The sequence below is a fragment of the Phodopus roborovskii genome, unplaced genomic scaffold (genome assembly GCF_943737965.1).
Source record: "Phodopus roborovskii unplaced genomic scaffold, PHOROB, whole genome shotgun sequence".
NCBI lineage: Eukaryota > Metazoa > Chordata > Mammalia > Rodentia > Cricetidae > Phodopus > Phodopus roborovskii.
The window spans coordinates 29100081-29307024 of NW_026126480.1; the positions used below are offsets into that span (position 1 = coordinate 29100081).

Sequence of the window (206944 nt, forward strand, 5' to 3'; positions counted from 1 at the left end):
GTTGACTCAACAAAACTTATTGGGCACACTCAGTAAATAAGTTAATTCTTAACAGAAATATTAAAATAAAACAAAAAATAAAAATTAACCAAAGGACAACAATAGGCAAAATATCAAAGTTAAATAGAAGTCAAAATAATGGAGTTTCTCTTTTGCTTTAGACTCGAGGACAGCTTCTTAAATTTTTACTTTTACTTCAAAAAGATTGAAAATATTGTATGAAAGTTGTTTATCTTGTATGAAAGTTATTTATCTGGGCTTCTGAGTTCTGCCGTCCCCTCAAATGTCTTGTCAGCTTTACTGGGAGTCTGGTTGTGGAGGAGCTAGCGCGCGAGCGGAACTCAGCCAAGAAGAAAAGACTCCAGGACGCATGCGTGGGCGACACCCAGGCGGCTCCTTCCGGCGCGCGCCCCCGTGCCCACTGCGCGCCCCCGTCGTTCTTACCGGTCCGCGCCGCCAGGCGGTTGGTTAGAGCGTTGAGAGGCGAGGTGCCCGGGCGACGCGCGTCCCCTCGTGGCGGTGGCGGTGGCTGTTGTGGGGTCTGAGAGGTGTGTGTCGTGGACCTGTTCTGCCGCTGCCCTTAGACGCCCCAGGAATCCAACCTGGGCCCCTCCACACACACCCTTAGGGGCTTAGGAACAAATTTCACTGTGTATGTGTGTTGCCAGCCTAAAAGAGAGGAGTGACTGTTTAAAGAGAGTCTGGGCTGTGCATGCTCTGGACACAAGGCACATCCATCTCCAAGGAGAGTGAGATGGGACACTTCTAAAGGCAGAAGTCCCTTGTGCAGGGTTTTGAAACAGCTGGGGGCTGACGGGGTTTTTAGTTGCAGGTGTTGACTGCAGCACACAGAGGAGACTGTCAGGCAAGATGTTCTGGTGATTTCCTTAGCAAGGAGCAGTGAGTGGAGCAACTGTGCGTAAGTAATCCACCCATTCTGGAGGCTGAGGCAGGAGAATAGCAATTTTGAGGACAAACAGGGCTACATAGTGAGGCCCTGTCTCAAAAAACAAACAGAAGAAAAGGGCCTTCGGCATTCTTGGGAGAAGTTTTTGCCATAGGCACGTGTACCCTTTCCCCTTTGAACCTCTTGGCTCTTAGTTTGGCTGGTTTATGACTCTCCCTCCTCTCCCCTCCCCTCCTACTTCATCATCATCATCATCATCATTACTATTATTTTAGTCAGGGTCCTGCTGCCTGGCCTTGTACTCAATATGTACCTAAAGCTGTCCTCAAGTTCATGGCCATCCTCTTGCCTCAGCCTACCTAGTTGTGATTAACAGCATGCACCATCCACCTAGCATGACTCCATTTTGACAAGGACACTTTTCACAGTTGAGGGGCTAGAGGGAAGGATCTGGGACCCAGGGTCAGCTTTGTCTTAACTTGATTTGAGGCAAGTCACTTGATTTCTGTATCTCACCTATAATTGAAAAATTTTTTTATCACTACATGGTTTTGTTTATTTAAGATATAACAGTAACACAACATAAGCTTAACCATACTTTTGAGTGCCCTTTACCACACTCATGTCTTCACTAATTCCAGGATATTTTATCACTCCCAAAATAAATCCTGCACTTATTAAGCAGTCATTCTCCATTGCCTATTCCCTGCTGCCCCTGGCAACTGCTGTTCTTTTTTACTGTTTGAATTAATGGAGTCTAGACATTTCATATGAATGGAATCATGTATGTTTTGCTTAGCATACTGTTTTTAAGGTTCCTGCCTCTTTTAACAGGGGCCTTATATAGGCAAATGAGATTCTAGGGATAAAATTGGGGACTTCTGTTGAAATTGAACTTTTGAATTTTTGAGAATCAAGCTGCCAATCTGTTTTCCAGTATGGGCTGTCCTGTTCACCACCAGTGGGTAAAGGTTTCAGTTTCCTACCTTCTTGGCACACATTTTCTATTTTGTTTTTGATATAGAATGTATAGTGTATGGCATGGGAAGCAACAGCCTATTGAGCTTGTGATTTTCATTTTTCTGTGAGTAATAATGTGAGGATCTTTTAATGTAGATATTGGCTATCTGTAGAGTTTCTTTGTAGAAATGTCTAGAACTTGTTGCCCATTATTTAGTCGGGTTGTGTTTTGTTGTTGGGTTACTCTGTGTGTTCAGGGTATGATTTGGCAATGCTTCCTTCTCTTTGTCCCAGAGTGTATCATTGTGAAATGATGATTTGAGACTTCTGCTTATCCTAAGCATTTGCTTTTTCTACCACATCATGTCACTGACCATTTGGTGTACGGCACGAGATTCAAACCCAGTTTCACTCCTTTGCACTGGGATCATTAGTTAAGCACATTTGTTGAAAATCGTGCTCTTTTGTCAGGGAGTAAGCAAGCATGATGTCCGTCAGCCACAGCCCTGTGGGACTGTATCCCACTACATGTGCCCATGCTTTTCTCAGTTCTGTTCTGTTCTGTTCTGTTCTGATGATTGACATCCCAAAGAAATGAATGTTGATATTATCAGGTGTGGGACTTCTAACTTGATTCCTTCCCAAAATGGTTTGTGTATTCAGTAGTCCTTAGAATTCCATATGAACTTTAGGGCCAACCTGTTCAAAGCAGTTGAGTTTTGAGTGGAAGATCAACTTCAGGGTGTGGGGTGGAGGGGCATTTCTGTTGGTCTTTCAGTCTTCAAATACAGGGCACTTAGGCCTTAGCTTTCTTCTCTTTCCTTCCCTTCTTTCCTTTTTTTTTTAAAAGCCACATTTTATAATTTTTTATGTACAACTTTTATATTTCCTTAGCTTAATTTATTCTTAAGATTTTACTTCCTGATGTTCTTGTGAATGGAACTGATTTTTAAAGATTGTTCATTACTGGTGTATAGAAACAAAGACTTTTGTATGTTGGTCTTTCTTCCTTCAACTTGGCTGAGCTTATTAGCTTAATCTAAGACTTTCTTTTGTGGGTTCATTGGGGACTTTCTATATGGAATACTGTTGGTAACATTTCTGAAGGAAGGTTTATTGTTTTCCTGTACAATTTCAATGACTTTGATTTTGTTTTCCCCTCCTTTTTTTTGTCTCCTGTCTTCCTAGTCTTCTTTAACTTATTTTTTTCTCTGCCCAGTCATTCTACTTAGCACTTGTGTGCTTATGTTGAGTAGGAGGGGTACTGCAGACAGTCTTGTCTTATTTCTAGTCTGAGGAGGTTATTGTTTGGCCTTTCACTATTGATTATGGTGTGTCTGTCATGTTGAGGAACTACACTACTGTTCCTTATTGGTCAGGTGTTCATATCTGTTGCCTTTTCTGCTTCAGTTGAGGTGATCAGCAATGAGAGAGGAAGAGAGACATTCAGACATGGACTGAAGCCAGGCTCCTGAAAGCCTTCAGCTCTGAGTCCAGTTTGCATTTATTTTATACTCTAAAATCACAAGTATCTGTGGTCAAGTTGCTAAGTACAACATTCACTTTGGGGCTGTACCTTTTTTTTTTTTTTTAATATGATAAAATTTTTATTTAAATTTGAAACAAGCTTGTTTTACATATCAATCCCAGTTCCCTCCCCCTTCTCCCCTGCCCCACTCCCAACCACATCCAATTCCCTTTCTGCTCCCCAGGGAGGTTGAGGCCTTCCATGGGGGGAAATCTTCAAAGTCTATCATTTGGTTTAGAGCAGGGCCTAGGCCCTCCCCCCCATGTTTCTAGGCTGAGAGACTATCCCTCTATGTGGGCTCTCGTCCATTTGTACACTAGAGATAAATACTGATCCACTACCAGAGGCCCCATAGACTGCCCTGTCCTCCTAACTAACACCCACATTCAGGGGGTCTGGGTTGGTCCTATGCTGGTTTCCCAGCTATCAGTCTGGGGTCTGTGAGCTCCCCTTGTTCAGGTCAGCTGTTTCTGTTGGTTTCTCCAGCTTGGTCTTGACTCCTCCCTCTCTGCAACTGGATTTCAGGAGTTTGGCTCAGGGTTTAGCTGTGGGTGTGTGCTTCTGTTTCCATCAGCTACTGAATGAAGTCTCTAGGATGGCATATAAGGTAGTCAACAATTTCACTATCGGGGAAGGGCATTTAAGTTAGCTTTTCTACTATTGCTTAGATTGTAAGTTGGGCTCATCCTTGTAGATCTCTTGACATTTCCTTAGTGCCAGATTTCTCTTTAAACCTATAATGGCTCCCTCTATTATGGTATCTCTTTTCTTGTTCTCCTCTATACTTTCCCTGTCTCAGTCTTCCTGTTCCCTCATGCCCACCTCTCCCCTCCTCTTTCTCCTAACTCCCTCTCACCCCACCCCCATGCTGCCCATATGCTCAGGTGATCTTGTCCCTTTCCCCTTCTCTAGGGCTGGAACTTTTCAGTTGCTTTGGTTTCTGTCCAGGTTGTTCTGTCTAGGTAATAAGCAGTGCTTTCACTAAGTAAATCTAATAATTGGTATTTTCTACCTTATTCTACTTCAACGTGACCATATATTATTGGCCATATAGTGATGGACCTTCTTATATAGCATTACCCTGCATTACTGAGATAAATCCAACTGCCACTTGATAAAAGAAAAAAAATCCTTAAATATTTTTTTCTGGATTCAGCTAGCTAGTATTGTTAAGGATTTTGCACTTATACTCTTAAGTGATATTGGTCTGTAGTTGGCTTGTGATGTTTTGCTCTGGTTTTGAGTACAAGTAATGGAAGAGTTAGAAAGTGTGCCATCTCCCATTGTTTGGTGGAGAGATGGCATGTGTGCTTATATCTGTGTTTATACACATTGCTTTTGGCTCCTGGCTCAGAGATCTCCAAATGCTTTGAAACCCCTGATGACAGGAGTATCTTTTGTCATTCATAACTAGCTGCTGTAGTGATATTTTGTTTATGATCTAACAAATAAGTTTGCATGAAAATCAGAGTGCAAAGATAGCCACACTAGTTAGCCATAGAGGCCAGGCAGTGATGGTACCCACCTTTAATCCCAGAACTAAGAAACAGAGGCAGACAGATCTCTGGTTAGTTCAAGACCACCCAGAGCTGCACAAAATTGATCCAGTCTAAAAGGGAAACAGAACTCATACAAAGGTGATCTCAGCACCTGAGGTCCCATGCCTTTAATTCCAGAACTAGAGAGGAATATAGATGGGAGGAGACAAGAGCTCAGTTTAGTGGAGACAGGTGCAGTCTGGAGATGCAGAGGACAGGATCACTCTTTTGGTCTGAGTATTGGTAGAGGTGAGAATTCTAGTGGCTGACCACTTTGCTTTTCTGATCTTCAGCTTTAACCCCAATATCTGTCTCTGGGTTTTTATTATTTGTGCTACAAGTTGCTTTTGGATTTTCCATGAATTTGTCCTAACATGGAGACTCCAGACATCAGGCCTAGGTCACCTTAGGATGGGAGCTGGTTGCCAGAGGGGGGAAAAAAACCCAAAAAACTGTGAGGATCAGAGTTTTGGGGATGTTATCTCTAAGAGAGGAGGAGGCTGGAGCTTGATTGAATCACCAGGGACTGTTGACTTCATCTATCATGATTGCCTAATGAACCTGGATCAAGGCCTCAAGATCTAAGAGAGCCTCTGGGTGAATAGGTTGCTGTGCAGGGAGTCACCCTGGGCAGGAGATGGAAGCACTGTATTCCCATCATCTTGCTCTGCATGCCCTTTCACATGCTGTTCACCTGTACAAGTTCCTCAGTCTGTAAGCTGTTCTAGTGAAAGATGAAGCCAGAAGAAGGACTGTAGATGCCTTACCACTTGAAGGTTCCAAGGCAGAGGTCCTATTGTGCACCTGCATCTGGAGTAGGGCCTGAGTCTTAACCTAGGGAGCTAGCTTATGCTAGCACTGCATACTTAGTGCCAGAGTTGGACTTCATTGTAGGATACTCAGTTGGAATTTTTTCCTTGCTTGGAGAAATCAAACAAGAATCAGCATAAATTCTTTCCCACTCCAGATACTATCTGATCCTGTTTTTCCTGTGCTAGGACGTTGTTTATATTGTTCATTTGTTCTATTATAAAAGGTCTGTTCACATCTTCCACTTGTTCTTGAAATTTGTAGGTTATTGTATTTCTAGGATTTAATTTTATCTAGGTTGTCAAATCTATTGGGTTGTAATTGTTCGTAGTATTTTCTTACAATCACTTTTATTTCTAAAAGGTTGGTAATGTCTTCTTGTTGTATAACTGATGATATGACTACTCCAGTATGGTTAAGTGAAAGGTTTTATGTTATTGTAGATAGGAGGGGGAGAACAGCCAGAGGCATCTGGTAGAGTCCAAAGCAGAGAGAAAGAAGTCGACTGAACATGGATAGCAGACTGGAACTGAGCATAAGAAAAGCAGTAACAGAGCAGAGAGCTAGGGTGAGGGAGAGCACAGAACAGAGAGGGAAGCAGAGAGATGAAGACAAAGAGAACAAGGATAGCAAAAATAGCAGGTTATAAGGGGAGTGGGTAGTTTTTGGGAGGGAAGCCCATAAGATGGAGAAGTTAAGGGTAGGGGAGGAGATAAGAAGAGCTAGGTCCTTGTGATACTGAGGGAGTCTAGAGGCCAGCATGCATTTCTTATGCTAATAACCACCACAGTTCACCATTTGTCCTTTGAGTCAGTGTTAAGAGAAATGACTCATATTGGTAGAGGGGAACCTGCTTCACAGTTCCTGAGGAGCACTGGCTTTTGTCTGACTACCAAAAACTTGGGGAAATGGAGTTTCCTTTGGACCTGACACTCATTGCGTCCAGATTTTAATAATTTGAGGCATCTCCTTATCTTGATCACTCAAGAAAAATTTTATCACTTTTGCTGAGTTTCCTTTTTTTTTTCTTCTTGCATGTATATTTGTGTGGTGTGTGTACATGTGTAGTATGTATTTATGTAAGTGTGTTTGATTGCTTGTGGGCACATGTTTATATTTGCATGTGTGTTAAGGATTAAAGTTGATGTGGGTCTTCCTCAGTTGGTCTTTCACCTTATTCTTTGAGGCAGGGTCTCCCAATCAAACTCAGAGCTCACAGACATGACGGGTCTCATTAACCAGGATACTCTAGGAATCCTTGCCCTTCCCAGGTATTTTTCCATCTCCCATGGTTCCTACATTCTGATGCCATTTCTTTTTTTCTCCAAAGGGTTTCTTTTACTAATTCTTTCAGATCAAATCTACTAGCTTAGTTTTTCTTTTATCTGTGAATGTCTTTATTTCAGACCTTAACATCTGAAGGATTTCTTTGGAGAATATCCATTTCATGACTAAAAGTTTCATCCCCCAGCAATTAGAAATGTTAGCTAGATGTGGTACACACATGTAGCACTTGGGAATCAGAGGCAGGCAGTTCTGGGTTAGCCTGGGCTGCATAGCAAAACAAGCAGAAAACAAATTGGTGCACATTTATTATGTCCTCTGGTCTTTCTGATTTCTGCGTTGCTACTTTCTGAATCTTTGTTTCCTTAAAGCTGTTTTATTTTCTTCTGTTTTTTTCAAAGAGTTTCTCTTTATTACTATTTTTGAAGTCAAAATATAGTTGTATCATTCCCCCTTTCCTTTCTTTCCTCCAATCCTTCCCATGCCCCGCTCTACTCTCCCTGAAATTTTTGTTCTCTATTAAATTACACACACACACACACACACACACACAGAGAGAGAGAGAGAGAGAGAGAGAGAGAGAGAGAGAGAGAGAGAGAGAGAGAGAGAAAACATATTCAGTTTGTATAATAATGTTTCTTGTATGTATATGATTTCAAGACTGACAACTTGGTATTGAATAACCAATTGAGGACTTTCCCTGGGGAAGACTATTTCTCCTGATCTTAGTATTCTTTTAGTTACTTGTGGTCTAGAGTTAAGACCTTGTGAGCTTTCTTTGTCTAAGGTTGAGGCACAATGAGATGTCCCTCTCTGTGTCATCATGTCTGTTAGTGTCATCCTTGTTCAGGTCTAGTGTTCTATCTGTGTCTATATGTATATTTCTTTACATTTATCTTTGTTTAGTTTTCCTCAGATTCTTGTATTTGTATCTTCTCTGCCATTTGGCACTTCGTAATTGGATTATTTCATTTAGTATAAAATAGTCTTCAAGATCCATCCATTGACAAGTATTTGAACTTCCTGAGCAACTATTCTTACCAGCCTCGTGGTGCTGCACAATTACACTTATTACCCTGATTTATACTGCCAGGGCATAGGGGAGATGGTGAGTTGTAGTTTAAAAAGTCAGAGCTTAGATTCTTGAGGATGAAAATGTTATGAATGGTGGTGCTGGCTGTAGGACTATGTGATTGATACCCCTAAACCAAGTACTAAACAAAACAATCATACTGGTAATGTATGTTTTATCATAATTTAAAATATGATGAATATAGTCCTCAGTGTCCCCATAGTAGCAGTTGACCTCAAGGGCAGGGGAAAAGTCCTTGTAAGGTAAGTACTACCATTTTCTGACTTACAGACAATAAGTAGTCATGGGTTAATTATTTTGCTCACAATTATATGCATGCAGTGTGTTGAAGATTTGTGGTCTGAACTCAGATCTAGGTTAATAGTTACTATGCTATACTATTTATGGCTATGAGGAAAGGGGTATGCTATGAACTGACCATATGTTTGGTACAGATTATTGTGTGAGAAGGCACTAAGCAAGCAGGTGTTTAACAGTATAGTTTGTGAGGTATGTAGAAGCTTCCCAAATAGTGATTTTCTACACTTATATTTTATATCTTCTTTGTGAAAATGGATCCATAGTTTGCTCACATTTATATTGCTATTCTTCAATGTTTTAATGAGTTGACATAAAGGTATAGAAGAGCAGACAAGCACCCATTTCAAGGTTTGGTTTGGTTTTGTTTTTTCTTGTTTGTTTTTATAGTTATTTTTCTATTGATAAATGGAAGTGTGGAACAATAAAGCAATAAACCTTTTTCTTGATGCCATTTTGTATTTTACCAGGTGATCTTAATTGTGTTACATCTTTGTTTCTTAAGCATTGAAATCTCACCCTTTTCATAAAATGGATTCATTGCGCATGAAGCAATTTTCAATCCTCCTGTGGAAAAATTTCCTTTTGAAGGTAAGTGGAGGTATCCATGGGAGCTAGATGGGCAGCCTGTGAAGCCAGAGGAGGGACTGACATCTTCCTTACCACATTTGATGATAGTTTATTTTCTTGCTTTTGTTCCAAGGCTGGAGCTAGATAGCACTGCTTAGTCTGAAGAACACCCTAAGAATCAACAGAATCAGTAGAATAAAATGAACTTTATAGAAAAGACTGAGGAAGACATTTGGGGTAGCCATTGTCATTGGTAGAACAAAGCTGAATAATGTATGTCTGTGTTGTGTGTACATGCCCATACACAGGAGCACACACATGTATTCACTAACAAAGTCATCCTGTTTTATTTTTTGCAGAGGCGGAACGTAGTTGGCTTAGTGGTAGAGATTCTCTTGATATTTCTGTTGTTTGCATGGACTTTGACTATACGCAAAATTTCAAACAAGACATTTTCTCATGCTGCAATTTATAATCCTGTTCCCCTGACTTTACCTGAGTTCCTTAATAAAAACTTTGACTATGAATTGGCTTATGTGCCTTCTGAGAGTGATGCGGCAAGAAATATTACTGAGATGGTGAAAAAGGATTTAAATTTCAACTTTAAAGGTTAGAAATTAAAATACTTGAAGTACCTCTATGGAAATGTTTTAGTATGATTCAGTAACCTTCATAATTCATTCATTAGTCTCCAAATAGTTTGTTCATATGTCTTCATGACATAATTACTATTGAAATGTAATATTTGAAATCAGATGACTGAATTAATTTATAGTTCTAAAATTATGACTATTTTTTGTTTATGATTGTGCTTTGAAGAGTGTGTGTGTGTGTGTGTGCACACCTGTGCATGTGTGCATGTGACAGGTGTGGAGGTCAGAGCACATTTTGCAGACACTAGTTCTCCCCTTTCACAGATGCCATCACCAGGCTTCACACCAAGTGCTTTACCCAATGATTCATCTCACTAGCCCTGTGATTATGTATTCTGAGCTAAAAGTACATGATTTTGTGTCAAGTATTAGGATAAAGCAGATACTATTTTTGGTGCATAGATTTTGTTCACATCATTAATTTTATGAAAATATTTAAGAATGATATATGAGTGCATCTGAAAAGAAAAATACTGTAGAATCATAGCAGAAAAGACAACTCTTTGCCAAACATATTTCTGCTTATTAATTTTTTCTTCTTTGACACTAAGAACTTGACATCTGTGCCTCTATCTTGTCATGTGGCTTATGTCACTATGTGGATTTATTTTCATATATACTTTTAGAGCTGTGATCTATACAGAGTAGTGACAGCAAGGCAGTGGACTAGAAATCCTCTATTTATATTAAGTACAGTAATAATTTTGCAGCCACCTGTGGATAAAAGTGCCATCCAATTAGGATCTTGTAAGTCCAAGACCTGGGAGAGCCACCTTGAGGGGACAATGCCCAGGGCAGACTTACCTACTGTGTTTCTGCCTTCAGATCTAGAAATTTCTCATATCCTCATGGACTTGGTTATGTCCTCATCTGATAATCTTACTATCAGAACTGTCCACTGGGGATTTGGGATAAGGAGTACACACTGTGTCTCCAGTGATGGAGCTCCTGACCACAGGCCAAAAATGTCCCTGAGACACAGTTCTAGGCAATCACAGTGGTGATTAGAGGCCACCTTTGTAGACAGGGTAAGGACCCAGCTCAGGGACCTAGATAGAGGGATTTCTGTGGGAGTCACCTCTAACCACTGTGTTGGGCGGATGGTTTGGCTGTAGACTAAAAAGGACTCTGTTTGACTCATCACAGCTGTCAACTGAGAGCAGTCTCATATGTGGACCCAGGAAGGTACTGTCTGCGTCCCTGAGGTACACTTGCTCTATAGTTACACCAGACTCTGAAACCGATGTAAGGTTTGCCTTTGCAGTAGACTGAGATCAGCCCCGTTGGCACAAAGGAACACACAGGGAAAAGATGCCAGTGGGAGTCTGCAGACCTCAGTCTTTGCTATGGAATCTGAAGCAGCCCTGCAACTTGGCTTCAGGGCCCCACACCCATGGGCCAGGGAAGTCCAGAGCCTTCCCAGAGCAGTGGATGAATGAAGCCTGGATCTGTCTGAATGCCTAGTAACAGGAACATTTCCCACACAGATTTTTGAGCTTCTTTGTGGAAATTGATTAATGAATTCTGAAATTCGTGCAAAAATGTGACTCACTGTAAGCTAAAATAATATCGAGAAATATTGAAGTTGAACACACACATACACACACACACTCTCTCTTTCTCGGTACAAATGTAGATGTATATATCAATGTTATAGAATTGAGATTCTACAAATAGATACTAGCATAGTAAATTAATGTTTTGATATTATTTTGAAATGGAACCATGGAGAAAAATAATCTTGAGCTATTTGGAAACAGAATGTTCCACATACAATGGAATGTTGTTGACTCATTACTTGTTTGCTTGAATCTTATGTAAAAATAATTCAAATTGGGCCAATAAACTAAATATGAGAGCCAAACTATAAATACTTTAGAAGAAAAAAAGAATTGTCTTCATGAGTTTGGATATGGAAAAGGATTTTTAGGTATGACCGCCCCCAAATAAAACAAAGGAAAAATGAAAACCTAATAAAAATACTTTGCTTTCAACAAAATTGGAAATATTTTTCAAAAGAAGCTATCAAGAAATTGAAAGACAGCCTAAAGGTTGAGACAAAATATTTGCAGGCTATCAATATGAAGTGGGCTTGTAACAGAATTATAAAGCATTTTTAATGACTTAATCATGCAAAGACAAATATCCGATTTATAAAACAACAGAGGGTCTGAGTAGAAATTTTGCTGAAGACTGAAGATGAGATCTGAATGACAAAGGAGCACAGGGGAGGATGTTCGACATTGTTCATCACCAGGAAAATGTAATGGAAGATACAATGAGATGCCGTTCATAACTAGAACAAAAAGATAATAGTGAGGTTGATTAGTGTATGGAGCAACTGGGACCTTGCCACACCAGTGGGAAGGAAAATGTAGCTCTACTTTGGAAAATAGTGGTAGTTTCTCAGTAAACAAATTACCATGTGTGTCAGCAGGGTATACCTGAGGGGCAAGTCACTGGACTCTAATAAAAGGCAGTCACAGAGGAAAACAGCAGTCACTTAAAAGTTTAAACAAAGGGTGCAAGTTTTTCCTTATATAAAAAACAAAATTGTAATGAATATTTAAGATGATGAGTAAAATATTGATATAATTTTACAGAACTCTAGCTGTTTTGAGGAGTATGTGGTGGGATCCTCTTGGCCTTGATTTGCTTTCCTCTGGTTAATGTTTTGTTGTTGTTATCTCTGGAAGTCATATTCAGGGCTTTCTCGTGTGAGGTGAGCACCCCACAGCTGAGCAGAACCCCAATCTACTCTTACTGAACTCACTTTCCTTATGATTATTGGCTGTGAGGGTACTTGTTTGCTACAGCAAGCCTGTTGACATATTTTGTCCATTTTCTGTTGGGTTGACTTGTTCTCTCTTTCACTTACAGCCGTTACAGATGTTTGTTGGTTATATGCATTATGTATCTACACTGGATTCAGTCTGTGACCCGTCTGTTCACCAAATGCTATCTTGAAGAATAGTGATTTTTAAATGTCATTAAGCTCGATTTCTTTTTTTTTTTATTTTTGTTGTTCTGTCAATGCAATCTCCAGTCAATGCTCCCCCCCCCATGTGTGTGTGTGTGTGTGTGTGTGTGTGTGTGTGTGTGTGTGTGTGTGAACTGGAGATTGAACCTAGGACCTTGCATTGTATACTAGGCAAGTGTTCTATCACTTAATTATAATCACTACCCTTTTTTTTACTAATAAACTATTACTTAAAACTTACGTTTCCTCCAAAATCATGAATACATTATCTTATGAAAGAAGGTCTTTGTGTGTGTTGCTTTATACACTTATGTATGATATATTGGTAATTTAATTTTAGTCTATATATTTATTTTTCATTTGTTTTTCACACTCCAGGTATATATTAGATAGTCTGAGTGTCATTGATTAAATGGCACTGTTTGGAATTTTCACTGTTGTGACAGGGTTGTTTCATGGAGCCAAGAGGAATGAGCATTAGACCTTTCATGTTTATGTGGGCAACTTGGACTTTTCTCTCTACAGTTCGAGGCTTTTCTTCTGAAGAATCTTTTGAGAAATACATTAAGTATGAAAACAAGTCTTCATATGTTCTGGCTGCTATTGTGTTTGATCACATGTTCAAAACCAACAACGAACGCTTGCCACTTCAGGTGAGAAATCTAAACACCTGATCATTATGTTTTTAGCTTTGAGAGTTTTTTAAATGTGTGTGTGTGTGTGGGGGGGTGTAGTATGGAGCTGTTTATATGTACATGCTCATGTGTGCTCATGCATACATGTGTGCATGCTTACAGAGGTGAAGGGCTGACGTTAAGTGTCTTCCTCAATTGCTTCTGTACCTCAAATTTTGAGGCAGGGTCTCTCACTGAACCCAGAAACTTGCTAATTCAGGTGTACTGGGTTGCAAGCCATAGGGATCTTCTTGTCTCAATAGTCCCAGTACTGTGATCACAGGCACATGCCACCATGCCTAGCTTTTTATAGATTCTAGAGATATGAATTCATGTCCTCATGCTTGTGAACAAATACTTTACAGACTAAAATATCTCCCCAGCATCTCTAGTAGATTTTAAAATGTATTTTATATTTATTTAATTCCTTTTATGTATATGAATGTTTTGCCTGCATGTATATATATGCACAGCATGTGAACCTATTACCCCAAAAGGTCAGAAGAGTTACAGATCTCTCTCTCTCTCTCTCTCTCTCTCTCTCTCCCTCTCTCTCTCTCTCTCTCTCTCTCTCACACACACACACACACACACAGGGGGGGGCATTAACTTGAGATTGCATTGACAGAACAACAAAAATAAAAAAAATAAAGAAATCTGGCTTAATGACATTTAAAAACCACTATTCTTCAAGATAGCATTTGGTGAACAGACGGGTCTCAGACTGAATCCAATGTAGATACGTAATGCAAACACATCTGTAACATCAGACCCCTGGAATTAGAGTTATGGATGGTTGTGAGCCTCCCTGTGGGTACTGAGAACTGAACCCAGGTCCTCTACAAGAGCAACAAATTTTCTTAACCTCTGAGCCATCTTCCCAGGCTCTCTAGTAGATATGTTTTATGCTCATTCATAGGCAGAACAGTGGTGCGATTAGTAAAGTACAGTTATATTGATGACTATTATATACCTTTTTGCATCTTTGCAACTCAAAAGCAAAATGTCATGAAGATGAAAGAGAGAGGATTTATGGAATTCAGATAACTTCACATTTCAACTGTGGTTATAGCTTATGTGGCATATTAGTTATTCGTGTCATAATGATTCTGTCATTCTTTTGTTCCCAAAACAAAAATATTTAAATAGAAAACAAATCTTTTGTATCAGGGTTAATCTTTGTTTTTGAAGGCTTCACTGGTTTAACATGTTTGTCTTTGGCTCTCATTCTAGGTAAAATATAATTTGCGCTTCGGTCGTCTCTATAATGCTAATAATCCCTTAGAGCCATCCAGGGGCCAGGACAGAAAGGACTGGAACACATCGGTTCTCTTCCCACCTGTGCCTTCTCTAGGACCCCGGAACACTATGGAAAGCAATGGGGGACACCCTGGTTAGCAGATCCTTAACTTACATTATTATTTTTACTGTGTATGGCAGTCGTTAGGCATGGCTTCCTTTTTCCCCCCACGGCATGAGCAAGTTGATTTATTCATTCATTATGGTTTAAATTTAATTTTTCTTAACAAACATAAAATTTGATACATCAGAAATCTGTTACTATTTTCTTTATTTCTTGAATTAATTTTCTTGTATCTGTGCATTTATATAGTTTTAGTTGATAACTTTTGCTTCTCTTGACTCAATATATATGTATAGATGTATATATAGACATTTCTGTATATGTATATATAGACACATTGTCTATATACATGTCTGTATACACACATGTGTATATGTGTATGGAATATATATGTATATTTCATAAATGTGCATGTGTTGTATGTTTAAGTTTATGAATAGCTTTTTTAAAAATCTTGTCATGATGATAAATTTATTTTTTAGTAATATAAATTACCTTGAAGGAAGAAAAAAGTAATACCATTAGGAGCTGTGTATTAAATATCAGGTCCTGAGAATGATGGAAATTATTCAGCAGGAGACAAAAACTATGTGATTTTACTATTATAAGTAAAAGGTTAGAGTGAAATTCATCTCAACAAGAACATTGTTCAGAATGTATCAGCCTGAGCTGGGGAGATTTTCTTAGTAGGTAAAGTTGTGGTTTTGGTGCACAAGTATGAGTCTCCAAGTCTGATCCCATCGCCTGTGGAAAAGCTGGTACGGTGTACCCATGACCCCAGTACTGGATATGTGGAGATAGGGATGCCACTGAGGCTTGCTGGTCAGCAGTTCTAACCAAAGGCAGGAGCTGCAAATTGATTGAGAGACCCTTTATCAAAATAAGTGAGGTGGAGAAGGAGGAGGATTCCTGTTCAAGTCAGCCTCTGACTTCTGCAAAACTCATGCACGGATGCACTCGTGCACATGCACATCGTCCTGGCCACCCCACCCCATCCCTGAAAATAATGTATCAGCTTGACAAGTTGATGTGGCTATTAAAACAATCACAAACTGGCAAATAATGATCTGTGTATATAGAATTAAAACTATATTTACATGTCTACAAAAATTTAAACAGTTGTCACTTTAGAGTTGAAAGAATGTATGGTATCTTATTTTATCAAAAACAAAATATTTTTCTAGGTATAAGTTTAAAATGAGTCTAATCTCTTTTAAAATTAATATACTGCATCCTAAAGATATTATTTGGGAAGAAGAACATAATAGAAAATGGCATGATATTCGTGGATTAAAAGCATTTTCACCAAAAATGTAGACATGGTATAATAAAAATAGTTAGATGGACTATTTATCATTGTTTAGGTAGTATTTGACTATGTAGCCCAGGCTAGCCTTAAGCACAGATGTCCTCAAATTTGGGATGATCTTCCTTCCTGACCCTCTCAAGTGTTAGGGTTACAGGTATGTGCCACCACCGCAGTTTGAAAAGGTACTTTTTAAAAAGAGTTTATTTTATCCCCTTAAAAAAATTAAAAGCTTTTAAGGCAAGAAAAAAAAGAAAAAAAGAAACACCAACAAATTGTAAATGCAAATGGACATGTGTAGTAAGTTAATATTTTTAAATTGGTATGAAATTTGAAATTGCTTTTTTTTAAGTGGCCAAGTAGGAGTCATCTGGCCTGTTTGTTTGTTTTTGCTTAGATTCTTTTATATGTGTTAAACACTTTGGGCCATATTTTTAATCTGACAAAGATTAGGAGAAGCATCATAAGCTTCATGACAGCACCAAAGTTCTATTACACCAGTTATTAGGACTTTGATGTTAACCTGTTTTGTGCCTGTGACTACCTGAGCCTGAGCAATGTTTACCTGGCTTGCAAGACTGCTGGTTATTTAAGCAGCATGGCCACAACATTCCTTCCTGTTTCCTCTTCTCCCAGCTGCACAGAAATATAGTGGAGAAGCAGAAAGGGACTGTTTGAATGCTGAAGAGGCATGCATATGAACAAGGGGCCAAAGAGCAGTGAGGAGCCAGGCTTACTCATTTTATAATTGAGGCTTACAGGAACTGATTCGCACCCACTAGACCTGCCCACTCCATGAAACGAACAATATCTGTCCCAATGTCAGTCATGATCCAATCATCTGCTACATGGCTCCCACCTACAAAACCACACTGGGGCCCCAGTTTTCAGCAGATGAAGATCGTGAGGCAGCAGACCATATCCAAACAGCAGCTGCCATTTAGAGATGCTGAGAATGGTAGTGTATCAGAGAAGCAGAGCAGAATTGTCTACATGAAGTTTTGTTAGTTTTTTTTTGTTGTTGTTGTTGTTTTAAGTTTCTGACAAGCCTAGAACTTGCTATGTAGACCAAACTAGCCTTGAACTCACAGAGATCCACTTGCCTCAGCTTCCCAAGTGCTGGAATTACCATATCCAGTGTATCACCATATCCAGTCTTGCTCTATGAATTTTACAGGTGAATGTCAAGCATGATGTTTACTATTAACGATGTTTTAAAGAGTTCACTACAGTGTTGTTAACTATGGTACATTATTGTCTATCCGTCTCTTCATGTAGTCTGTGATACACACTTTTTGGTTACAATATCTTTATAAGTTTTAAAATCAATGCATGTAAAGACTCCAGCTTTGGTCTTCTTTCTGTAGGTTGTTTTGGTTATTTATTGTGTCATTGAGTTATTAGGTCTCTTTAGGCAAGACTTTTAAATGGTATTCATTCTCCAAAACCCCAACATAGGAGATAACCTTCTACTTACATGTGTTGCCTTTATCTTCCCAGTGTTCGTTAGTGCTAGATATGTAAGTTCTTCATCTCATTGGATGTTGATTTGTGTTGACTTTACTTTTCTTGCTTAGTGCTTCCTTCCTATGTCATATCTCAGTGTGTAGAACTATCTTAGTCAATTCCAAGGTAGGACAGCAAAATGCTGTGATTCTTCTAATAGAAAGTTGTTTCTCACAATTTTGGAAGCTAGGAAGTTTAAGCTTTTAGCACCAACAGACTAGATCTCTGGTGAGGGATCGCTGTGTGCTTCCCAAGTGGTAGCTTTTTGCTCCATCCCTTGGAGAGGAGGCTGGTTATTTCATCACATAGTAGAGAAAGAAGGCAAAAAGGATTAGGTTACTACCTTCCCATTTAAGAGCATTCCATGCACACAAGGGTGGAATGCTTATGATTCAGTCACTTCTGATGGGCTGTACTTCTTAAAAATATACCAAGTGTTAGATATCTGCATAGGAATTTTTGGAAGGACACAGGTAACGATGAAAAATAAAAGACTCAGAGACTGATATTGGGGTTCAAGCTTCAAGCTGAAGATCAGAGTGGCAAAGCAGCCTGCCACTAGTTTTTACCTCTACCTCAAACTAAAATGGCAATTCTAGTGCCACCAAACCTCAAACTGCAATCCCAGACTGCTCCTCTCCTCAATATGGCTGGAGAATCAATCTCAGAATGCCTTCCTATCCTCAGTATGGCTTAAAAATGAATGCCAGCTCTGAGACCCTGTTCCCGTCTTAAATACCTCTCATGAGTTCTTGGATTGAAGGTGCGTACCACCTCTGCCTGGCTATATGGCTTGCTAGTATGGCTGCTGGGATTAAAGGTATGGATCACCTTTGTCTGACCTCTATGGCTTGTGGCTGGCTTTGCTTTCTGAATCCTCAGGCAAGCTTAAATAAATCATAATTAATGCATCACTACAGATGCAGACATAAAAACAAGAGTTTTGTTTAATATTTTAAAATTATTTAGTTTGGCTGATGAAAATACTACATAAGGTTATGGCATGATTTCCAGGCAGTGTTTTACTTTTGAGAACAGCAGTAATATTTCATGGTAGTCATTATATGTGTCTAAAAATCACAATGGGTATTTGTGAAATTGCTTTGTTAAAAGTTTTTCATTATCTGAATTGCTACTGTCAACTCCCTGGCCATATGTTAATATGCTGAACTTGACAGTCTTTGTTTTTTGTTTGTTTGTTTGTTTAGGATATATCAGAGAAGGATTTCTTATTGTGCAGCATTCTTTAGATAAAGCCATCATGGTGTATCATAGTGGCAGAGCAGCTGAAGACATGTTTGCTAATGCCACCATTTATGCGAAGAGATTCCCATACCCTGCTTTCGCTCTTGACACTTTCTTGTGGACTTTCATGCCTATGTTTCCTTGGACAATTTTATTTACATTTACTCAAATGACACTTGTCATTATTGGGACCATTATGTTGGAAAAGGAAAAGAGATTAAAGGTACTTTCATTTTCTTTGTAATACTGTGGCCCAGTATGTGCAGAGGGCTGGGTGTTTTATGCACACTGTCAGTGCTAATGAATACCCTATGGAAATAACATGGAAACATGAACTGGCTGGAGTGTTCATGATGCCGTTGATCAATTTTCAGAGTTTTTGTTTTTTAAAAATAAAATATTGATTTGACTAAATGAAAGATAATATTAAGGAAAGAAGTCAATATTAATGTCACAAAATTGTTCATGGAATTAAATAAGCAACAAAGAAATAACCTTGAATTAGATAACTTAAAATATACTTTAATTGATATAGCCTGTGATCTTCTTTGAGATGATTTTCAGTATGAAATAAATCTAGACTGTGTTATCAACAGTTGTGGCTACAAGGTCGAAAGCTGTTAAAGCATTTACCTGTTCATTAATTTGTCTAATGCTTGTTTACTAATTATCTCCTTTGATCCAAGGACTCTGATGGCTTTCATGTTTAAAGTCTGGCTTTATCATTGACAAACTCTGTGATCATCCTCTGTTCCACTACATATAAATTGAAGACTATAACAGTTGCTTTTGTAGTTATTGGAGTACTTGAATGATATATTATTTTTAAAGTATCTAGAATGTCTATAATCATCCTACAACTGGTAGTTTAAAAAAGAGGAGACAAAATCTTTGCTTACACATTGTTCAAAGTCTCGTTACCAGCTGGGCATTAGAGAGGGAGGGTTAGTATCTAGAATGTATAAAGAACTCAAAAAATTAAAATCAAGGAAACAGCCTGACTTAAAAAAAAAAAAACAGAGCAGGAAACTAAATAGAATTCCCAAAAGATGAAATGCAAATGATTGACATTTAAAAAAATGTTTAATATCCTGAAATACCAGGGAAATTTAGTTGGGACTACTTTGAGAATTGACTACTTTGAGAATTCATCTTACCCTAGTTAGGAGAACACTTACTCATTACTGGTGGGAATGCAAACTGGTATTACCCTTATGGAAGTCAGTGTGAGGTTCCTCAAAATTCAGATCTATCACAAGAGCTCACTATACCACTCAAAGAACTCTATATCCAACTACAGAGATACTAGCTTATCCATTTTCATTGCTGCTTTATTCACAATATCCAGGGGGAAAATCATTTTTGAAGTTCAGAGAGATGGTTTTGTTTGTTCTGAGCAGTGGAAAATAATATGGTTCAATAGGTAGACACTACCAGAGGAAGGGGTTTGAAACCAGCCAAGTAGTATACCTATCATTATTGTGGAGAGAGGTGTGGAGGACTGGCTGACTTGAAGGGAAAGCATAAGAGAATAAGTACTGTAGGGTTTGTACATATCACCATTACACGTTCTTTTCTGTTTCTTTTTAATCACTTAAAATGCAAAAAACATTCTTAGGTCTCAGGATACACAGAAGAGACATATGAGATGGATTGGTCCATGGCTCATTATCTGTTGATAAATCTTGGCCATTAAGGTAATGTTAAAGATAAGAAGGTAATTTTAAGGTAATTCTGAAAGCCCATGGAAAAGGCAGGGAAGACTGTGCTAAGTTGAGTTAGTGTAGCCCTGGCTGTCCTGGAACTCCCTGTGTAGACAAGGCTGGCTCAAACTTGCATCTGCCTTTCAAGTGCTGAGAACAAAGGTGTGTGCCACTATGCCCAGCTTAATCTTATCTTTTTAATATTTATTTTTAAAGGTGTTTCATAGGACTATAACTTGCTAAGTCTTAGAAGAAAAAAAATAAATTCTGCACCCAGAATTCTGAGTAGAAATTACACTACTCATTAGGTCATTTGACTATTGTGAGGCATGGTTTATTTGTCTGTAAATAAGGATGTAATATTCAAGCCTTGTAGGGTAAGATGTGTAAAGGCATTTTGAAATGTGTTTCTCATGACACTTGGCTTATGTTGATTTTCCTTCAGGAATACCAGCTCCTGGTGGGACTCAGTAATGCTATGCTCTGGATTTCATATTTCGTCACCTTCTTATTGATGTATTTCATTATCATCTGTTTGCTGTGTGGGATTTTGTTTCTCAAGGCAAGTATCCATTTACATGCAGCATACCACAGCTTAAAGAGGGATGAGAAGTTGAGATATGGGCAAAGTGTGTTAGCTTTCAGAAGAAGAGGAAGTGTGTCTTGCACTGACTTCACTGTGGAAATTGAAAAGGTATAGTTGATTATAAGGTGAAAAAGAGACCTAGGTGAATTGCCCTTCTGTAGGCAGGCAATCACATCAATGACTCACTTCACTGGGGCCAGTGTTCAGTATTTTCCTTTACTTCCATGCCCCTTTCCCTCATACTTCACATGTGATTAAACTAGCTCCCTAATTATTTTATCAGATTACACATGAGAGAGTCTTTCAACACAGTGACCCACTATTCATTGCCTTCTATTTCCTGTGTTTTGCCATCTCCTCGGTGTTACTTGGCTTCATGATCAGCACACTCTTTGATAAAGGTGAGTCGAAGGCAGTTTCTGTGAAGCATCCGGTGAGTTGACTGAGAGGGAATCTTGTATGGAAGCTCCCTTAATTTTAGATGCCACTGGATCAGTTTCAGGAAAAGGTCTTCTCATACTATTCATTTAAGTAAAAATCTCTATGGGGCACCTTCTGTGCACTAGGCACAATGCAAGATGCCAGTAATTTGAGGGGTAGGCAAAAGAGTCCTCCTCTTTGGAAAGCTTTGATCCCAGCTGCTGCAGCTTATGTCAACTGACTGTCTTTTCCTTCTTCCTTTCCAGCTTCTCTGGCCACTTCTATTGCAGGTTTCCTCCACGTTCTCACGTTTTTTCCTTACCTAATCATATTTTCGATGTACAGTCAGATAAGTCTCGGTGGGAAGCTGGCTCTCAGTCTCATCACAAACACAGCACTAGCTTTTGGGGCTGACTTGATATGCAAGATGGAAATGAAAGGTGAATCTTCCCTTTGTGACAGCAACTTCATTAATTTGTAACCCAGAAGGAAAGGACAGAACATACAGGATTGGGGGTGTTCAAGTGTTCCCACAAATGGGCTTTATCATAAAACATTGTGTGTGTTATATATGAAGATACTGGGGACACATATTTACATGTACATGAGAATTAAAAATTATATAAGCAGTATTACAAGGAATATATTAGGTATTTATATTTGCATGCATATGTATGCCCATGTCTTCTTACCTATGTCTCTTCTAAGGGATAATTTTTGTCACCCCAGGCAACTGAAGCCTGTCACACAGTTTTTCTCCACTGACATGATTTTAGCTTTTCTATAGATGAATTTTTACAGCTGAGAAAAATTCAAGTAGGATCGTAGTGTATAAAATAATATGCATAAGAGTTTAGCTTTATGTAGAATGATGGTAAGCAGCATTGTGTTTTCATTCCTTGTTATTGTCAGTACGATTGGCTGTGTGTTCTAATCTTGCATCTTATAACTGGAGAAGTTTCTGTGATTCTTGTTGTGGTATCTTTGTTTACTTTTGTATATTAGCATAATACTGACCATATAATATTGACACAGGAATTATTTCATTCTTTATCTGTTTTCTTTTTTTTTTTTTTTTGAGTCTAGGAAAGACTGGTGTTAATTAGCCTTTAAATATTTGGTAAGATATATCAAATATTTACATATTTGGTATATGTATATGGTATACATATATGGTAATGTATATTTACATATACATGCAGTCTTAGATGTTTCTTTGTTAAACTTTTTGTTGTTCTTGCTCTTTACAGATACAAACTCTCTTAGTTATGCTTCCATTGCTGTGATAAATCATCACGGCCAAGATTACTTACAAAAGATATCATTTAATTTAGGGCCCTTGTTGGCCTAGCAAAAGCATGATGGTAGTATCATCTGAAAGCTCACACCATAAAACTGCAAGCAGAGGGCAGAGAGCACACTGAGGATGATGAGAGGCCTTGTAAGCCTCAAGGCCCAGCCCTGTGACACACTTCCTCCAGCAAGGCCACATCCCCTAACCCTCCCCAATCAATTTCACCAAATGGGAACCAAGCATTCAGACATATGAGTCCCTGGGGCCATTCTCATTCAGACTACCATACCATCTATTTGCAGATCTGTTCAACTTTTCTGTTTTTGTTTTAATTTCTAATATATATTAATTATATAAATCAATAGGATTGTGGTATTTCTATACTTTCATGTATCATGATTTGATGGGCATTGATTTCCTATCCTATCTCAATTCTTCTTATTGCATAGTTCTTGCTACCTAGTAACTCTTTTTACTGGTTATCTTTTTAAAAATTATTCCATCATATCACAAAATATAATACTTTCACATTTGTGTCTAGCTTATTTTACTTAACAAGACAACTTCTCGCTCTTCCCAATTTAGTGCAAATGAAAATTTCATTTATTATTTATAAATAATAATCTGTTTATGTATACCATGTGTTCTTTATTCCTTTGTCTTGTGACAGATATCTAAACTTATTTCATATTTTATATATTGTGGATAGCTCATCTACAAACATGGGTGTGCAGCCATTACATTGATTTCATTGTGTATGCATACCTCTGAGTGAGATTGCTGCTAGTTCTTATGTATTTCCTTCATTCCTCATTCCCTCCCATCTTCCAGTGTTTCCTACAAGAAATCACTTCTACTCTAGTCAGTTTATCTCTGTGTGTTACTTGGTGCTTCTCTCCTGTATTCTTTCTTTCTTCTGGATTTTTAAAGATTTAAATATAAAACATTTCAGAGAGGTTATTCTGGGGTAAGGTAATTTATTTTTGATGTTCCAAGTGCTTTCTGTACCTCAGTGTCCATGTTTTAACCAACATTTGGATGCTTTGGGGGTATTATTTCATTGACTAGGTTTTGTGTATCCTCTCCCTTGTAAATGCTGATTAAACAGATATTTGATCATTTGATGATGACTCAGAGATCTTGTGTTTTGTTTTCATTGTTTCTTCTTTTATTTTTCTAGAACATAATATTTCAAGGTCTGGTACTCTTTCCTTTAATTTATTTCTCTGTTGAGGCTTTTACATTTGGTTTACAGAGCTTCTAATTTTAGAGATTTCTCTTTGATTCTTTTTCAAAATCTGAGTATTTACTAAATTTCTCATTTGTACACTTATCTTCCTTTATTCATTTAACTGTTTATCTGTATTTATTAGCCTCTTTTAAAATCATTCTGTTGAATTCTTTATCTGGCATATCACACTTTGATATCTTTGGAACCTGTTACTAGTTGTTCATTTTAAGGGGTCTACTGTTTCCTATTTTCATTTTTCTTGTGTTCATCAATACAGCTTTTACTTTTACCCAGTAGTAACTTCCAATCCCCAACATGCTAGCCTGGAAAACAGAAGTTGAACCTTATTTCTTCTTATTGATGAATATAAGTGTATATGTATTCTTGTTTGTTGTCATGAAGATTTGTCTTAGAGAATTGGGGTACTGCTCCCTTACAACACAGGTATTTGCTTTAATGATTCTATGATTTTTCATTTCCTATTCATCCTGAGCTACCTAAAAGTAAGGGCACCACCAAATAACAAATAGACAGCATGTATCTCCAGAATATAAATGACATTTCTTCCTTATTTAATTTCAAAGTAACTGTATATAGTGGGGGTCTCTACAAATACCATGGCTAGCAGAGTATTGATATATGTCAGAGGCAAGTTGGGAGTCTGGTTCAATATGACTCAGTAGCGAGTGTTGGTTCAAATTTGAAAAGTCTGACCCTGGCTAGTTTATTTTAGGCATATTTAAGCATAGTAAATTTGGAATAAAATTTCCTGATGATAGTTAACTCAATTCCATGTTCACAAAAAATGGGTAAGATATGACTACATCAAAAGTACAAGTGACATCTTTCATATCCCAAGATAGGTCCTGTAGATTAACTGAGAATGCAGGCTCAAGATAAACATTGCTCATAAGGGTCTCTGGGAGGGTAGTGCCATAGGTTGATTGATATAAACAGGCTCAAAATAATGGTCTGAGGGTGACACTGGCCTGGCCATAGAGATAGCATACAAAGGACCATACTATTAACCATATCCATTCCCAGCATTCTGGGAGTAAAACAGGTTATATGTCTGTTCCTTTGAAGAGTCAAGACAGAATGTTTAACATTTCTGGTTTTCCTTGTGTGCCTATGTGCCTCATACATGTTTGCTTCAGCCATTGTTAGACATCTGAAGTAACTGTCTTCCATTTTTTTTTTCAGGGCATGGTGCTCAGTGGTACAACTTTGCTACAAAAATAAGTGTCGATGATGACTTAACTTTGGCTCATATAATAGGAATGTTTTTATTTAGTGCTTTTCTCTATGGCCTTGTGGCCTGGTATATAGATGCTGTCTTTCCAGGAAAGTATGGTGTGCCCAAGCCCTGGAACTTTTTCCTGCAGGTGAGTACAGCTGCACAAGTTGTTTAGAACCCCTAGTTTGCAAAGGATTAAGTCTTCCTGTTCCAGTGACAAATAACTGAGAGGGACAAGTTAAAGGAACAAAGGTTCATTTAAACTTCAGTCCACAATTCCATAGCCATGTCACTTTGAGTTGAGGTGAGTCAGAAAGTGTTTGTGTGAAGGTATGACAGAACAAAGCCTCCTATCTCCGAGATATCAGGAAACAGAGCCTGGATGTCTTTGCTGGTGGGATCTACCCTCTTCACCTTTATTCCCTCCGTGCCTGGGTTACTGGGCGTTGCTACCCACAGTCAATGTTGTTCCCTTTCCTTAGTAATTCCTCTCTGGAAAAACCCTCAGGGACACACTCAGAAATGTGTTTTACTGAGTACCTAGGCAAATCTCAAGGCAATTAAATGGAAAATGAAGATTAGCCACCACAATTCCTCATTCTTATTGCATTATAATATCATTGTTTGCTATATTTACCGATGGAATGAAATAATTTTCCGCAAAGAAATCCCATCTGAATGAATACATGGTAATGTCTGTAGATCCTGGGTGGGAGAGGATAAATTATGTCCATGACTATTTTTAATTTTAATGATATAATGACTGCATATTTATGGAAACTGGTATACAATTTTTATATACACATATGATGAGTAGTTGATTAAAACAGGTTAATTACTATTTGCATTTGCTTAAAAATTTGTCACTTCTTTGAGAAACTTTGAATTCCTCTCTTTTAGTCCCTTAGCAGATGCATTAATAGAGTATTGTAAATTGTAGCCACCCTACCATGCTTGTGGGTCATAGTCCCTCTAGCTAAGTTTATTTTTCCCTTTATTTCCTACATTTCCTAGCCTATAGTTACTGTATACTATTCTTTATTTCTAAGAAATCAGCTTTTTATAAGCTTCCACACATGCAATGGGAATATATATATTCTTGTGTGGGGGGTTATTTTGCTTAACATTATTTCCTCCAGGTATGCATGCCAAGATAAGCAAATGGCACAGTCTTATACATCAAATCTGTGCTTTGGCTACTGGGAATGGTGTTACGGTAAACAACATCTATTGGGTAGATGCCCAGTCATGGGGTTGCTGTTTCTATCTTTGTTCTTCTGAGGAACTTCTGTGCTGTTTTACATAATGGATGTACTAATTAAGATTCCCACTGGTAGTATGTGAGAACCCTTTCTCTCCACAATCAGCAGCATTTGTTATGTTTGTGTTTATGCTAATAGTCATGTCATAGTGTGTGATAATATATCCTTGTGATGTTGATTTGTAGCTCCTGTAGTGATGTTGAATAATTTTTACCTAATGGTCCTTTGTATGTCTTTTGAGAAATACCTATTTATATAATTTGCCATTTTGAAATTGCATTACACTTGTTTTTCTCACTATTGAGAAGTTTCCATTGCCTCATATTCTGAAAACACTTTTTTTAATTTATTTTATATAACAAAGTCCATTTAAATGAAAACAAACATTTATAGACAATATTTGGGAATTTGGGCGTTGTTCTTTCCAAACTACTTCCTGCTGGTAAGGGGTGCTGTCATGGGGGATTCGAAGAAGATTCAGAAATCCTGGCTGTAGTCTGTAAGGCTGCTTTGTCTAGCTGTTTTGAATGTAGGATCACCTCGTACTCTGTTTCAGGCGGTTTGGCTTGATCAAACCACATTAGTCTGGAAGGAATCCACATCTTTTCATTTTCTGTGGAAACAAAAATAGAAATCCTTTTCCCCAGTAACTTGTCCTTGAACTTAAATTTTGGAGTCAAAGCATTTTTTTTTTTTAATTTATTATTTTACATGTCGATCCCAGTTCCCTCTCCCTTCCTCCCTCCTTCCTTCTCTCCCTTCCTCCCTCCCTCCTTCCCTCCCTTTTACCCTCTCTGCCCTCTCACATGCACTCTAAACACTCTCCCCTCCCATCCCCCCACCCCAATTTCATATGTAGGGGAATGCCATCCAGTTGAGGTCATGTAGATCTGACAGGTCATGTGAAGTAGGGACTAGGGCTCTCCTGTCTCTAGATTAAGGCAGTTATCCCTCCGTGGGGGATGTGTTCACAAAGTCCTTTTGTGCACCAGGGATACATCCTGGCTCCACTGTCTGAGGTCCCTTAAACTGCTCAGTCCTTCTGGCTGAGACCCATATTCAGGGGGGCCTGAGTCAGTCCCATGCTGGCTTCCCAGCTATCAGTCTAGTGGCCATTAGCTCCTCCTTGTTCAGGTAAGCTGTCTGTATGTGTTTGAAAACACTTCTTTTGGACAACTGCTTTACAAATATTTTCTCTCATTTCACAAGTAAGCTTTGCTGTGTTGATCATTACTCCTGCTTGCAGATGATTTTTGGCTTGATTTGATTCTATTGGGCTGATTTTGCTTGTGTTGTTGTGCTGTGGGGATCTTAGCATAAAAAATCATTGCTTATCCTGATACCTTAAAGCATTGGCCCATTTTTCTTTTATTAGTTTTAAGTGTTTGATTCTCTCATATGCTGAAAAATTGGCATCTGATCTCTTTCTGTGTTTAGGTATCCAATTTTCTCAGCAACATTTGTTGAAGGGACTTTTAAAATTCAATATGTTTTTAATATCTGGTAACTGATCAAAACCCAACATCATATATATTCAGATTCTATATTGTGTTCCATTAATCTGTGCATGTTGTTATTCCAGGGTTATCCTAATTAGATACCACAGAATAACAATATAAGGAAAGACCAGAGATTCTGATTTTGTGGTCAGATTGTGTGTGTGTGTGTGTGTGTGTGTGTGTGTGTATACAAACATACATTGGAACACATACCTGTATGTGCGCATTTAGTTCAGTGGAGGGTGCTCAGTGTCTTTCCCTATCATTCTCCACCTTACTCCTTTGAGACAGGGTCTCTCATTGAACCTGGAAGGAGACTGATGACCAGCAAGCCCCATATTTTAGCATTCTATTAATTTCTCCAGAATTTCATAATTTTATTATAGAAATCCCTTATTTGATTAATATTACCCCCAGGAATTTTTGTAGCTATTGCTATTGTTGGTGGGATTGTTTTTTTGATTTCTGTTTCAAAATGTGTTTCCAAACAAAGTGTGGTTTTAGTATATTAAAAATATATTCATTTATGTAGGTTAATTGGTGAAGTTCACTGAATTTATCCGTTATTTCCTGCAAACTGAAATCATCTGACTTCCTCCTTTACTGTTTTGGTGACTTTAATTTATTTCTCTTACTTAATTGCCTGGCTAAGACTTCCACTACTGCATTAAATAAATATGGTAAAATATGAACACCCTTGTTAGAGGAAAACACTTTCTTTTTTATTTTAATTTTTTAATTCATTTTATATACCAACCACAATACCCCTTCCCTGTCCTCCTCCTGCTCCTCCCTCTCTTCCTCCCACCCCACCCCCCAAAAACTCCTCAGAAAAGGTAAGGTCTCCCATGAGAAGTCAATAAAGCCTGGCAAGACCAAGCCCCTCCCTCTGCTTCAAGGCAAAGCTTGGCTTCCCACCATAGGGAATAGGCTCCAAAAGCCAGTTCATGCACCAGGGATAGATTCTGGTCCTACTGCCAGAGGCCCCACAAACAGATCAAGCCACACAACTGCCAACAACACACAGAGGGACTAGTCTGGTCCCATTCAGGCTCCCCAGCTATTGGCCCAGAGTCCATGAGCTCAGGTCAGCTGTCTCTGTGGGTTTCCCTATCATGATCTTGACCTCCCCACCCCTGCTCATGTATCAGAGGAAACACTTTTAACCTTCCCCCATTTGAGATGATGCTGGCTGTAGGCTTATAATAGTCTTTAATATGTTGAGTAAATTCTTACCATACTTTATTTTTTAAGATTTTTTTATATAATGAAGATATTTTGAATTTTACCAAATGAATTTTTCATCTCATCATCAAAAAATGCTATATTTTTGAACGTTAAAAACTTAATAACTTTGTCAAATAAGTAAATGGAGCAGGCTTTCCTCTATAAATACTTTAATGGTAAAGAAGACAGAGACTACACATTACATTATGTTGACCCATTTACTTTTGAACTAAGACACCAGGGACTTGCTTTTCATTGTTTGTATAACATTAGTAAAAAGGACTGTAACATGAATTAATAAAAGATCCAAAGGCTGATATTGGGGTTCAAACTTAAAGCTTAAAGTAGTTGGCCACTAGCTTCTTACTCTCTACCTCATGCTGAATGGACTGATCCTGTCTTCACAAGCTCTCACCAGGCCTCAGACTATAACCTCTCCTCATTGTAGCTGGAGAATGAATGCTTCCTACTGAATACTTAAGACCCTGATTCTATCTTTTATATCCCTCTACTGCTGGGATTAAAGGCATGTGATCTGTTATTCTTTTAGACTGATTCAATCTTGTGTATCCCTGGGTGGCCTTGAACTCAGAGAGATCTGTCTACCTCTTAATCTTGAGTCCTAGGATTAAAGGTATGTACCACCACCTCCTAGCTTCTGGCTGCTGTGATTACAGGCGTTTGCCTGGCTTCTATGGCTTGTGGCTGACTTTTCTTTTTGAATCCTCAGGGAAGCTTTAATAAATCATAAACAATGTATCACCACAAAGGACCGTTTAGTTAAAAAAAAATCAAAGTGGCTTAAAATATTTATGAAAATTATTTTGTTCATACAAACTCACGGAAAAGTTCTAGGATACCCATAATGTATAGATCAACCCTGCTAGAAAGATCTGACTTGGAGTGAGGCAGTGCTTCTCACTATGCCTGAGGCAAATTCATTGGCTTTCTTCTTGCAAAGCTGAACTTTAAGCAGAATGTGTATTCTGTGATTGCAAGTTTAGAAATTCATATTATAGACAGATAAATTGCTTCACATTATAGTTTAAGGTCATTTATTGTAAGTCTGTTCAAAACTAGAGTGAAATGAGTCAGAAAGCTTTGAAATCTTGAAAGCATTTAACTTTCCAGTAATATGATGACAATGATGATGATGATGACGATGATGACTCTTGGTGTTGTTATTTTAGAAAACCTACTGGTTTGGAGAGCCAGTCTTAAGCAAGGAAGAGAGCCAAGTCACTGATTTGCCCCCAAGTGAGTTTGTTGAGCCTGAACCTGTTGGCTTAGCAGTTGGCATCCGGATTCAAAATTTGTACAAGGTACTTATTCAACAGCTTTCTGTGTCTTGACAGGGTGGAGAGTCAGTCTACTATGGAGATTAAATGTTTGTCATGGCCCCAACTCCACAGCTATGCTAATTAAGATTCCTATAGTAAGATAAAATTTTAAGTGTATCCAAGAAAATCATAAGTCCAATTGTTGCCTGGCCATGGTGGTACAGGTTTGTTTTCCCAGCTCTTGGGACGGTGAGGCAGAGAAATTGTGAGATTAACTCTCTTGGGTTACATAATGAAAGTCTGTCTCTAAACAAGATCTCTGTGTTATTTCTCTCCTTCTTCAGAATTGGATCTACTTTCATGTAGCTAATAATGGTATCCTCCATGGTCCTCCATGGTGAAGTTAAGATGCAACATTTATTAGATATTTGGAAATTATACCCTGATTTGATTTTGCAAGGCTGATGCACTGTTTTTCTGCCAGAATATTTGGCAAATGTGTGTTGTTAGGCTTTTATGCATTTCTGGATCTGGAAGGGTGTACTTTTTGCAGGAAACTTATACCTAACATTCCCTTGTCTCCCAAGGAACTATTCCAATTTATTTTGAATGTTTAATTTCATAATTTGTGGCAATTGACTCCCTTTCATAGTTTCTGGTTTAAGGGCCAATGGAGGACTGACTGGTCATGTGGCTCCTTTCCTGCCAATGAATTGCCCCTACATTCTGCTTTGATTATATTAGCCCAGTTATCAAACAGCCTTTTCATTGGTTTTCTTTGGGTATTTACTAACATCAACCATTTTCTTAATATGGCAGTGCTAGATAGCTGGGAAACCAGCATTGAACTGACTCAGACCTCCTGAACATGAGTCTCAGTTAGAAGGCCTGGGCAGTCTAAGGGACCTCTGACAGTGGAACCAGGATGCATCCCTGGTGCATGAAAGGACTTTGGGAGCTCATTCCCCATGAAGGGATACTCCCCTAACCCAGAGGCAGGAGGGACAGCCTAGTCCCTACTCCAAATGACTTGACAGATTTTGTTGATCCCTCACTGTGGAGTGGGGGGTCGGGGGAAGGGGATTAGCGGGTGTGGAAGGGAGCAGGAACTGGGATCGATATATAAAATAAGAAAAAATAAAAAAATATGATATGAATGAAAAAATATGGCAGTGCTATATCAAAGGAAGTATGTTGTGCCCTTTTTCTATTGTCTCTCCTCTCTTTAGCTTTATTTTCCTGTAGAATTGCCCTGGCATGTTCCTCTATTGTTACAGTGGTTCATTCAGAATTGCCCCAACATACAGCTAGCTAGCTCTGTTGTTACAATAGTTCATTCCCCCACCCTCCCAGATCTCTTCCCAAGCTTGCATACAGAATATCATGAGTGCTCAGTGGACCCAAAAATACTGTAGCACTGATTATTTACTCAGGAAATTCAACAAGTGACTTCTGATAATTCACATTTTTCTTAGATTATTGGTACTAGGGCTACAGAAATGAATGCATCAGATTTTTTTTTTTTTTGAGATAGTGTTTCTCTGTAGGTTTGGAGACTGTCCTGGAACTCTCTTTGAAGACCAGGCTGGCCTCTGCCTCATGAGTGCTGGGATTAAAGGCATGTGCCACCACTGCCTAGCCAGATAAAATTCCTCTGTTAATTATACTGCTGTAAAACCAGGAAGGGCTAGATTATTTACAACACCCAAGAATGATAAGCCTCCTATCTTTTCCTCCTTGAAGCCATTTGCTAATTCTAACCATGGACTGAACACCCCTGCCACAAAAAGTGAACTCTACTAGAGTAATGAGAGGCATGTAAAATCTTTTTTTGTGGGGGAGTGAGGGGATCATGGGTGACTACACAACAGATTGGAAGCTTGAAGGATCTAGACAGATGGCCAGTCATTTAGTGATCTATATGGCTGTGTGTGGGATGCTGAGAAACTAGACCTATAGTTCTAAAAGGAAGCATGGCATCTCTATACTTAGGATATTCCAAAAACAAAGTTGATTTTGGAGCTTGAAAATAAAGCAGACTAAAGAAATCATTCCAAACCCTAGGACAAAAGAAACTCTCTCCAAATATTTCTAGACTGAAGAAATGTAGCCTTTCAAGACAGTCCATAAAAAAGCAAGAGGACCAGGCCTGAGTAGAAATGAAGGAGAAGTGAGCAGACCTAAAATCCATCTCTGCTCTGTTGAGTCCCAGATTAGGTGGAAGTGATGTCTCTTTGCTGTGCATTTGATCATTTGAAGGGGTTACTCTATGATGGAAGATAAAAGATACTATGTGGTAATGTTTTTCTCATAACAAAATGTATTGAACAATTGAAAACATGTTAGACATGTGAAGAAGCATGACATAGTGACCATTAACAAACAGTATATGTATACAGTAGTAGAGCTTCATTTGGAACATGATACAGATGTTAGCACTAGTAGGCACAGATTTAAAAATAATGATTAGTATATTAAAGAAAATAATTTTTGAAAGAACAAAAATAGGAAGAGTATGAACATAAAATCAGACTAGTCAGTAAGTATATAAACAACTGAAGACCATGATTTATTTATATGACCCAATAAATATGCTGTACTCAACAAATGCAGATAGAAAGTACATGTGGAGTGCTTTAAAAAAAAGATGTCATAAGCCTATCATAATGCACATTCCACCATAAATTGAAATCAGAATGTTTTTCTCACCAGAGTGGGAAAAAGAGCAAAAGATAATGCAATTCTTATTGCCCTTGTTTGCTTCCCAGAACTTCAAAGTAAGATCCTTTTGCTGAAGATATTTTGGACACAGGACTTGGAGAAATTAAGTTGTAATGGACTTGAAAGCTTCCTCTCTCAGGACTAGCTCTCATGCTATCAGACACTGTTGTCTAAAAAGAAAAGCAATAATTAGTCCTACCCAGCTTGCATGAGTAGTCCTGCCCAATTTAAAGCCTATGAGCCACAGGGTAGCCAACCCCATCGATATAACTGCAGTGAACCCTTATAACTTATACACGATGCCAGGGAACATTGTGGAAAAGCGGGAGGGAAAACTGTGAGAGCCAGAGGAACAGAATTCCTGCTGTGAGATAGTATCTTGTAGACATGATGGGGAAATTTCACCTTGGAATATCAATAATATTGGAGGTAGGGAAAGAAGGAGATGACTAAGGAGGGAGAGAGAAAGAAAGGGAGAATATGAATGTACTTAAGTGTGTCTTCAGCAACAACAAAGAGGTCAGGTTGTAGTTTTTTAGATAGGAGTTTAAGGAACTTGGTTCAGGGTAGGAGCTAATGTCTAGGTGTTTAGCAAGTGTACACGTCTCAGTGTTTGGTGAAAAACTTAAATGACACTATTAGTGCCTGGTATTGCTGAAGGTCTGGACCAGCTTCAAACCTGTAGCAGAAAATGTGCAGTTAGCCGTGTTACAGAGCAGTCAAGGCAGTCTGCATTTTCAAGTTAGTATGGAGAATGAAAGCAGAAATTGTGGGGCATGCAGTTAACTGTAAAACTGCAAATGAATCGAAACCCCCTGAATTATACACTTTAAGTGGGCTTACTGCACAATGTGTGAATAACTTCCCAGTATGGTTATTAAAATGAATTTACAAATTGAACTTATAACCACATTTGGGTTTTTATTTTGTTTTAGATACTTAGATACCGCTTAACACAGGAAAATGTCAGTTCACAAATTCAGGAAAAAATTTATATATAGGCAACCAAAGAGATTTAAGTTCAGTGAGCATTATATGTTCGTTCACTGTAGTAACAAATGGTTGACATGCAATTTGCCATCATATCCAAAGTACTATTTCTTTTAGGCATAGGTAGAGAAATGTGTCTAGCTAATCTTTGTGATCCCTTTTGCAACTTCCTGCCCATTGTTAGATATAGTTTACATGATGTGTACTTCCTGTGTTGCCCAGCTGATAATACTGCCTTTCTTCCTATATTTGCAGGGATGTTGTTCTAGGCTCTCTATTTGTTCATTGAGGCATACTTTGGCTAATGTTTAATAAAATGATAAATCATTCATATGTATATATGCATATGTGTTTTCCTGTTCTCCTGTTACATTTTTTCTGATATGGGAGAAGGTGCCATTTATGGCTTCTACATAGCTACAATCAGAACATATTCTACAATGCACGCTACACAAGTGCACTCAATAATTTCTTGTTGAATAAACAAATGAGTTGATTAGCACTGATTAGTGACTAAGAGATTTTTGTGTATGAAGTAGAGGGAGATGTCTGAGGTTTGTCAGCTCCAAATTAGGTAGATTGTTTTGTAGCTCATGCAGATAAGATCATAGGTGACAGCATTCTTTTTAGGTATTACAAGTAGAGTCTGAAGTGTCTAGAAGCTGGTGAAATGAACAGAATTTTCAGCAGATCATTCTGAGACAGGAGAGAAAGACTGACTGGGCCTTACTGGGACTGACTAACTGGGACTGACTGACTGGTCCTGGTTGACTGTGACTGACTGTGCCTAACTGGGCCTGACTGACTGAGGTTGACTGGGACTGACTGACTGGGCCTGACTGACTGGGCCTGCTGGCTGAGTCTGACTGACTGGGCCTGCTAACTGGGCCTGACTGCTGGGCCTGCTGACTGAGCCTGACTGACTGGGCCTGACTGCTGGGCCTGCTGACTGGGCCTGACTGACTGGGCCTGACTGACTGGGCCTGCTAACTGGGCCTGACTGCTGGGCCTGACTGGGCCCAACTGACTGGACCTGACTAACTGGGGTTAGCTGGGGTTTTTATTAGCTTTGGAGGTTGCATCAGAGCAACAACATGAGATTGCTCAGGGGGCATCTGTAGCCTGCCCTGAAACAGTCCCTGTGCACTGCTTGTAAGCATTGTTTAGTTTCCAAAATTTAATCTCTCTTAGATTTTTTTTTCCTCCAGCCTTGAGATTAATGACATTTTTCTCCAATTCTGAATAATTACCGAGTCCTTGTTTACAGGTAGCAGTAATCAAATTAGTCCTTGTTTTTCCTTTTATAGCAATTCACCTTAAAAAATAATACCCTGATGGCAGTAAAAAACTTGTCTTTGAACTTGTACGAGGGACAGATAACCGTTCTTTTAGGACATAACGGGGCAGGAAAGACGACCACCTTGTCCATTCTAACAGGTGTGTATCCAGGGTCACACTGGGGGCAAGCTCTGTGGACCAAGTGTCAATTGTAAGGTTTCTGCCAACATCCCTGAAGCTAATATCATTGTAATATAATTAGTTAATTCCCTCAGTTCTTAAAGTACAAATCATTTCATACGTTAAATTAGGCTCAGATACTTTAAGCCTACCTTTCTTTTGAGTGTGTTATTCTGAATAATCATTCAAGTCCCCACTTTTGAAAGTTTGTGTTCAGTTTTTTATTGGTTCCCCCCTACTTTGTTTTATATTCAATTATTCTCTTCACATCATAGGAAACCATTATAATTTTCTTGTTGTGCATTACTCTCACTGTGAATGCATACTATGAATATATAGTAATTTGTTGAGAATATTTCAAACACAGGAGTAAATTAAAACTTTTAAAATCAAATATCCCTACATGTATAACCTATAGTCTACCATTCTTACATTTTTACGGTACTTTTTACATATCTCTCAACCCATTTAAAATATTTCAGTTAATTTTAGACATTAAATATTCTTTTCATTATGTAATTTAGACATTTTTTGTTAAAATATTTTGTAATGTTTAAATTTTGTTTATTTGCAATTTTTGACATATATATATGTGTGTGTGTGTGTATGTATGTATGTATACGCACGCACACATCTGTGTAGCCCAACTACCTCTTAAGATGGGGAACTTACCCAGAAAATTTTGCCATAGCATACATGTAGACATCAAAGGACAACCCTCCCCATGCGGCTGGTGTTTGGACTTAGGCTGTCAGGTATGGCAACAAGTGCCTACATTCACTGGACCATCCCATCAGCCTAAGAATTCTTCTTTTAATTCATTTCAACCAGTACATTTCATATGATCTAATAAATTGGTTTATTCTTTTAATATAGATTATTAACTGCATGGTATTGGGATAGAAACCCAAAGAGAATGGGTAGGCCCAAAATCCTTACCTCCAGGGATTGTATATTTGATGGTGATGCTGATAAGTAGACAGGAGTTTTATAATGTGGCTTGAGAATAGATCTCAAAGGGAAGGTTCTACCGTGGCAGTCTTGAATAATTCCTGCTTAGGGAGGTAGATAAGTGGGAATGATATCTAAGTCTTGGAAAAGATTGAAAAAAAAAAAAAACAGAGTGATGTGTATTATCAGGACATATAGGACCAGGGAGCAAGAGAATTGAGGTTGTCATGTGGCCAGAGAAGAGAAAATGAGTGTGGAAAGGAATGGCCGAAAGAACATGACAGTATCAGGTGAGGTCTCAGGACAGGGCTGAGATCTCTAGGGCATGCCAGTGGGTAGGTCTTCTGAGACATTGAGTGATCCAGATTAAAAGTTGTGGAATTTCCATTTCCCTTGAACCTCAGTTTTAAAAACTCTTAACGCAATTCTTTCTGAACTAGTATCACATGACTGTAAAGGAATCACTGCTATGGTTGACAGCAATGTAGTATCTCCTACCATTCACTGAATGTACCTGTATCTTTGTCTTGGGGCACATTCCATGTGTTACATGTGCCTGGCACTTGTCCACAAATGCACGTCCCTGTCCTAGAACCTGTGACTGTTGCTTTATAAGGCATAGATTCTCCAATGACCTTAAGCACAATGGATTAACTAGTGCCTTGTAAGGGCAAGACATCAGAAGAGGATGCACGAAAGAGAGCCGGCAATGCCACAGTGGAGGCAGAAGAGGGGCTGGCACTACACAAGCCAGGTAATGCCACCTGCTACTACAGCATGATTAAACAAAGGGTCCAGTGTTGTGGGATATTAGTTTAAGACATGTCACATTCTTTTATACTGTGGAACATTTGTTTAGTGGTGCAAAGACATGTTGCATTTTTTTTATGTTGCATTCTTTTATGTTTATGTTGTTTAACTCGATAAAGCTGTGTTATGTTGCCTGTCTAAAACACCATATTTGTCTAATAAAAAGCTGAATTGCCAATAGCTAGGCAGGAGAGAGAAAGAAGCAGGGCTGCCTGGCAGAGATAATAAATAGAAAAGAAGGATTGAGAGAAGGAGAGGAGGATGCCAGGAGTCATCAACACAGCCAAACAGCCATACAGCCAGCCATGGAGTATGAAGTAGAGAAAGGTATATAGAATAGATAGGTAAAAAGCTCAGAGACAAACAGTAGATGATATAATTTAAGAAAAGCAGGCAAGAAACAAGCCAAGCTAAGACCAGATATTCCTAAAGTAAGAATAAGTCTTCATGTATTTATTTGGGAGCTGGGTGGCAGGCCCCCAAAGAGAAACAAACAAACAAACAAATAACAACAAAAACAGACCAGTTTTCCTCTTCAGCTTTTATTGGAGTCATGCTTTCCTACAGATCTTTAATTTGGACCAAGGCCATTGATTTTAGGCTTCTATCCTAAAATAAGTCTGTTTTTAGCCACCAAGTCTGTGACAATTTGTTACCTCAGGCATTGGAAGCTAATACACTTGTTACTTCTGGACACAAGAGGCCTCACCCTCCCTTGGGAGTGGATGGCCATGGGATGGGGTTGGTTCAGTGGGAGGCATGGAAGGATAGGAAGGAGAGGAAACTGGAATTGATATGTAAAATAAGATTGTTTCTAATTTAAATAAAATTTATATTAAAAATAAAAAATAGAAACAGAGGGAGCACTCTAAAACTGACTCTATGAAACAAGTATTACTGTAATACCTGAATCAGGTAAAGACATAACAGCAACAAAAGAGAAAGCCATAAGCCAATATCCCTGATTAACATAGAATTTAAAATACTTGCAAACCAAAACCAGACATACATCAAAAATATTGTCCAGCATGACCAAGTTGACTTTATCCTTGGGTAGTTCAACATATGCAAGTCAATAAACATAACAAACCACATAAATGGACTTAAAGACCAAAACCACATAATCATCTCAATAGATGCATGTGGGGAATAGTAAAGTATGACTTTTCTTTAACTCTGTGAAGCTGTGATCCTTTGCCTATCTAAAATACCTGATGATGTAATAAAGAGCTGAACAGCCAATATCAAGGTGGAAGCAAGGATAGGCAGGGCGGGCAGGCAGAGAGTATAAATAGAAGAAATGAGGAAGAGGGAGCAAGGAGAGAACAAAGAGAGGGGGACGAGAGGGGCTAGCCATCCAGCCGGCCACAGAGTAAGAGTGAAAGTAAGATATACAGAAATAAAAAAAGGAAAAAAGCCCAAAGACAAAAGGGAGATAGAATAATTTAAGATAAGAAAAGCTGGCTAGAAACAAGCCAAGCTAAGGTTGGACGTTCATAATAAACCTCCATGTGTAATTTATTTGGGAGCTGGGTGGTGGGCCCCCCTAAAAAAGCAAAAGGAGCAAACATTTCACACAACAGATGCAGAATAATCTTTCAACAAAATCTAATATATCTTCATGATAAAAGTCCTGGGGAGTGTAGGAATAGTGGGAACACACCTCAATACAATAAAAGCTGTAGATAAGAAATCTACAGCCAACTTCATCCCAAGTAGAGAAAAAATAAAAAAAAAAAAAAAATCCCACTAAAATCAGGACCAAGGTAGGACTTTGAATTATCCTAACTTCTTCAATATTGTGCTCAAAGCACTTGCTGGAGATAAAAGGAAAGAGAAGTAAATTAGACATGAAAATATAAAAACAGGAGTCAAACTGTCTCTATTTACAGATGATATTATACATAAGATATTCCAAAATTCTACCAGAAAAATTCTGAAAAGCAATCAACAATGTCAGTAACATGGAAGGATACAGAATCAATACATACAACTATGTCCCAACAAAGAGTAAGAGATCATGGACAAATTCCCATTTACAATGCATTTTAAAAAGATAAAGTATCTATGAATAAACCTAACCAAGCAGGTGAAGGACTTCTACTTTGAAAACCTTAAACCTATGAAGAAAGAAATAAAGATACTAGAAAATGGAAAGACATCATAGACTCATGGATCAATAGAATTAATATTTGTGAAGACAGCAATTCTACCAAAACCATTCTCAGATTCAGTGTAATCTCAATTAAAATCTCCATCTCATTCTTCAAAGAAATGGAAAAATTACCCTAAAGTTTACATGGAACCACAAAAGATTCTGGATAACAAAAACAATCCTGACCAAAAAGAACAATGCTGGAGGGATTTACACTCTGCACTTGAAAATATATTACAGATTCATAGGAATAAAGACAGTATGGTACTGGCACAAAAGCAGGCATATGCTTTTGTGAACATATGTGAAAAAATTTGAAAGTGAACAAAGTTGAAGATCCAAACATGAGCACAAGTAGTTACAGCCATCAGATAGTTAAACAAGTTGCCAAAACATATGCTAGACAAAAGAAAGCATCTTCAGTGAATGGTACCTAGAAAACTGGATATCCACATGTAGAAGACTGTAATTAGATCAATATCTATCACCAAACATAAAACACTAACTCCAAATGGGTCAACAACCATAATGTGAAACCTGAGACAGGTAGAAGAAAACAGGCAGTACCCTATATGATGTAGGTCTAGGGAAGGACTTTGTAAATAGGACTCCATTTGCCCCAGAATTACAGGCAACATTTGATTAGTGGGACATCATAAAACTAAAATGATTCTGTATGTAAAAGGAAGAAAATCAGGTAAAAACGAAGCCCATAGAATGGGAGAGAATCTTTTCCGGCTAAACAACTGAAAGAAGATTGGTATCTAGGATATATAAAGAACTCACTGTGGGTGGGATTGCAAATTGCTTCAGCCACTATGGAAATGAGTGCAGAGAATTCTCAAAAAGCTAGACACAAATGTACTATCTATCCCAATTATTTAACTCCTTGGCATATGCTCAAAGGACTCAATATCTCACTTCAAAGATACTTGCTCAGTCACATTTATTGTTGGTCTAATCACAATAGCTAGGAAATGGAAACAACCTAAATGTCCTTCAACTCATGGATAATGAAAATATGGTACTCAACTGTAAAAATAAACAAAACAAACTAAAATGAACTTTGCAGGTAAATGAACTAGAAATAATTATATGAATGAGGTAACAGACCCAGAGAGGCAAATGTGGAATGTTGTCTCATCTGTGGCTCCTAGCCCCAAAACTTCAGGTGTGGGAAAATAACCTGTAGTAATTGCAGGTACCAGCAAAAAGGTACTATGGGGCTGGCAACAGAGAGGAGAATATCAGAGTACAAATGATTTGAAGGGAGAAATGAAAATGGAAGTAACAAGGAAATCAGTACAGAAAGAGAGAGAGTGTGTAAATTAACAATGAGGATGTCTAAAAACAACCCCACAAAGACTCATATTATTTCTTTTTTTCTTTATCATATCCATTTGTTTTTTTCTTATTTTACATATCGATCCCAGTTCCCCCTCCCTCCCTCCTTCCCTCCCTCCCTCTCTTCTTTCCTCCCATGCCCCCCCAACCACCCTCCCATCCCACCCCCCAATCCACAGGGAGGTTGATGCCTTCCAGGAGGGATCAACAAAATCTGTCAAGTCATTTAGAGTAGGGACTAGGCCCCCACTTCTGCCTCTAGTTTAGGGGAGTATCCCTCCATGGGGAATGTGCTCCCAAAGTCCTTTCATGCACCAGAGATACATCCTGGTTCAACTGTCAGAGGTCCCTTAGACTGCCCAGGCCTTCTAACTGAGACCCATGTTCAGGGGGGGGGTCCGAGTCAGTCCAATGCTGGTTTCTCATCTATCAGTCTGGGGGTCCAGTAGCTCCCCCCCTGTTCAGGTCAGCTGTCTCTGTGGGTTTCTGTAGCCTGGTCTTGTCCCCATTTTCTTATCACTCCACCCTCTCTGCATCTGGATTCCAGTTCACTCATATATGGATTTTAGACATAGAGCAAAGGATTGCCGGCCTATAATTCACACCACCAGAGAAACTAGGATACAAGGAGGAACCTAAGAGATTCCTACAAGGTCACTCTTTACAAGATCTCCTGAGCATATTGGGAGTGGCGGGGCAGTGAGTGGAGAGGGAGCTAGGAAAAAGAGAAGGGGTGGAGAGGAGAACATGTGGGGGCTAGGGAGATTGAGTCAGGGGAGGAATAGACGAGAGCAAAACAAAAACAAAAACAAAAAAATAAACCCACAGATACTATATTAGAGGGAGCCATTATAGGTTTGAAGAGAAAACTGACTATAGAGAAATGTCCAGAGACCTACAAGTATGACCCCAACTAATAATCTGAGCAACACTAGAAAGGCTACCTTAAATGTCCTTTCCTGATAATGAGATTGATGACTAACTTATCTACAATCATAGAGCCTCATCTAGTAGCTGAGGGAAACAGAATCAGACACCCACAGCTAAACACTGACATTATTTTGGTTTACCTAAAATTATATATAATACATATAAGTCTGTTTGTATACATATATAGTTTAAGTGAAAATTTCCCACCTAGGCTGACAGTGCTCCCCACAAGAGCCATAGACTGTATAACAAACTGCAATACCAAACATGAGAAGGTCCTTTTCAAGTTGTTCGCTGGGCAAATCTAAGAGACTTCCCAAACATTATAGTCTAATGCTGTTGCCATTAGTTTTCATCCTAGGATTTGATGGTAAATCTCTATTCCTGATGACACCATACTCTTCAGACACAGGATTCTGAGGATCTGGGCTGGATTTCCCCTGGAAGCATCCTCCTTGAGGACCAGCTTTCATAGTAACAGAAGGTGCCATGCAACCTCCCAAAGGGGGAAACAGTCAAATAGTCTTGTCCAGCTCTGACACTTATGCACAACAATGACCAACATGGCAAGATAACACAAAGGGTGCAGTAGTGGCACATATGCCTTGGCAGCAACCAACAGCTCACTAATTAGGCACACGGCCTGCTCAACAAGAGGGAAATCGTGCCTGGTACTGGAACCTGGTCAACTACCCAGGGCTAGTGAGGTCATGAATCTTGGAGGAGAGTCTACAACCACAGCTTTACCAAACCATCACAATTCCTAACTGTGTTCTAAATTTTTAACCTTATAACCACAGATACTTGTAGACCTCTGCCCTTATCAAAGAAACTTCAATAAATAGAGACCATTCCAGAAAATTACAACTGACCAAAATCCAGAAAACAATTAAGTGTGTGGTGCCTACTTCAGCCACTACATGTATAACACAGCCCTACACCTAAAGCTCCGGTAACATCGAGGAAGAGGGTGTGGAAATATTTTAAGAGCCAGAAGGTTAGGAAGTCTAATGTGAGATTGTGTCTCCTAGAAATGTCATGGAGGCTATATCCATGAAATCTCAATGACATGGCTGCCTAAAGAAGACCCAAACAAGAAGATACCACTTGACATCCTAACATGGAAAGGGAAATCTCACAGGGTCCCAACACACAAAGAACTACAGGCAACTAAGGGGTGTCAAGAGGGGGAGAAATAGTCTTCCCCAGGGAAGTTCCTCCTAATTGGCTATAGATTATCTGCAATCGTATATTTACATGAAATATTATATGGACTGAGAAGGTCGTAGTTTCATATCTTAGAATACATATATAACTTCTTATCAACAATTAAAAAATTGAGAGTAAAGGGAAATAAATGGGATGGGTTGGTGGGAGGAAAGGGAAAGGGGAAATGCTATAATTACATTTTAATTGCAAAACTAAACTATTTTCAAGGAAGAAATACAATTAAACAAAAAGGAAAAGTCATTTCTTTTTCCATCATCACTATATCATGAGCATTGATACCAGGTGTCTCTGTGGAAGGCATTGATGATTTGTATGGTCCATAGACTCTGCATGCTAGGCTCTAGTGAGAAGCATGCTTTTGTGTCCTTGCTGCACCTAAGCCCAGCCATGTCTTTGCTTAATTCTAGGTTTGTATCTTCCTACCAGAGGAAAGGTCTTTATTAGTGGATATGACATCTCATCTGACATGATTCAAGTTAGGAAAAGCTTGGGCTTGTGTCCCCAGGATGACCTGTTGTTCCCAATGCTGACAGTGTTAGAGCACCTGTATTTCTACTATGTGGTGAGCACTTGCTTTCTGCATTCTTCATATCCTCCAGGCAGTGTGAACAAGGACCTGAAGCTTTACCTTCATCAAAAGTTTGTGCCGGAGGCACCAAAAAAGGGCGAGCATAAGTAGATAGCTTTGTTAAATCCCTAATGTAAGAATTTTCTAAGCACATGGTTTAAAACACTGCGTAAACTTTGGTTCCTCCTTTTAGATAAAAGGAATATCTTCGAGAAAAAGATCTAGAGAAATTCATGGGATGCTCACTTCTTTTGGCCTGCTAGATAAAAGTGATGCACTGTCAAAGGATCTTAGCGGAGGAATGAAGCGCAAACTCTCAATCATTATAGCTCTTATAGGGGATACTAAGGTAAATAACAGTTAAAATGTATCCTTGTGGAGATGGCAAGATGGTTCCATGATAAAGTACCTGCAGGGTATATTGAGACCTGCATTCAGATCCCCAGCACCCAGGTAAAAGTACCAGACATGGTTGTAGGTGTTTATAAACTTAACCTGAAGATGGTATAGAGATAGGCAGACCCCCAGAGCTTGCTCTCCAACCAGTCCAGTTCATCGATGAATTCTGGGTTCAATTTGAGATCCTGCCTCAAAAGATAAGATTGAGAAAGACATAGGACATCAGTCTCTGGCATCTGCATATGTATGCACACATAGTAAGAAATAAAATATAAAATATGTCTTTACTCCTCCATATGCAAACACAAAAGTTGGCACAAATTCAATTCTCCAAAATTGTAAAGAGGGGGCTTCTCATTATTAATGCAGCTGACACATGTGGTCATAGGTGTGACAGTTAATGATTTATCAGTTTTTGTCCTAGAATGGGCTTGACTATGTCTCCCATGTTCAGTAGGCAAGCATAAAGTGAATAGAGCCATGATTACTTATTCTTGTCCCTAGGTGGTGATACTTGATGAGCCAACATCTGGCATGGATCCGGTCTCAAGGAGGACCACCTGGGACCTTCTGCAGCAATATAAAGAGAACCGTACCATCCTGCTGACCACACACCACATGGATGAAGCTGATGTGCTGGGTGACCGTATTGCCATCATGGTCACGGGGACACTGAAGTGCTGTGGCTCTCCATTTTTCCTGAAGAAATTATATGGTCTCTCTATTTGATTCTTTGGATATTGGTGCTGCAATAATACTCTTTTAGCTAGGCATGGTGACATGTGCCTATAACTGTACTGCTTGGTATGCTGAGGAAGTAGGAATGAAAAGTTGCAAGCTCTATATAGTGAGACCTTGTCTCAGAAAACATTTCAACATCATTTTCATTCTTTTTTGTCTTCTCTATACAGAACTTTCTATATTCTATTGCATAAGATACAAAGTGTTTTGTTCCTCATTTTTGGTTGTAGTTAGACATAACCTATCCATTTTTTTTCATTCTGATCCAATAAGTGTATTCTGACTTGAAAGATGCTCCTTATTAAATCAGTGAACATAATCATCATATTTATTTGTTACACATAGTTGATGATAACTGATAATTTGTCATAGGGACACAGATCTAATATATTGATCAGTGGATGCTTATAGGGAAAGAAGTCAATGACCACACTGATACTGGCATTCTTTTCTCATTTAAACATTGCTATCAAATCCCTACTGTTGAGTTAAATTCTTTCTAGTTTAGTTTTACAAACTATTCCTCAAATGTAGCAGCTTATCAATCAGAACTTATTGGGCAAGACATAAATGAAAAGTAAGATAAAATAACCTTGACTTTAGTGAATATACAGTCTGTTTGGTTATTAAGACTAAGTTATTTCCAGGTCTAGTAATACAGGCCTGTAATCTAGCAATTTAAGAGGCAGAGGCAGGAGAATTGTGATTTGAAGGACTGCCTGGTTTGCAGAATGAATTCCAATCATGCTTTGGCAACTTAGGGGAAATATTGTCTCCAAAAGTATAGAGGGCTTGTGGAGATGATTCAGTAGAAGCATGAAGATCTGAGTTAGGATCTCCAGTGATAGAAAAAGCAGGGCATGGTGGTTTGCACCTGTAACTGCAGTGATGGGAGGGTAGAGACAAGAGGATCCCAGTGGTACCTTTCTAGCCAAACTGGGGACCTCTAGGTTCAATGAGAGGCCCTCTTTCAAAAACAAATAAATAAATAAAAATATCGAGACCCAACTGAGGAAGACATCTGCAACATCTCCAAGTGTGAACATACAAACACCCCAACCCTCTACACAGACACCCAACTCCACACACCCCACAAATAATTAAGTACAATTTAAAAGACAAAAAGAGTGTTAGAGATATAGCTTGTCAAAGCATAAGACCCTATACTTGATCCTCAGCACTACAAAACAAAACATGCAACAAAAAGTAAAAAGAGTAGAAAGCTTGCCTAGTATACATAAGACCTATATTAACCCTTCGTGCTGCAAAAACAAAGACTAATATATAAAATGTGAATTAATACAAATCATTTGTTATAGATTTAGAATAATCGGTCTCAGACTAGTAAGAAATATGAGTTTGTAAGAAAATGGAAGCTACAAACTTAGAAGACACAGATCAAAGAGTGTAGGTAATGATGACTTCGTTACAGTATTTGAATTTATTCAACTCACATTTACCATTTCTTCCATGGGTGAGTTGTTAGATCTCACTGTCCATACACATTATTTAATATTACCTGCAGAACTCTCCCTTCTTATGAGTAAGAAAGCTGGGGCTCATATTTCAGTAATGAGAAATGGTGCATCTAACACCAAAGCCAGTGTTTTTCTGTACATGATGGTAACTCATCACCTTCCAGGGAGATAGACCATCATCTCTTCTTTTCCCTCCCCTAAAGAGGGTTTTAGTAGTAAACTTTCTGACTGTCAGAGGTAGGTAAGTAATATTGTTAAATGCCTTTGCACTTTTTTTTTCAGTAAACAGAAACTGACATCCCCTACAGTATGTCAACTGGGCACACACAGTTAGTGCCTGAATATATTGTCTATTGATTGGGTTTTTATTTAAAAAGAAGCTTAAATGGGTAACGAGGACTGGGAACATGCTTGGTGAATGAAGTATCATGAAAGTGTCATGACTGAGTTTGGGTCCCATGTAATGCCTAAATACAGGGTGGGGATGCTGGCCTGCCTGTAATCCCAGCTCCAGGGAGACCAAGACTTAGAATCCCCAGAGCAAGATGGCTAGCTAGAACACCAGGTCTTTGAGTTTTGGGATCAAGTAAGAGACCCTGCTTCAATGTGCATGGAGGCTATTACCCAAGGAGGTTACCCAGTGTCAATCTCTGTCCCCTAGCCACACACATGAACATACACAAATACAAACACGTACACAAGTGCTTGCACACAAAAGAGCACACATATATTCATGCGCACACTATATACATATAAAAAAAAGAGCAAAGGAAAAGTAGGGTTTAAAGACAGTGAATAAATACATAATAAAAGTATGAAGGCAAAAAATGGTTTCCCCATGTGCAACAACATAAAGGTTAGTCTGAATCAGAAAGGACTTTTTTTTATTAATGGAAAATTAAGTTTGAAAACCATGTTGAAAATGGAAGGGAATTGCAAACAATAATGGCAGCTTTCATCCAATGTCTATCAGTACATCAGAGAATTCAGAAGCTCTAGCAGAGGATGCAGCAGCAATCTATCTTAGGGAGCTAAATATTATAACCACAAGGCAAGGCCCTGGGGTCTATGCCCAGAATCACACACACACACACACACACACACACACACACACACACACACACACACACACAAAGATAATTTTGACAGACTGATTTTAAAACTTTTGACAGACTAGGATCATATTAGAATGAAGCAATCAGGACAAAGTTTTTAAAACCTAGTCATTATATTGAGATAAACCTAGAGAGAATTCCATCAGCATATGGTATGCTAGCATCCCATATGCATTGACTTGTATTCACCAAGAGTAAAACTTGTGTGTTAGAATCTGGATCTTCCTGGTTAGAGTAGTGCTGGAGTCTCACTTTCTTTAGGCAAATCTGGGGGTGTCAGAAGCACATTGCATTTTGTTTTATGATGATATAAATTTACAATGTGGTAATTCAGTGGTCGTCTAGTTTCTCTATATGAAAAGGGGATTTTTAAAAGTTTCCAGTGTGAGGGAAAAGGAAAACTGAATGATCCTCTGTCAAATCTGAAGAAAAATTAAACAGATTTTTTTTTGTTTATCATTGTGTAGGCAGACTAAACAGAGTATGGCTCTTGACATCAATGACTAAGTTTCTTGGCATGTTGGGGCTCAGTTTTCTTCTTCATATATATATATATATATATATATATATATATACACACACACACACACAATCTTATTTTACATATCAATCTCCCCATTCCCTCTCTCTCCCATCTCCTATGCAACCCACCAACCCACCAATCCCCCACCATGAGGTCTTCCATGGGGGATCATTAAAGTCTGTCACATCATTTGGGGGAGGTCCTAGGCCTTCCTCTGTGTATCTGGGCTGAAATAGTATTCCTCCATGGAGAATGGCCTCCCAAAGTCTATTTGTGCACTAGCGATAAATATTGGTTCCACCGTTAGAAATCCCAGAGACTGCTCAGGCCTCCTAACTGGCATCCATATTCAGAGACTTGTTTCAGTTTTGTAGCTCTATGACTGGGGTCCATGTGCTCTTACTAGGTCAGGTCAGCTGTTTCTGTAGGTTTCTCCAGAACAGTCTTGACTGCTTTGCTCATCTCCTCTCCCTCTCAACAACTGGATTCCAGGAATCTGGCTCAGTGCTTAGCTGTAGGTGTCGGCTGCTTCTATCAGTTATTGGATGAAGACTCTAGAATGGCAATCAAGGTAGTCATCAATCTTGTTATAGGAAGGGCCTTTGATTGGCCTCTTCACTACTGCCTAAATTCTGAATTGGAGTCATCTTTGTGGATCTCTGAACATTTCCCTAGTGCCCGATTTCTCTTTAAACTTATACTGGCTCCCTGTATTAAGGTATCTTTTTTCTTGCTCCCCTGTATTCCTCCCCTGATTCAGTCTTTCTGATCCCTCTTGTTCTCCTACCAGCCTCCTCCTCTCCCCTTCTCTTTTTCCTACCTCTCTCCACTTTCCACCCCCACCCCATGCTCCCAATCTGCTCAGCAGTTCTTGTTCCTTTCTCCTTCTTTTGGGGACCATTTATTTCTCTCTTAGGCTCTTCCTTGTTTCGTAGTTTCTCTGGTTGTGTGGATTGTAGGCTGTGTGTTTCTTCCAGTTCCATTCATTTGCCTGTGACTTTCAAGATTTCATTGTTTGTTTGTTTGTTTGTTTCCACTGAGTAATACTTCATTGTGCAAATGTGCCACATTTTCTCCATCCATTCTTTGGTTAAGGAGAATCTTAACCACCAGAACATTGCTTCCACGTTCTGACTATAACAAACAACGCTGCTATGAACATAGTTGAACATATGTCCTTGTTGTATGAATGTGTGTCCTTTGGGTATATGACCAAGAATGGAACTGCTGGATCTTGAAGTAGACTGATTCTCATTTTCCTGAGGAACCACTATACTGATTTTCAAAATGGTTGTACAAATTTGCACACCCACTAGCAGTGAAGGAGTGTGCCCCTTTCTCCACATCCTCTCCAGCATAAACTGTCATTGGTGTTTTTTTTTTTTTTTTTTTTTTTTTTTTTTAATTTTAGCCATTCTGGCTGGTGTAAGATGGTATCTCAGCATTGTTTTGATTTGCATTTCCATGATGGTTAAGGGTGTTGAGTATCTTCTTATGTGTCTTTCAGCCATTTTGGATTCCTCTATTGAGAATTCTCTAGTTAGTTTTGTAACCAGAACATCCGAGCGAACTGCTGCCTGCCATTTACAGAAGTCAATGCTCAAAGACACAGCTCAAATCTTTTAAACCTTGTTTTATTCAGAGAATGATAGTGTTCCTACTTCAAATGATTTGACAGATTTAGATAACCCCTCCTGGATGGCATCACCCTACATGTGGGGTGGGGGGGGAGATGGGAGGAGAGGGTGGTCAGGGTACATGTGAGGGGGGAGAGAGGGAAAGAGGGAGGGAAGAAGGGAGGGAGGGAGAATTGGGATTGATATGTTAAAAAGAGAAAAGAAATGCCTTGTTTGTGCAACTAACGGACCTGAATTGGAGATTAAGCATGCTTTAGCAAAATAATATTCAGTGGCTTCATTTGACCTTCTAAATGGAAATTTTCAGGTGTGGGATATCACCTAGTCATGGTGAAGACTCCTGAATGTGATGTTGAAAAAGTCTCCCAGCTGATTAGGAATCACATACCAACTGCTGAGATGGAGATGGATGTTGCAGCCGAATTGTCATTTATCCTGCCAAAGGAGTACACACACAGGTAAAGACCCACAAATGATACACAGTGGCCATTGGGTCACCAGAAGCCACCATGACCTTTCCAGGCTTCCTCAGGTTTGGCAAATAGATCCTTGCCACTTGCCTCTTGAGATACACTAGTAAGAGTGTTCTAATATTTCACTAATTTTACAGAAGGATGGATGTCACAAAAGTAGCATCCATAAGATCTTCATGTCTAAGCATTGAACCCTGGGGTTAACTAATGATAAGACAGGTCACTATATTGATACATTTTTTTTTCTTGATGAATAGAGACAAGTGAATTTATTTTGTTCTATAAGAGGGATTTTAATGTTTTCTCTTGATTTTAGTATAATATATATATATGTATATATACACATATATAATGTATAAAGTACATGCAATACTTTGATAAATGCTTATGTTACAGAATGATCAAATAATAAATACATTGCAGAAAAGACATTAAAAAGTATATAATACATCAGATTTATTGCCACCATTCTGTGCTAGGGATCAATGAAGCTTACTGATTGGATTTAACTAGGTGTTTACAATTTTGATCAACAGCCACATCCCCACCTCCACCCCTGCAAGGCTCTGTTACCTCCATTGTGCTTTCTACTTCTGTGAGTTCAGAGTTTTAGAATCCCTTTATACATGAAATCATGTGCTATTGGCCTTTCTGTGACTGTGTTTTAAACTGAAGATACTGTCTTGTAGATATATGTGTGTGAGTAGCCACTGTCCTGGCACATCCTCAGTATTTTTGTGGGGCACTGTTAGCATCAACTGTCAACTGTGTGGGTTTGCTGCAATGCTCCCTTCTCTGTCACATTGCTCAGTGTCTGCCTGGTGATTGCAGCTCTCTATTAGATTTTGAAGTTTTGAATAATTTTTCTATGTCTGTGAGAAAATTCACAAATTAATAATAATAATAAAAATGATGCTTGTAATTTTTGTGTTTTTTCAGAATTTTCCCAATTTTCAGTTTGCTGTTTAGTATGTGTGTGTGTGTGTGTGTGTGTGTGTGTGTGTGTATCCTTTATTACTTAGCATTGTATTTTATTTTGAAGTCACTTATTATGTAAAAACTGGAAAAATGTTGATAACACACACACACACACACACACACACACACACACTCACACAGACCATAACAGAGGTTGTTAATTACATGAATGAGTAAATTGAATTAAAGAGTTTAAAAATTCCTCATATCTCTCCACAGAAAGAACCAGTTCTAATTGCTGGATTTCTAGAATAACCCTGATGGCACACTGTGCATTTGTTAGCATGTACATGTGTCCACTTGTTACCATCTTGGAAAACACATTAGAATAATATATAAACTTTGCCCTTGCCTCTGATCTTGAGAAAAAGGAGTTTGCATTCAACTTCAATTCAAAATAATAAGTAACTTCAGCCAAAGGTTTCCATGATGGATTTTGTGTTTCGTGGCCATACTAGTCCTTAGAGAGAGTGGGAGTGCTCAAGAATGGAGGATTTCCTGGAGTAAGTGGGTTTTAAAGAATGAGGTTCTAAGACATTTCAGAGCACCTAGTCTTGTGCCACCATGTGCTCAAGATTGCTCAAGACTTCCCTGGTTTGGGGATGAGTAGTTTCCATACAGTTTTAACTTCTAGGATTTTGTTTTCATTTTCTGCTTTGGGTGTCTTCTACTTATTAATTTATAAATATTTGTCCTGTTTGCTTTAGTGTTTCACAGAAACCATAGCATGTGTAAGTGAATTAAATCTTGACTAGCAGGGAAAGCAGAAAGTCAGTATGTACAGAAAGTTAAGGTGTATTTGTTTAATCAGAAACCAGGAAGCAGTTTGCTATAGCAACTTGGTGCAGCTTCCTTCTGGTGCTGTGCATTCATGGTTTGTCAGGAACATGGAAATCACAAACAGCAGGAGCATTCCAGTGAAGCATTAACTGCACTCTTTACACAGCGGAGGGAAATCTGCCCAGAACAGACATATGTGTGTGTGTGTGTGTGTGTGTGTGTGTGTGTGTGTGTGTGTGCTTATGTTTGTACAAATACTGTCTCTGTTATCTTTTAGGTTTGCAGAACTTTTCACAGTCCTAGAAGAAAGACAAGGAGAGCTGGGAATCATTGGCTTTGGTGTCTCCATGACTACCATTGATGAGGTTTTCTTCAAGTGAGTATCCGTGCCCTGCCCCTATGTCAGGTGACATCATCTGCTCACTTATCACATAGAAATGATAAACTAAAAGGACATATTCATTTGCTTTGTAAAGTAATCCATACATTTATTTGGTCTCAAAATTTTAGCAAAACAAATATATTATTAGACTTCTATAGAATTAGAAATATAAAAATAAAGCTGCAATTATCAATATAATTTTGTAAAATGTAGAACATTTAATAACTATCTTACCCTAGAAACAAGGAATACATTGTTTTGGAACTTTGCTCATGTTTAGTTTATTCTGTGCTTCTGAGCTGGGGCTGTAGATTGGTGGCCAAGTGCTATTTGCATACGCAAAGCCTTGTATTCAATCTAAAGTACCAGAAATTTTGGGATGCTGGGGATTAAACCTCCAGGCCTCAGGAATACTGGGAAATTGACCATTGAGATGCAATGTTTCCCCACACTTACACCCAAAGCATGTTTCCCATCATTAATGTTAGCGTTATGTATAACACTCATTAAAAAATGTCTTTACAGAGGGCAGGAGTTAGGGAAATACTATTGTAGTTAAAAGTTATTTCTTGATACACACACACACACATATGTATACACACACATATATATGTACGTATACATACATACATACATACATACACACATACACTAACAAGTGTGTGTGGTCTGTGTTTGTAGGGTCAGCAATCCTCCAGACTTGAAGGTGAATACTGAGACTATCCATTCAGCTTCCACAGTGAGTCAGAGCACAAGTGAAGAGAACCAGAATGTGAGTGTGCCCAGAAATTTCGATAGACCAGATTATCCAAAAGAACACTTTGATTCTTCATTCAATACTGGGGTAAGCTCCTTCACCAAGAATATAAAATAATTCTGGTATGTTTGGAAGGAATAACAAATTACATTTCACTTTGTTAGCTTAATTCAGAAGATTTGTGGGGCTCTTAGAGCAAGCCCATCAACACAGGGAAAAATTTATAAAGAAATCCACTTAACTGTCTAGCTCAGTTGTGAAATAGTGAAGGTAGAAACAGGTTTGTTTTCATTGTTTTATTACACATATTTACACATTATGTGTTGGTGCACATGTGTACATGTGGAGTCAGTTTGCTCCTTCCTCCGTGTGGGTTCTGAGGATGGAACTCAGGTCCCCAGGTTTTGCAGTGTGCACCTTTAGCCACTAAGCCATCTTGCCAGCCCAGATTTCCTTTCACAGTTGATATTCCTTATAGGGGTTACCTTAGTTTTCATAACTGTTAGTCCACTCAGAGTTGGAGAAGAGTGCTGGTACAAATGATGACAAACACCACTCTTACACACAGACAATATTTCTCTCTAGGTGTTTCGGAGGCACAGAACCCCCGTTAGCATGGGGCTGTTGTGTCATTGTCTAATGTATGTTTTATTGCTTTTCTGATGTATCTTTCTTAAAAAATTTTGCAAGTGTGTATAGCAGAGAATCTTAGACCATGGATATGTTTCTTAGAAACACTCCTTACATGTTTCACATGGGACTTGGGAACTTGTGAAATAGGGTATTGGATACAATGAGTGTCTAGAATTTTGAGTTAAAATTGTAATTCTCTGTTCTCATTTACTGGATGGTTCTTTGGTCAAGCTGAGTTAATGTGGATGAGGCTATTCCAGGGAGTGGAATATAGGAAATGTTCACTGTGCAATATCTGACATGGGATGCCACACTGTGCCATCTCCTCTCTCTGCTTTTCTTTCTCCCATCCCACACAGAGATAAACCGTGGGCATTTCTAGTGCTCTCCTGTTTATCCTCAGCTTTTGAGGGTGAGGTCAGAGCTTCCAGGTCAGTCTAGAGAACCTGATCCCTGGGTTAAAACACTCTTTGTTTTCTCAATCTAGAAATATATGTAAGAACTAATCTCCTAAAAGCAGAAGTCACCTTCTTCCTGTCAGGACCATGATGGAAGAGAAAGTTTCCCCCTCCACATTTTGCCTTATTTCTTGGCAAAGAAAGCACCAGTGTGATTCTTTTATTTAGAACATATTGACTGATTAGGGGTATTTTCTGACTCTGAATTATGGGATGTTTATGTGTTGGGGAGAGTACAATAATTGTATTTTAAAATTTCAATATGCTTAATATGTTTTCTTTTGATTATTAAACAGCTTTATTTTAAAAAGTATGCATTTAAAGCAAAGTAACTGAAAAACAAACCCATACTCAACTACAGATTGCCTCCAAAGTTTGAAAAATAGACAAAATTGTATGTTTATGTATATTTTCAAATTAACCATGGGGGTTGCTTTGAATTTAGAGGTTAAATGGAAATATACTGGGTACATTGCAATCTTAAACAAAATCCTTCTGTTTTCTGGTGCTCTGCAATCCTGTAAACCAGAGATTAAAATTTGTCCATAGAAACTTGATATAAAATGTAGTGTTGAAAGATGGTGTTTAATGTAAGAGAATGGGCCTGGTGTTCGGCAAAAAGGGACTATGAACACACTGATGACTCCCCTCTGGGGACTTTCACAATAATCAAGTTAGGTGCCAAGTTGTAATGCCCTCAGAGAATATAGAGTACCTCGTCTACCAGCTGCACTCTTCCTTCTGCACATCTGTCATCCCACAACTGAAGACATGTATGCTAATGACCTGTGATCACTGTAACACTGCCTTCTCTCTCTTGTAGTGGGCTCTTTATACCCAGCAGTTCAGAGCCATGCTAATCAAAAGGGCAATGTTCTCTTGGCGCAACTGGAAACTGCTGTTGTTGCAGTTGCTGGCACTTCTGGGTCTCATGTATCTTCTGACAGAAGGCATAAGCTTCCGAACACCTGAAATTCTTGCCAGGGTGATGGACTTGGAGCAGTATGGTGAGACCATTGTGCCTTTCTCAATTTCTGGAGATCCTGATTTGACCCAGATTCTCACCAAAAATCTTGAGATCATGTTAAAGGCTAAAAAACAAAAACTTCATGAAGTGCAAGGTAAGTGCATTGCAAACAAAGAGTGCCAGTAGATGAAGACCTGCTTATTTAATTTGAAAGGACAGTCTCACCTGGAATGTTTAGCTATTTGTTCCTCTCCTCCCCTCTCCTCCCCTCCCCTCCCCTCCCCTTCCCTTCCCTGCTCTCCCATCTCATCTCTTTCCATCCATTGTTTTGTAATCAATTTCACAAAGCCAGCCAGTCATAGACAAGAATCAACCTTCAAGGCCATTGATATTATTGTTATTATTATTAGTGATTGAGGTACTCTGAGATAGGAAGGGTCATCTACCATAAGAAAGAGCAAAGGAGATTTTTAGGGAAATTAAGACATTTAGAAGCAGTCACATTTCAAGAAACTGGGGAAGGGAGTCTTCAAAGAAGATTTTAAGCCTGCACTCTTCTAACTCTTTAGGTTATTTCTCTGTATACACACAGTCCATAAAACCTGAGAGAGCAGCTATTTCTCTTCAAAAGATCCAAGTTCCTTAATATGTAAATTAAATATTGACAGATTGAAGGAGAAAATAAATGACTCCACAATACTAGTAGGGGATTTTAAAACTTTACTTTCAATAATGAGCATATCAGTAGGCAGCATTTCAACAATGAACAGTGCACTTTAGACTGTAGCTCATACAAGCCTAATACACCTATACAAAACTGTCCAGTCTAGTACAATATAATTTATATCTTTGTCAAGTACACAATATGCATTATATATATATGCCCAAAATTTTAAAATTGAAACCACATGAAATATGTCTTAATATCTTGATGGAATAAAATTGGAAATCAGTAACAGCAAGAAAGTCACAAAATCCATGCATATAGTTGAAGTAACATATACTCTTACAGGACTATTGAGACAAATAATTTGTAAGGGAAAAAAAAGATTCAAATGTGAAATAATAGCACATCAAAATTTATCAGATGTAGTGGAAATGCTAAGATAAAAAAATCATTTAATTGAGAAAAGGTATGGTATCAATAAACCTAATCTTACATTTTAAGCAACTAGATGAATAAAAGAAGCCTATGCCATCAAAGGCAAGGAAGAGAAATTGAGCAAAGAGAAACAACAGGGAGAAGTCAACAAATCAAAGCCTGCTCCTTAGAAAAGACCCAACTCCAACTCGAGACATTTTTAAATATGTTGAAAAGGAAAACAGAAGGCTCAATAGCCCAATGAGATGTAAAGAGGGGGCATTACAAGGAGGGTCTATGGTAACCTTTATAACAAGCCAAATAAGATACACTAAATGAAATAAACAAAATTTCAGTAATTCACGTGCTACCAAGATTCAAACATAAAAAAATATTAAGTCTCAGTAGATCTGTGACTGACGAGAACATTAAGCTGGTAATAATAATAATGAAAAAACCTGCCCATTAAAAATCAATCCAAGACCAGGTTATCTTTATCAGTCTCTACTAAAAATAAAACAGCTGAGTCTCAACCTCTTCAAAATAGTCTGAAAAAAAATTGAAAAGAATAGTTCCAAACCAATTCTATGAGGCCAGAACTCCTTCAATACCCAATATAGGAAAAGATATTATGAGGAAATAAGACAATGGTCTGATATCCTTGAAGAGTGTTAGTACAAAAGTTCCTAACAAATTAGTAGCAAATAATTTAGTGGACCCCTTAACAAAATTATATTCCACGATCACGTAGGACTTCATTCTTGGAGTTAAAGATAAATCATTCATGAGAAAAGACTGAAAGACTTTCCTCGGATTAGGAACTTAACAGAGAAAACAAGTAGATTTCCCTATTTCTATTCATATACATAGAAAATTTAGACAAGAAAAAGAAACGAAAAGACACCCAGCTAGGGATTATAGAGATAAAACTATTTTTGTTCAGATATGATCTTATATGCAGAAATCCAGAGATAGCACACACTGACACATACACACTTTGTTAGAGCTAATAAATGAGTATTGCCAACACTGAGTTGTTTGTTTTCTTGATATTTGGTTTTTGCTTTTAGTTCTTTGTATACTTAGTTATTTGCCAGGTGAATAGATAGCAATGATTTTCTCCTGTTCTGTAGATAGTGTCTCTTTGCAGTTCAGAAGGTTACCAGTTCTCTAATATCCACCCTGTCAAGTATTGGCTCTATTTTCCAAGAAACTGCAGTCCTATTTAAAAAAAAAAAAAACAAAAAACAAAAAAAACACTTGCTTATATCTGTATCTTGACATATTTTTCCTATTCTTTCCTCCAGCAGTTTCAGAATTTTAGGCCTTATGTTAGGATTTTTCATCCATTTGGATTGAGTTTTTATGTAGAGTGAAAATAAGGATTTAGTTTCCTTCTCCTTTGTGTAGATATATTCCATTTCTCTAGCACCATTTGTCAGAGGCTTTCTTTTCTCTTTAATGTTTGGAGAATTTTTGTGAAAATCAGGTGACTGGAGCTACATTGTTTTATTTGTAGACCTTAGATTAAATTAATCTACATGTTCAATTTTGTGCCAGTACCATGCCTTTATTTTTGTTACTACACCTTTGTAATGCACCTTGAAATCAGCTATGGTGACAACTCCAGACTAGCTTTTTTTTTTTTTGCTTATTATTTCTGTTGTGTCCAAATCACTAAGATTCCCATAGAGACCACCAGGGAGACAGACCCACTGATACAAGTGCATAAGGTTTATTGTTCATCCATCCATGACAGGGACCTCCTCTAGCTGGCTGGCACAGCAGTCCCCAGAGGAAGCGGGTTCCCTGTCTACTGTCAGGTTTTTTTTTTTTTTAAGGCAAAAATCACAGGATTATATCAGTAGGTATGGGTTGGTTTCTGATTGGTTGACTTTTGGGGAACAATCAGGGGAATTTCTCAAAGTCGTATTTTGGCAATGAAATACCTACGCATCAATTATTTTCATTGCTGAGAGGGAACATTCTGTGGTTTCTATGGCTTTTGTTACTTGCAGGTGGCCTGCTGTACATAGATGCCATTAGTTTTCAGAATTTTATCCTGGAGACTACAGGGGAGGTTATGGTCTCCCCTGGATTTCTTTTGTGGCCAAACAGTTCTCAGGAGCCAAGCATCTAGGAGGCTGTGGGACTTTCTTTGTGTTCAGTTTTGGCCCTAGGCTCCGGGAGGCCAGGGGATCTGAAGTTTCTTTGTGTGCCATATGCTGAGTCAGAGGCCTACCTACATGTCTTTTCTTTAGCCTGTCATGGCTGCTAAAGCAGGTGGCTGAGTGAGGGTCTGGTCTGGTTTACCCTTTTCAATGCCATTGGCTATCTGAGGTCTTTTGTCCTTCCCAAGGATTTTTATGTGTTTTTGTGAAGAATGACATTGGAATTTTGGCAAGGAGTTCAGGAACCTTTAGATTGCTTTGGTTAAGATGGTTATTTTCATGTGAACAAGGCACATCTGGCAGAGATTATTTAGCCTCTACATAAGCATTGGAGGGGTTGTGTTAAATTAATTGAGGTAGAAAGACCCATAGAAAAAGTATGTGGCACCATTTCCTGGGCTTGGGCCTGGTCTGCATAAAAAGGAGGTAGGCAGCCCACCACCAGAGTTCATCACATTCCTGCCCAACTGCAAATGCGATGATGTCATTAGCCTTTCTTCTTGGACTTCCCTTGTATGGTGGCCTGTGTTTTTAATGTCATGATATTTTGTAGCCAGTCTTTTTGTGTGTGTGTGTGTGTGTGTGTGTGTGTGTGTGTGTGTGTGTGTGTGTGTGTGTGTGTAACTGGTATTTAGAAAGGTCACTGGTTTTTGCTTCTTTTTGTTTGGTGTGAACTTTGTATTTTATTACTAAGTACTTATCAGCTGTTATAGTTTTCTATCAAAGTCATTATTGTCATGTATAGAATCATATGATCTGCAAATAAGGATACTTTGACTCATTTTCCTGTCTGTATTACTTTTATTTGTTTGTCTTACTATTCTAGCTAAGACTTTAAGGACTATATTTAACAAGAATGAAGAGTGTTAACATTCTGGTTGTGGTGATACATTGTTTATGATTTGTTAAAACTTCACTAAGGATTCAGAAAAGCAAAGTCAGCCTCAAGCTTTAGAGATTAGGCAGAGGTGATACACACCTTTATTCTAGGACTCAGGATTAAGAGATAGATGTATCTCTTTGAGTTCAAGGCCACCCAGATACACAAGATTGAATCAGTCTAAAAGAGTAACAGATCACACTCCTTTAATCCCAGCACTAGGGAGTTATAAAAGACAGGAGTAGAGTCATCAGTAGTCAGTATGAGGCAATCATTCCCCAACCATGCTGAGGAGAGGTTGCAGTCTGAGGCTTGGTGAGAGCTTGTGGAGATAAGATCAGTCCATTCAGCCTGAACTTGAGGTAAGAGATAGTGGCCCAATACTTTGCTTTTCTGAACTTTAATCTCTGGGTCTTTTATTAATTTGTGTTACACTGGTTTTGGTTCTGATTTTAGCAAAATTACTTTGCAGTTTGCCCATATAATGTTGGCAATATGTCTTGTTTGTCCTGGTTAGATTTTTTTTCTTGACACAAACTAGAGTAATCTGGGAAGAGGGAATGTCACTTGATTAAATATCCCCATGAAATTAGCCTGCGGGCAAGTCTGGGGAGCATTTTCTTGATTGATGATTGGTGTTGGAGGGCCCAACTCACCTCTGGGCAGATGGTCTTGAGTTTTAGAAGAAAATAAACAGAAAATCATGAGGAATAAACCATAAGTAGTGTTCCTCCATGCTTTCCAGGTCCCTGCCATGAATTACTGCCTTGATTTCCCTTAATAATGGAGTATGACCTGAGAGTTATAAGGTGAAATAGATCCTTTTCTCCCCAAGTTGCTTTTGGCAATGGTGTTTTTATCACAGCAATAGAAACCCTAACTAAGATACTGTTGTATGTAGCCTTCATTATGTTTAGAGATGTTCCATCAATTCCTAGTTTCTTCAGGACTTTTATTGTGAAGGGGTGTTGAATTTTGTCAGTAAGTCATTTCTGCATCTATTACAATGATCATGTGATTTGATTTCTGCCTTAGAGTCCACATTGGATTTTGTAAAAAGCCTTTTATGCATCTATTGATACAACCATGACTTTTGTAGTTGTGTTTGTCTATGATGAATGTGATAATGTATGTATGAACCAAGCTAACTTAATTGTTTTTTTGTTCTGTTTTATTATATAATATTTTCCCTTTTTTCTTTTAATTTTATGTATCAATCCCAGTTCCCTCTCCCTCCCTCCCTCTTTCCCTCGCTCCCACCATCTCATGCCCGCCCCCACCCTCCCCTCCCACTTCCCCCCCACCACTCCACATGTAGGGTGATACCTTCCAGGCAGGGTCATCTGAATCTGTCAAGTCATTTGGAGTAGGGACTAGGCCTTCTCTTCTGTCTCTAGGCTAAGGGAGTATCCCTCCATGGGGGTATGCTCCCAAAGTCCTTTTGTGCACCAGGGATATATCCTGGTTCCACTGTCCAAGGTCCCTTAGACTGCCCAGGCCTTCTAGCTGAGACCCATGTTCAGGGAGTCTGAGTCAGTCCCATGCTGGATTTCCTGCTATTAGTCTGGGGGCATGTTAGCTCCTCCTTGTTCGGGTCAGCTGTCTCTATGTGTTTCTGTAACCTGGTCTTGTCTTCCCTCTCTACATCTGGATTCCAGTTCGGCTCAGTGTTTAGTTGTGGATGTTTGCTTCTGTTTCTGTCAGCTACTAGATGAGGGCTCTATGATGAATTGTTGATTCCATTATCATGGAAGGGTATTTATGGTAGCCTTTCCACTGTTGCTCAAATTGTTAGTTGGGGTCAGTCTTGTAGGTCTCTGGACATTTCTCTAGGTTCAGTTTTCTCTTCAAACCTATAATGGCTCCCTCTTTTATGGTCTCTCTCTCTCTTTTCTTGTCTATTCCTCCTCTGACTCAATCTTCCTAGTCCCCCATGCTTTCCTCTCCTCTCCTTCTCTTTCTCCTAGTTCCCTCTCCACTCACTGTTATGTATGATCTTTTTGATGCAATCTTGAATCCAGTCTGGCAGTATTTTGTTGAGGATTTTTACATCTATGTTCATCAGGTGTATAATTTTATTTCTTTTTGTTTTTTGTGACAAGGTAACAATGGATTCATAAAAACAGTTGCAAGCATTATTTCCTTTTCTAACTAATAGAATGATCTGAGTAGTATTGGTAATAGCTCTCTGAATGTGTGGTAGAATTCTGCAGTGAATTAACCAGGTCCTGATTTTTTTTCCCCTTAGAAGAGTTTTAATTACTACTTCAATCTCATTGCTAGTTATAAAATCTGTTTAAATTGTTTATTTCACCTTGATTTAACTTTGGCAGGTTTTATGTGTCTGGAGATTGAGCCATTTAATTTTTTTTTCTAATTTTCCAGTCAAGTGGAACATGACTTTTTAAGCTAAATCCATCTGATTTTCTGAATTTATTTGTATCTATTGAAATGCTTCCTTTTTATTTCTAAGTTCATTGTTTTTAGTTTTGAGGCCATAGGTAATAGCCTCTGGTCATAATTTTTTAAGTCTGATGTAAATATGAAGCTTACTTGTAGGAACTTTCCTTTTTAGAGCTTAGATTTTTATTTTGGGCCTGTTTGGCCATATTTGTAATTCTTAATTTGCATCTTCTTAGGTTCATAGAATCTCTGAAAGTTCTTACAAAATGTAAGGCTTTTTAACTTTTTGCTGCAATTCTTACCATACTAATCTGGCATGCTTTATCTTTCTACTAGGATGGGACAGAGAGAGTAGTACATTTGTTGAAGTTAACTCTCTGATTTTTATTTTCTTCTCAAATATTCACAATTCCAAGTAACTCTCTGTTTTTTCATGTAGAGCTATTTTATGTTTTTATTTAGCTTTTGTATTTTCTGAGGAAGAGTTTGATTTTCTATGAGGTAATTTGTAAAAGCTATAAGTAGCAGTTCTTACAAACATTTTCATGTAGAAATGGAAAGGTTTGAGAGTGAGAAAGCAATTTGAGAGTGTTAATATCAGTAGCCTGTATTTTTAATTTTTTAGTGAAATTAAGCTAAAGAGCATAAAATTTGTGTGGCTGAGTGATGGATTCTTGGGTTGAGTGGCCGAGATGTATTGAGGTTGCTGTGAAGTGCCCAAAGCACCAGGTGTGGTGGCACACACCTTCAATCCCAGCACTTGGGAGGCAGATCTCTGTGAGTTCAAGGCCAGCCTGGTCTACAGAGAGAGTTCCAGGACAGCCAGGGCTACTCAGAGGAATCCTGTCTCAAAAAACAAACAAACAAACAAAAAACAACCAAACAACAACAACAGAAACCAACCCCACCACACAAAAGAAAAAACAAAATAAATAAACACCCCCCCCCAATACCACATAGTCAGTGATCTTTATTGCATCTGGCCTCATGACCCTTATTGTTTCCTCCTTCCAGGTGATGTGCAGGACTACTTGATAACAAATAAAGAATGCATTTATTCATGCATCATTGCATTTTCCATTAATGTTTCTAGAGAAAAGAAGACATTTACCTTTTGGTTCAACAATGAGGCATACCATTCATCATCATTATCCTTGTCAGTTTTAGACAATATTATTTTTATGTCTCTCTCTGGTCCTGATGCCACCATTACTGTTTCCAACAAGCCCCAGCCTCGACCTGTCTTAGAGAACAAATCTAATAAAAGGTATATATGTTTTTATTAACCTGGGATAGTTTAAATTGATCCTTTTCTTCCTGTCCCACTATGTTTGTAATAAAGTGCTATTGTTAGCAATTAGTATTGTATTATACCATTGTGTGTTCTTTATTTATTCTTTTGTAGACACATACCAGGATTCGAAATAGTCTTTAACTTGCTCTTTGGGATGAGTATTTTCACCAGTGGCTTTTGCCTTTTGACAGTGACTGAGAGAGTTAGTAAAGCAAAGCACATCCAGTTTGTGAGTGGAGTCTATACCTTTAATTTTTGGCTCTCTGCTCTGCTGTGGGATCTCACCATCCATTTTGTTGCCTGTGCCCTAATGCTGGTAAGTATTACGTGTATTGTCTTGAGAGCTGCCTCTCATACACCATAGGCATTTTCTACTTGTCTGACATTTACTAAAATACAAATCTCTCCAGACAGGATAAAAATGGCTTGACTAATCAATCAATTCAAAGAATCTATTGTGGAATATTTCTCAGAGTAAAAATAAAATCTTTCTCTTATATTTTTAAAAAAGAAACAGCTAACTCCTGACATATTTGGCCACAAATATGAACTACCTTTGAAGCTGTTTTCTGTATGGATGGATGTGTTAAAACAGACTACTTGTATACTAACAAACACTACAGATATTTTCCTCTTCCCAGTGCCTCCCCATTTTTGAAGGTTTTCTCTGGAAATTTTTAAATTATGTCATGAGGGTTTTCTCTAGAAAATTTTAAATTATGTCATGAACCATTGAAATTGTGTGTGTGTGTGTGTGTGTGTGTGTGTGTGTGTGTGTGTCTAAACTTTTTTCTTTGAAGGCCACAGTTGATAAAATAAATACCACATAGATGTGTCCCTCTTATGGTCCTTCTTGTTATCAAGCCCTGATGTACTCATCATTTCATTTAGTCATATATTTGCATTACCTTAGGTATTGCTTATAAATTTATTGCTATTTTATTTAAGATTATTAGGATGTTTGGTCTTGTCTTCTTTAAACTCCTGGAATCTTTGGAGTTTATGATTGTCTTTTAACTTCTGTATCCTGGGATTCATCTATATAATTCTCATTGAAGAATATTTCTATTGGATTGGTGGATTTGGGGGAGATGTAATGTCTTGGCCTTTCATATTATTTGTGTTTTTGCAGTGAGAACTGAGTATGTGGACTTGTATGTCTGATGTGAGATTCTAAGATGCCTTAAGCTGGTCTGACATACAGGCTGAATGGCCAAGGAAAAGCCTGAGGGATAGCCTAGGTAGGTGAGGTTTCAGGAACTCATTGACTGGATGGACTAGGCATATGTGAGAAATGGTGCAAGCAGTCTTGGGGCCTGTGGAGTTACCAGACTAGATTGGTGCAATGGATTTGTAAGCCCGACCAAGCCTTGGGGTTGAGACTGACAGGACTGACAAGACTGAGTATCTAAATGTGCACCCTGGGCTAGATAGGAATATTAGAGAGGATATGGTAGGGGCATACTGACTGAGTGTCTGAGTATGGGATGTGCAATCTGAGCAAGGCCTGGAAGTTAGAAGTGGAAATGAACAGGTGAGCTGAATCAGAATAGACTAGTGCAAAGAATGTAGGGCTAGGGCCAGCCTGTGGACTGGGAGCTGAACATGTGTGATTGATCAGACTTCAGTTATCATATTTAAAATATCACTCATAAGTACTATAATCTTGGCATTAATTTGTTTCTAAGGCTGACAAACTTAGCCTTACAACTAGAGTAAATAAGTATTCATATAATTGGGTTTATATCATCATATTGTCATGTTTTATGTTCCTCTCATTTTTATCCTGTTCCCTACTCAGTATGTGTTAAATCTTATTTTAATATCCATTCTGAAGATGAATATGCATATGAATATGCATGTGAATATAATATGAGTTACTGCTGTTCTATATCTCTGATAGTCCCCAAACCTTAGAACCTTAATATGCCAGTCAAGCTCCTTCAGTGTTTTGCTATACTGTGATAAAGCATTTTAATTTCTTGTGTCCATTTTCCTTAAGAGATTGTCACTGAATGTTTATCAGGATCCACTTGGATTTGATGCCTTATCTTCTTATCTCCATGAACACACATAATGTTCTTCTCTCTTGGCTACCCACACACATAACTCACACTACTGTATTGCCTCTGTCATTGAATATTTCCTTGCACGGTTTCCATGGGTAACTCCTCTATTTTATGAACCTTGTTTTATGCTGTGTCTCCTTACTTGCTCAGTTTTGCATACATGTTCTTTGTATAAAATTTCTGGTTGTTTTTTGAAATGTAAACTATCTGGTGAAATTCTTTGCCTATCAGCAGATGCTCTCGGTTTCTATTATTATCTTTGTACATTTACACAATATAGCTGTGCCTGCTCTGGGGAAGAATGTTATTCTGGAAAGTGAATACAGCATGCAATGATCAGATAGATGTGGTCAGCACAGCCCTCATCCCTCTATCAGTTGTTTGTGTTAGTCCATTCTTCTATTTATTTTTGAAATATATGACAAAATATCATTCACTTTAGTAACCACATTCTATTTTTCACTTTTTAAATTAAGCATGCTTATTAACCAAATAGCTATATCAAATGCATATATTTTAACTTTATTATGGGAAACCTTATATCTGGAGCATTTTGAGGTAGATATGTTTCTATTTTTACACTCTTCTCCCAGACTTTGACGATTTGATCTTTTAGTAGTCCTTCTAATTGTTTATTGGATCATACAATAAAATGAAATTACAGCAGAATCACCATGATTTTAATGTCCTTCCAAGTCTTAAGCAATTCCTCTGGTAGCTGATGACACATAAGATAACCTCTCTCATCCAATCAGAAATTGTGATGATAGAATTTTATTACAGACACTGTGATCTTCAGTCTTGGAAAAAGCTGCCAATTTCTTCCTTCCTCAGCAGGTACCTTGAAGAACTTCCCTTAGATTCTCTATTTTTCCACTAACTCCTCATAATGTCTACTTCATAAACATTTTTAAGGATTAAAATCTCAGATTATTTCTTTCATACTTTAGTTGACTAGAAAGTAATTTAAAAGTTAATTAAATAATCCCATTCATAGAAATTAAGATGTTTAAAAACTATCAAATCCCAAACCTTAAAGTAGGAAATATGAAAAGTCTTACTCACTCTGAAACTTGAGAAGTCCCCTCCCCCCCAAAGCTGACAATAAGGAATTAAAAAACAAATAGCACATGTGGGATCTGTAACAACACGTTTTGTAAAAGGAAAACTCCAAGATGAATTATTTTATTTACAAAATCTATTTAATGCTCAGGGAACAAATACTATCAATTATAAACCAACATCTCCAAGAGACTGATAAAAATCATTCTAAATTCATTTGTGAAGCAAGCTTAACACTGATTTATAGAACCTTACAATGACAAGGAAAATTATGCTAACATAATTAACATAAGCAACATAAGACTGGCATTATTCATAGTGTTGAATGTATTAAATGTTTTAGTGTATCATACTATGGTGTAATCCCTTAGTGTTACAATATGAAGTTGTGATCCTTTATTGTTACATCCTAACAAATGGAAGCCAATAGAAAGAGAGAAAGAAATACAAAGAGAGAAAGAAATACAGAAAGTTTTTCTATGAAATGAATTAATTTGTAAAAACAGAGATATCAGAAGTTGAGTTTACTTGGAATGGGGAATTAAAGAAAAAATACAACTTGATTCCATAGAAGGAAAATGGAATTGAAACATTCAAATCAAGGCAAAGTAGGAAGGCAAGTGCTGTGGCCACACTCAGTGGTGATGAAGCCACTCATCACCAAAACTATTTGGTTGGTGAAGAGTCAATTCTATCAAAGGGACTTTTCTTCCCTTCACTAAGTTTTCAGATTTTCAGACTAGGTGTTGAGTGTTATGGTTAGAATCTGAACTACCCTACAAAGACTAATAGTTTGAGAATTTGGCTCTCTCTTCCTCTCCCTTTTTCTATCTGTCCCTCCCTCTTTGTGCCTCTCTCTCTCTCTCTTCCTCTCTCTCTCTCTCTCTCTTTCCCCCCTCTCTCTCCCCTTCCCATTTCCATGTTCCTTTTCCTTTAATAAAAAAGAAGAAGAAAAAGGAAATGAAAGAGAATTTGTTCACTTGTTGATACACTATCTGGGGGCTACATAACCTTTAGGAGGTGGGGTCTGATTAGCATATGTAGATTATTAGGGGCAAGTTTCCTTTTATTAATTTTTTTTCATTTATTTTACATACCAACCATAGTTTCCCCCTCCCTCCTCTTCTCAACCCCCCCCCACTTCCTGTCTACCCTTTTATCCACTTCTCCTAGATCTCCATTCAGAAAGGGGCAGGCCTCCCATGTGTGTCAACAAAGCATGGCATATCATGTTGAGGAAGGGCCAAGCTCCTCCCCCTGCATAAAGGCTTGGGGAGGCATCCCAGCATGAAGAATAGGTTTCCCGAAAGCCAGCTTATGTACCAGGGACAGGTCCTAATCTCACTACTAATGGCCCCATAAACAGACCAAGCTACACAACTGTCATACACATGCAGAGGGCCTAGGTCAGTCCCATGCAGGCTCCCTAGCTGTTGGTCTAAAGTCTGTGGCTCCCACTAGCTCAGGTAAGCTGTCTGCATGGGTTCATGATCTTGACCCCTTTGGTTTGTATAATCCTTTCTCCCTCTCTTCAGCTGGACTCCTGGAATTAGGCCCAATACTTGGCTGTGGATAAGAAAATAGGGGCAAATTTTTAACATTTTCAGCTCAGCCCTTACTTCCAGCAGCTTCTTGACTCCTTGTGAAACAACAAAATGAGGAGCCTCTACCTAAAGTCCCTGCAAGCTTGCAGCAACAAGAAACTCAGCAACATAGAAAATAGCTAATACACATCATTTGTTTTGTGTTTTGGTGTCCATCTCAGCTGGTGTTCCTAATCACTGATGTACATACATTGTTGGAGAAATACCATTTCCTGGATACGATGTTCATCCTCATGCTGTTTGGATGGTCTATCATCCCCTTCATCTACCTGCTAAGCTTCTGGTATAACAATAGCACCAGTGCCTATATCAAGATTTTTGTCTTCAACAACTGTTTAGGGTTTATGAGTGTAATTGTGGAGTCAGTGGTACATATCATACCAGGTAAGGGATTCACAAAGTTTCTTCCTTTCAGGGGCTTCTTAGAAATAAAGAAAAATGACGTTGAGGAAAAGCAGTACTACAAAGTTCTCTTGTTTTGGTTTCTGGCCTTTAATATTATAACACTATATTGAGTGAAATGAAGGACACATTAAGCCACTAATAGCATAAACCAATGACTTTTTTTAAGACCTTGTTCTCTCGAGTTTCCTTCCTTGATAACAATATTCAAGGACAATTGACTAGAGTGGTGATGATCACAAACAGGAATACTTGAGACTGAAGAATGTTGCTACTTATTCACCAAAGCACAGTATAAATATTAATGTTTTCAGTTAATTTTGCAATGTGTATTGCAGAAACCAGGAGAAAGAGGCTTCTAACAAACCCCCTTAACATCAAGTCTTTGGTTATCTGAGACTATTTTAATATTTATGATGTAACTTTTCAAGGGGTGCCACTAAAGCCAGAGGAAAGAAATTGTTCTCTAATTTGTAGAAGTTATTCTTCAGTCTTATTCCCAAATTAATCACATTTTTATCAGTTATCTCTGTATTATTTCCTATTTCTTCTATAACAAATTCCCACTAATGTATAATTTGTATTGATTTAAATAACCACCCTAGAGTAAACATAACTACATATTAAATCCCCCTTAAATCTTCCTGACATTTTGGAATCAGGTGTTGAAGAAGTGAGTCAAGAGTCTGATTTGAGATGGAGTCTATTCTGTGATAAGGGGTTCATAGCTGCTGCTTATCATTTCATTTTTTACAAGTTTGCTAAGCAGTAGCTTTAGAAAAAAGAACTATTTCCATAATTGGCAAAGCAGTAAGAATACAAAATACTCTTCAGTCACCATAAAATCAGTATCTAGATGCACAGAGCCTCTTACATATTTACTTAAAATGAGTTTATTCAGCAGTATTTCTGAGAAGATGCAGGGACACCTCTCATGAATCTTTAGAGACTTTCAGAAGTTTCACATGGAAATAAAAGAACCAATCAATGTGCAGAGAATGACTTCATAATGATCAATCCTAAGCAGGATATTTGTACCACATTCCCTTCTCCCAAGACTCTGGGACCATGCCAGAAGAGAGGACAGAAAGATTATAAGAGCAAGAGGCCATGGATTACTACAAGAAAACTGTTTTCTGTCTGGACACATCATGGAAGATTTCACAGCAGTTGAGACAATATATAGAAGAGCTGGGCAAACTTAAACCAGATAAAATTCCATATATTGTGGGGAATTTATATAAGACCAAACCAGACTCCATTAATATAGGTGACAGTGGTGTGACGAGGACACTATATGAGGCCACTGCCAGTGGGTCCAAGACCTAACACTAATGTTAAAAGTGGAGCCCATTCTATATGGAGAGGTACCATGCCTATCCTAGACACAGGGATGTTGGAGTGGAAAGGTCACCTGGTCTTGCCTCAACTAGATGATGGGACAGACATAGTAGTAAGGCCTTACCCTCTCCATGGAGCAGATGGGATTAGGGGGAAGTTAGAAGAAAAGAGGGAGGAGAAACTGGGATTGGAACGTAAAATATCAATTAATAAAAAAGAAAAAATTCCATAATTGGCAGTTGATAGGGATCAGGAGAGGAAGAGTCAGCTTTTTTTTTTTAAAGGGTATGGCCCCTAGTTTACTCTCTTCTAATGAAGTCCATACATCTAAAAGTATATAGGCAGCACAAATTGCTTGACTAGTTAAAAATGTGTGTGTGTGTGTGTGTGTGTGAGAGAGAGAGAGAGAGAGAGACAGAGAGAGAGAGAGAGAGAGAGAGAGAGAGGAGAAAGAAAAGTTGTTTTGTTAAGAAAAGAAAGATCTGGGAGCATGTGAATATGATACAATACATTGTACAGGATTTTCAAAGAGTCATGGGAATATCTAAATGACTTCATGGAAGAGTTCATGTATTTACCTTTTTCTACTTTGAAAACTCTAGTGTAAAATGGGGGAAATAAAAACTACTGGGAATAGTTAGCTAGCAAGTTCATTTATTAAAAATATAGCTGCATATTGAGTACCAAACAACCATATTCTCACAAAATCATCAAGAAAATACAAAAAAGAAAAATCCCACCAGGACTGACTCTGACTGAACTCTAGAAAGTGTCAAATATTTATTGGAAATAAATGGCTACTGGATCAATGTAGAAGTAATATAATACAGTAGGAAAGATTAATGGAATGTTTACATATCTTGCCCCTTTGCCAGCTTGGTAGTAGTCTTAAAGTTGTGAAGGAGTTCATGCTACCAGTGTGGAACCCAATCTTTGGCTTTAGGTGAAATGGAGCAGAATTTCTTCACACATTTGTGTGTTGGTCCATTCTGCCCCAACCAGGGATTGCTCAAAGAATTGTCTTTCTGCTTCACTTTACTCACAATCCCTCTGTTGTGAGAAACTGTATGGCTCAGTAGGATTGTAGATGATGAAATGACTCTTCAGTGTTTTAAAGATGACATTACAGTTAAGATAGAAAACAGATTATTCAAGGGCAGGAACAACAACAAACCCCCAAACATGGAAATCAGAGCATTCAAAAGCATTCATGGACATGTAATTTACAACACATACAGAATGCACTAATAGTCCTTTTAAAGCTGTGGAAGCAGATTAGGAAACATTTTGGAAGAGTGGGGGATCAATGGGAATGGGGAAAGGGAAGTGTGTGCATGACCAAAGTACATTTATGTACATGTATGAAATGTGGTAATTAATATGACTGTATATATAGAGAACAATCACAAGGAATCCATAGGAAAGTGACTGTAGCTAAGGAAATTTCAGTGAAATTCCAGGCTAAAAGATTAACACACAAGCCTCAGCTTATTTCTCTACATCTGCAATGAGCAATCTAAAATGGACTTAAAGAAATTTAATTTATCATGGGACCTAAAGAAAACATTTCAGAAAACTCTAAGGAGGCAAAAGAAGTGTTTACTAAAGGTTGCACAACATCACTGAAAATAGAGCAAACGTAAAGGTTTACCTTTACCCAGTTTACCTGTACCCAGTTTACAATTCCCATGTATCAACAATGCTGATATTCTACCTAGACTAACAGATATACTCGACATGATCCCTAGAAAGTCTCTGACAGCATTGATTTCCACAGAAATGAGCATGTTTCAGACTCCTGTGGAATTTCAATGGATAAAAGGAGGAGCTCACACAGGGTCTGTCACCAAAATTTATTGTGAATGTACAGCGCTTCAAGTGGTATGGTACTGATGCAATAACAAATATATATGTTGTGTATGGATAATATAATGAATGCATCAGTAAGCCCAGACATAAAAAAAACCCTCACATACAGAGTCTCTTGATTTGCAACAAGACTCCAAGATCATCCAATGGAATAAGAGAGTCTTTAATAAACTGTGCCAAGAAGAGTGAGTGTCTACATCCTGAAGAGCGAAATTGAACCTTGTGTTACACCATTGACAAAAGTAAGCTCAGTAATCTATATTTCAGAGATGTAACATAAAGCTAGGGAAGAAATCAGAACTAGATCTCTCTGAACTTGGCAGAGAATTCTTAGGTGTAACAGCAAAAGTGTGGGCTATGAAATAAAAAGTAGGTGAATTGACCATCACCAAAATGAAACGCTTTGTGCATCAAATGACATATGGCAAAAAGGACAGCAAACCATATTAGAGCAAATATCTCCAATGTACATATTTGACAATGATCAATCATAATATAGTCTATAGAAAATACATTGATCCTTTACCCATCAACAACGAAAAAGACAGATATTCCCCAATAAAATGTATAAAGGTCTTTAAACATTTCTATGAAAGATATATAAATGCCAACTACATGAGAAGATGTTCAGCAGTACTAGATATTAGAAAATAAAATTTTCTACAATGGAATGTCAAAGAGTGGCACAAATTCTTCATATGAATTATGTATGGGAAGACCTCTAGTTGATCCCTCAACTTGGCAGGTGCAGTGTGGGGAATCTTGTATAGAAGATCTGGCAAGAAGGCTATACTACTATGATTGGTATTTTGTTGGCATTCTTCTCTGATTGGTCAATACTTGGCTCCAGAAAGTGGCATGCTTACTGGGGAGGATAAATAATGTAATACCTATGCCTTCATATTGCATTTTGTCCGTTTTCATCTTGCTCTATACCTCATTATGTCAGCTTCTAGCACCTTATCTCCTAAGGAGGCACTTTACTCTTTAATACATATTTATGTGTTCTGTGACAGATGTCAAGTTTAAGTAACTACCCTTCAACATTATCCTGTAAACTTTGACATTTCCCAAAATGAGAAGTCGATGTCCCAAATTATTTCTGATTTCAAGACTATATGTACTACAGCTATTATGACCTTCTTTATAGTAGGCTTGTCATGATATCAACCACTGAAAAAACTGAATTACATAGCAACTTCTCTCATTCTCTTTCATTCATTCTTTCCAACTACTGGCCACCTTTGTTCTTATAAATATATAAAGTGAGGTATATAGATGATATATAGTTAAAATAGCACATCAGAATAAAATGCCATAGTGAAACCTATTCATTTGTATAATTAATATGCATTTTCCAACAATTACCTTATTTTTATTTCCAGGAATCTGAACTTGTCCTTTAAGTTCAAAAGTGTGAATTCAGAATGTTAACCCTTCAGTGTGTTTCCTATGTCCTTGCACACACACACACACACACACACACACACACACACACACACACACACTTTCTAGCTGTTTTGCTCTGTTACTCTTTAGAGAACCTCAGTTTTAAATTTGTCCCTTTAAAGATACCTTCCTTCAACTGATTAATCACTTCTTATCCATTTGAGTGTTGTAGTGCAGTTTGGCCTATAACTCTCACTGTGTAGCTCAAGCTGCTTTCAAACTTTTGCTCCTTCTGTCTTGGCTCCTGAGTTCAAGGATTAAAATACATACCGCCATGCCTGATGTAACTTTATTTCTTCATGGGTCACACAGGAAAGGAAGTGCAAGAAGTAATGCACGTTGCTCCAGTTCTCTCAGATGACAGATTATATGCATATCAACTTTTCTTAAAGGATTTTCCCAAGCTGTAATCATCGAAATAAATTGTGTTCTGGGACATCAAGGGTAGACTTGATAATGGCAAGAAATTCTTTGAGAATAGTACTATGCCTTGTAATTTTCTCATTTCAATTTGGTCAGTTTGAGATAGTCTCCAAAGAGTTCACTTTATGTAAAGCATGCTAATGTTATCTTTTAAATCACAGATATTAGGGCCAGTACTAAGAACCTCATACTTAACTCACTGCTGATGTTACCTGTTTATAACCTTGGGATGAGCATCAACAAATTCTATGATATCCAAGAGATGAGGAAAGCGTGTTCTTCAAAATATGGTCTCACGTATAAAGACTGCAAGAACAGTGAGTATCTGAGGATTTCCGAGATTCATGACAGTCAAGAACAATCACTTTACATGTGACATGTGAATAACTTTCTGTATCACTGTGCATTTCTGCAACAACTCAAGTTATGCATTGACACCCTCTAGTTGAGAGGATATTCTGTGCTATATCACAAACACAGCCTTAGCTAAGATTCAAAATATGTACACATTTCATCTGGTAAGAAGATTCTCCAATGAAAGGAGGTAGTTACATTCTTCAGGGAATTTAATTTGTGTCAGGTTGCTTCCTCTACACACTAGTATTTGAAGGGAAGATTCCCAAATCAATGTTTAACATGGGGCTGGGCATATGAGAGACACACAAATGTTTGTGAATGAGTAATTAAAGGGTGGAAGGAGTTATTTCAGTGGTAAGAGAAAGAATACACGTTCAGTGAAGATGTAAGGATAAACATTCCAACTCCAGAGACAGCTAATGAGGAGGTTGTGTGCCTGTTATACACTAAAAAGCACTTTCACAATGCTAAGGAAATGGGAAGATGGAAGGCAAATACACCTGGGAAATTACAGTCAGACTCAAATGTTACAGTAAATATGAGTTTGTGGGACAGGAGAAAAAGAAGCAGTTGTACCCCAAATTCCAGTCATGCCAAGAAAGTTCCAAGGATGGAGCCAGAGGGGAAGTGAAAGAAAAGTCCGGCAGTGATGGTACATGTCTTTAATCTCAGAAGCCATACATCCTAGCTAGCCTTAGAACTAGGTGGTTGTAGCATATACCTTTAATCCCAGAACTCAGAAGTCAGGCAGATGGATCTGTTAGTTCAAGACCACACTGAGCTACACAAAATTGATCCAGTCCTAAAGAGAAACAGCTCACACAGATGTGATCTTAGCACTTGAGATCATGTGCCTTTAATCCCAGCACAAGGGAGGTGAAAAAGGAAGAATCAAAGGGTCTCATGTGAAGATTTGGTCTGCAGTCACAATAAGGAGAGGCAGCAGACTGGGGCTTGGTGGAGAGCTTGTGGAGGCAGGATCACCCCTTTCCATCTGAGATAGAGGTATGAGCTAGTGGCCTGCTGCTTTGTTTATCTGACCATTAGCTTGAACCCTATATCTATCTCTGGGTTTTTATTTTTCATGTTACAAATTAGCACCCAATATTAAGGTGTGGAGTCACAAAAAAGTCAATTTGAGGCCAATGGCCTGAGCTGCAGCAGGACTACTGCCTGAGTCCCTGCTGGGACAGCTAGGTTTTCTTTTGTTTTTCTTCCCCAAGCCTTTCAGAGAGTGTGGGATTTTTTGGTTGTAGCTTTTTAAAATAGTCTTCAGCTGCCACCCAAACTCAGGAGACTTTGTCCTTAGGCTGTACTTGCCACACACATTTCTTCTTAACAATTCCGTGTGCTCTGACAGGTCATGTGAAGTAGGGACTAGGACTTCTCTCCTGTCTCTAGATTAAGGCAGTTATCCCTCCATGGGGGATATGTTCGCAAAGTCCTTTTGTGCACCAGGGATACATCCTGGCTCCACTGAGGTCCCTTAGACTGCTCTGTCCTTCTGGCTGAGACCCATATTCAGGGAAGCCTGAGTCAGTCCCATGCTGGCTTCCCAGCTATCAGTCTAGTGGCCGTTAGCTCCTCCTTGTTCAGGTAAGCTGTCTCTATGTGTTTCTGCCGCATGGTCTTGTCCTCTCCATCTGCATCTGGGTTCTAGTTCGACTCAGTGTTTATGTATGGGTGTTTGATCCTGTTTTCAGCAGGCATTAGTTGAGGGCTCCATGGAGAAGTTAGTTGTTGATCTCACTCTCCAGGAAGGGCATTTATGACAGCCTTTCCACGGAAGCTCAAATTGTTAGTTGGGAGCAGTCTTGTAGTTCTCTAGACCTTTCTTTGTGTTCAATTTTATCTTCAAACCAATATTGGCTCCCTCTTTTATGTTCTCTCTCTCTGTCTCTGTCTCTCTATTTCCTATCTTCTATTCCTAACCAGGCTCAATCTTGCTGGTCGCACATGTTTTCCTTTCCTCCCCCTCATTTTCTCCTACTTCTCTCTCCATTCACTGCCACCCCCCCCCCACTTCACCTGAGCTCTGGGGAATTTGTCCCTTCCCAGTTCTGTGAGGGACTTTATATGAATCTCTTAGAATACACCTTGTATCCTAGTTCCTCTGGTGATGTGAATTATAGGCTGGTGATCCTTTGATCTAGGTCTAAAATCCATATATGAGTGAGTACATACTGTGTTCCTCTTTTTGTGACTGGGTTACCTCATTCAGGATGGTTTCTTCAAGTGCCATCCACTTGCCTGCGAATTTCAAGATACCATTATTTTTTTCTGCAGAGTAGTATTCCATTGTGTAGATGTGCCACATCTTCATTGACCATTCTTCAATTGAGGGGCATCTAGGTTGCTTCCAGGTTCTTGCTATTACAAATAGTGCTGCTATGAACATAGTTGAACAGATGTCTTTGTTGCATGGATGTGAATCCTTTGGGTATATGCCTAAGAGGGGTATTGCCGGGTCCTGTGGGAAACTAATTCCCATTTTCCTGAGGAACCGCCATACTCATCTCCAAAATGGCTGTATGAATTTGCACTCCCACCAGCAGTGGAGGAGTGTTTCCTTTTCTCCACATCCTCTCCAACATAAGTTGTCATTGGTGTTTCTAATTTTAGCCATTCTGGCAGGAGTAAGATGGATCTCAAAGTTGTTTTGATTTGCATTTCCTTGATAACTAAGGATGTTGAGCACTTTCTTAAGTATCTTTCAGCCTTTTTGATTTCCTCTATTGAGAATTCTCTCCAGTTCTATACCCCATTTTTAATGGGGTTATTTTTTAATATTTTATTTTCAATTATGTATCCATGTATGTACACATGAGTGTAGGTGCCTTTGGTGGCCAGAACATGGCATTGTATCTCATGGAGCTAGAGTAACAAGCGTTTGTGAACTACTACATGTAGGTACTGAAAACTAAGTATTTTTCTTCCTGAAGAGCAGCCATGGCTCTTTACCACTGAACCAACTCTCCAGCCTGGTGTTATTTTTATTTATTGCTGCTTATACTTTTTTAATTAAATTTTTTTCATTTATTTTACATACCAGCCAGATTCCCCTCTTTCCTCTCCTCACATTCCCTCCCCTGACCTCTTATCTCTCTCCCACCATATCCATTCCTCCTCTGTCTTTATTCAGAAAGGGTTAGGCCTCTCGTGGAAGTCAACAAAGCATTGCTCATTAAGTTCAGGCTTGACCAAGTTTCTCTCCATGCATCAAGGCTTGGCAAGGCAGCCCAACTTGAGGAATAGGTTCCCCAAAGCTAGCTCATACACCAGAGACAGGCACTGATCCCACTGCCAGGAGCCCCACAAACAGACCAAGCTATATAACTGTCATACACATGCAGAGGACCTAAGTCTGTCCAATGCAGGCTCCCTTGCTGAGTCTGTGAGCTCCCACTAGCTCAGCTTAGCTGTCTGTGTGAGTTAACCCATCATGACCTTGACTCCCCATGGCTTGTACAGTCCCTTCTCCCTCTCTTCAACAGGACTCCTGGTGCTTGGCTGTGGATCTCTGCACCCACTTCCATCAGTTACTGAGTGAATACTCTCTGATGACAATTAGGGTAGTCACCAATCTAATTATGGGAGAAGGCCAGTTCAGGCACCCTCTCCACTATTGCTAAGAGTCATCCTTGTGGATTCCTGGGAGTTTCCCTGGCACCAGGTTTCTTCCTGACCCCAAAATGCCCCCCATCAAATATCTCTTTCATTACTCCTCTCCTCCATACTGCCACCTTTTTCAATCCAATCCTTCCGGTTCCCATCCCTCCACCCCAGGTGATCTCTGCGATTTCCCCTTCTTGGGGAAATCCATGAGTCCCTTTTTGGGCCTTCCCTAATGACCTAGCTTCTCTGGGACTGTGGATTCTAGTCTAGTTATCCTTTACAGCTGATATCCACTTATGAGTGAGTACATACTATGTTACATACAGTTTTTCTTGTCTTTGAGATTTTAAAATTTATCATCAGGCATTTTGGTGAACTTCTGGTTTGGGTTTGATTATTGATCCTGTGCTTCCAGAGGTTAGGTAGTTGATTGCTTTTCTGGAACATGAGAATTTCTACACAAGTTCTTTAGCTAAGGCTCTGAGCTCCTCTCTCATTTCTCACTTTCTTTAAATTTTATTGCAAGTAGGTTTGATCTCCTGATGATGAGCCAGGAAAAAAAAAATCCTTCAGAGAGTCATTCCTCTTTTTTTATTAGCTTTTTAATTTGTTCCTTTGACTGGCAGGCTTCGAATGTTCTATCTTTGAGTCCACTAATTCTATTCTTTCTTTAGTTTGATCAAGCTTGCTGTTGAAATCTATTGAGTTACAGATGACCAAGAGTGCCCATGTGGGAACTGAACCTGGGTCCTTTGCAAAAAGTGTTCTTACCTGCTGAACTCTCATCTCAGTCCATCTGAGAGTCCATTATTGAAAGTGCCAGGTTGGGGACTTGTGATCCTTGTGTAGATATTGGTAAATTCTTTGGTGTTTGTATATTTGTTGAGGTACCTTTTAAAGAACCAGTAAGTTCTCTCTCAGAGTGACATGCTTTCACTATTCTAGTGGGGCCTGTTATGAGCAGTTTTCCCAGCAGCCTGGTCCCACAGCCACATCAGCCCCAAATAACACACAGAGATTCTGTGCTCGACATAAAGCTGTTGGCCTGTTACTAGTGTTTTTTATTGGCTAGCTCTGTCTTAAATATTAACTCATTTCTATTAATCTAAGTGTTTTCACGTGGTCTTATCTTACCGGAGAAAGGGTTCAGACCTTCTTCTCAAGTCCCTACACCTTGAAACCTATATCTCCCAGAATCCTCCCTGTCTCCTAGTCCTGCCTATCTTGCTTTTCTGTTGGCCAACAGAGTTTTATTCATTAACCAAAAATAGAAACATATTTACCGAATGATATCTCCCATCATCTCCTCTTTTTTGTCTAAAATAAAAAGAAGAGTTTTAACTTCAACATAATAAAATATAAAAGCAAGAACTATAATTACAATATTTAATCTATTAACATTATCAATAATTAAAGAAAATATTTTATCATCTATCCTATCTTTGTGATTCTAAAGTCTAGTATGTATCTTATCTTTAATCCTAACTAAGGAAAGCTATAACCATAACTATCTGTCTTCAACTCCATCAAAGACCACAGAAGGATAGTATATAAACTGTAGAAATTACAGAGACATCTTGCTACTTGGTCAGTCACCCGAAGTTCTTCTGTAATGTTCCATCTTCAGCCTATAGGCCATAGTGTGTCTGACAGATTCCTCAGCAAAGCAGGAAACTTTAAACTGCCCACCTGTATTGGCGGTTTGTCAGTCACTTTTCTCTGTGTCCTGCAGAATGTCTGACAGACTCTTCCATGAAGAAAAAACCCTGTAGCAATGTCCATCTTGTATCAGCAGTCACTTTCCTTTGGGTCCTGTATGTCCAGTTTATACAGCATAAAGTCAAACAGTCCAGACAACAGCAGTTTCTTGCCCAAATGACTAGTCTTGCCATATTGAGAGCAAACTCCATAACGAGTTTCTTGGATGTCCATCTTCCTTTCTGACATAGGTGGTGTTGCCAGGAGCAATAGTGTCTCACTATCAAGAAAAACCCTAAACCATTTTAAATGCCATATTCTGTAGGTCTTTGAAAGGTTTGAAGAATATTTATCCACCTCAAATACATTTAGAAAACCTAATTTAACCAATTTCTATTAATCTAAGTGTTTCCATGTGGTCTTATCTTGCCGAAGAAGGGTCCAGACCTTCTTCTCAAGTTCCTACATCTTGAATCCTCCTACATCTCATAGAATCCTCCTTTTCTCCTAGTCCCACCTATCTTGCTTTCCTGTTAACCAGTAAGAGAAACATATTTACAGAATGGCATCTCCCATTAGGGGCCTGCCAGTAATGTCACTCAGCTGGTAAAGCCTTCCCTTCAAGTTCTTTGTGTCTCTTGGTTACTGGCTGTGCTCTGAATTTAAGTATAGCCACTGGCTTAGTCCCTTATCTAGAAAGATCACGTGGTATAGAATATAATTAGCACAAAATGTTAATTTTGAGGATCAATTTGGGTGGACCAAGGGATGCTTTTTCTTATACTGTAGCAGATTTCTTCTGGGATAGTGCTTATACCACATGGTAGGAAATGGAATGAAGATATACCTGCAAGCTAGCTCTCTTTGAAATCCATCCAGGTAAGCTCTGTGCACCTCTTCTGGGAGCCAAGAGAGCAGCTAAGCTCAAGTGTGCTGGCTGGCAATGCTCTGCTGCTGGTGTGTGTATTTCTCCTTTAGTAGCATGGTCTGTGGACAGTGTTGCCTGCTCACTCTCTTTTTATTTGACTCTATGTGTGGTCAAACACTCAGTTTTCCTGCTAGCATTCCCAATAATTGAGAAAAGAGTCAGATGTCTCCAAAGGCTCCCTAAAATGATAAGGAACCTGGATTCTGCTCTCCACATTCTTTTCCCTGGGGGTGTTTCTTCTGTGTGCTGGTATGCTATCTCTTGGAAAGAAGAATGTCATACATTCCATAGAAGTGCATTTCTATCAGTATGGATATTTATTCAGGCCTGCAGTGTACAGAGATGTCTCATTCTTATTTTCTTGTTTTGTGGATTACAGCAAACCATTTCTGCTCCTAGCTGACAGTTGATCTACTTGTGAAGGGAAGAGAAGGCAGGAATCTCCTGTCAAGCACCTTGGTGACATCTCAGTGTGTTAACATACTTCTGTTGTTCTTCTCACCAGTAAATGATTTTCCTATATACAGTATGAACCAAAGTGCGATTGGAAGGCATGTGGCTGCCATGGCTGCCACGGGAGCGACATACCTCTTCCTCATTTTCCTTCTGGAGATTACTGCGTGGAATTTTAAAACATTCATATATCGCTATGTTTTCTTTGGAATCTATAGGATATTTAGTAAGGTAAGTAGCAGAATACAGATCTTAGTCATTTTTAAAATGTGTATTTTATGGTATGAACAAAAAATTTCAATCTATCCCCTCAACTCCTCCCAGATTCCCCCACCAGCCCAACTCCATGCCTTTTCTTTCTTTCTCTCTCTCTTTAGAAAACACTCAAATAAACAAACCATAATTTAAAAAAAGAATAAGAAACACAGTCACACAACACATAAAACCACAAAATCTGAAGCTATATTACATAAGCAAAAGGCCAGTAAAACAAAATGCACCTGAACAGAGCACTAAGAGACAGAAAGCATCTACAAAAATACCTTTGAGTCCATTTTGTGTTGGTCATCTACTACTGGGCATGGGGCCTGCCCTCAAGTGTGGTTAATATACCCAATGAAATGCTATTGGGGAAAACTAATTTTTCCTTTCCAAGTGGATGTCAATTGGAGATAAGCTTCTTGGTTATGGATGGGAGTTTATGTCCACTTCTCCATCTCGGTGGTGCTTGAATGCTGTCTGCACTTGAAGCTGTTCAGGCTCTGTGCATACTGCCACAGATTCCTGTGAGTTCATATGTGTGCTCATCCTGTTGTGTCTAGAAGGCCTTGTTTCCTTGGTGTTATCCATTCCCTTTGAATCTTACAATCTTTCTGCCTCTTCTTCTGCATAGCTCCATGTCTTAGTGTTTTATTACTGTGAAGACACACCATGATGAACAATTCTTATAAAGGAAAACACTTAATTGGGATGGCTTGTTTACAGTTTAGTCCATTATCATCATGATGGGAAGCATGGCAACATGTAGGCAGACATGGTGCTGAAAAAGTAGCTGAGAGTCCTACATCATGCAGGCAACATGAAGTGGTGTGAGACACCGGGGAGTATCTTGAGCATATACGAGACCTCAAAGCCTACTTCCACAGTGATATATTTCCTCCATCAAGGCCACACCTACTAATAGTGCTGCTCCATATGAGCTTACGGAGGCCAATTATATTCAAACTACCACAGGAGCCATTCTTATTCAAACCATCCTCTTCCGTGAGACTTTAGGGGAGAGGTTTGATGGAGACATCCTATTTAGGGTTGAGTGTTTCAAAATCTCTCCCTCTGCACAATGTCCAGTTATGGGTTAGAGATAACTCTTTTTTAAATATTTATTATTTTTTCTTATTTTACATATTGATCCCATTTCCCTCTCCCTTCCTCCCTTCCCATTTCCACCTACTCCACAGAGAGGGTGATGCCTTCCAGGAGGGATCATCAAAATCTGCCATGGCATTTGGAGTAGGTTCTATTAGTTCTACAGAGGTAACTCTTAAAATGAAAAGCACATATGTACACATGATTAACTCTGTTACTGGATTTATTGGCTTTATCATTATTATGACCAAAAACACCTGCTAGAACACCTTGAGGGGAAATTTGTTTGCTCATGACTTCAGAGGCTACATTCATGGTTGCTTGGCACTATGTGCTTGGGCAAAACATCATGGCAGCAGGAGTGAATGGCTGAGGAGATGTTTAACCCCATGATGAAAAAACACAGAGTGAAGCAAAAAAGAGGCCAAGGACAAGATACTCCCAAGGACTTACTTCCATCAGCTCAGTTCTACCTCTTGGTTCCCAATAATGCCACACTCTGGGGACCAAACTGGTGGAAAACATTTCATACTAAAATCATAACAGTAGATTAAGGAAATCATCTATGCTGACTGACATTTTCATGAATCAGAGGCCTACATAAAATGTAAATTTTGTGATTTTATTTTAATTGTAATGCACTGTTTATTTATTGAATTTTTTCCTTTGAATAACTTGTATGTTAGGTACACATTCCCCTCCCTCCCCCAGCGTGCCCATTTTGTCCCAATTTGGCTTTGGCTATCATAAAAGTTCCAAGGTTGTCAATCTGTAAAACATATATTCCAGTCTGTGTGATAGGTATTTTAATGCTGCAGCATACCCCAGACTCATGCATAGGTCTTGTTAAACTATAAATTACTGGTCTATACCCCCTGTGTTTTCGATGTGGTAAAATTTACAGTATGCTTTGAAAATGTACGTGTGTTACATGTTCCTGCCACTTTTAGAAATGAACATTTAGATTAAGTGAGGCATAGAAAGCAGGAGTTTCCAGGCTGCATTCTACAGGTTGGGCAGACACCAAAACACAGACTCAGCTTTGAGAATAACACTAGAGGCAGCCTGGTGTCCAGAGTTGATGAAAGTTTCCTATTTAGCTGAGAAGCTCATCAATAGAATGAAGGAAGAATTACATTAATGTTGTGGCATAGCCTCAGGACTAGGGAATGAGGCCAAATCAGCAATTAGCTAGCCTACACCAGAAGTATTGCTCTTTGGCAGTAAAACATGTTGCTCAATTCAAGGGTTGTAATGCATTTCAAATATGTCCCTCAAGTACCTACTGTGGCTCAGTGTAACACTGAATGCTGGACTCAATTTCCATAAATGTCTAGGAGGAACAAGCAGATCCCAGGTCTTAGAGGAGAGGTAAAAGAAGGAGTCTACAGATATTCCAAAGAAAGGGCCCCAGGATGGAACCAGATCAGAGATCAGACAAATATCAGTTATGGGAATAGGGTTTTTGATAAAAGGAAGTATAAAATGCTGAAACCTTATCTAGTAGGAACCAAACTAAGTTCTGGAAACTTGTATGATACTTGAGGGAGAAAATTCAAGGCATTGAGTTGGGGAAGGCAGCTCAGGCAATGAAGCAGTAACTATTCAAAGAGCTTCAGATGGACTCTACAGGTCAAGAGCTGAGTGTGGTAGCCTGTCAATGATGACAGAACAAGTCGGGGAAATCCTCAAGTGCCGGGAGAAGGACACTGGACCACCCTGAGACATTAAGGGTGATCACAGAAAGACCTGTTTACTTACATTTTTTTTTTTTATATTTGATGTTTGTTAGAAATTTGTGGTTTCTCCCCCATCTACTCTTCTTTATTATTTTATTTTACTTAATTAACCTTGCTAGAGCCTCACTAGTTTTGTTAATATCTCTAGTGCACCAAATTTTGGGGTTATTTTTTTAAGATAATTTTATCTTTTCTTTATTTCTTTTTTTACATGTTACCCCATTTCACTGATTTCCATTCTTACCTTCTGATATTTCTACTCGATTCTCTTATGCGGCCATAGCAACATACATGTTGCCTAAAAAGAATTTTTAAAACAGGAAGGTTTAAGATAAGTCATGAGGACTGGATGGATAGTTCAGGTGTTAAAGGCTAGGCTCACAATCATAAACATAAGTCATGACGTGGAGGCAAAATATTTGACAAAAGTATTAGCATGAACTCATGACCTGGCAAGGTATATTCCAGAAACATAATGACAGTGTGATAATCCAAAATCAAGTCATCACATTAATGAAATTAGAAAATGAGAAAAAAAGAAGAAAACAAACTCCAAATGGAGTGTCTCCGGTGCCCATCATACTCTCTCACACTCTCAGGAATAGCTTGGTGCTGCCAGGAGCAATTATGTCTCATGTCAAGGGAGTTCAAAATTATTAAAACATTTAAATTCCATATTCTGTAGGTCTTTCAAGAATTTAAAAAGCATAACGATGCAGGGTATATCTCTGTGCAACTAGAGAACCTGATTAACAGAACTAGTTATGAAACACATGGGTGACTATAACCTATTCCTAATACCTATATAGCTTGAAGATTAATGCTTCACATATAAAATAAAACAATCTTTAAACAGATGTGTAGCAATGAGGACAATGACCTCGAATTATAAAAATATATGTGTAAATATCCTGAACAGAGGTAGAAATCTGTAGTGCAATATATGGAAACATTCTAAAATTGCATCAATATACAAATTGAGTATGTAGAAACATACAATAATGGTAAAAAAAAAACAAAGGAACATACACAAAAAACAAATATAATTTCAAGTTTGTATCAATATAGAAATTACCTTAGGAATACAAAAATAATTTTACATATGTATCAATATACAAGAATCTGAAATCAATATAAATTGTCTATAACTAATAGTTGCTGAAATAGTACACTAGATACACTAATCTACCTATTATCCCATTCCATCCATTCCCCCCTATTATTTTCCAAAAGAGATTCCTGAGTCTAAACTTCATAGTCCACCCCAACCCTAACAACTTATAACCAACCCTTAACAGGTGACAGTTTTCCATAACCTTGAGAAAAACCAAAACACCAACTAACCCAACTGTGGGGAGAGGGAGCATTTTTTTCTTAAAATTACTTCCAGCTGTCATGGGGGTGAAGGCTTCTCTATGGGATTCTGTAAGAAACTTCAGCAATGATTAAGTCTCAAGGGGACTAGATGTAACATTTGTAGCTGGATAAGAGATGAGGCTTATCTGAAGTTTTTATTTTTTTATAATTTTTTTAAATTTAAATTTTCAACAAGCTTGTTTTACGTGTCAATTCCAGTTACTTCACCCTCTCCTCTTCCCCTGTCCCCCCATCCCATTCCCTTTCTGCTCCCCAGGAGGGTGAGGCCTTCCATGGGGGATATTCAAAGTCTGTCCTATCATATCTGAAGTTCTTATCTGAAGCTTTGGCCAGAGTGTTGTAAGAAGGTGGACCATCTTACCTAGCCAATTTGGAATTGTCTTAGCAATTTAGGTCCAACACTGATATTTGAGTTGTGTTATCTGCTCCAAGGCATGATAATGAACCAGGTGGAATCCTTGTGGGGCCCCATCTTCTTTCTGTAAAATCCAGAGATTGCTGTTAGGAAAATGTATTGTTCACTGTGGAAAACTTAAACATTATTAATATCAAAACAGAAAGTTTAAATTTTGATAGACATATATCCAAGGAAAGGTACAAAGAGAGACAAAATTAAGTATGGGGAGAAGTAGAATTTTGGGGGAGAAACAGTTTTGACAACATTAGTCCCTAAAATTATTTTTCTTGTCTCACATCAAGTTGCTCTTCTGGTATAAGACAGAAACTCTGAATTTTTGTTTTAAAAACATGTTTGGATTTGATTTTTGAGTCAGGACTACCACTATATTGAGAAGTGAAGAGATATAGGTGTTTAGGTAGTGAGATTTTTTTTTTTTTAACCTTGCAGGAGAGATTGACACCATAAGTCAGATTTTTCTTTGCTTAGTGATTCTTCCTAGATAATTATCCTTTCTTCTTTATACATCTATATGTCCAAGATCTTTTGACCTCTTGAAAATAGGTATTTCTTTTGATGGCATCCATAACTTTTCTTCTCCTATGGATATAAAAGTGAAACCCTTTCCCTAACATGGCACATATCCTGGTTTCTATTTTGAGGTCAACACATCCCTAAAGTACATGGGCTGATTTAACTCAGAAGTATTTTCTGAGTTGTCTTTGTGGAGCAATTTTGCCCCTATTGGGGCATTAGTGTTCTTGGGCATCAAAATATAATGCATTATTGTAATAAAGTCCACAAACGCCCAGATAAAGGGAAGTCCAGTATTTATTAGGGAATCACTCACAAATAACAAAAATAAGATAGAGAACTACCAAGATCCTCTGCCCAGAGTGCTGGAAGCTGATCCAGGATCAGCACCCAAGAGAGCAAGAGAGCTTGCTCCTAATCCACAGGTAGCACTTGAGACCCCACCCCGAAGAGCTGGTACCTCAAGGACTTTTGGCTGAATGAGTTCTCACATCAGACTCTATTTCTCCTTTCTCTAGGGAAAGATTTATTGTTGTTGTTGTTTTTTAATAAAAGGAAGCATTAATTTGGCTTATATTTTCAGAGGGTTAAGATTCCCTAATGGCAGAGCAAAGGGACAGCTGAGAGTGCAAATCTTGATCCATCTGCAGCCACAAGAGGGAGAGAGAGATAGAGGAGAGGTTGGGAGGAAAGAAAGGAGGGACGGAGGGAGGGGGGAAGGGAGAGAGCAGTGAAAACAATCTTTCTCTGACATTCACCTGTACTTTATTATTAGCAAACATCTTTTTAACCATAATCAATGGTATTTGCTGTGGCTGTAGATTTTGTGATGTCTACTTTGAAAGCACTCTTGCTTATGACAGGAAGCCCAGTTTCCAAGCTTTGGAAATGGGAAATCGGTTTTTACAAGAGAGTTGTGGTCATACAGAGGAAGTCTCTCAACTTTTGTTTTGGTACTCTGAAATAACCCTCCAGTTTAACCTTCATGAATTCATTCAGTCTAGACCAGATACTCAGACAGTATCTTCAATTCATTCTCATCTTTACAATACAGGCTAGAGTATCCAAGGAGTTATCCGGGAAATCTGAAGACGAAGATGTACAAAATGAAAGGGAGACTATCCTGCAGAATCCTCAGCAGTCACTGAATTCTAGTGTGCTCATTAAAGAGCTTGTAAAGGTAATATCTTTTAATGGCCAGCATATGGTTCCATTCCCTAAGATGAGCATCAAGGACTCACTGAGGTCCTTTGGGGAATCTATGGTTGTTTCCCAAGTTGAGTTCTTAGGAAACTCTCTGAAGTACTGTGGTCTGTAAAGGTTTGAAACTGTGTTTGACCCATCCAAATACATAGTTTCCATGTATTTTGTGTTTTTTTAGATATATTTTAATATACCACCCACTCTGGCTGTGAGAAATATCTCTGTCTCCATTCAAAAAGAGGAGTGTTTTGGATTGCTTGGACTAAATGGAGCTGGAAAAACTACTACCTTTGAAATTCTGACCGGAGAACAGATTGCTACATCTGGGGATGTGTTCATTGAAGGCTACAGCATCACCAAAAATATCCTAAAGGTATGGTAGCATGTAGTCTGCAGGACAGAAGCATGATGACTCAGGGGTGCAGGAGGGAGGTAAATAGTAGGAGATGCCAGATGGAAATTATGACAGGTGTTGAGATGATTCTGTGCATTCTACAAGACATTTTTGGAAAGAAAAGTAAAATGTAAGGGGACATGTGGGGGTAAGAAAGGCAGTGTCACCTTGAGAGCTAAGTTGTAAGTGTCCTTCAAGTGAAATGTAACCACTCTCAGCAGCTCTTCTAGCACACCACATAATGTACTTGGTGTACATGTAGACATCCATTAGACTTGGAATCTCCAGCCTATTGTTTAAGAAGAAACTTGAGAGTACCAGTCCAACCCTAGCAATTATAACTCTGAATCAGATATGCATGGTGACACATGCTTCTAATGCCATCATTCAGGAGGCAGAGACATGTTAATCTCTGGAGTTCTAGGCCAGCCTGGTCTACACAGTGAGACCCTGTCTCAAAAAAAAAAAAAAAAAAAAAAATCTCAACTAGAAACCAACTGACAACCCAAATTAAGGCACTGAGAAAGTGAAAACAGTGAATCACCACTTAATCTGACACAAAACTCTAGGGCTGGATCAAAGTGATGGCTATGATTTGGGTGCTTGCCAATCAAGCCTGACAGTGACTCTGGATACCTAGTGTTCAAGAAAAGCTAGATTCAGTAGAACACTCATAAGCAATACCAGCATTCCTATGGCAAGAAGACAAAGAAAGGAGAATGGTAGCTAGCTGAGTGTACACAGTGGTGAATATCAAGAGACCCAGCCTCAAATAAGGTAGAAGTTGTCCTCTGACCGCATGTGAATTCCCATATTCATATGCATGTAAGCACATAGACCAGACCCAGACAAAACAGCTTCAGAGTAGAAATTATGGGGGAGCTAATATTGGGGTAGAAGAACTGAACCTTTGATGATGAATTGCTGGAAGTGCAGCAGAACAAATCTTAAATATCCCTTAGACAGCCTGTAGGAGGAAGAAAACAAGAACCAATAAACAGAGTGTTCTGTCTGTCCTTAAAAGGCCTGCACATAGGAGGAGTTATTTAAGCAAAGCCCGAAAGACCGGAACAAAGGCAATGCTCAACTCCAAAAAGCTCTAGCCATTAGTCCCACCTAAAAGGAAGAAGAAAAATCGAGAAGCACTTACTTAAAGCAGGTTAATTGATAAAGCTACAACTTTAAGCTTTCTATTGCGCATAATTGGAGAGAATAGACACCTGATTTTAGGATTTATTGAATTTTTTGTTTTTTGAAGAATGCACCTTTAATAGGATAATTGAAATCATATACACCTATCTTAGATATATGACTTAGCTCTCAAATTACAAAATAACTCACTACAAAACAACTCAGCTGAGGTTATTTCCTGACTCCCCTCCATCATTATGCATTTGCACTTGACATTTATTGAAAAATTAATATGAACCAAGAAACTTGCAGAGTACTTAAAGTACATTATTGTACTAAATACAATACCCATTGAATCAGATATATAAACAGCTACAACTGCCAGGGAGTCTCCTAATTCATAATGCTTCATCAGCTGTAGTTAATCTGTGTTAAATTCATTCTCTATAGTCATCTTAATTGTGGCACTTTTCACTTTTAGCTGTTCTGTCTGGTTCTTGTGTAAGCCAGTGTTTCCTGCTGCTGAAACAGTTATTTAGCTCCTCTTATTGCAGGCTTTAAGAGTGTTCATAGTACTGTTATTTTAAATTCTCTTCTATGTTTGGATTTTTTTTCAAAATAAAATGGTGGGAAACATTTATGGCAGTCTCTTATTTTCTTCAAGTGATCAACAGCTGTTTTGCCATCTGGATATGCTGATTTCAGTATCAGATTTATTTTTTCTGATTGTTCACCACTTTGTTTTATGCCATTTGTAATTGCTTATTAATTTGTGTGCTCGAATATTTTTTTAATTCCTGTTACATTGTCTTTAAAGCATAATGTTAGGAGTAATTTAAGACCTTGAACAAAAGGGAAATTTGTCAGACAATGTGAAAGCAAATGTGAAGGGCATGTGTGGGGTTGGCCCAGTGCCCAGAGGTTGCAATGGGTCCATTTCCTTTTATTCATTTTTCCAGGATGAGTCAGGGTGTGACTCAACCTAACCTAGTCCTCATCAACACCTTCAAATAATGTCAAAACATATGCATATACAGTGCAGACTCTTCTACACTTTGGAATCTTTGATTAACACAGGCAGAGTCTCCAATATCATGCCTTTATTTTCCAAATACCTTAGCTTTTTCTTATGTATATTAATTATAAAATTTCTATTTCTCCAGCTCTTTAAATACCTTCAGAGAGAACACAGTGTTGACACTACAATTATTTCTCAGTATTCGTGAACTCTTAAAAATCTTGATCTGCTAATTAGTTTAGATACCTTTTCAGCTCTTTCATATTTTAAACGATTTCTATTGTTTGGTTTTTTGAGACAGGTCTTCACTGTGTAGTCCTGGTTGCCCTGCAGCTCAATATGTAAATTATGCTGTCCCTGAACTCACAGAGATTTTCCCTGCCTCTGTGTCCCAAGGGTGTGCCACCACACCCGGCACTGCATTATTTATTTAGTCATAAACCTGGATCTGAAAACAGGCACTGTGTTCTTTACACAGATTCATGGCTCCATTGATTGATTACCTTATTTAATCTTCTATCTTCCTTCCTGATTCTCCTGCCTCTGTCTCCTCAGTATGTCCTCCTGGCATGCACTACTACAACCAGCTTTTAGCCCTTGTTAAACCACAGCACATCTGGGCTTTATTTATCTTTTCCTAAAAACATGATTTTCTAAACATACACTTATTTTGAATTTTAATTTTGTTTCATTATAGTTACAATATTGCAATGCTTTAAAATAAATATTAAAACATGTCATACATAGATAGCATTATTTAATGCTTTTCCTCAAAGATTTAATCCATAAACTTAAGTCTTGGGTTTAAACAAATTAATATGTATACCTTCCACAGCATTTGAGTTGACTTTTTAGCCATTTAGGTTATTTATTACTGTTATGTGTTTGAAAGTAGCCTTTTCACTGTAGCTCACAATGCTTAAAATATTCCACAAATTGCATTCACCCATGGATTAGCATTGTTCTCGAGAAGTTTGATAGTTCCAAAATAGAAATATTTTAAAACTATCAGTCTTCCAATAAAATAAATAAGTATTTGAACTGCTTATTACTTTACCATTGACTTTTAATTGCAAAGTGGGTAAATGTTTTGTCTTTGGGTAATTTATTTTCTATAGTGTGTATTATTAGTTCATGAGTAATGTGCCTAAGATAAGAGCAAGGATTCCAACTACACTTATTTGTATTTTAGAAAATGCTCAAAAAGCCATATTACACACAAGAGAACAATTAAGTGTAAGGAGTAAGGTTTTTCTGCCCGCTACCAGGTCTGATTCTGCCGCCGCGCCAGCCCCAATTAATGCACAGAGACTCTGTATTTGATATAATGCTATTGGCCAGGTACTAGTTTCTTATCGGCTAGCTCTGTCTTAAGTATTAACCCATTCCTATTAATCTATGTATTTCCATGTGGTCTCATCTTACTGAGAGCCAGCGTTTTGCTCTCTCCAGACTCTCCATGTTGACTCCTCCTTCCTACTTCCTCTTTCCTCCTTGTCTCCTAGTCCCTCCTATCTTCCTTTCCTATTGGCCAACAGTGCTTTATTCATTAACCAGTATGAGAAACATATTTACAGAACGACATCTCCCATCATCTCCTCTTTTCTGTCTAAATAAAAAGAAGGGTCTTAACCTTAACATAGCAAAATATATAACACAACAGTTATCAAGTAAGAATCCCAGTTAACAATATTTAGTCCATTAACATTTAGCAAGGTTTAAAGAAAATATTCCATCATCTATCCTATCTTTGTGTGTCTAAAGTCTATGTAACTTATCTTTAAGCTTAACTAAGGAAAACTATAACCATAACTATCTGTCTTCAACTCCTTCAAAGACCACAGAAGGATAGTATATAAACTCTAGAAATGACAGAGACATCTTGCCTTGTCAGTTACCCGAAATTTTTCTGTAATCTTCCATCTTCAGGCAATAGGCCATACTGTGTCTGGCAGACTCTTCAGCAAAGCAGGAAACTTTAAACTGTCTTCTTGTATTGGCTGTTTGTCAGTCACTTTTCTCAATGTCCTGCAGACTGTCTGGAAGATTCTTCCATGAAGCAGGAACTCTGTAGCAATGTTCATTTTGAATCAGCAGTCACTTTTCTGTGGGTCCTGCATGTCCAGTTTACACAGCATAAAGTCAATCAGTCCAGACAAGAGCAGTTTCTTGCCCAAATGGCTAGTCTTGCCGTATTGGAAGTAAACTTCATAATGCGTTTCTTCAATGTCCATCTTCCTTTCTGACACAGGTGGTGTTGCCAGGAGTAATTGTGCCTCATTGTCAAGAAAAACCCTAAACCATTTTAAATGCCATATTCTGTAGGTCTTTGAATGGTTTGAAGAATTCCTATCTATCTCAAATGTCTGTGTATCTTGAAAAACCTAACTTAACTCTAAGCTTTGACTATCAAAGGTAATTATTTATAATCTGTACTACCTTATACATTACATTTATAAATGAGCTATATAAACACAATACCTAAACAAGAGGAGAAATATACATATCACAAAATTGACCTTAAATTGTAACAATAAATGAAAATATGTTCCAAAACAAAGTATTCATATCTATACCATAATTTCCTTTTTACCTTTAAAAAGAATTGGCTATGATCATTAACCATTTATAACCAAGTCCATTTAAATGAAAACAAACATTTATAAACAATATTTGGGAATTTTGGTTTCGTTCTTTCCAAACTACTTCCTGCTGGTCATTGGGGATCCTAAGAAGACGCAGAAATCCTGGCTGTAGTCTGCAAGGCTGGCTTGTCCCAACTGTTTTGAATGTTGGACCACCTGGGACGTTGTTTCAGGGGGTCTGGCTTGATCAAACCACATTAGTCTGGAAGGAATCCACAGCTTTTTATTTTCTGTTGAAACAAAATTAGAAATCCTTTTCTCTAGTAACTTGCCTTTGAACTTAAATTTTGAAGTCAAAGCATTTTTAAAATATATAAATTGGATTGACCCAGCAGCATTTGTTTTAACAGTTGTTATTTCCTCAGCAGTCAAAAGATACAAAGACAATATAACACTGTACAGTATCCAGATTCTCTCCATCCTGGCTTTTTTATTACTGTGTTTCTTTTACTTTTATTTTTTTATTTTTATTTATTTATTTATTTATTTATTTATTTTTTGGAGACAGGGTTTGTCTGTGTAACTCTTATCTGTCCTGGAATTTACTCTGCATACTAGGTTTACTTTGAAATCACAAGATATCTGCTTGCCTCTGTCTCTCCAATGCTGGGATTAAAGGTGTGTGCCATCACACCCAGTGCCTCCCTGCATTTTTAAAACCATTTTATTCTTTTTCTCTCCCAAGTCAATGTATATATTAAAACACATTGTAAACCTTTAGAGGTTTTCTTAATGTGAATCTGTCTTTACTGTAAATCTTTATCTTTTTGTAGCCATGAGTCTTTTATCTGGTAAACAACAACATTGCTAAAATGTGTCAGCTACGGTTTATCAAAGATGGTGGCGGGTACTTTTACCGCCAGCACTGAAAGCTGTGCTCACTGCCTTGGTCTGCGCTGCCATTCCGCAAGCATGCTGCTGGCTTGGAGATGTAGTCACTGTCATTGCCATCTGTCATACACACCAATAAATTGTTACAGTGCTTCTTTAAAGCCATGAGGTTTTTGCCACTTATGCTGAGTCAGGAATCCTCCCTTAAAGGAGCCGCGCAAATATCTGCTTGTCTCTCACAAGTCAGAGTCCAACTGAGAAAAATGCTGCTACCAAGAAACCTTGCTTATCTGTGTTCTTTTGTTTCTAAAACCCTTTTTTAACTTTTGTTAAATTTTAAGTGGAAGTTCTTATTAGCCAAGTGGGTGCCATATGTAAGGAGTAGGGTTTTTCTGCCTGCCACTGGTCTGGTCCCGCCACCGCGCCAGCCCCAATTAATACACAGAGAGTATGTATTAGATATAATGCTGTTGGCCAGTTACTTGTTTCTTATCGGCTAGCTCTGTCTTAATTATTAACCCATTTCTGTTGATCTATGTATTTCCACGTGGTCTCCTCTTACCGGGAAGAGGCAGCTGACAGTTCCGTTTTCTCTAGACTCTCCATCTTGACCCCTCCTAAAAGCCATATTACACACAAGAGAACAATTAATGACTCCACTGAAGGGATTATTTATATTGTTCTATTATTAAATAAAACCCTGGAGTCAGATATCAGGGGAAAAAACCTGGTCAGAGAAGTGGCTGATATGTGAACAGAGATCTCCTCTCTTTCTCTTTCCTCGATCCAAAGGAGCCCCTTCTTTCTAAGCTCCTCTCTACTACTTTTTGTGTCTCTCTATATGTCCTGATCTTCCAAAACCTCTAAGGCTAATTCTGGTCAGCTAGTAACTAGCTATGCCCTCTGACAAATGGTAAACATTATTTTCAGTATCAAGAGTGTCAGAGTTTGATCAAAATATCCCACAACACTCTACTCACTCATTTATCATCACACTTAAGAAGTCAGGGTACCACTAAATCTAGATATTGTTAATCACCCTCTCACCTCAATAGCAGGCTTCCCTCTTTATAGCCCGGTGTTCCTCAGGACAGAACAAATGAAGATTTATTAATGAAAAACATTTATTAACCAAAAACATTCATTTACTTGTTGAGGATAGACTTCATACTTCTGATTAAGCTTACAAAGACTATAGGTTGAGCGATGGTAGACCAGCATCCTCCAGGCAAATAAACTTGTACTGTTCTAGTTCTAATGTCCACTCATAAAAGTTATCCTGGGCACATGCATGAAGGTGCATGAAGTTCTTTATGCCTTAGAGTTCTAATACATGCAGTCACCCTAGTCATGTAATTCTGTGACCATTGGAAAATACAAAACTCTTTGCTAGAAGTGCATCAATTTGTTCCAGGCCTGAAAACTTTGAAATTTTTATATTATCCACATTCACTGTGTGATGCCCAGTGAGATAGTTGTCTCATCTCTGTCAATATTCTCTTATTTTAGATAAGGTCAAAAATTGGCTATTGTCCACAATTTGATGCCTTGCTGGAGTATATGACCACTCGGGAGATACTGACCATGTATGCCAGGCTGTGGGGGATTCCAGAGAACAATATTAGACCCTATGTGGACAACTTGTTGGAAATGCTGTACCTGCAACCACAAGCTGAGAAGTTTATTTACACTTTGAGGTGAGCTCACATGCTGGTGCTCCCTTTGCAGTAGTGTTCTGACATCTTTCATGCCTGGGATCTGATGTGTTTAGAATGAATTGACAACAGTCTAACCTAACCAAACTCCATAGCAGGCAGGCAAAGCCTGAAGTACTCAAGTGTTCTGCAATGAAGCACAGCCTAGGAGCAGCACACCTTTTGTTTGCAGAGATAAACTCACAACCCTGGTCCAATTTTAATTCTAGCCAGTGAACTAGAAAAGTGAGTGTCTCTCTTCCTGTCTTGCTGTAGTTCTTTGTCTCCTCATAAAGGACAAAGATGAGGTTCTCTGTATTGTTCTGGCTGGCTGCCATGTGGTTTATATGTTAGGAAATTCAAGAATAAAATTCAAGAAATTCAAGAAACTTCAGGAATAAAAATCTGAATTTACTGATAGTATAGCTAAAAATAAATCGGATTTTTTATAAAGCCATCATTCTGTATTAAAGATGAAAGTAATTGCTGAGTACAATTGGGTTTTGTCTCATGTCCAAATACAGTCACATGTAACTAACACTTTTTAACGTTTTTTAGCAACTGTTTCCACGTATTCAGCCCTTTCAAAATCTTACCATTTTTTTCCTGTAAACAAAATTCAAATGTTAATTAGATGTGTGATCAGTACTAAGTTACTGTAATGTAAAGCTTCCCCTTTGTCTCTTCCTTCCTGACTCTGAAGTGGAGGAAACAAACGTAAACTGAGCACTGCTATTGCCATAATGGGAAAGTCATCAGTTGTCTTCCTAGACGAGCCATCCAGTGGCATGGATCCATTAGCCCGGCGAATGCTCTGGAACACAGTGACAAAGACACGAAAGAGTGGCAAGGTCATCGTAATAACCTCTCACAGGTATGGCTCACAGGGGGTATAGGAAAAGTTCTATGACTGTTGAGAGGGAAATATCTGGGGCCAGGAATAGTGTATTCCCTTTGGCCCTGATAATAGGCAAATGAAAATTATTTCTTCAAAGACGGTCACAAAATACTGGGTTTTTTAATATCCTCCAACAGAGATAATTTTGTCTTATGTCCTTCTGGCATCTTGTTTTTCTAGTATGGAGGAGTGTGAAGCTCTCTGTACCAGGCTAGCCATCATGGTGCAGGGAAAATTTATGTGCCTGGGTAGCCCTCAGCATCTCAAAAACAAATTTGGCAATGTTTACACCATGAATATCAAGTTCAAAACTGACACTGGTGGTGATGTAATAACGGATTTTAAAAAATTTATTACCAAGGTTTTCCCAGGTAAGTTGGGTCAGGTTAACTTTGCCATTTAAGTCATGCCTGTTGTTTCACCGTCAATTTGCTATGTGTTGCTAATAGTAGTTTCTCATTAGCTTTTGGTATGTCTGACACATAATAATGGGTTCTTTGCGAGGAGGATGTTTATGTCTGTAACTATTTCTGTCTGTTTATGCAAAGTGTTGAAGAAAAGTGGTGTTTGTCAGTCTCTCATGTGAGTGAGTCACATAATATTCCATATAAACTGATATATGATTTACTGTCTGAAGTCACAGAATCTAAAGTTTGAAGGTTTGGGTTTTATTTTTTTTAAAGCAATATATTCCAATTTTTAAAAATATAATCCATATAAGTCTGCTAAGACTGACTCACATAATAAAATAACACAGAATTGATAGCTTAAATAGTATTTAATTTCTCATAGTCATGGAGCTTAGAAGTGCAAAATCAAGCTTCCAGCAGGCCTGTTTCTTCTGAGTTCTCTCTGGCTTAAACTGCAGACAGCATCTTTCCCACTTTATTCTCATAGGTTGTTTTCTATGTCTTTGCATTTCCCTCATGCCCGATGTCTAGTTTCACATTTTTTTTATTTTCCAAAGGACACAAGTCCCAGTGGGTTAGCTATGTCACACTTACAACCTCATTTAAACACAATTACCTCTGTAAAGGCCATAACTCCAAAGTCTCCTGAGGTTTGGGATTTCAATTTATGCCCTTTGAAAGAGAAAAATATTCAGGCCATAACCTAATCTATGAAAAATATTAAGTTTTTTGTCTTGTATTATAAATTATAGCACTGATTTTTTGAAATGCAAATAAGTATGGTTTGTTTCCTCTAAGAATTCTGTCTCTGATGTTGGTTGCTCTTAAAAATCGGATAACTCAATGATAACAAGAAATTTATTTTATAAATGTTATGATTAATGAAATATTCATTTGCTAAGAAAAATTAAGAAAAAGAATTCTGTTTCAGTATGTTAAATTCAGCAAGAATCTGTGTTGGCCACATTGGACAGTGCACAGAGAGCAACACGCTGTTCTTGCTTTCAGTTCCTCCCCTCACTCTCACAGACTCCTAGCAAGGATTTTAACATGTGCGGGTTTTTAATCTTCATTTCCACCTTACTGGGAAACATAAAACATAACAGAAATTCCTATTGAGTTAAGCTGAGGATTTTGGAATTTTATAGTCTAAAGAAATAGGAAATAACACAGGAGAAATTGGGATCACCAAGTAAAAGAATAGTATTGTAGATGTGGAGAATAGATGTGTGGGGAAATCATCACCTAAGCATTGGTCATGGTAATATTGATATGGTATGAAAATGCAGGTGCATATGTCCAAAAAATTAAATAACTGCTTATATGTTGATTTGGCAAATGTTACCTAGCAGGTTTTCCTGCTGGCCTGGTCCTACAGCCACTCCAGCCCCAAATAACACACAGAGATGCTATATTAAATATAAAGCTGTTGGTCTGTAACTAGCATTTCTTATTAGCTACCTCTGTCTTAAAAATTAACCCATTTCTATTAATCTAAGTATTTCCTCATGGTCTTATCTTACTGGAGAGAGGGGCTGGCATTCTGCTCTCCCCATCCTACATCTTGAATCTCCTCCCTACTATTTCCTCCCAAATTCTCTTTGTCTCCTAGTCCAATCTATCTTGCTTTCCTATTGGCCAACATTACTTTATTCATTAACCAATACAAGAAACATATTTACCAAATGACATCTTCCATTATATTCTCTTTTCTGTCTAAAATAAAAAGAAGGGTTTTAACTTCAACATAATAAAATACATAACAAAACAGTTATCAAATAAGAACCACAGTTAATAATGTTCAGTCCATTAACATTTAGCAAGGTTTAAAGAAAATATTTTATCATATATCCTATCTTTGTGAGTCTAAAGTCTAGTATGTAACTTATCTTTAATCCTAACTAAGGAAAACTATACCCATAACTATCTGTCTTCAACTCCATCAAAGACCACAGAAGGATAATATAAGCTCTAGAAATGACAGGGACAACTCACTGCCTGGTCAGTTACCTGAAGTTCTTCTGTAATGTTCCATCTTCAGCCTATAGGCCATAGTGTGTCTGGCAGAGTCCTCAGCAAAACAGGAAACTTTAAACTGTCCACCTGTATTGGCAGTTTGTCAGTCACTTTTCTCTATGTCCTGCAGAATGTCTGTCAGACTCTTCCATAAAGCAGGAACCCTGTAACAATGTCCATCTTGTATCAGCAGTCACTTTCCTGTGGGTCCTGTATGTCCAGTTTATATAGCATAAAGTCAATCAGTCCAGACAAGAGCAGTTTCTTGCCCAAATGGCTAGTCTTGCCATATTGGAAGTAAACTCCATAACGAGATTCTTTGATGTCCATCTTTCTTTTTGACGCAGGTAATATTGCCAGGACCATTTGTGCCTCACTGTTAAGAAAAATCCTAAACCATTTTAAATGCCATATTCTGTAGGTCTTTGAATGGTTTCAAGGATGCCTATCCATCTCAAATACATCTCTATATATCTAGAAAACCTAACCCACCTAACTATAAGTTTTCACTATCATAGGTACTATCTATAATCTGTACTAAATTATACATTACATTTTTAAATGAGCTATATAAACACAATACCTAAACAAGAGGCGAAATATACATATCACAAAACTGATATTAAATTGTATCAATAAATGAAAATCCATACAAAGCAAAGTATTCATATCTATGCCATAAACCCCTTTTTACCTTTAATGAGATTGGTTGTGGTCATTAACCATTTATAACCAACCCCATTTAAATGAAAAAAAATTATAAATAGTATTTGGGAATTTGGGTGTTGTTCTTTCCAAACTGCATCCTGCTGGTCGGGGATGCTGCCTTGGGAATCCTAAGAAGATGTAGAAATCCTGGTTGTAGTAGTCTGCAAGGCTGCTTTGTCTCAGCTGTTTTGAATTTTGGATTACCTGGGAAACTGTTTTAGGGGGTCTTGCTTGATCAAACCATGTTTGTCTGGAAGGAATCCACAGCTTTTTATTTTCTGTGGAAACAAAAATAGAAATCCCTTTCCCCAGTAACATGTCTTTGAACTTAAATTTTGAAGTCAAAGCATTTTTGAAATACATAAATTGGATTAATTTAGCAACATTGATAATCAAGTGTATTATAGCAATTATTTTTTCCTTGGCAACTGAGCAATTTAAAGACAACACCATGGCATATAGTTTCCAGATTCTTTGTGTGCTTTTCATTTTTACATGGCTTTTTTTATTCCTCTATTTCTTTTACTTTTATTTTTTTATATTTTGAAACAGAGTTTCTCTGTGTAACTTTGGCTGCCCTGGAATTCATTCTGTACACCAGGTTCACTTTGAAATCACAGAGATACACTTGCCTCTCCCTCCTGAGTGTTGGAATTAAAAGCATGTTCCAACAATGCTCAGCTACTCTCTTTCTATTTTTACTTTTTTTTTTTAAACCAGCTGCTCATACACACCATTGAATTGTTAGCAGCACTTTTTAAAGCCATCTGGTTTTTTGCCACTATGCTGACTCAAGAAACCTCCTGTAAAGGAGCCTGGCATGTATCTGTCTCTAGCAAAACAGTCTAACTGAGAAAAGAGCTGCTAACAAGAAGCCTTGCTTGTTTCTGTTCTTTTAATTCTAAAACCCCTTCTTAAGCTTTTGTTAAGTTTTAAGTTAAAGTTCTTAGTTGCTACATTGCTGTGCCATTTTGTTACAAGCAGTTTCCTGCCAGCCTGGTCCCACAGCTGCACCAGTCCCAAATAACACAGTGAAACTGTATTAGATATAATGCCCTTGACCTGTTACTAGCATTAAATATTGGCTAGCTCTGTCTTAAATACAGAATAAATAGAGAATATTAAGAGCAGCAAAGGAAAAGGGTCAGATAACATATAAAAGAAGACCTATCAAAATTACACCAGTCTTCTCCATGGAAACTCTCAAGGCCAGAAGGTCCTGGATAGATGCTCTACAAGTTCTAAGAGTCCACGGATGCCAGCCCAGGCTACTATACCCAGCAAAATTCTCAAACACTATAGACAGAGAAAATAAGATATTCAATGACAAAGTGAGATTTTCACACTATGTATCCACAAACCCAACAGATTCAAGAAAATTGGAAGAGCCCCATGTATCTCATCAGATCCTCATTCTTTAAAATTGGAATTCCCAAAATACAGAAACCCTATAAACTCATGGAAACTGAACAATGCACAATTGCACCATTCCTGGGGCAAGGAAGAAATAAAGAAATTAAAGATATCCTAGAGTTCAATGAGAATGAAGACACAAAATACCCAAACTTATGGGACACCTTGAAAGCAGTACTACAAGGAAAGTTCATTGCACTAAGTGGCCATATGAAGAAAATGGACAATAGTCACATTAGAGAATTAACAGCTCAACTGGAAGCCTTAGAACAAAAAGAAGCAAGCTCACCTGGATGGAGTAGACACCAGGAAATAATCAATTTGAGGGCTGAAATCAATAAAATGTAAACTAGGAAAACAATACACAGAATCAATGTAACAAAGAGTTGGTTTTTTGAGAAAATCAACAAGATAGACAAACCTTTATCCAAACTAATCAAAAAGCAGAGAGAGACCATTCAAATTAACAAAATCAGAAATGAAAAGAGGGTCATAACAAAGGACACTAAGAAATTCCAGACAATTTCCAGGTCAAACCTGCACTCTATAAAATTCAAAAATTTATAAGAAGTGGACAACTTTCTGGATGCATGTCACTTACCAAAATTAAATCAAGAACAAATAAACAACTTAAATAGATCTATAACCCCTAATGAAATAGCCTCCCAACCAAAAAAAAAGCCCATGGCCAGGTGGCTGCAGTGCAGAATTCTACCAGAAATTCAAAGAAGATCTAATACCAATACTCCTCAAATTGTTCCACACAATAGAAGGAGAAGGTTCATTACCAAAGTCTTTTTACATGGCCACAATTACCTTGTTACCCAAGCCACACAAAGAGATAACTAACAAAGAGAACTACAGACCAATATCTCTCATGAACATTGATACAAAAATACACAATAAAATACTGGCAAATAGAATCCAAGAACACATCAGAGAAATCATCCACCATGACCAAGTAAGCTTCATTCCTGGGATGTAGGGATGGTTCAACATACAAAAATCTATCAATGTGATCTACCATATAAACAAGTTGAAAAATAAAATCCACATGATCATCTCACAAGATGCTGAAAAAGCATTTGACAAAATCTAACACCCTTTAATGATAAAGATATTGGACAGATCAGGGATAACAGGAACATACCTGAACATAATAAAAGCAATATACAGTAAAGCCAGAGCCAACATGAAACTGATTGGAGAATAGCTTAAGATGATTCCTCTAAAATCAAGAATAAGACCAGGCTGCCCACTCTCCTTATCTCTTCAATACTGTACTTGAAGTTCTAGCTAAAGCAATAAGACAACAAAAGGATATCAAGGGGATACAAATTGGAAAGGAAGAAGACCAACTGTCACTATTTGCAGATGATAAGGTAGTTTACATAAGGGACCCAAAAAAACTCTACCAGGGAACTCCTACAACTGATAACACCTTCAACAAATTAGCAGGACACAAGATAAACTAAAAAAAAAAAAAAAAAAAAAAAAAAACAGTAGCCCTACTATACACAGACTATCAAGGGGCTCAGAAAGAAATCAGAGAAACATCACCCTTTCCAATAGCCACAAACAACATAAAGTATCCTGGGGTAACCCTTACCAAACAGGGGAAAGACCTATATAGCAAGAACTTCATGTCTTTAAAGAAAGAAATTAAAGAAGATACCAGAAAATGAAAACATCTCCCATGCTCTTGGATAGGTAGGATTAACATAGTAAAAATGGCAATCTTGCCAAAAGCAATCTACTGATTCAATGCAATCCCCATCAAAATTCCAGCACATTTCTTCACTGTCCCTGAAAGGACAATACTCAACTTTATATGGAAAAACAAAAGACCCACGATGGCCAAAACAACCCTGTACAATAAAGGAACTTTAGGGGGCATCACCATCTCCGACTTCAAGCTCTACTACAGAGCTATAGTCTGTAAAACAGCTTGGTACTGGCAAAAATATAGACAGATAGACCGATGGAATCAAATCGAAAATCCTGATATTAGCCCACACACCTTCGGACACCTGATTTTTGTCAAAACAGCTAAAAGTATACAATGGAAGGAGTAAAGAATCTTCAACAAATGGTGCTGGCACAACTGGATGATGGTGTGTAGAAGACTGCATGTAGACCCCATGTCTATCACCATGAACAAAGGAAAATAATTGTGAGAGGCAATTTTTATTCAATTACAATAAAGGCACTAGAGACCTTTTATTAGGGCAGAGGCTGGAAAGTGTCATGTGGGACATCCGGTTTGTTATTATTTGACCTAAATGAGAGGTTTGCTGCATGGTGGTTTCAAACAATTAAGTTCTATGTTTGAAACAGTATATAATAAAAAGATTTGTGCAACAATGCATCCTTTAGGTCTAATATTAAAAATCTCACATCATTATAATTACACATGAGTTACTTTCAATTTTTAAATTAAAGTCAATTTAATCTACAAATGCACAATTCAGGCATAAACAAGTATGTGTTCAAAATTCATAAAAGATACTACTATTTTCCTTCTGACTATACTAGTGAACTCTTACAAACTAACAGACTTTGGTGGCCTGCATGTTCTATAGGTATTCCTTTTCATATGGCAGAGAAATTGGATAATCACAAGAATATTGAGGCAGTGTCTTCCCTGATCTCCTCCAAAGTCACTGTAGGAAGATGCATGGCCAGGAGTACATTGCCCCAGGCCACATTCTCAGCACTAGTTTAGCAGTAAAGTCTCATAACGTTAATTTTAGGAGGAGAAGTATCTATCATTAGACATGTGAGTTGGAAAATGTACGCTAATGACTGTCATGCACTCCACATAATAAAGATTTCCTCAGTAATAAATCCTCTGAGAACACTAGCCATACTGTCTCTGATGGCTTGGATGAGAATGTCCCCATGAGGCTTATGTTTTTGAATACTCGATCCTATCCACTTATGTATAGACCCATTAGTCTCTCCACTGTATATATTATTATGTAGATGTAACATTATTTTGGCAGTTTTAAATGAAATTTTAAAAAGATTCACCTGTCTTATTTTCCTGTCTTAGGTAGCAAGTTGAAGCAAGAGAATCAAGGGACCCTTAATTACTACATTCCCAGCAAGAACAACAGCTGGGGAAAGGTAATGGTCCAAAACATAAACTAATGATAGATGCACTAATGATGGGGTACTGGGGATCCAGGCAATGGAATCATGCCTGCAATATGGGGGCAGTTGCACATTTATGTTACTTTTCAAATATCTTTAGAATTTAGTTGCCTTTTATTTCTACCCCTAAATGCTATGATTAGTCTGTGTCCGTCGAGAGAACTGGAACAGAGAACTGCCTACTCTTGGTTTCTCAATTACCTATTTCTCGAGCTTTCCCCTCTCACCTTTCTGAGCCTTTTGTCCTCTAATGTTTCCAGGCAGGGAACACTGGGGAGAGGAAGGAGTGACTTCTCTGGGCCAAGGTCTGGAGGGAGCTTGTCAGTGGTGACTGTATGTTTTCTGTTGCTGTTGAAGGTGTTTGGCATTCTGGAGAAAGCGAAAGAGCAATATGATTTGGAGGACTATGCCATCAGCCAGATCACCCTGGAGCAAGTCTTCCTGTCCTTTGCTGGCCCAGATAACACAGAAACTGCTTATGTGAAAGCAAAAGAGGTGCCTTAAGATCCAGTTACAACCAGTAATTGTGATGACTTTGTTCAACTGTATTTGTGTTTGGAGAGGGACATGTGTCTTTGTGTGTGTGTGTGTGTGTATATATATATATATATATATATAAAACTTTATGTAAATATATTTATGTAATAAAGATTTCCCTGTTGGAGAAAATGTATGCCCTTCATTATAGACTTAGATGGGTCACTTGTGTATCTAGCATCTACAAATTTAAAGGTGTTGGTGAAATATCTTGTTTTCTCTCCTAGAAACATTAAAGAACAGCAATTACCAGGATGGAGACAAGAACTTTTTCTGGAATATTCTAAGAATAGAAATATCCAAACAGGATGGTAGTATAGATAGGATACCATGAATGCAATAGCATTGTGTTTTAGCATCTGGTTGTGCATAAAAGAAGGATAAGGATCTGGGGCAAACCATCTTTCCCAGGACATACACATATTCATGTAAGCACACAGCTAACATTAAAAGGTCAGTTAAATAGTAATTCCCTGGGGGTCCATTAGCTCCTCCTTGTTCAGATGAGCTGTCTCTGTGGGTTTCTGTAGCCTGGTCTTGTCCTCCCTCTCTGCATTTGCCTTCCAATTTGGCTTAGTGTTTAGCTGTGGGTATCTGTTTCTATTTCCATCAGCTACTAGATGAGGGCTCTATGATGGTGGATAAGTTAGTTATCAATCTCATTATCATGGAAGAGCATTTATGGTAACCTTTCCACTGTTGCTCAAATTGTTAGTTGGGGTCAGTCTTGTAGCCAGTTCAGATCCCCTGAACATGGGTCTCAGTTAGAAGACCTGGGCAGTCTAAGGGATCACTGACAGTAGAACCAGGATGTATCCCTGGTGCACAAAAGGACTTTGGGAGCACATTCCCCATGGAGGGATACTCCCTTAACCTAGAGGCAGGAGGGAGGGCCTAGTCCCTACTCCAAATAACTTGACAGCTTTAGATGATGTGTCCTGTAAAACATTACCCTACATGTGTGTGTGTGTGTGTGTTGGGGGGCGGGGGATGAGATGGGAGGGTGGTTGGGGGGCATGGGAAGGTGGGAGAGAGGGAGGGAAGAAGGAAGAGAGGAAGGGTGATGGAACTGGGACCGATATGTAAAATAAGAAAAAATAAATAAAAAATATTTTAAAAATCTAGAGAGGGACAAAAGATAAAAAAGAAATAAAATATATTAAAATAAAAAAGTAATTCCCTAAAGTCAAATCAAGAATCTTTCCAAGAACATGCAAAGTTCAAGAGCAGAAAGAAAACTTTTTGTTTGTTTGTTTTTGTTTTTGTTTTTCGAAGCAGGGTTTCTCTGTATTGCTTTGGAACCTGTCCTGGAACTAGTTCTGTAGACCAGGCTGGCCTAGAACTCAGAGATTCACCTGCCTCTGCCTCCCGAGTGATGGGATTAAAGGTATGCACTACCAGAAAAAAAATTTTTTTAATAGTGTTTTGAGCTACATTCACTTGCCAGGGTTTTCCAGGTTCTTTGCCTCTTTTTTTTTTTTTTTTTTTTTTCTTATTTTACATATCGATCCCAGTTCCCCCTCCCTCCCATCCTTCCATTCCCCCCCAACCTCCTCCACCTGTCCCATTCCCCACCCACTCCCCAAGGAAAGTGAGGCCATCTAAGAGGGATCATCAAAATCTGTCAAGTCATTTGGGGTAGGGCCTAGGCCTTCCCTCCTGCCTCTAGGCTAAGGGATATCACTCCATGGGGAATGTGCTCCCAAAGTCCTTTCATGCACCAGGGATACGTCATGATTCCACTGTCAGAGGTAACATAGACTGCCCAGACTTTCTAACTGAGACCCGCATTCAGAGGGTCTGGGTCAGTCCTATGCTGGTTTCCCAGCTATTAAGTCTGGGGTCCATGAGCTTCCCCTTATTCAAGTCAGCTGTCTGGTCTTGACCGCTTTTCTCATCACTCTTCCCTCTCTGCAACTTGATTCCAGGAGTTTAGCTCAGTGCTTAGCTGTGGGTGTATGCTTCTGTTTCCACCAGTTACTAAATGAAGGATCTAGGATGTCATATAAAGTAGTTATCAATCTCATTATCAGGGAAGGGCATTTAAGGTAGCCTCTCCACTATTGCTAAGATTGTTAGTTGGGGTCATTCTTGTAGGTCTCTGGACATGTCTTTAGAGTCAGTTTTCTCTTCAAATCTGTAATGGCTCCCTCTATTATGGTATCTCTTTTTTTTTCCCCTCTCATCTATTCATCCCCTGACTCAATCTTCCTGATCCCACATGTTCTCCTCTCCTCCCCTCCTCTTTTTCCTAACTCCCTCTCCATGTACTGCCTCCCCCACAGCTCCCTATATGCTCAGAAGATCTTGTACCTTTAGCCTTCTGTGACGGACCTTCTATGAATCTCTTAGGTTTATCCTTGTATCCTAGTTTACCTGGTGGGGTGAATTATAGGCTGGTGATCCTTTGCTCTATGTCTAAAATCCATGTGTGAGTGAGTGAGTACATACCTGTTCCTCTTTTTTGTGACTGGGTTACCTCACTCAGGATGGTTTCTTCAAGTACCATCCATTTCCCTGGGAATTTCAAGATTCCATTCTTTTCCTGCTGAGTAGTAGTCTATTGTGTAAAAGTGCCACATCTTCTTTATCCATTCTTCAGTTGAGGGGCATCTGTGTCGCTTCCAGGTTCTTGCTATTACAAATAATGCTGCTATGAAAGTAGTTGAACAGATGTCTTTGTTGCATGGATGTGAATCATTTGGGTATATGCCTAAGAGTGTGATAGCTGGGTCCTGTGGTAGACTGATTCCCATTTTCCCGAAAAACCTCCATACTGATCTCCAAAATGGCTGTACAAGTTTGAATCCAGCCAGCAGTGGAGGAGTGTTCCCTTTTCTCCACATCCTCTCCAGCATAAGTTGTCATTGGTGTTTCTAATTTTAGTCATTCTAGAAGGAGTAAGATGGTATCTCAGAGTTGTTTTGATTTACATTTCCATGATGGCTAAGGATATTGAGCACATTCTTAAGTATCTTTCAGCCATTTTAGATTCTTCTATTTAGAATTCTTTATTCAGTTCTGTACCCTACTTTTTAATAGGGTTATTTGGTGTTTTGGTGACTAGTTTCTTGAGTTCTTTGTATATTTTGGAGATCAGCCCTCTGTCAGATGTTGGGTTAGTGAAGATCTTTTCCCAGCCTGTGGGATGCCTTTTGGTCTTGTCAACTGTGTCCTTGACCTTAAAGAAGCTTCTCCATTTGAGGAGGTCCCATTTATTAATTTTTGATCTCAGTGTCTGTGCTACTGGTGTTATATTCAGGCAGCAGTCTCCTGTACCTATTTGTTCAAAGGTACCTCCTACTTTCTCTTCTAAGAAGTTCAGTGTGGCTGGATTTATGTTGAGATCTTTGCTCAATTTGGACTTGAGTTTTGTGCATGGTGATAGACATGCATCTGCAGTCTTCTACACACCATCATCCAGTAGTGCCAGCACCATTTGTTGAAGATACCTTCCTCCTTCCATTGTATACTTTTAGTTATTTTGTCAAAAATCAAGTGGTCATAGGTATGTGGGTTAGTATCAGGATTTTTTTATTTGGTTCCATTGGTCTACCTGTCTATTTTTGTGCCAGTCCCAAGCTGTTTTCAGGACTATAGCTCTATAGTAGAGCTTGAAGTCAGGGATAGTGATGCCTCCTAAAGTTCCTTTATTGTACATGGTTGTTTTGGCTATCCTTGGTCTTTGTTTTTCCATATAAAGTTGAGTATTGTCCTTTCAAGGACAGTGAAGAAATGTGCTGGAATTTTGATGGGGATTGCATTGAATCTATAGATTGCTTTTGGCAAGATTGCCATTTTTACTATGTTGATCCTATCTATCCAAGAGCATAGGAGATCTTTCCATTTTTTTGGTATCTTCTTTAACTTCTTTCTTTAAAGACACATAGTTCTTACTATATATGTCTTTCACTTGTTTGGTGTTACCCCAAGATACTTTATGTTGTTTGTGGCTATTGGAAAGGGTGATGTTTCTCTGATTTCTTTCTCAGATCTTTTATTGTCTGTATGTAGTAGGGCTACTGATTTTTTTAGTTTGTCTTGTATCCTGCTAATTTGCTGAAGGTGTTTATCAGCTGTAGGAGTTCCTTGGTAGAGTTTTTTGGGTCGCTTATGTAAACTATCATATCATCTGCAAATAGAGACAGTTTGACTTCTTCCTTTCCAATTTGTAACCTCTTGATATCTTTTTGTTGTCTTATTACTTTAGCTAGAACTTCTAGTACAATATTAAAGATATATGGAAAGAGTGGGCAGCCTTGTCTTGTTCCTGATTTTAGAGGAATCGCCTTAAGCATCTCTCCATTCAGTTTGATGTTGGCTCTTGGTTTACTGTATATTGCTTTTATTATGTTTAGGTATGTTCGTTTTTTCCCTGATCTCTCTAAGACCTTTATCATGAAAGGGTGTTGAATTTTGTCAAATGCTTTTTCAGCATCTTGTGAGATGATCATGTGGATTTTTTTTTTCAACATGTTTATATGGTAGATCACATTGATAGATTTTTGTATGTTGAACCATCCCTACATCCCAGGAATGAAGCTTACTTGGTCATGGTGGATGATTTCTCTGATGTATTCTTGGATTCTATTTGCCAGTACTTTATTGAGTATTTTTGCATCAATGTTCATGAGAGATATTGGTCTGTACTTCTCTTACTTAGTTGTGTCTTTGTGTGGCTTGGGTAACAAGGTAATTGTGGCCATGTAAAAAGACTTTGGTAATGAACCTTCTGCTTCTATTGTGTGGAACAATTTGAGGAGTATTGGTATTAGCTCTTCTTTGAATTTCTGGTAGAATTCTGCAACCACCTGGCTATGGGTTTTTTGTTTTGTTTTTTTGTTTTTTGGTTTTTGGTTTTTTTTTTTTTTTTTGGTTGGGAGGCTTTTGATGACTGCTTCTATTTAATTAGGGGTTATAGGTCTATATAACTTGCTTATCTGTTCTTGATTTAATTTTGGTAAGTGATATGCATCCAAAAATTTGTCCATTTCTCTTGAATTTTTCAATTTTGTGGAGTATAGGTTTTCAAAATATGATCTGAAAATTGTCTGGATTTCCTCAGTGTGAGTTGTTATGTCCCTCTTTTCATTTTTGATTTTGTTGATTTGTGTGTTCTCTCTCTGTCTTTGGGTTAGTTTGGATAAAGGTTTGTCTATCTTGTTGATTTTCTCAAAAAACCAACTCTTTGTTACATTGATTCTGTGTATTGTTTTGCTAGTTCTACTTTGTTGGTTTCAACCTCAAATTGATTATTTCCTGCTGTCTACTCCTCCAGGGTGAGTTCTCTTCTTTTTGTTCTAAGGCTTTCAGTAGTGCTGTTAATTCTCTAATGTGACTATTGTCCATTTTCTTCATATGGCCACTTAGTGCAATGAACTTTCCTTGTAGCACTGCTTCCAAAGTATCCCATAAGTTCGGGTATGTTGTGTCTACATTGTCATTGATTTCTAGGAAATCTTTAATTTCTTTCTTTATTTCTTCCTTGTCCCAGGAATGGTGCAATTGTGCATTGTTCAGTTTCCATGAGTTTGAGGGTTTCTGTATTTTGTGTTGTTGTTGAATTTCAACTTTAAAGCATGGTAGTCTGATAAGATACAGGGGACTATTCTAATTTTTTTTTATCTGTTGAGGCTTGTTATGTTACCTAGTATGTGGTCGATTTTAGAGAAGGTTCCATGTGGAGCTGAGAAGAATGTATATTCTTTTGTGTTTGAATGTTCTATAGATGTCTGTTAAATCAGTTGGGACACAACTTCTGTTATTTCTATTTTTTGTTGTTGTTGTTGTTGTTAACTTTCAGTCTGGTGGTCCTGTCTAGTGGTGAGAGTGGGGTGTTGAAGTCTCCCACTATGAGTGTGTGAGGTTTTATGTGAGCTATGAGTTTTAGTAGAGTTTCTTTTATTCATTAATAAATGCCTTTATTTTGTGGGCATAGATGTCAGAATTGAGGCTTTGTACTGATGGATTTCTCATGTGATGAATATGAAATGACTTTCTTCATCTCTTTTGATTGATTTTGGTTTGAAGTCTAACTTGTTAGATATTATGATAGCCACACCTGCTTGCTTCTTCGGTCCATTTGATTGGAAGATCTTTTCCCAAGCCTTTATTCTGAGGTAGTGTCTGTCTTTGAAGCTGAGATGTGTTTCATGTATGCAGCAGAAGGATGGGTTCTGTTTTCATATCCATTCTGTTAACCTGTGTCTTTTTATAGGCAAGATAAACCATTAATGTTGAAGGAAATTAAGGACCATTGATTATTAATTCTTGTTTGTTTTAGATGTGTTGTTGTTGGTGGCACTGTGAATATATTTGTCCTGCTTTATCCTTTGTGTTCTGGTGGAGTGGAATTATCTATTGCCTATGTTTTTGTGAGTGTAGTTAACTTCCTTGGATGGGAATTTTCCTTCCAGAACTCTCTGTAGGGAAGGATTTGTGGATATGTATTGTGTAAATCTGGTTTTGTCTTGTCTTCTCTGTCTATAGTTATTGATAATTTTGCTGGGTATAGAGTCTGAGTTGGCATCCATGGACTCTTAGTGTTTGTAGAATATCTATTCAGGATCTTCTGGCTTTCAGAGTTTCCATGGAGAAGTCAGGTGTAATTTTGATAGGTCTGCCTTTGTATGTTATCTGCCCTTTTTCCTTCACTGCTCTTTGGTTGATGAATCTATTTCCTCTAGTTTATCTTCAGCACCTAAACTTCTCTCTTTGATCTCTTTTATTCTGTTGGTTATGCTTGCATCTGTAGTTCCTTATCATTTACCCAGTTTTTCTATTTGCAGCATTCCCTTAGTTTGTGTTGTCTCTATTTCTGATTTCAGGTCTTGAACTGTTTGAATTGTTTCCTTCACCTGTGATTGTTTTTTTCTTGGCTTTCCTTGCTTTCTTTAAGAGATTTGTTCATTTCTTGCTTTTTTTTTTTTTTTTTTTGCTTGTTTTTTTTTCTGTATTCCATTTGTTAATTAGTTAGTTAGTTTTTTTTTTGTTTGTTTGTTTTTCTTCCACTTCTTTAAGGGATTTTCTCATACCATCTTACCATCTTTGAGTGTCTCTATCATTTTCATGAAGTTGTTTTTTAGGCCATTCTCTTCAGATTGTCTGCTTTGGTGTGTTCAGGTCTAGGTGGTGTAGTGTCTCTAGATTCTGGTGGTATCATACTGGTATTTTTATTGTTGATTGTTTTCTTGTAGTGCAGTCTTCCCATCCCTTCTTCCAGTGGATGCAAGTGGGCTCTCTCTTTCTTCCTCTTTCTCTCTCTCTTCTTCTCTCTTTCTCTCTCCTTCTCTCCCAATGAGTATATGTGGGTCAGGTCTTTGATGTAACTCTGGATGATCCAAGTTCTCTTAGAGATCTCTCAAGCAGAGGCTGTAGTAGGACCAAGGATGTGGGGAAGGCAGGCTCAGGATGGTCTCAAGCAGAAGGCAAAGGGGCCCAAGTGTCAGGTGAGGGCAGGCTCCAGATGGTCCAGTGTGGAGTGGTGGGTCCAGTATGTGCAAAGCCCACCCAGGAAATTCCAAGGACGAGGGGGAGGGCAGGCTCTTGATGGTCTGGCTTGCCAGGGTGGGACCACGCAGGCCAAAGGCATATGGGGGTCAAGATGCAGAGCTGACCCAGGAAGTTTCAAGGAAAGAATGTGGGGGGAGGGATTCAACCTGGGATGGTGGCAGACTCAACTAGGCAGAAGGTTAAATGGCCCAAGGTTTGGGTGTGGGCTGGCTCCTGATGGTCCTGTGTGGAGAGATGGGTCCAGTATCTGCAAAGCTGACTGAGGAAGTTCCAAAAAGAGGGTCAGTATGTTGGACCTGAGCTCTGGCCAAACACTCACCCCAGCAGTGGGTCCAGCAGAGCCTTGGATCAAGTTCTTCACCTATTATCTAAAGAATTAAAAACAAGGACTCACACAGATTTGCAAAAGTGCCAAGACAATGATATGCTTTCCCAATCATGCAGAGGCATAAGATGTAATTAGGGGATTCTCTCAGAAAACAAACATCAAACAAAACAAAACAAAACAAAAAACTAACAACAAAACGATATCGAGAAGTCAATCTATGTTTTATTGCTTTAGCAACAGTACAGCTTTCTTTGGGTTTTCTCCCTAACAGAAAACACATGTCGGGGCTCCCACTGTCCACTCTCTATGAGTGCAACATCGAATCTTCTCAGGTCAGGACCAAGGAAAGTAGTTTTTACTACTTACTTTTTGTCATTGAGATTGCCAGGTGTTCAAAAGTTTGATCAAGGCATCAGCTGTGCCAGTCACACTGCAATTTGCACAGGAAAGTTTAAAGAGTTGCTAACCATGACGGGATATCACCAATGGATGCAAACATCCAAGGAGCAAGCATAGTATAGTGGTGTCTCCTCCCCAGTGTAGGGAAGATCCTGAGCTCAGTACCACAGCTGTTACAGAGATTCTTCAAGAAGCAATACTCCCTAGTGCAGGAGCTGCCTAAGCTGTGGAAAGAGACGTTGGGTCTGGGTTGTTGCAGGTTTTGCTGAGAAGCAGACAGCTGCAGCTGGCTCTGATGATCCTGGACTATGAGTGCAAGGGGACAAAAGAACAAGGGAATTCAGTCCACACTGCTGAGGGAAGGTGCCAGGCAGAGCTGGAAAAGTACCAAGCAGAAGACAACCAGAAAGAGAAGCTTCTGCGGTGCTCCTACAGCGCCCTCTTCTGACGCTGTATAAAATCACATTAGTTTCCCCTCCTCTGGTCAATAATTAAATTCCTACCACACACATTAGGGATAGAGGAACCTGCTGTGCTTGACAGAACTCAGAACTTGTGACTCTAAGATGAAGCTACACTGGAAGAGGGTATGGAATGGAATATAACCAAGATAAGTGAGCATTCACAAACCTGCAGAGCAGAGATGGAGTTGACTGGGTGGTTGACAGCTAGTTAGTTGATAAACCCCAGAAGAACCTGTGGGGAGTCTAAGCCCTGCGGCAGCTTAAGTGGCTGCGAACTTGGAAAGATCCGAGAGAAATGTGGCAATTGATCCGGGACTGGGGAGCGCTGGAGAAACCGAGAGACGGACAGGGTAGAAGTGAGGGATAGATTAAACCCTATGCTGCTGGGGTTATGGATATAGAACCCCACGTTCTGGAAAAGAAGCAAAGGATGGTGCATGCTGGGCTTAGTGGTAGGTGATGCTGAGAAGGATTTGGAGCAAGCAGAGGTCTGGGCTGTGGACTCCAAGCTTGCTCCCCTACTGTCCCTTCATCCAACTATTGTGTATGCCTGAAGCTCCCTAACACCCCTCACATACTGTTTCCCCTGTATTGATGAATTTGAGGAGCAGGAGAAGCATATGGTCGTGGCATATATGCTCCATGGTTCTTTTTTTCCTGGCTCCCACTACTCCCAGTCCATCCTCTGTTCCCCCCCCCCCCCCCCGCACGTGTCTAGTTCTCTTCCACTGCACGTGACTCTCCTTGACCGTTCACCGCATTTGGCACGTGACTCTGGGTCTACCCGTGGTGTCTGTACTTTTAATTGGTTTGCAAGAGGCCCAGCTCACAACCTTGGGAGGGAGAGCATGTTCTGCAGGACAGTTGGCTAAGTCTCTGGGTGCAGGACGATTCGCAGCAACTAGGGAATCTAGTGCTTTTCAGTGGATAAGGTGCTAGTGGTTAAAGTTGCTAAATTGGAGCCATAGTGGTGAGTCTTTTGTGCCTTCCACTGCTTTCAGATAACCAGGAAGCTCAATATCCCTTTCTCTTTGTCTCAGTGTCTTTGTCCCTGTTTCTCTCTTTCTGGGCCCCCACCCCCACCCCGGCAATTTCTTATTTAAGGAATGGAGATAACGCCAGGACCACAGCTCAGGGTGTAAGGCCACAGGAGGTTAAAGGCAAAAGGTCAGGATGCTCCATCAATGCCCCTAGAGTTGTAGGTCGACCCTGTCTTGAAAGATTCCTTCACCTGGAACACACAAACTAAAGAGACATTTGAACTGTGTAGGATTTGTATGCAATGGCCCCTGAGATTCACCCTTGTACCCAGGTAGTTTTACTCTTGTTATTCTAGTTCCCTGGAGTGTTGGCAGTTGGCTGTGAGTCTGGAGTGTAAAATTTCATCCTCTAAGTTTTCCTGATAGAGTGATTTTTGCTGCCGCTTGTAAATTTGGAGCTTTGTTTCTGTTTCCATTTGTTTCAAGATACCAGTAACTGTTTTTTAAATGTCTTCATTGACACCTTTGCTCATGATAAGGTTGCTGTCTAATTTCCATGTACCTGTGAATTTTCTGAAAGTACTTCCTGATATTATATCAAAGATTTATAACACTATAGTTAGAAAAGATGCATGATGCAAGTGCTGTGAGTCTCCTGAGTAGTTAAAATTAGCATGCATGTCTGTTGTAACTAACACAGCAACTTCTGCACTCTTGGTTTCCATTTGCTTGGGATGTATTTTATACTATTTTTAACTTTTGTTTATGGCCATGTGATACATACACACAATAATAATAATAAATTGTTATTTTAAAACAGTAGTAGATATTTTTCTAATAACATTAAGGTTGTGTTATATTGGTTGCTATATTCCAAAATATTATATAGTTTACTCAAACATCATTTTCCAGAGAGAGAGAAAGAGAGAGAGAGAGTGTGTGTGTGTGTGCTGACAAGGCTCCTTACTTGATTGCTGTACCTGACTTTGGATTACAATGCCTGTAACTGACAGTCTCCCTCAAATTCATCCTCATTTTACTTAAGATTGGATAGAGTTTTAATCTAATTATGGCCCCAAGCTTCAGCTCTTCTCAGAGCTACCTCCTTCCAAATTTCTGTCAGTTGTGCAAGGTCATGCTGCTGGTGATAGGAATTTGGACCTAAAAAGCCTGATTTCAGGTAGGGAGAGTATTGATAATTGTCCAAGGAAAGGAACATCCCTGAAAAGAAGCTGTGTCTGGCTGTAAACAAAAACAAAAACAAAAACAAACAAACAAACAAAAAAAACCCTGCTGCATGGAGTCTGTGACTGCAGACTGATGGACCAGCTGGAAATCAGCACTGTGGAGAATTCTGTGGGTTTGGAAGCTAATTACTTTATCTTGGTCTAGTGTTAGCCTCCAGGAATACTCATTCCTTGCCCCATTCTGTATTTGTCCTCATTTCTAAATATCATCTTCTTTGTTGTTAAGATTTAACATATGAGTTTGGTAGGGACATAAACATAGATGTTCAGTCCATTACAAACCATTCCCCTTAACACTCTTATTGGTGGTAGTTACTCTCATAACAGAAGACTTGAATAACAAACTAATTAATCTTTGTTCTGTGCGTGGCATTTTGTAGCTATCAGTATCTCCACAGATGCCAAATGCATTTAAATGTAGGGATAAATAACTTCCCAGATATCCCAAATGATTAATTATTGTAAAACTGAAAATTAAATGACTATAAGTAATTTTCTTCTCTAAAAGTCTCATGCTCCTAGATAATATATCTTGAGTTAAAACTTTTTTATTTGCTCTTTGAGAATTTATCTATTTATTTATATGTATATATATATATATTATATTTCTCATTTTACATATCGATCCCAGTTCCCCCTCCCTCACTCCCATGCCTACCCCCTCCTATCCCATTCCCCCACCACTCCACAGGGAGGGTGATGCCTTCCAGGAAAGATCATCAAAATCTGTCAAGTCATTTAGAGTAGGGACTAGGCCCTCCCTCCTGCCTCTAGGCTAAGCTAGGCTAAGGGATATCACTCCATGGGGAATGTGCTCCCAAAGTCCTTTCAGGCACCAGGGATACAACCAGGTTCTGCTGTCAGAGGTCCCTTAGACTGCCTAGGCCTTCTAACTGAGACCCACATTCAGGGGATCTGAGTCGGTCCAATGCTGGTTTCCCAACTATCAGTCTGGGGGTCCATGAGCCCCCCCCCTTGTTCAGGTCAGCTGTCTCTGTGGGTTTCTGTAGCCTGGTCTTGTCCTCCCTCTCTGCATCTGAATTCCAGTTCAACTGTGTTTAGCTGTGGGTGTCTGCTTCTGTTTCCATCAGCTACTAGATGAGGGCTCTATGATGGCATTAAGTTAGTGAAGGGCATTTATGGTAGCCTTTCCACAGTAGATCAGATTGTTAGTTGGGGTCATTCTTGTAGGTCTCTGGACATGTCTTTAGAGTCAGTTTTCTCTTCAAATCTGTAATGGCTCCCTCTATTATGGTATCTCTTTTTTTTTCCCCTTTCATCTATTCATCCCCCCGACTCAATCTTCCTGGTCCCACATGTTCTCCTCTCCTCCCCTCCTCTTTTTCCTAACTCCCTCTCCATGTACTGCCTCCCCCACAGCTCCCAATATACTCAGAAGATCTTGTACCTTTCGTCTTCTGTGAGGGACCTTCTATGAATCTCTTAGGTTTATCCTTGTATCCTAGTTTACCTGGTGGGGTGAATTATAGGCTGGTGATTCTTTGCTCTATGTCTAAAATCCATGTGTGAGTGAGTGAGTACATACCATGTTCCTCTTTTTGTGGCTGATTACCTCACTCAGTATGGTTTCTTTAAGTTTCATCCATTTGCCTGAGAATTTCAAGATTCCATTCTTTTCCTGCTAAGTAGTATTCCATTGTGTAAATGTGCCACATCTTCTTTATACATACTTCAGTTAATGGGCATCTAGGTTGCTTCCAGGTTCTTGCTATTACAAATAATGCTGCTATGAAAGTAGTTGAACAGATGTCTTTGTTGCATGAATGTGGATCATTTGGGTATATGCCTAAAAGTGAAATTGTCGGGTCCTGTGGTAGACTGATTACCATTTTCCTTAGGAACCTCCATACTTATCTCCAAAATGGTTGTAAGGTTTGCCCTCCTACCAGCAGTGGAGGAGTATTCCCTTTTCTCCACATCCTCTCCAGCATAACTTGTCATTGGTGTTCCTAATTTCAGCCATTCTGACAAAAGTAAGATGGTATTTCAGAGTTATTTTGATTTGCATTTCCCTAATGGCTAAGGATGTTGAGTACTTTCTTAAGTGTCTTTCAGACATTTTGGATTCCTCTATTGAGAATTATTTCTTCAGTTCTATACCCCACTTTTAATAGGGATATTTGGTTTTTGGTGACTACTTTCTTGAGTTCTTTGTGTATTTTGGAGATCAGCTCTCTGTCAGATGTGGGTTGGTGATGATCTTTTCCTAGTCTGTGGGCTACCATTTGGTCTTGTCGACTGTGTCCTTGGCTTAACAGAAGCTTCTGTATTTGAGGAGGTTCCATTTATTAATTGTCTATCTCAGTGTCTGTGTTACTGGTGCTATGTTCCAGAAGCAGTCTTCAATACCAATTTGTTCAAGGGTACCTCCCACTTTCTCTTCTAAGAGTTTCGGTGTGGCTGGATTTATGTTGAGGTCTTTGATCTATTTGGACATGAGTTTTGTGCATGATGATAGACATGGGGTCTACATGCAGTCTTCTACACACCATCATCCAGTTGTGCCAGCACCATTTGTTGAAGATGCATTCCTCCTTCCATTGTATACTTTTAGCTGGTTTGACAAAAATCAGGTGTTCATAGGTTAATATCAGGATTTTCAATTCGATTCCATTGGTCTACTTGTCTATTTTTGTGCCAATATCAAGCTGTTTTCAGGACTATAGCTTTATAGTAGAGCCTGAGGTCAGGGATGGTGATGCCTCCTGAAGTTCCTTTATTGTACAGGGTTGTTTTGGCTATCCTGGTTCTTTTTTTTTTTTTTTTTTCATATAAAGTTGAGTATTGTCCTTTCGAGGTCAGTGAAGAATTATGCTGGGATTTTGATGGGGATTTCACTGAATCAGTAGATTGCTTTTGGCAAGATTGCCATTTTTATTATGTTGAGCCTACCTATCCAAGAGCATAGGAGATCTTTCCATTTTTTGGTATCTTCTTTAATTTCTTTCTTTAAAGACACAAAGTTCTTGCTATATAGATCTTTCACTTGTTTAGTAAGTGTTACCCCAAGATAGTTTATGTTGTTTGTGGCTATTGTAAAGGGTGATATTTCTCTGAGCCCCTTTATCATCTGTATATAGTAGGGCTACTGATTTTTTTTTTTTTTGAGTTAATCTTGTATCTTGCTAATTTGCTGAATGTGTTTAGAAGCAGTCATCAAAAGCCTCCCAACCAAAAAAAGCCCAGGTCCAGATGGTTTCAGTGCAGAATTCTACCAGAAATTTGAAGATGAGCTAATACCAATACTCCTCAAATTGTTCCACATAATAGAAGCAGAAGGTTCATTACCAAACTCTTTCTAATTACCTTGGTACCCAAGCCACGCAAAGACATAAGTAAGAAAAAGAATTACAGACCAATATCTGTCATGAACATTGATGCAAATATACTCAATAAAATACTGGCAAATCAAATCCAACAGCATATTAGAGAATCATCCACCAGGACCAAGTCGCCTTTATCCAAGGAATACAGGGATGGTTCAACATATGAAAATCTATCAATATGATCCATCATATATAAACAAACTGAAAAAGAAAAACCATATGATCATCTTACTGGATGCTGAAAAAGCCTTTGACAAAATCCAACACCCTTTCATGATAAAGGTCTTGGAGAGATCAGGGATAACAGGAACATTCCTAAACATGATAAAAGCAATGTACCAACAGTCCCCATCAAACTGAATGGAGAGATGCCTAGGGCAATTCCTCTAAAATCAGGAACAAGACAAGGTTGACCACTCTGTATATCTTCAATATTGTACTTCAAGTTCTAGCTAAAGCCATAAGACAACCAAAAGATATCAAGGGGATACAAACTGGAAAGGAAGAAGTCCAACTGCCACTATTTGCAAATGATATGATAGTTCACATAAGTGACCCAAAAAACTCTACCAGGGATCTCCTACAGCTGATGAACACATTCAACTCTTTGAGAATTTTGTGCAAAGTCTTCTGATCATATTTTCCTGTTCCACCAATTCCTCCCCTTCCCTAGTCACTCAACTTTTAACTTTTTAAACATTCATTGAATAGTTTATACTGTCTATATATTTTTGGGTGTGTGTTCTTCCACTGGAGTGTGGTTAATGTACTAGGGGCCACACTCCTAAAGGAAACTCTTCCTCTCTGGGAACATATCAGTCACCAACACCTAGTTGGATAGGGGTGGGGCTCTGTGTTCACTTCCCCCTCTCTATGTTGGGATTTGACCTAGCTTTCACTTTCTCAGGTCTTGTGCATGTTTTTATAACTACTGTGAGTTCATATGTGCTGATGCCCTGTTATGTCCTAAAGACACTATTTCCCTGTAGCTGTTGCAGTGCCTCTGGTTCTTACAGTATTTCTTTCTCCTCTTCCACAACGCCCCTGATCTCTTTAGGGTAGTGTATATGATGTAGATGTCCAATTTAGGACTAAGCATTCAGCAGTCTTATTCTCTGCACTTTAATCATCTGTTGATCTCTGTGTTCATCACGGTTTACTTCAAAGAGATGTTTGTCTGGTGAAGATTGGGACATGGATTAATAATGTATTGGTATGATGACAAATAGTCAGTTTAATACTATGTCCATTTAGCAGAAAAACAGTAGTAGGTTCTCCCTGAGGGTTCATGACCTGTCTAACCTTAGGGTTCTTGGTCCTGGTAATTGTGGTAGGTATAGGTTTCATCTTCCAGTGAAAGACTTAAATCAGTCACTGGTTACTCCCATAACATTTATGATACTACTGTACCAGTGGGCTTATCTTACCAGGCCAGTCATTTCTGTAGCTCACAAAGTTCAGAGCTGGGTGAGGCTGATGATAACTTTTCTCATTTTGTAGCACCAATAGCATCTTCTGATACCCCAAAAGCTAGGCTGTTAGGAATGAAGCTTCCAGGTGAGAACCTACTTGATTTTCTTTCCTTATTCTCTGACTCACATGTGCAGTGTCTTTGGAATTATGGTCTTACAGCCAAGTTCTAAAGTGTAGCCAACAGTATTGACAATAATAGGCTTTAATGTTTAGGGAGAAATCCATGGAAACTCACTGACCAACAACTCCAAAAGAGGTAACCCCTTCTTGGCATTGGGATTTTTGTTAGCTTATGGTATCTAGTAGGAAAATTGTATAGTCCATTATATGATCATTTTATTTTAATATTCTCTCTCTCTTTCTTGTGTGTGTGTGTGTATGTGTGTGTGTGTATGTGTACTTCTACAGTAGTATCTTCCCATACAACTCTTCTAAAGGTTTTTAGAGTTATTTCTCTTTCCTTATATTATCTCCTCTACCCTGCCTTCCCATCTTCTACCCAAATTTAACACTTTCTAATCCAATATTCCCCCTTTAAATCTTTATACCACTGAGTTTTCTCTCTTGGCTGTTGAAAACCCTTCCCTCCCCCCAAATTCCCTGATCTATAATGGATATCCCAAATGAAACACACATATCTGAAGATTCAGGTAATCTTAATTTTCTTTAAAAAAAAATCTTTACTTCCTCCAGAATTGAACTCCCATTACGTTCAGAACAATGGCTTCACTGGAGTCCAAAAAACTTATGATTCTTCTGTGGAAGAACCTTACTTTAAAGGTAAGTTGAACTCTGCACAGTATTGTTTGTGTTATTGCAGCAGCTCATAAATGGACAAAAGTAATTCTCACATTCCAATCACTGCCTTTTAATTTATACAGTTTTACTTTTCTTGATTTCAGAGCAGGGGCTATCTATTCCAAACATAGAATATACACAGAGTGGGGTAATAGCAGAATGTTACAAAGGAGAGAGAAAAATGACAGTCTATGAAATTTTGTCTCTCCTGGAGTAAAGACTTTCTTATTGGTCACCTGTGTAATCTGAACAAAGTATCTTATTAACTGAATGCATACAAATTGCCATGTTTGTTAAATCAATGACCTCTTGGAAAAACTAACATAGTATTGCTCTTCTTTAATCCTTTTAGAGGCGGAAGTTCCGGGCTTTGGTTACTGAAATAGTCCTGCTGCTTATACTCAGTGTTGTGCTTTTGGTGACACGCAACCTTCTTCCAATAAAGACAGTTGAATCTTTCCAGTATCCTGATCAACTAGTCAGTGATGTTCCTTCCTTTGTTTTCACCACCTCTTCTCATCCTTGGAAATTGGCTTATGTGCCTTCCAACAGCATCGTGTTACAGAATATTGTTGAAAATGTGAAAAAGGATTTAAACTTCCATATGAAAGGTTAGTTAAGATTTTCATAAAATCACATTATTTAGTTATCTTAGCAAAAAAAAATCTTTTTTAACTGGGCAATTAACTTCTATTCGACACACTCACTACAGGATATCCTCATAACCAAGGGTGAGCTTTCTAAGTGTACTCTTAAACTGGTTAAACTTGGAAGTTAAGTTTATATAATTTTTTTTCTCTATATTACCCCCAAAACAAAGTAATATTTTAGCATTAGATGATCAATTGACAGTTTTCTAAGTTATCCAACTCTGTGTTGCTAAGTCATCATTGTTTCTGAATGAGTTTTTAAATCCTGGCCAAGAATACCACCAGGAGTACTGCTGTGTGCAGCAGTTACACACAGGATAAATGTGCCTTTATTCTGAATTAGTGATCAGTTATTTAAAACATGATTGCACAACCCATAGAAGATTATATCTGAGTCCATTTACATAAGTGTAAAAAGCACCTGAACTGTGTGACACAGAAAGAAAAGTTTACTTAATACATCATTTTGGAGGTGAAAAGAACAAGATTGGTATTCCCATCTGTTCAGTCCCCCACCTGATGGGGACCATCTTGGCTATATCACAGTGTAGCAGATGGTATTGTGAGGGAAGCACGTTTGATAGAGATTACAGAAAGAGAGACAGGAGGCTACCAACTATATAAAGCAGGCCCAGGCAAGCTCTTTCCTAAGCACCCTCTCACACAGGAGCTAACCTGGGCCCTGAAAAAACTTCAATAACCCCTCCCCTAGAGAAATCTCTTCAATGACTCAATTCCTTCCCACATCTACCTCTTAAAGCTTCTACTTCCTCTGAGATATGACACTGACAACTGAACTACAGGCTCATAGGTCTTTGGGAGGACACACTCAATGCATATCCAGACCACAGTGCATTGATGTAGAGAAGCTATGGAGAATTATTTTCAGTTTCCAGTTCCTCACCTTACCACTCTCAGGCCATTTCTCCTGTTTCTCATGGCAGCAAATACCATTAGAAATGTGTTGGACTTCCCTCTAGTATTGCCCTCTCTTTAAATAAGCATACAAAATAAGTATAGAGTCCAATTCCTCTGCCTCAGGAGCATTAGAATCAGGGCCAGCTCCTAAATCTGTAACCTCCACCTTCCTTCCTCCTTAGAGCATGCTATACCTCTGTTTTCCAGTCAGCACAGGAACGCTTCACTTTTGTGCAAACATGAATGAATACTCAATCACCATAGTCACTGAAAGGCAGGTATTTCAAAGGGTAAGCCCAACCAAGGTTTCTTATATTTACTGGACAAAAAAGACAGGATGGAGAAGTCTTTAAAATGGACTGTTTTTATTGTTTATGGATCTGCTTGCAAAACTGAATGGGACAGAGTAGCTGAAGGACCTGGTTTCATGCTAGTTCTGGTGAGATGCAGAAACAGTGTCACCTGAGAGTGGGAACACTGAATCCAGAGAGACCTCTGGTGACAATGTCAGCACCATCAATAGTGACAACAGTAGAGCTTTTCTTGCTTGTCTTTAGGAATCAGGGGTTTGCTGAAGGAAAAATTATCCAAAAAGAAAGGTCATTTTAGTCTAAGGGGTCAATCTACATGGAACTTGATTTTCACTGCAGCATCTGTTAAGTCTTTGGCATTGTGTTTGCACCAACCATGCTTTTGACTCTAGGGAAACCCTTAGGGTATACAATGCATTGTGTACAAATGTACTGTAAATTGAATAACTAAAATTTTTGACTTGGGAAAATACAAATTACACCTTGTCTAAGGTCAGTCGGGCTGAATTTCAAAATTAAATTCATTCATTAATTGAAAAAAAATACTCACTTCAAACTAAAATCATGAGGTGGCGTCATTCCCCAATTTCTGCATATCTTTAATTCAGCTACTAAATATCACAGGACTGGCGTAACACCTTTTCCCCTAATTTCTCTTCAAACTGGAAACTTCATAACACCAGGGCACTTTCACCACTCAGCTAAAGTGCAGCAAGTGTGCACAGCCCCCTCCCATCTTACAGGTAGGAAGCAGCACTGGCAGTCACTCTGCTTTCCCAGTCTTTTCCTCTCTCTTCAGTTACAGGGTTTTCTTCAGAAAGTGATTTTGAAGACTACATTAGGTCAACTGTCAACTCTAAACATCTTTTGGCTGCTATCGTGTTTGACCACAGCTTCGCAAACAGCGATGATCCCCTGCCAAAGAAGGTGAGAACGGTTCCCACAGAAGCCTAACAGCTGGGGGCTGAAGAGGTGGCTCAGTGGAGAACACATAGTGTATTGCTTTTCCAATGGACCTGACATTCACACTGGGCAGCTCATAACCATCTGTATCTCCAGCTCCAATAGATCTGACACACCCATACCCCCACACAGAAATACACAAGTATAAATAATTAAAACCAAAGTAAATATTTTTATTTTGTTTTTTCAAGACAGGGTTTCTCTATGTAGCTTTGGAGTCTGTCCTGAAACTCTGTAGTCCAGGCTGGCCTTGAACTCACAGAGATCTGCCTACCTCTGCCTCCCCAGTCCTAGAACTAAAGGCATGCACCACCACCACCCAGGTAGAATAAATATTTTTTGAAGCTTCATAGCTGTACTTCTGATTTCTGGATAGTTAATGAGCCAGGTACATCACTATTGCATTTAATAATGAAGAGAATAACTTTCCCCAAGGAAAGAATGTATTTACTGCCTACCAGACCTTTTTCATAAACTGGGGACTTGGGAAATACAGACAGCTAAGGGCATTAATTCTGCTGCTGTGTCTGAGACAGCAGCTACATGAACCCTACTAATACTGCTGAAGTAAGCTTGTTTCCTAAGTTAAAATGCTTGCTATGATAAAGTGAGTATACCTTCACAAATGCTAAGAATACCTCCTTCCATTAAGTAAATGTCACAGGTAGATACAGAGTAATAAGTGAATATTCAAATGGAGTTTCAAGACAGAAGTTTTAAAAACTTATGTGGTCAAGGACAGATCCTGTTCCTCAAGGAACTAAATATATTGCTATGAAGAGACACCTAAACCATGGCAAAGAGAAACATTTAATTGAGGTAGCAGCTTACAATGTTAGAGGGTTCATCCATTATTATCATGGCAGGGAGCATGCCAGATGCAGGCAGATATGCTTCTGGAGATGTAGTTGAAAATTCTACACCTTGCAGACAACAGGAAGTGAACTGGCACACCAGATGGTATCTTGAATACATATGAGACTTCAAAGCCTGCATCCACAATAACACACCTCCTCTAACAAAGCCACACCTCTTAATAGTACCACTACCTTTAGGGGCCATTTTCTTTCAAACCAGAACAACATGCATTCACCAGGCCACACTGAATTAGAAGCCAGACATCTACAAATACTGGGGATGATTCTGATAACTGCACCTAAGAAGGAAAGACAAAGACAATGTTTTGAATTTAATTGTCTCTGGTATTGAGGGAAATGAACAGTGTATAGAATGTAGATGTGTATGGAGCCAAAATCCTGTGTTCAGGGCACAAACAGCTGTCAATGGGAGGTAAAGTGGGGCCTACAGCTAGGGTCATTGGTTTCTCTTTATTCTGTTTTGTCACTTCAATTCTTCTATATGTCACCCACCCTCAAGTTACTGGCTCCTTGAGAGCTAGGGTAGGCTCATCAGTGTACAGAAATGTTTCAGCACAATTTTAAACCTCCCCTCTTCTGCCTTCATTTTATAGTCTCCCTTGTCCTGTCCAGCTGCTTGCCTTACTCTGGCCCTTTACGAGTATGCTGGGCTCCATATTGTCTCTTAACCATGCAACCTCTTTCCTCTTTCACCATTCTATAAATATTCTAAACTTAACTTGATTAAATTCAAACTTAACTTGATTAAATATATCTTTGACTAGGACATGAGCTCTCTAAGAAGCAGCAGCTATCCTTAAATGTAGAGTAATCCCTCAAATGTTTGTATCAAAACTTCAATATATGGTTAAATGCTCACACCTGCCTGCCCCTGCTAATCTAATCAATTTCTCTGGTCTAATTCTTGCAATTATTTGTTTATTTGTCTCAGAGAGCTTTTTGGCCTAAGACAATTTACCTTGAAGTTTACCCAGTTCTCTCTAAAATTAGTGATGTTTTCTTTCAGTAATTAAGCAACTTTGACATTTCTATCTTAATTCCTTCCTTCTCTGTCCTCCTCGGCCACTTTTAGGAAAGGAAGAGATTTGTCTTTAGGAATACTTGGCTAACATAATGGGAACATACATTAATACTCCTTTTTGGAATACCCCATGTCAGCATGTTTGTCAGATATCCTCCTAGGGACAATACGGTCGTTATGTTCATCAGTTCCCACTGTGCTTGCTTACTACAAACCTACAGCAAAGATCCAACTGTTGTTAATACTTCAAAATACCTCACATGTGATGTGCCACATGACAAGTTTGCCTTCACTTTCTGAAATTTAGAATCTACTCATAGTCATCAATATGCCCTCAGAATCCTTGATAAATTTTAAGATTCATTTTGTTTCTGATTGCCATATTTTCTCTCCTTGTTGATATATATATATAATTTATTTTTATTGCTCTTCCTAGGTAAAATACTACCTGCGTTTTAGTAGTGTTAAAAAGAACATGAATGCTGGGGCATATTTTCAAGGGCACAGGTGGTTTACAAATTTTCTCTTTCCGCCTGTGCGTCTTCTGGGACCCAGAAACCAATTTGATGCAGACGGAGGCAGTCCTGGTGAGCAGATGTTTATTACTATCTCACTGTGTATAAGATGGCTGAATTCATATTTCTTCAGTCATATGGTGAAAGTGTTTCATTAATTAGTTAATTTGAATACATTTTAAATTAAAATAGAATTACATCACTTTTCCCCTTCCCTTTTCTTCCTCCTGCCCCCTTCAGGTAAACTCCCTCCAACCCTCCCCATTGCCCCTACTCTCAAACTGATATCTTTTTCTTTGATTATTATTGTATTAGATAGATAGAAAGAAAGAAAGAAAGAAAGAAGCTGGTGTAACCATTTTAATATCTTAACAAAATAACACAAGATCAAAACTAATCAGAAGAGACAGGAAAAGACACTACATATTCATCAAAGGGAAAAAAAAATCTACCAAGATGACATTTCAGTTCTTAACCCCCCCCCCCCAAGCACAAGCACTAAGTTTGCAAATGAAGCACTGCTATAGCTTAAATCACATATTGACCCTCACACACTGGTAGTAGGAGACTTCAAGACCCCACTCGCACCAATAGACATGTCTCCAGACAACAATTAAACAGAGAAATGCTGAAGCTAACAGACATTATAAACCAAATGGACCTAACAGATATTTATAGAATGTTTTACCCAAACACAAAAGAATATACCTTCTTTGCATCTTATGCTTCCAACCCTAACCCATAAGCAGTCTCTAACTGATGACCACTTGCCAATGAAAATTTAGTTTTCTCCAAAAGATTTCATGGACAAAACAAAGTACTTAAGGGTAGTCTACAAGCCCAGCAGTAGATGGCCAACAGAAATAAACTCGATGGCAACTTTGGAGGGTTGTTTTTTTCTTTTCTGCCTCATATCGTCATGTCAGGGCTTTTTCCTTTTCTCTCAAATTTTACCTTATTTTCAATTTTCGTTTTCATTATATATGTGTATTAGGACACACACACACACACACACACACACACACACACACACACACACATATAGTGGGGTTTCTTTCTGGATTCCTGAATGTGTGAATGAGTGGGTCTCTGATTCTTGTGCCTTTGCTTGGGTCCTTTCCCTTCTGTTTGTTTTGTTTTATTCTGATGTGTTAGTTTTTGTTTTAACTTACTAATTTTTTAAATTATTGCCCTTTAGAAGTCTTTTTGTTTTGTAATACGTGACAGAAAGAGTGTAGATTTGGATATGAGGGGAGATGAGGAGTACCTGGTAGGAGTAGAGGGAAATATTTTATATAGAGGGAAAATATCTATTTTTGATAAAAGAGAAGGGAAATCACAAGAAGTTTTCATAGATTAGAAGAGACCATGTCAGCTTAATAAGTAAATGCAGTGCAATATTCTGCACAGGAAACAGGAACAGGAAAGGAACATTGAGGAAAGACACTGGTGAAATGCAAATCGAGTTTACATATTATAAATAGTACTGCACCTTTGTTAAGTTCTTAGTTTTGAGAAATGTGCTATGATAACATAACTAAGGAATCATGGTGCAGGCTTGATGACACTTTGTTTCCAGTCTTTACGTTCTTACCCCTTCTAAGAGTCTTATGGAGATTTAAAAAATCTAGCCCTTCCCTCTCATGACATTTCAACATCACAGACTTAGTTGTTCATACAGGATGGCATGGGGTGACCCAGCCTCCCTTTGAGAACAATGGCATACAAAAACCCTCTGTACTGCTTTTGTAATTTTCCATCACATTGATTTTTCCAACATGAATGCATATTTAAAAAAAAATCTAATCCAAACTTCCTAACCCAAAGGTACCAATAAAAGTATATTTTATCTATCCAATAAAGCACATTTGTGGAGAATGTGTGGCTTACTAATTCAACACTGTGCATTCTCCTCCTAATGTCAGGAACAAAGCAAATGCATTTTTTTTCTCACAAATTCTGTGTAGCAAATTACTCTAAATTATTTTCTATACCAGAAAGAGAAAATAGAAAGACAACACTTGAGAAAGAAAGAGCTACACCATCTTTATTCACAACATGTGGATTCATTCTGTGTTTGTATGGAGAAACTGTGAGGATTTCTCAGGATCTTATACCAAGAAGAGAGCCTGATTAAAATTAACTTGTCCTTTTCCCATTGACATACAGTCACATGTCATCTAACAAGGGCATAAAATCCCAGAAAGATATTGCTAGAATCTCCCATCTCATCATGTAAACATCACAGTGATTTCACACAAGCTAAGGTGGCTGTATCACTTTGTCATACATGAAATCACCTTCATTGCCAGAATATTCATATACGATACATTGTGGTAAATGGATTGCTGCTTTTCTTTGGTCAGCTTAGATGTTGTAGTCATTTTACTTAGCAATCTTTGTTTTCTCATTCAGGGTACATCAGTGAAGGGTTCCTGGCTGTGCAACACGCCTTAGACAAGGCCATCATGCTGTATCATGGCGGTGCTGCTGCAACAGCACTCTTCAATGATATCAGCCTTTTCATTCAGAGATTTCCACGCCCGGAATCTCATTATGACTTCTTCTATACATTTGCTAACATTTTTATCCCTCTAATAATGGCATGTACCTTCTTTATGAATTATCTTACCCTAGTGCAGACCATTGTGTGGGAAAAGGAAAACCAACTGAAGGTAACTATTTTTTTCATAGACAGCATTTACATTGAAATCTTTCAAAATGTGGGATGAATTTATGTGGAAAGTTGGATTATTCATTCATGTCCAAAACTGATAGTTCTGCCTCACTTATAGCCACTCAACACTTGCATGTGTGGCAATTCCCTATAATTTTGTCTTTATTCAATTTTTTTTAGTATGGCTCTTAGTTTCAGTGTATGGAAGACTACTTTATGGAGCATTGCAGATACAATTTGAATATCAGCTACCTTCAAACTACTCAATGCATCCAGTCCAGGGTTAGTGATTTATCAGGCTGTTTTTGAATACTGATTTTATCTCCTCACTAGTTATAAGTGTTATCATGCAAGCACACCTTGGCCTCACCCTTTGGAAACTGGCACAATGTGTCACCCCTCTGTGCATGGCTAGCAGTGCCCTAGCTCTATGCAGGCGCAAATGTCCCTTTAAGAAACAAGCTCTGCCTACTTCTATTCTATTTCTGCCATTTCTCTGAGGAGGCAGCTCTCTCTCTCTCTCTCTCTCTCTCTTTCTCTCTCTCTCTCTCTCTCCTCTTCCCCTACTCCCTTCCCTTTCCCAATGAAGCATCCCAAGTAACCTCTGTCTGCCTGGCGGGTTCTTCTTGCCATGGGATCTGCCAAGATCTCCCCTCGTGTCATGTATCATAACAGTGAGTCTGAACAATTTTTCTGTTCTTCTATTATCTAATCTTGAAAGGTATTGTGTTCTTATACATTTCTCCATTTTCTATCCATTATTCAAATTTGTGTTTGCCATTTAGAAGTTTGTGATACTCTCTTGTGACGCATTTCTGTAAAACCAGAAGTAATGCTCCATCTCTCTTTCCCGGTTTTGAGAAATGTACTTTGTCAACTTTGTCATGTCAGTCTGGCTGATTTCTGCCAGTTTGACTAATTTTGGTGTTATTGACTTCTCTTTGTTGTTTGCGTCTTCTCTGTTTTATTTATCTCACTCTAATCTGGGTTAACTTCTCCATCTGTACCTGTGTTTAGTTTGTCCTTCTTTTCTAGGCTCACTGAGTATAAAGTTAAGCTATTTGAAGCAGTTGTTTCTTTTTTAACTTAGACTTCTAGCTGTAAACTTCTCTCTCAGCCCTGTTTGCACCGCACCCCATAAGTTTTGGTAAGTTGTGCTGTTTTGGTTTTCCACTTGGCAGTGGTTGTTGAAGGATACATTATTATTTTCTACCTGTTAATGATTTTTTTTTCAGTTTTCCTGTTATTGATTTCCAGTTTCATCACTTTGTGATAAGAGAAGATACTTCATATAATTTAAGGCTCAAAATAGCAAAAGAATAAAATTTAAAATTACAATGAGCAAAGTAAATTTAAAAATTAAAAGAAGTAAAATATGGAATATATTTAGAATTTCTTTATAGGCTAACATTTATTTTAGATCTGGTTAAGAGTGTCTGAACCTTCCAGTTAATCTGGATTTGTACCTAAGAAGGGAAAAAAGCAAACAAGAAACAAGAGATAGTGGTAGAAGGGCAGTAAATACTGAATTCATCCAAGTTTTTATGTTCAAGGGTTTTTTTTTTATACCCCTATTAAAAGATTCAAGGAACCAACTGTATACCTCTTCAATACCCAAAACATCAAGTAACTGTATCCTGAGTTAAATATTCTGCTGTTTAGGCAGAACATGCAGCAACTGTGCCTTAAGCCAAGTATCCTGTTGCATTTACATCTTGGGCCAGACAACTTTGTTGTTTACCTTGCAGGAGCAGGGGCAGGCAAAAACTCTCTGACCTTAAGTCAAAATGGAATGGGGTCAGTTTTGTGGATTCCCGCAGAAGAGATGAGAGTTTATTTTGTTTGATTTCATGGTCCGTCCATTGGGTATAGTGTTGCTTGAAGTCCTCCATTTTTCACTGAGCTTCTTTGTGTCCAGTTATTCTGTTACTAAAAACGTTATATTGAAGTTTCTAGCCATAACTACAGCACTGTTGTCTCCTTTAATTCTGTTGGTGTTTTTCTTCAGGTATTTTGCTGCTGTTGCTTTGGAGTAATACATGGCTTTCACTGTGCTATCTTTATGATAATATGGCCTTTCTTCAAAACACAGTGTCCTTGATTTCTATAATAGTTTTGCTGTAAAAACATTTTTTGTTTGATATTACCACTGCCACTTCATCTCTGTGTTGGTGATGATTTCATGGGATATATTTTTGTCTTTCCACTTCAATTATATTGTTAGATATGAAGTGAACCTCTCATCTCATCATAGGAGTACTAAAATTATGGACATGCTGCCTTTCTCACTTTATGTAGGTTCTGGGGTTTCATGTAACTATGTACAAAGATTTTTGAAAAGGGATTGTTTTCTGTTTGTACACTAATTTAAGGGATCTTATCATATTAGCAGTAGTAAGTGTTCTGGTTCTTTACATTTATTCAGACTTTCTGTCATCTCATTCAACCATGATTTGCATTTTCTATGTACAAGTCTTGCACTGCTTTTGCTAAATGTACTTTGTCACTTTAATTGCTTATCAAATTTGCTAAGTAAAGGTCTACAAGATGACTCACAGGTAGAGGCATTTGCACGCAGGCCTGATGACCTAAATTTTATACCCAGTGACAGGAGAGAACCAACTCCCAAAAGTTGCCTTTTGACTTCCATGTGCACCACGTCACATGCATACCTGCGTGCACATATATGTGCATGCACACAGATATAAAAACAAATACACAAACAAACATGTAATTTTGCAGAGTGAATCTGTTTCCAATATTGAACTCTAGAAACTTAACGGCATATTTTATCTAGTTTTGTCTCTTACAGGTAATAACATGAACCTGTAACCACTCTAAAGAGATCTGGATAGTATACATATGTTTATAGATCTTTCCAGTCATCCATTCATTAATTCAAAAGAAATTAATTGAGAATCTTGCATGGGGGGGCTATACTCATAGAATTTAAATATTGACATATTAGTAAAATTCAATGAAAATATTTTAATTAGCCTCTGAAAATTCAGGCCTCTCAGCTGACTTATATCTCTTAAACTTTACTAACATTATATTCTTTGTTAAATGCTTTGAATATTATTTTGTTAAAAGTGAAAATACCTCATATTTCTATAAACAAATACTTCTGAAGAAAATACATTGCTCATAAGGATCATTGCTAAAGGATCATTGCTAAAGCTGTGAACATTTTCCTCTTTTCAGCTAAATTTTAACTTTCAATTTTTATGATTTAATTTAACTACTTTTATGTCTTTTCCTAGAAATATAATTATAAGAGATATCTATTTAAGTGGTTTGTAGCTTTTCTTACATGCACTCTATGCCTTTAACAGTATCAGAAAATTATAAAAACTACAGGATTCAGTCACGAGCTGAACAATTTTAATAAAATTACAGGGGATCCTGGGCTAAGTTTCATCCTCTGTAACTTGGGGAATTTGGCCATAAATATGAAATTAGATGATATGTCAGTACATTTTGAGAACTCTAAGGTACTGTGTGGTTGAAAGTGTGTGTGTTTTTATGGTACTGAATTTGTGGCAATTCTCCCACAGGAATACCAGCTCATGATAGGACTGAGCAACTGGATGCTCTGGGTTGCCTATTTCTTCACATTCTTCTGTTTGTATTTTATTAACATCATATTCATATGTGTGGTTTTATTTGTCAAGGTAAGTGTCCTTTTTTACTCTAGTACGATGTGGCTAACCTTTAAGTGGGAACAGAAGTATAGAACCAGCCTAACATTTCTGGTTGCTGGGAAAGGAAAACAGCTTGTGTGTACTTCACTGTAGACTCTCACAGGATGTTTGGTCTTTTGGCAGAATTCAGTTCAAGCCTAGGTGGGTGGACCTTCTGGGAGAAATTAGTTGTTTGGTGCTGGAGATAGGCCTTTTAAAGATCCTTTCCTAACATACACAAATCCCTACATAAGCTGAGAGTAATCGTGCACGCCTGCAATCCCAGCAGGCAGAGGCAGGTCGTCATCAGCTATATACACTGCAAGGCTAGTCTGGGCTCTGTGAGCCCCTGTCCAAAATAAGTATTCATTTTTCACCTTCCTGAGTGTATCACTAGTGTTGACCAGAAATAATAAAATATTTAAGACATTTTTCTCTTATGCTATGTCATGATAACACATCACACATGACTAAACAGGATTTCTAATTATTTTGCTAGATTGAACCCGCACCAATCTTCCAATATAATGATCCAATCCTTGTCTTCATCTTTTTGTCATTTTATGCCATCTCATCAATATTCTTCAGTTTTATGATTAGCACACTGTTTAATAGAGGTAAGTACATGTTTCTTCCTGGGAAAGAGCCTCAGCAACAAAGACTGTTTGAAACCACCTTCTAAATGTTATCTACCACCACACCCACAGCCTCTGTGCTCTGAATTAGTCTGTGCCCTTGTAATTACGTGAAATGGAGCAAATGCAGAGTGATAGCTCACACCTGCAATTCTTGTACACATGAGGCAGAAGCAGGGAGGTCAGGAGTTTATGGAAAGCCCCAACAAGCCTGAACTGTCTGAGACTTTGCCTTTAAAAAAAGAAAGGTGATGAGGTGATGAAAATTGATAAGCACAGCACTCATGTGACAGTATGGTCATATTTGGGTGCTCTTTCTAACCCTGAGCCGCCTCTTATATCCATCTACTCCTTCCAGTGGGTATTGTTGAGATGCAGGAAACTTCTGAACTGAAAAGAATAGAACCTACTAGTGCATCTGGTGATGGGAAAATCAAAACAACAGCAGAATGGCTCCTTGCACTTAAATGTGTGCTGTTAGTCTGCTATATGTTTGAAATGCATGTGCCTACCCACACAGAACTGGCATTGGCCTCTAGAGTATGGACATCATATTATAAAAATTATTGTAGCATTCCCTAAAAGAAGCAGAAACAATGGAAGATAAAGGGGTATTATAATGAATTAGTTTGTTTGGTTAAGGAGGCCAAAAAGTGCTCCCATCTGAAATCTGCGACCAGAGGGTCCAGAAAAGCCAGTGATTAATTCCAGTATGTGCCCTAATGCCTAACAATGAGAGGAGCCAGTGGGGTCAGTCTAGTCCCAAGGCAGGATAAGACTAGTGTTCTGACAATGAAGGAAATCAGGAAGGTTCTCATATAAGGTAGGGCAATCAAACTGATTAAGTCCACAGATTCAAATGCTGACCTCGACTGGGGCATACAGACACACCCAGAAATAATGTCCAATTTGTGTATCCCATAGTACATTCCCACAGTACATTCAGGGTGACATGTGAAACTAGACACCAGAAGACTATGAAAATCAGCAAATCACAGCATACCTACAAAATGGTTATAGATCACAATATTGCAAGTGAAGGTGGACTTAAGAGGTATGAGGTAGGTTTTGAAGGATTTAAAGATAAGAATCAACAGATAATTCACTCATTCATCCTTTCACTCACATGTTCTTTCTTTGGGTTACATACTTTGTGATTAACATGGTTTCTAACAGCAAAGTCAAGTAAAACTGTCTTCTTCACCCTTTGAGGGTTCACAGGCCAATGGATTTTTGTGAAATTACAGTCCCACTGGAAAATGAGAATCCTTTATTTCTATGTCTTTAATATTAGACTTGTGCCAAATTAGAGATAAGAAGTGTTATATAAAAGCAATTTAAATTTGCATTTTTCAAACTATAAGTATAGTAAGATGACACAGCCCTTGGTTGGCATTGCGATACCCTAGATTCAGTTTTTAGTACCACAAAAGAAATTAATAATAAAATTGTATTTCAGTGATTATTAATGAAGCTTAATGTATGTTACTAATGAATTAGGTGTGTTTTCTCTGCTGGAAAATTTAGCCATGGTGGACAGGTATGGTAGCACACATTTATAATGCCTGCATTTGGGAGGCAGAAAGAGTACCAAAAGTTGGAGTCCAGTCTAGATTACATAGTTAGTTCCAGGCCAGCCAAGGCTTCATAGCAAGAACTTATCTCAAAAAGATTATTCACAATATCCTCCTTTGTTTCATAAAGTCCATCATTCTGTCTGAGAGTTTAGCCATTTCACTCTCTCTGTGTAGTGTCATGGATGACTTTTTCTAGACTCATAATTAATTTGTATGTTTGACTTCCAATATACTCTGCCACCTTTGCCTTTCTAGAATTTAACTCATGCCATTGCATTTAACCCATTTGCACAAGTACAGTGATGACTAAATCATGGAGGATTGGCACATGCCATTCAGCCATTTATTTCATATATGTCTCATCTTTTTCTTCTTTGTATCTTCCACTTTAATCCCCATCTCATTTTTATTCTATATAGCTCCTGACTATTTTCTTATGTAAATTATAATTAATGCTATAATTATGAGAAATTTATGACTTTAGCTTCAATAACATCTTTTTAAAAAGACTTTTTTTAGTTCCACAAAGTATTGATGATATACCTTCTCTTCCTAGAAAGGATGTTTTTCCCAGCTTTTTATTTGTTATTAGTAAATGACATAATAAAATAATAATAATAATAATAATAAATTATTAAGGACACCAAGGTCCTGATATGTGGCCCCAGAACTAGGAAGTCTCTCTTGAATTCATAAAGGACAGCTTTGTTTCTTATAGAACTTTCAGTTGACAAGTTTTTTTTTTTTTTTTTTGCTGTTGTTTTGTTTTTACAATGTCACTCCAATGACTTCTCACTTCTATAGTCCAAGAGGGAAGTATGCTGTAGTCTTATACTTGACAGGTTTTCTCCCTTGCTACTCTATAGCCTTTTTTTTTCCACAATGGTCACTTAAATCTTTATTGAACAAACAAATTTCACAGTATAGCAAGATAGGCAGCAACCCTTAGAACAGCATCTCTACAAAATCCATGCTTGACATGGACAATACAAACAGAAGAAAAGGAGAAACAAACTTTCCAAACCTGCTTTTAAAGGGAGAATTATACTTCATTAGCTTGGCTTGAAAGTAAATAATGGCACTCTTTAGGAATCAAATAGGCAACTCTTAGGGGGAGCCAAAATAGTCATTCTAGGTCTCATCTTCCCTCCCCTCCCCTTCCCCTCCTCTTATTTTCCCTCCCCTTTACATTTCTCTTCTGTTTTCCCTATGTGAGAAGCATAACAGTACCTCATCATCCACAGACATTCTCCTTTTTCTGTCTTTTGGGAATCTATCCTTGTTTCATGGAGGTTACATGTCTGGAGAAAGCCATTAGAAATGATGTTCAGAATATGCCAGACATGTAACTCCAGGGTTGACTTTTTAATGTTGTTTTCTAATGCTACAATGTAACCCAGGACCTCAGTGAGTGACAGAGGTCAGCACTTTATTTTGTCAATTCTGTGCCTTTGGAGCTTGAACATTTTTTATTTCAGATGTGTCTCAGTGTAAGGGTCTTCTACTGCCCGATTTGAAGTGGTGTTTTTGCTTTGTTTTGTTTTGTTTAGATGAGGTTTATGCTTGTTTAAAAAAAAAAGTGTAGTGATTTTCAGCCACAGTTCTTCAGATCAGATGCTTGCTTCTTTTAGTGTGACTGCTGTTTGCATAAGGAAGTAATTTTGATAGTGGTCCCAGGCCTCTTGGGCTCTGCCAATTTTCATTCTATTTTTCTTACTGTTCCTTAAGATTGTATAATGTCATTTGTACTATTTTTAACTGCTTTTTTTTCCCTTTGTCTACACAAACTTGTAAAGTTTTCATTTTGTTACTTTGCTTTGCAGTCTGGGCATTTGTTTAGTTCCTTTTCATAATTTCCATCACTTCATTGATATTTTCGATAAGTAAAGATATCTTTTCCCTACTTCCCCTCTGCTCTTTCCTTAAGGAAATTGACCATATTTAAGACAGATTGTTCACAGTCTCGGTTTAAGTCCAGCCTCTGGCCTTCCCGAGGGGCAAGTATTTTCTTTGTGCTATTGCTTGTTTTCTTTTTCATTTGCATGTGAATAGCTCATTCATCTTGTTTGCAGGCTTCCTAATTTGCTGAATACAAAAATATTTCAACTATTATTAAATGGTAGCTCTGAAAATCAAATCACATTTTGGAACTCCAAAATACTCCAAAGCCCATCTAGTTGGCTTTTTGTTGTTGTATTGTTTTAAGCTGAACTGTAGTTTCTTGATTTATTCAGGAATCCTTCTTTTCATAAATTACCATGACATAGACTGAATCTCATAATGCCTTAGGAATAGTTTGGTTGCTCCAATAGTTCTGCTTATATTTATAACTTATTATATTGTGTTGTAGCAAACAAAATTATAAATTTATAGTAACTATTATGATGTTCATAATCATTGAATATGGCGTGAACAAGTCCAGATATATGTTCCTTATGAGTTTGATTTCAGCCCTTTTTTCACAAATATCTTTATGCACACACATACTGCATTGTAAACATCACATTTGTGCTCTCCAGTGGTAACCAAAACAGACATTTTCATTTCTTGCAATGCCTACTTAGTGTATACATAAGAAAACCAATTTATATGGTGTGTTTTTAAAAATTGCTTAAATTGATCATACTTTCCTTTTCATCTGCAGTCAACTTTGCCGTGAGCTTGGGAAGTTGCTTTTTCCTCCTCACCTACTTCCCATGTATTACAATATATTCAAACTATGAACACATAACATTCAAGCAGAAGCTGATTTGGTGCTTCAACTTTAATGTTGGGATGGCATTTGGATTTAAATTCCTAATTGATGCAGAGGCAAAGAGTGAGTAGTGAGCTTATGAACTTTGTTGTGTACTAGAAGATACACAGTTGGTATTTTACTGGTTATTCATAGAATGCTATACTGTCCTCCAAAATTTTCTTCTACTTTATATAAACATATTACTATATGAGTGATTTCACAATCTCTCCAAAAATTTACTTGGAGTCCATAAGGGTCCCTTCCTGTTTGTGCTAGAGCAGGCATCTCTTCCACTGCAATGATAATGTTTTTCCAAAATTATGCATTCCAGTGAGATTTTTAGCATGCAAAGTGTTGAGGAGAGGAACCATCATCATAATCCATGGGCTTGGTTAGTTTTACCATATTTTATTTTCCTGAATTTTGTACAGTTCATTTTTATTCATCTCATTTCCAGTTGCTTCTCTGTTTGGGTATAGTGACAATTTCATGATTACTTAGTCAGATAAACATGCTCTTGGAGTCCTAAATTTTTAGGCTGTAAGATGGTACTGGACTCACATAGAAACCTCTAGAAAGCAACAACAAGCCACTCAATTATGACACAGATAAAGAGCTATTTTAGTTCCTCTGGCGTTTAACTGAATGTTTGATGATTTGTCTTAGAAACTGGAATGAAATGGAGTAACATATTCTCACCAGTGGATAAGGACAACTTTTTGTTTGCCTACGTGCTAGGAATGCTTTTAGTTGATGCCTTCCTATATGCCCTTGTGGCTTGGTATATAGAAGCTGTCTTTCCAGGAGAGTACGGTATGCCCAAGCCATGGAACTTTTTCATGATGGTGAGTCTTGGTGCCTGTTATTCACAGGTAAATCCTTGTGAATTTATTCTAAAACATATTAAGAGAAAACCACTAGTCAGTTTTATACTACTATTGAGTTAGTAGACTATGTGGGAGAACCATTCTTATCTATGTTCCTGCCATAGTAAACCACTACTGTTTTCCTAATGCAACCTGAGCCTTCATACATGCATACATACGTTCATACATACATACATACATACATGCATACATATATGATATAGGTAAGGTCTTATATCCTAAATTATTATTGCAGATATCTAAAATTATACATGAAGAAACATAACCCATGGGTAAGAGCTGGAAACTAAGCAAGTGTACAAATTGCGAGTAATGAGTCCATATACTTGCAGGAGTGTGTTTTAGAAAGGCTATGCATTCTTAAAGAACATAGCATCACCAATACTCTGGACACTAATCCAGAAGTTTAATCATGCCTAGATCTTCATCACCTTCTTTTATCTAGATTTCTTACAGTTGGAGCTCCAGGAAATAGTATGAAAATCTTTGGCCTATATGTTGCTCAGAGATATGATAATGATATAGCAGTCTCTCTATGATGTCAGTTGGCAGTAGTTTCCCTTTACTCCTCTCAAATATTTAGTTTGGTAGGGAAGGGTCTTTTCAATATTATAATTTAATTACATTTCTCATGTCCTTTTCCTCTCTCTACACTGTCCTATGCACCCCTCCCTAGTCTTTAAATTTGTGGCCTCATTTTAAAAAAAAAAAAAAACTAATTGTTACTGCATGTGTATATGTATATACATATATCCCTAAATATAACTTGTTCAATCCATATAATGCTACCTGTATATAAGTTTTCAGGGATGACCTCGTAAAACTGGATACCCAATTGGTGTGTTTTTCCCTGGGGAAGACCAACTCTCCTGTGCCCAGCTTTCCTCGATTGCCTGTGATTGCCTGTAGTTCTTTATGTAGGGGTGAGGACTCATGAGCTCCTCTTTTCCAGTTTGGTGTGTTCATTGTTCAGCACACTTTTGGGCAGCTGATGATATCACAGGGAGACATAATCACTGCAAGTTCTCTGATCATCTCAGGATCTTTTCAGGCCCTCTTCCATGATGTTCTCTGAGCTTTAGCTGTAGGAGTGCTTTGTGGATGTATCCATTGGGACTGGGCTCCACAACTCTGTATTATGATTAGTTGTGCTTTTCTGGTATGTTCTCCATCTGTTTTTTTGTTTGTTTGTTTGCTTGCTTGCTTTGTTTTGCTTGTTCGTTTGTTTGTTTGGTTGGTTGGTTTTGGTTTTTCGAGACAGGATTTCTCTGTATTGCTTTGGAGCCTGTCCTGGAACTAGCTCTGTAGACGAGACTGGCTTTGAACTCAGAGATCCACCTGCCTCTGACTCACAAGTGCTAGGACTAAAGGTGCCACTAATGCCCCGCTATGTTCTCCATCTGTTGCAAAGAGAAGTTTCTTTAATGAGGGGTGCAGACTACACATATCTGTGGGTTTAGGGACAAATGTTTATAGATTATTGTTAGCCATTATGCTGATTTAGTAAATTAGTAGTTGTAGATTCTCCTCCAATAGCTACGGCTTCACTAACATTGAATAGTCAGCTAGATCTCATTCTTGAGCCAGTCATAAGACCAAGAGAGTTGTTGATTAGCACCAAGGTAACACTACACTATTAGGGCTGCTGTGCCAGGCTGGTCATTGATTTGATTTATAGGCTAGGAGGGACTGTTGGTTGCATCCCTCCTTTGGAAGCTTGCATGGTGCTTTCTGGTTCTATGAAATCTGGTCCTCAGGGAGAAGGCAGACAGGTCAGTTCCAGCTAAGGCAACTCTGGACCCTGTTTCCAAAATACATGTTATCTTCAACAATAAGACTTTACTTTCTACTTCTGGGAGATAAACAAGGATAGCAACAATAAGCTGTGTTTTGGGAGTATCTTGGATAGCCCTGGCTAACAACTCAAAAGATGGCTTTTCATTTCTAGCATTGGGATTTTTGTTATAGGTGTCTTTCATGCCTGGAGATAGAACCAGTATGAGAAAAGTTCACCAAAACTATGGATGGACACACACACACACACACACACACACACACGATTTTGGTTTTGTTCTTTTGGGGTAAATAATGCCCATAGTTCTTTAAGACATCATTATTATTTAACCCAATTCCCCCCTTCTTTTATATTTACTTCCCTCCCCGTCTATAAAGTGCCCATCCTTTCCCCATTTCCCCTGACAGATCATTTGTATCCTGCTATTCCCCTGTATCCTCCTCCCACCTCCCTCGCCCTTTCTACAAAGCCCCCTCTTTTCCCATTTCCCTGGTAAGATCACTTATATGATGTTTTTCTATTACTCCCCAGCCCCCTCTTTGCTGACAACAGTTTTGTTTTATTTTCCTGGTTTCTCTAGTTACTACAGGCTATGTTATGTATTTACATCTGAAGATTTAGAACTAGGAGCTTCTGATAAGAACATATGGCTTTGGGGTCTAGGTTACCATGCCCAATATGATCTTTTCTAGGTCCATCCATTTATCTGCTAAGTTCATGATTTAATTTTTCATTACAGCTAAATAATATTCTACGGTGTGTTTGTACCACAATTTCACTACCCATCAATCAGTTGGAGATCATTTACGTTGTTTCTATTTCCTACCTATTGTGAATAGAACAGATGTGAACAGGACTGAGCATCTATCTCGAGGGTAGAATGTTGAGATCATTAGGCATATACCAAGGACTGGCATAGCTGGGTCATATGCAAGATTTATTTTTAGTTTGAGAATTCTCCATACTGATTTCTATAGTGATTGCAGCAGTAGTTTGCAGTTGCACCAACAGTGAATAAGGGTTCCCATTTTCCTCTTTCATCCTCTCTAGCATTTGCTGTCTTTTATGCTGTAGATCTTCATTTTAATTTAATTACTGGAAGTTTTTTATTTCTTTCGGTTTTTTCCCTTTGGCCCCCATTCATAATTTAGTAATGAGTAGTTTAATGTCCTTGAGTTTGTGCATTTCCTAGAGGACTTCACCATCAATTTAAAGTTTTGTTGGGTAGTGGTCAGGTAGCACACAAGGAGTAATTTCAGTCATTTTGAATTTCAAAAGATTTGTTTTATGTTCTAAAATGTGCTCCATTTTTGAAAAGTGTCCATGTGCTGCAGAGTTGAATGTGAATTCTTTTGTTTCTGAATACAATAACTAAAGGTATCTGTTAAGTCCATTTGATATGTGATGTAAATTAATTCTGATCTTTCTGTTTATTTTTTATTTTCATTTATTTATTTATTTGCCCAGATGGTCTGTCTTTTGGAGAAAGTTAGATGTTAAAATTACTTTGTATTAATTGATTGGTGTTAATGTGTGTCTTTAAATCCAATGATAGATTTTTTTTTTTTTTAATGAAATTGAGCACACCGAGTTTGGTGCAAATATGTCAGATAATATTGTTTTCTTGGTTAGCTGTTCCCTTGATTAAATCAGAATGAAATGTCCTTTTAAAAATCTCTTCTAGTGAGTTCTAATTTAAAGTATATATTTTCAGTTATTAGGTTAGTGGTGCCTGTTTGCTTCTTGGTCCGCTTTTATTGGGTTATTTTTGTCCATCCTTTTACTTTAATGTGGTGCCTATCTTTAAGATTAACATGTTTCTTGTAGGCAGCAGATAGCTGTATTTTGTTCTTGATCCATTTGGATAGTATATGTCTTTTGATTGAGGAATTGAGGTCATTGATATTTAAAGTTATCACTGAAATGTGTGTGTTCATTGGGTTGTTCAATTTTGGTTTGTCTTCTCCATGGTCCTTCATATTTTAATAATTTTGGCTTCATTTGTCTATCCACAGTGTCTCTGCTATGCTAATTTTTCTCTTAAGCCCAAAAGATTGCTTCCTGCGTCTTTCTTAGTTTTGGTTTGTTGAACATAATTTTTTTATCAGGCTGCTTATGTTGTAGAAATTTTTTCTTTCTCCTTCAAAATGGCAGATAGTTTTACAGTATATATTATTTTATGTTGGTTGTCACAGTCTTTTAGGGTTTGGAATGGATTGCTCTGGGTTCTTCTGGCTTTTGAAGTTTCTATTGAGACATAAGCTGTTATTCTTATTGGTATTTCTTTATATGTGACTGGAGTATTTTTCTCTTGCAACTTTCAATATGATTTGTTTTAACTATAATATGCCATGGAGATTTTCTTTTCTTGTCTATTTGGTGTTTGGTGTGCTTCTTGTATCTATATGGGTGTGTCTTTCCTTAATTTAGAAAAGTTTTCTTCTATGATTTTAAGTATCTGATCTATGCCATTGACTTGAAATTCTTCTCTTTCATATATTCCTATGAGTTTAAGGTTTGGCCTTTGCCTGATATATATATATATATATATATATATATATATATATATATATATATGTTCCTTATTTAGTCTTGATCCTCTATTTCATCTTTCAGACCTGATATCCTGTCTTCTTCCTAACTCATTCTATTTGAAAAGCTTTCCTTTTCTGAATTTGTTATGGACACAAGATGGGAAAGATGTGAGGATGTGAGAATGGGTTGGACTTGGAGGTGGGGAATGTATTGGAATTAAAGTCAAGTGGCTAGGGGGGAATGTCCTGGTGTATATGTTGTGTTTCCTGCTTCAAGACAGACTGAGGGAGTAGATCGGTCTGAGTGGAAAGGTCAGATATTACATGAGAGATTCCTGTGGTTTTGTGGCTAGGTGGGGAAGATTCCGGCTCAAGCCTAATCTCCTTCACGGTGAAACAATGGAAGGCCAGACTAGACTGGTGCACAAGTTCTGAGAACTTATGAGACTGGTGGAGTTGAGGAAAAGGTATGGATGAGGAGGTCAGGGGTACTTTCAAGAATAGGTCTGGGCAGAAGCCTAGAAGCCCAGAAGGTGTTGGGCTAAGCAGTAGTATGAGATGTGGGACCCTGTGGGGGGTCTTGAGGTCCCATGATGTACAGGTGTGGGTGTCTATACTAGAACTGGTCACTTGCTGTGGGATTCAGCATAAATCTGGTGGGTTAAGAAAAAGAAAGTGAGAATCTACTTGTAAGGGTTACTTACCAGGCTAGACCTTGGAGGAAGACATAGGGATTCTATAGCTACCTTGCTCTAAAATCTGATCTCAAAAACTGTATGAAGCCCATCTCAGTGCAAACACTGTTTGGTTAAGGTATTTTCTAATGTTCCCATTTCCATGCCACCAGTTACATAATTTCTATTCCCTTTTAGCACTCGTACTGGTTTGGAGAAACACCTAGAAAAAATCCTAAAACCACCCAATCTAATGAGACAATTCAAAGCAAGTATTTTGAAGCAGAACCAGTTGATTTGATGGCAGGCATCCAGATCAAACACCTGCACAAGGTACTCTAACATGACCTCCCTTCATAATTAAGCTGCAACTTTATTTGTATTAACTGTAACCTTCAATATGAGAGATACCAAAAATATTCAATAATTTTTTATTTATGTATGTTAACTAAAAAGACATAGCCATTGAATTTACCTCTCCAGAGAAATATAAAAATGATAAATATACAATACTTAATAGTTGATCCTTCTTCTAGAAGATAATCAGATTCCTTATAACCTGTGTCATGTAGTCTATATATGCTGCCATTTTAAAGTGTAACTAGTGGAGTTTTGTGACTTGAGTGGGCAAACATTAATTTCTGTTTGCTAATGTTTTCCATTCATCTACTTGTGATCTCTTTTGCCTGGGTAGTTTTGGGGGGATGGTGGAGGTGACACTTGTATCTGTAAGTCTTATTGGGTTTCTGTAGGCATGCAGCTCAGGAGATTCATGTTATCTGGGATTTCCTTCCCTCTCAAGGGTCTGCATAAGCTTGAGATATGAGCTCCTAACTCTACAGCCTAAAGATAATCAAGAGGGTTGAGAGCATTTATTTTCTTATACAACTTTCCCAGCTTCATTATATTACAAGAAGTCTTTGTTTTTCTTTTATCAATCTAATGCAAAATTCAGCTTTTTCCCAAGTTGTCTCCAGAACTCCAAACATTTCAATAAACTTTTATATTAAGGTTAGTACCCTGTAATATAGTTAAAGCTAGAGACAACTTACCACAGGATACATTTGTATCCCCAAATGTATTTACCTGAGTCTCCCACAGTTTCTTTACTTTCCCTACCTTTGCCCCCAAGAATTTCCTCTCGTGCATATATAGAGCACTTCACCCTTCCACATACTTCTCCTACACTTGCATATCTAGGGAAATGACAATATTCAGAAGAACTAAATGTCTTGCATCCTCTTCATTCATTCATTCATTCTTTTTTTTTTTCATTTGTTCATTATTGCCCCTGGAGATCCAGCAGTAAAAACCTCAGAAAAAGTCCACAATCATAAGGAATTTTCATTCTAGTATAAGTGAAAACATCTTAGCAATTAAACAAATGAGGTAATTATAACCTATATTAGTGTCGTTGGGAAAAAATAAAAATTGTTAATGATACAACAAATTAAAAATAAAATGGGGAGAAGAAATTCATCAGCTTATTCAAGGAAATTTGACCATTGTGGATGCCAACAGTTACCTCTGTTGAAGAAGACCTCCTCAGCCCAAATTAAATGCATTTCTCCAGGACATCTACCAGGGGCTGCTTGAAGTGGAGGCATGATGGCTCAGCTGTCTTCTAGCTTGGCTCTACATCACCATCTACAGTTTGGAATTGATACTGGAGAGACTTGTCATAAGATCTGTTGTTGAGATTCAACAGCTGGAAGAAATGGATATTAGTGGACCAACTCACAGACATTGGAGAGACTATAGGACAATCCAGAGTCTGTTTATTAGGTTTACTGATTAGCCAGCCAAGGCTCTAGTTTTGACACAAGAACTTAAAACACTTCCCTAAGCCTGGAGCTTTTGTCTAAGGAGACTACTGGAGAGACACCCCTCACACCATTTGGTGAAACCTGAAGCAGCATCTTAGTTTTTGTCTCACAGAGAGAGTGCTGTCTTTCTTCATGGACAGGGCAATGCATCGGAAGGAATGTCTGCTTTAATTCTTCATGCCAGGGCTTGATTCCCAGGTTGTCCAGTTCTGTGTTCCTGAAGTAGTTTACAAATCAATTGTTTTAAAAAATAACCAAAATATCTTTAGAAGTGTGTGCATGGCATCTATATTCTCTGGATGTTTGAGCCATCTTTCCTGAGGGTCTCTATCATTCCTTAGACTTCAGGCTGTTTCACCTTTTTTTTTTTTTTAAGGGAAATTATGGTTTTGAAAATTATTTAGCATCTACTTGTTGCTAAACTGGAAATGATGTTCTTTGTAGCTGTTTGTATTCCAAACAGAAACACTGCTCACCTCCATGAAAGGTGTTTCAGATGAGCATCCACAGTGGTTTCCATTTGGCTTTTCTTCAAAAACTCTTTCTGTATGTGTGTGTTCGTAAGTGAATGTTGCTATATGTTATGTGTGTATGCATGTATGTTCATGTGAATATAGTCACATGCCATGACTCACATATATAGGTCAGAAGACAGCTGTGTCAGTCCTAGGCCCCTACCTTCTCTGAGACAGGGTTTCTATTGTTTCTTGATTTTTACATAACAGGTAAGATGACCCACTATCTTCCAAGAATTCTCCTGTTTCTGTCTCCCATGTCTCTGCTGGAAAATTGTTATCAAGGATATGACTGGCTTTTGTGTGGGTACTGGAGATTTGAACTCAGACCCTTATCCTTGCATAGCAAGTATCTTTGCCCATTGAGCCATTTCCTCTGTTCCCAAAATAAAGACTGACTAAAATTTTGGCCTTGTCAGCTTCAGAGTGGTAATTAAAACAACAAAGGAATGGATAGGATTTTCATGGAAATATTGTACACCTGTGAAATTCTAAAACTCATGTTGTATCTTCAAAAAAGATTATTCTTATTACACTATTCCTCCTTATTACACTCTATTTCCCCATAAGATTAATGTGTAGTCTTGCTTCTTCTATATAAAGAGTTGCTGTGTGTACTTGTTCTTCTAAACTGTTTATGAAGGATACACAGTTAACATTCTCCCAACAGGAATTCAAAGAGGGTAACACCACCAAGATAGCTATTGAAGACTTGTCTTTGAACTTGTACCAAGGACAGATCACTGTTCTTCTGGGACACAATGGAGCAGGAAAATCCACTACTCTTTCCATTCTCTCAGGTAGGTGTTTGTCTCTGTTGAGGAGGTGTCCTTAGGACACTGGGGATAAAGCAATGAAACTTGCATGCTATAGTTTAATAGTCTAGTTTGTTTTCACATTTGTAAATACTATGAAAACTTAAAAGTTAGTGTTCTGGGAGGAAATATCACATAATGGCCAACATATCATGAAGACAGTACATTTCTTAGTATGTATGTGTCTAAGAACAGAGCACTGAAAATCCCCAAAGCCCAAACTGAAAGATTTGAAAAGGCAACAGACACATTTGCACTTAGAGACTTCAGTACCACTCCTGCAGCCACTGATGGAGCCAGTAGATGGGACAGGACTGAGAATGTTGAGGACTTAACCACCAGGCTCCAGGTCATGCCTTTGGAAAGCTGAGCCTAACAACAAACAGCTAAGCAAACAACCCCCTATGAGCTGGTACATCAGATCCTAGGCTGCCTGGACAAAGGAGTAGAGAGAACTGAGAAGTATGAAATGTTCAGGCAGAAAGAAAATGATTTTAAACTGAAACATGGATTTTTAAGAATTCAAGAGTACCAAATATGGTAAAACCATTGGTACATATAAAAAACAATCTAAGCCTTCTTATATGTACATTTTCCTTTTGAATCTATCCAATACTTAAATAAAAGCAATATTCAACTTTTGGTCCTCTAGGCCTACCTACCCCATATGGAGTGCTCCAGTGAAACAGACAAGCTAGGAGAACAACAGAAGTCCAAACCATTTGAAGTGTCTGAAAAGTGATAGGAACAGGTTAAAAAAAAATGGAGCAGATGGTCTTTAGAGGGCTAAACATCAAGACTGCTGGCAAGAGTCCTGTTCGGATCAGAAAAACCTTGAAGATTTGCTTTAAATATATCCCCTATCCCACACCACCAGATCAGATTGCCAAGCAGAGCATGCCCCAGGGTATTGTGGCAAAGGACAGAAGATCAATCCATAACTAATTGAGTCTAACTGCCAGGCATAATCCCCAATGGATCAGGAAAGCTTAATTGAAAAAAGAAAGAGACAACCCAAGAAAGCCAGATGAAAACCACAAATAGCTACTTCACAGAGTAACACCCAACACTCCACTTTGCAAGAGAAAGGGAATTTACCAAAATCCACCAGCTAAGTCAGAAATTAAATACACAAACAGACAACAACCTGGTGAGGATGAGGGCAATCGGTATTTAAGTTACTACAGCTGTGTGTGCTTCTGTATCGTGGCTAGAAGTCAACACCCTGATTCACTTCTCCTCCTTGTTTATTTATATATTTTGAGATGGTTCTCACTGAAACCAGAGCTCACCATTTCAATTATTATGGCTTGTCTGGGAGCCTCAAGGATGACTTTGTCCCTGCCTCAGTCACTACTCCTATTCTACCCTTCATCTCCTTTCTGTGCCAGGGTTATAGTTTATACCCCTATACCTGGGTTTTATGTGAGTACTGGGACTCCAAACTCAGGGCTTCATGCTTGTACACCAAGCATGCAAGCACCTTACTAACTAACCTATCTCCACAGGCCCAGAAGTCTTAAAAAAGAACAAAATAGGAGGAGTAGGAAGAGGGAGAGGAGAAACAAAGGGTGGAAAAGGAAAAGCAGGGGGTGGAGGACCAGGAGAAGGAGGACAGGGGGAGGAAGAGGAGAGGAGGAGCAGAAGGAGAGAGGAAGTAGGGGAGGAACAAAGTGTGACTTATAGGACAAGTACAGGAACCCAAGTAAGAAGTACATTATTAGAAATGAACAGTGGGAACTGGCAGAAGAAAGAATCAGTGAATTTGAAGAAAGATTGATAGATAACGATGTGAGTAACAGAAAAAGAAAAAGTAACAGCATCAGAGAAATACAGGTACCTTTATGTGCACTGAATGCATGTGTATTATCATTGGCAGACAGAAGAAAATGAGAAAATAGGAGAAAAGTATGCTAGAAAATGAAAGTTGAAAATTTGCCAAATTTATTGATAATATCACATGGCTTATTCAAGAAATCAACAAATCTTCAATAAGACAAACTGAAGTCCATATCCAACATGTTATAGTAAATTCTGAAAAACAAAGACAGAGAAGATATTGAATGCACCATAAGTGTCACTCATGTGCAACAGAGCCACTTTGAAACTAAGAGGTGACTTTTATCAAACAACACAGGCCAGATGTGAGTGAGGCAACACATTTAAACTGGTGAAAGAAACAGAAGTGAAGATGAAAGGATGGCATTCCCAGATGAATTCATTTCAAAAAGACTTCATTCCCGGAAATACTAAGAGGTTCTCAGGTTAAATATAAGTAAACCCAATGAAATTTATTCAAAACTATTCAATTTAGTCTCAGGCAGAAAAAGGCCACATTCATCACAAAAACATCACAAGACCAGTCTATAGGACACATACTAACATTCTTCTCCTCTGAAACCTCTTCATCCAGGAACCCTCAGCACCACTGTCTTTCATGCCCCTACTAGTGTGGCATGTTAAACTCTACTTAAAGCATCCCTCGGCTTTCCTAACCAAAGTCCCAAAGTCCACATTCCTCCAACCAAAAACATGACCAGGCCTATCACAACAATACTCCAGTCCCTGGTATCAACTTCTGTCTTAGTTAAGATTTCTGTTGAAATGAAGACACACCATGACCATGGCAACTCTCATAAAGGAAAATGTTTAATTGTGGCTGTTGTTACAGATTCAAAGGTTTAGTCCATTATTGTCATAGCAGAAAGCATGATGGCTCATAGGCAGACATGGTCCTGGAGAAGGAGCCTAGAGTTCTACATCTGGGCCTTGCTTGAGCATTTGAAGCCTTAAAACCCACCCTCAGTCTGCGCTCAGATGGCCAGCACTCATGGGAAATCTTGGTGTGAGGACATGTTTGTCACCTCAGTGTTGGGAAAACATCAGGCTTGCTAGCCAGTCAGTGAAACCAAAAGGTTCCAGGTTCACACACTGACTTTAGCGCAACAAAAACAAAACCAAAAACAAAAACAAAACTAAGATGGTGAGTAATGGAGGAAGACTCCCAAAGTCAACCTTTGGGTACCGCATGCACTTGCAAATGTACCTACCTGTTAGATGTTTTTTTCATTGGGGTGGAGTCATGTTCTGTTCATGAAAAAATGTAAAGGAATGCTAACCAAGAAAGAAAGACGTTTTTGCATTTTAGACAAGCATGCTCACACTGCGGTTTGAGGTCTGCCACAGGTGAAAATGACTTCACCATAACTGAAGCTAAAAGGCAAGGAGACTGGGCAGTTGAGATCTCACTTTTTTTATTTTTTATTCTTCAATAAATGGTCAGCAATGATTGTAAACAGTGTGAACCACACACAGACTGGTTCATCTGTCAAAGAGATCTGTAGATAGCAACAGACTGGGCACTGAGTTGGCTTGGGACATGCTTTTCTAGGCTTGAGAGGGCAGACCACAGAGAAGATAGTAGTTGGCCTGTATTAAGTATAAGGAACTTGAGTACTCGTGTGATAGCTACACAAAATCTAACTTCCTCATAAACCAATGAACAGGATGGCTCCAAAAAGACTCCAGCACCCTAATGCATGCAACCTTTGGTTACACTCTGTTACATGGCAGAAGAACAGACTGCAGATCTTCAAATAGGGAGGCCTCCTTGTGCATCTGGGTAGGTGTGTTCTAAATACAAGAGCTCTTCAAAGCAATGGGTCTTCTTTATCTGGGGACAGAAATCTGTGGCAGGGAGAGTTTAGAGCTTCAGTGTCTGAGAAGGACACAACCCAGCAGTGCTGGAAGTAAGCCACGGGAAAGCAGGGGGAATGTGTGCAGCTTCTAGAAGCATATGGCCATGAAGGAAATGAAGGCGGTCCTACTGCTGCAGCAAAGAACGGTATCCTGCAGACCAGGGGACAGATGCTCTGGTCTCATGTTAGTACTTGGATGAGGCTGGGAGAACATGTGTCTTTGGAGAGTCCCAGGAAGAGCCCACCCTGAACCAGGAAATAACAAAGCATGCAGCTTAAAGTCATTAAGTTTGTGGTGACTTTTTCTAGTAGCAACAGTAAATTAAAACAAAGAGACAGTTTTAAAAAAGAAAAAAAAAAACCCACCCTCAATGGCACACTTCCTCCAACAAGGCCAACCTATTTCAATAAGGCCACGCCTCCTAATATTGCCACTCTTTGTTGACCAAGAATTCAAATCTATGAGCCTACAGGATCCATTACTGTTCAAACTACCATAAGTATTAAAGAAGTGACATGTAACAGTCTCTGCTAATATAGTTTCACCCTTTCCTTAATAAACAAAATGCACCACTGCATCATAGCTGATAACAGATATAGATGCCATATATAATCAATAGGATCAGAAAGAAGGGAGGGAGAGATATGCAGAGAACACACTCACTCAATTATCTGGAATTAAATTACTATAAACTTGAAATAGCTCTAAAACAACTACAAAGATAAACAAAACCCATTGGCAGTCAAGAGTGAGGGCACATACCTGTGACTCCAGTATTTAACAGGTAGAGGCAGGTAGATAAGCAGTTCAAGGTCATCCTCACTACATACCAAGTTCAAGGCATCCAGGGCTACATGAGACCCTATCTCAAACAAACAAGCAGATGAGCAATAGTGAGAAAAGAATGAAAGTAATAAAATTATTAGGATAGAACTATTTATTCGATGCAAAAGAAAGCATCAGTGGACATAGAGGACTAAAGATCACAGGCACAAAATGAAAGGAAGGTGGCAGCTGGAAACCCAACTGTATTAATGTTTGCTTCAAAATCCAGGAGGCATCCAGGAGCAATAGCAATGGTCTGTGTTGTTTCAGGTCTCTCTTAGACACCTCTGACAACAACGCCGGAGAAGGCTTCTCATATCGGATCCTGGGGTTTTCATTACATAGTCTATGCCCAAGGGGCATGATTTTATTTAAAATAAAGTGATACACATACACACGCGTGTGTGTGTGGGGGGGCATGTGTGTGTGTGTGTGTGTGTGTGAGAGAGAGAGACAGAGAGAGAGAGACAGAGATTTTAATTAAATACAAAATAATATGATTCCCTAGGTCTTTTTCAAACATTCTTTGTATTTTGTTCTCACCTCCCCCTCTCTTCCCTTACAGTTACCATCCCCCCCATTGTCCCAGTCTCCCCTTGATGGCACTTGTATCCTGCTCCTCCACATTCTGGCACTCCTCCTTGGCACCTGATCCCTTTTGTCCTGGTTTCTATGGTTACTATAGGCTATATATTCACATTTGTCTTTCTGGGTTGTTGAAGATACCACACTCTTCGGACAAAGAATTTGAAGGCAATGAGCTGGAACTGACTCTTCAGCCTCCTCCTCAAGGACTAGATCTTATAGTATCAAAAGGGAATATGTAAGCTGTCACTATGTTTAAAAAATAATAAATTAATAGAGAATCCAGCAAGCCCTTAGTAGTCCAGCTACCTGGGAGACTAGAGTAGAGGATCTCTTGAGAGCAAGAGCTCAACACACTCCTCCGAGCAACATAATAAGATCCTTTCTAAGAAAAGATCCGAGTTATCCCATTTAAAGTAACATTTCTCCTTTTTAAAATTGGCCTCTTGCTACAGCTGCCTAAGACTGTACAACCATCTGAACCATTTTGAAATAACTTTAATGACTGTGTACTTTTGTAAAAATTACGTTCTTCAAGGGTAACAGTTTTATGGTGTGGGTTTTCCAGTTTAAAAGTTGTGTGCCCAAAGCTATTGCAGTGAACAGGTTGTACTGTGAATAGTAACTGTTGACAAGTGGCTGGTGGTGGTACTGAATTGTTCCCATGTTACACTTTCATGCTTTTATCACTCCAAGTGATTTTCCCATCTCTAGTGAATATTTAAACATCACAACATCCAAATAAATAGGAAAAATGGAAAAATGCTGTGAAGTATTTTTAATATGACCCCCAAAGTAGCCAACATTTTTTTTGTAACTTATATTAGTGAACAATCCATGTGTAGATTTTGGCACATTTCCTCACAAAGCTATTCTGTTTCATTATCTGCCTGATTCTAGGTCTCTATCCCCCAACCAGAGGAGAGGCCTATATTCATGGTTATGACATCTCACAGGACATGGCACAAATCAGGAAATCCTTGGGCTTGTGTCCTCAGCAGAACTTGTTGTTTGATCACTTGACAGTGTCAGAACACCTTTATTTCTACTGTAGGGTGAGCCAAGGGTATCTCTTTTTTCCTCTCATTCTGTTCAGGTAGATCACCAAATACTAATATTCTTAATCTTATAAAGTTCAAGAAATTAGATGGATTTTCCTCTAAACTTAAGGAGTAGAAAGGGGGGGTAAACCACTCCAGAGTTGATGTAAGGAAGGAGCTACTGTGAGATATCTGTAAGATCTGGAGGTCGGGAGGACTAGAGGGAAACATTACCCTTGGGACAGCTATGCTTGTGAACCCATAGCAGCTGTGGTTGCCTACACAAGATGGAGCCAGTCAGCACTCCAGCACAGACTGTGGATGGACTCACAAAGCACCACTCTAGAGGAGCTTTGGTGGTTGGTTGTTGCTGAGAAAAGGAAAGTGGCAGCTGGTGGGTGACTCATTCTCCAGTGGACAGCCCCACATGCATCCACAGACAGACAGCAGGACTGGACTCAGTGGGTTATGGAAGCCAATGTGAAGCTGGGAGGGAGACATGGCAGGAAGTTCTGAGAAGAGTCAGAAGAGGAGGGGGAGGTTGATATGATCAAAATACATAAGAAGTCCTTAAAATCAGAACATGATTTTTAAAAGGAACATCTAAGACGAAAATTCAAAGTTCCATGCAAACTATGCCTCCTTCTTTTAGGTAAAAGGAATACCTCAAAAGATGTGTCTTGAGGAAATTAACCACATGCTGTCAGCTTTTAACCTGCAGGAGAAACGTGATGCATTTTCAAAGTCACTGAGTGGAGGCATGAAGCGCAAACTCGCCATCATTATAGCACTGATAGGGGGCTCCAAGGTAAAGGGACAAGCTAATTCTGTATTACAGCATGTTTAAAAATCCAAGTGATGCAAATCAGAAAGCTGACATAGATTTAACACTTTGAAAGCAACTCACATGGAATTCATATTGTCAACTTCATTGGTATAAAATGATCATGAATCTGGTTTTAGTACAGAAGTCCTAGTTTTACAAAAATTTACTATCTTTGCTCAGATAGACATTTTACTTAAAAATCAAAAAGTAAGCCCAGTACTGGTAGGACACCTGTGGGGCCAGTGCATATTAACATAATCAGAATTGTTCTGTCTCTAGGTGGTGATACTTGATGAGCCAACATCTGGCATGGACCCAGCCTCAAGGAGGACCACCTGGGATCTCCTTCAAACCTATAAACAGGACCATACCATCCTGCTGACCACCCACTACATGGAGGAAGCTGATGTGCTTGGCGATCGCATTGCTATCATGGTCCAGGGAAACTTGCGGTGCTGTGGCTCTTCAGTCTTCCTAAAAAGACTATATGGTCCATTTCCTTTTATTATTCTTAAGATGTTGTTGCCTTAATAATATTCTTTCAACCTAATTCCCATTGATGTTGTATATGTAGTCAAAACTTGGAATGATCCCTATGCTGTGTACAACTAACATTCAGCTGTAAGTCCTTTGAATGGTGGTTCTATTTTCTTCAATATTATCTCCCACTTTTGTGTTTATTATATTGTCTAATATTGACACTCATTTCTCTCACAATTTCTAGGTAAATATGATCTAATGCAATTGTACATCAGTGAGATTATGGCTAGATACAGAGATATAGAAAAAAGTTATCAGAGAGGGATAGATCACTTTCTAATTTCCCTTGTGATTTGTGTCTGTTTGTGTGTGTGTGTGTGTATGTGTGTGTGTGTAACTCACTGTCTATGCTGCTTAATTACCTCACAGTTCTGAAGTTTCCAGCCTGATTTAATACTTTATCCTGTGTTTGTCTGAGAAGATACTTTGTCTATCTTTTAAAGTCTATTCTTGGCTTACAGTTCTATGTTCCATTCTGGAGATGCTCCTGAGATCACAGAATGGGTATTCTGCTGTGTTAGGGTGTTCCCTATTCCTGTCTTTTTTGTCAAGCTTCTCTTATTTCAATGTGAAGACCTGTGACATTTCTCTCTAGATATGCCTTATGCTGACAAACTCTTATATTTTACTTACCTGGTATGCCGTAGTTTCTGGTCCATTTCTATTTGCTTTTGCCCATGTCTAGGCATGATTTCATGCTACAAAGAATATCCAGAACCTTTTGACTGGTTGCCAAAGCTTTTGTGCTATGTTGTTGGATGTGTAGACTTTTGTTGGGGAGAAGTCTTTCAAGAGTTTTGTGCTCTCTTCCAACATCAACTTGGAGCATTTTGTGCACCATTGAGACCTGATATTCACTTTTGCTAATGTGGGTCTGTGTGATCACCTTCTGTATTAGCCCCATGTTGCTGCACCATATGTGGGAAGCTGTCTTTGTTCTCACACATGCACAGAAAGTGCCCTTGCCCACTAAGCCATCTCTCCAGCTCTCATTTCAGGGCTGTCTTGCTACAGAGCATCTTCACCACTTGTAGCTGTAGTCTTAGACCTCCAATTTCTCTGGTCAGATGTAGCACTGGAGGCTGTTGGCATTCCCCTCTGCTGCACGTCCTAGGCAGTGGCATGTTTGCACATCTCATCTCATCTTCATCTCACAGGCATGGATACTCTTGGCCAACTCTTGTCTACAGACCAAAGCTGTGCTTTCACATTTTCCAATTTTTTTCAGATGTTCATGGTGGAAGTTCTGTTAGCACATGTTGACATTGTCAGGGCCATTTATTATGAATGTTTTCACTGGATAGGTAATTCTTGCTTGACAGAAGTTTGATAGAATTTTTTCAGGATGTAATTTTACAAGGACCTTTTAAATTTTATAATTATTTTCTACTTTATGATTAACTGCAATTTTCCACTTGTGGTATTCTCTGTTTTCTTACACTTCACTTTTTGCAGCCCTGTTTGGATTACTTTTAGTGATCTTTTTTCAGGACCATTGTATTTTTTTTTTTTTTTTTTTTTTACTATTAAGTGATTTCTTTATTTGTACTTTTCTGCTGTTCCCATTGGCTTCCTTTTATAGTTTTCATCAGTCTGCAAAATGTCTGATTGACTCAACACCTTGTTTTTTCTATTTCTAGTAGATTGGTGCATATATTTATCATGGTATTTTAGTCTTTATCCTGTAATTTCTACATCTAGGCCAATCTCTGCTTCTAACTTTCTGTAGTATATAATGGTACATTTACTATATATGCTTGCTTGTTTATTGGCATAGCTTATAATTTTTATGACCAAGTAGAAATTAAAGTGTGTAATATCTCAAAGAAGCATGTACCTTTATCTCTTTCGAGCCATGTTTATGAATGATAAAGTCAATAGAATGTATATTTGGGCAATCTTGAATGTGGTACAGCTTTGTTTGGATTCTTCTCAGCACTGTCTTCAAAAGAGAGCTTGAGACCTACATATAGGAAAATGGTTCTCCCTTTAGGCTGTGGCCCAATCACAGGCCTTCTTTGATTTCCATATTCCCTATCCCCTGTCAATTTCTTCAGTACCCTGCAGGTCACTTGCTCTCTTGTACTCTCTCTCTCTCTCTCTCTCTCTCTCTCTCTCTCTCTCTCTCTCTCTCTGTGTGTGTGTGTGTGTGTGTGTGTGTGTCTCCCTCTCCCTCTCCCTCTCTCTCTCTCTCTGCTCTTTCTCTTCCTCCCTCTCTCTCCCTTCCTTTCTCAAAGGACTCTTGTTGGGTGATGGGCCAAGATACCCTAAAGACATTTCCCTTAGTTCTACTCCAAGCCTAGGGTACCAGAATGCCAATGCTAAGAGCACAAATCCTGGAGTTCATGGAGGGATTTCCTTCCATACCCTATCCCACACCTAGCTTTAGGGAGACCAGTGAAGAAGGAGGAGGATAAGGTGGAAGAGTGAGAGGAGAAAAAGAAGATACAGGGTGGCAGGGAAGATGTGATGACAGAGAATAAATGTAGGAGAGTTCTCTGATGCAAAGATCTTTGAAGCAAGTGAATTTATTCAATTCAATAGTTTCTGGTATATAACATGGATCCAGGAATCATCTGTTTAATGAATATTAACCTTGATTCCTCTAATTTCAATATCAGTAGAAAGAGAAGTCAGGTAGCTTTTAATGTTATCTCTGCTGTATCTAGTTTATAATCTAGCTCATTATTAATCCTTTATAGGCCTATTTATAATTATATCATTAATTATGATTATATCACACAATGTCATACTTCTTTGGGTTGTAGTCAAGTAACTCAGGACGCTCTATCTTTTAGTTTACACAAACCATAAAAAGTCTTCATGAGAATATGGGAAGTACAAAACCTTTCAATCTGGTCTTATAAATGCATTTTCTCAGGTGTTGGATACAACATAGTCTTGGTGAAGGGACCTCACTGTGACATTGATGAAATCTCAAAACTGATCAATTACCATGTATCAACAGCCACTCTGAAGACTAATGTTGGAAATGAGTTATCTTTTATTCTACCCCAAGAATATACTCACAGGTGTGGATCTAAAGAATGCTAACTAGTTGATTTTTAAAAAGTTAGAAATAATTGGATTTTCCCCCCCCCTTGTTTCTTCCTGCTTAGCAAACAGAGTTTATTTAAGGAGACAAACTTCTATCATAGCTGCCACTTGCGCTGAAAAGAGACAGGTGCCACTTGCTTATTATAGCTTCCTAGGATTAACTGCTGATACTGGGTGTTTTGTTGTCCATAGAATCAATGTGACTACTAGCATGTACAATCTCATACCACACATACAAACTTCACCACTACCAATAATATTAGCCTTACAAACTAGGTAAGGTGATACAAGCCTGCAATCCTAGAATGAGACATGAAACTGATTATGAGTTTGAAGCCAGTGTGAATCAGAAAGTTAGATGTTGTCTCAAAAAATATAATGACAATAACTAGGATAGTTTAAATGGTAGATCTCAGAGTAAAGATGATAAAAATCCACCAGGAATAGGCAGTTAGTGTATGATCCAACAGTGTGTGATCCATGGGCAGCCTTACAGTGTCATACCTCCACAAAATAGTGGCTCTCTTTTGTCTGTCAGCCATCAACTATTTCCTCATAGAGCATCTTAATAGTTTTATTAGAAAATCAAAATGATATGTCTCCAAGAGAAAAGTATCATGGCAAACAATCCACTACAGCAGTTTGTTGTCTCGTTTTTTCTGTTTGTCTCACCTTTCTGAATTAACAGAACAGAAGCATGAAATTATAACAAGCACTGACATGTTGGTGAGGGGAGATCACTTTCAAATATAAAAAAAAAAAGTAAGTACAAAAATCATTTCCTTTAGTTCCAGCCTGTCATCTTCTCCTACTTGTAGGTTTGAAGCTCTCTTTACTGCTCTGGAAGAGAATCAAGAGAACCTTGGCATTTCTAGTTTTGGTGTCTCTATAACTACCATGGAAGAAGTCTTCCTTAGGTTAGCAAGCGTCCATAGGAAAAGAGAAATCCTCAGAGGGAAAGAATCTTGCAAAGTTGGACATTGCATGCCTTAGAAAATTAAGCATGACAAGGCTTGGAGGTGTGCTGGTGCTTGGGAGCTAACATCACTCTTGCTTAGTGGGTTGCCACTAAACAGTGACTAATCTGAGGGACCTTTGGAGTCAAGGGTTGCAACTCATATTCTTTAAGCAGGGGATAGTGGGATAAGGTTGAAATGACAACAAGCTTTATATGTTTCTTAATATAGGGTCAGTCACATGGAAGATTCAAAATCAGATAACCAAGCTACTCAGTCCCCCTCAGTGGGGAGCAAAGAGAACAAGAATAAGAATGTCCCAAGCAGCATGACAGGAGGCTTTCCCACCCAGGATGAGGACCTGGCCATTGTGTTTAACACTGGGGTAAGAATCTTTGCAAAGAAATAGCTGTCTTAAGCAAGAGTTAGCATTCAAGAGTTTTCTCTCTCTCTCTCTCTCTCTCTCTCTCTCTCTCTCTCTCTCTCTCTCTCTCTCTCTCTCTCTCTCTCTCTCAACACATGAACCAAAAGAACATAGTGTTCACAGCCACTACCGAACCAATATAGTGTGGAGCATCAGGAACCCAGCCTATTCAGTGTTTAAATGGAGAGGGATAGACTCTAAAAATATTATCAGCTGTTTACTGTCACTACCATTATTCTGAAGTTCTTTTGTTCTCTTATTTTTTTTTCCAAATTGAAAACCCAGAAACTCATCTGTTTCTTCAAGTTTGTGTAAGCATACCAGGAGCCTGATTTTTCAAATTACCAACTAGGAGTGTATTCAAAGACTTTCAAGAGGAGTAGTTCCTGTATATGAGGTTGTTTCCAAACCAGTGAGGTCCTTATCATGGGAAGCCTATTTGGACTGCCAAATTTCTTTCCTTGCTCTTGCATCCTAGTCATAGTGGTTACCAGGAGTCAGGAAAATATCATCTTGTTGCCATTTTTAGTATTATATACAACATTAAATTTACACAATGTTACATAATATGCTATATCAGAAGTCAGGCAACCCAATGTAAAGAGATCATTGCACAACTGTCATTGCACAAGAAGCAGCCACAAGGGCATAGGAAAAATGTGCTTATCTGCATTTTAGTTATATTAGTTATATTAGTATATTTAGTTATATATTGCAGTTTATTGTCCCTTGCCTTAGACTAACAGATGGATGATTATATTACTGGATACCACAATATAGGTTTGGGATCCCCTCCAAGAACTTATTTACTTACACAAGCTGGGTGTGCTTAAATTATGTGTATTTATGCCATAAAGCTTTTGTACCACAAAATTTCAGAACACCAATGTCAATGGATTTCAGTATGAATGATGTGTCAAGGTTGTAGTAATGCTGTTTCTCTTTTCTTTGCTTAGTGTTCACTCTACCGTCAGCAATTCCATGCCATGTTCATAAAGAGGTTGATATATAATTGGCGAAATTGGAGGGTGCTTTTGGTACAGATACTAGGACTTGTCATCTCTACTCTCTGTCTCCTGAAGTCCGGTGACCTTAGATATGAAGATGAGAAAACAAGGCAAATGAATTTGAGTGAATATGGTCAAACCATTGTGCCTTTTTCTATTTCTGGGAAATCTAATTTGACAACAAGTCTCTTAACACACCTTGAGAATATGCTAAAGCCTGGCAGCCACAAACTTAAGGAAGTACAAGGTAAGCCTAACTTAGAAACAAACAGAAAGTTGTTTTTTTTTTTTTTTTCAATGATTTCCCTGTGTCACTTCCAAAGAAAGGTCCTAATATAACATGTTAACTTGCTCCATTTTTTTCCTGACACTTGTTATACCACAGAGAAAGTTAAACAATAACAATGTCCTTATGAAAGCTACTGATCTCAAAAATTAGTTGGTATTAGTTATACTTTGACTGTGAGCGTTTATTGTTTCTTTCTAGTTAAACACAATAGATGGATGGATGGATGGATGGATGGATGGATGGATAATAAACTAGATAGATAGATAGACAGACAGACAGACAGCTAGATAGATAGACAGATAAAGGAAGGTGTGCAATGCCCAAGTATAATTTTTATGAAATTGGGCATAGTTTTACTTTTTGGGAACAATGAAATGCAGCATGGGATTGTGGCCTCCAGTCCTGAACTTCAGGGTTTGTTGTTGTTGTTGTTTTGTTTTGTTTTTTGTACTGATAACTAACTGATTGAAGCTTCCAGCTCCCCCCCCCCCAAAGTCTGGAAAGCTCCATTCCTGTCTCTCTCTCTTTCTCTCTCCACCCCCCCCAATTCAAAGAGTCTGCAAACAAGATAAAAATGCCAAAAGCCCAGTTCTACATCCTTGGCAACTACTGCAACTTCCTCCTCTAATGCCACCAGCTGCACAAGTCCCTGCCTAAGTGCTCAGCTTTTGACCAGACTTGGACACAAACCCAGACTGTGGCAGATGCATCATCACCTCTTGTCTACACTCTATAAAATCTCCCTGCTTTAGTTCAGGGCACAGCTTCTCTGGCCTTGTTCCTGGAGGCCAGTGAACCTACCCAGAAGTTGCTTTGCTCAACATACCTGTTGTTATACTTTTTCAATTGGTTTGATCTGCCTTACTGTGTCAGTGGAGAAATTATTTTGTGGGGGTGAGGGACAGAAAACCCATTAATATCTAAAACAAGAATCCTAAAGACTATGGGGTCAGGCTACAAAAACAAACAGAATAAAATTTATATTTGCTTTGCAGAATACTTGTCATTTAATTTGAGCAATCACCATATTCCATAGATATTTTTACTACTTTAACAAATATGTTTTACTGACACTTAAATAAGTCAAGTATTTTGCTCCAGATTAGACAGAAGCTGCAGATTTGGATTTAAAATGATCTGCCTTCATCTACAAACCACTCAGTATAATACACTACCTCTCTGAATATAAATTATGTTCTCTTTCAAAAATAATCATTTCTTCCCAGATGGGAATATTTTCTTCACCACCTGATGGACACTGTTCCTTTGGTGAACACATAGTCTTGAGGATAAGCAAGCCATTTTGTTTTGTTTCTCTCTCTCTCTTCTTTAAGTTTTGTTCTCAAGGATGAAAATATGTTTAAGGATGTTAACTGTTCCTTAAAAACATAATACCAGTGGAACAACTTACAAATAATAGATTGGCTGATTTAAAAAAAAAAAAATTCCCTATTCTTTTCCATGCTGGACCTAATGTAGTCTTCTAATCCCATCTATCTGGAGGCTGAGGAAGAAGGATCACAAATTCCAAGCCATCTTTGGCTACAGAGTGAGACCCAAATAAGGTTTAGAATTTAGTTAAGTGGAAGAGAACTTGAATAATATGTATGAGACCCACACAGAGAGTTTGAGGGGAAAAGGGAGAGAGAGAAATAAGTAGCTGTTAACCAAAACCACACAGAAAGATAGTAGATTAAAGTAGTATCTTGAGTCATAAAAAGATTATTTAGATTGAAGGATGTTTTGTACATTAAACCATCAAATAAATAACTGGATATGTTATTAAAAACAAGGGTAGAAACATAACAGAAAGCTATAATACACCCACCATTACCACCTGCCTTGAATGAAATGTTATTATTTTTTCCTTTACTGAAACTTAGTCAAGTATAGAGAGATATAGATATTTTTACACTTTCTCAACCAAACTTTGTTTCTAAAACCTAACATATCAATATTTAAGTTGTTTTTCTAATTATCTTAGTCATAGAACCTTGAATAAGCATTTTTATTGTCTATTTTAAATTTCATATATTTATAAAAAAATTTGCTGTTTATGGTAAAGAAATGACATTAAATCCTTTAGAACTTGCTTTCTCTTTGCCATAGACAATAGAAAAATGTTTTCCAGTGGGGAAATAAATTTCTGAGAAACCTTGGATCTGTTTTTTATTCTGAAATGATCTATGCCCTAGCAACACTAAACATTTTTAATTCTTGAGAATTTCATACATATGTGCAACAAAATATAAAAATATAAAACACCTATTTTCGTTTTTTATATTATTTTATTTTTTATTTTTATTTTACATATCGATCCCAGTTCTCTCTCCCTCTCTCCATTCCTCCCATCCATCCATCTTTCCTCCCTCCCTCCCTCTTTTCTTCTCTCCCACCCTCACATGCACCCCGACCACCATCCCATCCCCCTCTACTCCCCATGTGGGGTGATGCCCTCCAGGAGGGGTCATCTAAATCTGTCAAGTCATTTGGAATAGGGACTAGGACTTATCTCCTGTCTCAAGGTTAAGGGAGTATCCCTTCATGGGGGATGTGCCCACAAAGTCCTTTTGTGAACCAGGAATACATCCTGGTTCCACTGTATGAGGACCCTTAGACTGCTCAGGCCATCTGGCTGGAACCCATGTTCAGGGGGACTGAGTTAGTCACATGCTGGATTCCAAATTTTCAGTCTGGGGGCCCATTAGCTCCTCCTTGTTCACGTCAGCTGTCTCTATGTGTTTCTGCAGTCTGGTCTTGTCCTCCCTCTCTGCATCTGGATTCTACTTCAGCTAAGTGTTTAGTTGCAGGTGTTTGCTTCTGTTTACATCAGGTACTAGATGAGGGCTCCATGGTGGTGGATAAGTTAGTCGTTGATCTCATTATCAGGGAACGACATTTATGGTAGCATTTCCACTGTTGCTCAATTTGTTACTTGGGATCAGTCTTGTAGGTCTCTGGACATTTCTTTAGGTTCAGTTTTTCTCTTCAAACCTATAATGGCTCCCTCTTTTGAGTTTTCTCTCTCTCTCCCTCTCTTTTTTCTCTCTTCTCTCTTCTATTCCTTCCCTGACTCAATCTTCCTAGTCCCACCTGCTTTCTGCTCTTCCCCTTCTCTTTCTCCTAGTTCCCTCCCCCCCCCCCACTCCCCATGTGCTCTGGAGAACTTGTCCCTTCCCTCTTCTGTGAGGGAAATTGTATGAATCTCTTAGAATACACCTTGTATCCTAGTTCCTCTGGCAGTGTGAATTATATGCTGGTGATCCTTTGCTCTAGGTCTAAACTCCATATATGAGTGAGTACATAACATGTTCCTCTTTTTGTGATTGGGTTACCTCATTCAGGATGTTTTCTTCAAGTACCATCCACTTGCCTGCGAATTTCAAGATGCCATTGTCTTTTTCCACAGAGTAGTATTCCATTGTATAGATGTGCCACGTTTTCTTTATCCATTCTTCAGTTGAGGGGCAGCTAGGTTGCTTCCAGTTTGTTCGTATTACAAATAATGCTGCTATGAACATAGATGAGCACATGTCTTTGTTGCATGGATGTGGGTAATTTGGGTATATGCCTAAGAGTGTGATTGCTGGGTCCTGGGATAGACTGATTCCCATTTTCCTGAGGAAACGCCATACTGATCTCCAAAATGGCTGTACAAGTTTGCACTCCCACTCGTAGTGTGAGAGTGTTTCCCTTTCTCCACATAAGTTGTCATTGGTGTTTCTAATTTTAGCCATTCTGGCAGGAGTAAGATGGTATCTCAAAGTTGTTTTGATTTGCATTTCCCTGATAGCTAAAGACATTGAGCACTTTCTTAAGTGTCTTTCACCCTTTTTGATTTACTCTATTGAGAATTCTCTCTTCAGTTCTGTATCCCATTTTTTAATATGTTTATTTGGTGCTTTGTTGACTAGTTTCTTGTGTTCCTTGTATATTTTGGAGATCAGCCTTCTGTCAGATGTAGGATTGGTGAAAATCTTTTCCCAGTCTGTGGGTTGCCGTTTGGTCTTGTCAACTGTGTCCTTTGTCTTACAGAAGCGTCTAACTTTGAGGAGGTCCCATTTATTAATTTTTTATCTCAGTGTCTGTGCTACTGGAGTTATGTTCAGGAAGCAGTCTCCTATACCAATTTGTTCAAGAGTACCTCCCACTTTCTCTTCTAAGAAGTTCAGTGTGGCTGGATTTATGTTCATGTCTTTGATCCATTTGGACTTGAGTTTTGTCCATGGCGATAGACATGGGTCTAACTGCAGTCTTCTACACACCATCATCCAGTTGTGGCAGCACCATTTGTTGAAGATGCTGTGCCATTGTGTCCTTTTAGCTGTTTTGTCAAAATTCAGGTGTTCATAGGTATGTGGGTTAGTATCAGGATTTTTGATTCAATTCCACTGGTCTACTTATCTATTTTTATGCCAATACCAGGCTGTTTTCAGGAATACAGCTCTGTAGTAGAGCTTAAAGTCAGGAATGGTGATGCCTCCTGAAGTTCCTTTATTGTACAGGGTTGTTTTGGCTATCCTGGGTCTTTTGTTTTTCCATATAAAGTTGATTATTATCCTTTCAAGGTCAATGAAGAATTGTGCTGGGTTTTTAATGGGGATTGCATTGAATCTATAGATTGCTTTAGGCAAGATTGCCATTTTTACTATGGCATGGGAGATCTTTCCATTTTCTGGTTTCTGGTTCTTTAATTTCTTTCTTTAAAGACACAAAGTTCTTACTATATAGGTCTTTCACTTGTTTGGTAAGCATTACCCCAAGAGAGTTTATGCTGTTTGTGACTATTGTGAAGGGTGATGTTTCTTTGATTTCTTTCTCAGCCCCTTTGTCATCTGAATAAAGTAGGGCTACTGATTTTTTTTTTTTTTTGAGTTTATCTTGTATCCTGCTAGTTGGCTGAAGGTGTTTATCAGCTGTAGGAGTTCCATGGAGAGTTTTTTGGGTCGCTTATGTAAACTAACATATCATCTGCAAATAGAGAAAGTTTGACTTCTTCCTTTCCAATTTGGATCCCCTTGATCACCTTTTGTTATCTTACTGCTTTAGCTAGAACTTCAAGTACAATACTGAAGAGATATGGAGAGAGAGGGCAGCCTTGTCTTATTCCTGATTTTAGAGGAATCACCTTAAGTTTCTCTCCATTCAGTTTGATGTTGGCTGTTGGTTTACTCTCTATTGCTTTTATTATGTTTAGGTATGTTCCTGTTATCCCTGATTTCTCCAAGACCTTTATCATGAAAGGGTGTTGAATTTTGTCAAAGGCTTTTTCAGCATGTAGGGAGATATTCTGTGGTTTTTCTTTTTCAGTTTGTTTTCAGTTTTCAGTCCATATGGTGGATCACATTGATAGATTTTCGTATGTTAAACCATCCATGGGAGCCAGAGATGAAGCGTACTTGGTCATGGTGGATGATTTCTCTCATGTATTCTTTGATTTGGTTTGCCAGTATTTTATTGAGTATTTTTGCATCAGTGGTCATCAGGGATTTTGGTTCATAGTTTTCTTTCCTAGTTGTATCCTTGTGTGGCTTGGGTACCAAGGTGATTGTAGCCTCATAAAAAGAGTTTGGTAATAAAACTTCTCTTTCTATTGTGTGGAACAATTTGAGGAGTATTGATATTAGCTCTCCCTTGAATTTCTGGTAGAATTCTACACTGAAGCCATCTGGCCTTGGGCTTTATTTGCTTGGAAGGCTTTTGATGACTGCTTCTATTTTGTTAGTTGTTACAGGTTTATTTAAGTTGTTTGTCTGTTCTTGATTTAATTTTGGTAAGTAATAGCTATCCAGAAATTTGTCCATTTCCTTTGAATTTTCAAATTTTGTGGAGTACAGGTTTTCAAAGTATGACCTGTAAATTGTCTGGATTTCCTCAGTGTCTGTTGTTAAGTCCCCCTTTTCATTTCTGATTTTGTTAACTTGCATGTTCTCTCTCTGCTTTTTCGCTAGTTTGGATAAAGGTTTGTCTATCTTGTTGGTTTTGAAAAACCAACTCTTTGTTGCAATGATTTTTTTTTTTTTTTGTATTGCTTTCCTGCTTTCTACTTTATTGATTTAAGCCCTCAAATTGATTATTTCCTGGTGTCTACTCCTCCGGGGTGAGTTTGCATCATTTTGTTCTAAGGCTTTCAGTTGTGCTGTTAATTCTCTAATATGACTATCCTCTATTTTCTTCATATGGCCACTTAGTGCAATTAACCTCCCTTGTAACACTGCTTTCAAGGTGTCCCATAAGTTCAGGTATGTTGTGTCTTCATTCTCATTGAATTTTAGGATGTCCTTAATTTTTTTTTTTTTTTTGTTTATTTATTCTTTGACCCAGGTATGGTGCAATTGTGCTTTGTTCATTTTCCATGAGTGTGTAGGGTTTCTGCGATTTGTGTTGTTGTTGAATTCTACTTTTAAAGCATGGTGGTCTGATAAAATACAGGGAACTATTCCAATTTTTTTCTATCTGTTGAGGTTTTTTATGTTGCCTAGTATTTGGTCAGTTTTAGAGAAGGTTCCATGTGGAGCAGAGAAGAAGGTATATTCTTTTGTGTTTGGATGGAATGTTCTATAGATGTCTGTTAAACTAATTGAGACATAACTTCTGTTAGTTCTTTTGTTTCTTTGTTAAGTTTTTGACTGATGGTCCTTTCTAGCAGTGAGAGGGAAGTGTCGAAGTCTCCCACTGTAAATGTGTGAGGTTTTATGTGAGGTTTGAGTTTTAGTGCCATTTCTTTTATGAATGTGGGTGCCTTTGTATTTGGGGCATAGATGTTCAGAATTAAGACTTTGTGCTGATGGACTTCTCCTGTGATGAATATGAAATGACCATCTTCACCTCTTTTGATTAATTTTGGTTTGAAGTCTAACGTGTTAAATATTATGATAGCCACACCTGCTTGCTTCTTGGGTCCATTTGATTGGAAGATTTTTTTCCCAGCCCTTTACCCTGACGTAATTCTATCTTTGAAGCTTAGATGTGTTTCTTGTATGCAGCAGAAGGATGGATTCTTTGTATCTATTCTGTTAGCCTGTGTCTTTTTATAGGTGAGTTAAGACCATTAATGTAATGACCATTGATTGTTAATGCTTGTTTGTTTTAGATTTGTTGTTGGCAGTGGTATTGTGAATATATTTGTCCTGCTTTACCCTTGGGTTCTGGTGAAGTGGGATTATCTATTGCCTATGTCTTTGTGAGTATAGTTAACTTCCTTGGGTTGGCGTTTTCCTTCCAGAATTTGCTGTAGGGCTGGATTTGTAGATACTTACTGTGAAAATCTGGCTTTTTCATTAAATATCTTGTTTTCTCCATCTATAGTGATTGAGAGTTTTGCTGGGTATATTAGCCTGGGCTGGCATCTGTGGACTCTTAGTACTTGTAGAACATCTATCCAGGACCTTCTGGCCTTGAGTGTTTCCATGGAGAAGACTGGTGTAATTTTGATAGGTCTGCCTTTGTATGTTACCTGTCCTTTTTCTTTCGCTGCTCCTAGTATGTATTTTTTTACTCTTTATGTTAGGTTATTATGTGCCAAGGGGTCTTTTTTCTTTGGTCCTGTCTACTTGGTGTTCAGTATGCATCTTGTACTTTCATGGGCATGTTCTTCAGAATGGAAAAGTTTTCTTCAATGGTTTTGTTGAATATGTTTTCTTTCTGCACCTTTAAGGTGGGCTTCTTCGCCTTCTTCTATGACTATTATTCTTAGTGTTGGCCCTTTCACAGTGTCCCACATTTCCTGTATGTTTTGTGTTAAGGATTTGTTGGATTTATGATTTTCTTTGGTCGATGAATCTATTTCTTCTAGCTTATCTTCAGCTCCTGAGATTCTCTTTTCCATCTCTTGTATTCTGTTTGTTATGCTTGTGTCTGTAGTCCCGATTGTTTGCTCAGTTTTTCTATTTCCAGCATTACTTCAGTTTGTGTTTTCTTTATTGTCTCTATTTCAGTTTTCAAGTGTTGAACCATTTCCTTCACCTGTATATTTTTTTTTTCTTGGCTTTCCTTACTTTCTTTAAGACATTTGTTCATTTCTGTCTATTTTTTGTTTGTTTTTTCTTCCATTTCTTTAAGGGATTTTCTCACATCGTCTTTGGGGGCCTCTATCATTTTTATGACAATATTTTTTAAGCCGTTCTCTTATGCTTCATCTGCTTTGGGATGTTCAGGTCTGGTTGGTGTAGAGTCAATAGATTCTGGTGATGTTATGCTTGTATTTCTATTTTTAGGTGTTTTCTTGTATTGCCATCTTCCCATAGCTTCTTCCAGTAGGTGCAGATGAGGTTTCTCTCTCTCTCTATGGTACTCCCCCCATGGGCTTAGGTGAGTCAGAATTTTAATATCTATAGCTCTGGGTGGTCCAGGCTCTCTCTTCAGGCAGGGATGAGTGTCAAAGATCAGGCTCCAGCAGAGGACCAGTGATGGGTGTCAAAGATCCCATAGGCTGGGACTCAGGATATTCCTGCCCCCATAAGCGGATCTAGCTGAGCCTGGCGCTCTTCAGCTGAGGCCTCTTTAGCAGAGGCCCAGAGATGGGGGTCAAGGATTCAGCCTGCAGGGACTCAGGATGGCCCCAGGGGATAGGCGGACCTCTGGGAGGGACCTGGAACTCCAGTAGGGGACCAGAGGTGGGGGTCAGAAATCAGGCAGGTGGGGATTCCGGGTGGTCCTGTGTGGATAGGCAGATCTAGTGTTGTGCTTCGATCAGCGCCAGGAAGTTCCCTAAAGGTGGCACGATTGTTGGCTCCACCCTCTGTCCCAGTGCTCAACCAGAGTAGTAAAACGCCTATTTTCACACTCAAATTCCTCCCCAACATGTCCATCTCAGAAAAATATTTTTCTTTATAACCCACTAACCTAATTAGTGCTTCCCATGGGTAGGACCAGCCACTGGATCATGGAACTCCTACCAGTGGCCATACATTCAAAAAGCAATTTCTGTCCCTTAGAAACTCTTAATTGCTAATAGCTCCTCAGTAGAGGATGAGGTCTAGAGATCATCTCCCCCCTCTATGTTGGAATCTGTCTTTATTTTGTGAAGGTCTTGTGCAAGAAGTTAGAGCTGCTGTGAGTTCATGGTTCAATGGCTGCATCATGTCCAAAAGACAACATTTCACAGCTCTCCTCCCTTATTCTGGCATTTGCATTCTTTCTCCCTCCCCTTCTGAGATGTTCCCTGAGCTGTGGTCAGAGGGTTAATACAGATGTCCCATATTTAGGACTGAGCCTGAAAGCTCTTATTCTCCATACAATTACCAGTTGTACATCTTTATATTGACAGTACACACTGTCCTTCTCTGGACAAGATTGAATGACCTCAGGTCTGTTGGTATAAACATAAATACTTAGACATTAACTTGACAATATGACTACTTAGCAAAATAAAAATAGCAAGTTTTATCCTAGGGCCTATGACCTCCCATCCCATGAGCTTTTGGCCATTAATTCAGTACTATGCATTAAATTCCCTCCTGTGGAGCAGATCTCAAATTTAATCCTGAAGTGATTAGTTACCCCCATAACAATCATGGCACTATTGTACAGTGGTTATATCTTGTAACATGCAGTCCAGTGCTGGGTTAGACCATTGATGTCTTTCTTTTCCTCAACAGTATCTACAGCATCTCCCAGCACTATGAAGGCTAGCCAATAGGGAGGAGGTTTCCTGGTCCATTTTGGGGATTACTTTTTCTCTGTCCTATATCTAAACATGTAGCATCTTCAGTGACAGGGTCTAATTGTGATTTTATGGTGGGTGACCAAGGGCAATGGCAATAGCCTGTATTGATTTGGAGACTTCTGGGGCTTTGCTGCCCAATTACTTATAGGTAGTACAATAAGTAACCCATGTTTTGCACTGAGGTTCATTTCCTATCAATTCTGGGAGCAATGCAGCCCTGTAAATTTTTAAAGACTCACCATAAATTGAATGAGTGTGAGCTCTTGGAAGGTATTTTAACACCACAGTAACTCAGGAAGCACTCCTTGCCTTTCCAGACTGAACAAAACTGCCTTCCCTTCATCCCTTTAGAAGCTTGTCTCATTTGTGGGCTTCATCACACCAAATTACAATTGTGCATTAGTCATCTGCCTCTCAACAGAAATTATGGGGATGTGAGAACCTCATCTGAATCTCTAGCTCCTAACCCAGTTACTGTCACATAACAAGCACACAGAGCAACATAATCTCATCATACTCAATATTGGGAAAACATTGAAAAAGGGAGAGACTACAGCTAAATCAGCTACAGTGTTATAGTGGCAGTCTAGGCAAGGGAACAAGAACAATAGGGCTAGAGGATGTGTTACATCTTAAGTGGATTGCACAGGTTTTTATTCTCTCTTTATATGTGGAAGAAAGTCAGAATAAGTATCATTTAGCTTTATTGTTTTGCTAATATTTTATTTTGTGGTTTATGTAGGTTTACAAAATATTGAGAGGCCTTGTGCACTGAGCATGGAATCAGGTTACTGAAATACAGTTAATATATAGAACGTTTCCACCACACCTTTCCTTCCTTTTGCCCTTAGTACCACACTAACTACTTGTCTATTCCCACTCTTATCCCTGGAAACTACTAGTCTCTATTCTATTTCTGTAGATTGATTATTCAAGAGTGATATAAAAATGGAATCACAGCCAGGCGCAAGCCTTTAATCTCAGCACTTGGAAGGCAGAGGCAGGTAGATCTCTGTGAGTTTGAGGCCAGTCTGATCTACAGAGCTAGTTCCAAGACAGGCTCCAAAGCAATAAAGATAAACCCTGTCTTGAAGAAAACAAAATAAAACAAAACTAAAGAAAAGGAACCACACAACATGTAACATTTTGGAATGGACATTTTCACTTAGCATCATTTTCTGGTTTATCTAACATTTGTCTCTTTAATTGCTAACTACTATTCTTTCACATGGGCACAGTACAACTTATTTAACCATTCACTCATTGAAAGACATCTAAGGTTTCCCCAGTAAGCTCAACTATAAGTAAAGCTGCTGCTATTATGTGACTTGCATCTTCATTTTTCTTTCTCATATAATTTCATTATAATCTATGAGGATTCAACTTCTTTTCCGAGTACTCTGCAGTTTTACTTTTCCAATAGCAATATGTAAGTGACCCAGTTCTTCTCTACCTTAAACTATTTTCTTCATAGACTTACTAGAGTATGTAATTCTGGTTAGCCAATTGGTATCACATATAGCATTTTTCTTCACACATTGAGCTGGCCTAATGTTCTTAAGATAAATTCCATTTCTAAGGGTGCCTAATTATTTATATGTTATGCTTGTATGTAACGGATGTTAATTCTAGTCCTGTAAAATGGGTTAGGATGTAGTATGTTTGAAAATAATAAGGATAATGAAGTGCTATTATATGTGTAGACAAATGAGTCTACACATATCTCATGGGGAACCTGATGTATCAGTTTGATTGGGTTAAGGAATTTGCCGGTAGCTGGTAAAACACATTTCCAAGTGTGCCCATCTGGAAATTTCCAAAATAATCAGAGTTGCAATCAGTAGACATAGTGAAATAATTAGCAAGCTGAAGCCCATATGAGTAGGCAGCAGGACTGTGTGAGCCTTATGTGAGGCTAGGCAGCTCAATCTGCCTCCTCCTCATTACTGTGCAGGGCATGTTGTTCTTGGGCCACATTGAGATACTGGAAGCTTATGGGGCCTTCCCACTACTCAGAAGGGAGCAGAATGCTGGGCTCTCCTCGATGTTTTTATTCTTCTCAGTGCCTTGACCAAAAAAAAAAAAAAAAGTTTTGCTTTCTAGCTCCGCTATATTTGCAAAAGATGCTTTTAAAAATCATTCATCTAGTTTTCCCATTTTATCAGAAGAGAGTTTTGAGACCTCTGTGATGTGAGTGAAATCTCTTACCAATCTATTAAAGACAGGTAAGAAAGTTGAAGGAGTACATCAGGCTGTGTGTTTCTCAGCAAATTGTTGTTTGGGTTATAGTAAATACAATGAGAAATCCTGGGATTTAATGATGGAAAAAAGTCCCAAGGGTAACTGCAAAATTTTGAAATTATCATCTCCACAAAATTTAAAGTGGTAAGAAATGTAATTATTTGTTCTTGAATGCTATTCATTAGTGTGATTTGCATGTTGGATCCACTGACTAGTATTGTGTCTTCGCCCTAGGTGACCTACTCAAATACTTGGAGGGAAATGAAGAATGCATTCATTTATGTATTATTGCACTTTCCATCAAGGTGGTTGCAAATACAACAAAGCTTACTCTTCTGTTCAACAACGAAGCATATCATTCACCATCTCTATCCCTGGCAGTTTTAGACAACATTCTTTTCATGTCACTTTCTGGCGCTGATGCTTCCATAACAGTCTCCAATAAACCTCAGCCACACCCCCAGGCTAAGGAAAATCTAGGGTATGTTTTGTTTCGTGTTTTTACTTTTGCACTTGAAATGCATTCTTCCCACTCTCCGCAATTATATTTCTGTGATAAAAGTAGCCATTGATGGAAATAGCATCTTCTGATGGATTTTCTTTTGGTTCCTTCTGTAGGAGTGCAGAAGGAACGATGGTTGCCTTAAAAATTCAACTGGGCATGGCTCTTTTGGTCAGTGGCTTTTGCTTTCTGACAGTGACTGAGAGAACCACCAAGGCAAAGCACATGCAGTTTCTGAGTGGGGCCTCTGTCCTTGTGTACTGGCTTTCTGCTCTCCTGTTTGACTTAATCATCTTCTTTGTTTCTTGCTGCCTACTACTGGTGAGTGACAGACAATGTTTATGAGAGTTTATTTTCCTTTAGTTCCACAAGGAAAATCCATAGTTTTCATAAACATAGCAGATGTTTTCATAAACATAGCTATGCCAATAAACAATCTCACTCGTTATCATATAAAGCATATTTCAGCACTGGGAATGGTGGTGACCACCTGGAATTTCAGCACTTTGGAGGTAGAGGCATGAAGGTTAGGAGTTCAAGGTCATCCTCAGCTATATACCTAGTTCAAGGTTGGGGTGCATGAGACCCTGACTAAATAAATAAATAATCCAAAATTCTTAAGGTAGACTAAGAAAACAACTTCAAAATGCTTTATTATAACAAAGTATTCTTCGTCACAGTACAAGTGTATCTCATGAACTAATTTCCCAGTGTCTCCTTTTTTAGCTTTTGCTGAGTTCTAAAACTGTTCAAAGTAGAAAGCTTTTTACTGTGTTTCATACTTCCTACTACAGAGTTGTGTTAAATTTTGTCTCCTAGTATTCTGAACTGGACTATTGCCACCTTTCCTATTTTTAAATCTCCATCAGTATATCTTAAATCTTTTTTTCAAATATTAGGATAGCCATTACAAACAAACAAACAAAAAATACTACCAAGTAGGTAGTTTTGGGAAAACTGGAACCCTGGACACCTGTTGGTGGGAATCAGAAAGATAGGTATTGCCAGGAACAACACGGCAAGGTTCTCAAGATATTCAGTGGTACTACCCTAAAATTAAACATCACAGTTGTAGATGTAAGAGATGGAATGGGATGTCAAAGATACATTATTTTCCTACTTTCACTATATACTAATCACAACAGTCAAAATGTGGAGGAAACCTTAATTACTACTAGCAGATGCATAGAGAAATAGAATATGGTATCTGCACATAATACAGTACCAGTTAGCCTTAGAAAAGAGTTGCTCCTCATATGTGCTGTTACTGTAGATGAAGGCAGAGGATATTTATATAAAATACAGCAGTCACCCAAAGCAAGTACTGTGTGATTCTTCTTTATGAAATGTACAAAACAGCCAAATTTAGAGAATCAGCACGTGGAATGGTGATTTCTAAAACTTGGGAGAAGATTCAGTCAAACAAGATTCCAATTTAGGTCTCTTGCTTCCTTATATGGTTTTCCACATGATGTGTGAGTAACTACAAAGGGGATTCTGGAATGAATGCAAGAAGTGCTAGACTTAAAAAAACTAAATTAGAAGCAAGGGATATCAATAAGAGGCAACTGATGAAATATGAGGAAAACATTTAGACAAATCTATTTTCTGGGAAAGTTGATAGCAGTCTTTAGTATAAGAGTCTCCTGGTTCTGTGTAGGAATCTTTAGAGAAACTCTTCTAAGGAGAAAACCAAAACAAGAAAAGGCCATGGTTATGATTCTGTTTGCTGGGATGTCCTCTGGTGAGGAGGAGAGTGCACCTGACCTGAATTCATGCGCATAAGCTGTGGGTTCTATTATTACAAAGTTGCAGAAAATGAAAGTCTTGGTATTCTCTCTCTCTCTCTTTCTCTCTCTCTCCTTCCCTCCCTCTCTCCCTCCTTCCCTCCCTCTCCCTCTCTCTCTCTCTCTCCCTCCTTCCCTTCCTCTCCATCTCCCTCTCTCTCTCACTCTCCCTCTTTCTCTGGAGTGTTGTGACTTTGTGTGTGTGTGTGTGTGTGTGTGTGTGTGTGTGTGTGTGTAAAATATGTGTTGGGGGGGGGAGAAAAACAGAGACCCTGACCTTACTTTTGTCTCTGTCCCGTCTGTTTCAGGTTGTGTTCAAATACTGCAAAATTGATATTTATGTCACAGACTACCACATTCTGGAGACAATGCTGATCCTCACACTGTTTGGATGGTCTGCCATTCCCCTCACATACCTGATGAGCTTCTTATTTTCTAAAAGCACCTCTGCCTACATCAAAATTATCATGTTCAATTATGTGTCTGGCATTTTCAGTATCTTGTTAGATACCTTATTAGTAGCCAGTAAGTGTGAGCACTTCACAAAATGTCCCCTTCCCCAGAGACAGCAATAAATAAATCAGTAGCAGCAATGGGCCTAAAGAGATGGGCATGAGTAGACAGTTAAGTTCTAGGGTTTGGGACAATTTGTATTAGATATATCTCAACAACCTTTCTTGAGTTTCTGTGATCATGCTCCACTACAATCCTTGTAGTAAGAAGCTGAGACCCAGCATGAGCTTCAGGTTCTCAGTGGGACCTCTCCCCCACTTCTTATAGCTTAGATTCAGTGACTCTGTAGTAATTTCAGAACCTGGGGCATTACACTGAGATCTTTGATCCTTTGGAATTGATTTTGATGCAGGGTGAGAAAGAGATACATACTGGACTTGAGGGATAGCTCAGCCATTAAAGGCTAGGCTCACAACCAAAACTATAAAGAGATACATATCTAGTTTCATTTTTTTCTACACATGGATATCTATTTTTCTTAACACCATTTATTGAAAATGCCATTCTTTTTCTTCACTGTATATTTTTGTCAAACCTCACATGGCTGGTAGTTACATGGCCCTTTTAGACCCAATTTCAGAAAAACTCAAAATTATTTGACTCAGATATAGAAATAAATATTTCCCTTAAGAGTTTTTCAGTATTTGCATACATTTTGTTTTACAAGTGTAGTAACTACATGAAAAAAAACTTCATTTTAAATAATTTCAGGTGACTGTGGTCCCAGGTGAGTAGTAAAAACATAAACAAATTCCCTGGCTTCCTAATAATATTAGTTAAATCCCATATAAATAAGATTTTAGGTTTTTTTTTTCATTTGTTTTCATTCTTGTGTATGTGTGCCTGCTTGTCTGTGTGCGTACCATGTGCATACAGATGTCTCTGGAGACCAGAAAAGGGCATCAAATCTCTTGGAACTAGAGAAACAGGTGGTTGTAAGTCACTGTGTAGGTGCTGTGAACTGAACTCAGGTCCTCTGCAAGATTAGCTAGTGCTCTTAGCTGTTGAACCATCTCTCCAGTCCCCAAAGAAGATACTGTAGTATCAGAACCAAACCTGAATATACTTCAAACTTAAGCATATAGTGCATACATTAAAATGTACATTGTACATATAGTATTTACAAATAAAATCTTTACATGAAAATAAACTCAAGTATGGTTAGGCAGGAGGAATCCATTCTAGGGTTACATTGCACACTGACATGATTATTTTTCATATTATGTATTTTTAAATAGATAAGAGATTATTTTAAATAATCCCATTACAAATGAAAATACTTGATATGATGGGTACACTAACTATTCTTATTTGATTGTTCCACATTATATAGATCTATCATAATGTCATATATTATTATTCCATAAGTACATACAAAATTATTACATGGCAATTAAAATAAAGCTAAAACAGCTTCTTCAGATTAAGGTTTTAAAATATTATCCATAGTTAAGAAATAGGAAAGATCAACACAAAAGAAATATACTATCCCATGACATAGAAACAACAAAACCATGAAATTTTAAAATCACTGGAGGATAGAGTGGTTCCAATATATAGCCAAATAATGTTTAGAAAGAAATTTAGAAGACAAATAATTAGTGTTTGAAAAAGTTTGAATATCCAGGCTTATTCACACACAGAAATATTTAATTTCAGAAAGTTTCTCTCACCTAGTTTCAGCAAGTGAGACTCTGGGCCTCAAGGCTAAAAGAATACTATTGCCACAACCACAGCCCAAGAGTGAACCAGAAAGGGGCATGTCTGAATGTCCAGTGTCCCTGCTAGAGAGACACTTTAAAGTATAACTTGCAAAGCACAATGTGTCCAGTGCAAAAGGAGGAAGAGACAGAAGAGGGTAGAATAGAGTGGCAAATAGTAAACAAAAAGTAATATGACAGTGATTATTAGCAAAGAACACCAGTACTAAAGCTAAGTGACAACACAGGATCGTTGGATATTTGACCAGGTTGGTGTAATAGATTCTCCAAGCCCAAGTTCTAGTTTCATGCTATTTACAAGAAGCACAGTTTCAGAAACTAAGATACACAAAGTATAGTAGTCACAAAAGATATGTATATAGAAAATTAAAACTTGAGCTGTTATAGTGATGAGATCAAATGTATTTTTCATGTTAAAATTATTAGAGACACAGTATTACAACATGGTACCACCAATCTCATTTTAGCATTAAGTGCTAAGAATTCTAAATTTTATATACTTGACAGTAAGTATACATACTCAGAATTACTAGAACTACTCCAATGAGTTGCAAAAAAAAAAAAAAAAAAAAAAACACACACACACACACACACACACACACGATATCATAACAGAAGATTTTTGTTTGAGAATGGACAAAACAATGGTGGTAGGGGAAGTCAACAAATAGTACCTACTGAGCAAACCATTCACTGGGTGTGAGTTAATGAGCATATTGTTTCATGATATCTAAAAAGCCTAGCAGATGGTGCACTGTACAGGCTAATACAGAAGGGGAAATGCCATTACCATCTGAAAGAGCACACACCTGAGAACTTAAACGTGAGCCAAGGAACAGCAGCGGGAAGTAGGAACTACTTAGGAAGCCAAAGAATAACACCACCTGCAGCCAATTGGCTGTTTGGAAAAACAGTATAGCTATAATTTTTTAATGTTATGAAGGCTAAAGTGTAGTGGCCAAATGGAATAACATTCAAAACAAGAAGAATTACAGACAAAAAGAAGTAAAATTTAACTGGATAGAAAGTGAACATACTATGCAGATACCTCCCCTCAGGGCTATCAATTGTTGAAAGAACCTGAGAAATAGATATAATAGTAAGTAGATTAGGAACCAGCAAATAGGTATATACAGTTGCTGTACCATTGCAAACAGCCTATTAAAGAAGGAAGGGAGGGAGGGAGGGAGGGAAGGAGGGAGGGAGGGAGAAAGGGAGGTAAGAAGAAAGGAAGGTAGGAAGAAAAGAAGGAAGGAAAGAAAATGTCCTCTTACACATAACAACATTGGGCCAACAAACATGAAAACTTGTACTTTTAAAAATGCAATTTACTAAACCAGATTTCAGAAAAGGTAGAAAATTGGAAATGTTCTATAAGCATCAAGTACTTGGTTAAAATTCTTTTCACAGAGGAAATACTAGTCACAGGTAGCTCTACTTCACTAAAAAGACTTTTCATAATTCTGTAATCATCTGCACAAACTCAAACTGTAAATGAAGCAAGTAATGGGTTGTTGTTCAGAGATAACCATCTGGGTTTCAGTTCCCAAGCTTGGCTTGTTCATTCCTAGAGGACTTCTTATCCTAGAGGTGGTTCATTTCCTCTTACATAACGTGTTCTTGTCACCCTTTTAGAAATGCCAGTCATCTTGTCTAACACCACCAGAACTATCCTGCTCAACACATTATTGATATTTCCTACTTACAACCTTGGGAAGTGCATAGGTGACTACACTGTTATTTACCAGAGGAAAATACAGTGCACCCAGCAAAAGAATGTTCCCAAATACCTGAATTGTAGCAAAGAAAGTAAGTATACTGGGGATGTAGACCCTGAGGTCAAACTCCAGTCATCAGGTTTGGTAGCAAATGCCTTTATTCAATCAGCCATCTCGATGCCCTTCTTTTCATTCTTGATCAATCCTGAAATGGTTTAGCAATTTTCTCAGTCTTTTCAGAAAATAAGCTTTCAATTTTATTGATTTTGTGTTTGTTTTCTAATTTAGTGGTGTGTGTTTTATTGTGCTCTGTGTTGGGAAACTAAAATAGTAAGAAGAGTTATTAAGCTATTTATTGTCACTATGTTTATTCTCTTTCATGATTGGCATTATTTCTGTGTAGCTTAGAGGAAATCGACATTTCCCCTACTTACATTGCCTGAACTTACAGGGTTTATGGTTTGATGCATTGGAAAAATTCTCATTCTTGGTGTTCTAATTACAGTTACTATTGTTATGATGGTACACCATGACTAAAAGCAAGTTGGGGAGGAAAGGATTTATTAGGCTTACACTTCCACATGGTTGTCCATCATTGAAAAAAAGTCATGACAGGAACCTGGAGGCAGGAGCTGGTCCAGAGGCCATGAACTGAAGCTGCTTACTGCCTTGCTTCCCATGGTTTGCTCAGACTGCTTTCTTATAGAACCCAGACTACCAGCCCAGGGATGGCATCACCCACCATGCTCTTCTCCATCAATCACTAATTCAGAAAATGCCCTAAGGCTTGATCTTATGGAGACTTTTTTCTTAATTAAGGCCCTCTTGTTTTTCCTCAGCACAGTGGCTGCACCTGAATTTACTGATGTTTCAGCCAATAATTGTGGCTCAGAAGTTACTGGCTGCTTCTCAGGTAGTGGCCTGGCAGAACTTTTATGTGCCACTGGATCTACCTCCTGTGGCTGCATTCAAATGTAGTTTTTTTTTTTTTTACTAAATCCCTATCATTTTACTTATTAGTAAGACTCAGGAGTCAGAAGCTGGGGTGAAAACCTGCTAGCTCAGAGAGGTTGAGGAGCAACTAGCAATTAGCCTCTTCATGGCATCTCAGACCTTCTATTCCACCAAACCAAAAAAGACCATCATGCTCAAAGCCCCTCCCTGCTACTTCCTGTGTGTCTCTCCATCTTCTAGACTCCCTCTGACTATGATTACTTTCTGTCAATTAGTTGCTGGCTCCATCTCCTGATCCAAAGTTTATTTTATTTAATTAGCACAAATGCAAACTGGGGGTTCACAGTGTGATCAAATATCCCACAAGTTTCCCTCCATTCCAATGATCTTAGATTGTATCAAGTTGACATAAAACTATACAGCACACTTGGAAAGAAAAAAAAAATTGATGGAAGAGAAACTGGTTAGGGTCTATTAAATAAAAGAAAAAACCATGAAAGGCAGAATTGTCTCTTAGAAACTTGAGCTTGTACAAAAAGAAGAAAACAAATAGCATGAATTAAGGGTACTACAGAACACAAAGCCTGCCAGGGAATGAGGAGACTATATCTACTACACTCCTCACCTCACTCCAGAAAGCAGTGGGTACAAGTCTACTCCTCACTCTTTAATGAGGCATGGCTTCCATACTCCACACAAACAAGTGGTCATCCCACAAAATGGCCATGGTGTTGATGGTCTGTGAAACAATCACTTCTAGCAAACAGAGGAAGTCAACATCATTCAAAGAGTATAGAAGGCAAATAAATAAATAAATAAATAAATAAATAAAAAATTTTAAAAGGTACAAAATCAAGACATACAATAAAATATTCTTTTAAAAAATACCACAAAGACAATTTATTTGCAAATTATCTTATGATATCAGAGTATGGAGGTGGGATAATTCAGCAAGATACCAATGTTGATACCAGATGAAGGGAGCCATGGTCATTCTGAAGTTGTTTCTATTTCACTTCCCATTTGAGAATTGTAGAAAATATAACACAAGGAGAAAACAATTTCTAGAAGATAACACCAAATGTACAGTTTCAAACTGTTCATATTTAAAACTAATATATTGTTACCTTAAGGATATATATTTGACACTCTTATGTGTAGATAAAAATGTGTATAATTTGTGGACACCCCTGGAGGTGGAAAAATGAGGGAGAAGGTAAGTTTGTGTGGACTTTACTTGAAGGGACTGGGTTAACAGATGTCACTATGATGTTGTGCCTAAAGTGTGTATGCTTGTAGCATATTAGCTTTGCAATGAATCAGGTGTTTTATTTTTTCCTTTTTTTATTTAATTTGAAACAAGGTTGTTTTACCTGTCAATCCCTCCCATCTTCCTCTATCACCCTCACCAAACCCCAGCCCATCCCCTTTCTGCTCCCCAGGGAGTATGAGGCCTTCCATGGGGAGTCTTCAAAGTCTGTCACATCATTTGGAGCAGGGCCCAGGTCCTCCCCCATATATCTAGGCTGAGGAATTATTCCTCTATGTGGGATGGGCTCCCGAAGTCCATTCATATACTAGGTAGGGATAAATACTGATCCATTACTAGAGGCATCATAGACTGCCCATCCTCCTAACTAACACCCACATTCCGGGGGTCTGAATAGGACCTATGCTGGTTTCCCAGCTATCAGACTATGGTGCATGAGCTCCCCCTTGTTCAGGTCAGCTGATTCGGTGGGTTTCTCCAGCTGGGAGAATAAAGTGTTTTAAAACCATAATTCTTAAGTGTGAGAAATGAAAAGACTACTAAGAATACTAAATATATGACCCCACCTGGATGGCATTGCCTTCCATGTGGAATTGGGGCGGGGGGATGGGATGGGAGGGGAGGGTGGTCAGGGTGCATGTGAAGGGGCAGAGAGGGTAAGAGGGAGGGAGTGAGGGAGAGGGAAACTGAGATCAACATGTAAAATAATAAATTAAATAAAAAAAGAATACTAAATATAATGGTCTCTTTAAAAATCATAATTTTCCTAATAAATAAATAATCTAATAAATAAATTATTAGATTTTATAATAAATTAATGTAGCTGCTGAATTCAAAATAAACAAAAACACAAGATTCAATTGTGTCTACACATGCACTGCAAACATTTATGGAAAATGATTCTTTAAAAGGAAAATCCAGGGCCCACAGTGTCTTAGTAGGTAAAGGTACTTGTCACACAAGCCTGGTGACCTGAGTTTAGTCCCTGGGAACCACACAAAGACAGAATAAAGTTGTCTTCTGACCTCCACACTCATGCTATGTTGTATGTTCATATGCATACACACATACACACATGCACATACACATATGAATGTACACAATTATTAAAAAGTGCAAGGAGTTCAAAGACCCAAAATGGAGCAATTTGGGCAATAAAAGTAGAGTTGTATTATGGGTCAAGGTGCAGAAAAAGATTTCTAATCTATTTTTATGTAAACATGGGGAACTCTGAAATTTATTTTTTTATTTTTATTGGTTATATTCAAATGAAATTATCCAAATTTGGTATTTCAAAGCTCAGTATGGAAAAGCATAAGAAGAAAGAGGTTTACAACAGAGAAAGCTAACAACATGACATCAAACAGGTACTCAGGTCAATAGCAATAGAATTAGTTCAATCTGATAATATACACCTCATTTTCAACATGATGAAAGGGCACTTTCCTCCATAGGGTTCCACTCCAAAGACCACACCACCATCATAAACATGAATAGGATTATATAATCACAGACAAGAAAATACAGGAGATTATTACTAAGGGTAATGTATCTTGGATTGGGACATGGAACAGAAGAGGGATATTATATTAAAAGCTAGGAAATGTTAATGAATCTGGTACTTTAATAATAAGGTATTCATATCTGTCCACTCATGATAATACTCATCACACTAACATAGCTGGTATATATTAAGGGAGAGTGGGTACAGGGTATAAGGAACTCTCTGTGTCCTCTTTGAAATTATTTTTGTAAGTATATATTTCAACTATTAGGCTAGGGAGATAATTCAGTTGTCCAAGTGTCATATAAGCGTGAAAGCCTGAGTTCAATTCCCAAAATCACATTTAAAAAACAAGTCAGGGCTGGTGGCACAAGCTTGGAATCTCAGTGCTGGTTAAGATGGAGAAATATGACTCCCTAGGGCTAGCTGTCTTGACTTATTGTTAGACAATCAATACCTGTGTTAACATTTATATTCTTACTATGTTACTATACAATATATTAATGAGGGTCAGTCCTAGAAGTTTTTCTCTTGATCTACATTTTCATAGCAGGCTAAACACTTCTCAGGCTCTGAATACTGTATTTAAGTTTAGCCTAATATCTTGCCTTATCTTATTGCTTACTAGGTATTTTATTAGTTCTTCATGTCAGTGTTAGGCAATAAGATTAAGTGTGACACCCCCATTTTCTCCTTCCATCCTCAGATATCGAGCAGAATATTTATTCTTTAAAGGAGCATATGATCGGAAAGTATTTAATTGCTATGGGCATCACAGGCTTAGTTTCCCTCCTCTTCATTTTCTTTTGGGAGAATACTTTTTGGAAATTAAGAATGCTTATCCATCAACACATTTACTTTGGTGTCTACAAGAAATACAAGACAGTAAGTATTTAAGCATGGAACAAGCCAAGAAAAAAATAAAAACTCTAGTAGCATTAATGTTAGACAAGGAAAGTGGTGCTGTATATTATTACGTCAGTTAATAGAGAAAAAAATGACAGTATCTACAGGAATGTCCTTCCTTAAAGTCCTGCTAAGGTATTAACTTCAATAAAGTGAATTAATTTTGATTGTCATTTTAAAGTGCTAGATTTTGTCCTTATGAATTTTATCCATTATTGACAACTTTCTCTTACATTCACTTTTTATATTTATTTTTATAATTTTCCTTGTTTACTCACTTTCAGTTTTTACTTCTCCTTTGTTAGTTTCCCTATTTATTTATTTTTAGTAAGTTTAAAGCCATGGCTCTTAAATTTCTCATTAATTAAAAAATGAACGCTTAACAATACACACATCAAACCACATATGTTTATACAAGTTCATAGTTCCAGCTACTCAGGAGCCTGACATATAAGGATCACAAGTTCAAGGCACTCTTGAGCTACAGGGGAGTTCTAAGTAAGTTAGAAATTGCCTCAAAAATGGAAAGTAATAATGTAAGCTTTTAGGTAAGATGACAGAGCTGTTTCCACATGATCTGGCTAAGGAAAAGTTAGTATAAGAGTAGACTGTATTCCAAAGACTTAAAAAGGCAGTTTGATAAATTCATGAAGGTAAAGACAGAACAGCTAAAGAATGCCCAGGAAAAGATGGGTACCCATGAAAGAGAGTAAGCCAGGCACATGCTGCTCTAGATACATGGCTTCCTAGTAGGGAAGCAGAAGCTTCATCTAAAAGGCAAGTCAGGTGGTGAACTGAAGACAATGGCAGTTCCCAATGAGATTTGACTCAAATCTAGATATTTTTTAAAAATATTTTTATATATTTTATTTTATTTATATTAAATTTAAAATTACATACCAACCCCAGTTTCCTCTCCCTCCCTTCCTCCCACTCCTCCCTCCACCTCCCATCCCCAATCCATACCTCAGAGAGGGTGAGGTCTCCCATGGGGAATCACCAAAGTCCCTCACATCATTTGGGGCAGGACCCAGGCCTTCCCCACTGTATCTAGGCTGAGCAAGACATCCCTCCACAGGGAATGGGTTCCAAAAAGCCAGTTCATGAACTATGGATAAATAGTGGTCCCACTGGGTCCCACTGCTCGTGGTCACACAAGGTGCCCAAGCCCCCCAACTATCACTTGCATTCAGGGGGCCTACCTAATTCAGTCTTGTGTGGATTCTCCAGCTGTCAGTCCAGAGTCAATGAGCTCCTAGTTGTTTCAGTCTGCTGTCTCTGTGGGTTTTTCCAACATGGTCTCTTGACCCCTTTGCTCCTATTATCACTCCTCCCTCTCTTCATCTGGACTTCAGGAGTTCAGCCCAGTGGTCAGCTGTGGATCTCTAAATCTGTCTCCATCAGTTACTGGATGATGGTTTTATGATGTCAATTAAGGTAGTCATCAATCTGACTATAGGGGAAAGGCAGTTAAGGTACTCTCTCCACAATTGCTTAAATTCTTCGTTGGGGTCATCCTTGTGGATTCTTGGGGAATTTTCCTAGTGCCAAGTTTCTCATTAACCCCACAATGGTTCTCTCTATCAAGATCTTTCCTTGTTTTCTGTCCCTCCCCCAACTCGACCTTACGGATCCCTCATGTTCTCCTATCTCCCTTCCTCCTCCCCACACACTCCCAATTTACTCAGGAGATTTTGTCTATTTCCCCTTCCCAGTGGAAATAATAATTTTAGTTCATAAGTGTGTAGATTAATATCAGGGTCTTTGATTTGATTCCATTGGTCCACCTGTCTGTTTTTGTGCCAATATCAATCTGTTTTTATTACTATATATCTATAGTAAGAGCTTAAAGTCAGGGATGGTGATGCTTCCAGAAGTTCCTTTATTATACAGGATTGTTTGGCTATCCTGGGCTTTTTTTTTTTTTTTTTTTTTCTATTATGAGTATTATTGAGTATCATGCTTTCAAGGTCTGTGAAGAATTGTGCTGTAGATTGCTTTAGATAAGATTGCCATTTTTACTATGTTGATCTCACCTATCCAAGAGCATGGGAGATCTTTCCATTTTCTGATATCTTCTTTAATTTATTTCTTTAAAGACTCAAAGTTCTTATCATACAGGTCTTTCACTTGTTTGGTTAGAGTTACCCCAAGATATTTTATGTTGTTTGTGGCTATTTCGAAGGGTGATGTTTCTCTGATTTTTTTTTTCTTACATGATATATCCTCATTACAATTTTCCCTCCCCCTGCTCCAAACTTCTTCCCACTTCTTCTATCCAGATCTACCCCCTTTCTGTGTTTCATTAGAAAAAAAAACGGGCTTCTAAAGGATTATAATACAATACAATATAATATAACAAAAACAAACAAATCAGAATAGGACAAAACAAACTGAGGGAAAAAGTAAAAGAAAATACACAAAAAACAGAAATAGATGCAGACATCCATTCATGTCCTTAAGTGTTTTAAAGTTTAATCATTCTTTAGAACACACAAATTCATGGTTTCTGCCTTGCAAATAGCTTTCCCCTCTTTTATGCTCCTCACCTTCAATTCTGTGGTCAACTACAGGTTACTATTAGATGTGACCATTGAAATGATACTCAGAAAGCCTCTTGGAAATTTCTCAAAGCATCCACTTAGACATATGTAATACAATGCCTCAGTTTAGATTCCACAAACCACTTTTAGGACAGATGCCTCTCAAACGATATCCACATGTAAGATTCTTGTCTTAAAAAATACAGGATAAAATTTCCAAGGAATGTTCTGGGGAATCTCAAGATAAAGATGTAGAAAATGAGAGAAGGAAAATTCTCTATCAGCCTGAAAATTTTCTGAATTCTCCAGTTCTTATTAAGGAGCTCACAAAGGTAAGGGCATTCCATGGTACTCATATTCTGTCCTCAGACCCATCAAGAGCAAGCTGTGGGCATCTGGCTCACCACGGTTCTTCAGGGCCTTTGCAAACTCTTGCATGATCTTCGTGTGACACTATCTGAGTGCAGGACCACTTTGTCCACAATATTTTTTTATATAAGCCACAAATATACTTTACTAAATTGTGTTTTGTGTGTGTATTTTTCTTTAAAGATATACTTTAAGTATCCACCAATTCTGGCTGTGAAAAATATCTCCCTTGCTGTCCAAGAGAGGGAGTGCTTTGGATTACTTGGATTCAATGGAGCAGGTAAAACAACTACCTTCCAAATTTTGACTGGAGAAAGGACTCCTACCACCGGGGATGTGTTCATTGATGGTATTAGCATCATCAAGAACAGCCTAAAGGTAAGCTATTCCAGGCTAAGATATGAACAGAGTGATGGATCTAGAATGCAAGCAGTAGGCAGATGGCTAGGGATAATACATGGTAATGGTGATAGGCAAAGATGCTGATGCTGTGGTTTCTGGAGAGCAAAATATTTTTTTAAAGAAATAGTAAGTTAATAAGAGCATAACCTATGACAAGAGTTTCTTTTGAAATTGTAGGAGTGAAAGGCAAGTTCTCATTACAGTGTAGAAGACATGCATCCCACAGGGCTGGATGGGTGTAAGGCAGCGAATATGAGCAGATGACCTGCATGCAGTTTAGCTGCAACTAGGGCTTTAATCCATATCACTGAGCAGGATGGCCTTTCAGTCCGGTTGCAAATCAAAGCAGGACCACTAACCTTTGTACCTGGCCACTGGCAGCAGGAACTGAATATGAGTAACTTTGGGAAGACCTATGGTGAGAGCTACAAGCAGAAAAGAATGATAGTTTCATATTCCATAGTCAACAGCACATATCAGGGAGTTCCCTGGGGAGATAGAAGGGCAGTGTGAAATGCCCACCTGGTACTGTCAGGATGCAAAGGGGATTAGTGATTTGTCATCAGGAAACAAACCTGAATTGAGAATCAACATCATGGTCCCAGAAAGTGTCAGATTTCAAAGGAGACCAGGCACACAAGCTTTGCAGTGGCTGGTTCTGCATCACAATGTCTGAGGAAAGAGTTTCATGCCTCAGGCATCTCTCCAGTGTGCCACTGGAGAATCTCTCACATTTTATGTGACTGTTGATGACACTTTTTTTGCTTTGTCTCTAAAATGTTCTTTAGCATATCTTCTTATCTTGATGGCAATAGATAAGTAAAATTTACCATCTAATGAATTTCTGAATTCAGTGACATTGTGCTAGAGGTATTTTGTCATCCCAAACTGAAAACTCCCATTAAACAATAACTTTCCCTTCATTCACCCCTGGGGAACCAGTTCTACTTTCTGCTTTCTGACTGTATGAATTTGGCTGTGTTCCTTTTTGCCTGGCATATTCCAGCTACCATTGTTTTTAAGGTTAATGTTGTATGATTACAGCACATTTTGTTTACCCATACATCTACTGTTTGACTATTACAAATGATAATGTTATCACATCAGTATGAAATGTACCAGTCAGCTTTCCATAGCTATAAAAAAACATCTTAGTCAACTTATTTTTTAAAAGATTCATTTTGTGCAGTTTCAAATGTTCAAGGGTGTGTTATTGGCTCTGTGGCATTTTGGTTTTATGGCAAGATCACACATCATGAAAGAGATGCATGGCAAATCAAAACCATATATTTCATAGCCAGGGCACAAAGAGAAAATGGAAGGAGACAGGGCCCCTTTATTCTCAAGAACATGACCTATGGACTTCCCACTGGGTCCCAAGTCATAGAGTCTACAGTCTCCCAGTAAGCCAAGCCATGGACCCAGTATTCAATACATAGGTACATGGAGGATATCCAAGGCAGAACTGTAGCAATAAACATTTATTTGGAAGCCTACTTTTAGTTGTTTAAAGTATTTAGAGGTTTGAGTGTCATAGTATATTCCACATGAGCTTCACCATTTCCATCCTTGTCACACACAATTGCAAGTTGTGCATGTGATGAATGTTTCTCTTTTTTTGTGTGTCATTGGATTGATATATAGTATCCATTCTAATATGTGAAATAGTTACCCACTGTAGTTTTGCTTTGCATTTCCCAACTGATTAGTGATATTGGGCACTTCTCCCACATACTTGCTGTCATTAATGTTTCTTTATTTGGAAAGTGTGTATTCGAGTCTTTTGTTTGGATGCTTTTCTGTTGCTGAATTGGAGGAGTGTTTAGGTATTCTGTACACTAATACCTATGGAAGACTTGCGGAGGGCATGTACCCTCATGCCCCGACTCAGGAAAGGCCCACCCCCCAAATCACTCACGAGAAGCGGTCTTGATGCAAAAGCATGAGGTCTTTTATATTCCAGTGCACTGGGGTCCACAGCCATACTCCACGTGGGGTAAAGGACTGGGAACCCTGGTCAGGGTTCAGACAGCTTTTATAGGGTTACAACAAAGCCCGCGCATCATAAACCAATCATGTCATAGCATCCAGTGTGGACCAATTTGAACTATCCAAGCCCGCGCTTAGACCAGGAAGTCTGCTTTCACTAGGGCTTCTGGGTAGTGTGGCACGGCTCATTTCCTGTTCTCATTTGCTCACAGGTGCTGTCAGTAAACCTCCCTGTCCTAAACAGTCAAGAATGACCTTTTGCCTACTCACTACTAGGGGGCAGAGTCTAGGGAAAATTAGGCTAAATTTTTCCATCCATACACCTATAGGTAAATATTTAGCCCATTCTATATGTCGACATTTTCCTTCCCTTGTTCTCTGATATACAAATTATTTTCATTTTGTTGTCTGTGGAGTTTGTTAGCCGATCCAAAAGTTCATTACCAAGTCCACTATAATGAAGCTCTCTATATGGTTTCTTCTTAGAGCCTAATAGTTTAAACTTCTTTGATATACTTGGTGTAAAAGGTCCAACCATTTGTTGGAAAGATTATCCTCTACTCATTGGATGGTCTTGGCAACTTTATCAAAATAATTAACCAGTTAAAGTATTTGAAAGTCAGGGCTAGAAATTTCTATGTAAACCAAACTGGCCTGGAACTCCAGATTATCCTTTTCCCTCGGCCTTTGGCATGCTGGGGGTTACAGGCAGGAGCCAGGCTTAAGGTTTTACTCTAGGTTTTATTCTGTTGCACTGGCCTATGCATCTGCCTCTATTGCCAATACCTGTTGTTTGGTTACTGTAACCTTTCAGTAAGTTTTTAATTTGAGAAAAATGAGCCCTTCGATATCCTTCTTCCTCTTCAGGATAGTTTGGGAGATTAGGTTCCCCGAAGATTACAGATTATTTTTAGGATAGGTTTTTCTATTTTGTACAAAGGAAATGTATTCTTATAATTTTGATGCAGATTATATCAAAACTATAAATCTGTCTGGTTGCAGTGGTACACACTGGTAGTATTTGCTAAAGGAGGTAGAAACAGAAGGATCAGAAGTTTGAGCCCAGTCTAGGAAAACAAACAAACAAAACCAAAGAAAAAAAAAACAAAAACTGTAAATTTGGGGGTATTTCCGGGTTCTTAACAATATTAATTCTCTGACTTCACAAACATGATTTGTCTGTATGTCTGTTTAATGTATTTCAGAAGTGTTTTATATTTTTGAGTGTATAACATTTTAAACTCCTTGATTAACCCCTTTGTCTACTTTATTATATTGACTGATGTCATAAATGGAATTTTATTCTTAGAATCTCTTCAGATTATATGTTTTAGTGAATAAAAGAGGAACCAACATTTTTAATATATTAAGCATGTTATACTACAAATTATAAATCTTAAAGTTACAGATTAAGGAAATGAGGGGTTTGAGAAAAGAGAACTCAGGAAGAGAAAATAAATCCATCCAGAGAAGATACTAATGAATTAATCTGTAAACTAAGAGAAACAATGACTTCAGTTACTATGTTAGGGCCAACCTGCCACTCAGCTGCCCAGAACATATGTTCACTGTGAAATATCACTTTATATTGATCACATTTCTTTCAAATGAAGGTCAGGTTCAAGGGCACCAACTTTGAGAGAATCTTCAGAGATACAGAACTGGATCACAATTATAATTTGCTATTATACTCAGCTCTTTTTTTGTGAGTTTTTTGTCTTTGCTTGAAGAAAAAAGGAGATAGTTACCACAGTGGTAAAGATAGCCTGATCTTCAGCACTATCATGTCAAGGAGAATAAGAGAAACGAGTTTCTGATCAAGGCTGTAAAGCCATTATTTGTTTGTAAGGCTATACTGGGATGTCTCAGTTTAGTGTTCCAGCAAATTCATTACTATGTTTATCAATTAGATTTGTGATTTACATCTGGTAGCTCTTCCTTATGAAAAACACTCAGCAATATGCTTTCTGAGAGATTTCATATCTGAATTAAACACCAGAGTGGTATAATGTAGCAAGATGTCTGTGGGTCCATCACCTTTCATGGTGCTGGAATGCATGGGACCATTTCTTAATTCGTGAGTCAGATCATGAATCACTGCAGTAGTTTTCAGTTTGTTCTGATGTATTTTGTTTAAAGGATAGAGTCTCATATAGCTTATGCTGACTCCACCTGGCTATGCAGCCAAAGATGAATTTGAATCGGGCCCCTCTGCATCCACATGCCAAGTGCATGTACTATGACCCCCAGCCTGATTACTTATTTTGTAGCATGTTTATAGTATGTAACTGTCCTCAAGTTCCCCCTGGTTTTTATATTTTATCCCTGATCAAAAAAGCACAGGGCCCTGGACTTGAGACATGCAGTTGCAATCTTTCCTCTCAGGAAAACAGTCCAGGGCCTGCAAGTTGTTATGGAGCATCTTTAATATACTGAGAAGATTTTTAGGTTGTTACTTAAACCTGAAAAGTTAGATTGTTAACCATGTAGAAACTAACCTAATCCTGAGTCAAGTTCTACAAAGCTTCATACAAACTCCATAGAGCACTCCTTCACTTAAGGCCATTAATCTCCTTTCCTATAATCTATGGAAAGGACAATGCTGTCTTCTGTACTTAGTGCATCTCTTTCAAATGGCTTGGGCCAGTTCCTTGTAGTAACTCACCAATCACTCTTTGGGGACAACTCCAACTATGAACTAAGCTAGACAGTATAATTATAAACACCCCCAACACTCTGATTTTACTTTTACTAAGTCCCATAAACTATGTTGTATTTTCATTTTCACTTACCTCTAAATTATTTCTAAATTCTTTTTATGGTTTCTTTTGCAATCCACTCATTGACTAATGAGGTGTCCTTGAACTTCTACACCTTTGTAGTACCCATACCTGAGAGAGGGATTTCTCTCTCTAGTAACAGTTGTGTGTCATTTTCTTAACTTTCTCTACAAGCTCCCTTAGTTATTTTAGCATCTAAGATGGTTGTTTCAAAGTCTTTGCTGAGCAGATTTGTCACCATAACACTTTTCAGGTTGGCAGTTTCCATTTCCCGGTCCTATGAATGAACCACATTTTCTATTTTATTGTACACTTGACATTTTTGCTAAAACCTGAACTGACAATGTGGTAACTCTAGCAACTACAGCCTTCCCCACTCTCTGTTTGATGTTGTTTGTTTCTGGGGAGTTTAGCGGTTTTTTGTTTTTTCTGTCTCTGTGCTTAATATCAGCCTGAGAAAGAAGCTGAGGGTCATCACAGGTGTTTTCTGATCATGTCTGGATTATTTTCTGTATACAGATAATCATTTTCCAGTTTTATTTGTACTAATTGTGTTTTTATTATATCTTTAGTATATGGATCCTAAAAACAGGTCAAGAGAAAGAAATTAAAGTATGAGTGGCAAACACGCTATCCTTAAGAGCATTGTAGCCAGAGAAGAAGGGACTTATACCATACCAACTCTACAAGCATGAATAATCTAGGATCAATATAAATGAATTATTAATTTAAGTTCATAGTCTTTTTCTCCGGCTAACTAGGCTGTGTGCAGCTACTGGAAAGGAATTTAAGCTCTAACACAACCATCATTTTTGAGCTCCTGTTTGAAAAATAAGGGCTGTCTTTGGTTTTGGTTCAGTGTCTCTAAGGGACAGGCATGCACAGGGCTCTGAATGTTGAACAGTAAAGAGAGGATCCATGCTAGCCATGCTCCTCGGAGCCCCTGATTAAGAGGGAGACATAGCTACAAACTGACTGGGACCTGGGACTTGGTTTCTGATTTTTTTTTTTTATCCCCAATGACAATTAGAACTGAATATGAGAACTATTCATCATTCCATTAGACTACAATAGATTCACCAGCTATAATTTTGTAACCCTTCAGAAAAGAAAATTCTGATAGGTCTCTTAGAAGCATGGTCTGAAGAACTGCAGCCCTCTTGCCTTGTCTATGAATGTCCACAAGGTGCTAGATGGCTTGAGTTTTCACTTACAGCAATTATTGTAATTAGGTGAGGTCAAAAATTGGCTATTGTCCTCAATTTGATGCTATGCTGGAATACATGACTGGTCAAGAAATAATGATCATGTATGCAAGAATATGGGGAGTTCCTGAGCATCAGATTCAACCCTATGTGGACAAGCACTTGAACTCCTTGGATCTAGAGCCCCATGCCAATTTTCTCATCAGTACCTACAGGTGAGTCATTATTCCATAGCTCCTCAACTACTGGTGCACTGATGCTCATGACTAAGCACCCCTTGTTCCTGCTGTTTGACACAAGTGCCCAAAGCTCCACCTAGGCATCTCTATCTCACAACTACTAGAGTGTGTTACCATATGTTGTAGCTTCATTCTGTTGCTGTGTTTAAAAACACTCTGAACAAAAGCAACTAAGGGGAGAAAAAGGTTCATCTGGTTTTCACTTCCAGGTCACAGTATATCATCAAAGGAAGTCAGGGCCAAGACCTGGGCAGGGTTGCTTACTGTTCTGTGCATCATTACCTCCAAACAGGGAATTCATTCATAGCCAATGGTGTACAGATAGAATGTACAGAGGACACTGCTCATTTTCTGGCTTGCTAACAGGCTCACACTTAGTGAACTTTCTTATCACCTACCTAGATGAGCCCTCTTGAATCAGTTAATATCAACACAATCCACCACACACACAGTCACAAACCCACCTGATAAGGGAAGTTAATTGCTCAAGTGAGACTTCTTCAGGTGGTTCAAGGCCATGCCAAGTTGACAGTTAAGACCAAGTTGGATACCTTCTTATTCTGTTGGGTTTCAGATGCCAATAACAGTTCCACATTTCAGAAATGAAACTTGATATCCTGATTCTATTTGAACTATGGTTTCTGAAACTGGAATCAGTTATGCTTTCTTCTCCCTATTATTGCTATGATTCTGTTTTGCAACCGAGAGACATGTAGGCCTTAAAACTGGGGTGGGGTTATGCAACCTAACAATAACAAGTAAACAAATGGAGCCAAAACCACATTTGTGAAATATATTATATATGTACATGCACAAATGTACTTGGACCTGATGCTCTGTTAAATCCATACTGAATCTGCATGAAGATGTCTACATATGGGGTTTGTTGGAACTCTCAGTAATAGGAGTATGTGTGCTAAGTCTTTCCTGGAAATAACTGATAGATATAGTTTCATTTCTTCCACCCTCCCCTGCTTTTGATCTGAAGTGGAGGAAACAAACGTAGGCTGAGCACTGCTATTGCCACAATGGGAAAGCCTTCAGTTATCTTACTGGATGAACCATCAACGGGCATGGACCCAAGAGCTAGGCGCCTTCTCTGGGACAGAGTGATAAAGATTCGTGAAAGTGGAAAGGCCATCATTATAACATCCCACAGGTATGGCTCTTTGAAAGGCTCGGTTAAGATTTGGCAAGAATTATAGTAGCAATGCTACACTAGCTAATTATTTGGTAGCCAGGACTACTGAAAATGTATTTGATTGAGTAATGAGTTTATTTTTAGGAATTAAGATTCATGTTAATCCCAATAAATGGAATAGCCAAGAATCTTCTGTGTGTTTTTAAAAATGAAGAATTGTGAGAGATATATTTGTGTTCTGTTATTGATCCTTTAAAAATACATACTTCTCAGGACTTGGGGAGATAACTCAATTAGTAAAGTGCTTGCTATTCAAATATGAATCTCTAGAGCTCACATTGGAAAGAAAGAAAGAAAGGAAGGAAGGAAGGAAGGAAGGAAGGAAGGATGGAAGGAAGGAAGGAAGGAAGGAAGAAAACTGGGTATGGGGGCTGGAGAGATGATTAATCAGTTAAGAGCAGTTGAGCTGCTCTTCCAGAGGTTCAATTCCAGGATTAATTTCTAGTATCCACATGGCAATTTATAGCCAACTGTAACTCTAGTCCCAGGGAATCCAATGCCCTCTTCTAACCTTTATGGGCACTACACTCATGCACACACAGAGAGCAGAGATAGGCATGCAGGCAAAACACCTACACATAGGAAAATAAATTATAAAATGTGTTTAAGGGTGGATGTGGTGGTGCATGGTTGTAATCCCAGTGCTGGACAGAAACAGGTAGATCCCTGGGGCTGACTAGGCAGCCTAGCCTAACTCAGTGACCCTCAGTAAGAGACAAGTCAGGTGGTGCTTAAGGAATGACACCAAATACACTTTCTAACCATGAATTTGGTGTTTGAAAAATACAACTTGTGGTTGAAAACAAGATCCTGGAAATGTTTGATTGTATAATGTACAGTGTCTTTCAAAGAATGTATTAGTTTCATGCTGTTCCACTTCCTTGTTTTGCAAGCATGGAAGAATGTGAAGCTCTCTGTACAAGGCTATCCATAATGGTGAAAGGGAAACTCACATGCCTGGGTAGCCCTCAGTACCTCAAGAACAAGTTTGGCAATATTTATATTCTGAAGGTCAAGGTCAAGTCTGAGGAAACATTAGATTTTAAAAATTTCATCACACTGACATTTTCAGGTAAGTTAAATTGTTCCAATGGTGTAGAGATGTGTTAAATTCCATGTTTTGTTCTCACCACCCACAAGGTTTATATTTTAAATCTAGTTTCCATGTGTTAACTGATGTTCAGTGATCCTCCCTCCATAATTCCTTTGTTACTGCAAACCTGTGTTGCCAGTACACTAAAAAGTTTCACAGACAAAATAGTTTGTCACCAAACTCTGACAATGCCTTCTAGGAACTCTTCATAGTTTGTTTATCCATATAAATTACACATCTAAAGTCATATTTTAACATAATTCTCATTTGTTCCCACACATAATCCATGAAAAGCATTTAAGAGGTATCACCCTTCTCATTAAGCATCTTATTCTGGCTTCTGGCTATCAGTCAGTGCTAGTATATGATTTTGAAATGCAAGCAAGCTCTAGTAGGTGTGTCTCTCCCAACAAAAATCCTTCTGCTTGTGAGTAACAAACTCAGCGAACACCTCTCTGCCCAGAGTACATTGCAAACAACAGCAATTATTTTCTCTTTATTCGCCTCTTTCCTAACCATAAAGTACTGATATAATAACAATCTTTAGCAAACTCTTATAGGAGTTCCTGGTGTGTCTCAGACTGCTGAGTTACAATTTTATCTTTTGGGCCATGGAAAATACTATTTGTTATTCTGTAGGAATGTAAGTTTGAAAATGTATTTTAATGATCAATGGTAAAGCAAACATGGAGAGCAGATGTGAGGAAAATCAAATAATCACTTTTGCATTGACCTCAGTGACTATGATTTCCCCACAAGACATACAGATGTATGTATCCATAAAGAATTGACCATGTTCCATACTATACTATTGAGTATATGAGCAACAAATTGAACTTTTTTTCTTCTTCTTTTTTTTTTCAGGGGGAGGTTACAAAGGTAGGGGTCAAACCTGGGAAGACTGAGAAGTGAGTGTGATAGGGGTGTACAATGTGAAATTCCCAAATAATAAAAATATTATATTAGAGAAAACACTGAATTATAATAACTTCACATAATACAACTTTTTATATCAAAAGAAAAAAAGAATGTACTTGTAATCTCACTAAGCAAACATGTTGTATGTATTTCTATATGTGTATGTAAGTTGTGTAGATATGTATGCAGGCATATATCACTTGTGCATCAATGTATAGAGGCAAAAGTTGGGGTTGAAAGTCTTACTCTATCACTGATCACCTTATGCTTTGAGGCAGGATCTCTCCCTGAGCTTAGACTGGCTGATCTCCCATCTCTGACCTGAAATGTCTCAGTGGGTGATGAGAAACTATTGTGGGGAATGAGAAACTGAGTTTGGATCCTTCTAATTTCATTACTATTCAAAGAACAAAGAGTAGGGCCTTCTTAAATTCTTTCCAGCAAGTTGCAGGAAAGGGGATACTTTCAAATTTGATAGCAAAAGTAGTCATGGACACTACAAGGCCAGTGTCCTTAATGGGCATGGGCATGGCAAAGAAAATCCTTAGCAAAATAGTAGCAAACTTCAATCAAGAACACAGGAAAACATCATTCACTATCATCAAATGGGCTAAAGTGTCACTTAACATATGCAAACCCATAAATTCGATACCAAATTAGCATCTTAATGGCAACAGAAAAAGCTTTGGGCAAAATTCAACATTGTGTGATTTATTCAACGCATTAAATACAATTGGAACTCTCCTTAACACTTATGAGACACAAGGCCACAGCTGACACCAAGTTCTATAGTGTGAAGCTGTGTGGTGGTTTAAATGAAAATGAACTCTTAGATCCCAGTTGGTGGGACTGTTTAGGAAAGATTAGGAGGCTTAGGCATTGTTGGAAGAGATGTGTTACTGGTAGTAGGATTTGAGGTTTCAAACACCACACCATTCTCAGCTTTCTCTCTCCTGCTGCCTGCAGATTAAGACCTAAAACTCTCAGCTACTTATCGTAGCACCACACCTGTCTGCTTCTCACCATAATGGTCACAGACTCTATTACCCCCTGGAACTGTGAGCAAATCCTCAATTAAATGCTTTCTTTTATGAGTTGCCTTGGTAATGGTGTCTTCTTACAGCAATTGAACAGTGACTAAGACAAAAGTCAAAAGCTCTTCTGTTTTAGGAATCAGTAACAAGTTGATGGGGTGTAAATCAGTATAGCCAAAAAAAAAAAAAAAAAAAAAATATCACTAGCCTATGACCTAGCAACCTAGCAACCTACTGCTAATTATACATCCAAAACAAGTAAAAGGAATCTGTCAAAGTGACATATTCACTCACATTGTTTACTGAAGCATTACTCACAGTAGCCACAAAAGAAAACAATTTAAAGATCTGTTGAGAAATGGTAGATAAAGGAAATATGATACACATATGGGAGCTAGCATGCACACACATAACGGGAAAACAAATCCTGAAAAAAAGAAGGAAACCTTATCATTTGTGGCAACGTGAGTGAATCCAAATGACATTCTGTTCAGTGAAACAAACCATGTACAACAAGACAAGTGCTGTATGATCTCACTCACTAAGTGATCAACATTTAGATGTTGAATCTAAGGAAGTTGTATGGGAGTAGAGTTTATTGGTAGTTACTGGGTGATATGGTGGGGTGAAGTTGGGGGAAAAAAAGATACAGAGATATCATAGTCACTGTTCTATTGCTGTGAAAAGACACCATGACCAAAGCAACTCTTAGCAAAGAAACTTGCTTACAGTTTCAGAGATTTAGTCCATTATCATTATGGCAAGGAACATGTTATCAGGTGCTGGCAATCATGATGCTGGAGAAGTAACTAAGAGCTACATCCTGATCCATAGGCTGAGAGAGAGAAAATAGGTCTGGAGTGGGTTTTTGAAACCTCAAAGCTCACCCCCAGTAACATACCCCAGTAACATACAGAGCCACACTTCCTAATCCTTTTCAAATAGTTCCACTTCCTGATGAATAAACATTCAAATATATGAGCCTATGACGGGGCATTCTTATTCAAACCACCACAGAAGCAGATAAATTATATAGTGTGAAGACTATAGGTAATATATTATACTCTTAATACTCTGTTATAAACATGAAAAGATAAGTCTTTGAGACACATTTTTAGATTTATTTAATTATATATGTGTCACTGTTTTATTTGCCTGTGTGTCTGTGTACCAGACAAGTGCCTGATGCTCACAGAGGTCAGAAGTGGGTGTCAGATCCCTGAAACTGGAATTATGGATGATTGCGAGCTGTCATGTCAGTCCTTGGAATTGAACCTGAGTCCTCTGCAAAACCAACTGCTTCTAACCATTAGGCCATCTCTCTAGGAACAAGAGATACTATATTTTTAACTCAATTTAGTCCTTCTACATACATATATATTTCATTATCACATCAATTGCTATATTAATGTAAATAAGTAAGTAGATGAACTGAAAAAAATGGAAATGCCTTCAGTATTGATGGAGACATTGTTTATTTTTATGGGGTTTAGAAGCAAGGACATTGCACCTGACAATGAATAAGTAAATATTACTTGACCTACATGAGTGGTTTTATCAGTGCTTTTAGAATAATGTATTATGCTTTGTATTTGAAATGTGCCACAATAAAAGAGATCTACATGATAATACAATAATACATGCATTTAGATTAATATTAACAAGATCTACACATGTTTCAAATATGTAATTTTCTTTAAAACATTTTAATTTAAAACATTTAATTAAAATGATTTATTAATTTATATAAGTTAATTATGGATGCATTTCTTACCCCAATTGTGTTCATAAGAGTCTTCTCTGTAATAAAAGCAAGATCACAGTAGTATAATTGGTGATTTCTGTACATGATTTCTTCTTGTGCATGGAAGGAAGGATATGGTATAATCATGTTGCCTTAGTTACTTTTCTATTGCCATGAAAAAACACTATGAGCAAGACAACTTACAAAAGAAAGCATTCAATAGGGGCTTAAAGTTTTAAAGCATTAGTGTCCATAACCACCATGGCAGGGAACATGGCAGCAGGTATGTACACATGGTTCCAAAACAGTAACTGAGAGCTTTACATCCTGATCCACAAGCAGAGAGAGAGAGAGAGAGAGAGAGAGAGAGAGAGAGAGAGAGAGAGAGAGAGAGAGAGACTGTCTGAGCATGGTATGATCTTTTGAAACATCAAATCCCACCTTCATGACATACCTCCTTCAAAAAGTCCACACTTCTTAATCCTTCCCAAACAGCTCAACCAACTAGGAACCAGACATTCAAATATATGAACCTATGAGGGCCATTCTTATCACACCATCACACTTGCCCTTCTTCCTCACCTCTCAAAACTGTGCCCTCATACACACACAACCAGAAAATCTCTAACCATCCTCAGTATTGTTTAGGAACAAATACATTAGTATTTTAAAAATTCAAATTTTTATACTGGTTATACTGAGCTTAAAAGCACAACTTCTGTCAATTTCCTACAATATATATATATATATATATATATATATATATATATGATAGATAGATATAGATATACCAAAAAGAGTAGGTTTTGGGGAGGGATTACATCTCCTCCCATGTTAACCCAACTCTTCACCTTTGTGTGATATATAACATTAAGCAGATACAGCATTATTTTGATAATTTAAAAGAAATCTGTAAGTTACACACCTGTCCTATCTTCCTGTCTTAGGTAGTGACTTGAAACAAGAGAATCAAGGGATCCTCAGTTACTACATACCCAGCAAGGACAACAGCTGGGGAAAGGTGATGACCAGTGCATGTTAGGGGAACACTAACAATGGGGGTATGTGGGATCCAGGCAGTGGAATTATGCCTGACATTGTGGAAGCTGTGGAGTGTTTATGTTTCTCTTGAAATGCCTAGAGATTAAATGTCTTTTATTACTACTTTTAAATCCCATTTTTATTTCATGCCCATCGAAAGAATGGGGACAGAAAACTGCCTCCTCCATTTCTCAATTACCTGCTTCTTTTGCTTTCTGATTTTGCCCTTCTGTGTGTCCTTTTGTCTAACTTAATATACTTGGCAGAAACTAGAGAAGGGAGGATGTGAGGCTACTCTGGGATCTAGAGGAGAACTGCAATGGCAACTGCATGCTTTTGTTGTTGTTTAAGATGTTTGGCATTTTGGAGAAAGCAAAGGAACAATTCAATTTAGAAGATTATTCCATCAGTCAGATCACCCTGGACCAAGTCTTCCTGGCTTTTGCTAATCAAGACAATACAGGAAATGAGACAGAGGTGCCTTGAGATTCAGTTACAACCATTAATACTGATATGTTTTTTGGACTGCATTCATGTAAATATATTTGTGTAATAAATACTTCCCTGAAACTAAAAGAATGTGTCCTCTTCACTGAAGTTATATCTGAATGTACTGTTTCCAATATGTAGGAATCTAAAAACATTTCTTAGAGCCATTTTTCCCTCCTAGAAAAAAATGAAAGCCCAGCATTCATCTTTGTAAGGACCTATTCTTCGATATTCTAAGTACTTGAGCATAAACTATCTAGCAGTGATTTGTCCAAGTAGAAATGCATTCATTTTACCAGCGACTATGGATAAGAAGACCATAAACCTGAAACAAATAAAATTTTTCACAATCATGCACACACACACACATACACATCAACTTATTCCCTGCTAAGTCTATGTTAAATCAATATCAAATTTTGATAGTACTATTTCCAAAATTCCAAGTAATTGTCTTTTACTTCAATGATAAAAAGAGAAATTGAAGGTCATGGATGGAAAAAAATGTTCTTTTAAAAACAATATACTTTTATTTCTAGTCTTGCTTCCCCTGTAATAAAGAATAAGAGAATAAAGTATAAATGGGTGATATAATGATTTTTCTCCTGATTCTTGTCTAGAAAGTTGGTATCCACTAGGAAAGGTTTGAGAGCTTATCATCTCTGCAATTGATGAGCAGACAAGTAGGATGGTTCTAAAAGATAGTCTATGAAGCCGCTGTGTGATGGGGTGTTTCTTCAGCTTTCTGTCTTTAGTTGGAAATTTCCAATTATAAAACAATACCCAGGGCTAGGGAGACAGCTCAGTGAGTAAAGGCACATGCTGTCAGGCTTGACAACCTATGTTTGATCCCCAGTACCAGCTAGTTGTCCTCTGACCTCCACATGTATGTGATATGCTCCTACCTCAAATAAATAAAGTGTAATTTTAAATGGTTTTAATTGTGCATAGAAGATACTTTTTGTTATTTTTATATAAAAGAGGATTTGAATTTTATGAAGCTCTAGGACCATAAGCACTCTTTGTAGCTTTTCCTTTGGCATGCGTAACTTAATGCAAGTCAACAGAAAGACATGATTAATTTCTAAAGCAATATTCATTTCTGTCCTGTATACTGAGTGGGAAAGCTATGCTTCTGTTTTGGCCTTACAACAACACATACATACACAGGGTACCACCTTCATGGTGGTACATCATGAGGAAATAGAAGATATGAACAGCATAACACTCTAATAGGAACTTATACATATGATGAACATTACAACAAATAACAACAGAACACACATCCTTTTCAATTATATACAGAACATTCTCTAGAATTCACTAACTCTTAGATCTTAAAATAAGCCACAGTAGGGGTGACTGGTGATTTTGTTCATGGCAGAGCACTTGTTTAGCAAGCATCTGGGTTTGGTTCCCAGCTCTAAAAAGAAAAGACAAAGCAAGCCTCAATTTAAACATACTGAGATTTTACAGCCTTATCTATCCAAAATGTTTAATAAAACTAGAAATCAATAACAGATGAAATAGTGGGAAATTGACACATATTTGAAAGTTAAATAACACTAATTATTAGTCAAAAAGGGGAAGAAATTACAAAATGTCTTTAAAAAATAAAATAAGATCACAGCACACTAGGGCTGGAGAGATGACTCAGTGGTTAAGAGCACTGACTGCTCTTCCAAAGGACCTGGGTTCAATTCCCAGCACCCATATGGCAGCTTACAACTGTCTGTAACTCCAGAATCCAACATCTACACACACACACACACACACACACACACACACACACACACACGTGTGTGTGTAGGCAAAACACCAATGCACACAAAATTAAAAAAAAAATCACAGCACACTAAACCTCACAAAACAGCCAAGCTGAAAACATGTAGCTATAAATGAAGACTTCTAAAACGAAGAAATGTTTTCAAATCAAGAATCACACTATATGCCTAAGAATACAAGAAGTAGAAAAATAGGGGAAGCATACAGTAGCAAACAAAACCAAACAAACAAGTATTGACAACAGAGAAAGATGAATGAAAACAAAATTTAGTTATTTGAAAACAGACACACTGACAAATCTTTATCTAGAATAAGGCAAACTGAAAACCTTAAACTGTTGCAGTCAGAAATGATGGCGGAGACATTACTGCATGATAGAATAAGTATTCTAGCCTTCCTCACCCCAAGCACCACCTTCTGCTCCTCAGGCCCCGCCCCTCCTCCACACTTCCGGTCAGCCTTGGCTCCTGTCCAGGTGCAGCTACACAGAGCGATTGAACCCAGTGTTGAGAGGAAGTAAGGCTCCCAGTAGACACGTGACCGGGTGTTGAGAGGACGTGCTGCCCCCCCCCCAACACGTAAACACGTGACCCGGTGTTGAGAGGAAGTGAGAGGAAGTGCTGCCCTGGTAGACGCGGTAGACACGTGGCCGGGTGTTGAGAGGAAGTGCTGCTCTGGTAGACACGCGCCGCAGAGGACGAAGCAGGTCCCTGTGGTGGCAGTTGCAAGGCCTGAGTGGTGAGTGTCAGGGACCTCTCCAGTCAACTTCGTAAACTCCTTGCCTGGTAACTAAAACTGTGCCCTTTGAAGTTCATCTGAGGTCTGGGCTGGGCTCTAGCTTATTGAAACAGCTCACATTTTGGAAGAGCAGTTTGACCCTGGTAACTCTAGCAGGTTACCAGGGTCAATTAGCAGGGCTTAGTTTGGGCAAGCTTTGAAAATGAAAAAGAAAAATTTTATGTTAGAAAAATAAAAGCTACTGGTTCCTCCATAATTTTCACTATTTGCTCCTCAAAATCTTCCACAAGAGCCAGAAAACTTTTTACTGTCTTGTACTTTTTGCTCCTGTAGTCTTATCATTGTCTGTCCTCAGCTGCGTGAAAGCTCGTTCCTGGTTGGATGCGGGGAGTTAACGCACCCACCCAGAACTGATCTCACTAATCACCTTTTCCTTGTCTGCACTTTAAAGATACCTTTGGTCCACATTTGTTAGTTTTATTGTGTGTCTTAGATACAGTCTTAAGCAGGTGCCAATTTTGTTTCAGAAAATTGCATATATAAAACACTTCTTAATAGGTCTCTTTTAAATTAATACATAAAAATTATACACATTGAATATTGCATAACATTTTGATGCCATATGTTATTGCCTAATGATTAGGCCAGGTTAGCAAATATGATTGTTACCTTATTTTTTATGGTGAAAATTTTCAAATCTTTTTCTCTAGCTCTATAAAATATCCAGTGCACTGTAGTTATCTCTGGTCACCCTGTTGTGTAATATACCACACCAGAACTTGATAGTTCTATCCTATTGTAGCTCAGTAGCCACTAATCAGTACCCCCATCCCACATCTCTGTCTTCTGCCTCTGGCAACCACCTCCATATCCATGAAATAAACTTTTTATTTTGCATCCCACATACAAAAGGACACGCACAGTGCTTATCTCTCTGTGCCTGACATTTCACCTAATACGATATTTAGTTAAATTCATGTAGTTGCAGGTGGCATGCTTATATTCTTTTTGTTATGGTCTGAGGTCATTCAAAGATTTACCCAGTCTATTAATAAATTTTAACAAACTGGAAGGTTTTTATTTAGATACTGACATCAAGGCTGCACCTGAAAGTGCTTCCAAGATGCAACACTTAGCCATATCAGCCCTGGGCTTACAATGACAAAATCCACAAGATTACATGTATTCTGCCTGCATGTAGGTGGGGGCTCATTTTAGCATGTCTTGTAGTTGTCCTAGACATCTTTTTGAGCAGAAAAAGCTCGATTTAAAGACCAGAAATAGGGCTGGAGAAATGGCTTAGGGGTTAAGAGTGCTGGCTGTTCTTTCAGATGTCCAGAGTTCAATTCCCAGCAACCAGATGGTGGCTCATAGCCATCTATAGTGGGATCAGGTGCCCTCTTCTGGCATAAAGGCATACATACATTGCAGATAAAGCACATATCCATAAAATAAGTAAATACATAAACTAAAAAAATAAATAAATAAATAGCAGTTAACCTTATGACCTATTATTTTGCAAGAACAGCAAGTTTTACATATCAGTCAATTTAAAGAATAGTCTTCAGTGTCTTGGGAAAAAAGGGAAGTGAGCTTCTAGGGCACTATAGTGATATATTTATTAAAGCCTGCCTGAGGATTCAGAAAGCAAAGTAAACCACAAGCCACAGAAGCCAGGCTCACACCTTTAATCCCAGCAGCCAGAAGCTAGAAGGTGCTGGTACACACCTTTAATCCTAGGACTCAGGGTTAAGAGGTAGATGGATCACTGTGAGTCCATGGCCTCCCAGCTCTACACAAGATTGATCCAGTCCTAAAGAGACACAGCTCACACAAAGATTATCTCAGTACCTGGGATCACAGGCCTTTAATCAAGCATAAGGGAGGTATATAAAACAGGATTAAGAAGTCAGTAACAGTCATTCATTCTCCATCCACACTGAAGATAGGAGAGAGCTCTTTTCCAGCCATGTTAAGATTAGGAATGCCCCAGCCCTGTTAGAGGTAAGAGCTCTCTGGTAGCTTGGCTGCTTTGCTTCCCTGATCTTCAGCTTGAACCCCAATGTCTGTCTCTGGGTAATTTATTTATGGTGCTACAGGGTTCAGCTTGTACTAGCTAGGGGCTTACATGTTACAGGCATTTTTTGCTTTTTAATCTCTCAAGAATAGTAACGAAAACCTTAAATGTAATTTAGCCATAAATAGTGGGCATTATGTATATGTACTCATTGTCTTTATCATTTAATGGGAACAACTTAGCACATTTTAAAAACTCTTTATCATGCAGTGGTAATACATGGAGACCATAATATGCTTATCTTCAGGTTTTATTGCTGTGAAGAGACACCATGACCATGACATTTTTAATAAATGAAAAAATTTAATTGGGACTGAATTACAGTTTAGACGTTTAGTCCAGTGTGGTCATAGTGGGAAGCATAGCACCGAACATGCAGACATGGTGCTGGAGAGACAGCTGAGAGTTCTACATCAGAATCTGCAGGCAGCAGGAAGTGACTGTTACACTAGACCTGGCTTGAGCATTTGAGACCTCAAAGCTTGCCCCCTAATAACACACTCCTCCAACAAGGCCACACCTACTAAAAGTGACACTTAATAAAGGGAAAACAGTCAGCACAAAACATTTTCTTATTCTTTTTGATGTAGCTTTTCTGCTGTTCTTCTGCTTTATTGGATGGTATAAATGTACTCCATTTTCCAGAACTCTTATAAAGGTTCTTTTAATGTTTCTGTTGGCCATTCACCATTTTTTCATTCCCTTTCTTTTACTCTATTGTCAACATTTTCTTGACTTTCCAACTGGATGGTTTGATCAGTAAGCTAATTTTAAGCTTACTGATTCTTTTGCCTATTCAAATCTTCCACTGACCCTTCCTTGATTTAAGTATTTAATGTATATATGCTTGTTGATACTTAGTTTGTTGAAATGACATTACTTTTTTTTCATTTAGCTCTTGGAATCTATTTGAGACAGTTAATAAGAAGCCATTTCTTACTAATAAGAAGTCTAGTATCCGTGTTCTTGTATTCATAGGCCCACTGTAACAAAATAGCATAGGCTGAGTGGCTACAGCTAAAAGCCAAATTTTCACACTGTTGGAGGCTGGAAGTTTCTTTTGAGGTTGCTATGTTTCCTACACTCCCCCCGCCCCGTGTGTGTGTGTGTGTGTGTGTATGTATGTGTGATATTCAGCCTATAGATCCTAGGATAGGCTTCTTACTTATGAACTTATGAATGGGACCTGGATAAAAAGAGAATCTCCAAGCCTCTCACTTCTTAAATAATTATTCTTTATTCTTGAGAATTTTATACATGTATGCAATGAAATATCACATCCCCCCCTCACTTGCCCCCTCCATCTCTTGTATCCCCCAAGATAATTCCACTAAGTCAAGTTAGTGCTGCTCATATATTTATGGATGTGAAGCCATCCAGCAAAGCATGATAATTTACCCGTGTCTACATTCTCAAAAAAGAAAGATTTTTACACCCCCACCCCTATAGGTGGAGTTTTTCATCAGGACTTGGATTAACTCTGTTTCATCAGCCACTTCCCAAATATCCAGTCAAGACTTACTATTAATTATAAATGCCCTGTCAATAGCTCAGGCTTCTTACTAACTAGCTCTTACAACTTAAGTTAACCCATTTCTATTAATCTGTGTGCTACCCTAAAGCTCATGGCTTTTACTTCTGCATGTCCTGCTTCATTTCTGTTTGTCTGGTGACTCCTCTGACTCTGTTCTCCCTCCCAGCATTATCTCTGTCCTGAAAATCCTGTTGTTGGCCAAGTAGTGTTTCATTAACAGTGAAAGCAATATATACTTAAAGTGTACAAAGCACACAGTACACCCCCAGCAGCTATTAATTGTCAATAGGTCCTTTGCAAATGGTAGGTTATGAGAGCACCTTCCCAGTCTGCCAAAATTTTGGCTGGCTTGATCTTGTGCAGGCAACCACAGCTGCTATGAATTCATGTGTGGGCTAGCTATGTCACAGCTCTCCTTCCCAGCCTCTGGCTCTTAAAGCCTTTTCACTTCAGTGTTCCCTGACCTTTGTCAGGAAGATGTTACCATTGCTTGTGATTGCTTACTCTGACCACATGGTAAAAGCCTATTACTAAAGACACCACACACTTTGGATGCAGAAAAAAATTAATATCAAATTGACCGGAACTTTCTCCCTGCTAGCTAAACTCCACATTTCTAGAAGGTGTTATGCAGATTTTGGGGGAGAAAAAAGTCTATGACCTTACCCACTTCTAAACCCTGTATGATACAATACTACCCTGTCATGCAAAATGTGCCCTCTGGTGCAATAGTGGCTCACTATTAGGGGTTAATAACCTCCTTCTGATTGGATTTGAGACCTGCTCCATGTGATGGAATTTTATGTCTGATTTTAACCCTGATCAAAAGTGCATGGGTGGGGAGATTATAAGTCTGAACATAGAACCTGTTATTGTTATCTTTCAAAATGGTCACACTGTCAAATTGCCTTCTAAATATTTGTAATTATGTTCATATTCATAAACCTGGAAAGTTCTTGGCTTTAGAGGAGCTTCTTTTTATAGTGTGTAGTAGTCAGTGGAGAGATGAATAATAGATAAAAGTACTAAGAAGAAAGACTGGGTATTCAGCCTAAATGAGACATCTTCAGTACTCTTTCTCTCATGGGATACAATCATAATATTATATTGAGAATCTTGGAGAGTCCCTCATATGCCAATCAGATTTTCCCAGAAGAAAGCTGACATGGAGCCAGATGGAGGAAGATGATGAAGGGCCGGGAGGGAGAATGTGTGAGAGATGGTTCAAATGTACCGACTCAGTATTCTTTCCAAGATTCAGTAGATTTTCTTGAAGAAATGTTTCTCTATTTTCTAACTCAATTGTTAAATTAAGGCTCTTCTTAATGATAGTATTTTTATTTTTTTAGACAAGATCTTAATTTGTAGCCCTCACTGGCCTAGAACAGATGATATAGACCAACCTGGCTTTACTCTTGAGTGCTGGTATTAAAACTGTGTGCCACCACACATAGTACTGGTTGTGTTTTTAATTTTCTGCAGTTAAAGATCTGTTTTGCTGTTAGGAATAGATGCTGACCTTCTCATACAACCATACTAAAAGGTCCACCATTGAATGATTTTTCAAGCTGTTAGTCCTTGAAATTAATACCATCAGAGCTTAAGTAGAATCTGATTTTATACTCAATGGCTAGCATAGGACATGATGATGTATAGTAAATGTGCAGTAAATACTATAGTGGCATTTAAATATGTTTACACATCAACACTTGGAATGGAGTGTTATACTCTGAACATATGAAAACATACTGATTGATGCGTTTCATTGATTTGCTTTCTTATTTGTTTCTATAATAATGATAATTTACTTATCGTGTATAACATATTAAGAACAGAATATTTTTTAAAAATCAAATCCTGTTAGTATTATATCATTTTAACCTGGAGAAAATGGAGCCACATCTTATATTTCTCTACTTTCCAATTTCTTCATTAAATATTAAAAATATTTTATCTTAAGAATATAAATAGAAGCCAGGCAGTGGTGGCACATGCCTTTAGTTCCAGCACTTGGGAGGTAGAGGCAGGCAGATCTCTGTGAGTTCGAGGTCAGACTGGTCTACAGAGTGAGTTCCAG

At 38.3% G+C, this 206944-nt stretch overlaps 2 protein-coding genes across 2 annotated transcripts; both read left to right on the forward strand.

Moving 5' to 3' along the window:
* Positions 1-414: 414 nt before the first annotated feature.
* LOC127228264 (phospholipid-transporting ATPase ABCA3) lies at positions 415-103536 on the forward strand. The gene is made up of 31 exons (XM_051192826.1): positions 415-548; positions 8923-9008; positions 9347-9596; positions 13146-13273; positions 14528-14687; positions 18678-18937; positions 20863-20979; positions 21287-21404; positions 21690-21863; positions 25152-25333; positions 30364-30495; positions 35472-35601; positions 43450-43604; positions 43804-43959; positions 44514-44724; positions 49811-49961; positions 52012-52110; positions 52798-52960; positions 54788-55085; positions 62481-62733; positions 62872-63076; positions 67657-67879; positions 73141-73296; positions 80083-80261; positions 86497-86622; positions 86824-87018; positions 94174-94361; positions 95062-95232; positions 95437-95627; positions 102859-102932; positions 103317-103536. The coding sequence occupies exons 2-31, from the start codon at positions 8949-8951 to the stop codon at positions 103461-103463; spliced, it is 5052 nt and encodes a 1683-aa protein (XP_051048783.1). The 5' UTR covers positions 415-548; positions 8923-8948; the 3' UTR covers positions 103464-103536.
* A 16408-nt stretch (positions 103537-119944) lies between these two features.
* On the forward strand, positions 119945-198730 carry LOC127228265 (phospholipid-transporting ATPase ABCA3). The gene is made up of 30 exons (XM_051192827.1): positions 119945-120026; positions 120397-120655; positions 122723-122850; positions 125222-125372; positions 127716-127975; positions 131535-131651; positions 132160-132277; positions 136517-136690; positions 137276-137454; positions 142698-142832; positions 145511-145640; positions 151665-151819; positions 152457-152612; positions 152910-153120; positions 156052-156202; positions 157046-157144; positions 157415-157568; positions 158564-158861; positions 171046-171292; positions 171430-171634; positions 173409-173625; positions 176970-177143; positions 181487-181665; positions 184436-184561; positions 184782-184976; positions 191002-191189; positions 192202-192372; positions 193308-193486; positions 198151-198224; positions 198596-198730. Exons 1-30 carry the CDS (start codon positions 119967-119969, stop codon positions 198728-198730), a joined length of 5025 nt encoding a protein of 1674 aa, XP_051048784.1. The 5' UTR covers positions 119945-119966.
* The last annotated feature ends 8214 nt before the right edge of the window (positions 198731-206944 follow it).

Excerpts from the sequence above, each read along its gene's own strand:
- LOC127228264 (XM_051192826.1), top strand. The coding sequence starts at position 8,949 with ATGGATTCATTGCGCATGAAGCAATTTTCAATCCTCCTGTGGAAAAAT. Across the intron at positions 44,725-49,810 it reads TTTCCTGAAGAAATTATATG|GTGTGGGATATCACCTAGTC; the intron begins GTCTCTCTATTT and ends GGAAATTTTCAG. Across the intron at positions 62,734-62,871 it reads GAGAACAAATCTAATAAAAG|ACACATACCAGGATTCGAAA; the intron begins GTATATATGTTT and ends ATTCTTTTGTAG.
- LOC127228265 (XM_051192827.1), top strand. The coding sequence starts at position 119,967 with ATGGCTTCACTGGAGTCCAAAAAACTTATGATTCTTCTGTGGAAGAAC. Across the intron at positions 120,656-122,722 it reads TTTAAACTTCCATATGAAAG|TTACAGGGTTTTCTTCAGAA; the intron begins GTTAGTTAAGAT and ends CTCTCTCTTCAG. Across the intron at positions 152,613-152,909 it reads CACTGATAGGGGGCTCCAAG|GTGGTGATACTTGATGAGCC; the intron begins GTAAAGGGACAA and ends TTCTGTCTCTAG.